This window comes from Lissotriton helveticus, chromosome 3_1 (genome assembly GCF_964261635.1).
Source record: "Lissotriton helveticus chromosome 3_1, aLisHel1.1, whole genome shotgun sequence".
Lineage (NCBI taxonomy): Eukaryota > Metazoa > Chordata > Amphibia > Caudata > Salamandridae > Lissotriton > Lissotriton helveticus.
The window spans coordinates 767,724,313-768,012,670 of NC_136061.1; the positions used below are offsets into that span (position 1 = coordinate 767,724,313).

General features: G+C 45.6%; 1 protein-coding gene across 4 annotated transcripts; it reads right to left on the reverse strand.

Annotated features, from left to right (window-relative positions):
• Positions 1 to 22,725: 22,725 nt before the first annotated feature.
• Positions 22,726 to 225,065, reverse strand: AKIP1 (A-kinase interacting protein 1). 4 transcript variants are annotated; one of them, XM_078683757.1, is made up of 5 exons: positions 224,731 to 225,065; positions 73,536 to 73,735; positions 70,027 to 70,101; positions 47,846 to 47,965; positions 22,726 to 23,458 (listed from the first exon to the last, which is right to left on the reverse strand). In XM_078683757.1, exons 2-5 carry the CDS (start codon positions 73,722 to 73,724, stop codon positions 23,279 to 23,281), a joined length of 564 nt encoding a protein of 187 aa, XP_078539883.1. In that variant the 5' UTR covers positions 73,725 to 73,735; positions 224,731 to 225,065; the 3' UTR covers positions 22,726 to 23,278. The 4 variants fall into 4 exon arrangements, with proteins under 4 accessions (XP_078539883.1, XP_078539881.1, XP_078539880.1 ...); XM_078683755.1 differs by lacking the exon at positions 224,731 to 225,065 and adding an exon at positions 125,228 to 125,293; XM_078683754.1 differs by lacking the exon at positions 73,536 to 73,735 and having other exon boundaries at positions 47,846 to 47,962; positions 224,731 to 225,054.
• Between the last annotated feature and the right edge of the window lie 63,293 nt (positions 225,066 to 288,358).

Genomic DNA, 288,358 nt, shown 5'->3' on the forward strand with positions numbered 1-288,358 from the left:
GAAGCTGGGCGCGACATTCCTGGTTTCAAAGCAGTTCTGTGATTATTTGAGTGGGGATTGGCACTGGTGGATGATACATACTTATCTTATATACACATATACAAAACTATAGCGAGATGTGCTATTTACAACAATTGTAAGATGTGGTGTTTGTTTCAAGCCGTTATAAAGGATGGGCGCAGAGGGAGTGCTCACATAGTCTACTTTGGCTGGTAGAGTTTCTGTTTAGTTGAAACAATAATTGAAACAAATGGAAGTTTGGTTGTGGCTGTGAGGCTTGTACTGGCAGCGTGCAGGATATGCGTTGGAATGCACTGACACAGGACTGCTGTGAGATGAATAACCATACAGCATTTTAGAGACGAATGAAGTAGAGAAACAGCACAATAGTTAGCTGGAGAGTCTGGATCAGCACGAGCTTTGTTTTGTAGGGGTAGTACCACTCCTGATTCGAAGCAGGGGGCAAGGATGGGGGCAGGTGCCTGCATTGAAAGAATGATTTAAGAGATGTCCAGCCGGCAAACACGTGAGGATTGGCTGAGGCCCTGAGGGTTTGATAATCTCTGGACTGAAGGGGGGTTGCTGCTTTGAGAATGGGAAATAACTGATCAGGCATTGAGCAAGGAAGGGAGTTTTAATGGATGGGATCCCTGAAGACAAGTAGGCTTCAACGTTAACAGCTGAGAGGGAGGAACGCGTGACAGGTGTGCAAGAGGAGAGAGTGTGGGAGTGCAGATGCGTTCCTGATACTAAATGACATGGGGGGATTTGAGGGTATTTATGACGCCTGGAGGCCAAAAGATCCTGTATGGTTTTTTTTGCACCGGAGAAGGAGCAGAGGCATTTCGGTTCTCATTACTTTGATACTGGAGGTAATCCAGGGCTGTTGGTGACGTGCTGCAGTGGGGGGACAGTGCGAGTCATTTGTTCTCATGGTTCCATACAGGTCAAAAGAGGAGGTGCTCAGTAGGGGTGCGAGGTTAATATGGATCTGATCTTAAAATAACGGCTGGGCACTGGGCAGTTTATTAGCTTTCGACCTGGCGAAAAGCTGCGCAAGCAGCGGTTCGCGCAGGCGAAATCTTTGTGAAGAGTATGGTGCTTTGTTACGCCTCTCACTTCCATTGGCTACCTCCATAATTGGAGGCTAGCCATTGGAAGTGAGATCTGCCTGTCATCGTTCGAGGCGATTCGTGGGCGTTTCGGCGATGTTTTTCTCATCCTGCCTCTTTTCTGACGTCATGTGGCTGTGGGCGTGTATTTTTTTTTCTCCCGTGATGTTTTCGTCTTTTTGGAAGTGTCTTTAGCCGGAGTGGTTGGCGAGAGTTACGTTGCCAGGAAGTTGTTGTGATTTCCGATCAGGTAAGCAGCATTTTGTTTATACTTTTGCTCCGTGTTCCGTCTTATGTCGTCTCCCCTTTGTGTGTCTCGTTGCTGTTGTGAAGTCAGCACACTAGTAGTTGGGAGTGGGCGGAGCTAGGGGGGCAGAGGAAGAGGAGGACCGGACACAGGAAAGGGGCAGTTAGAGTAGGGACAAGGAAGGAGACAGAAGCATGCAATAAAGCTCCAGTAGACTAAGAATCTGAGTCTGTGTTTTCTTTGTAGCACGATGCTACAACTGGCGACGAGGGTGGGATAGGCATGTCCAGTGCCCCAGAACCCTATCAAGAGCACCCTGTCCTGTGCAGTGTCTAAGGAAGAAGAACGCTGCTGTGTGGAGCCGTGCTGCCGTCTAAAGAAGAAAGGCCAGCAGTGAGTGACCCTCTCCCCAGAGCCAGGGGATTGCCAGAGGTCTGAAGGGACTGAAAACGAGCGCCAGAGCGTCGGCAGGAAAGAAACGCTTCATCGCGCCAAAAACGGGACCCACGCTTGATGCGTGTAATTTGGCGTGTCCCAAGTGAAACAGAGGTCGGGAGCCCACCCCGACTCTGCTCTGCACCCCACAGTGAAGAAGAGGTACCCAAGGTACAAGGAAGTGCCCTTGGAGGATCCGCTTGCAGGCGCCAACGAACGCAACGTAAGCTGAGCTCAGAACGGAGCTCGAAGAATCCCGGCATCGGAAAACCTAACGCCCGATGCGTGAGGTTTGGCATGCTGTCGGCGTAAGTGAGAGCGGGAACTGTAACAGTGAGCTGGGAGCCCACCCCAAGCTCACCTGAGGACTGCTGTGGCCGAAAGAGAGTGCCTCCTGGTGTGGACTGCCCCTGCGAAGGTCCACTGTCAAGCGCTGCTGAGCGCGGTAAATCTGGAGCCCGGCGTCGGAAAAACCTCACTCCGAATGCATGGGTTTTGGCACGCCGCCGCCGAAGGACCCTGCAAAGTGAGGCGGGAGCCCACCCCAACCTCACCTGACTGCAGTGGTGACCAGAGGGAGCTAGATCTGGAGGGTGCTGCTCCTGAAGACGACTGCCGGTGAGTCCTGGGTGAAGAAAAAGGGCTGAATGCAGTGAAAGAAAGTAGTGCCTGCAGACAGCTACGGCGGCCATCTTTGAGTCAGGCAGGCTTTAAGGACATACCCTGTGTGGTCAATAGGCGGCCATCTTGAAGTCAGGCAACAGCAAGAAAGTGAACAAGCATTGGCAAAAGTGAACAAGCATTGACACATGCAAATCAACAAGCATTGGCAAACGGATATAAACAAGCACTGGCAAGAGTAAATAAACAAGCACTGGCGAAGAGCATACAAGCATTGGTACATGCAAAGGAACGAGAATAGATAAACAAGCATTGACCAACGGAGATAAACAAGCACTGGCAAGAGCAAATAAACAAGCACTGGCGAAGGGCATACCAGCATTGGTACATGCAAAGAAACGAGCATTGGTACATGCAAATAGACAAACATTGATACATGCAAATCAACAAGCATTGGACAAACGGAAACAAGTATTGGCGAAGAGTAAATAAGCATTGGTACATGCAAAGACAAGTATTGGCGAAGAGTAAACAAGCATTGGTACATGCAAAGAAACAAGCATTGATCCATGCAAAGAGACGCAAGCACTGATACATGCAGATCAACAAGCATTGGACAAATCGTGGTAAAGGAAGAAAACAGGCATTGGTGAAGGCCAAACAAGCATTGGCGAAAACCAAACAAGCATTGGCAAAGACCAAACAAGCGCTGGCGAAGACCAAACAAGCAGTGGCGAAGGCTGAACAAGTGTTGGCGAAGGCCAACCAAACACTGACGAAGACAAGTAAACAAGCACTGGTAAATGCAAAGAAGTAAGCGTTGGTAAGGCAAATAAATAAGCGTGGATAACGGCGCGTGGACAACAATGAACAAGTCTTGGCGACCAAACAGAATAAGCACATGCTAACATGAGAGTGAATCAACTAACAAGCAAGAACAACCACAAGAGTGACTTAACAAACAAGTATTGACAAAACAAAGGTCAGCACGGGTGGAAACGCGAACAGTGAGAAACGCAAGCGAATGCGCAGTGGCAAATGTAATGAAGCAACGCGTGTCCATAAAATAACAGAAGCTACAAGCAAACATAAACAAAGACAACGCATAAATAATTACAACGGAACGAGCACAAGCCAATGCAAGTGTGGAGTAGCCGATGAACACACACAACAAGCAAGTGAAACCCAACATTGTCACTAACCATGGATAAATTCAAGGGTGCAATGTTGACCAAACACGAGTGCACTGAAGGAAGAACTAACAATCAAGCTCAAGCTAAAACACAAGCAGAAGCAACTGAAACCCGAAGAAAAGTGTACAGCACAATGCCCCGCGTCTACGACAGATCAGAACCTTCTTCTCTCATGGCGGGAGGAGACGTAGCTCAATGTTTCAATCCACACCTTGAAGTATCGCCCCCAGCGGAGCGGATTGACGATTGGATCCAGGGCCTCAAACGGCACTGGTGGCTGGAAGCATTGGACAATTTCTTGAAAGCCAACGGTGAGCAAAGAGAAAGAAAATGTCTGGTGCTACTCCTCCATCTGGTGGGTCCCGGGGGCCGATGCCCAATTAGAACATTTTCCAAAGAAGAAGCGGACATCTATGATAGACTCCAAGAGGAGCTCTGTGCCCATCTCAATGCACAGGCAGAGGTGGATCATAATCGCATGGTCTTCAACACAGCACGGCAGGAACCAGGCGAACCATTGCCGCATTTCATCACTCGGTTGCAAAGTCTGGTACAAGGCTGCCATTTCAACACGTTTACAAATTAGGATGCTGTTCGGCTCCGAATAATTGAAGGCTGTGAAAACCCCGAAACAAGGCACAAAATACTGAGAGGGCATTGGTCGCTAAAGGAAATTATCAAGAAAGCTGAAATTGGAATGCAAGTCCAAACAAGAGACAAATTGAGGGATGTGCATCTGAGTACAAAACTTCGAGATACCTGGGAAGAGAGAACCCAGAAATCCAACGAACACAAAAGGAGAGAGAGAGAGAAGGCAGACCAGCGAAAAGACAGAAAAGACAGCGGGGGAGACACGGTGACAAGGAAAAAGACAAGGAATACTCAGAGTCAGATTACTCAGCATTCGACCACTCAGAAACAACCAAAGATTACTCAGAGTCAACCATCCAAAGAACAACTCCCCGGAATTGTTCATCCCCCAGGAGTCCCTCAAGAAGTCAGTCAAAGCATAACACACGCTACTCTGATAAAGAGGGAGCGTCCAGTGGGACAGATTGCACTCCTGGACAAAATGGCATTCTGCACAACCAGTGGGGGAGAAAGACAAACCATAGAAGAAGGGGCTGCAGTGGTCAACACAGGAAATCGATGCCGGAACATCAATCGCCAAGGAGTGAAGATGAGTCCGAGGAAACAGCTGGCAGGAGAACACACCACCAACAGATCAGAGATACTAGAGCACCAAACAATTGGGAAGGAGAACCAGATCACACAAGACGGACTGGTCCCTCACAACAACAACAAGCAAGAAAAGATCCATGCATTCATGGGCCCCAAAGCATCCATGGGCCCCGCGACAACGAAGAAACAGAGCGTAGATGGGTAACATCAGGCGAGAAGGACGAAGAGGCAAAAGCTTGGGATCAAGCACAAGGAACAAGCACGGAATCTTCAAACAATCTCCCAAATGAGACGACATTGAAGATGTTCCAACAAAGACACACGGAGAAGCTTTTCAAAGACAATTCCGAGGTGGAAAGCAGCTCGTCACGGACTACCCGGTTCCGAAGGCCACCTGGTAAGACATTCCCAAAGGAACACTCACAGAGGGAACTGACGGAGCACCCCTCTGATTCAGAAAGCACGTCGGTCCGATCCTTTGAGTCGGCAGAGTCGTGGTCCCGACAACGACCACGCGCAACATTCTTAAAGAAACATTCTCAGAGGGAAGTGAGGGAGAACCCCTCTGATTCAGATAGCATTTCGGTCCGATCCTTTGAGTCGACAGAGTCGTGGTCCCGACAACGGCCATGGCGCCAAGCACCTGAACACATCAGCGAACCAAGGGACACTCTTCCCGTCAAGAGCGACATGTCTCACACCAATGTCAATGCACACTCGATCACTCCACCAGACAACCTGTCACATCGAGCACAGGTGCATCGCGACACAAATACTACACCGTCACCCCGGGTAGGGGCAGCAAGGTTGACTCGAAGGTCCTGGTCATGGTCCTGGTCCTATAAAATGGAATCAGACATCGTGGCCATTAGCACCCAAATAAAAACGGACCAACCAGTCGATCTGCAAAGGAAGCCAGACATGTCAGGAGAGCCAAGTCATCATCGGATGAGAACAAGACACGCAAATATTCAGCCGGTTCCAGGGCTTGCCTGTTCTAGGCGCGAGCAGGCGTGGGAGAGACAACCCGAGACAGCAAATCAATCTCCAAGTCATACCAAGATGACCTCCACCGTTCATACCCCACCGGCTGGCATCCCAGACTCGAAACAGGAAGACAGTGTTGTTCTTGACCTGACAAAGCAAAAGGAAGTAAAAATACATGCAGACACTCGCCAGGGAACTAGAATTACATCCCCTTGGAAAAGAGGCCGAGCGTCACGTGAGCACGAGTCACAAAGGACGACAGACTGCCGATATCAAACTGAGCTCTCCATAGGCACCTCAGACACTGAAGGCTCCATCTGTCCAGACTTCAGCAGCAGAGCTTGTATATTCAAGGACGAACCAGTGGTGATCACGAAGAGGAAAGGAACCATGTTGACGGCGGAGTCCGAGCAGCGGCGAGTCACGAGAAACATCTCACACTTTAAGGAACTGTCACGGGACACCTCCAGAATCCTGATGAGTGAAATGGACACTCCCAGTTCGGATGAACTGCATTCAGATGATCGTGAGAGCACTGCTCCGATCATTGAGACACTGAGTACTAATAGTCCGAGAGTCAGGTCGCCACGACCTCATTGCGACATACGTCCACCCAAGAGACTGATCGTAGAGATGGACTGAGAAGTCAGTATGTTTTGTTTGTTTTGTTACAAAGGGGGGAGATGTTGTGAAGTCAGCACACTAGTAGTTGGGAGTGGGCGGAGCTAGGGGGGCAGAGGAAGAGGAGGAGCGGACACAGGAAAGGGGCAGTTAGAGTAGGGACAAGGAAGGCGACAGAAGCATGCAATAAAGCTCCAGTAGACTAAGAATCTGAGTCTGTGTTTTCTTTGTAGCACGATGCTACAGTTGCTGTCGTGTTCAAGTTAAAGGTAAGTGCTAGGGAGTGCAGAGTGCTAGGGAGTGCAGAGTGCTAGGGAGTGCAGAGTGCTAGGGAGTGCTAGGGAGTGCAGAGTGCTAGGGAGTGCTAGGGAGTGCAGGGTGTGCAGAGTGCTAGGGAGTGCAGAGTGCTAGGGAGTGCAGAGTGCTAGGGAGTGCAGGGTGTGCAGAGTGCTAGGGAGTGCAGAGTGCTAGGGAGTGCAGAGTGCTAGGGAGTGCAGAGTGCTAGGGAGTGCAGAGTGCATAGGGAGTGCAGAGAGCATAGGGAGTGCAGAGAGCATAGGGAGTGCAGAGAGCATAGGGAGTGCAGAGAGCATAGGGAGTGCAGGGTGCATAGGGAGTGCATAGGGAGTGCAGAGTGCATAGGGAGTGCAGAGTGCATAGGGAGTGCAGAGTGCATAGGGAGTGCAGAGTGCATAGGGAGTGCAGGGTGCATAGGGAGTGCATAAGGAGTGCAGAGTGCATAGGGAGTGCAGAGTGCATAGGGAGTGCAGAGTGCATAGGGAGTGCAGAGTGCATAGGGAGTGCAGAGTGCAGAGTGCATAGGGAGTGCAGAGTGCAGAGTGCATAGGGAGTGCAGAGTGCATAGGTAGTGCAGAGTGCATAGGGAGTGCAGAGTGCATAGGGAGTGCAGAGTGCAGAGTGCATAGGGAGTGCAGAGTGCATAGGGAGTGCATAGGGAGTGTAGAGTGCATAGGGAGTGCAGAGTGCATAGGGAGTGCAGAGTGCATAGGGAGTGCAGAGTGCATAGAGAGTGCAGAGTCAGTGCAGAGTGCATAGGGAGTGCAGAGTGCATAGGGAGTGCAGAGTGCATAGGGAGTGCAGAGTGCATAGGGAGTGCAGAGTGCATAGGGAGTGCAGAGTGCATAGGGAGTGCATAGAGAGTGCAGAGTGCATAGGGAGGGCAGAGTGCATAGGGAGGGCAGAGTGCATAGGGAGGGCAGAGTGCATAGGGAGGGCAGAGTGCATAGGGAGGGCAGAGTGCATAGGGAGGGCAGAGTGCATAGGGAGGGCAGAGTGCATAGGGAGGGCAGAGTGCATAGGGAGGGCAGAGTGCATAGGGAGTGCAGAGTGCATAGGGAGTGCAGAGTGCATAGGGAGTGCAGAGTGCATAGGGAGTGCAGAGTGCATAGGGAGTGCATAGGGAGTGCAGAGTGCATAGGGAGTGCAGAGTGCATAGGGAGTGCAGAGTGCATAGGGAGTGCAGAGTGCAGAGTGCATAGGGAGTGCAGAGTGCATAGGGAGTGCAGAGTGCATAGGGAGTGCAGAGTGCATAGGGAGTTCAGAGTGCATAGGGAGTTCAGAGTGCATAGGGAGTGCAGAGTGCATAGGGAGTGCAGAGTGCATAGGGAGTGCATAGGGAGTGCAGAGTGCATAGGGAGTGCAGAGTGCATAGGGAGTGCAGAGTGCATAGGGAGTGCATAGGGAGTGCAGAGTGCATAGGGAGTGCAGAGTTCATAGGGAGTGCAGAGTGCATAGGGAGAGCAGAGTGCATAGGGAGTGCAGAGTGCATAGGGAGTGCAGAGTGCATAGGGAGTGCAGAGTGCATAGGGAGTGCAGAGTGCATAGGGAGTGCAGAGTGCATAGGGAGTGCATAGGGAGTGCAGAGTGCACAGGGAGTGCATAGGGAGTGCAGAGGGAGTGCAGAGTGCAGAGTGCATAGGGAGTGCAGAGTGCATAGGGAGTGCTAGGGACTGCATAGGGAGTGCTAGAGAGTGCTAGGTAGTGCAGAGTGCAGAGTGCATAGGGAGTGCAGAGTGCATAGGGAGTGCTAGGGAGTGCATAGGGAGTGCATAGGGAGTGCTAGGGAGTGCAGAGTGCTAGGGAGTGCAGAGTGCTAGGGAGTGCAGAGTGCTAGGGAGTGCTAGGGAGTGCAGAGTGCATAGGGAGTGCAGAGTGCTAGGGAGTGCAGAGTGCTAGGGAGTGCAGAGTGCATAGGGAGTGCAGGGTGCATAGGGAGTGCAGGGTGCATAGGGAGTGCAGGGTGCATAGGGAGTGCAGAGTGCAGAAGCAGTGGAGAAGCATGGCTCAGTGGTTAGAGGCGGCAGACCCGGAAGCTGAGATCGACCGTGGACCAGGGTTCGATTCCCCACCTCGGTGGGTCTCGGGCTCAAAAATTCCACGGACTCGACAATTCTCGCTCTGGTGCCTACTCAACTCACGGGGTCACACTCTGCGACACTACGGCCCCTCGCGGCGGGATGCCTGGCTTTCACCTTGTGGACACCCTGCCGGGGTTTCTCACAGGGGAATACCAGGACGGGTTCCCTAAGCAAGCGCCGGGACGCTTACGGGCAGCTGTGCGCTTTACAAGTCCAACACATTTACATTACACATTACATTTACAGAGTGCTAGGGAGTGCAGAGTGCTAGGGAGTGCTAGGGAGTGCAGAGTGCTAGGGAGTGCAGAGTGCATAGGGAGTGCAGGGTGCATAGGGAGTGCATAGGGAGTGCAGAGTGCATAGGGAGTGCAGAGTGCATAGGGAGTGCAGGGTGCATAGGGAGTGCAGGGTGCATAGGGAGCGCAGAGTGCATAGGGAGTGCAGAGTGCATAGGGAGTGCAGAGTGCATAGGGAGTGCATAGGGAGTGCAGAGTGCATAGGGAGTGCAGAGTGCATAGGGAGTGCAGAGTGCAGAGTGCATAGGGAGTGCAGAGTGCATAGGGAGTGCATAGGGAGTGCAGAGTGCATAGAGAGTGCAGAGTGCAGAGTGCATAGGGAGTGCAGAGTGCATAGGGAGTGCAGAGTGCATAGGGAGTGCAGAGTGCATAGGGAGTGCAGAGTGCATAGGGAGTGCAGAGTGCATAGGGAGTGCAGAGTGCATAGGGAGTGCAGAGTGAGTGCAGAGTGAGTGCAGAGTGCATAGGGAGTGCAGAGTGCATAGGGAGTGCAGAGTGCATAGGGAGTGCAGAGTGCATAGGGAGTGCAGAGTGCATAGGGAGTGCAGAGTGCATAGGGAGTGCAGAGTGCATAGGGAGTGCAGAGTGCATAGGGAGTGCATAGGGAGTGCAAAGTGCATGGGGAGTGCAGAGTGCATGGGGAGTGCAGAGTGCATAGGGAGTGCAGAGTGCATAGGGAGTGCAGAGTGCATAGGGAGTGCAGAGTGCATAGGGAGTGCAGAGTGCATAGGGAGTGCAGAGTGCAGAGTGCATAGGGAGTGCAGAGTGCATAGTGCATAGGGAGTGCAGAGTGCATAGGGAGTGCAGAGTGCATAGGGAGTGCATAGGGAGTGCAGAGTGCATAGGGAGTGCAGAGTGCATAGGGAGTGCAGAGTGCATAGGGAGTGCAGAGTGCATAGGGAGTTCAGAGTGCAGAGTGCATAGGGAGTGCAGAGTGCAGAGTGCATAGGGAGTGCAGAGTGCATAGGGAGTGCATAGGGAGTGCAGAGTGCATAGGGAGTGCAGAGTGCATAGGGAGTGCAGAGTGCATAGGGAGTGCAGAGTGCATAGGGAGTGCATAGGGAGTGCAGAGTGCATAGAGAGTGCATAGTGCATAAGGAGTGCAGAGTGCATAGGGAGTGCAAAGTGCATAGGGAGTGCAGAGTGCATAGGGAGTTCAGAGTGCAGAGTGCAGAGGGAGTGCAGAGTGCAGAGGGAGTGCAGAGTGCATAGGGAGTGCAGAGTGCATAGGGAGTGCAGAGTGCATAGGGAGTGCAGAGTGCATAGGGAGTGCAGAGTGCATAGGGAGTGCAGAGTGCATAGGGAGTGCAGAGTGCATAGGGAGTGCAGAGTGCATAGGGAGTGCAGAGTGCATAGGGAGTGCATAGGGAGTGCAGAGTGCATAGGGAGTGCATAGGGAGTGCAGAGTGCATAGGGAGTGCATAGGGAGTGCAGAGTGCATAGGGAGTGCAGAGTGCATAGGGAGTGCAGAGTGCATAGGGAGTGCAGAGTGCATAGGGAGTGCAGAGTGCATAGGGAGTGCAGAGTGCATAGGGAGTGCAGAGTGCATAGTGCAGAGTGCATAGGGAGTGCAGAGTGCATAGGGAGTGCAGAGTGCATAGGGATTGCAGAGTGCATAGGGAGTGCAGAGTGCATAGGGAGTGCAGAGTGCATAGGGAGTGCAGATGAGTGCAGAGTGCATAGGGAGTGCAGAGTGCATAGGGAGTGCAGAGTGCATAGGGAGTGCAGAGTGCATAGGGAGTGCATAGGGAGTGCAGAGTGCATAGGGAGTGCATAGGGAGTGCATAGTGCATAGGGAGTGCATAGTGCATAGAGAGTGCATAGTGCATAAGGAGTGCATAGTGCATAAGGAGTGCAGAGTGCATAGGGAGTGCAAAGGTCATAGGGAGTGCAGAGTGCATAGGGAGTTCAGAGTGCAGAGTGCATAGGGAGTGCAGAGTGCAGAGGGAGTGCAGAGTGCAGAGGGAGTGCAGAGTGCAGAGTGAGTGCAGAGGGAGTGCAGAGTGCATAGGGAGTGCAGAGTGCATAGGGAGTGCAGAGTGCAGAGTGCATAGGGAGTGCAGAGTGCATAGGGAGTGCAGAGTGCATAGGGAGTGCAGAGTGCATAGGGAGTGCAGAGTGCATAGGGAGTGCAGAGTGCATAGGGAGTGCATAGGGAGTGCAGAGTGCATAGGGAGTGCAGAGTGCATAGGGAGTGCAGAGTGCATAGGGAGTGCAGAGTGCATAGGGAGTGCAGAGTGCATAGGGAGTGCAGAGTGCATAGGGAGTGCAGAGTGCATAGTGCAGAGTGCATAGGGAGTGCAGAGTGCACAGGGAGTGCAGAGTGCACAGGGAGTGCAGAGTGCACAGGGAGTGCAGAGTGCATAGGGAGTGCAGAGTGCATAGGGAGTGCAGATGAGTGCAGAGTGCATAGGGAGTGCAGAGTGCATAGGGAGTGCAGAGTGCATAGGGAGTGCAGAGTGCATAGGGAGTGCAGAGTGCATAGGGAGTGCAGAGTGCATAGGGAGTGCAGAGTGCATAGGGAGTGCAGAGTGCATAGGGAGTGCAGAGTGCATAGGGAGTGCAGAGTGCAGAGTGAGTGCAGAGTGCAGAGTGCATAGGGAGTGCAGAGTGCATAGGGAGTGCAGAGTGCATAGGGAGTGCAGAGTGCATAGGGAGTGCAGAGTGCATAGGGAGTGCAGAGTGCATAGGGAGTGCAGAGTGCATAGGGAGTGCAGAGTGCATAGGGAGTGCAGAGTGCATAGGGAGTGCAGAGTGCATAGGGAGTGCAGAGTGCATAGGGAGTGCAGAGTGCATAGTGCAGAGTGCATAGGGAGTGCAGAGTGCATAGGGAGTGCAGAGTGCATAGTGCATAGGGAGTGCAGAGTGCATAGGGAGTGCAGAGTGCATAGGGAGTGCAGAGTGCATAGGGAGTGCAGAGTGCATAGGGAGTGCAGAGTGCATAGGGAGTGCATAGGGAGTGCAGAGTGCATAGGGAGTGCAGAGTGCATAGGGAGTTCAGAGTGCAGAGTGCATAGGGAGTGCAGAGTGCATAGGGAGTGCAGAGTGCATAGGGAGTGCAGAGTGCATAGGGAGTGCAGAGTGCATAGGGAGTGCAGAGTGCATAGTGAGTGCAGGGTGCATAGGGAGTGCAGGGTGCATAGGGAGTGCATAGGGAGTGCAGAGTGCATAGGGAGTGCAGAGTGCATTGGGAGTGCAGAGTGCATAGGGAGTGCAGGGTGCATAGGGAGTGCAGGGTGCATAGGGAGCGCAGAGTGCATAGGGAGTGCAGAGTGCATAGGGAGTGCAGAGTGCACAGGGAGTGCATAGGGAGTGCAGAGTGCATAGGGAGTGCAGAGTACATAGGGAGTGCAGAGTGCATAGGGAGTGCAGAGTGCAGAGGGAGTGCAGAGTGCATAGGGAGTGCAGAGTGCATAGGGAGTGCAGAGTGCATAGGGAGTGCATAGGGAGTGCAGAGTGCATAGAGAGTGCAGAGTGCAGAGTGCATAGGGAGTGCAGAGTGCATAGGGAGTGCAGAGTGCATAGGGAGTGCAGGGTGCATAGGGAGTGCAGAGTGAGTGCAGAGTGCAGAGTGCATAGGGAGTGCAGAGTGCATAGGGAGTGTAGAGTGCATAGGGAGTGCATAGGGAGTGCAGAGTGCATGGGGAGTGCAGAGTGCATGGGGAGTGCAGAGTGCATAGGGAGTGCAGAGTGCATAGGGAGTGCAGAGTGCATAGGGAGTGCAGAGTGCATAGGGAGTGCAGAGTGCATAGGGAGTGCAGAGTGCATAGGGAGTGCAGAGTGCATAGTGCATAGGGAGTGCAGAGTGCATAGGGAGTGCAGAGTGCATAGGGAGTGCAGAGTGCATAGGGAGTGCATAGGGAGTGCAGAGTGCATAGGGAGTGCAGAGTGCATAGGGAGTGCAGAGTGCATAGGGAGTTCAGAGTGCAGAGTGCATAGGGAGTGCAGAGTGCATAGGGAGTGCAGAGTGTAGAGTGCATAGGGAGTGCAGAGTGCATAGGGAGTGCAGAGTGCATAGGGAGTGCATAGGGAGTGCATAGGGAGTGCAGAGTGCATAGGGAGTGCAGAGTGCATAGGGAGTGCATAGGGAGTGCAGAGTGCATAGGGAGTGCATAGTGCATAGAGAGTGCATAGTGCATAGAGAGTGCAAAGTGCATAAGGAGTGCAGAGTGCATAGGGAGTGCATAGGGAGTGCAAAGTGCATAGGGAGTGCAGAGTGCATAGGGAGTTCAGAGTGCAGAGTGCATAGGGAGTGCAGAGTGCAGAGGGAGTGCAGAGTGCAGAGGGAGTGCAGAGTGCAGAGGGAGTGCAGAGTGCAGAGGGAGTGCAGAGTGCATAGGGAGTGCAGAGTGCATAGGGAGTGCAGAGTGCATAGGGAGTGCAGAGTGCATAGGGAGTGCAGAGTGCATAGGGAGTGCATAGGGAGTGCAGAGTGCAGAGTGCATAGGGAGTGCAGAGTGCATAGGGAGTGCAGAGTGCATAGGGAGTGCAGAGTGCATAGGGAGTGCAGAGTGCATAGTGCAGAGTGCATAGGGAGTGCAGAGTGCATAGGGAGTGCAGAGTGCATAGGGAGTGCAGAGTGCATAGGGAGTGCAGAGTGCATAGGGAGTGCAGATGAGTGCAGAGTGCATAGGGAGTGCAGAGTGCATAGGGAGTGCAGAGTGCATAGGGAGTGCAGAGTGCATAGGGAGTGCAGAGTGCATAGGGAGTGCAGAGTGCATAGGGAGTGCAGAGTGCATAGGGAGTGCATAGTGCATAGGGAGTGCATAGTGCATAGAGAGTGCATAGTGCATAGAGAGTGCATAGTGCATAAGGAGTGCATAGTGCATAAGGAGTGCATAGTGCATAAGGAGTGCATAGTGCATAAGGAGTGCAGAGTGCATAGGGAGTGCATAGGGAGTGCAAAGTGCATAGGGAGTGCAGAGTGCATAGGGAGTTCAGAGTGCAGAGTGCATAGGGAGTGCAGAGTGCAGAGGGAGTGCAGAGTGCAGAGTGAGTGCAGAGTGCAGAGGGAGTGCATAGGGAGTGCAGAGTGCAGAGTGCATAGGGAGTGCAGAGTGCATAGGGAGTGCAGAGTGCATAGGGAGTGCAGAGTGCATAGGGAGTGCAGAGTGCATAGGGAGTGCAGAGTGCATAGGGAGTGCATAGGGAGTGCAGAGTGCAGAGTGCATAGGGAGTGCAGAGTGCATAGGGAGTGCAGAGTGCATAGGGAGTGCAGAGTGCATAGGGAGTGCAGAGTGCATAGGGAGTGCAGAGTGCATAGGGAGTGCAGAGTGCATAGGGAGTGCAGATGAGTGCAGAGTGCATAGGGAGTGCAGAGTGCATAGGGAGTGCAGAGTGCATAGGGAGTGCAGAGTGCATAGGGAGTGCAGAGTGCATAGGGAGTGCAGAGTGCAGAGTGCAGAGTGAGTGCAGAGTGCAGAGTGAGTGCAGAGTGCATAGGGAGTGCAGAGTGCATAGGGAGTGCAGAGTGCATAGGGAGTGCAGAGTGCATAGGGAGTGCAGAGTGCATAGGGAGTGCATAGGGAGTGCAGAGTGCATAGGGAGTGCAGAGTGCATAGGGAGTGCAGAGTGCATAGGGAGTGCAGAGTGCATAGGGAGTGCAGAGTGCATAGTGCAGAGTGCATAGGGAGTGCAGAGTGCATAGGGAGTGCAGAGTGCATATTGCATAGGGAGTGCAGAGTGCATAGGGAGTGCAGAGTGCATAGGGAGTGCAGAGTGCATAGGGAGTGCAGAGTGCATAGGGAGTGCAGAGTGCAGAGTGCATAGGGAGTGCATAGGGAGTGCAGAGTGCATAGGGAGTGCAGAGTGCATAGGGAGTTCAGAGTGCAGAGTGCATAGGGAGTGCAGAGTGCATAGGGAGTGCAGAGTGCATAGGGAGTGCAGAGTGCATAGGGAGTGCAGAGTGCATAGGGAGTGCAGAGTGCATAGGGAGTGCAGAGTGCATAGGGAGTGCAGAGTGCATAGGGAGTTCAGAGTGCAGAGTGCATAGGGAGTGCAGAGTGCATAGGGAGTGCAGAGTGCATAGGGAGTGCAGAGTGCATAGGGAGTGCATAGGGAGTGCAGAGTGCATAGGGAGTGCAGAGTGCATAGGGAGTGCAGAGTGCATAGGGAGTGCAGAGTGCATAGGGAGTGCAGAGTGCAGAGTGCATAGGGAGTGCAGAGTGCATAGGGAGTGCATAGGGAGTGCAGAGTGAGTGCATAGGGAGTGCAGAGTGCATAGGGAGTTCAGAGTGCATAGGGAGTTCAGAGTGCATAGGGAGTTCAGAGTGCAGAGTGCATAGGGAGTGCAGAGTGCATAGGGAGTGCAGAGTGCAGAGTGCATAGGGAGTGAAGAGTGCATAGGGAGTGCAGAGTGCAGAGTGCATATGGAGTGCAGAGTACATAGGGAGTGCAGAGTGCATAGGGAGTGCAGAGTGCATAGGGAGTGCAGTGTGCAGAGTGAGTGCAGAGTGCATAGGGACTGCAGAGTGCAGAGTGCATAGGGAGTGCAGAGTGCATAGGGAGTGCAGAGTGCATAGGGAGTGCATAGGGAGTGCAGAGGGAGTGCAGAGTGCATAGTGCAGAGTGCATAGGGAGTGCAGAGTGCATAGGGAGTGCAGAGTGCATAGGGAGTGCAGAGTGCATAGGGAGTGCAGAGTGCAGAGTGCATAGGGAGTGCAGAGTGCATAGGGAGTGCAGAGTGCATAGGGAGTGCAGAGTGCATAGGGAGTGCATAGGGAGTGCAGAGTGCATAGGGAGTTCAGAGTGCATAGGGAGTGCAGAGTGCATAAGGAGTGCAGAGTGCATAGGGAGTGCAGAGTGCATAGGGAGTGCAGAGTGCATAGGGAGTGCAGAGTGCATAGGGAGTGCAGGGTGCATAGGGAGTGCAGAGTGCAGAGTGCATAGGGAGTGCAGAGTGCAGAGTGCATAGGGAGTGCAGAGTGCATAGGGAGTGCAGAGTGCATAGGGAGTGCAGAATGCATAGGGAGTGCAGAGTGCATAGGGAGTGCAGAGTGCATAGGGAGTTCAGAGTGCAGAGTGCATAGGGAGTGCATAGGGAGTGCAGAGTGCATAGGGAGTGCAGAGTGCATAGGGAGTGCAGAGTGCATAGGGAGTGCAGAGTGCATAGGGAGTTCAGAGTGCAGAGTGCATAGGGACTTCAGAGTGCATAGGGAGTGCAGAGTGCACAGGGAGTGTAGAGTGCATTGGGAGTGCAGAGTGCATTGGGAGTGCAGAGTGCACAGGGAGTGCAGAGTGCATAGGTAGTGCATAGGGAGTGCAGAGTGCATAGGGAGTGCAGAGTGCATAGGGAGTGCAGAGTGCATAGGGAGTGCAGAGTGCATAGGGAGTGCAGAGTACATAGGGAGTTCAGAGTGCAGAGTGCAGAGTGCATAGGGAGTGCAGAGTGCAGAGTGCATAGGGAGTGCAGAGTGCATAGGGAGTGCAGAGTGCATAGGGAGTGCAGAGTGCATAGGGAGTGCAGAGTGCATAGGGAGTGCAGAGTGCATAGGGAGTGCAGAGTGCATAGGGAGTGCAGAGTGCATAAGGAGTGCAGAGTGCATAGGGAGTGCATAGGGAGTGCAGAGTGCATAGGGAGTGCAGAGTGCATAGGGAGTGCAGGGTGCATAGGGAGTGCAGAGTGCAGAGTGCATAGGGAGTGCAGAGTGCATAGGGAGTGCAGAGTGCATAGGGAGTGCAGAGTGCATAGGGAGTGCAGAGTGCATAGGGAGTGCAGAGTGCATAGGGAGTGCAGAGTGCATAGGGAGTGCATAGGGAGTGCAGAGTGCATAGGGAGTGCAGAGTGCATAGGGAGTGCAGAGTGCATAGGGAGTTCAGAGTGCAGAGTGCATAGGGACTTCAGAGTGCATAGGGAGTGCAGAGTGCATAGGGAATGCAGAGTGCACAGGGAGTGTAGAGTGCATTGGGAGTGCAGAGTGCATAGGGAGTGCAGAGTGCACAGGGAGTGCAGAGTGCATAGGTAGTGCATAGGGAGTGCAGAGTGCATAGGGAGTGCAGAGTGCATAGGGAGTGCAGAGTGCATAGGGAGTGCAGAGTACATAGGGAGTTCAGAGTGCAGAGTGCATAGGGAGTGCAGAGTGCATAGGGAGTGCAGAGTGCATAGGGAGTGCATAGGGAGTGCAGAGTGCATAGGGAGTGCAGAGTGCATAGGGAGTGCAGAGTGCAGAGGGAGTGCAGAGTGCATAGGGAGTGCAGAGTGCATAGGGAGTGCAGAGTGCATAGGGAGTGCAGAGTGCATAGGGAGTGCATAGGGAGTGCAGAGTGCATAGGGAGTGCAGAGTGCATAGGGAGTGCAGAGTGCATAGGGAGTGCAGAGTGCAGAGTGAGTAGGGAGTGCTAGAGTGCAGAGTGCATAGGGAGTGCAGAGTGCATAGGGAGTGCAGTGTGCATGGGGAGTGCAGAGTGCAGAGTGCATGGAGAGTGCATAGGGAGTGCAGAGTGCATAGGGAGTGCAGAGTGCATAGGGAGTGCAGGGTGAGTAAGGAGTGTTAGAGAGTGCAGAGTGAGTAGGGAGTGCTAGAGAGTGCAGAGTGAGTAGGGAGTGCTAGGGAGTGCTAGAGAGTGCAGAGTGAGTAGGGAGTGCTAGAGAGTGCAAAGTGACTCCAGAGATTAAGCTAATGGCAATGTAAATGACAATGCCATTTATTTATCTGTTTTCAAAACCAACACATAAATACAAATTTTGTCATTTACAATCCCAATAACTAACTTTTCTAAAGGCGAAACCATTGCATTGTAAATGCTTGTATATCTGGTCATCTGAGCCTCTGGTGGGAGGACAGACGAAAGAAAGATGGGGACTGACGCGATACATTTCCAGATTCAACCAGTAGAGGGCAGAATAACACAAAGCATGTGTACCAAATACAGGCTCATCCTGAGAAAGCTTCATGTCGTGTGTGTGGCATAGGGCGCATGGGGGGTTGCAGTTTAAGACTCAAAGGGGACTATTCTCGTTTGCTGGAATCTTGGACCACTTCACAAAAATAGTCATGAACGAATCTACGTCAGCAAAGTTACAGGAGAGGAAATAAATGGTAAACCTAAAAGGTGCACTTACATGGAACCGTCAAATGGAGTAAGCCGAGAGTCGGCAGAAGCGGCTTCGCCAGTGTAACCACGAGAATGGACAGTGGTAAATCAAACAGGTCTGGTCTCTGAAAATGTCTGAGATACACGGAGGCACAGAATACAGGAAATAGGACAGAAGGACAACCACAAAGTTTAACACAATCCGCATAACCACTGAAAGTCGCTTTACTACCTTCTGCAAGGGGAGGGATAAGCTGTGGATAACCAACGAAGAGCAGTGCAGCAGCACCAACAGAAGAGGAGGGTCCTAAGCCTTCGCATGAGGACTCGTCTTGGACAGAAATAACTATGGGGGTCATAATGATGGCGGAAGGACCACCGGTGTATTACCCACCGCCAAATTAGGATGGCGGTGGGTACCACGGCGGACACAAAGTCCGTTCGCCGCTTCACCGCCAGACGCAATCGCACCGATTGTCTGGCGGAGGGTGCAGGGCACCTAAAATGGTGGCGGTGCCTAGCAAGCACCGTCCACCAAATTAGGATGTGGGTATGGAAAGGCTGGCGGGGATTGGGGGCCCGTTGCGGCCCCCCTTTTTTGGGGGGAGGTGTCGCTGCTCTGGGGGGTACCCATGCTACCCCCTGCATTTACTTTCCCCATGGTGCCTGCCACGTAGTGCAGGTAAATGCAGTGCAAGCACTTTTAACATTGCCTACGGTGCTGCAGCCAGCAGCATTGCCCGCAATGTTAAAAGCCCTGGATGCGCCCACCAGTATGGCGGGCGCATCCTAATCGCAGTGGTAGGACCGCCGCATGTCTGGCTGGCAGCCTCAAATACCGCTACGATAGCCGGTGCACCGAATCTGCCCGCCACCGTAATCAGCCCCATGTTACAGGTAAGGGGATATTATTGTTTAGAGCACTGTTGATAAAAGTAAGGATAAAATAAGAGCAATGCGTCTATAGTTTAGTTAGTACCCCCGACCCCACTGAGAAGACTGCATTGTAAATTATATCATTCCCACTCAACTCTCTGGCGACAGGTTAAGTGTTATGTTTTAAAAACAAGTTTTTAGTTGTTTATTAAAAAAGGGCATTATAGCGGCAAGCCTTGTGCATAGATATGCATCATCACCCTGTGTAACAGAAAAGCATGTCATATATTAAGAACATTTGGAAAAAAAACATCTTTAAAAAAATAGATAGCTAAGAGAGCAAACCACTGAAGTGGAACAAAGGGTATCTGTCCGGTGCAAACAATGCCAAAAGATAGAAAAATGCATGATGTTCTCTATAACAAAGGGAAAAACCCTAGAATCTAGAAGACTCTCAAAGACCCTGAAGACAATATATAGAATTTGTGTTGTTCTGGCAGAGGGTACCAGGAGGGAGAGTTGGCAAAGTAAATGCAGAAACACAATCACGGATTGCAAAGGCTGGTGACACCCAGTGCACTGTGGCAGATATGAATCTTCACACCACGTATTCCACATGATGGTTAGGGATAGTATGTGAAAGACAAAACGCATACCATTGGACAAGATGCAACCGCACTTAAATAATAATTTCAAACAGTGTGAAAGAACTTAAGTAGTCGGTTGTCTCATCTAATGCACCTGAGCATTATGTCCCTTATAGTTTTTATGCACTTTAATAACAAATGTTGTTTTCGTTCCTTTTTTATTTTAACGCAATATGTACTTTTTATCATCACCAATTTACTAGTAAAAGGATGCTTTGATGGCAGCCTGAAACCATGGACAGATAAGTGAGCAACGGCATCATTTTACACCAACTACAGAGTAGGAAGTCAAAGACTGAGGTAATACTTTGAGGGGGTGAAGAGAATCCTTCACAAGAGAAAACTAAAGCATGCTCCGCTACCACAAATTACGTAATGAGTTGAGGTCAAAGTCAAAAGACAGTTTTTTGCGAGTCTTCATAGAGCAATGAATGCACTTTTATTGAAACTGTTTTTGAATATTTGCATGATAGAACCATACAAGCTTTTACAAAGTGATCAATAAAATTAGTGTTGTTACAACGACTTGCTTTAGGGAAAGCGCTGGACTTTGGAATAGCATTATTTACTATTTCAACTCCAGTCTGCGCAACGATAGGGAAAGTGTTGGACTTAAAATACAACACCAGTCCAACGTGTTCCCTACAGCAAGCCGTGGTACAGACTTGTGTTGTAACGACGTGTTAGTTTTGACCACGTTGTAAAGGCACTGCGTGGTTCCGGCTGCGTGGTAAAGGCAGTTTCCCATTCTTGACAAATTAACAAAATCAGGAAGGTGTAGGCTCCCTGTAGCAACTGATGAAGATATTGTAATCCACAAAGACCTTTAATTCCACTGTACACAATGATTACTTTCTGCTAATCTTCATTACTCTGGGTCTTAGCCTTCCTCAATACAGGCTCTTTGCTCCCACAAGACACCGTGGCGAGGGTGGGCATGGTCAAAGTTTGCTTTTGAAGTAGCAGCATAATTCCAGCCTTGAAATTAGGTTTATAATTGTTACTGATATTGATCCTGGTATAGCTTCTTCGTGGGCTGCTAGTGGTATTAGACTGGTAAAAGATCTTTATGACTCTAATCATGATCCTCTTCCGTATTCTTTTTTAACTAGGGAAATATAATATTAACAAAATGGATTTTTACTTTTTTTTTTTAAGATAAAGGTTAAACTTTCTAAATTATCTCTTTCTACAGATTCGGTTACTGTTTCACTTCTTTCTATGTGGTCTCATCAGGCCATACTGCATCGAAAATCTATAAATTCGTATCTACTTCACTGCCTTCACAGTCTACAATTACGTATGATAAATGGTCTCATCAGTTTGAAAATGATATTTTTAAGCATATTTCACAAGAAACCTGGCAATTGATTGGGAAGTTATAGCTCCTTCTCTTATTAAATCTAAATTCTTTACATTAAATCTCCTTCATTGGACCCCAGCCCGCTTACACAAATGGAAACTACGAGATAGCGATCTCTATTGTAATTGTAATTTAGAACTGGGCACTCATCAACATATGTTTTTTGAATGTACGGTATTGCAATCCTTTTGGGGTTTGATACGGAAACATTTATCATTTTAATATTTTGTTTGAACTTTCTTTACCTTTAATTCTATTGGGCCGATGGGCTACAGCTATTCCTTTTCCCCTTGACAATACGGATCTGGAATTATTAGATTTACTTTTATTCATTGCTGTTAAAATTATACGAACATAATGGAATTCTTTTCATCTTCTATCTTATCATACCTGGTGGGCGTGGGTATCATACCTTCGTGGAGCTCATACTTTTGTTGAGGAGAAGCATTACAAGCCTTCCATTTCTAGAACTGTTTGGCGGCCACTGGATAATTATGTGAATCTGTCCTCTCAGCTGTTGGTAGCTCAGTATCCTTTTGACTCCACTTTTTAAATGTTTTATCCTTCATTAAAGCAGATGTCGCCTCCTCTTTCTTTATTCTTTTTTCCTTTTTTCTGTATTTTCTTCTTCTCCCCTGCATTATTTTGCTATGCAATCTTATTTATTAAGCAATACAACTTGTATATGACCTCATTATGATATGGGGTGTTGATTTTGTTTAATCCATCTATCTGGGTTTTACATTATTACTTGATTAGCTTTATAACATTTACTACGTGTCATTTATATATTTTGTTTTTACCTCTCTGATTGCGATATGTTCACACTTCTTTCTATCCCAGTTCATTAACTCTTGGTATGAAATCTATTTTTGATTCTGTACTCCTTCGATATTAATATATATTTCATATTGATATGTTGTATTGCAATGTATTATGAATGTATTTTCTCTTTTAAATAACAATAAAGATAACTTGAACAAAAAAGAACTCCTAAGTAAGGACTGTAAGGAAAAGGGGAAGGACTTTGAAAATTATAATTACTGGTAATTTCAGCATTTCTGTCTTATTAACAAATATGACATCAAGGAAGCAGGATTTACACAAATGTATTCACAATTCTTGAATAGTGTCTCTGGGGGTGGCTTAAATCATATTAGCTGATGGAGTTCATAGGAAATCTGTAAAATGTGCACATTTTACACCTCTTTGGTATTTTAAAGCAATAACATTGCGAAAATATTACAGTCTCAACATTTGATGGTCTTCATACCTCAAAACAATGCCTCTGTGGTGTGCGACGCAATGCCGCTGCCTGAGCACCATTAGCGCGTTACATTTCACTAGAGTTAAAAGCAGGAAAAAAGGACGGCATATCTGCGAGACAAGAGTGCTTTACAGAACTGAATGTTGCTCCAGCTTTCTGTAGTAGGTGTATTTCCAAATCAGTGAGTAGTTGTGCACCATTCTTGCTCCTCAGTCGTCGATTGAAGCATGGATTCACAGGAGGACACTGTCCTATATCTCCCTCGAAGACTGCTGGATTTCACTGGGATTAGCAGCAATTAAACTACCTCTATCAGAGCAGTATGTCCAAGAATGACTACTGCTGATCACAAAATATCCACTCAACCTTTCATCTGACAGCGGCTCTAAAAACACTGTGCAGGTACAGAACATCCTCTGCAACAAATATACGTTCAAACTGAAAAAAACACTGCTTTCAATTCAAAGTTGATTTTAAAAAGTCTTTATTATTCTATTCAGTTTGAAGAGATAAAAGGCTGTGCAGCTAATGAAATGTTACATTCACACCAGTGCACGAGTTTTACAAACAACCGATCCAATACCGTTTACACTGGAGTCAGTTTGATCAATATTTCTTGCACCGTAAGGTAGAAGGCCCAGTAAACTACACCTTTCCCAAAATCATTAATTTTTTTAGGTAAATGGAAGCGAACTAGTGAAACTGCACAGCAAGTTTCACAAGATCCATGGCAGTGCTAAGGCAAGGCAGTTTTCCCATAATTTGCACTCTGAGGGAAAGGGCAGTTTCTCGAAATGGATGGCAAGCTGACAAAACACGCGATAATGCACAGTTTTTAAATGCATATAAATGTGACAATTCAAGCATTACAGATTCATGGCATAAGACTGAAAAAAGTAAAGTGCAAAAGCTCAAAGCTTTGAAAGCGCAAATATTTGTTTTGTCATGATCTCACGTTGAGGCTTGAGATAGCCTTGTTATGATGTTGAGCTCGTTGACCATTATATGTGTACAGAAATATCACGTAGTGAACACAACATCCACACTTTGTCCTGGCGTAATGTTCAACAGCTGAGTTTGGTGTTTTAAGCCATGCGAGTGGGAATAAACGCTGTAGGTACCAGGCGTAACTTCAATGTGGACATCTTTTGAACTGGTCCTTCCTGCAGGTGATCTCCCTGTAAAACTGGAAAAGGTTTCCTGTGCCAGAAAAAAATCATGCAAATCTTATTAATTTGACTGACAGTTTCGCTGTCAAACAGGTGCCCACCACAGTCATCAAATATAAATGTCAAAGTGGTCAAGGGAATTTAACCCCTTTGTGTGCTTTGCTCTGACCACCAGCCCTACAATTATTTCAGACATTTTTGGTAAACCCTCAATAACTTTCTGTTACACGCAATACGCAGTCAACTTTTATTAGCCTGCACGAAATTTAAATTATGCTGGCATAATTTCGGGAATTTTGTGCTATGATTATTAGGCAAAATTCCTACTATTATATCATTTTGCATTGTGCATAATTACGTGCCATTTACAAAAGAAAAAAAAATATCTCAAACGTGTGGGAAATTATTTACAGCAAATACACAGGAAAAGAGCAGGCAGGAGGCTGTTATTCACAGTGCTTTTAATTTTTTGTAGTTCTTAAAGTTTGAAATGTTTCCTTCCATCAGAGAGTTATAAAAGGATGCATTTCACACTAAAATAAAGCAAGAAGTGACCCATTTGAATTTTGCATAATTATGCCAAAACTTTGCATAGTTATGTAAACGTGAATCACACAAATTTCACACGCTCCTAAAATGTTATACCCACAATTGTGATGAGTGCAAAGTTTTCTTTCGGTGTAGCTCCAAAGAAATACCAAAATAGGGAGAAATATATTTCGATACCATTTACATTTTTCGCCATTCAACAGAAAATAACACAATCAAGAATTCTACATTTGTAAAGTTATTATATCCTAGCTTTGCGTTGTGAAGAAGTTTTTGAAATCTAGACACATGACCCCAGGAAGGAGTCACTTGCTCTTTGGCTCAAAACATTTCTTAACACCTCATTCACGTACATATAATGAACAACGCTGATAATTATTCCACTGTATCAATCCTAATGACTTACCTGTGCTGTTCTTTGTTTATTGCAAAAACCAATACAATTGAGTATAAAAAAATAAATAATAATGAACAAATAGATAGAATATTAAAAACTAATATTTTCTGAAACAGTAATGTCGTCACATGAATTTCCATGAAAGTTATATATGTGCACAGGTCTGTACTCTGACCACCAGAGCACCTAATATGCACACTTTTCGTGCGAACCACTATACTCAAATCATTGAACCATAGGAGGCATCACGTTATTTTTCTTTACTACTACACAATAATATTACTTCATCTGATTTGCTTGCAAAAATAATAATAAATCATTTTGATACTAAAAGTAAAAACAGATTTCAGAAAAGTAGGGAATTGGTGGTTAAATGGTGATTTTTAGGGAAAGTAGATGATACTGCATTTTCACAGCACAACTATACAATCTTAGGGAAATCAAATGTCAATGGCAGCCTCTTTCAACTTTATTCTCAAAAACTTGTATAATATAAACGGTAGTACATATTTGACCAGCAGAAAGTGAGAAATATTCGCGTTGTCAAACATGTTTGAGCCATTCAATGCTGCAAGTTCATGGCTGTAATTCTCTCTTTTCCTGCTTAACAACCTACGGGAACCTTACATGTTTGCTATGGTTTATACTGGGGAAATCGTGTGAACGTAAGATGATAGGACACTTACTTGATGGCAGCAGTGGGTTTCAGTAGGTTTTCTGGCTACAGATCCTAAAGCATTGTAGGTACGATAATTGTGCACGGAAAGACCAAAACGCCATTCACCGTTTCCCCAAGGATTTATACTTTTAGCAAATGCTCAGCATGTTTCCAAGCCTAACAACACCGTGATAAAATGTCATCCTTGGGCATTTAGATGTGGAATGTACTTGCCCTGACTGTTCAAGCCAGTCCTGCTAACAATGTGCATAAAAGTTCCAAATATTACCATAAAAGGTAAAACTATCCTTTACCCACCAGAAGGCATACTGACAGCCATCTTTTACAGTTTGTTTCACATTAATACATTTTCGATGTTTGTCCCAGAGAAAGCTATTCCACCGGTTTGAAAGTATGTAAATCACGAAATGGGGGTCAAATTAAAGACGAGTGGGCAAGAAAATGCATCTCTAAGTTTGATACGTGACTTGCTGCAGTTTTTGTTCCTGAAGATCTGGAAAAATGTCTATTGGTGGCGTCAGGGTCAACTTTACACTGCTCCAGCAATACATGGATGGATGACAGGGGCGAACTTCCATAGAAACCACCCTGCTGGCTCCCAAAAGAGGGAGCATCTGAGGAGAAGGACAATGTGATCAACCAAAAAAAGAGCTTTCAGAGTCCTGCTGAGCAACAGACTTGAGCTCCACTCACATGTTGGTCCCCCTGAGTACTGGGTGCGATTGAGCTGAATGTGTGTTCTTCCACTAAAAAGACTCCATGTTTAGTACTTTTTTGCTTGTGGCAAAGTTGATACTGTGGAAAATGACTAAATCGGTATACATAAGCGGCGTTCATTTATGTTCACCATAGCCACTGTTGAGCGTAAAGTAAGAATCATGAAACGTTGGCCACACCATCTTGTCCCTTTTAGGCCCCATCGCGAAAGTAGGTGGCAGCCATTTTTGTGTCACGACCTCTCTGCCCACTGCCAATAGCCTGCGCGCCACTCCCCCTCACACCCCAGCCTCGCAAGCATTCCCCCGCGCCCCGACAGCCCCCGGTTTCTCCTGCTTGGACCATAAGCGCACCTCTAGCGCGACCCTGTCTCCGAGCCACATCCCGTGCTGAACCCCCTCGCTCTTTCATCTCATTCAAGAACAGCCCCCTTTTTGATAACCTCTTCCTCCCTGCCCGATCGTCCAGCCCGATCCCAGGCCATCACCTAGCCCGACAGATGCAGTTTATTGCCCCCTACAGTAGGACCTCGCCTCACATCAAAGGAGCGATGGTTAATCAATACCCTCACACCTCCAGATTCGACCGATCGCCCACTTTCTGGTTCCCAGCAGAATGTCCAGCTGCGCGACAACCACCACATGCTGAGGTTGGGGTGGGAATTCTACTATAAATATGTGCGGGAACGGGGGTGAAGGGGGGATTCCGAGGATGTCTTTCCGTACATCAAAGTATTGACAAGAATGTGTTTTATGTAATAAAGCAATAAACCTGTGTATAAGAGGCCAGGCCTCAAGGATGCGTTTAGAGCACCTCGAGAAGATACCCGGTTGTCTGATTTGACGTGTTCTGCTCCGTCGGAATAAACTCCTGTTTCCTGCCTTCTGTCTCCAGAGCCTGCCTCTTTGTTTGGTAATCTCGAATGGTATGAGAGGCGGCTAACGCCGGGCAAATACTGAAGGGTTCTTGGTCGAATTCGGCCCTACCTTTCGACAATTGGCGTCCCAAACGTGGGGCCCATCAGCGACGCGTGGATCCAGTGAGAGAGGTCCCAACGACAGAGTGAATGACTGCAACGATCGGGAAGTGCACCTGCCCGATAGACCCTCGTCTGGCAGCCGATCATCCGAACTTCACCGGTCCCGAGCAGACCTCTCTCAAGTGATCTACGGTCCTGACTGGGAACCATCAGGAGTGCCACAGCAATTACGGAGAATAGAGGACAATCAGGCGCTGGAAGCGGAAGACGAGAAGCTGTCCATGCGGTCCGGGTAAGGTCGTGTAAACACGACGAATTGCGAATTGATTGTTTGATTGTTTGAAAATACTAGTATTACTCATTTGATTGTTTCTGAGAGATTCTCTATTTGCAAACAAGCACAGAGTCGCCATACTCTGTTTAGTCTTTGCAGATAGTGAAGGGTAGGTAACGCAGGACTTTGCCCCCGTTGTAACCCGTCGTGCCTACTTCCCTCTCCATTTGATTGATTGTTATCCAAGCATTTACTGTTTTGGAATTGGTTCTCTTTGGATCATTCTCTATTTACAAAAAAGCACAGAGTCGTAATACTCTGTTTAGTCCTTGTGAATAGTGAAGGATAGGTAACGCAGGCTTTTGCCCCCGTTGTAATCCGTCGTGCCTATTTTTATCCCTCATTTGATTGATTGTTTGACCGAACATTGATCGTTCGGAATTGGTTCTCTTTGGGTTATTCTCTATTCACAAATAAGCACAGGGTCGCAATACTCTGTTTAGTCTTTGCGGATAGTGAAGGATAGGTAGTGCAGACTTTTGTCCCCTTTGTAACCCGTCATGCCTATCTTTGCCCCGTTTGTTGGTAGTTGGTTCAGCCCGGACCGTTTATTAGAGGTAGATCATCCGGCTCCACCGGAGGACGCCCCTAATAAAAAGGACATATATATATATAAAAAATCAAAATAAAAAATAAATTGCGGGTTAGCCGCTGTATCGTGCTAGCAAACAAAAACATAAAAATCGTTAGGAAAAACAAAAGGAATCGAGTAAAATCAGTAGGCCACTGATGGGATCTCTTTTCTGACCTCGCTAAAATAGAAACATTAGGAACAACCCCTCATGAGAAATATGAAACTAGTGAGAAGAATCGAGCTCGACGCCATGATGGCCGCAAGACAGCTCGGCTCCACTGCCCACCCCGCCCAAATAACGACAAACCCTATGCAAACATTATAAATATATACAACACTTTAGTAAAGTAACATGTTAAAACTTTTTATTAAACAACTATTTAAAACTTTTTATTAAACAACTATTTACATGGCAGCCGGCTGCAACAACAAACCCAACGCATTCGCCGTCTGCTTAACGCTGTTCCTGTCCCGCCTTCAATGTTGGGCTACTTTGAGCTACTTTTTAGTAGACTTTGGGCTATAAAAAGTCTACAAAAGCCATCAGTCGGCGAGGTAGCGTCGGTAGCGGCCCGTTGAGCGAATAGGCCGGAGGCTACCCAACGCGCCAAGGCCTTGCTGGCAGCCATCGGCCGAAGAGGTCGTCGGGTGGATGGCCCGGAAGCACCACAGCCACGATGTTGTTGTACTGGCCTTCCCATTCGTCCGCCCTGAGGTGGCATCCGGGCGGCGTGGGGTGCGCTGGGAGGGAGAGGCGGCGCGAACGAGCCCCCCCCCACCTCCCCAGGTGGAGGTGCCTCAGCTGCACCCCAGCGCTTCGCTCGGCCAGCTGGGTTGCGCCCGCTCTTGCGGCACAGTGCCTCGCTCGGCCAGCTGAGTTGCGCCCGCTCTTGTGGCACAGTGCCTCGCTCGGCCAGCTGAGTTGCGCCCGCTCTTGCGGAACAGCGTCTCATCCACCATCCGGCTGAATTGCACCCGCTCTTGCGGTACAGCGACAGGCGGCTGCCACGGAGCTCACAAAATGGCGGCCGACGCCCCGGATTTGGGCCTGGTCCATTAGAACGGCTCTGGGCTACCTTGGAACTCGGATGCTTGCCTGCTCGGGCATGAGCCCCACTCTTGAAGACGTCCTCTCAGTTTTAAAAATTCTACGAAAGTCACTGGCCCTCGACTCCCGCAGGCTTCCGGTGGGGGCCACCGCCACTGTTGCTCGACTATCCCCCATGATTATGCCACTGCCCCGGGCGACCGCCACCTTATCCACATCTGGTATCGAAGGAAAGACTGATTCAACGTATCTGTGGAGGGATACACCTGCTGTCCCGCTCTCCGGAGTGGCCACAACGTTGTCACAAGATGGTGGTGCTCTCATGCTGACAACTAGATCAGCTCCGGTGGGACCTCAGCGTGACCCGGTAGGAAAGATTTTGCCTTCCTCGCCTTTAAGCCGCAGTCCACGCCGCTTGTCCTCTCTGTTGGCGCTAACGAACTTTTTGAACTACCGAAAGGGATTCTGGTCCGGCCGCTAGTTGTCGGAGGCATTTGGACTATACTCTGGACCCACCCGGCCACGCCCCAAAATGGCCACAGTATAGGCGAGACTTGCAACTCCTTATGACGTTTTAGTTACGTAGCCTTGATATTATGGGATATGTATACGGTCCTTGAGCACGTGGCGGGCGGGGAAGGGTACTGACTTTGCATGCGGACAACCCTACTGATATTGGTTCTTATTCGCTATTGATTATTGTATTTTCGAAGTAATGCTACTCATGATGCTCGCCCATGGTATGCGTATAAACGATGTTATTGTAACTGATCTTGTTTTACTTTCCATTATAAAATCAACCTTCATTGATCCTGCAACCATTTGTCTCGTTTGAGTTTTTACAAGTAAAATGAAGCAATTTTGGTTATGAAAAATTAGAAAGGCATGGTACATACGAACAATGCGAAAAGAATAGTCAAGATCTGTCGTATTTTTGCATTCCTGCAGCATAAGCAATAGGTAAAAGATTCGGATATTTAGATATATCTATGAATAGGACGATAGACCAGTTCCTCTGGGCTGCAATGCCGAGATGCAAGGTACTGCTTCCCAAAGAAGATAAGTTAGGCACGTGGTAGGTAAAAACATTTTCGTGTTTTTGCGCGCTGATGTGCCTTGTACGCTGTCACACCCCCCTTCTCTTTCTCTGCAGGTTAATATCGGAATTTCAGCTGGAGTATGGAGAAGACCCAGAATGCACCGTGTTGCACGCAGAAAGAAGAAGAATTGTATGGTATGAATGCGCGCGTGGGCCCCGATTTGTGTTGTATGAATGCTCATGTGTGGCGCACGTCTGGGTTGACGGACGAATGTTTTTTTTCGTATGACTGAGGTATGGATCGAGCGGTTGATGGAATAAGAAAGACAAGCCCGAACATGATACCTGCATGTGAAGGACGGAAAAGAATATAGCACTTACTCTACCTAGGAACGACTCTCTCCCTCTCTGGAACTAGTGAATGGGAGAGTGGCCTACGCCAGAAACTTGAAGGGTTATTGTAGTACCTCGGACCCCAACCGATATCCCAAATGAACGCCCTGAATGACGCGCACCAGTGAGTCAACTTAATGTGCCGGCTAGATGAGAAAAGTTAAGGATACCCCGGATTGGGATTCATCCAAAATCCCCCCCCTCAGCCCAGAAATTAGGGATAATGTCATGTTTTAGATTCACCCCCTCTTCTTCCATCCTCATAGAAAAGTCAGAATTACACCATCGCACATCCGACAGACACCCCTCCTTTACCTCAACTTGGATCGTCATTTGTTAGATGTTGGAAGACCCCACCGTGAGTATAAGCACGACCGGACCAGTGTCCGACCAATTAAAAGGAGTAAGTATTTATTGAAGCGAGGTTACCAACAGAAATTGTCTGCTATTAGGAAGGAAGGAGAACGAAGAGCTCGACCCCCAAATGAATTCAATGAAGTACTGAAAATATGCAACACGCATGAAAAGGCTCTTTCACCAAAAATAGCCCTCTGTTTTATCTTAAATTTTCGTACTTGATGTATGTACTGTCGCACCCTATCTGGTATTTGTGTATACGTAAACTATGAATTTATGTTTTCCCTCAGCTTGTGTTATTTTTTTACGTGAAACTGACCCGTACTGATCTATATGTGTGTGCACTGAATAGCCTATTATTGTACACGTCTCTCTCTCTCTCTCTCTCCCTCTTTTTTATGTTGTACGTGTACTAATACCCTATTTGGTACGCACGACGCTCTCTCCCTCTGAGGGCTCCCTCGCTCCCTTTTGAATAAATGACGACACTGTACCTCGCCGGTATGGGAATAATTGGCTTTTAGACACGACAGTATTTGAACAAATTGACAGAAACAAAACGATCGTATTTTGCCATATTACTGCCTCTCCTTTCTGTAAAATGATGAAACTTAATTGGCTGAGAAAGAAAGGACAGGTGAGACGACTGATGTCCCCTAATCTGACCCTTAATAAGGGAACTATATGTCAGTGGCTTTTGTCTTAAGTACTTTGGTAACACCACCCTCATCGTTCGGATTACCACCGCCCATTGTACAAAAATAGAATGTCCGATACGTCCCCGTTCCTCCAGAATGGTCCCAGTTCTGTACCAGCCGTCCCAGAAAATCTTAAAGACTGTAGCTATAGTCCCATGATAACAGCATTTCACATTCTTTATAAATTAACAGACCTTGAAGAAACATATAGCTCAACAGGATTTGTTTTAGACAAACGCTAGTCTCTACTGAAGGAGCCGGTTTGAATTCGATAAACTATGTAATTTTAGATATCAGACTTCTTGCCACGTTCGCAAATATAATAATTGTTTGAAAACGCCTGCAAACCTACACCACTGCAATGATTTATGACCGATAAACGTTTCCCCAACTACTTGGGGTTGGGAGAGAAATTAAAGTGTGTAAACGTCTTCCCCTGCCAATTCTCTAAAAATTGTTTTTATACTCATTTAAGGATAACGTGTAGTCGTCGGAGGAGAGGGGCCGGATGTGACGCACAGCCTGGCTGCAGATCGGGGAATATCTATGACCTCGACCAAGGTGGAGCCACAGAGCAAAGAGTTGCGGGACAAGGCACCGTTCTCAGAGTGGAAAGTGAATGAAGGAAGGGCCGCCCAGAAGCCCCTGCACGTTGATGAGCTCGTGCCGAAAGTCCCAGCCCATTGTGCCCGATTGATTGGCCCGCTTGCTTGAAATTTCAGCCCTCCTTGGTCCGTTTCAGATCTGATCCCACTCCACCCTCTCTTCCCTCGGCCTCCCAAGGCACGCCTCCTTAACCCCCTTTTTTTTTCATATGGAATTTTTTGAACTCGACTCTGAGGACAAACACAGGACTGTGGTCCAAGAGCAAAGAATGGCCACACCCTGCAACGCGAGACCTGAAGTAGAGCCGGACGCGTAGCTCCACCGCCGGTGCTCAACAGCGCCAACGGAAGAGGAAGAACGATGAGAGCCTACCAGTGATGGCTCGCTGTAAAAAGACACTGGACAGACGAACCCTTTTTGAACATTGCCACCTCTTGACTGTCCCTTGTCAAGCTGAATTTCTCTCCCAACCGCTTCGTATTGATTACCACCCAATTGAGTTTTCATAACCTTACATCGGTCACTTTTCAATTGTACAAGGATAACTAAGAAGGCGTTAACTCTATACCTTGATGATTGTAGAACACCAGTTATGCACATGAACATGCTGTTTAGTTTTGATCCCCATGGAGTCCAGACCTCAAGTGATAATAGCCCTTATTCTGCCAGAACATTTTCTGTATGACATCATGCTTGTATTCGAACGAATTTCCTACATCGTCTAAATAATGTCCCCGTCTCCAAGGTCTAACGTATGACACAGCTAATGTAATTTTATATGCACTGCCTCCTCGCCTATCGCATTGACTACATGTGGTTATGTACGATTCTGTCAACATTTATAGCAGGATTATTTCCATCTGCCCGTAGTGCATACGGGCTACCAAAGACCCCAATAGACAGCCCGGCCACATACTTCCCTTATTAGTATAACTAAATGTCAGCTTGTGCGTCCTTACCTCAGACATGAACAGAAATGAACTAACTCATGATAAAAACTGGGGACTGTGGAAAATGACTAAATCGGTATACATAAGCGGCGTTCATTTATGTTCACCATAGCCACTGTTGAGCGTAAAGTAAGAATCATGAAACGTTGGCCACACCATCTTGTCCCTTTTAGGCCCCATCGCGAAAGTAGGTGGCAGCCATTTTTGTGTCACGACCTCTCTGCCCACTGCCAATAGCCTGCGCGCCTCTCCCCCTCACACCCCAGCCTCGCAAGCATTCCCCTGCGCCCCGACAGCCCCCGGTTTCTCCTGCTTGGACCATAAGCGCACCTCTAGCGCGACCCTGTCTCCGAGCCACATCCCGTGCTGAACCCCCTCGCTCTTTCATCTCATTCAAGAACAGCCCCCTTTTTGATAACCTCTTCCTCCCTGCCCGATCGTCCAGCCCGATCCCAGGCCATCACCTAGCCCGACAGATGCAGTTTATTGCCCCCTACAGTAGGACCTCGCCTCACATCAAAGGAGCGGTGGTTAATCAATACCCTTACACCTCCAGATCCGACCGATCGGCCACTTTCCCGTTCCCAGCAGAATGTCCAGCTGTGCGACAACCACCACATGCTGAGGTTGGGGTGGGAATTCTACTATAAATATGTGCGGGAACGGGGGTGAAGGGGGGATTCCGAGGATGTCTTTCCGTACATCAAAGTATTGACAAGAATGTGTTTTATGTAATAAAGCAATAAACCTGTGTATAAGAGGCCAGGCCTCTAGGATGCGTTTAGAGCACCTCGAGAAGATACCCTGTTGTCTGATTTGACGTGTTCTGCTCCGTCGGAATAAACTCCTGTTTCCTGCCTTCTGTCTCCAGCGCCTGCCTCTTTGTTTGGTAATCTCGAATGGTATGAGAGGCGGCTAACGCCGGGCAAATACTGAAGGGTTCTTGGTCGAATTCGGCCCTACCTTTCGACAATACTTGATGCAGCAGGACCGATGTGGTTATGGTGGCAAGCCAATTATCATGCACATAGTCTTGATCTGTTTATTATGAAATGTCATGATAAAAGCACTAGTCCTGAAGTATGGATTGTGAAAAGCACATGTTAAACTTGATAGGCATTTACGTGTAAATTGTTATTGATGCATATGAAGGCCTATAGATAGGTAGTTTGCTACATGACATATCAAAGACTACTGTAATAGGCAAGGATTCTGACTTTGGCCACCGACTCTAACAAATCCACTGCGTTTCACTGTGCTGGTTGTCGTTAGGCCCGGTTGAGAGGGCTGTATATTGTTTTTGCAAGCTGTATCTTTCTAAATAGTTCATTAAAAACTGTATGCATGATGGTTGTCAGTTTATGGGCACTTGTTTTGACTAGGGTTGTGTAAAGTGAAAAGCCAATGTTAAAGGGTAAAAACGTAATCAGATCTTTGGAAAAAGCATGCCAGAAAACATAGGTATGATCTGTTTATTATGAAGCATTACGACAAAGCCAGTAGGTCTGAACTACGTATTGTGAAAGGCATGAATAACTTGAAGACAATGGGCTTTTAAGGATGGATTGTTATTACTCTGTGCTAAATCCTATAGGAAGGTACTTTGTTACATGGAATTTCACAGACTGGTGTAGTGGGCAATAGTTTTGGTATTGGCGATCTAAAGGAGCTATGCACTACAATTATCCTTATTAGGCTTTCTTAACCCCTTCCATGCTCATGACGAGCTGAAGAACGCTCAGGTGCGGGGAGGATTCCCCTCCTGAGCTGAACGTTCCACGGGAGCCAATGCACCTGTGACGAGCTCAGCTCGTCATGAGCGCATGATGCGGGCGCTGTGCGTGCCCCTCCCCCCCAGCACAGCAGGTAAATAATCCCCGCAGTGAAGGGGTTAAGAAAGTATTTTGTTTTGTGCACTGTAATTTTGTATACATTTGTACTGATATGACTGTATGTCGAATAGTTCCCTTGTAGAAAACGTATACTCAGTACAATGGCTTAAGTTGGTTATGGTGACAAGCCAATGATAAAGGCTATATGCCTGACTGTTATGAAAAGTTATGATAAAGGCATTAGGGATGACATAATGATTGTGAAAAGCATATGTTAAAGTCAATATGCCTTTAAGGGTGTATTTGTATTATTCCTATGAACTAAAGACTACAGTTTCACATTACATGGAATCACATAGACTACTTTAGCAGGCAAGTGTTTTGGTGTTGGGCCGAGGCAGTCGAATACTTGGGCGTTTGGATTAGCTGTGACACGCAGGAGGTGTGGAATTTAAAGTATGGTCGTGCCGTCACATGGTTGGAGGAGAAAGTTAGAATATGATCTAAACTCCCATTATCCTTGGCATGTAAAATTGTACTGGCGAAAATGGTCATTTTACTGAAGTTTCTGTATTTATTTGTTAACGTCCCGATCCCCCTTACACAGATTTTTTTCAAGACTTTGAGATCGTAGCCAATTTCCCTGGTGTGGGCAGGCCAGAGTATCATGGGATTTGCTGACGCTTCCGCTGAAGCAGGGTGGGTTGGGTTCTCCGGATATGCAACTATATGCCCCTTGCGCTCAAGCCCAATTCCTACATTATTGGGTCCACCCGACACCTTTCCAACCCCATGTAGCAGTTGAAACTGATGCGGTGGCACCTGTCGATATAGATACCTCCGAGACACTGCGATGGGCATGGGACGAGTTGCACAAGAGGGTGGACATTCCGATACTATACGCCCCTTCCATCTCCTTGGCCCACAATCCCATGTTGCCTTGCGTTCAGGATGGAATTGACAAGACAATGGCGCAGATGATGAACCTCCACATGTTGGCTAACCTGTATCCGAAGAACACGTTCAGGTCCCCCCCGGTCGCAACCGAGGGCCAGGGAGTACCATTTGCCAAACTGTTCCTATATCATAAGCTGTACGCTGCCTGCCGCTCCCTCTGCGATGGATTCCCGGGGGCCTCACCATCCCTGTCCGCATTGGAGATCCTGCTGTGCTCCCCATCACCCCGCACACTTATTGCACATCTTTAGAGTCATATGCAAAACACTGCCTTGTTAGTGAGACCTAGAGCTCTCCAGTGGTGGAATGATGAGCTCCCTGTTCCGTTAACTGAGGATCAATGGGACTTTTGCAATGGTCAGCTTACTGAACTTTCCCCTAACTATAGACTCTGTTTGATACATTTCAAATACCTCCACATGCTTTACAGGACGCCTGTTGGTTTGCACCGTATGGGGCTCAGGGATGATGATTGCTGCTGGCGCTGTGGGTTCACTCCAGCCTCCTTTCTACATATGGCTTGGGACTGCCCAAAGCTTGCCACATTCTGATCCACAATTTTCACATCAGTGAATGAAATCATTGGAACAACACTTTCCCCATCCCCCACACTGGGCGTACTGAGCTATGTAAAAGAGACACCAGTTAAGATGCGCAAAATACATGCACTACTACTGCTCTTTGCTAAACGTCAAGTTGCACTGCATTGGGGACGGAGAGGGGTGCCTTCTGTGGGGGGGGGGGTGGATCAGAGACGTTACATATGGTCATACCCAATTGAATACTTTCTGGGAACTCATGCTTCCTACCTAATGACCACATGATATCTGGGAACTGTTTATTGTTTGGGCTTGAGAGAAGCAGGGCACTAATGAGGAAGCACAGACGGGGGAAACTCATGTTGGTGATTCACTGTGATTTGGCAATGGTTTCCTTTTTTCCTTCTCCTTTCTCTCTTTCTTTCTTTTTCCCCTTGTTTTTATCAAATCCCTGGATATCGGCACGAAAGGTCGGTCACATCTAATGAGTTTTGGACCCTGAATATAACTTTTTGATATGCTTTTTCCTACCTGGCATTAGAATACGGCTGTGAATATCTATACTCCTTTTGAGTGTGGGCGAGTGGGACGCATGTAGAAAACTGACTTGCAATGTAATAACTGTGATGATTTCATATCCTGACATGTATTGATAATATGCTGGCTTGTTGAGTGGTATGTTTTGAGTCTTTTCAAAATGCCAATAAATAAATGAAAATAAAAAAGTGTTTTGGTGTTGGTCACCCACTCTGAAAAACCCTGAGAAAAGAATTTCACTGTGATGATTCTTGCTAGGCCCTACTAAAAGGGCTGCATATCATTTGTTAAATGTAATGTTGTAAATATTAAATGTTATAAATGTGTGCCTGGTGGTTGTCAGGTTCAACGCACTTCTGTAGCACTGGGTTACATATAGTGTCAAGCCTTTGGCTGAGCCCTACTGGAAAAAGTTATGCCACATTCCTCAGATGTGACCTGTTTATAATAACAAGTTATAACAAAGCAAGCAGGCCTTACTCTTGTGCTAAGGACTGTAGGCAGGCATTTTGTTACATTGAATCTCACGGATTACTGTAGTCTGTAAGGGGATTTAGTGCTGTGAACCACCAGAATAGATCATGGGGTTATTTTTTTCTACAACTGTACTTGGTACATATTTGTAATTTTATTATGAAGTACCCGATGGTTGCCTTGTGGAAAGGCTTATAAACCAAGAGTAGGTATGAACTGAGTTACATGAGGAGACAAGTCAATGATAAAGGTTATAGCCTTGTTGATTTATAACAAAACATTATGATAAAGGCAGGAAGCCTGATATATTCATTGAGAAAAGCATATGTTAAAGTCAATAGGCATTTAACCTTAGATTGTTATTACTCTGTATTAAATTCTACAGATAGGTAATTTGTTACATTGAATCTCACAGTTGACCATATTAGGCAGCATTTTAGTGCTTGTTATCTTCTCTGACAAACCATGGGTATAGAAGATTTGTATTGTTAGATTCTTTATTAGGCCCTCTTAGAAGAGATAGTATTTTGCTCTGCCAACTGTATGCCAGTTGGTTGCCTTGTGGCAAAGCTTATGCTCAGTACAGGAGACCTCATTTGGTTATGGTGCTAAGCAATTGAAAGCAGCTTCAGGCCTAAATGGTTCACTATGAATTTTTTTTTCTATTGTCAGGTCTGATCTGCTTACTATGAAACGTTTTGATAAACACATTAGGCTTGCCATATCAATTGTAAAAAACATATGTCAAAATCAACAGGCATTTAAGAGTGGATTGTTGTTTATGTGTATTAAAGCCTACAGATAGGTATTTTGTTACTCAGAAAGTCAAATTACCTTTGTAGGGAATGATTTTGTGTTAGTTACTGCTTCTAACAAACCCAACAATTGCACTGTAATATTTCTTGCAAGAATCTCTTCTTAGAAGCCTGCCAGGATCTTGTAATAAAACAATAATTAAATAATACATACATCCATATGTATACATATATATTCATGTAGCTCACAGAGCATCTTTGGGTCCACTCTGGACTGCTGATGGTTTGCCCGAGTGTCATTTATGCTCTGTTTCCATCCATGACGGAGAACTGCACAGGGTAAATTTTCGATCTGCATCAGTCATGTGCTCTTTTGCCCTGTGAACAATGACCTTTTCTGATCACATGTGCACATCCACTTAAAAATGAAAGAGCGTAAGTATCAAAGCTGGTTGGCCAGTCCTTTAGTTTCGAATTTTCTCTTTTTATTGTTCCCCTTTCACTGTTTTTCTTCTTCTCTTTTTATTTTATTGTCCCTTAAGAAACTATTACAGCGATCCAGGAAGTGCGAACAGGTTGTGTGCTTGCCACTCATTTCATCTGGAGTGCGCCACATTCCACGCGGCCACTTCCTCTAAACGTGGAGGACATTATGAAATGCTGTTGTTCATAGTGTAGCACTGTTTTACCATTCTAACTTTAGTTCTAAATGTGACAGACATGCTTGAACTTTAAAACAATGACTATTTACAGTACCTTGATGGACAACTGCTGCTATGTTTAGTTTTGCTATCTAAAACATGACCACAGTGTTCAGTAGCCATGTTTTCTTTTTACTACTTGTATTCTTTTAATTTATCTTGCACGTTTTGAGTTTGTGTGTTTTTTATTGCAGAAGCGTCAGAGGGTGAATGGGAGAATGAGCTAGTGGATTAATGAATGGATGCTGAGTGCAAAGATTAGTGACAGAGTGTGTGTACATTAAGTTGGGTTTTGCTGCACCCATCCATGACCAAAAGGCACTTTCATTCATAAGCTAGACCTACTGGTGTTGCCACTATTTGTTTTGTTTGTTTTCGAGTTTTCAAACAACATTTATAGGAATAGAGAGCATTTACTCCAACACATCACCGACTTTCTGTATAAAGCAAGCAGGCGATATTAATCAAATGCACTCTAAACAAAATATTGCACTTTTAATACAACATGTTTAAGTACATATTTTTGTGCAAAATTTATTTAAATGTCATACTACACTAAAGTCACTTTTGTTTGATTTATGGTATGCAATTGTGCTGCTAGATTTAACATGATAGTTTAAAGATTCACACCTTTGGATCAGCTATGGTACTTGTGAAACTTAACCTACATATGATCTTTAGAATAGGATTTGTCAACAGACAACTCAGCACACACTTCAGCTGAAGTAATATTCATAGTGAATTGCTGAAATGCATGCTGCGATCTCGCTTTAGAAAAGTTTGTTAAAAAGGGCAACTGCTAAAACATTAGAAAATGTACAGGGCTCATTTCCTGCTTATTTTCCCACCAGAAGCTTCCTCTGAGCCAAGGATTGTTGAACGTCACTGTAGATTCTTAACTCTGCACAGCTGAATATAATGGGTTGATAAGATTCCAGACATTCTTCCACACCACAGCTATTTTTATCCACATACGTCAACTTTGTGTATCGTGTGGGATATTTCTAGTTTTCAATTCAAAGTAACTTTATTGGCATAACAAATCCTACCAGTGCTGTCAAATGTAATGCATGACCTATAAGCAACGGAGAGATAGTTAGACAGCTAACTGCAATGCCAAGCCACAACACAGCCTAGTCTATCTGGGTCTGCTTCTATAGACCAACCCGTTGTACTGTCTTTCAGGCAGTGCCAAACTGCCACTCTGAAGTAAACAGTTATCTTAGGATATTTCTGTTTTATGGGTGACAATATGCAAAACTTTCAGGATAATAGCTTCATAGCTTTACGTTTATTTCTGTATAACACGTGGACCCTATTTAGCAAAAATAACTACAAGCAGATATTTAGATATCTTCCTGTACATTCCTCAGTGTTTTGCTATTCAATGCTGTTAGTGGGCCTTCATCATTGATTGTGTCACCCAAGCAAGCAGCCTTTTAAAAAGGTCTCAGACTTGCCACTGCGGTCTCTGCACCCAGTCTCTACTGCAATGACGACTTGGCAAGTGCACCCAGGAAACCGCCCCACTCGGAGTCTCGTGCACCGATCTCTGAAGTTCAGGATCACCGACTCGGATGCAGGCCCTGCTGTGCAGCTGCAAGAACTGACGCATCAGGAACTGCGGCTGGAAAGATTGACACAGTGCCATTGCCGCCACCCCTTTGCTCGCAGGCAGGTCGCTCCCCACGCAACCACACGGCCGCCAGCTGCCTCGTACCTGCTCCCTGCCGCCCGCCTGTTTTCTCGCTCCTTTCCCGCCGTTGCGTTCCTGCGGCCCCGCCCCCTGCTCCCCATTGGATTGGTCACTCGTTCCCGCCTCCCAGCTGCTCCTCCCTCCCTCCCTCTCCACCTCTTAAGGAGGCCGCGCAGTGGCGTAGGAGCGACCTCTGACCCTGCTCGCAGGCAGGTCGCTCCCCACGCCACCACACGGCTGCCAGCTGCCTCGTACCTGCTCCCTAACGCCCACCTGTTTTCCCGCCGTTTCCCACTCCTTCCCGCTGCTGCGTCCCTGCGACTCGCCCCCCTGCTCCCCATTTGCCACCCCGCTCCCGCCTCCCAGCTTCTACTCCCTCCCTCGCCCCTTCTTATGGAGGCCATGCAGCGGCCGTGCCGCTGGCGTGCCAAAGGCAAGCCCGTCTGTGCCCGTTCGCGCCTTGACAGCGCCCAGCGCCAGAACCCCTGGAACCCGCGAACGCACAACACCAGACTCCGCTATGACGCCTGCACCCTCTACGCACTCAACGCCGGCCAAAACCACACCTGCTTCCAAGCCACCCCGAAACGGACTCACGGACCTTTCTCCTGCCACACCTGCAGCTTCACCTGCGACAGAGTCACCAAACCTCCAAGGACTGGACCAAACTACCTCCGCTGCATACTCCTCAACACCCGCTCCGCATGCAAACACGCCGTCGAGCTCTGAGATCTACTCGACACCTCCACCCCAGACGTGGCCTTCCTGACCGAGACCGGGTGGCACGACTCCTCGGCACGCGACATCGCCATAACAATCCCAGACAGCTATAAGATCACCCGCAGGGATTGCGCCAACGGAATCGGAGGAGGAATAGCCATCGTCCACAAGTCCACCCTCAAGGTCGCCACCCACGCAGCTGACACCCTAAACACTGCACTTCCGGATCCACACCTAACCCAACACCACCCTCAGAGGAACACTCATCTACAGACCACCCAGACCCCGAGCTCAATTCAGCGACTCCATCGCCGACCTCGCCAGCACCCACGCACTCGCCTCCACGGACTACATCCTCCTCGGGGACCTGAATTTCCACCTCGAGAACAACAACGATGCCAACTCCACCACCCTGATCGACAACCTCGGCCTCAGACAACTCATCACCGCACCCACCCACGCCGCTGGCCACATGCTGGACCCCGTCTTCTCCACAGGCACCCACGTCACCTTCGACCACATCACTGAACTCCACTGGACCGACCACCGCTGCATCCATTTCACCTTCAATAAACCAACCATGCACCACCGCACCCAACAGCTACCTCGCCGCTGCTGGAGCAAAGTCACCGAAGACCAGCTGATCACCACCCTCGCCCAAACCTACCCACCGACCCCACCAACCCAGACACCGCAACCTCAGACAGTGGATCAGCGACTGCGCCAACACCCCGCCCCACTCAAGAAACCTTCCAACAACCACGCCAGCAAGAGACCCACCTGGTTCACTGACGAGCTGCAGACCTCCAAACGCGCATACCGGAAACTAGAGAAGATATGGCTGCACGAATGCACTCCGGACAACCACGCAGCCCACAAGGACGCCACCCGCAGACATCACCACCTCATCAGATTAGCCAAGAGATCCTCCTTCAAAGACTGCCTGGATAACAACGCACACAACAGCAAAGAGCTTTTCAGCATTGTAAAGGAACTCTCCAACCCCAGCGCCAACGACATAGCGCCCTCACAAGAACTGTGCAACTCACTGGCCAACTTCTCCCACCGCAAGATCGCTGACATCCATGACAGCTTCAACACCATGACCGCCCGACTACGCCAGACCCCACCACCCCTGTGAACACCACCAGCGCCAAACGCCTGACCTCCTGGTCCAACGTCAACGACGAGACACGCAAGGTCATGAACTCCATCCACTCAGGATCTCCGTCAGACCAGTGCCCACAACACGTATTCAACAAAGCAGACCCTGCCATCGCACCCCAACTACGGAAGGTCATCAACATCTCCTTCGAAACAGCGACATTACCAGAAAGCTGGAAGCCCGCCGAAATGAACGCCCTCCTCAAGAAGCCCAAGGCGGACCCCAAGAACTTCAAAAATAAAAAAAAATAAAATCAAGAACTTCCGGCCCATCTACCTGCTCCCGTTCCCGGCGAAGGTCATCAAGAAAATCATCAACATGCAACTGGCCCGCCACCTGGAAGACAACAACATCTTGGACCCTTCCCAGTCCGGGTTCAGGCGAAACCACATCACCAAGACAGCCCTCATCACCGGCACAGACGACATCAGGCGCCAACTAGACAAAGGCGAAACATCAGCCCTCATCCTCCTGGACCTGCCAGCCGCCTTCGACACAGTCTACCATCGCACTCTAAAGACACGCCTCCTAGAAGCCGGAATCTAAGGCCCTTGACTGGACCTCGTCCTTCCTCTCCGGCAGAACCCAGAGTGTCCGCCTCCTGCCCTTCCGATCTGAGGCCACCGACATCATCATCGGCGTCCCCCAGGGCTCATCCCTCAGCCCGACACTGTTCAACGTCTACATGGCCCCTCTCGCACAAGTGGCCCGCCAACACGACCTCAATATCATCTCCTATGCTGATGACTGGATGAGGAACAGCCGTCTGAAGCTGAACTCTGACAAGACAGAGGTACTCATCCTCGGACCCACCCCCTCAGCCTGGGACAATTCCTGGTGGCCGAACACACTGGGAACAGCACTGACACCCACCGACCGTGCACGCAACCTAGGATTCATCCTCGACTCCTCCCTCTCCATGTCTAAACAGGTCAACACTGTCTCTCCTCCTGCTACAACAGCAGCAGCAGACTGGACTATGGCAACGCACTCTATGCAGGAATCCCAGCCAAACACCTACGACGGCTACAACGCATCCAAAACGCCTCCGCCCGACTGATCGTCAACGTCCCCCGCCACAGCCACATCACCCCCCACCTGAGAGACCTATACTGACTCCCCGTCGACAAGAGGATCACCTTCAAGCTCCTCACCCACGCACACAAAGCACTCCACAACGCCGGACCAACCTACCTGAACAGCAGACTCAGCTTCTACACCCTCACCCGCCAGCTCTGCTCCGCCAGCCTCGCCCTCGCCGCTGTTCCCCGCATCCAACGAACAACCTCCGGTGGCAGATCCTTCTCCTACCTCACCGCCAAGACCTGGAACACCATCCCTACCCACCTACGGCAGACCCAAGACCTACTCGCCTTCCGAAGACTCCTCAAGACCTGGCTCTTCCAGCAGTAGCGGCACCCCCTCTCCTCAGCGCCTTGAGACCCTCACGGGTAAGTAGCGCGCTTTACAAGTACTCTGATTGATTGATTGATTTGAAAGCCAATGCCTCCTGAATCCCCATGCATCTCACCGTGCATCAAGTCTACAGCAACGCCTGGGCTACAGTATGAAACCGACATCACATTGCCGCACAGTAAGAAACCGATGAGTCACCTCCCCTGCCTGGCAGTAAGGAACGGATGCATCATCTCCCCTGGAGTAAGGACCTGAAGCATCACTTTCCGTATGTGTAAGGAACCAACATATCACCTTCCCTACGGCTGTTTTTGTTTATGACTTTGACGCATCCAAGGTACTTTATATTGAGATTGTTGTATCTATAGTTTACTATGGACAGAACTCTTTTTACCTTTTAAACATCATATTGTGATAACCGTATGTTGGATTTTTTTCGTTTTGGTCTAGTTAGGTTTAGATACAGATTACTTATTTTTCTAAACATGTGTGGTGTCCATTTGTAGTGTTTTCACTGTATTACTGTATGTGTGGACAAATGCTTTACATATGTCCTCTGAGATAAGCCTGTCTCCTCGAGCCAAGCTACCAAGGGGGTTAGCAGAGGTTGTCTAAGGGCATAACTCCCTTATCCTGACTAGAAGTAAGGGCCCTACTTGGACAAAGGTACAAACCATTGCCAACGAGAGACCCCCATTTCTCACACCAAGGATATAATGAGAATACAGAATCACTCCCAAATGCTGCAGGTTTTGAAGACAATATTTGAACACTCTGTATCTCTTAAAGTGGTAAATGTACAATTTATATCTAACCTGAACGCTAAATAATTACTTCAAGTAGCCTATTGTGGCACAATTTGTGACAATACAAAAAAGAGGAATTGAGATGCCAGGTTCCTTGGAATTTCACACACTTGGCACAAAAGAATAGGAAAAATACTGAAATGAAGCGCAGAGAAAATTAAACAAGATAGACACATCTGTTAGGTTCAGTAAACAATGACCTGAACATCAATAGGGAATTCTGAATGTAATTATTTACTTCACAACAGGACAACTCACACATCTGAATTAAATAGGTAATGGGTAGTGATTTGTCCTTAGTTGAAGTGGTATAATGAACAAACACCACTGCATCAGGAAGAATCGAATAAAATAAAATATATGTTGATTACATCTTCAGCTGGAAATGACGGGTCAATGCTTGTACCAGACAAATAAAAGCATACGATTATACTGGCTCTAAGAGTAGAATAATTATTCTTATGCATACATTTTGAAGCATTAGATAAGAGTATAAAAGTGCTTGATAAGTGAATAATCATTTAAATGTTTGGGATTTACTGGTAACCACGATGATGGCTAGTAAGATGGAGCTTATTGTTTGAGATCAGAAATAGTAGAATGATGTTGACATTTTTGTTTTTGAAAAAATAACTTATTTATTTTGTAAATGTAAAAGAATTGGTGCTAGATCCAATAATTTTATACAGAAGCCTAGATAAAGTTTATGTTATATGGCAAAAAATGGTTGCTGTTTGAGGTTACTAGAATCAGAAGATATCAGTTTTAACACATGCCTGTATTTGGGGGTGCTAGAGGGTGTCAAAGTGACACCCCCTGCACCCTTGCAGGATTCGGTATTTACCAATTCTTTAATTACAGAATCGGTATTTCCCATTGATTCCTATGGGCTTCAAAGCCCATAGGAATCAATGGGAAATACCGATTCTGAAACGGTAAATACCGATTTTTACAGAATCGGTATTTCAAATACCGATTTTACCTACATCTCCCACCTTCTATTTTACCGATTCATAAATACCGAATCGGTAAAATTTGGTATTTATGAGTCGGTAAAATAGAATTACCTACATCTGGCCCTTGATCTTATGGGTGCCGAGATAAAAGCTCTATCTCTAGGCGCAAAAATACATTAATACCCTCATCAGAATCCTGGGTTCAGGGTTAACATTTCAAATATCCTCCGTTAATGGTGACTTCAGAGATCTATTCTTGGTTACAGCAAATGCATTGCCAGCAGCCAGCTAGAGGTACTGCACTGTACGCTGCTTGTGTTCATTTACCAAAAAACAAATGGAACCTTCTATTCTTTTGTGGAAGATCCTTTACGCCTTTGCTCTTAGCCAAAAGAAAATGAGAAATTCTAGCAAAGGATGTCTTTGACTAGGCAGAGGGCCAACTTCCCACTTGAGTATATATTTTGTATCTTCTTTAAAGCATTAAAAAAGAAAAGCTGGCTAAGTTTAAAGTTCTGCTATAACATTGCTCAGGCGCGGAATGAGTCGGGTTCACATATGCTTAAATCTAGCACAGAAGAGGGAATTAAGAATGATGATTTCAAGATTTTCACAGAGATATTTAAATTAGGCAATTCACTTGTTTAGATTTGGATGCACTGGCATATCATGCAAAAGAGAATGCTGCAAATGAAAGTTGTTTACAAATAAAAAATCTCCAGGTTATTACACACTACTTTAAAACATGCATAAGGAAAGAGCGACTCATCTACAGAGTCAGGCGAGATGGAATTTTGAACTGCAGAACGGCAATTTCTTGGATTGAAAAGGATTAAGACGCAGCTCTCTTACATGAACGGGAACTTGGAGAGTACTAACTTTTGTTCAAAGCAAACAAAGCTGCTGTATAATGACCAGAGAAAGAAAAAGCTGAACTGCTAAAGAGCTCACTGTAGTACAAACCCTTACATATTGTGCCTGGGTTTACCCATTCATTTTACACAGTTAATGAAATCTCGAAAATAGAGAAGTGGCTCTTTGCCGGAGCATTGCACTAACGAGGAAACTTAGGGATCAGAAGAAGGCTCCTACGTCCAGAGGTAAGAACCAATACTAACTTAGAGGAAAAACAACTAAAATGCAGCAAGGCACAGTAAAACCTAAATGACTTAAATTGTGAGACAATTGACGGACCTCTTACAGCGGAGAGAGAACTCTTTGTTACTTTCTACAGACGGTATTTGAATCTGCAGATCTGTGCGATTGAAATAATCTCGGAGAAGCTATATAGGAACACAGTTCTCAGGTGCCTTGATTATAATCAATGCATGTCAAATAGTTGAAATTAACTCATATCTGCTCCTTAGGCTTCCGCATTTCTGCGACACAAGAAAATTATGAGAAATGTTGGACCCTTTAGAAAGGCTCCAATGTAAGAAGTGCAAAGTTTAGAGAAGACGATTGAAGTCCAACAGTTTGAGTTCCACCACATGCAAGTGTTTACACAGTACCTACCAAAAGGGCTGCATGCCAAGTTTAATTTCTCTCCATGTTCACTCGATATCAATGCTTTTAGGTAGAAAATGCGGCATTTGGAAATATTTTTTTGCAGTCTGATCAATTTAGTGAGATATTGCTTTGGCACAAAGGTTCTTGCCTATGACACCTTTAAAAATACACCTAAATGGAAATAGTCAACTAATACTGAAAAAATGGTCAACCTGGAGAAAATACTCAGATGGCAGGACACTAGCCACAGGAGGACATATTTTACATAAAAACGTGCGCCCCTTCCTGAGGCTATGCCCTCCTACTTTAAGCTGCTAACTTATGCCACCATTAAACTAAATCAAAACTGGTCATTGTTGCCTTATACCAGTCTGAAATGTTGGTGAACAAAGTGTGCTCTATCAAGCAGCCTCTTCTTGCCTCTAAAACAAATAACTACTTATGGAATAGCCATCAATTTCTGTCCTGAGCAGGCAGGTGGTGTCAGGTGAGAACTAACAAAGCAATTGAGGAAGGCCCTGTAAGGATCCCAAACATGAAAAGTATAGAGTAGTACACTCCTTGAGGGCTGACAGGTCAAAAGTGAACTTTGGTGCAGGTACCAGACAGAGAGAGAGAGAGAGAGAGAGAGAGAGACAGAGAGAGAGAGAGACAGAGAGAGACAGAGACAGAGACAGAGAGAGAGACAGAGACAGAGAGAGACAGAGACAGAGAGAGAGAGAGAGAGAGAGAACGCAAACGCTGGGGGAATGGAGGAGTCGGCAAAAAATGAGTGCATGGAATAAAATAAATGCAAAATAAAACAATATTTGAACGTTTTAATTCGCGTCACTCACATTTTAATTAGGTTGTCATATATATTGCTATGTACCAGTCTTAAGTGCAAGAATGTTTAGCTACAAAACATTAAAATTGATTTGCTCATGGTCACACAGTTGTATCCCAGTGGGAAAGTATAGCTATAAAACATATTGCATTACTTCGACACTAAACTGCATCTCCATAAATTACAGTAATTGAGCAACAAATGCTTACCTGGTTTAAAGGGCTCAAAGATTTGTGGGATGTTTCAGCTACGTTTCTACTGTGGTATCTGCAAACGTGATTCACTTCAATTTTACTGCAGTCGCTAATCGGCCTGTAGCTGTAATACTGCTAAAAATAACATGCAAAAAAATACAGTAAATAAAACACTCATCGAACAATAAACATGCAAGAACTTAAAAACCTTCTCCTACAGATTAACTACTACATGATGAAAAATATAAGTTAAACCGGTCACACAAATTTCAGCACTATGTACTTTGTTACAGGCCCCCTTAATACCTTTGTAGTATGTGAGATCGCATAGTCAATTCAATACGAGTTGTCGACTGTAGGTAGCACACACATTCAAATAAGTTACATTGCAGGATTCTACATACAGTTCTCAATTTGAGGGGCCAGTCACTGGCTTGATATGTTTTAATGTATTTACTGAACTTTCAGATTACTTCTATATTACATTACATCATGTAAAACTATGTATTCCATTTCAGCGTTGCTTACCTAATAATCTTAGTTCTTGATCAGAATGAAACCAGCCAAATAAACAAAACGAGAAGCGATGTTTCAAGCCTTATTTCATTATCAGAGTATACCATTTGGGCAATGTCCAGCGTTGTATCTATCAATCTCTTCCAGTGGTTTGCGATCCCCTGGATATGGGAGGTGACATGCAGGAACGCTAAAGCTGGAGAAGATTCGATAGGTAAGTCGCATTTTCTATTTAGTGTGCTCCAGACTTGTTGTCAGCATAACCGTATTGCTGGGTAAGACCATAGGATAGGATTGGTATACGCTCCAGGGGCTCAGCAACTCCAGCAAGTGCCTTAACCACCCAAGCGCAACATAAAGAGTTCCACAGGTGACCAGTGCCAGCCATGCAGTATTTTAACCGACACAAAGTTTAGTCAAGCCTCTCCTAGACCTTTATCGCGAGGTTCCCTCAAATTGATCTAGTATTGATCGGTATAGAGTACTGCCTGCAAAGACTGCCACAGTTGCCCGAGAGCAGTACACAAGGATTTGGCACACAGTTTCTCTATTAGCAATGAGTAAAGGCCAGAGATTACGTCCCCATAGCTACTCTATCACTGAAAGTTTCACGGAAGCTGGTCCTACAGTCCTGACCAGGCAATGCTTCAGTTAGGTATTTACACTCTTGTTTTCTGGGAAGATCGAAATAAGTAAACAGATCTCAAAGGGATGTTAGCTCATCATTCGCCAAAACATGTTGCACGGTGTCTATAGCAGAAGCACACAATGTTCCCTAGTCAATCATTTCCCCATCAATGATGCTCGTTGCATTGTTAAACAGGGCTGAATTAAGGTGAAGGAACACATTTAGCTTTAGTCGCATATGTGCTTTCATCAAGGGGTTCTCTGTGGTGTAAATCAGCATATTATCTGGCTTACTAGAACTCCGTACCCCATAGACACGATGATCCTGAAGAATTTCCCAAGAGCTGCATTCAGTGATGGCCCAATACTGGGTTTCCAAACAGACTGGAAAAGTGTGGGCCAACTGTAAGAGATGATGTGCTACATAATACAGTTCCATTTCTGGCAAACTGAGTCCTCCTGAGCTTGTAGGGAAGTATTATTTCTTTATTTTGAGCTTCAGCTGCATCTATCTCAAATAGAGTTACCTTGTGACTTGGAAAGGCAACTTGGTAAAAACGTAATCAAATCTCGGGCTTATGACCATTTTAATCATTTGAATCCTACCTCAGACTGACAGAGGTAGGTATTTCCGTTCGAGAAGTGTCCATCTTGAGCTATCAATCAGGTTATGAATGTTTTCCGTTATCATTAGGTTAACGTTCCAGCCAATCCAGATGCCAAGGTATTTCAACTTGTCCAGCATCCACAAGATGGAAGGTCACAAGTGCTGTATTCATGGTAAAGGAGTTCATGGGTAGTGTGTCACTTTGGTCTCAGTTTATTATATAGCCTGAAAAGGCGAAAATTATACTTAGAGAGGCATGCAAAAAGTTCACTGAATTTGTAAGATTCAACATAGTGTCATCTGCAAAGAGGAATATTTTTAGCTCACCTTCCTCGGTAAGGGGACCATGAATCTTGTGCAATTTTCTGATAGCTGTTTCCAAGGGTTCAAGCATGGGAAGAAAGAGGAGAGGTGCCTTGCCTTGTACTGCGTTAGATGGTAAAGTCTCAAGTAAATATCCTCCACTACTGATGGCAGCAGTGGGAGTTTGGTACAGCCATCCAAACAGTTAGGTGAATTTAGGTCCAAGGCTGAAGATCCTTCTGATTCTGAAGAGGGGGCATTCTGGCAAAGAAGGAGATCCCCAGGACCTCTTGTTATACATGCCTTTGTTTCCATGAGATGCATGATGGTCCAAAAAAAGTTGGCGGAGGAACTGCCCGGTACTAACCTAACCTGACTCTTGTGTCAGTAGTGGTAGAAACTTTGTTAACCTGGTGGCCAAGAACTTCACCAATATCTTTATGTCTGTGTTGATAAGTGAAACTTATCTATAGATAGAGCACAACTTCGGATCTCGGTTCAGTTTCAATATTAAGGAAATAAGTGCCTTATCAAATTCAGAATACAAACCTTCAGGAAAGTTTGATTCATTGTAGACTCTAAGTAATAAGAGAATCACTACAGGGGCAGTTGTTTTTATAAAACTCAAGAGGAAGGCCATCTTCTCCAAGAGCTTTACTTATGGGCATCGCCTTGATTGCTTCACAGACTTCTTCCTCTGTAATGTCTACTTTTGGGCAACTGGAGTGCCTCTAAGAAGGTGGTCTCTTGTGAAACTGTGTATCCACAGTTCGATGAATAGTGGGAGGAGTAGTAGACTTTAAATGCAATATCTTGGGGACACAAATAGTGGACCATCCTTCTCCCCTTGCTCGTAGGTCTTATGCTTCAGTGGTTGCAAGAGCCATTCCGCTTTGGATGTAAAAATAGATTTAAATTCAAGTTTTGTCTTTCTTATTCTGTTATCAAGTTGGATGTCAGTCATTTGCAGTATTGCTTCAAAAGGGTAGTTACATCAGTTTCCAAAAAGTGCTGCTTCTCAAAAATGTAGTACTCGGTTATGGCCATGTCTTTCATTTTGTGACCCCGGACATTGGTTTTGCGGGCTGCAAAGAGGGGCTGGGGGGACTGAGACATCATTTAAGTTCATATAGTCCTTGAGGTAGGTGGGCGGGCAATATTTTCTTTATCAGTCAGTTATGTAGATTTCAAAGTCTGTATTCTCCATCTACGTGATTTTGGAGTTTGTAATTCCAAAGATTAAACCTAACTATGGAGTGATCTGAAATTCCATTATCAATAATTGACCAATGACATACTGCATATAGCAAACGGGCTGCGAGTTAGAAATAGTCAATCCTTGTTTATTGTGCTGTGTACATACAAAAGAAAAATATATTGCCTGTCAGTGGGATTAAATAGTTGTCAGGGTTCTACTACAGCACAGTTCGCCACAGTTCACAGATCCATGAGAACACATCTGTCCAGACTACACAAATTGCTTGGAGGGCCAAATCTATCCAGCACTGAATTTGGTGCAACAATTCAGTCACCTCTAAATAATAATTTGGAATTGTGAAGCTCAGCAAGAATTCTGCTTAGAACACAGAAGTATCGAGACGTGCCCGTATTCAGGCATATACCAATCCAATCACAAAGTAATAGCTTTGTAAGGACAGTTTGGCAAATCCAAAGGCCAGTTTTGTCATCTCAAGTCTTCAGAACCCACACAGATCCGTTGTTATGGCTAATTAGAGCTCCCCACCTTTTCTGGAGGTGAGTCAGGAAGCTGTGGTAACTTTGCCTACCTAGTCTCTGCACAGCTTAGCAGTTTGCAGGGGTGATAAGTGGGTGTCTTGTAGTAAGACTTATTAGGCTTTTTCAAAGCCAAGAATGCAAAGACTTCCCCCTTGTGATGTTATTAGTCATACCATTCACATTTAATGAGAAGATTGCCAAATCAGTTGTCCATTGCAGGAATTAACAGAACTGTGAGTCTGAATCTGCTCCAAAGGACGCGCCGCAGTTGCTATCAGCAAACTTAATACGCATCCCTTTCAATGTATCAGGGCACTATGCCTTGGTTACAGAAGTCATTAGCATTCTTATAAGAGTGGTCAAGATTCATCATGAGCTGTGCGGCCCAGTTCTTGAGCAGTACACTTGCAGAGCATGTGGGAGTATCTTAAAGTGCCATCTACAGTCCAAAGATTAAACCGATCTTTTTCTTAAAGTAATGGCTCCACCTGAGCAGTTCAGCCTCCTAATATAGATGGGACAGGCCTAATATTCATTGGTGATACCCCCAAAGTGAACGAGAAGGATGCAAACACCTCTGGGTCATCAAATTCTCAGGTGCACCCGTTTATGTTGAAAATCAACATAGCTGGTTCAAGGAGAACAAAATTGATGTCCTAATTTTTCAGGATGGGCCGAAGGGCAAATCATTTATTCCTAATAAGGTTACTATCCCTGGAAAACAATTGTGATCTTATAGTTGTTGTATTGAAAGAGACCATTCCTTTCCTCAGCGTATGTAATTTTGCAAGCATTTTGTGTTTTAATGGACAGGTGTTCATTGGCCTCAGGCAACTGGACCACCGGGAACACAGTCCGAGTAGGACTGAAATCTAGAAGTGGTTGACACTCAATGTGAAGTAAAGTTGGGAGAAAGGACACAAGGAAGGATATCATATAGTCTCTTTTTTGCAGACTGCCTAGATTCGTATTTAATGCAACTAACGAAGGTCATTGAGGTTATTGTTATTGTTAATAGGAATTTATTAAGCTCGCGTACACCCAAGGGTTTCATGGCGCTAATAGCTGAAGTCAAGTGCGAGCCGGGCCCTTAGGCATACGCCTGCTCAAATAGCAAAGTTTTTAAAGCTCTTCTAAAACCAAGGAGGTCGTTGCAACTTCTCAAAGCTAGGGGAAGGGAATTCCACAATCTTGGGGCAAGGCGAGAGAAGCTACACCCTCCCTGACGTTTCAGTCTGAACGGGGGGGTATCAAACAGAAGAGGATGGGCTGAAAGCAGGCTGTGCCGGGGGGAGTATTTGGTAAGAATGCCACTAATAAATCTAGGGCTCCTTCCATGGAAGGCTTTGAAAGCTAAACAGCCTGTCTTGAAAGATATCCGGTGAGCTATTGGCAACCAATGAAGTTGGGCCAGGTAGGGTCTGACTGAGGACCATTTAGGCTGTTTAAAGACGAGTCTAACAGCCTGGTTTTGGATCATCTGCAGTCGTTTTTGCAAGCCAAGAGGGAGACCAAGATAGATTGAGTTGGAGAAGTCAAGCCGTGAGAGGACAAGGGCAATCACCACCTGGATCAGAGCAGAATGAGTTAGCAAATGAGCAATTTTCCTTATTTTTCGCATTTGATGAAGACTGGAAGAGATCACAGAGCCAACCTGTCCATTAAGTGAGAGGTCAGCGTTGATAGTAATGCCAAGGCTTTTCACAGAGTGGGACGGGACAGGAGGAGGACCGAGTTCAGACGGCTAAAATTGCGGACCCCAGCTATTCCTGCTATTTCCAGGCAGGACTAGCTCTGTTTTTCCAGGGTTGAGCTTCAGATGGTTCACATCCATCCAACGTTGGATGTGGAGCATGGTGGTATGAAAGTCACTCATAGCACTGGGGGAACGGAGGGAAAAAATAATCTGAAGATCGTCTGCATAATTAAATACTGTAATATTTCTGTTTTTTAATGAGTGAAGCAAAGGTTTTATATATAAGTTGAAGAGCACAGGGGAGAGCGAGGAGCCCTGTGGCACCCCGCAGGTGATGGGGAGATTGGGGGCAGAGAACTTTCCTAGCCTGACCGCCTGAGTGCGGCCAGCTAGGAAGGATTTAATCCATTCTAAGGCGGGGCCTCGCAGGCCGGCCTGTTCGACACGGCTAGACAAGATGGTGTGGTCGACCGTGTCGAACGCGGCCGACAGATCCAGAAGTACCAGGGCTTGATGTTCACCCCTGTCAGTATTGACTCTGAGAGTGTCCAGTACCGCCAGGATAACAGCCTCGGTGGAGTGACCCGGGCGGAAACCGGCTTGGTTAGACTCAATATACTCAGAGTCTTCGATGAAGTTAGACAGGCTGCTGGCGACATGAGCCTCTAAGATTTTTGCGAAGAAGGGAAGGAGGGAGATGGGACGATAGTTCGCAAGTTGGGTGGCATCAGCCCCCGGCTTTTTTAAGAGAGGAACTACTGTGGCATGTTTGAACGCCATAGGGACTGTGCCTTGTAGTAATGACTCATTTAAGAGAGGAAGTACACTCTGGGGTAAGGTGGTAAATATCTCTTTAAAGACATGCGGAGGGCAGCAGTCCATGGGAGAGCCTGATTTGACGCGGGACGCAAGTGAGATCAAAGTTTTTGTACAGATAGGCGGAAAGGAGTTTAAAACCCTTTGATTAATGGCAGTGTCTTCCAACAGTACCCAATTAAGAGTATTGGGGAGACTGCATTTTATGGACAGAATTTTATCTACGAAAAATTGGTTTAAAGAATTGCAGAGTTCCTCAGTGGGGGTCTGTGTCAAGGAGGTTCTAGAGTTGTTGCATAACTCATTGACAATCTTAAAGATCTCTTTAGATTTATTTGTAGCATTAAGGAGTTTGGAGGAGAAGTAGGCTGTTTTGGTGGTGGAAATAGCAGTCTTATAGTCTCTACGGTTATTAACAAAAGATAACCTATCAGCGTTTGAATAGTTTGATCTCCATTTCCTCTCGGATTTGCGCAATTCAAGTTTTTGTTGTTTGAGTTCAGGGGAGAACCATTTGTGCGCCTCAAAGTGACGAGCCCGAGAGAATTTGACAATGGGGGCATGAATATTAGTGGCTGAAGATAGCCATTCTGTGATTTCTTCCATCATAATGTTAACGTCATGTCCAAGGGTCGGAGCAGAGTTCTCCAGGGTTGCGAGAAAGTCAGATTTGTTTAACGAGTTCCATTTCCTCGTTTCGCCCCCTACTAAAGGAGGGCATTGTCCTCGGGTGATAAGTGGGACAGTAAAATTTATCATATGATGGTCTGACCAGATACATGGCATAATCATGGGAATCGAAAGGGAGACATTGTGTGACCAAATATGGTCCAGGATGTGTCCCTTTTCGTGGGTTGGACTATGTACATGTTGAGATAGATTCAGATTGGATAGGAGTTCGGATAGCTCAGCAGCCTGTGGCCCCCCTGAGATATCGTTAAACCAATAGTTAAGATCCCCGACCAAGATCACCTTATCATAATTGATCACCAGCGAAGCCAATTGCTCGCTTAGGGTGGAGGGAAAATTAGGCATTGACTTAGGGGGGGCGATAAAAAAGAACTAATACCAGGGAACCAGTCTCTGTGTTAAGTTGTACAACCAGATTCTCAACCTCTGGGAGTGCAAGGGGGGTCAGGGTGATAAATCTAAGATTTTTATTAATAATTGCCGCGACTCCTCCCCCTGCCTTTCCCAATGTTCGTATGGCGGACAAGATGTAATAGTCCGACGGGAGGGCAGCTAAGATGTCAGGCAGAGAGTCCTGAGTGAGCCAGGTTTTGGTCAGGAGGAGAACGTCGGGTTTATCCGACGTAAGAAGTAGGAAAATATCCAATTGATGTTTTACTAATGATCGCGTGTTACAATAAGTGAGTTTGATTAATACCAGCAGTACCAGTCACTACTGGGGAGGAGTAACTGGTGGCCACGGAAATATTATACTTCATGATGCGGCTGAGGGTGGCGGGGGCCAGTCACCTTACATTGCAGTTTTCATATATGATTACTCCAGTAAGGCGACTCCTGCTATCTGCATTCTATATCATTCAGGCATGCATCTGTTTGTCCTATTTTCTGTTTTCATGTTGGTTAGTTGAGTCTGAATAAGCGTAATCACTTTAATGATGTCTGCCACAGTTTTTTCAATGGGCGACATTGAGGATTTCAAGCCCCTTACTTTAGTCAGCAGAGTGCCAAATGTGATAAGAGGTCATGGTAGGAGTTGTTTTGTTGTTTTGGTTCTAGTTTGATTACTCATTGCCACCAAGCGAGTAGGTTTTGTTTTCGACATAGGGCCTATTGAGAGGCCTCCCTCCACCCAGAAACAATAACTTTGAATCACGAAGTATGCATTATAGGGTTGCCAATTTAAAGATTTTTTGCCCACAGAGTATGTATGGTCTTAGCTCTGGAGAAGCAAAATAATAAGAAGGTAGTAATGTCAAATTCAATCTCAATGCAATCTTTCAATCTAAGAAGGTACTATTGAACCAATGGTTTTGCTACCCACTTCAAATTGAAAGCTGTTTTTAAAAAAAGTATATTTGAGTAACATGTGTATTGCCGGTGGTATACAGCAGACAATGAGCACAATATATGGTGAATTATGCCCTTTCAGAGCTAATTTTCGAGGTCGGTGTAGGAAATACGTCATTTCTGCGTGTTCACCCTAGATTTCTCGTCTTTTGCTTAACCTTAGATTTTTTGGGATTTAGAATTTTTCCCCGCATAACCAGTAGTAAATGCCTTGTGCTGACCCTTTAAACATGGTTGAATTGGCATAATCCTAATTGGCATATTTAACTTGCCTATATTTCTAGTATATGGTACAAAGTGCACCCAGGGCCTGACCTTAAATGCCAAAAGTGTACTGCAGCACCTATTGTGCTATCTACTACAGTGGCACTGCAAATATGGCTTCAGGCCTACTCTATGTAGCTTGACACTAGCAGTTTTAAAACTGCAATTCGACCTGTCAAAATAACCCTTTTGACAGGTCAAAACCTCCCTTTTATATAATAATAAGCCACTCTTAAGTAGGCCTTACAGTCCACCATGCAGGAGGCATGGTATTTAAAAGTAGGATATGTACAAATTTAATGTTGACATGTCCTTACAGTGACTAACACTGAAGACCATTTTTCACAGGGCTAGCTGTTCTATGTAGAAAACCAGAGTACTGATTGAAATCGTAATACTTCATCCAATGGGACTTCCTAGAAAAATAATCAAACAAACATTTTAACAGTTATTAAAAATCCAATTCAATGGTGAAGTTGGATTCTTAATAACTATAAAGAGAAGGAACTTTTAGAAAGTTACAATTTCCGTGCCTGACATTCCTGGAGACTAATTTGCCAACTTCTCCCAGCTAGGAATTAACATTTGAATAGGTATAAAAGAGATTTGAAATACCTCTAAGGGGCAGACAAGCTGACCTAAATGGGCAGTGCTGAATCCTGTGAACCTCAAAGGTTATGAATAGTGTGGGCTGTGAGCATCCTCTTTGACACATTGAAAAATCCTGCTGGAGAGTCAAATCCTGCTCAACTGGTCTGCAGGGTTTACATATAAAACTGAAGTACACTTGAAAGGAAGGGAGCAGGATGCCAAGACAATTGTTGTGTATCCATTGTCTGGTTGCTGGAAGACCCTGCCTAGGGCAAGCCTGTCTGCACCCGTACGTACCCGACCAGGGGCCAGGACCCCTGGTCAAATTCAATCATACTCGGCGGAAGAGCTACGGGCTTTAGAGTGCAAGGATCTCCCCCTGGAACCACAGGTAGAGGGCATACTCTTAGCCGAGAAGCTTCTCACTACACAGGGGAGAGGAGAGGGCTGCACAGCCCCAGAGCCCTAAGGGTACAGGTCCAGGAAACATTAAGGATCTAAAGACACTAGTACTCAACACACGCTCCCTTCAGAAGCATAGCCTGGAGATCTTCACCCTCCTTCAAGAGGAGTCCCCTAACATCCTAGCAGTCACAGAAACCTGGCTTGATGAGTACGACGCCCTATGACATAATAGGCAGGATGGGAAAAGAGTGGGGTAGTGCTACTCTATAATAAACCGCTAGCAATCGAAAAACTGGCTGGAGAAAACCTAGAAGGCACCGTAATTTTGGTGGCAAAAGAATGCTCCAAGCCTTCATGCCTGGCAATAAGGGTGGTGTACCGTCCCCCTCGATCAACCCCCCGGGTCAACGACCGCCTTACTGAATTAATCACCAACCTACGTTCTGGATACCAGCATTTCCTGGTAGTGGGTGATTTCAACTACCATTGGGACCAGCTACCGAAAGAGGCACAGGCCAGGCAGTTAGAAGAGACCATGTCCACATTGGGGCTGCAGCAGCTAGTGGATTCCATCTCCCATGAGAAAGGACATACCCTAGACCTCATCTGGTACACTCAGCCACAGGCTAAACTGACGGATATCAAACCTTGTAGTTGGTCGGACCACTACCCGATCAGCTTTCAGATCCCCCAAGCTAGGCGCCCCACGCAACCCCATCCGGAATGGAAAATGGTACGTAGCTGGAGCAAAATTGTGGCAGATAGCCTAGGGGATGCTCTGCGAGGCAACTCGCTGACGAGATTTAGGCTGGAGGATCTCGAGAAGAGTGAATCCATCACCAACCAGCTGATAGCAGCCATCAATAGGGTGGCTCCGGCTCCTTGATAAAGGTGAGGAAAAAGGGCAAGGGAGCCCCCAGGTTCCTTTGCCGGAAGAACTAAGGGGACAGACAGGATCCTACACCAGCATGAAAGACAGTGGCGTAAGTCATACGACCCTGAAGCGCTTCAAAAATACAGGGCCATGCTAGCCACATACAAAAAAGCCATCCTTACAAGAAAGGCAGAGTACAATGAGACCAAGATCATGGAGGCAGAAAACAAACAAAAAGAAACCTTTAGAATTCTGAAGGAGCTCAGTAAAAAGCAGACACAGGAAGCAGTCACCAGCCAGGAACACAGCAACAGGTTCCTGTCCTTATTCCTATATAAAGTAAAGGACATCTTAACGGACATTCATAACACCCCCATCAGTCAGAGCTCCCTGGTTATGGAGGAACCACAATGTGACACGAAAGAACGCATCGCCTCCTTCCCAAGGCTAGACCATGACTCCCTGTCCCACATTGCGGCCCGAATGAAATCAGGCTCACCTGCAGACCCATGTCCACGGAGGATATTCAAGTTGGCCCTTCCAGCAATTGAGGGAGAGATCCTCGCCCTGATCAATCTTCGCTGGAAACGGGGATGGTTCCCAGTAACTTCAAGGAAGCCAGCGTAACCCCCCCTACTGAAAAAGGTGGGAGCTGACACCACTCACATGAAGAACTATAGGCCCATATCTCAACTCCCTTTCTTGGCTAAAATAATGGAACAGCATGTCCTCAAAACCCTGTCCCTATTTATAGAAGAACATCAGCTATTTGAGGGTCGGCAGGCAGGATTCAGGTCTCACCACAGTAGAGTTGGTGATGCTGTCTGTGCTGGACGAAATTAGGCTCACAGCCGACTGCAAAAGATGTGTGCCCTGGTCCTACTAGACCTCTCAGCTGCGTTTGACAAGGTCAACCACTGCCAGCTCTTGGCACAAATGAAGGGCGTGGGTATCTGCAGGATGGTACACCAATGAATCACCTCCTTCCTGACAGACCGGACTCAAAGGATCCAGATGGGTGACTGTGTGTCCAATAGAGGGACACTAACCTCCGGAGTCCCTCAAGGGTCGGCACTATCGCCGCTTCTGTTCAATATCTATCTCAGACCTTTAGTGGGGGCCCTGGCCCGTATGGACTGCCAGGTGTTTAACTACACCGACGACATGCAATTAAACCTCACAAGCCCATGCATGCGTGCAAAATATCCTTAGATACGTGGTCAATTGAAAGACAGCTAACTCACTTAAAGTTAACCCAGACAAAACGAAGGTCCTAGCTATCACCACAAGTAACAACCTGTGGACTGACCTCTTCTGGCCACAGGAGCTGGGAGACACACCTACTACAGCTCCAGTCGTAAAAATCCTTGGCATTAAAATAGACAACACATTCACACTGTCTAATCAAGTGTCCTCCGTGGTTGGGACCCGTGTGTGCCTGCTGAGGTAGCTGAGGAAATTATCACCCCTCCTCTCATTTTCCACCATGTGGACGGTGGTGACCGCACTGATTATGTCGCGCCTAGATTATGGCAATGCGCTATATATTGGATTGCATGAGAGGCTGCTAGGCAAGCTGCAGGTAGCGATTAATGATGCAGCCAGGCTGATCTTCAAGCTGCCCAGACGGGCACCGGCCACACCTCTTCTGCAACAGCTACATTGGCTCCCCGTCAAACAGTGAGCCAGATTCAAATGCCTCTGCATTGCCCATAAGGCCCTTCATGGACAGGCCCCAGGATACATCAATGAGCGCTTAGGGAGATACGTCCCGGGTCGTACCCTCTGGTCATCCGAGGGTGGCTGGTTGGCCTGTCCATGGTTCTCTCAAAACGACTAAAGGGGTCAAGCCTTTTCGGTCTTGATCCCGCAGCTGTGGAACAAGCCACCAGGATACCTCCGGTCAGAAACAGCCTTCCTTCCGTTTAGGAAAAAACTGAAGACTTTCCTCTTCACAGAGGCCTGGACATAATAAGAGGTTGACCTGGGGCTAACAATGACTCATCTGGGGGGGCTATGGGTACTCTCTCTCTGCCGGTATTAGGCGCTTTACAAATCCCAATTAATATTAACATTTGTTCTACTAGACTTGTTTCTCTTGGTTTATTGGATTAGAGTAGCTGCTTCAATATGGATTTTGATATTGGAAGTGAAAGTGTACTAGGATTACTATAATGCACTCCTAACACACTCCTCGAGCCCACAAAGTCAAGATATAGTGTGGTTGAAGATGTTTGACATCTTGAAAATGGCCAAAGTGGGCAGGATAGACACCAGTGTCATAGGACACTGGTGCTAAAGGAATTTTGCTAGCTATTCATCCATGAAAGGCTGTAGTCCAAAAACGATTGTCAGTCTCACATGCCCATTCATTAGGGTAGCCCTCCTTACCTTACTCACTTCATACAGTCTCTGGAAGAGAGACCTTCAGAGCAAAACCTTGCTCTTACTGCAAACACTGGAATTAATCACTTAATTGGGACTGTAACAGGCCTTCACTAGTGCCGCACTGAGCCTCTGGATGTCCCTCCGGTTGTCTCTAAGAATGCAACCAGTTCTGCTCACTTTTAAGAAGCTACTCCAATCCTACATATTCTGTCTCCGTCTTAACTGATTGCTTATTTACCTGCTCTCCATGTCTTGACCCATAGCTCCTAATATTTTGCTTGCAATAGTTCCCTAAATTTCTCTGTATTTCTCTAGTTAATGGTTAAAGTGCACTTAGATCTTTGGTAGTTATAGTATTGTTTTAAGATGGAAAATGAATAAACAAATTGGTATTAACCACTGGCAGTCGCCAGTAGGTAGTTACAGTTAGGACCTAGATTCCATAGGAAACAAGATTTTTACCTTGCCAATAGCTTTAGCGCTGTTTGACGAATCTTCGTGAAATTCTCCATAAGTATTCAACCCTCAGTTCAGCAGTGGTGTGGAAAGTTTTGGGGTGATCCATGAAGCGGGCCCAAGAAAAAAAAAAGGGAGGGTAAAGAGGCGGTCCAAAAACGCATTTTACCCATGTTAATTCCTATAGGGTTTTTTAACACGATTACAGCCCGAGCCACTGAATGGAATCACACCAAATCTGTCAGAAAGCTAGATCTTGGTCCAGAGCAGTGCCTTTGGATAGTCTGGTGTAAATCTGTTCAATAGTTTTAGAGATATTAACTGAAATCCAAATTTGTATATCTGGGAACGCAGATCCACCTACTTCAAATCCCTAATTGGCAGGCCGCAACCTGAGTGAAAAGTTGCGGCTGCCATTTCAACTCAAAGAAACAGTTCTCGGGACTGAAATGGTGTTCAGTTTTTAACTGAAGGGGTCAGATGAGAGGTTCCCTGACCTGTTGTGTATGTTGGAAATTAATAGGAAACATGTATAATGTAGTGGAAAATACTTTTTTTTTAAATTCTCATAATCGCAAGATCCAGGGATCCATCGCGGGGCTCAACCAGGCCCCCGTGTTGCACCCACTTTAACTCTCAAAAAAGACAGTGATACCCTCCAACATACACATATAGGCACTCTCACAGCCACACTAAAATATAGAGAAACACTCTCACACCCACTCAGACACTCATGCACCCAATGAGCGAACCCACTAACAGACCCACTCACACACCTATGCACCCACTTATAGAGCCAGTCAGATGCTTATGCACTCACTCACACACTTATGCACCCACTTACAGACTCATTCAAAGATGTATGCATCCACTCATAACAATTACGCACCCACTTACATACCCAGTTAGACTCATGCAACCACTGCCACTCACTGAGCTACTCATGCACCCACTCACAAACCCACTCAGACTCATGCACCCACTCCCAGATCCACTCAGGCACTCATGCACCCACTTACATACCCACTCACACCCTCACCCAGACATTCATGCACCCACTCAGAGACTCACACATTCACTCACACTCTCATTCAGACCGTGATGTACCTACTCTCAGATCCACTCAGAGACCTATGTCTTGAATCACAGACCAACTAAGATACTCATGCACCCACTCACAGACATACTCGGACAGTTACGCACCAACTCACAGATCCACTGAAAGAGTCATGCACCCAGTCACATATCCACTCAGTCACACACTAACTCACAGACCCTCTCAGACATTCACATATCCACTCACAGACCTATTAAGACGTTCACGCACCTACTCACAGACCCACTCAAATATCCTCAAATATACTCAGCCTGTCATACACCCACTCACAGACTCACTCAGAGACTTCGCACCCACTCAGTCATACGCCCACTCACACACCACTGAGGTACTCATGCATCCACTTACAAACCCACTCAGAGAATAAGGCACCCACTCCCAGATCCACTCATGCACCCACTCACAGACCCACTCAGACACTCATGCACTCAATCACACACCCACACTGACGCACCCATTCACAGGCCCACACAGACACACCCATTCACACCCTCACTCAGACATTCATGCACCCACTCACAGACCCACTGAGACACTCACACATCCACTCACAGGCCCACTCACTCATGCAGCCACTCACAGAGCCACTCAGACAGTCACACATTCATTCACATACCCACTCAGATACTCATATACACAGATCCACTCAGAGACCTATGTACCCAGTCACAGATCAACTAAGATACTCCTGCACCCACTCACAGATCCACTCAAAGACTCATGCACACACTTACAGACCCACTTACAGTGGTAGTTACTCATAGACCCAGTCAAAGACTTATGCACTCATTCACAGACGTACTCAGAAAGTGACGCACGGACATACTCCGACAGTGACGCACTGACTCACTGATCTACTGAAAGAGTCATGCACCCACTCACATATCCACTCAGAGTCACACTCACGCACATGCCCTCTCAGACATTTATGTATCCACTCACAGACCTATTGAGACTCAAGCTACTACTCACAGACCCACTCAAATATTCACACAACTACTCAGAGACCTACTCAGTCAGTTATGCACCCACTCACAGCCCCACTCAGAAACTCCAGCACCCACTCAGAGTAACTCTCACACGCAGACCCACTGACATACTCACACACCCACGCACACACCTATTCAGACACTCATGCACACACTCCAAGACCCACTCAGACACTTACACACATTGACAGACCCACTCAGAAACTCATGCACCCACTCGCAGACCCACTCAGACATCAACACACCGATAGGTCCACCGAGAACACTCTTCATGAAAATGTGCTGCTTTGCATTGAATGTGTGCTTTTGGTTTGCAGATCCATGATGGATTAGCAGTCAGGAATTAAGAAAAAAAAAGATTTACAAAAAAGTGGTTGAGGAATAGGGTGGCTCTGAAAGGAGCCTTTGTGATTATTATGTGTCATCACTAAACATAAAACAGGATGCAGTCTTTCAAATTGTTCAGGAACACCCTGTTGCCTTTCTCAGTAAAATGCACTCCATCAGCTCTGAAAATTCCATCCATGTCAAAGCACAAGTTGTTATTATAGATATAGCCCGTGTTATGGTCCCTTAGAAATACAGAAAAACCTTTATCAACATGTTTCCTAGCTTGGTCTATCTGTGGACAGAATTCAGATGACCACTTCCATTTCAGCCTCTGGCATAAGTGAAGGAGTCAGTGTGAGGTAAAAGTGCCATTAGCTTTCCAAAGGTATCCTTCATTAGGATTTCCAATCCTACCAAAGTCAGTGTGCTCAGGTCATTGCCACTAAAGTGAATCAGGAGGGCTGGAAGTTGGCAATCTATAATGCTTTCAAACAATGGAAGCAACTGGTGCCACTTTAATCCTCTCTGGCTAGTGCAAGTAATCAACATTACACAAACCCAGCTCCTTGTCACTATTACTCTACTAACAGACTCTCTGATCTAAAACACATAGCTATGGCCCACAATCCACACTCTAACCATTTTCAAAGGCAGGAGCTGTAGCACACAGGAGGGGGCTGCAGCAGAATGAAATAGATTTGAAAAAGAAGTCAGTTAAAAAGATGGCCAGACACTAAAATTTCAAACAAGAAAGTTGATTGGCTGATATAAATATGGTAGTGGTTAAAACTAGGTTGTATTAATGAAAAGAACATAAGAAGATATGACATTGGCTTTTCTAATATTAACAAAATGTAATGAAGTATCAGATATGCGTGTCAATCCAAACATTCAACCACTCCTGCTACAGTTAGCATGCTAGTCTACAAAGTGTTGTGAACTTGTGACCTGCTAGTAGCTCAGAATGTTAGAATATTATTCACCATAGCAACAGAGCTACAGGAGCATGGAAAGAAAGGTTGGTAAAAGCCCACAATGTAAAGGTGAAGGAAAAGTCCTATTAGAAGAAATATCGAAGGAGGTGTATCTGGGTACAAATGTAGACATTTATACCAAGTGTTGTGTAAGAGAAACTGTTTAGCAGGTGTTTGGTTACACAGACGTTTTAGTAAGGAAATAGAATTTTAAAAACCTTAGAAATTCACTAAACAACCAAAGGTTACAGGGACGCATAGTTAGGAAATTGAATTAAAACACCTTAGAAATTCACAGAAAAAACCCAAAGGTCACAGGGACATTCTAGATAGGCTCACATTTCACTCGTACAAAACCGGTGAAATTCAGCAGTTAGAGTTACCTGAGCTAACTATTACATATGCCCCTGCAATGCACAGCTTATGACCTCAGATATTACATCATTCATGACACGGTCAATGACATTACAGATGGCATCTCAAATGACATCATTGATGACATCGCCCACAAAATCAGCCACACAACCACTCGCATACCCATTGACAAACCCATTCAATGAATCAAGCACCGACTCACTCACTCACAGAGTCACTAAAACAACCAAATCACCCACCCATACAGTCACTTACACACCCACTCACCCGCAAAGCCACTCACACACCCACTCACTCAACCATACATCCACTCACACTAGCATTCACTCACCCATAGAGCCACTTACTAATACATCCAGTCACACAACCACTCACTGACCCACACAGCCACTCATACTAGCACTCTTATCCATACAACCACTCACTTACTCATACAGCTACTCACACATCCATTCACTAATCCAGTTAACTACTTACATACTGTAGGAAACTGCCTCTATATATACTACACCAAAATGAGGTATTGTGAGTATAGAGTCCAAGGGACCCCATCGGTAGGCAGAAGTTAAAGTTAGATAGAACCTTACTCTCTAATTGTGGTAGTGATCGAACAGTAAGGCAGTAGCAGAGGACAGGGTTAAGCATTTGATGTACACACTTAGTCAGCAAATTAATTCACACACTCAATAACTGAACTCTAAACCAATTGTGTTTGTATAAAAATATATACTGTTGTTTTATTTTTAGAACCAAACAAGCCTGGCACAGGTAAGCATTAAATGCTTTTCAGTAATAAGTTACTGGATATAGAACAGTTTGAAAATGCCACAGCAATTGTACTTTGTTTGATTTACAGGGGATGCAGTAGTTTGCAACACTTAGCAAAAACAGTACATAGAAATAAATAGGCTTTTTTAGTAAATTATAGGTAAGTTACTTTTTATGTTACTTTTCTAACTCAATGCTGGATACCTAGATTCACCACTGGGACATTTCCTGACTGGAAAATGGTAAGTAATTATGTTTTGGTTATTCCCATGATTTTGAAAGAATATTTTTAGATTTCAAAACTCCACACAGAGTCGTTTTTGGAGGAAAAATAGTGCATTGAAATGAATAGGCTTTTTCAGTAAATTAGAGGTAATTTACTTTTTGTGTTGCTTTTCTAACTCAGTGCTAGATACCTAGATCGAGCACTGAGACATTTCCTGCAAACAGGTAAGAAAAAATGTTTTGGTTATTTGTGTGATTTTTAAAGAATATTTTTAGTTTCCAAAACTCCACACTTAAAAACTTTTCGGAAGAAAATTGTCAATGTTATCCTATGGAGGAAAAACAGGTTATCGGTTTGCAGGTAAGTAATCGATTGTGGGAGTTAAGGTTCTGGGGTAAGACTCAGAAGTCCCCCCGGGTCAGTGATGCACTTTTGTTTCACCCTCAGCGGCAGTAGGGCGGCCGGGTGCAGGGTGCTGTTTTGAGGTTGGGTGCCCTCCGGTTTGCAAAGGCACTGCAGGCACGGAGACGAAGGACTTCTGGGTGTGACCACCACTTGGAGAGGTAAGTTGGTTAGGCAACGTCGGTTTGGGCATACAAGGCCGTGGGGCGTCGGGTGCCGGGGTGCCTTTTGGGGTCGGATCTTCTTTCCATCTTTGGTCGCGATTAGGAATGCCTTCTGGATTTAGGCTGCAGGCGTCGTCAGGAGGCTTGAGGCAGGTCAGGGGTTGCCGGATCTCAGGTCAGGATCGCCGGGCTGACCTCCTTGTGGTGTTTTTCCACTCGAGCTCGGGCCGGGTTCGGTGGGTGCAGAGTGTGCTGGATTTGCGGTCTCTAGCTGCTGCCAGAAGCTGCAGTTTGAACAAATCCGGTGGTCACAGGAGATGCAGTCTTTAGAAGGGATGGCAGGCAGGTCCTCCGGGTTTCTTGAGGTTGCTGGCTGCAGTACACACTGGGATTTCGCAGGAGCAGATTCGAGGGGGAGACAGCCCGGTAGGGCTGCCGCCAAGTCAGTGGGCGTCGTCCTCTTGTTAACTCTGCACGGCTCTTCGGTCCTTCTTATATTCTTTCTTGTTTCTTGTCTGGATCGGAGTTCTTGGTTCAGGGCTGCCCCCTAAATACTGTCTTTTGGGGGCGTTTTAGGGGTCTTGAGGTCAGTAGCCAATGGGCTACTGACCTTAGGGTGACTACACCCTTGGTGTGCTCACCCAACATGGGGGAATGAGCACAATCCCTAGTCCTGATTGGGGAGCGCAAGATGGCGAGCACGGGAGAGAGGGCTTCACCTCGCCCCCCCCACCAGAGATGTGGAGTAGGCAGAGGTGGGCACACCTCCTGGGCTGGCTAGTTTGTCCCGCCTGCCTTCCCGCTGAAAGGGAGGGGAGACAGGAAGGGGGCCTGCTCCTGATAGCAGGAGAGGCTGGGTGTTGCATTGCAAAGGCTGCCAGGCCTTTCAAGCTCCCCTGCAGCAGATGGCTCTTTTTGGCCTGGGGGAGGTGTGAAGACCTCCGCCCAGGAAAGGCTTTGTTTCTGGGCTTAGGGAGCATAGGCTCCCACCCTGGGGGTCCAGAAACATGCCTCGTGGTAGCAGGCCGGTGTGTACTAGTCAGGGAACCCACCAGAGGCTAGTCGTTTTTCAGGGGGAATTTCAAAGATGCCCTCTGTGTGCATTTTTCATTAGATCCCACACTGGCATCAGTGTGGTTTTAATGTGCGGGAAGTTTGATTCCAAACTTCTCAGTTTTCAGTGTAGGCATTATGGTGCTGTGGAGTCCGTAATGACAAGCTCCCAGAACCATATACTCTTAATGGCAGCACTGCACTTACAATGTCTAAGAATGGACTTGCTCATTGCACCATCAGGATTCAAGCAAGCCGGGCCGAAGACGGCTGTAATGCCAGAAACCGGTCCCCGGAAGCTTGTTTCCTTCCCAGTGTAAGAATTGGCTTTTGTAGTTTGGTTTGCCCTGTTCCCATCATGCACTGGGACAGGAACAGACTAATTTGCATACAGCCAGGTTCTGAAACTGGGATGGTGCAATGAGCTAAAAAACGGTGTTGGATCTAGCCCTGATCTTTTGACTGGGTGAGAGTATTCTGCTTAATTCAGAGACTCTGTCCCTCACCACCCCTTGTTGTAAATATTTTTGTCCACCCTAAGCGTGGAAGGGTATACTCAGACATGAGTCCCTTGCTCATTGCACCATCAGGATTCAAGCAAGCCGGGCCGAAGACGGCTGTAATGCCAGAAACCGGTCCCCGGAAGCTTGTTTCCTTCCCAGTGTAAGAATTGGCTTTTGTAGTTTGGTTTGCCCTGTTCCCATCATGCACTGGGACAGGAACAGACTAATTTGCATACAGCCAGGTTCTGAAACTGGGATGGTGCAATGAGCTAAAAAACGGTGTTGGATCTAGCCCTGATCTTTTGACTGGGTGAGAGTATTCTGCTTAATTCAGAGACTCTGTCCCTCACCACCCCTTGTTGTAAATATTTTTGTCCACCCTAAGCGTGGAAGGGTATACTCAGACATGAGTCCCTTGCTCATTGCACCATCAGGATTCAAGCAAGCCGGGCCGAAGACGGCTGTAATGCCAGAAACCGGTCCCCGGAAGCTTGTTTCCTTCCCAGTGTAAGAATTGGCTTTTGTAGTTTGGTTTGCCCTGTTCCCATCATGCACTGGGACAGGAACAGACTAATTTGCATACAGCCAGGTTCTGAAACTGGGATGGTGCAATGAGCTAAAAAACGGTGTTGGATCTAGCCCTGATCTTTTGACTGGGTGAGAGTATTCTGCTTAATTCAGAGACTCTGTCCCTCACCACCCCTTGTTGTAAATAAGAATGGACTTAGACACTGTAGGGGTACAGGGCTCATGCACCTGTACACTCACCACTGGCATAGGGCACCCAGCTACAGGGGTGACTGATCTATGCCAGGGCAGTGGGTTGTAGGCATGGCACACAGGGATGTGTGCCATGTCGACTCTTCACTTTGTTCTGCACCAAAACACAAGGCCTGCCAAGGCAGTGTGTGTGTGAAAAGGTACAGGGCTTCTAAGGGTGGCACAATATGTGCTGTAGCCCTTAGAGGCCCTCCCTGGCCCACAGTGCTCTGGGTGCCAGGGATACCATTTTCCAGGGGCTGACCTGTGGCTAGAGATGCCAATTGGGTCAGTTTTGGGGAAAGAACACCGGCAGGGACCCAGGGCACATCAAGTCAAAGTGCATCAGTAGTCTGGCAAAAAAGTGGGGAGGTTACTGCAACAGAAACCCACTTTCCAACACCTACCCATTCAAACATTCATACAATCAATCACACACCAAGTCCCTCACCTATATAGCCAGTCACAGACACTCACTGTGTAAAACAGCTACTCCCACACCCTCAATTACCCATACATCAATTTAAACAGCCACTAACTTACCCATACAGCCCCTAAGACATCAAATCACCCATCCGTAGAACCACTCACACATCTACTCAATCATCAAAACAGACACTCATACATCCCCCCACTCATACATCCCCCCACCCATACAGCCACTAAGGCAGCCACTCACTCACCCATACAGCAAATCACACTCAATCCCCAATACAGCCACACACAGTCACTTACACACCCATACAGCTACTCACACACTCCCTTATTTACCTATATATCCACTCACACCTACTCACATACATACATCACTCAGACACCCATCCCACACTGATACAGTCATTCACCCACTCAGATGACATGTTAGAAACAGCATCACTTATTACAAGTTCAGAAAGAATACGAATTTAAACATATGTAGTAGCTTATTGTATATCTTTAAGTTTCAGAAACATTTAAGAAACACTTTCACTCACACTATCACTCACTGGATGATGTCATCAGTGATTTAATTTCAGAGGTCATCTTTGATGTCACTGACCATGTGATGAGTGATGTAATATGCAAGGTCATAAGCAGTGCTTTTCGTGGGCGTAAGTTATAGTTCAGCTCAGGTATCTATAATTGCTGAATTTCACTTGTTTTGTAAGAGTGAAACATGAGACTAACCATAATTTCACAGTAACCTTTGTTTTTTCCCAGTGAATAATTTAAACGTTACCTCACACTGTTCAGTGGTATGATCCATGAATTCCATTATGGTTGAAAATGCTGCATCAAGTCTTTTGCGCTCATCCTGCAAAAAAAATATATATATATATTATGCCACTGTAATGATAAGAAAACAAATACAGGAATTATTTGTGTATATATATACATTACCATGACAAGGTAATATATATATTAACCAGGTCATATTTAATTAGTTTTGCTATAATGACAGCCTTGTGATAGCAAACAAGGACTTAAATATTTGTATAGTGACTGCTACCACAGAACTTGCTGCTGTGTAACACTCTAACTAGCAGGAAATAATACAAAACAACTTAATGGTTCTCATTTTACAGACCTTAGACTAGTGAAAGATTGATCCCATTGGCTAGATTCATACCACAAACCGCTGGGTCAAGCAAAGCTATAAGCAGCAAATACGTACTATCTTCAATATAAGTCCTATACCCTTGTCGGTGCAAACATGAATTTAAGTAAAATTTCAACTAGACCCTAACAACAAGCAGGTTACTTTGTGTAAGGATAACTCCAGTTCTGTGAAATTAAGTAAAATGCAATTAAAAACACACGGCAGTAAGGGTTCAGTCTTTAATAAACATTTGTTATTCACTATTTAACGTATGGCAGCATACACAAACTACAACTGGGCAGAAGAAATGTCAAAATATTACACAAATATTTTTGTTTAAGCAATCTCTGAACTCGATAATGTGCTTTCAAACTGTTTTATGAACTCGATAATGTGCTTTCAAACTGTTTTATGGTGCTTTCAATGTAAAATAAACGAGCCATAATGCCATTTGTCAAAGAAATACAAGAGCAACAAAGATTAGAATGAAAACAATGAACAGAGGTGAGGGTGTTCCCAATATGGCAGAGGCTGGAAGTGCACTATAGCCAGTGGCCTACATCTGCACTACCTCCCCAGTCCAGCTATCAGCCACTGGCCAACACGGAAGAGGTAAATAAAGGCTCCCACTGCACCAGAGGGAGTCCTTTATTTCTTTTTTAAGTCAGGCTTTTCAGGAAGTTTCCTGAGGAGCCGGAGGCGTTTTTTTTTTTTTAACTTTACTGTAATGACGATCAGGGCACAGGGCGCGCTGACGTTATTACATTAAAGTGAAAGCAAAGCTACCCGAAGGGCTTTTTTTACTATCACTGCCTCACTGCTCAGGGGCATATCTCAGCCCCTCCCGCCTGAACCCTGATTAGGGTGGAAGAAGTATCGTCAGAAAGAGGAGAATCTCCCCTTTCCAATGAGAACTCTTCACAGTGGATAGAGCAATCCACAAGCTGTGTTTCACCAACTAGGCAACAGGGATCGGGAGTGCTCCTTAGGGAAGGGCTTATGCTCTCCCAAAAATACTTACATACTGGGGGGCTGACGGGGTACTCACCCTGATCTCTCCCCTCCCCTGGGGCAGGGGGCGCCAGAAAGCCCGCTAAACACCAGGGAAAGGATTTGTTTAAATATAGTGATGGGTGCTGCAAGGCATGGCCACGCCCCACCACATTTAAATGGTTCATCACCCCCACCCAGACTAGATTCATGTAATATTTTTTAGGGGGGAGAGCCCCCCCTCCCTTGACATGGGCCCATGCTCAACCCCATCCCTGGCCCAATAGACTTGCTGGCCCTCCTGGGGGTGGATAGGGTATTCAACCTACCAGCCCCAGACAGTTCTGAAAACTAGACATGCAGGGGAGTCCAGGATGGTGTGCTTTGCATGCATCCCACACCATTTTATACCCACAATGTCCTGCAAACCTCAAACGTTGACTAAAAATACACATTTTCCTCTGGAACCTCTGGGGAGCCACACATTTCCAATCATACAGCATTCCCCCCAAGTCTCCCAATAAAAATTGTGTGGGTGGGCCAATAGACCTGGACACAAATGGCCCTTAAGTGCTGCGTGGAGAAATCAGCAATACAGGTAGCTGCGGGATTTGGGGCTGTGATCGGCCACCATCCATGAAAACCTATCACCCACAGACATTTTTTTAAAATAGACACCAGGGGATTCCAAGGTGGTGTGCCTTGCATGATTAACATAATGTTTTCTTACCCACAATGCCCGGCAAACCTCAAAATTTGCCTGAAATCACACATCTTCCTTACATTTCTGTAATGGAAACTTCTGTAATCCAAAGACTTCCACAACAATCCTGCCACCCAGCATTACCCCACTTGTGCTAATAAAAATGCAGTGCCATTTGTGTGGTTGGGTCTAGTGCAATGACAGGAACGGATCAAACCAAGGGCAATCGGAGTCCCCACATAGGAAATATGAAACTTCGTCCAGACATTATATTTCTACATACCTGAATAGATGGGCTAATCTTCATTTTGTTTCCGCTAATTGGTAGAACCACGGTACTCAAAAGGCTCTGGTGCCAAAATCTTTATATTTTTCAGGCCCTTTAGTTCATTAGTCGCTAAACTAAAGACAGTACTTTTGGAGCATACGGTATCTACGTCGATGTAGCAATAAACAAGTCTGCACAATTCTGGGTAAAGAACAGTGGGCACAGTACACATTTTCCCATCTTGTGATAGTTGTGAGTATTACAATTTGTGTTACTATTTACGATACTTACTATTACTAAAATTCTTGTTTCTACTTACAAGACCTGAAGTTGCTTTAGTTATTCATTTTGATTTCGTAGTGCACGGAAAAGGGCGATTCCTCCCCAAATGTGTGTGGTAACTAACACTTTTCTTCATAACTGCTAGCGGCATGCAACATAGCATTAGACTGTACTGTGTATCTCGCTTGTACTATAATTTTCATATACAGGAAAAATACAGCTACGTCCTGACATTATGCCTCTAGCTTGCTGAATAGATATGGGCTAACCTTTCTGTTTTGCTAGTTGGTAGATTCACAATACTAAATACAGCCTGATGCCAAAATCTTTATTGTTATCAGGTCTTTCAAACTCATTTTTCGATGAACAACAGAGAGTACTTTTGAGGCATATTGTACACATGAACCTACAGTCATAAAAAAGATTTCAGATTATTGAGGAAACTAAGGCTTTCCAAGGAGGAAGTTGGATGGAGCATCTGGAAAGTTTACACAGAGCAAAATATCTTAGATGGACAAATGGCTGCAAAGGTTCACAATGTTACTCACAAATTCATAGATTAAACCAGATACCACTGTAATCATTGCCAAATAGGGACTGTGTTCAAAACAGAACAAAAATAAAACTTCAAATATTTAGGAATAGGCTTTTAATAAGCTTTAATGAATAAAAAACGTCTTGTAAGAAAACCTGTTTGCTAACAGCTTAAGGTTACAAATCATCAAATCGTCATTTAAACAAAAATGTCCACATTATGATTCAAAACTCAACATACCTGACGTAAAAAAAAAAAAAAAATCAAAGGCTCAATTTACAGAAGGGGTGACTATTCGATGTCACTAAGTGCACCTCAGTTGCAATCTATATGAAGTTGTGCATCACCGAATTAGGATTTTAGGCACTTACTTCTGCCTTCTGCAGTTCCACGTTCGTATCTTCATCGTAATACAAGCCTTGATCCCGGCCTCTAGATCTCCGCACATTGCCTTCATCTGGCCAACTGACCTTTCGTCTCTTTGCACGTTTAAGGACATCAAGGCTAAGCTTGGCCGATCGCTCCAAGGACTGCTCCATCCATGTGCCTCTGCTCGTCATTCCCTCATGGTCTGCGGGGAACATGCAAATTGTATTACGAAGAAGGGAAAAAATATTCTGTTATTTTTGCAGAACTGTCACGGTCGGCAAAGAGAAATTTTGCAACCAACAGTTTGGCAATTATTGACTGGGAATTTGTGATTTCCCATGATGCAGGCACTACTGCCACGTGGCTCTAGTCTTAGCTGCACTCTTGAAGCAGGAGACTACGTCAGTCATAAAGGCAGCCCTTTCTATGGAACTGTAGAACACTGAGTGGGCCTGGCTGCTAAAATCTAATGCTTTCCATAAAACCAACTAAAGCTAGAAAAAAACGGATTGCTTGAACCACGGTGCTATAACGTAAACAACGGAAGCTTGCGTACGCATGATGGTTAGGCGGGTTTGCTTTGCATATAGTCCTACAGCAAATTAAGCACGCGTCTCCTCCGCATGGCTGTGCTCTCTGAGGCAATGCAAACGCTTATGCTGGCCTCATTACCGAAAAGCAAGCTGTGACTGCTGAAAGGGAGCGGTCTTTACTGAATAATGGACATTTTATGAGTCACAGTAGCAAAAGATTCTGTTCTACATGCAACAATGGAAGCCTTAATATGTATGACTGCTAAAGTGCAGGGTTTAACACTGGTAAACCTTACATAAAAATGTTGGAGCTAACAAGTGACTGACTTGTGCCTGGTGTAATTAACATTATGCCCATTGGGGTGTAAGAACCACCCATGACATTCTTTGCTCAAAACTACCGAAAGGGATGAAGGGGGAACAGAATATGAGAGAGGTGTGAGGAAGCAAAAACATGAGGGAGGATGCTCGAAGGTAGGAAGAGGGCACTTGGACCGCTTTCATGGTGGCTGCTTGCACAGAGCTGACGCTCCTACAGGCCCTTTCAAAGTGCAACTGTGCAATAGTGAAATAAAAGGAAATACGGGGCCATGAGAGGGAAAGACTATTTCTGGACAGCTGATAGTAAGAATGCTAGAGAGAGGATGATACAGAGGGGAGACTTAGGAGTATAATGGGAGGAACATTCTACTGTTCTATTGTCCTATGCTTCGCCTATTTCTTCCTCTAAGCCCCCTAATATCGTTTGCTTTTCTTGTGAGGGTCATTGTTGGCGATGGCTTTACATACACCTGTGTGCTATTTCATTTACACAAATTTACAGTATAACAATATTTTATTATTCTTTGGTAATCTATTTCTAGCTCATGTTATATATTCAAAAAGCGTGACATTTAGAGAAATGCGAGTAATCTGGTTAAAACGCAGGGGGTATTCACACTCTTCTCACCACACGGTTATTTTTTTCAAAACGAGGATAACAAATATTTTAAAAAGATGTGTTCGCAAACCTCTCACAGAAAGAGAGAGAAAGAAAAAGGATTTTCATACATTCCAGCAAGGATATCTACATCTGCAAAATGCCAAGGTCACTCTTTCCCATCAATCTTGTTTTCTCTGCAACAGAGACATAATAGAGATGAGCTGCAACCCATACAACACTAGCACATACTGGAACAAGCATTGGAAATGCCATAGGGCTGCTTTTGCTGGAGTTAGAACTATTGGGTCTTGTAAATGACAATGTCTTTTACCCATGTGCTACAGAGTGTATGTATGTGGTGTGTAGTGAAATTAGGTGGGTTGGATTGGAATAGTTAGTAGTGGGATTGTATGACATAGAACTGTATGGTGTGTATTTGTGTACTGGAATTGTGCTGTTGAATTGTGTGCTGTGTAACTGTGTGTATAGCTTTGCCTTTTTGGTGACGAAAAAAAACAAATAGGTGGGAGGTAAGCTCCAGATCTGTGTCTTGGGTGTTAAAAAAAAAAAAGACAAGGTCAGCGAACATTTGATTCCCCGCCACTAACATAATCAGGTTGCCTCGGCAGAGGAGTTCTGATAGTACTCCTCGCTCGAAACAACTCCTGCATTTTCCAAGAGTAAACTTTCACCCAACGAAAACAGCAAAGTTGCTTTTATTAAAAATTGCATAATAATTTGTTTCTGCATAGCAGATACTCTGTTTAAAGACAACACATTCCAGCTCTTAAACTAGCCAAATGGTTTGAAGAAGAGAAAAAATAGTCACCTGGAAACAGAAAAACTAAGTGCGTCAGCAGAACAGCAAGATTCCCTTTTTCGGTCGGGGACCTTAAAGGCTGCGCTTGCGCAGTCTGGGGTCGGAGATTTAATGTCCTTTAGTAGCGCTTTGGAACCCGCCTCCCTGCCCCGTCTCTCCTCCATTGGCTGGCGTCCTAAACGGAGGCCAGCCATTGGAGGAGAGATGCGTCACTCCAATTTAGCCCCGTCTTTTTCGGATTCGGGGGCGTAAGTTTTGCTGTTCTTTAGCTCGTGACGTCGTCCGTCACTCAGGACAGCAAAACACGCCCCCGAATCCGAAAAATTTCGGAAGCTTGAGGCCGCCATTTTGCTGCTGGTAAGGTTGAGGTAGGCTGCTCTCGCTTTCCTCGTTCCCGCCGTCTTTTTTCCCGCCCCCTCCCGCTGTCCGTGTCTTTTTCTTAAAAGGTGACTGCGCACCACGGGTTAAGAGGGTCAGGAAACGCCGTGACGAGAGGTGGAAACCGGAGCAGCAAGAGAAACCGGAACTGTGCTGGCAGCCCCGGCGCTCTGCTGGTAACGGCCACCCCAGCACCGCAGCCGGCCGGAGCACCTCCAAACAAAAACACCATTATATAATGCGCTCCCCAGCGTCAATCACGTGGCATCGAGGCGCTAAATAAATGCTACATTGTTGTTATTCCACGGCGGGCCCTCTGCCGAGCCTTCTGTGCGCGCGGCGGCTCGGTGCAGCCGCGTAGGACTGGTGCTGCGGGAGATGGGGAACAGCTCCCCAGACGGCGCCCTCAGGGAGCAGGGACCAGGTACCGTGCCTCAGGCTGGACTTCTGAAGGATGCGCTGCTTTATGGCTCTAATGCTTGGACGGGATCTGCGCCTGAAGCACTTAGAAAAGTCGCTCGATCTGCGAACAAACTTAATCTATCCGGAGCTGCGGAGAGAGTTGGGAAATCCCACATTTCACCTTCTTCTGGTAAGACGACCGTGCCTGCCTTTTAGAAGATCTTCGTAATAGGTTTACTGTGAAGAGTTTCGTCAGCGCGCGCTGTTTCAGTATAGAGAGCGTTATTTTGAGATAGATAATCTCCGAAATCTGAATTGTCATGCTCAGGATATTAATTCTGCCCAAAACTCGCACCATGTAATTTGAAATAAGCTGGGTTGAGCGATAACCCAATTTGAGAACTTTTACAATTGTAGATTTACAATAGGCATCTCCAACCAGTAGCCCGGGGAGCTACATGAAAAGAAGCCCAGCTTCAGCCCCTTCTCGTGCCCGTCCTCAGAGGCTTGCGAGGCGCACTCGGCTCCCTGCTCCGAGCGGACTATTGTGTTTCCTACCATCGGGATATCAAAGTTTTAAAACACAATCAGTTAAACACACGCTTCCATGCACACATGAAAAGAAGCCCAGCTTCAGCCCCTTCCCGTGCCCGTCCTCAGAGGCTTGTAATCCGCTGTGAATCTCTGCCCTCCCCCGATGGCTGACGCCCCGTGCCTGCAATCCCGGGCTCCGGGCCCCTTTTCCCCGGTCCACTCTCGCGCTCCGAGGCCGGGAGCGGCGGCCTGCGGGCGGGAAGGGCCTCCTGCAGGGAGCGGGCCCTGTGGCATGGCAATGGGGCTCCGTGGGCCGCGGGGAGCGCCTTCTGGAACGGGCTGAAGTAACACAGGGCTCTGCCGTCCTATCGCCGGGAGTGGAGACAATGCCAGGGAGCCTTGGCCCGGGGGCCGTCGCCGCGCACCTGCACCCTCGGCTGTGGCACCCACGACTCGGGGGCAGCCGGAGGACTTTTACCAGCAGCGGGGCACGGTCCGGGCTCAAGCCCCGCATGCATCACCAGGCAGCTGCGCGCGGATAGCTTCACATGCAGGCAGAGGGCATTCACTGCCAAGCGCCGAGCGAGAGGAGACGGGCGCAGACTAAACATAATTGGTGATATAATCGGAGTGAGATTTTGGAGCTGGAAATCCAATGAAAGAATTGCCAGGGTTACGGTGAGATCAAGAGAAGTTTGAGGTGCACGTGAAGCCAAGTTGTGAGAGTCATGTGGTTGGTAATAAAGTCGAGAGGAAGGACCAGGCTTGTGATAAACGAGGGGAAAGCCAAGTCGAGGGTGGTGGTTATGCAATCCTTTATGGAGGGGATTGGAGTCTAATGGAATAGATGATGGAGATCCAGCGAAGAGGGTAAACCAGTGGAGTGTTAACGATTAAAGGAGGGTTAGAATGGGGTAACATGAAATTAGGTGTCTGTTGGCTCGTGAGGGATATCCTAGAATTGTGTCAGTCAGTCAAAATAACTTTATTTCGCCAACACAATGTAGGCATAACCACATCCACCACCACCACATCCACCACCATCACATCCACCACCAACACATCCACCACCAACACATCCACCACCGCATCCACCACCACCACCACATCCACCACCACATCCACCACCACTTCCCCCACCACCACCGCATCCACCACCACATCCACCACATCCACCACCACCACTTCCACCACCACCACATCCGCCACCACCACACCCACCACCACATGCACCACCCCCACCACATCCACCACCACGTCCACCACCACCACATCCACCACCACCACATCCACCACCAAATCCACCACATCCACCACCACATGCACCACCCCCACCACATCCACCACCACGTCCACAACCACCACATCCACCACCACCACATCCACCACCAAATCCATCACATCCACCACCACATCCACCACCACCACCACTTCCACCACCACATCTACCACCACCACATCCATCACCACATCCACCACCACATCCACCAGCACATCAACCACCACCACCACTTCCACCACCACCACCACATCCACCGTCACACCCACCACCGCATCCACCACCACATGCACCACCCCTACCACATCCGCCACCACATTCACCACATCCACCACCACATCCACCATCACCCCCATCACCACCACATCCACTACATCCAGCACCACCACCACATCCACCACCACCACATCCACCACCACCACCACATCCACCACCACCACCACATCCACCACCACCACCACATCCACCACCACCACATCCACAACCACCACCACATCCACCACCGCATCCACCACCACATCCATCGCCACCAACACATCCACCCCCACCAACACATTCACCACCACATCCACCAACAACACCACATTTTAGGTTTCACCTGTATAGCGCTTGCACTGTGCTTGAGAAAACGATTGTGTTTAATATAAACCTACAAGGGACTTATATCCTGCCTCACTCTCTCACTATATAATACTCACTCTTTCGCTTTTTACTACTCGCTCTCTAATACTCTCTTTACTAATAACTCTCTCCTACTCACTATCAACTACTCACTCTACTACTCTACTACTTACTCTGTGTGTGGGTGCTAATGCAATAGGTCTCGCATATGCAAACGATTAAGCTATTGGCAATGTAATGACAATGCCATTTATTTATGATAAAAAAAAAAAAGTCATGAGCAATGCCAATAGCTCCACCTTTAATAATGCCGAGACCATTGCATTGTAAATGCTTGTTTTAAAGGCAACTTGAGTTACATGGGCATTTCGAAGGTTGAAACCAACGTCAGCTCAACCACACATATCTGCAGAGTGCCCTATGCGCTTAGTACTGTCATGACGCCTAGAGAACCCGGGGTTCAAGAAGAAGCGGATTCAGCACTCCAGTTTTTTTAGGTGCTGTGCGTGTGGTTAAAAGGCGCTCGGCTTTCATATTCAGTGGCAATAAACACTGTGGGGATATTCCAGTGGGCCTGAGACCCACAATCTCCAAATAAATATAAATGTGAAATGTGTGAGATAGGTGAATTCGGTAACAGGCTGCAAGGCTTATCAGAGGAAGTATATCAGGGTTAAATGTTTTAAGAATTCTGATGACAAAGGACGGGGTGCAATACTGGTGTCACTTTGAAATAGTGGAGCAAAGCTGTGGGAACTGCGTTGATCAGATGGCAATGTGGGGGTTACGGTATGGATATTATTGGGGAGATGCAAAAAGATTAGGGCAATACTATGGATGAGAGTGTATTGTGGTAAATAAATAAATAATACCCTATTTTTGACTAGACTTATAGCATAACAGATAGCTCAATAAATAAGAGTCAAGATTCGAGGTAGTAGGAGTTTCTGCAGGTTTATTACAGCATAAGGACAGGATCAGGACAACCTGCATGGGAATAGGACAATAAGGCCCGGCAGCTGCCGGGGCTGGGTCTGGGATGAGCGCGCTAACATTTAATAACAAAACATTGACTTATATACATAGCGCAAACACATAGCATTACATTGCAGTAGGCGTAACAGTAGGTGGAGCAGAAGGCGTGACGCGTAGCAGTCGCGAGAGATAACAGAAATAAGAGGTGTAACTGGGAGTTTACTTAGACATGTGATGCAAACGTAACAGAATATGTCATGAATGGGCGGAAACATAGGAGGGGGCTACCTAAGGAGCCGGGACCTCTAACCTAATGGTGCGCGAAAACTGGCAATGACGTGTTACTAGGAGAAGCTGGGGGCTACGAACTCTGTGCTAGGAGTAGAGACTAGAGTCTGGAGGGTCGGAGCGACATGTACCTAAACCCTATCTGGTATCTGATGTTTAGGGAACATGTTGCTATAAACTAGAAGTCATGAGGGGAAAAGCTAACTTGATTCTAAGACTGGACCATGCATTATTCTACATGAAGTGCGTGATGAAGAATACTAAATGACCATTAAATACAGTATTTCTCTAACGTGGAGACGAGAAGGCTAGACAATGACGGAAACTATTGATGCAGTTCAGTAGCTTAGGAATGCAGAGGAGGAGGACTGAACTGATAGCAGGAACTATAACATACTTTTGGCAGACTCAGAGGCAGAGCCGGGGTGCACCGGGCACTGCAAGGCAGGAAGTGAGTGAAGGGTCGAGGATACAGGTGGGGGCTGTATCGCTCCTCAGCGAGGCTTTCAGGAGACAGGAGCTGAATCTGTGGTCCGGGCCCTTTTGAGGCCTGGAAACGGAGACTTTATAATTGAATAACGTGCACACTGAGAAACGTGGCAACATTACTTACATAGGCCTGATATTCGTAGTATTCACGAGGACTGGAAAATAGCATACTAGAGGTGGACACAACTGGAATTGCGTCATTAATCGGACATGGGGAATAACATATGCATATTGGTCATGCACACATAACATATGATGGATGAAGCGTAGGGACACAGAACATGGCAAAATTTACTTTTCCACATTCCCTCCTTGTCACTACGTTTCCATCAGGAAACATCAATTTTCATGATACCATTTATCATTTCATACAGTACCATTTGCTCGTCTCGAATTGTCTTGGAACGGGATTTAGAACGGGGTTTGGGACTAGGAATACAAGAGGTAGCACACATGCTGCAAATCGCAGGGCCACATTGTATACAGAGGCAGCAGCTAAATATGATCGCTACTGCAATACCTAAAAAGGACAGGACTTTCCAACCCCATGCGGAAATTATATTCCAGAACCAACCGGACCATGTCCAGGTGCCTGGATCTTGATGTAACAGATGGGCAATTTTATGGAGTCTGGTTATAGCTGAATAAACAGACGGCGCGTTATTTGGAATGAAAATACAACAACTGGATCCGAGAACTCTACAGGCCCCGCCCCTATCGGCCAGTATGACGTCAAGGACGAGACGATTCTGTAAAACGACAATTCTCATAAAGGATTGCTCTTCAGTTAAGTTACCTAGAGCGGAGGCAGTCTCATCTACTACTGCTTCAAGGGTTCTTGTTAACCTACGAATGAGCTTACTATTTACAACTGTACCTAAATAAGGGAAAACACCTTTATCTATATCAATGAATTGCTCTGCGGCGGTTTCAGTATAATCGACAATCGGGAGATTTCTCTTGTGTCTGGTATGTACTAGGAAGGAATTCCTATGATAGTCAGGTGGGGCTAGAAAAACAGGTGGCAGTAGGAAAGCAATGTAACAGGTTCCCTCCCAATCGAGGGGCAGACGGACATATGCAGTTTGACCACAAATAAAATAAGAATGACGTGAAGCTTTAAAAATAAATTTCCTACCGTCACCATACTGGATAACAGTAGTACATTCACTATGACCTATATGTACAGAACCATAACTACGGACACATAATTCGCCTTTGACTGGTAGTACTGAAATAGCGGGTGAGTCTGGAGTAGTATCAGACTGAACATTCAGAACCATGAAATTCGACGAATAATTTCCTAAATTATATACTTCATTTTCTAAATCTAAACCTGTTCTGTGGGGGAGACCTTGCTTGTCTGGGAAACATGTACTGTTAAGAAAAGACATATCTGTTGAGGATGACGTTAACGTGGACCATGCTCCACACGAACCATTGTGTGAGAATGGATAAGGAAAGAGTGGCAGAACTCCCTTCGGCGTCTGGAAAGGGGGGAGTCGACCACACACCCAACAATTAGTGGCATTGCTGGTCTGGTGTGAATAATGTAACATACGGATAAATGTGTTATTACGCATAGCGAGGCGGTATGAATATTCGTGAGGAGGCAGATCACTAAACGTGTGCTCTACTGTAGCATGAGCAGACATATTTACATGAGGAACTGGAAAACACAGATAGAAAGCATAGCTGGTGCAGGAAGCCATTATGCTGATGAATAATACGAAACTCAGAAAAACGATACATTTGATTGAGCTTTGACTGACTCTCTCACTATGGGGGTCTATTTTATACATGTCAGAAACAGTCTAACCGTTTCACCTAGGGGAGGACTTATACAATCAAACTGGCTGACTTATTAGACCTGAGCTTTAACTTATACTCCTGTTGCGGAGTTTTCTCTAACAAGGGAGGGGTTGTAATAATGTCTTGTGCGGGACAGTCCTTTAAAACAATGTTCTGGCAATCCTTCGAATCCTGGGAAATGTTCTTGGAAATGTTTTTGAAGACTGGTTTCGATCCTTTGAAAAGTTTTACATGAGAAAGGTGGACCCACCCCTTCCTGCCTTCCAACTTGACGGCAGTTCGGGTGGTCAAGAGGACCTGACGTGGCTCCTTCCAACGTGGTTCCAGCGGACTTGATCTGTCGAAATTTCTGATCATCACAAGGGAGCCTGGAACGATCTCGTGCGGTGCCACCTCGGTATTGTCTGGAAATGCGGCGGCAACCTGTGAACGACATGAGTTGAGGGCAGACATCAAGGAAGCTAGGTAATCTGTCAGCATATTACATGAAACATCGGTAATACTTCGGGGTCTAGGAGTACCCCACATGTTAGGGGGGCGGCCGAAAACGACCTCATACGGGGACAGACCTGATCTGGAATGTGCGACCATACGCATGTAAAACAGAGCGACGGGCAGAGCTATTAACCAGTCCACACCCTTGTCTTTACAGACTTTTGCAATGCGGATTTTCAGAGTCTGATTATGCCTTTCGACTAGTCCAGCTGCTTCTGGATGGCGTACACAATGAAACTTCCACTGGTACCCTAACAAAAGGGAAACGTGTTTCATGAGTTCAGATGAGAATGGCTGGCCGTTATCAGAATATACGACTCTAGGGAGTCCATATCTAGGGAAAAATTCACAAACCAACTGCTTGGCAGTGGTCGCGGCTGTGTAATCTGGGACTGGATATGCTTCTGTCCATCTGGACAAGGCGCATACAACTACAAGGACATACTTGAAACCTCGACATCGCTCCATTTGAATATAATCCATCTGGAGGACCTCAAAAGGGTGGTCAGGGGGCTGGAAACCACCTTGTTCCACCGGGACACTTTTACCTGGATTAAACTGACAACATATCATACAGGTACGGACTTTCTGCTTGGCTGCAGCTCGTAAATGCTTGTTGAACCAAATGTTCTGGATACTGTCTAACATAGCTTTTTCTCCTAAATGTGCTGGACTATGTGCGGTATTGATAATGACTTGAACCATAGAATCGGGGAGAAACCATGTGGCTCTACCCTTCGTTAACCATCCTTGATCTGTCTGGACCCCTCCTTGTACAGACCATTTCTTGATTTCATCGGGAGTAGCATGTGACTGAATATCTATGACATCTTGAGTAGGGTCCTTAACTGTCATGCATGTAATCGGATCTGGAGTACGTGTCTGATTAACTGGAATGTCTGGAGTCTGTGCTGTAAGCTTGGCTGTGCGGTCTGCTAAATCATTACCTTGGGAAATAATGTCTGTGACTTTCGTATGTGCTTTGCATTTCATAATAGCAATAGATGTCGGTAAATGTATGGCATCTAACAGGGCTTGAATAAGGAGACCATGCTGAATCTTGGTTCCATGAGAAGTCATGAAACCTCTCTCCTGCCAGAGCACTCCGAAGTCGTGTACAACTCCGAATGCGTAACGTGAATCTGTGTAAACATTAACCTTCAGGTTCTTGGCATGTATACAGGCTTGTGTCAGAGCGACTAGCTCTGCTGCTTGAGCGGACAGAGTATCAATACGGTGTGTTTCAATAACTTCAGTGTCAGTAGTCACTGCATACGCGGCGACTAGTTCTCCTGTACTAGTTCTCATACATGAACCATCCACATAAAGTGTCAGGTCAGGATCTGGTAACGGAATGTCTGTCAGGTCTTGTCTTGGCTTTGTCGTAATGTTAACTACTTCCACACAGTCATGTGGGTCTGGATTTGAATTAACTGATGGTAACAGTGTAGCAGGATTCAGGACGTTGCAGCGTCTAATTTCTATGTGTGGCTGGAACAGTGTCAATTCATAACCTGTTAAACGTGCAATTGTCAAGTGCTGAGTTTGTGTTCGGTTTAAAAGAACTTCTACTGAATGTGGGACCTGTACTGTCAGGGAATGTCCTAAAACTATGGAATCACTTTGTCTGATAGCTAGTGCTGTGGCTGCAACTGACTTGAGGCACGCAGGCAACGCCTGGGCGACTGGATCTAATGTGCTCGAAAAATAAGCACAGGGTTTGTATTGACCTGCTTGATCTTGTGTGAGAACAGATAATGCTGTACCTTTGCGTTCTGTAACGAAAAGTGTAAAAGGCTTACTGTAGTTCGGTGTAGCTAGAACTGGAGCTTGACATAGGGCTTTCTTTAACTCGTTGAAACTAAGTGTATGGTCAGATGTCCAAGGGAGGACAGTCGATACGGCTGCCTCCTGTGTCGTTAACTGTATCAGTGGCTTGGCTAGAAATGCATACTGGGGAATCCATTGTCTACAATAAGAAGTAAGGCCGATAAAGGCACGTACCTCCTTCTGGGTTCTGGGCTGGGGAAGACTCGCTATTAACTGGATACGGTCGGGTGTCAACTGCCTACCCCTCTTGGACAGCAAGTGTCCTAAGTATACCACTTGCTGGACACAGAATTGAAGCTTCGAAGGTGACACCTTGTGCCCCATCTCGGCTAGAAAATACAAAACTGTAAGGGATGCTCGCTCGCAAGCACGTTCAGAACGGGCTGTGATCAGTAGATCATCGACATACTGGAGCAGGGCAGTGTCAGTTGGCATGTGAATGTTGTCTAGTTGTCTCTTGAGTGCTTGACTGTAAATACTAGGGCTTTCTGTGAAACCTTGAGGAGCGCGTGTAAACATATAGCTCCTTCCATTTAAACAGAATCCGAAAAGAAACTGGCTGTCTGGATGAATTGGAACACTAAAAAATGCATTCTTGAGGTCAATAACAGTGAAAAACATGGCTTCGGAATCAATGGCTGTTAACAGGGAAGAAATGTCTGGGACAACTGGGTACTGAGGAATAATACATTTATTAAGCTCTCGTAAATCAATCACTAATCGATATACTGGGGGTGCATTTGGATCAGTACGTTTCATGACTGGAATGATCGGAGAATTACACACATTGGAGTCAGTTTCTACAACTACTCCTTGAGCCATGAGCTCGTCAATAATTTTGGATAAGGCTGCTACAGCCTCAGGTGGCAATCTGTACTGTCTGATTCGGGGTAACACTACACCTGGTTTGAGAGTCACACGATAGGGTGTGATTTGCATGTAACCTACATCAGTTGGACCTTGCGCCCATAAATGCTGCGGAACATTAGACAATCTTGAATCAAAATCTCGTAATACATAGTGACCCTTAAAGTCACGTAGGAACAGACGTATTCCCTCTGGGGAACAGCAAATAACTGCACCTAATTCTTTCAATGTCTTAATGCCTAATAGATTTTCTGGACATGACTTAGTAAGTAACAGATCAGTAGTACGGGACAATGGACCTACTTCTAGAGTAACTGGCTTTGATATCTCATTAACTATGGGTTTTCCTGAAAATCCAAGGGAAACATTTCTTGAGCCTGAGAGCGGAGCCCCTGGTACTTCGGCGTGACTAATTGTGGTCCTACTTGCCCCTGTATCGATCAAAAACTTTCTGTCTTTCCCTAATACTTGACTATGAACATAGGGACCTTCTTGGTCTACAGGTATCTCGATGAGAGGCAAGCCTACCTCCCTCTCTAGGCTGTTTCATGAATATGACTGGTACTCTGGATACTCGGACTGTGCATACTGGTACATCTGCGATGTAACGTGCTGTGTTGCAGCAATAGGCTGCGGTACTGTAACTGTCTGTGGTGCATTCTGTGACTGAGGAGTCTGTGAAACTTGTTCTTGTCTCGGCGGACGTGGTCTTTCTTTAGTCTTACCAGTAGCTATGTTGTGTTTCAGAACTGCACACTCGTTTATAAAATGACCTGGCTGTTTACAATAATTGCAGTTCCCTTTAATGGGAGCCGCAGGATGACTGGCTTGATTCGGACCCCTCTTCTGACTGTCTTGAGGAATAGATTGTGCAACTAGCACTTTCATTTTCGTGTCTTTCATACGTTTTCTTTCGTGTTCTTGCTCTTCTCTGATTCTATTCTGGTGATACTGGAGCATCTGGAGCACCTGGGACGGAGTATTTGCTTGCCAGGTGCTTTCGACTTTCAAAACTCGGTTTTTAATTTGTGGACTTGAATTCTCGACTAATTTGGTAACGAAAAGATGAGGGTATGACTCACTACTTGTCTTGAGACCACTGTTAATACTGAAACATTTCTCAAATCTAGAATAAAAATCACTAATATCCTCATCTTGTTTCTGTTTACAGGCTGAGATTGCATCCCAGTCTTCTTTCCTAGTTGTCAATAATCTAGGTAAAACTTGAATCAATAATTCTGGTAATTCTTTACATTTATCTCCAAGACCGGTACCTGGTACTCGTGCCTTGTCTTCAGCTTCTAGAGCTGTCCAATCGATCTTTTTCTCTCCCACCTCCCATTCTTTTTCCTTTAACTTTTCATACACCCCTGCGGGTAGCAGGACCTTTAACATTTTAATGATATCTGGGTAAGTGTATTCTCCCATACGGAGCATGTCTTTTAATTCTCTATGGAACCCCGCTGGATCTTTGTCATGACAGGGGATTAATTTCTTCATTTCAAGAAGTTCCATCTTTGATATCGGAGTGTATACAAACACTCGTTGCATTACGCCACCCGCCCCTTGGACTGGGTGGACTTCTCGTAGCGGATTCTGTCTGTCTATGTAGAATGGTTTACTTTCTGGGGGTGAGACATGAACAAAATGCGGGTTCAGGAACGTTCTATACTTGTGGCGCTGTTCTAGAATGACACTAATTAAATCGGTACCTAGACCTTTCCATCTGTACTGGAGTAACTCGTTCAGAATATCATGCAACGGACCTGGATCAGAATGTTGACCCTCATACAGAGTAATGAGGTGCTGGATCATATACATACCCACCAGTCGTTGCTCGGCTGGGGGCAATTTCAGAAACATTTGTGCCACTATTTCGTCTGGAAAAGTGGTAGAATCAGTAATCCATCGGACTGCTGATCGGGCTAGTTCTTGTTCGTGCATGGTACTTAATTCGCTATAACCGACTCGTGATTTCAGAATGTGATCGGTAGCTTGAAATACTTGTTCTAGAGAGCCTCGTTCTGGTGCTGGATGATGAAAAATAGACTTAGGTTCTGGACGTAAATGGCGATCTGGAAATCTGGATTTTCCTACATACGCTATTCTGGCGGGATTCTCGTCTTCCTCTTCAGGATCAGAGATACTTTCTTTCTCGCTTACTTGTGCTGCTTTACGCTGTTCGTGTAACCTTATTATTTCTTTACGAATTTTCTTGTACATACTTTCCATGGCACTAATGGTCTTGTGCTTACCCTCGGCTATATTATCACTCCACCTTGTTAGGATTCTCATTTCGGCGGGATCTTTAGTCGGGTAATCTTGTTCTCTTATTAGACAATTGATCAGGAACTTTAATATCATGAGCTGAATCTCGGCTTTCCTTTGAGACATAATTTCGCCAATACTTTCTGGATCATCCCCTGTACGGATGAAACGATATATTCTGTCTAGATCTTCTTTCATATTTGGTAAGGTGACTAGATACTCGGTCACCCTTCTTACGCGTACGGAATATAAAACCATAGTATATTCGCCTGGAACTGGATCATAGACGCATTCGTTAAGGGCTTGCCTGATTTCTGTGACAGACTTATTACTTTTAGGAGTACGCTGTGATGCTTGAGCATGTAATTCGAGTGCTGATAAACGCTTGTGTGGCGGCGGGGTTTGAGGAGGACCTCCTCCTGCGGCCCCTAGACTAGAATCGTCGACTGACATTCTTCGTGCTTGCAGGGTCGGTAATTGTAACGTGGGCTGAACTTGTATGGCAGGCTGACCCGGGGGTACCGTAACAGGTACTCCGGTGTCTGGAGGAACGGGAAGTGCCTGATTTACAGGGACAGGTGGAGCGCGAACTGGATTTGCATATTCTGGAACTGTGTCGTCCAAATAGGACGAAATAAAAATATCAGCTGCGGTCGGTTTGTGACGTAGCTTGGTCGGAACTAATGGTGGCGGGAAATTACTGGGTGCCTCTGGGGTCGCTTTTGGCAAGCCTTCGGCAAGGAGAGGATACATACCCTTAATAAGGGCATGCCTCTGTCTGTCTGACTGTTCGGCTTTGACTTGTTCACCTATCTCGATTAATTCTCTTTCTTGGGCTCGTTCTTGGGATTCTCTACTTAACTCTGACTTTCTGACTTCCTTTTCCGTTCTTCTATGCGCTTCCTTACGCCATAACTCGATGGCATCTTTCTGTGACTGTCTGGCTTTCTTTTTCCATAATGCTTCTTCTACTCGCATGATACATTCGGCATCCCATGTACCCGATACGGGCCATCTATACTTTTCTTCTAACTGTTTGGTATACTCTACCCATAAATCTAGATACAATATGGCGCTTATGCCATGTTTCTGATACATAAAATGACCTGGACTGTCCCTAGGCGGGACAGGAACTGCTGCTTCCAGCAGACCCTTTCTAGTTTTTAACTGACGTAACTTGGAAAAGAGCGGCATTCTAAACTTGAATCGGAACACAATACAATACACGAAAAACAATAACAATTGGGAAAACAATTCAGGCATACCACGACATTGGAAATACATTAAACAACATTATAAATAACAGTTCGAACAGAATACTACCTGAAAATACTGAAAACAGAAACAGAACAGAATTCTCGAGAACGGAACAGACCAGAGTTACTGGATGCACTGCTGTAACAGTACGGAACATACCGGTCCCATAAAGGAACGCATCAAGACCCGTATCCACCTAGGTGAACACTTCGTTTGTGGGCTTGGGTACCACCAACCCACGGACCAGGAGTCAATTTAGACTGACCCTGTCTAGACACTACCCCAGCAATGGTACTCACCGGGCAGCACGGAACGGAAGGCCTCGGACGGGACTGGACTACGACGGACTTCGGACTTCGGACTTCAGTTACGGGTGGGCCTCCGGATACCTCGGACCTTGGACTCTCGGCTTGGGCTCTGGTCGGGACTCGCCGCGTTCCTCCACCGTCTCGTTCGGATGCTGGACCGCCTCCTCCGTCTCCTCCGTGGGCCTGAGGGATACTTGGAGCAGAAATATCTGCCAGTGCACGGTATGGTTCCGTCACGACTGCAGAGGGTCAGGGGGTCGGCGTGGCTTCACCGACGCGTGGGGAAAGGGCAAGTCCCTATTCGGGCGCCATTATGTGGTAAATAAATAAATAATACCCTATTTTTGACTAGACTTATAGCATAACAGATAGCTCAATAAATAAGAGTCAAGATTCGAGGTAGTAGGAGTTTCTGCAGGTTTATTACAGCATAAGGACAGGATCAGGACAACCTGCATGGGAATAGGACAATAAGGCCCGGCAGCTGCCGGGGCTGGGTCTGGGATGAGCGCGCTAACATTTAATAACAAAACATTGACTTATATACATAGCGCAAACACATAGCATTACATTGCAGTAGGCGTAACAGTAGGTGGAGCAGAAGGCGTGACGCGTAGCAGTCGCGAGAGATAACAGAAATAAGAGGTGTAACTGGGAGTTTACTTAGACATGTGATGCAAACGTAACAGAATATGTCATGAATGGGCGGAAACATAGGAGGGGGCTACCTAAGGAGCCGGGACCTCTAACCTAATGGTGCGCGAAAACTGGCAATGACGTGTTACTAGGAGAAGCTGGGGGCTACGAACTCTGTGCTAGGAGTAGAGACTAGAGTCTGGAGGGTCGGAGCGACATGTACCTAAACCCTATCTGGTATCTGATGTTTAGGGAACATGTTGCTATAAACTAGAAGTCATGAGGGGAAAAGCTAACTTGATTCTAAGACTGGACCATGCATTATTCTACATGAAGTGCGTGATGAAGAATACTAAATGACCATTAAATACAGTATTTCTCTAACGTGGAGACGAGAAGGCTAGACAATGACGGAAACTATTGATGCAGTTCAGTAGCTTAGGAATGCAGAGGAGGAGGACTGAACTGATAGCAGGAACTATAACATACTTTTGGCAGACTCAGAGGCAGAGCCGGGGTGCACCGGGCACTGCAAGGCAGGAAGTGAGTGAAGGGTCGAGGATACAGGTGGGGGCTGTATCGCTCCTCAGCGAGGCTTTCAGGAGACAGGAGCTGAATCTGTGGTCCGGGCCCTTTTGAGGCCTGGAAACGGAGACTTTATAATTGAATAACGTGCACACTGAGAAACGTGGCAACATTACTTACATAGGCCTGATATTCGTAGTATTCACGAGGACTGGAAAATAGCATACTAGAGGTGGACACAACTGGAATTGCGTCATTAATCGGACATGGGGAATAACATATGCATATTGGTCATGCACACATAACATATGATGGATGAAGCGTAGGGACACAGAACATGGCAAAATTTACTTTTCCACAGTATACTGGTGAGCTTCGCTACCTGATCTTACCCCCAACAACTCAATCAGCAAGAGAAGGCGGCGGCATGCTAAGTGGCGGAAGGGACGGGCAGCAGAAGAGGGGCTACAGGAGGAGCAGTGATGCATGCACAAAGAGTACGAGAGAGCAGAGCACACAGTAGTGCTCGTGAAAAGCGCCTTTATGATAAACAGCCGGGCTTGTGAAAAGCGCTCATAAATGCCAAAGTAGTCCTAACTCTGCCAAAGCAGTACAACAACGTTCTCTGCTTAGTTACGATTCTATATGGCAGAGTGTGCTGCTCCACTGGCTCTAGCACACAACCAAGGGTGCAGATGTTTCATCGGGATTGCAGGCAGTGTACTCGGGTCGCACAGCAACAAGCTGACAGAGGCTGGCAGCAATCGGGTGCGTAGCATCATGTTCTGATGCCATTCTCTGCTTGTTCAAGCTGCTGTGTGGCATAGATATGCACACACACACCGCTCTGCTTGAAGAGAGGAAACTAACAGAAAAAGAGTGCGCCTGAACTTACAGTGGAAAGCTACTCGGTAGGTGCGCGCTGCTCTGTGGGCGGTAACTAAATAGACACAGTAGAGACAAGGAGGGTAAATGAACCAGTAGAAATCAATATATTTTGAAGAGAAATCGAAGAAGCAAATATAAAGCAAATGCGCAGTTAAAGCCCACAAACCTGAATACAACATGTTTTAAAGAGACAGCGCAAGCGCTGCTTAAGCTCGACCTAAAAATACAAGCAATGATCAGGCATGTGTGCACACCTTCTAGGAATCTCTTAATTTTGGCAACATTATGTTGATAACGTGACATTAACTAGGACTATGAAAAAAGGCATTCTAACAAGAATTATTACGTAGTATGCGATCAGTTTTCATGTTATTTACATGTTGCGATTTCATAATAACCATCATTTTTCTATTTGCAATTACACTTTTAAACACGTTTGGCACTAAAAAGGGACTCAATATTTAATAAAGCCTCTTAAGAGTATAACTGTGAACTTATTGTGTGTGTACATCTATTGAGGAAAAGAGGACCCATAACCCACTAGAAACACTAATGTTTCCCTAACAGTCTCTGCCAGGATCGGATTGCTGCCAAAAAAGCATTATATCCAGGTAAGTTGTGTGGTACAGCCTGTCTGTTTATTCTCAAGGTGGTAAATAGGATCCTGTCTGTGTTTGTTTATTGACAAAGGAAGACCTAAGGGCTGTGGTTACACTATAACTTGTAAAAACGTGTCATGTGATATATGCATGAGCTGGTTAGCCGAGTACCCCCAAGGCCACACACAAGTACTTACTAATTATTACTGATATTGGTTTTGTCCCTCAGTTCAGCTAGGACTGTTTGTTATGCAGCTAAACTATTAGAAACATTATCTTTTTTGATTGAGTTTTTAATCATAACCTGAATCTGTATTAAAATGGTGGATGGGTCTATACGAATAAGGGCAAATGTTAGAGGTCTGCTGACACATTTGACTGCATGGGGGTTCTCTGCCACAGAAGTTTATCATTTTGGGACTGCAGTGGTTGCACAGAGACCTATGCAAACAATTAGTCCACGTACTATGAAGGCAGATATGTGCAAGGTGCTCACCAAACAAGACAACATTCTTCTTTGGATTGCCCACACGGAAATTTTCTTACTTAAGGTAGATGCTAAGACCGATGTGCGCTCACCATAAATCACACATTAGCACTTTACACAGCTGCTATACAATCAAACTGGGAAAACACTCTCAGTGCTGAATGGAGAGATGCTCAGGGGTACATGCCCGGAGCTCCCACCAGCTCTGTACCCCATGGAAGACATGTACTAGGTTACATCTCCCACCGGCTCATCGAACACCTACTGACGTCACTTATAACACTGGCTTTCTCCCCCTTCCCACCAGAGTGCACAGGAGCGATTGTGCGCAACACTCTTACAATATTGGTACCTTTAGGTGCTTACACCCCCACTTCACAGGCAACCCTCTATACTTACATATGCTGTTGATGTTGACGCAGAGCTACCGTTGTTTTATTTACCCTTATTTTCTTTCCTTTTATTCATATTGCTTCCCTTTCACTTGAGAAACAATAATGTTGTGTGTAACAATACTGTGATGTTTCATTGGCTGGCAGGCGCACAGTTGAAGTGTAATGAAGAAAAATCGGAGGTACTTCTGTATGGCTCATTCCTAGAGGATTTCAGGGATAGGCTATGGCCCACTGATTTCCGATGTCCTACTGTAAGCAAGAGCTCTGCCAAAAATCTTGGGGTTTGGTTCGATGAAGACTTGAACTTCTCAACTCAGATAAAAAAGCTGACCGGGACATGTTTTTTGACCCTGAAAATCTTGAAGAAATGTCTTCCTCTGCTGCCAGTTAGCGCTAAGGAGACGGTGGTCAGAGCACTGATTTTGTCTCGCTTATATTATGCTAACGCCTTGCTGGTTGGCAGCCCGGCTTATTTGACCAGGAAACTTCAAGTGGTCCAAAATGTGGCCGCTAGACTGCTACTGGGATTGCCTCTTAAACAGAGTGTTTGTTTTCATTTACGTACTCTGCATTGGCTCCTGGTGGAGTCTCGCATTAAATTTAAAACGCTTTCCATTGCTCATCGTGCTGTGTATGGACTAGGTCCTAGCTATTTGCAGAAGCGATGTGCCTTCTATAAACCTTTTCGACACCTGCGCTCATCGGATCAGTTGCTTATGCAGAATCCTCCGTTTAATCGCCAGAGGCTAGGCGGTAACTCCTATGTCCGCAAAGCTGCCCTGGCCTGGAACCTATTACCGCTGGCTTTAAGGAGTATTCATGACCCATTGCTTTTTTTAAAAAAAACTAAAAACGCTGCTCTTTTAAGCCTGACATCGGAGTGTAGATAAATTGAAATGTGATATACATAACTTTAATAAACACTTTTTAAACAGTTTGCCCATACAACAAATAAGTTGGAGCAGACAGTACCCATCCAACACCAAGATAAAATATAGAGTACTGCCTATGTGTCTTTCCTTGCGAATGGTACCACCAGTGGAGGATTGTGCTACAAGTGGAAGTGTTTTTGCTAGCATATATACCAAAGCCCAGTTGCATCCTCTTCAGCACTGTTAAAAGATGTTCTGAAACAAATGCGAAATTAACATGGAGCCACTACAGCTTCTGATTTAGGCATGACGTTAATGGGTAACTTTGATGCGGTTAATTTAATAGTTTAGGGAAAGCAGCTTTGTTGGCCAACAAGTATGAATGAAAACCACCTAAAATTATTTCGGAAACGTACATACCCATAGGTCAGGATACCTTACGTACTCAACCTGTAGCTCAAGCCTATGATGGAGGTAGAGGAGACAGTTAGGAGAAGCCACTTGATGCTAAGAAAAAGCAGAAGACTGAACAGAAAACAAGGACCAAGATGTCTGAACCATTTGGACAGTTGCAAACGCTCCAGTTCTGCATCTGTTACCAGGAAAATGTTTTATTTGTATGTGCTAATCCGCTTTCAGGAGTCTGAAAGGTTTTTCCAACTCCTAAAATGGGATTGAAAATGGATAACGATTTGGTATCTGCATGGGGCATTTAGAAGGGTTCAGTTCCACATACCAAATTGGCATCAAAATGTATCAATGTTTTGCGACTGAAATCTGGTCACAAAACATTGATTACCGATACCTCAATGGAGGTGGTAATGCATTTACAAACAAAACTTCGTATTTGGATGTAAAAAAAATTTTTGAAGAGTAGGCAGTGGTTCACAGAACAACTGGAATCTTTTTTTATAGCCCCGAAAAAACGAAACCTTTCTTTTTAAATCCGGTCCTGTTTCCTCTAAGGCAAAGAACTGCATTTTAGAAAAAAAGTTCACTCTATTGAAAGGCAATCACAGGCAGTGTGGTCTGTTAACCCCAGGTGGCCACCATCCCTGTAGCCGCCAACTGTAGTGAGCCACAATTTGTGGCCTACCTCATTAATATTCATGAACCAAGATTCCGATTTTTTAAGAACCGACCTATTACACATAGGCCAGTTCTTAAAGATCTTCACTGGGTGCAATTTGCAACCAGTATTTTGTGATCAGATATTTGTGCATCTAGCCCAAGGTCTGGGCCTGGCACTTGAATTCACAACAGCAGGCGTTCAAATGGAATGCTTATAATTTGAGGGAACATGAAAAAGTTCAAAAGCAGTATTGGCATCAGTACACTGATAGCTGTTTTCCAATTCTTCGGAGCACTCGGTGTACCAAATGCTCAGGAAAATATCAAAATAACATCCAAACTCAGACAGATAAACAAGCATTGGCAAAGCCAAAAGGATTTGCTGATAGGAGACCTATTGGCTTTGTCAAATAGGTGGGGGTGCTAACGGGGATAGTGAAGAAACAGATGAGGTGGGTGGGAGAGGAGAGAAGGCACAGGATTGCAAAACCAGGGAGCAGATTGGGATATATAAAGTACCACATTTATAATGCCTCACTGCTGTTTTTTCATAGAATAAAAGGTCTCACGTGCAGCCTCTCTGCTTTAGAAGTACTGGTGGCTGGGGCAGACATAAAGTGTCAAGCGTTCCACTGTCCATTACAGAAATTGACAGCCGGTTCGGAGCCTGCTGAAGTAACAAGGCACACACAGAGTGGCTGAAAATAAGTGTGCTCATCTTACGGGACGAAACCAACGAAAAAAGCAGTGCGGGAATAACCCCAGAAATTGCCGAAAGTGAAAGCCTATTGGTAATAGGGGCCATGCTACGAAGTAGGGAGCAAGATACCAAAAGGAGGAACAAAGAACACATATTAACAAGATAGTAGCAACCGTTTTAGAAGGGCACATGAAGTAGCAAATAGAATGCGATGGGTGGACTGTAAGCCCACAGACTAGCTGCAGCATGTCTCGAAGAGACAGTGTATGTGCTGCCTAGGCGAGAACTAAAAAGGACAAGAAAGATATGTTGAGTAAGAAAGAGAAATTATCAGACTGAAAAGCTCATTATAAGAACAAGAAAGTAGTTGGTTTAACCAAAAGAAGGTGTCTCTGAAAGTGAGAGTACTTTTGTGGAACAGAAAATAAGAAGCACCACCATTTTTTTAGGTTTGGTCTAGTCTACACAGAGTTTGCAAAATAACTTTTAAATAAAACTTCAAATCTTAAAAGGGGCTTAGAGAATGCCCATTACTTACCTTTACTTACCATTGGTCGGCTCCCAAGTCACTTGTTTCTTTCCTTTCTATTGGTCAGTGCCTCCTCCTTGCCTCAGACTTCCTTGTGGGCTTCAGTGTTCGCTTCAGTCTTTGTCCGTGCCGTGGAGCATGGACCAAGTAAGTACCTTTCAATGGCCATAGGCACCTTTAAGTACTTTTGTAAAAAAAATTCGGCACACACTTGTGGAGTGCATGCCTCTTGTGCCCTTCTCCTTTACCCCTGTACCTCTCCCTCTTTCCGGTCTATTTAGAACATTAACCGCACCCTCTCCTCTCTTTAACTCCCTCCCTCCTGCTACACAGTCTTTGTTTCCCACCCTCCTCCCTCTTGTGTTTTTTTTCACACTTATATAGCGCAAACCGACCCGATGGTACTTGAGATTAACATCAGGCCCAGTTACGTAACACACATTACGTTTTGTAGACATGGAGAGATTAAGTGATTTGCCCCGTCAGTGAAATTTATAGAGTTATGATTTAGCGATGCACACACTGGAAACGTGTGCTACGTATATGTTTTAGCGCACACATTAGAATCAGCTGAGAAGTCTTTTCGGGGTGTCCTACTTTTTGGGTGATATGCACACCCTCATTTGTTTTGGTGAGATTACATTTTCTACTATATTGTCTATACATTTTTATCTCTTCATTGTGATGTTTACTGAATATTAATACTTTCATATGGTGCTTCCTTCTTATATTTTACATATTTTATTGTGTTTGGGTCCATAATTTTTTTTTTTTATTCGAAATGGCCAATTCACAAATGAGTAACCAACTGTCCATATTTTTGCCAGTACCAGGTAAAGCAGTATTGAGTTGGAAAAAATGGTTCATGGGTTTTGAGAATGATTTATTAGCTATCGATGACAAAGGGTTTTCAACCAACAGGAAAAAAGAGTTGTTCAGTTTTTTGGGCACAACAGTTATTGATATTTTCGAGAATTTGCCATCTATACCTGCACTGGGAGGTCAAGGGGATGTCTTTAAAGAAAATGTTGCAAGATTGGAAAAGCAATTTGTGGATAAACCGCGTGTAATAATCGAGACACACATTTTCATAAAAGGAAGAAATCTGCTGAGGAATCATTGGAAGAATATTTAGCTGCATTTAGAGTACTGGTGGCCAATTGTGAGTTTGGGGCACATGTGGATAACTGTATAAGGGATCAATTTGTTTTCAATGGTGATTCACAGACAAGCCAAGAGAGGCTTTTAGCATGTCAACATCCCACATTAGCTGAGGTACTAGATTTAGCTAACGGAATAGAAAGATATAGACTGTCATCTAAAGTGTTAACTTCAGAGGAATTTAATGTTGGTTCTCCAGTGTGTTTGCTTCAGACCGGAAAAAGATCTGACAAACCTAGGGGATTCAAATAGAGTAATAAGTTTGGTAATTTCCAAAGTGTGTGCCGAGGTGTAAGGAATGGACCCAGTGTGACTCAAGTTCACTGAACACCCTTGGTGATGTGAGTGACAGTTTGGAAAATGTAGTTCTCACAATGTGTGATCCACATGCATGTTTTAATATTAATACTATAGGTGTGGCTTTCAAAGCACCTTTGAAAGAAGTACATTGGGGAGGTTGCTTTAGAAGTAATAGCAGATTCGGGGTCTCAGATCAATATTGTCTCTGAAATCAGTTTTAAGGAAAAGTGCAACAGTATAAAACTGAAAAAGACGGAAGTCAATCGTAAGGCATTTTGGAATTTTGAAATCGACATGTTAGGCTATTTTGAGGATAACCTTGAATTTAAAGGGCACAGAATTCTCACAAAAAAGTATGCTGCCCTTAATGGAAAGAATTTTGTGGGGTGGTATGATCTAGGAAAGTTGGGTATTGTTCTGTGTCCGGGAACTGATTGTCCCATTGCTCTAAGAGATCTATCTGGGAGTCATTTTGAGGTTCCAGACTCTAATGTTCAGAGCATCATTTTGAAACACACCGCTGTGTTTCAGGATACAGTTGGGCAAGTGAGGGGTTTCATTCATCGCATCAAACTTAAAAAGGGTGCTATGCCTCTGCAACACAAGTTGCAGATGGTACCATTGGGAGTTCGCTAAAGGTTTATAAAACATATTGATGCTTTATGTGCAAATGGTATCATTGAGCCAACGGACAGTTCAGAATGGGTTTGTGGAATTGATACTGCACTTAAAAAGAATAATGATTTACGGCTATGTGTGGACTTGAGGTCTTTGAATAAAAATATTGTAATTGCCATGGACACAAGAATTGTTAGCTGGTGTCAATAGTGCTAAATATTTTTCTGCAATTGACCTCAAGTCAACTTATCATCAAGTGTACTGGATTAGGCACAGCTTTTGTTACCCCTTTTGAGTTTACAGGCTTTTGAGAATGCGGTTTGGGCAGGCCTCAACGGCCAGTGTTTTTCAGAAATTGATTGATGTTTTATATGAAGGTTTAAGGGATGCCCAGACTTTTCAGGATGCTTAGTCATCTTTGCAGAGACCTGTGAGGAGCATGACAAGTTGCTGGATTATGTGCTTATCATGCTGTAAATCAGAGGCATGACGGTCAGCAAGGAAAGTGCAGAGTTTTAGTGAAAGCAATTGGTATTTGCGAAATAGGATCTCTAGTGAAGGTATTTTTCCCAAAGCAGATTTAGTTAGTGCATTGAACAATGCAATCTAATCCTACAACAAGGGTTATTTTCTGTCCATTTAAGGGCTAGGAGCATATTATGCCAGATTTGTGCTGGGATATGCGATTGCCGCAGAACCATTAGAACAACTTTTGAGGAAAGGAGTACTTTTTGTGTGAACTTTGGAACAGGATGATCCTTTATGAAGGTGTAAAAACGTATTGTGCAAGCCCCAGGTCTTAATACCTTTGATCCCAGTGGTAAATCATTTGTTACTGTTGATGCTAGTTCCATTGGTTTAGGGGCAGTGTTTAGTCAGTTTGTGGACAACAAAGAAAGAGTCATCTTGTTTATATTTAGAGCAGTCAGAGGAGCAGAATATTACAGTACAATTGAGCAAGAGGCACCAAATTGTGTTTGGGCAGTGGAGAAATTCAAGATTTTTTTGTGGGGGTAGCCTTCGTGCTGGTTTCTGATCATTGGTGTACATGATGAATGGAGTGACATCTGGTAAAGCTTCCTATAGGTTCATCAGACTTATTGCTAGATTAAAAGAGTTTAATTTTGAGCGACAACATTTTGGGTGGCAAGAACATCACTGCTGACGGTTTGTTGAAGTTGTCACCGAAGGAGAAGAAAGAGTAGGCTATTTTAGACCAGCATGAGTGTGTAGTTGATGTGTTAGACATTTGCAATGTTACTATATCAGAGGCATAATGGCTGACTTTGTCTAAAGAGGACAAGTTGTTGGCAAACGTCAAGCAGTATGTTGTAAATAGGTGGCCACCCAGTAGGAATCTTGATCTGGAATAAAAGGCATGGTCAAGTGTCCAATGAGTTGAGTATTGAAAACAATATTCTGAACAGGCATGATCCGTTTGTTGCACCAGGTAACAACTCATTAATGTAGCTCCTTTGGACATTCAGGTGTGTCTGGAACTAAAAAATTGCCAAACAGCATTACTGATGGCCAGATATGGATGCGAGTGTTGAAAGGTGTGTGGATGCATGCAAGGTTTGTGTGTGGTCTGAAAAAAATTGGAAGATGTTATGTGAACCAATGAATTTACAAGAATGTCCACAAAAAAATTGGGAGAAGGTGTTCATTGATTTTTCCGAACCATATGATATTCTGGGAAGACAAAATAGATTTTTGATAGTTCTTATCGACAACTTTTCAAAGTAGATTTACCATGTTTTTGTGGAAACCCTAATACTGAAGAAGTAATTCGATTTTTGGAAAGTACTTTCCAAATTGTAGGTTTCCCCAAAGTACTAATGTCCAATAATGGGGTACAATTTGTATCATCCAAAATGTTGCTCTTCCTCAAAAAACGTGGCATCTGTTCTGAGAAAGGACCCTTTTATTGTCCCACAGCAAATAGCCAGATAGAAAGGGCGTACAGAATTATCAAAGGAGGTATTCAGGCGGCTCATTAAAATTGAAAGGATGTGTTCACCTTTTGACAGAGAAATTGTGTAGTTACCATGCTACAACTCGCAGGTAGTGCAGTGTTACTGAGATAAAGAGGGTTGGCGGAACAAGACTTCAATGGTGGTGCTTAAGCTAGAGGAAGAAAAAAATGTTTGAGGAAGAGGCTAGAGACAATTCGTTTATGGATTTAGTCACTGAGAACATTGGTAATAAGCAAGTTCAGCAGAAAAAATCCGCATTGGAGGTACTTCTTCCAGGTATGATTGGTTCTAATATGGATCAGGAGGGTGTTTCTGGTTCTGATTAAGAAAATTCTCAGACGTCTGAACGTAAAGAACTGACCACGCATTAGTCCGATGCTGAAACATCATGCAGTGCTCCTTCTTGTTACAGAAGGGTTCACTACTAATTTGACTATTTCCAAGGCATCCACATCTGTGGGGAGTGATGAAACTTTAAATGTTACTTTCCGGATAAGGGTGGTAGATTACCTAGGATGTAAGAAGATTTCATTTTAGAGTTATAGTTATGCAAACCTATTTTTAAGTACCTGCTTGTACAGAAGGTATAGTTTGTCTCTATGCTTGCTTTTGCAAGGTATAATATTAATTTTAAATATTAGTCATTATTTTTGCTTGCAATTTTATGCTTCATCTTTTAATGTTTTATATAAAAAAATGAAAGCGGAACATGCTGTATGGGACATGAGGTATGTCATAGGAAACGTTTTATGGAATGTTTGCTAGGTCATCTGCTTTGTCATATAGTATGTGGGGCATTAAACGGTTGGAAGCTTGCTGTGTTGGACGTGCTGCGCTATTCCTCAGCAGTGGGCTATTACTTTAGCACTATAAATAAATCTCAGTTTCATCATCGCTATCGGCTTATTCGCTTCTTTACATACCGTTATCGTTATTTGCTGCAAAATTCTTACGAGGAGTCCAGGTGTAGAGTATGACAAGCGTTTCTTTGACTCTTGCCCTGCTTAGACTACCTTTACCAACTGGGGTCTAAATAAGATCATACAAAATACCAATTAAAATACCAAGCAGTACCCACTAAGCTGCAACCATAACAACAAATAACAGAAAGGAAATCAGAGTGAGTGTCGCAATTAAGGTCCCCAACCTGACCAGCCCAACAAGACAGTGCAAACACTATAGCATGAGATCGGGGAGTATTAGGAAGCATCTGGCACAAAACAATCCTAGGCCTAAGCAAATGCCAAAAGGCGAAGCAAACCATTGCGCAGTACAACAAATCCACGGCAAAAGTCCTGGCGCAATATTGGCATCACCCATACCTTCAGTTTTTTTATGAAATAACCCCAGCAGAAACTTTACATTTTTAGAAGATCCAACGGAGGCCATCTATGCCACAGCGGACAAAATAGTAGGTCTCCCTAAACCAGTAACGCCCGAAAAGTAGATCACCTCTATGGAGGAAGTTGTAATTCATAGTGCAGTTTAGTGCCCAGCAGCACTAGTAAAGGATCCAAAGTACACTACTAATCTAAAGTTGAAGGTAACTGGTACTGAGCAGGACGATGTAAAAACAAATCGCTCAGAAAAGAACAAGATAACAGCTTACGCCCAAAGTGCACATCAGCAATGTAGTCCACTCCACCCCAAGACAGGAAAAAATGCATGACAGCACTCAGAAGGCAACTAATAACACAGAAAACCCACAGGACTTTAATTCACTCTCAATTACAAACAATACAGATTTAGTCAAGGCAATGGAAACCATCACAAAGCTCCCTGACTGCACTCCAGCTATTACTCAGTTGACAAGCCAACGGAATACTCAGCAGCAACAGTAATTGAAATGCCGAGCTCCTCAGAATGCCTAAGCAGCGATGACATCAAGCTAGCAAATAAAATTCAGACCCAGGATGAATATCAAAGTAAATTAATCTCAGCACACAGCAGTGACAATTTTAGAAATAGTAGCAATCCCAGGGAATCTGCTCTTATATTCCAGCCAAAGGGCCTGGAGGATGACCCTAATTTAAGAACAGAAGAGCTGACAGGCCAACTGGAAACACTACAGCAAACAGGGACTGAAATATTTAGCACCTCAGAGTGCCTAAGCAGCGACGACAATTAGCCAGTAAATAAAATTCAAGTACATGATGAACATCAAAGTAAATTAATCTCAGAGCATAGTAGTGAAAGTCTAACAAATAGCTGCAACCCCAGGGAACCATCTTCTATATCCCAGCTAAAGGGGCAAGAGGATAAACCTAACATAAGAACGGATGAGCTGGCAAATCTACATCTCACGCTAACAAATACTTTGCAAATTTCAATCAGCATGTTAACTATGCTGTCAGACAAACTTGATATTCAGATTAACCTGATGAATATTGTAGGAAGGTAGAGCCCTGACTATGGTTGCCCCCAACTTTTTGCCTGGTGTTTTGCTGGTTTTCTGACTTAGTTGACCTGGGGCCCTGCTATTCAGGACCCCAGGCCTACTGCTCTCTCTGTAAAATGGATTCCATGTACCTTAGGTACATATCTAAATTGGATACTGAGCCACCTTATCAGTCCCTGTACAGTGTACCTTAGGTACCCAGGGCATAGGTGTACCCAGGGCCTACCAGGGGCTGCAGCATGTATTATGCCACCCCTGGCTGGCCATCCAAATCTGACACAACTGGCTGCACGACAGCTGGGGCAAGGTGGTGTAATCACCCTTTGCTTTAGATATAGTATACCTATATCTAACCCTAAAATGGACACACAGATCTCCTATCAGTCACTCCTATGGCAGGCCTTAACAATCCTGAAGGCAGAGTGCTTGGAATCGTGTGAGATGGTGCTCTGGCATGAGCTGAGCCTGTCTGCGGCTTTCGGGATCTATCCCTTAGCCGTTTCCATGATATCGCATACCATATACTCTTAAGTGCATTATAATCCTCGCGGTTATGTGCCAACTCTGGTATCGCTTTATCAAAACATGTCGAGTAAGGTGTCATACGAATTGGAATACTAACCCCTCGCCAATTCTGGCGACGGGGTTAGCATTCCACCCTTCTAGAGGGACACGACATGCATGTAACCTATAACCCGGTTAAAGTCAAACAGAGCCTCAGCTCCACAAAATGGATGCTGCCACCGAGACACAAGTCTGCCCTCCTGCTGCTGGGAGTCCTCCCAGAGCAGGAGATAAGGACAAAGGGTTTCCTGCCAGGGGCGGTGCCAGCACCGTCCCAGACAGGGTTTTGTGTATTGTAGGTAGGCAGGGCTTTAGAGGAAGGTGACTGCACGTGGCACCCCGGTGCTCACTGTGCATAGGCTGGCTGGAACCAGTTCCAGGGTCACTCCAGACCCTGTGCTGGGGAAAAGCCCGCCAAGGAAGTGGGTGTAACCACCCCCCTCCTAGTCCCACCCATAGGGCAGGACTTAGTCGCGTGCCAGCCCCTTTTTACAAGATAAAGGTAGAGACTGGCCCCCTTCCAAATCAGATCATCTTTGAATCCTGAAACTACTTTCTGCGAAAGGAACTCAAGACTTCTTCCTAAGATTTCTCCCTTGTGACTAAGGAGTAGTCACCCTGCATCCGCAGGCACCATCTACAGAACACTGCGGTCTGCTGCAAGTCCTTCCTCCGGAATCCGACTGCCCAGCTCGACGAGAACCGGCTTCCCTGGCACCTCTGACCTCTACCTACATCATCAGTCACGCTGAGATTCGTGGGTGTGACGAGACCTCGAGGGACCGGCCATCTTCAAGACTGCACGACTTCTGAACAACAAGCCCGCCGAGTGAATTCCTGGTGAGTGCTTTGGGGTCCGAGAAGCCCCCACCCTGAGCAGCTCCAGCACCGAAGAGCAGCCCCCCAGCGTCTCCACGATCTGCGTGGGGCCCTTCTGCTTTTTGCTGCTCACCGCGTTGTTTGGCTACTAGCCCGCTGGCTTGTGGCCTTCCTGACGACGCCCGACGACATTTCTGCTGCTGGTCTGGTTGCTCCAGACTGGCCCTTGCTTCCCTCCATCGGAGAAGTACCCTGGACCCTCCTGGTCCACTCAAGACGCCATTTTAGGTCCACCGCGTGGGCCTTGCATTTGCCAAGACTTGTTGCCCAACCCTGGGTCCAGCGACGTCGACAGCAAGAACCTTCGTGGGACAGCTCGCACCTCCATCCTGGTCGCCGACAACGCCTCCTGGTCCGAGAGACTGCAGAGCCCAGCAGCGCCCACTCACCTGACTGCGGTGACTTCGCCCGGTGCCATCCTGGTGCCCACTTAATCACTGGCTAGTGATTCAAGAACTTGGTCCCCTCTGCTTTCAGGTTTTCTTCTTCCTTGATCCAGGCTTGGATCCATCGAACTTTTCTTCACTGGTCGCCTGCCAGCAACTTCTTCCTTCCAGGCTCCTGGTCCGGCAACGAGATCCCCGACGTCTTTTCAGACCTATGCAGCTGCAGCCCCTGGGCTAGGTAACTTCGGCACTTCGGTGTCCCAGCATAGCCTCACTATCCTAGGGTCAGGATCCACTGTCGTTTTCTTCCTACCAGGTCGGGTTCGCCCGTGAACACTAACTTTGCATTTACTAGCTCCCATAGACTTTGTCCCGCATCCCGCGTGAGAGTGCACACTCTGCACCCGAGTCCCCTGGGCCTCCTAGTAGTAATCTAACGATTCCCTAGTCCAGTCCTAGCGATTCCAAAGCCTATTAGAACTGTTACTTACCTGCTAGTAATTCGCATTCCACTTTTAAAGTATATGGTTTTTCGTGCCCCTCGGGCATTTGTGTATAACGTGCTAACTTAAGTATTTTCGTAAGAGTTTTTGTTGTGTGCCTAGCACCCTGTCCTCATAAAGAGTACAGGGTTGTTGTGATTCTAATAAATACACTGTTTATTTTCATAACACTTGTGTGGTGCCCTTTCACTGGGTGTTCAAGGGGTAATGTGATGGTAAAACAGCTGGCTTAACACGCCCTCTAGAGTCTTAGCCTTAGACTGCTCGTATCCATGCTACTAGGATAGCTGGTCTATAAGGTTGACTTACAACCAATCATCAATAAGGGTTGTTTGGACTGATATATAGTGATCACTAGAATAGTGAGCACTGCACATCAGGCCAACTTCTCACATTGGTGAGCAGCGGTTGGGATTTGAGCTTGCTGTTGTTTTACCACACATGACCTAAGAATATCTTGTGAAAGATCACATAAGTACTAAAGGTACATATAACTTAGCTTAGAATACTCTGAGTTCTACTGAACCAGCTGTTGTAGCTCCTAGGGCCTAGCACACCCTAAACTACAACTCTAGCAAGGGATCAGTAGGCAAACATATAGTGTAGGTAAGTGCACCACTTACACCTCACTAGAAAAGCATGTCTACCCAGGGAGAATCTACTGAGACTCCCCTGGTCAGTGTTGACCCTCCACAGGTCACTTCAAGATATGCAGCTCTCAGTTTCCAGGAGATGAGACAAGTCTGTACCTCCAGGAAACTGAAGCAGGGGTCTAACCCCACCATTCCCTTTCTGATAGGTCTCTTAGAGACATATGATGCCAGAAAGCTTTCTCAGTTACATGAGAACATGCCAGCCTTAGAAGGAACCTCTGAGGATCCAGATCTCCCCAACATTGCTACTGCAGTTGAGGAGGAGGATCAGGGGGAACTCTCTGGGGATGAGGTAGACAAAGGTCTTGAGGTAGTCAGAAGGCTAACTAGGGCCAACTTAGACCTACTTGGGGAAGGATCTGGGGGACCCCCAGTACTGACCCTAATGAGGCCTAACCTTGGAGTTAGGAGAGATAGATCTCCTTCTAGGGACTCCATTAGATCTCTGCACTCTAATGCCTCTTCTCAGGGGAGAAGGAACTCTCCCCAGAGGAGATTGACTTCCCCTCAGAGAAGAGAGCATGAAGCAAGGATGAGACAAGCTAAACTGAGGATTGAAAGGGAAGAACTTGCCCTGGCCAAAGAGAAGCTTGCCTTTGCTAGAGAGCAGCAGATGTGTGGGTTAGCTCCCACTGGTGGCAGCAATCTCCCAAGAGATAGAGAGAAGGGTTTAGATACTAAACACCTGACTAAAATAGTGCCCCCCTTTAAGCAAGGGGATAACATCCAGAAATGGATGGCTGCTCTGGAGAGGGCCTGCACTGTGCAGGGCATTCCCCAGAGTCAGTGGGCAGCTATACTGTGGCTCTCCTTTGATGGTAAAGGTAGAGATAAGCTCCTCACTACTAGAGTTGAGGATGCTAACAATTACCAGGTCCTGAAAAATGCACTGGTTGATGGGTTTGGTTTAACCACTGAGCAGTACAGGTTGCTGTTCAGAGACACCCAGAAAACTCAGTCTCAGGACTGGTCAGACTTTGTTGATTGTGCCACTAAGGCTTTGGAAGGCTGGCTACTGGGTAGTAAGGTTACTGATTTCAAGGGATTGTATAATCTAATTATGAGAGAGCAAGTCTTAAATAATTGTCAGAACCAGTTATTACACCAGCACCTGGTAGACTCTGATCTGACCTCTCCACAAGAATTGGGTAAGAGGGCAGACAAATGGGTCAGAACCAGGATTAGGCCCAAGAACCAAGGTGGTGACCAGAAAAAGGAATCAACCAAGCCTCAAGAGAAGGGTGGGAATAAATCTACAGATCAAACCACATCAGGGCCCCAAAAATCCTCTGAGGGGGGTGGGTCCCAGAATCCTTCCAACAACCAGAAGAAACCTTATTGTTATCCCTGTAAACAGGTGGGTCATTTAAAAACTGACAGCAGTTGCCCAAAGAATAACAATAAGGAAAACATACCCCCAAGTAACATTCCCAAACCTCCTGTTACTACTAGTAGTAATCCCCCAGGTGGTGGGAGTGCCCCCAAGAATTTGGGTGCATTTACTTTGGGAGTTCCTGGGGACTCTGGCCTAACCAGGTCCCCAAACTTAGATACTCTTGTCTGTGAGACTGGCATGGGGTTTGCCAACTTCACAACTTGTCCCAACACTTTGGGCAAGTACAGACAGGAGCCCCTCATCAATGGTATAAAAGTTGAGGCCTATAGAGATACAGGGGCTAGCATCACTATGGTGACTGAGAGTCTAGTCCCCTCAAGGCAACTTTTACCTGGTGCCACATACCAGGTGACCAATATTGATGGAGTACAGAGAGATCATCCCATGGCAGTGGTCAATCTCAGCTGGGGAGGTGTCACTGGCCACAAGAGAGTGGCAGTGTCACCAAACTTGCCTGTAGATTGCCTACTGGGGAATGATTTAGAGCTCTCAGCCTGGGCTGAAGTTGAGCAAGAAACCCATTCTAAAATGGTAAACACCCATGGTAAGGTTAGTGGGGCAGTGATAGCCACAGCCCCAGTCCAAGATGTCCTCCCTGAACAGGTCAGGAGGGTTGTGCCAGTCACGACCCAATCTCAGACAACTTCCTTCCCAGAACAGGTTGTCAAGGCTGTAATGGTAACAGCCCACACCCAAACTGAGCCCCCTCCTGAAGAGGTTGGGAGAGTTGTGATGGCCACAGCTCAAACTCAGACAGATGATAGTGTTGTGAAGCCTGAAACTATGGATCACTCCACTCAGACAGAGAGCATTGAGGAGGAAGAGAAATCTCCCTCCCACCAGACTTTAGGAAAAGATCAGCCTCCTCAGGGAACTGATCTGACCCCTTGTGAAGAAACTGCCACAGAGGTAGTCAGGCCTAGCCTGGCAGAACCCCTGATGTCAGTGGACCCTTCCAAGGTGGGACCCAGTCTGGAGCAGGTAACCTGCCCCTCTCTACCCTGCCTCAGTCAGCCCAGGGCTGTGGAGGTCAGGGAGGCCAGTGGTGGACCCCAAGGGGCCCCCTGTCCAAAAGAATTTCCCAATCAGCAGATTAAGGGCACTGAAGCTAGTAGTCCTAGCCAAGTGAAAATAAAACACACTCCTGAGGGATCCCCCTTAAAATTAGTTAGGGACCTCCCACAGATGGACACTGTTGGGCACAGCCACACTTGGGACCTGAGGGCCCCAGACCTGACCTGTCCCTCCAGTAAGCCAAACAGAGGGACCCAACCTCCAGCTGTAGGTAGCCAGAGGTTGACCCTGAGAGCCCAAAACAACTCAGTCTTGGAAAGAAAGGCCTCTATGGTGGAAAATGATTGGAGGAAGCTGAGCCCACAATTAGTGGAGCCTCACTTCAGTACTCCATTTCAGCACCAGCCTTTTTCTTTGACAAAACACACCACAGGTAGAGATTCCCTATGGTGGAGACCCTCAGATACCCTTAGGGTGAGGGATTGCCTAGTGGACCATGAGATAGGGGGTAACCATGCCAGTGCTGGTACTTCCTTATATGGCCACTCAGGCAATATAGGCTTACCTGGCAAGGCTAGCCTTATCTCCTTTCGTTTGGGGGGGGGGTTATGTAGGAAGGTAGAGCCCTGACTATGGTTGCCCCCAACTTTTTGCCTGGTGTTTTGCTGGTTTTCTGACTTAGTTGACCTGGGGCCCTGCTATTCAGGACCCCAGGCCTACTGCTCTCTCTGTAAAATGGATTCCATGTACCTTAGGTACATATCTAAATTGGATACTGAGCCACCTTATCAGTCCCTGTACAGTGTACCTTAGGTACCCAGGGCATAGGTGTACCCAGGGCCTACCAGGGGCTGCAGCATGTATTATGCCACCCCTGGCTGGCCATCCAAATCTGACACAACTGGCTGCACGACAGCTGGGGCAAGGTGGTGTAATCACCCTTTGCTTTAGATATAGTATACCTATATCTAACCCTAAAATGGACACACAGATCTCCTATCAGTCACTCCTATGGCAGGCCTTAACAATCCTGAAGGCAGAGTGCTTGGAATCGTGTGAGATGGTGCTCTGGCATGAGCTGAGCCTGTCTGCGGCTTTCGGGATCTATCCCTTAGCCGTTTCCATGATATCGCATACCATATACTCTTAAGTGCATTATAATCCTCGCGGTTATGTGCCAACTCTGGTATCGCTTTATCAAAACATGTCGAGTAAGGTGTCATACGAATTGGAATACTAACCCCTCGCCAATTCTGGCGACGGGGTTAGCATTCCACCCTTCTAGAGGGACACGACATGCATGTAACCTATAACCCGGTTAAAGTCAAACAGAGCCTCAGCTCCACAAAATGGATGCTGCCACCGAGACACAAGTCTGCCCTCCTGCTGCTGGGAGTCCTCCCAGAGCAGGAGATAAGGACAAAGGGTTTCCTGCCAGGGGCGGTGCCAGCACCGTCCCAGACAGGGTTTTGTGTATTGTAGGTAGGCAGGGCTTTAGAGGAAGGTGACTGCACGTGGCACCCCGGTGCTCACTGTGCATAGGCTGGCTGGAACCAGTTCCAGGGTCACTCCAGACCCTGTGCTGGGGAAAAGCCCGCCAAGGAAGTGGGTGTAACCACCCCCCTCCTAGTCCCACCCATAGGGCAGGACTTAGTCGCGTGCCAGCCCCTTTTTACAGGATAAAGGTAGAGACTGGCCCCCTTCCAAATCAGATCATCTTTGAATCCTGAAACTACTTTCTGCGAAAGGAACTCAAGACTTCTTCCTAAGATTTCTCCCTTGTGACTAAGGAGTAGTCACCCTGCATCCGCAGGCACCATCTACAGAACACTGCGGTCTGCTGCAAGTCCTTCCTCCGGAATCCGACTGCCCAGCTCGACGAGAACCGGCTTCCCTGGCACCTCTGACCTCTACCTACATCATCAGTCACGCTGAGATTCGTGGGTGTGACGAGACCTCGAGGGACCGGCCATCTTCAAGACTGCACGACTTCTGAACAACAAGCCCGCCGAGTGAATTCCTGGTGAGTGCTTTGGGGTCCGAGAAGCCCCCACCCTGAGCAGCTCCAGCACCGAAGAGCAGCCCCCCAGCGTCTCCACGATCTGCGTGGGGCCCTTCTGCTTTTTGCTGCTCACCGCGTTGTTTGGCTACTAGCCCGCTGGCTTGTGGCCTTCCTGACGACGCCCGACGACATTTCTGCTGCTGGTCTGGTTGCTCCAGACTGGCCCTTGCTTCCCTCCATCGGAGAAGTACCCTGGACCCTCCTGGTCCACTCAAGACGCCATTTTAGGCCCACCGCGTGGGCCTTGCATTTGCCAAGACTTGTTGCCCAACCCTGGGTCCAGCGACGTCGACAGCAAGAACCTTCGTGGGACAGCTCGCACCTCCATCCTGGTCGCCGACAACGCCTCCTGGTCCGAGAGACTGCAGAGCCCAGCAGCGCCCACTCACCTGACTGCGGTGACTTCGCCCGGTGCCATCCTGGTGCCCACTTAATCACTGGCTAGTGATTCAAGAACTTGGTCCCCTCTGCTTTCAGGTTTTCTTCTTCCTTGATCCAGGCTTGAATCCATCGAACTTTTCTTCACTGGTCGCCTGCCAGCAACTTCTTCCTTCCAGGCTCCTGGTCCGGCAACGAGATCCCCGACGTCTTTTCAGACCTATGCAGCTGCAGCCCCTGGGCTAGGTAACTTCGGCACTTCGGTGTCCCAGCATAGCCTCACTATCCTAGGGTCAGGATCCACTGTCGTTTTCTTCCTACCAGGTCGGGTTCGCCCGTGAACACTAACTTTGCATTTACTAGCTCCCATAGACTTTGTCCCGCATCCCGCGTGAGAGTGCACACTCTGCACCCGAGTCCCCTGGGCCTCCTAGTAGTAATCTAACGATTCCCTAGTCCAGTCCTAGCGATTCCAAAGCCTATTAGAACTGTTACTTACCTGCTAGTAATTCGCATTCCACTTTTAAAGTATATGGTTTTTCGTGCCCCTCGGGCATTTGTGTATAACGTGCTAACTTAAGTATTTTCGTAAGAGTTTTTGTTGTGTGCCTAGCACCCTGTCCTCATAAAGAGTACAGGGTTGTTGTGATTCTAATAAATACACTGTTTATTTTCATAACACTTGTGTGGTGCCCTTTCACTGGGTGTTCAAGGGGTAATGTGATGGTAAAACAGCTGGCTTAACACGCCCTCTAGAGTCTTAGCCTTAGACTGCTCGTATCCATGCTACTAGGATAGCTGGTCTATAAGGTTGACTTACAACCAATCATCAATAAGGGTTGTTTGGACTGATATATAGTGATCACTAGAATAGTGAGCACTGCACATCAGGCCAACTTCTCACAAATATCATAGCTGCATATATTTAAGGTATAAATTAAAAACTTGATACACTGATGAAATTAATAATAAAGAATAATAGCATATTAATTCAGATGCCAGCATCCAATTGCAGGTGTGGACCAATAGTTGATAAACTCAGTGAAGTTACAACAATCCTACAGTCCATACTGCAAGAAGGTGCGTGGCCTAACAAAATCCCAGCGAAACATAACATGGCGGCATGCATCAGATCACCTTGGGCTATAAACAGATCATCCCCAGTCGTCAAAACGAGCCCCAAACAATGGAACCATTGTACGTTTTAGCAAAGAATGGTACTGGAGAATTTCCATTTCCACCATCTATTCCTCAGTTGATATAAATCGAGCCCAAGCCAAGTATTCAACATGTGCCGAAATAACTCAGATGATTACAGCTGCTACCAGAGTACTACCAGCCTCATTAGCAAATTCCATAGTGGCCATAAATCAACATTTTGCCCTATAGCAAGTAAATGCCCAAAATGATCAAGTTAACATACCTCTCCTTTCTCAAAGGAAAGGCAGAGGAAGCAAGCCAGGAAGCCTAGAAAGAGCCAACTGGCCATCAACAGGGCAGCGCAACAGGTGACCAGACGTTTTCCTATCTTTTACTTCAAAAACAAAATACAAAATTCAATTATATCAGTAACACACCAAGAATTAAAGGAAGACTCTACAAACTCCAATGAGCTTCTCATTACTTCAGATCTGTCAGATACTTCAGTAGGAGATCCAAAGATAACACACGACCCAACCAAAACCAAAGAGAAGTGCCTTATCAGAGGACCTAGGATGGGTATAACGCAAAAATCCTATGGAAGATATGGAACGGTCAACTGAGAGCAAGGTAAACCTAAATAAAGAAAACACAAATATTCCACATCTCGCGCAGCAAAAACCCTGGCATCAAACAAATGAGCAAAGAAAGGAAGACCAAGTGAAATACAAAAAAATGACAATGGCTCCCTCACTATCAGATAAAAACATCAACTCATCCAGAGAATAACGGGAGGTTGTGTTACAGAGGTGTCACCAATCAAACAAAGAACACTTTGAGACAATACTGATAAGTGTCAATATAAGCAGCAGCAGCCCAAAGGGCAATGATTAGACACACCAACATGAAGTCCCCACTCCCTAGTGGTCTAATTCATCTCACATTAGAGACAATGAGTATCAAAGGATCCAGTCTAACCAGATCCTGCTAACACCCCAATACATGACTACCTGAACAGAGGAAACATTTTAAATCTATTTGGAACCATGCCAGCACTAAATCACCTGTCCTCACCAGACCTGCTAGCTATTGAGTTCATCAATCAAGGAATACATAACCAAAATTAAACAACTCTCTCAACCTGGAGGACAGCAGAGATCGCCTCATTGATATTAACTGCCACACCCCAGTTCGAAGCATGGGGTATCAACCTTTCAGCTCCTAAAAGAAAATGTTACCCTTCACCATTGCTTCACCGGCAAAAAATATAGCCGGATGATTCCGGGGCAAGCCGAGTTTACTGTGTTTTACAAAGAGCTAAAGGTAAGCAGGGCATGAATGAGTTAAAGCCAAAGCCACAAAAGAAAACACACCAAGAAACGGATGGAGCCAGAAAGGGCGTAAGACATGTATAACATAAAATAAAAAAAGACACCAGCACAGTGCTTGTCACTAAGCCTTTTATCATGGAATATAGCAGGTGCAAAACAAGAACTGTGGGATCATTCATTTCCAGGCTGCTGGAAGAAGTAGGAAACAATAGCCTTCCAAGAAACATGGCTGACATCCCCAATACAGGTTGCAGAATACATTCTTCACTTAGTAAAAGCCATAAGACCTCAGTGATGTGGCAGACCAAAGGGTGGTCTGGCCATCTACATCTCCACTGCATTAAACACTGCTTACATCTAAATGCCCACTACCACAGCAGACATGCAAGTAATAAAAATGGACTTGGGATCCAATAATATGGCAAGCACCTTTATCCTCTTTAATGTGAATGCTCATCTGATGCATGAAACTAAAAAAATCTTAAATATGAATTTATTAAGGGGCTATAGAAGAAATAAGGTCTGAGCATCCAGCTTTGGAAATAATAGTAATCGGTGATTTTATTTCGAATCTAATGCACACACCGGACGAAGATGATGATATAGTAACAGCAAATACAATATGGGAGTGCAACTCCAAGATCGTCCCGTGAACAGACAGCAAGATGTAAATGGCCAGCAACTGGTAGTAGACCTAGAACATCGAGGGCTGGGGGTACTGAATGGAAGATCTGAGCAAGACTATCCCCCCGACGTGCACCTACCACGGCCCTAATGCCCAATCTATCATAGATTACACAATTATCACCTTGCCACTACTTGCACAAAGGAATTTTCAATCAAATATACTACTGAAAGTGATCATTCAGCCGAAAACCTTGTGCTGGCAAACTCTTTCACTAGACAGACAATAGTGTCACCTGAACTAGGATCAGTAACATCGCTTAACTTAAAACGTCTAAAATGGACAAGCAATTCCCTTCCCAAAAATCCCTAAAGAGATGGATGCCCAACTTCTTGAATTGTCTGTAAACCAAATATTTGTTTAGTTCTCTTAAGTTTATGACAGGTCTCCAACCTTTGTCTTTCTTTTTTACAAGAAAGAGTGTGCCTATAAATCTTAAAGTTTCTAATGGGACCTCTATTATGTCTCCCTTCTGAAGCATAGAGGAGATCTCCTTCTCTATTATTTTTTATTGGTCTTGGAGAGAGAGGCATGTCTCTTGGGAAAGAAGTGTGTTATGGTATGTGAGTCAAATCTATCATACACCCATTGACAGTGTTTAAGAACCAAGGATCTTGAGTGATCAATCTCCAATTGTGACGGAAGTATTTGAGAATGCCACCCACTTTTTGGGGGAAAGAAGAAGGGAGAGGGGAGAGAGTTCTCACTTGCAGGGTTGTTTGAGATGAAGGTTCCATGGGATCGAAATCCTCTGATGCGTTGGCATCTAATTCTCTGGGGGTAGAATTTAATGAGGTCTTCTCTAAAGAGTAAACCTTTTGGGTTTTGCGAGGGTTCTTTATCCGCCATGTCAGTTAGTTTTAGATTTATTTTAGTTAAAACGACTCTTTGACTTTTTGCATTAATGCTAGCGTTGGCATTACCCAGTAGAATTAATGCTCTCTGGCTCCATCCTCTGATGAAATTGGTGTTGAGAGGGGTGCCATTGATGTGGCTGTCTTCTGCGGAATCTAGGATTCTGGCTAATGGTCCAAGTATGTCGATAAGGCGGTCTTGGCACTCTTTCAGGGATTTTTCCTTCCCTTTTCTTGGATCTCGTCCAAGTTTGAATAACAATTTAGGGCCAGATGTAGGTCGGTCGGTAACGGGCGAAAATCAGTATTTTCGGCCGTTACCGAGCGGTATTCAAGAATTGGTATGTAGGGGCAATATTTTACAGATTCGGTAAATTTACCAATTCTGTAAAATACCGAATCGGTATTTTTTACCGATTCGGTAAATCCCAGATGTAGGTGGGACTCTTCTGAGTCCCAAAGGCCCTACAAATTCGGTATTTTACCACACAATCCAATTGGGTGTTAAAATACCGAATTCAGGTGTGCATGCACATGTGTGCATGCACACCTAGCCATGTGACAGACAGACATGCTCTTAGGGCATGTCTGTGTGCCACATGGCACACATGCCTATTTTTGGGGTGCCAGAGGGTGTCAAAGTGACACCCCCGGCACCTTTGCAAAATTCGGTATTTACCGATTCGGTAATTACCGAATCGGTATTTCCCATTGATTCCTATGGGCTTCACAGCCTATAGGAATCAATAGGGGATACCGATTCGGTATTTAACGAATCGGTAAATACCGAATTTTCACTATTCGGTATTTCAACATCTGGAAATTCCTACATCTCCCCCCTTCATATTTACCGACTCTTAAATACTGAATCGGTAAAATTCGGTATTTAAGAGTCGATAAATATGATTTACCTACATCTGGCCCCTAATGAATTCAGGGTCCGAATTGGGGGTGTAGCAGCTTTTATCCTCAGTAGAAGGTCTAGAATATTCAGCTCTAAGGATGCTACCAGTGCCCCTTTCTAAGAGGTTTCTTGTCCATTTTTTAATGAATTTGAACAGGTGTTCCTGAGAGAACCACTCAGAACTTCTTGGGTGCTTCAGATTTAATGGGGAAAACATTCCTTCCCCTAAGGGGTCAAGGGTAATGTCCTTAGAGGATGATGGGAGTTCCTCTTATGGATTGTAAAATTCTTGATCATCTTCATCAAGATCGAGGACATAATCATCAGGTGTGTCTGAGGATTCTATATCAATAGATTCTTTATCTTCCATATTGTAAAGAGCATTATGATATTTTGTGCCGCTAGGGACACCCAGATGTTTTGTGCCGCTACGGACAACCAGATGTTTTGTGTCGCTACGGACAACCAGATGTTTTGTGCCGATACGGACAACCAGATGTTTTGTGCCGCTACGGACACCCAGACGTTTTGTGCCGCTACGGACACCCAGAAGTTTTGTGCCGCTACGGACACCCAGATAAGTTGTGCCGCTAGGGATACTCAGATATGTTGTGCCGCTAAGGACACCCAGATAAGTTGTGCCGCTAGGGACACCTTGGGAGTTTGAGGTGCGAGGACCTCCATTAGAAGTTGAGGTGCTAAGACCTCCCTGAATTGATAAGGTGCTTGGACCACCTATATTGCTCTTATCAATGTTTTTACTTTTCTTAAGTCTTTTACCCCTTAATTCAGTGATCTTGTCAGAGTAGAGGTTTGGAATTTCTGAGATTTCGTCCTCATCAGGGAGTGACCTTTTAGAGGACATGATCTGACTTAAGGTCTCAAACATGCAGGACCTCAATTCCTAAAGGATTTTTTGCATGGCTTTGTTGTCTTTGTTAGGAGTAGGGGCAGAAGCCTTGTCAAAGTCAGACATGGTATATAGGACATGTTAACTTGTAAAAAGTGGTAAAGCCCTTTAATAAAAGATAATTAGGGAGGATTTCCCTTAATAATAGTGACAAGGTTTATAGATGAAGGAATGTCAAGAGAATAATTCCTCTTTTAAATGCGGCTCCAAGCAGATAAGTTCATATTCCTTCATTCCCATTATTCATTTTTATCTCTATTTTGAAGTTCCCTTGTGTGTGGCTTAACCCCACCCCCCTTCCTACTGCCTCTATACCGATCTCCAATTTACAGAGATCACCCCCTTCCCTAGTCCCATCCTTGCGTGACTGACCAGATTAACCTGCCTTTTCTTTCAGCTTATGTACTATTTCTAATGTTTGAATATATTTAAAGATTTTTAGATGTTTAATTAAACCTTAATATTTTGTTTTTTGGCACTCGGACCGCATGGTATTTCGTGTATATATATATATATATATATATATATATATATATATATATATATAGAGAGAGAGAGATTCTTAGCCATTTGGTTACAAACTTAGCGACATGGTCGTGAGGGGACCATTTAGAGCTGTTAGGGCGGGAGATATTGTTAGGAGAGAACATCTCATCCCCTAGAGGGTCGAGAATTGCGTCTTTTGAAGAAGGAGAAGAGTCCGCCTCAGAAAGTGCATTTAGGTCCATGTCGTCTAAGTCGTTATCATTGAGATCAAATACGAACTCGTCGTAAGGTTCATCACAGATCTCTTCTACATCAGAGTAGGAGTCTGAGTCAGCACAAGCACTATCACCAGTTGCGCCGCTGTGGGCACCTTCCAAAATTGTGCCGCTAGGGACACCCAACCTTATTGTGCCACGAGGGGCACCAACACCTTTTGAGGCTCTTAGGGCTCCCATACTCCGTGAGGTGCTAGGACCTCCTATGTCAGGGGGGTTAACAGTACCACCAGTAGTGCTTATATTGTGCTTGACTTTTTTAAGGGCTTTGGATAAAGGAGGTTCATGAGAGGTTTCATCTTCATTAGTTAGTGCTCTTTTGTGTGACATGACTTCTTTGAGGGTATCAATCATACATGACCTCATCTCTTTTTTAAGAAAATTCTTAAAAGAGTCACTAGTGTGGGTAGGGGAGCTGGCGACTGCGTCGTCGGACTCCATGTCAGACATAATATAAATATATGTCCTAAAAATATAGAGAATGAAATAATAAATAATATATGGGTGGTAATGGTACAACTTATTGTTGTAATAGTGTCTCAATAGTTGATAAATATACTTCAATTGCTATTCATAAATATACTATCCAATGTTAGTAAGATAGTGTTTCAATAGTTATTAAATATATCATAAGGAAATCTTGCCTTGCTTTCCCCTTTTTAAATTTTTTTTTTTATGCCAAAACGATCTCAGGACCTAAAAACTAACCAATAGCGCTCCGTTTGTACTGCAGTGTTATTTATCCCAAAAATACACAGCGCAACGAAGGAAAACAGCTGACTGTTGGGTCGGAAGAGCTCTTGAGAGCAACCGACGCGCTCGAGGAGGCTAACCTGGAAGGAAAAAGGAATGACCCTTAGGAGGCAGGGCGCGCTGCGTCGCCGCTGCCGAGGGTCATTCCTCTAATGCGGGGTGATGTATGCGCTCCTCACATCGGAGCGAGAGTCACGAGTGCGAGCCACCGCGTACGATGCTGTGAAGAAGATTAATCAATTTTAATGCTGAAAAAGGCATTCAAACGGTTCGCGCATCAGCGCGGATCGCGGAAAAAGGACATTAAAACGGATCGCGGGGGTGAAGACTAAAATGCTTTACAAGCGGAGATGGGTGGAAGAAAGGTAAGGGGAAGACGACCATAAATTGGAAGTCTTGAGGGAGGGGTTTTACGGCGAAGGTAACCGACGGACATAAAGACAAGGGTTGAATCAAAACCAAGAATAATTAAACATAGCAAATACAAACTAGAGAATAATCAGTTGTATCAAGCTATAAGGTATTCAAGGGATAACAAATATAATGTAAATCACACAAGCTTAGAAGATATAGAGTGGCTTAACAGCATATTCTATAAACAGTATCAAAGAAAGAGGTTTAAGGAAAGACAACTTATCTGTTTGAGAGCCGCATTTAAAAGAGGATTAATGCATAATGTTAGCCTCCGTGTCTTTAATGAAATCCAGATTCTCTGGTCATGTTAATAGGAGAATCGCAAGTACACAATTATCACCTTGCCACTACTTGCACAAAGGAATTTTCAATCAAATATACTACTGAAAGTGATCATTCAGCCCAAAACCTTGTGCTGGCAAACTCTTTTAATAGACAGACAATAGTATCACCAGAACTAGGATCAGTAACATCGCTTAACTTAAAACGTCTAAAATGGACAAGCAATTCCCTTCCCAAAAATCTCCTTAAGGGCAAAGGCAGTGATCACAACCCCTGGCACACAGGAAGGTGTATTGATAGAGGTTTGGACCACATTCCTAACAACCCTACTGAATTTTCGCTTATCCACCATCTCAGCCCTACTGGACGTGACCAGGATAAGCATCTGAGGAAAAATGCAATAAATCTATGAACTGAACTAATAAGAATAAGCAAACAGACAAGGGGAATCACAGTGGCTGAAGATACTTGGGATCAAATAAAAAAGCTGAAGAGGCAATATAAAAAACGAATCTGGGAATACAAAAAAAGCAAAACAGATAACGTATGGTCAAAGATCTTATTCAATGTTAAAAGATCAAACACAAGAGCTTTTTGGGAAATAGTGAATGGCCTCACAAGATCAAAACCGGCACTAAATAACACCTGTGTAACTGAGCTATCCGGGATAACATACATAACTTCAACCTTCTTCATCACATCAGTTAAAAGGTTGAAGATGTGGAAAAATCTAACCACCCATTCGCTAAAGTCTGTAATTCATTGATTTACCCACTATCAATAAACCTGACTATACCGGCTAGACTAGTTGAAGCAGAAAGACAAAAACTCCATTTAGATCCACCACAAACAAAGGTTAGAAAACCTAAAGTTCCAGGAAGTACTCTAAATGCCATGATGCAATCGGCCCGCATTTACCTCAATACACAATAGATCATACAGCTAAGGTGATTCAGGCAGGCAGACGCGATGGGGCACCAGGCCCAAATGAGATCCCACAAGCAATCTACAAACAGGCACTAACTTTTGGGTTGTCCCGTTGTCTTGTCTCTTTCACGAGTTGGGTAGCTCAAAGAGCCTGCCAGAGAATTGGAGAGGATCAATAATTAATCCGCATATAATGGAGGGGATCGAACCGACCCAGCCAACTATCGAATGATCGCCTTACTTGACACAGAAGCTAAATACTATGCATCTTTGTTTCTAACAAAATCTGCTAGACTGGTCAGAGAGCAACAAAAAAATCCCTCTTAACCAGTTGGGATTCCGCTAAGTTGAGGGCACCGCTACAAACCTTCTTGCCCTAGGCTTAACGGCAGATAAGAGTCTGCTGCAATAAAATAGCTTATACCTATGCTTTAAAGACTTTAAAGCAGCATTTGACTGAGTAAACAGAAGTTTACTGTGGCATAAACTAGTGCAATTGGGACTCCCGGAAACAACATTAAGAGCCATACAGCTACTATACACGAATACCTGGATCCAAGTCAAATTTGCTGATGGCAACAAGCTCACTAGGAAGATCTATACAATGCCGGTTTAAAACAAGTGTGTTTTGGCCCTAAACCTGATCTTTTCATGGCCAATCTCTCCCAAAAGCTAGATGAGGTGAATTCACACCCACCACGCCTAGGCATTCTGCCCATCACTCGTCTATCTTATGCAACTGATATAGTGCTACAAAGCCAAACACAAATAGGCCAACAAAGGGCAATCAATGAACTGGCGCAATGTGTTAAAGAAAATCTGATGGAATTCAATACTTCAAAAACAAAAGCCAAGATGGTAAGTCTTCGTGCTCTGAAACATCTACCATTCCAAATCAGCAATATAGACATGGAAGTGGTTGGCACGTACAAGTATCTGGAAGTGCTCATGGATAACCGATTCACTTTTCGAAACCATAATGAGACCCAAAAGATAGAAGCAATGGCATAGCCAATAGGTCTCGCCTTTAAAACCTTATAAGTATTTTGCCATGTAGCAAGCACATATAAGTAATATGAATACTATATATACATTAACAATGATGGAGCAGAGATTGGAACACGAGCAGGAAACATAAACAAACATGTGTACTGAGAAACCCACTGCTGCATTTGTGCTTGGAGCGGGGACTCTTAACATGAAGTGTCACACTTCAAATCCCTACTCCATGTGTCACATCCACCCGAGCAGCATAGACTGTAGTCTTTTAAAATTGCCATTAATTGATTGATGGGCGCACCAATGCTAAAGCTGGCCTTGGACAAGTGCAACGCTTTCAGCCAGTCAGGGCTTTTTAGCCAGCAGCAGAATGTATTCTGGGACGTGTAGTTTAATTTTTCATCTACGTAGGTGCTCAAAAAAACTTGTTTACATAGCGCTGTTGTCTAAAAGGATGAAGGTGTCACAAATGACAAGCCTCCAGTTGGCAACTATGTAAGAGACTTCAAAGAAGAACGAGTTTTGCTGAGGTATCCAGATCACCCTACTCGTAGGTGGAACTGCACGTTCCTGGTGTCCAAGTCATCCAGTTTGCAGTTGAGTGAAGCTGTGTTAAAATAGCTCCCCTCAGTGTACAAATGCACGGAGAACATAGAAAGCATCTGCCCCTCTCTTCCAATACCAACTGCATGCTGCGAGGCGGCCACGTGAGCGTGTGAACCAATATGTGGCAGAATGGGGGATGGGCAGCCCCCTTCTCTTCCGGCAGTCACTTTAATTGAACCAATACACTGCAAATTAAATTAAATTTAACTCACATTCAATCAAGGTTCATTTAACAAATGTGTCACGCTTTGGACTGCAGCCTCAGCATCAGGCAGGAATTAAACCCACAAAAAGGAGCGTCTCTGACACCTTCCTCAGTCTTTCAGACTCGGTCCACCTTTTAAGATGCAAGGTTGGTGTTTTAAATGCATTTGTATTTTATTGAACAATATGCAGTTATTTGTCGAATTCACTTTGTAGAGTTGTGTTTCTGAGAAGCTATATCAAGAGATCCCGGGTGTATAGCGGAGAGGAAACAGGCGCCTAAAAGACTCTGTCATCGGGGTCTCTGCCACTTCTGTCCCCGGAGGTTGGATCCATGATGCCTAGGCAGCCAGGACGTCCGGCACTTTAGAATTAAACTCGCTGTGTTATCCAATTTCACCCTGTCAGAGTGATTTAAATGGAGGAAGACTCAGGAAACATTCAGCAAGCACCAAACACAGAACTAAAGCGTCTCCGCGCTTCCCCCGTAAGACTTTCATCTTGAGAAACCCGGAGTACGAAAAGCAGAGCGGGAGAGAAGGGCTCTCTGGCGAGTGTGTTCCATGTACTCGCTACACCCTTCACAAAACATTGCGCAGAGAAGCCCCGAAGGTGCTCTAGCCTCCTTCTGTGGAAGGCCTTCCCTGTAAAGGTAGTAGGGAATTTCGGGGGTTGGTTCACCCCGGGAGACCTAAGGAGGCTCAGGGCATTTTTTAAATGTGTACAATCCCGAAATGTACAGCTAGTTTCTGTACACGCCTGGGTGAGCACATAGCCCATAGGGTCCAAACATATGCAATGTAATTACGTGAATACTGCAGTTTTTTGCATGTAGAACGAGTGGCTTGTATAATATTGAATAATTTAGGACATTGGTAGGGGAGCATTTTTTATTTTTGATATATTATGATATATGGTGTATTAAAAGACGTCAGTGAAAAGCATAAGCGTGAGATGCAGTATTACTTGTATTATTATTGGTAGAAGTGCAGGTGGGATTACCCTACATTTTAAAATGTTTACAATGTATTTATAGAGGAATCCAAAAATAGAAAGTGCAGAAACTACTTTCCAAAAATGTATCGTCACTGGTTGGCAGTTACATTGATTGTACCCAGGGCACAAGTCCTAAACAAGCCCGGGAGTGGTGCGCGTGCGCACTTGCTAAAAGGAATTTCATGTTAAATGCAAAAGTAATATAGGAGATTTACCAAACCAGTAACCTGATCCACAGCAGATGGTGCCAATGCTCGCTCCTGACAGCTGAAGGCCGTGGGGTGAACATTTACAGAGAAGGTGGGACCTGCACCCGCATTTGGCCAATTGCGTGCTGAAAGCCACACGCAAAGGCCAAAAGAAAGTGAGGGAAATAAAAATCAACACACGCACAAGTTTAGTGGAATTCTGGAGAAATCTGCTGTGATTGCAAGAGGACCTCTGCTTAGAGCAGCGCATGCGCGCTGCGCTAGGCGAGACCTAAAAAGGAAACAGGCTAATATTCGCCTTCTTCTCAATGGCAAGGAACATGAAAGGGCCATCGTTCACCCCGCTGTTAGCAGTTATTAAAGCTAAACTCCTGCCCAAGTGAAATCCAGCATGCGAAAGATGCAGCTGCTGTAGATGCCTTAAAAACAAACGCTTACAAGCTAGTATTCTCTCCAACCCGTACTTCCTCCCAAGCCCAGCTGCAGCAGCAGCACGTGCAAAGTTGATACATAACAATAAAACATGGTACAAAATTGAAAGCGGCCATAAAGCATTCACTAGTGCAGGACAAATCCAGTTTGAGTAAGCGATCCACACATGGATGGTCCTGCAATCATATACCAAACTACAACCGTCAATGTATTTACGTCACACGTACGCCCGCATTTAAAAACAAAGTTTTTAGCACTACGTCTTGGCTCAATTCCATCAATTGCTGATCAACCAAGCTGCCAATATAAAGCATGCAGTGACTGTGGAGCACTGAAGCAGGATCTAATTCATTTTATTTGCGTGTGCCCTAACCTAAAATCATATCGCCTTTGGTTAATGAAAAAACATTTTAATATAAGTGGCATTCACACCTGTGGAGCAGCAATATTAATATGCCTTGATCCAAATGATCCACAGCTCAATTGTAACTTAGTGAAATTTTGAACCCTCTATGAAAAAAGAGTTACGTTCGGCCCAAGGGGAGTTTGGAGGGCACATACTTTACAATGGTCCTCTTACAGTCCTGATTCATTTTTATGGTTTCAAATTAACATGCTAAAAAGTCCAATAAACTGAGACTGTACTTCACAAAACAGACTATATTGGCCTGATTTTTATTGCATTTTGTTACGCTTAAATGAGCTGTGTAACCTATGCACTGTGAATCAATTGATGTTTTAAAAAATATATATATATATATATATATTTTTTACAATGGTTTTAAAACGAGTGTACCCATCTATAGCACATTGTTATAGTTTTAACTAACTAAAACAATAAAGAATTTTTGAATTTGAATCCTCTTCCTAACCCAAGTCTGTGACGAGTAATGAGCAAGCTGCCTGCTGTGTCTTTCGTTTGGCTTCAGGGGTGATTAGATACTTTGGTCACATTTGGCCTTATAATCTTAGAGGTACAATCAGGGCTCAAGTCGGGGTACCACGCGGGTGGACGGCGTCCCCCCTGCCAAACAGCTCGACTTACCCCTTTGGCCTCTCTGGGACGAGGAGCTCAGAGCTCACAGCACGCTGCTCACGCGCGGACTCCTCAGATGCAATCGCATCTAAAGGGGTGAGCGAGGGGAGGCAATAAGCCCGATGGTGCAAGCCACATTTCGTGGCGTCATTTCCTGTCGTGACGTCACTTCCGGTGACAGCGATCCCCCACTTCTTTTTTTAGGACTTGTGCCCTGGGTACAAAACCTGATTCTGCAGGTATTATGTTGCTGTATCACTCTTCCTTCACTGCTGGAGAATTGGGGTTACACATATGGGAAGAAATAGTTCACGGCAGAGGAATCAGCCTTTCCAATTTGTCACTGTGCACCATAATGTGCATGTTCAATTAGGCTTTTTGTGATACCGGCTTAATATATGTCTTTTTACAGATCTTGGGCTTCTATTTTTTACTGTAGCAAACTTTGATCATTAACGTGTGCAATCATCCTACTAAGAGGTTCTATTGTTGTAGATTAATATTTCACAACTCTCTTAATGTCGTAATACATTTTGCATATGTAGTATTTTTATTCTTAGGAATGCCTGTTCCATCTGAATTAGCTAGTGCTAACAGTCTGCCGCAGTCACGTATATAGGTAGATTTTAAATCGTCATCTGATAAAGTAACAAAAACTATTTATTTAACATAAACAAATGTATTTTTGGTGTAGGACAACTTCAGAACTATGGTCACGCACAGTCTAAAGTTTAAACGAAAGATGCACACCTACTCAGAAATGAAAGCCGGCTCCTTAACGCCTACAAGAGATTAATGTGGGACACAATCTTTATGCAGAAGAGGGACTGACAGCAATTTATTCACCAGTCACGTCTGATAAAACTATGATTCGGTACAAGCATGTACACGATGGAATGAATGTGTATTTAAATCCAAATCTGTGACTGGTTCACACAAAACGCTCGGGGAAAAACCTACAGTTGGGAGTTTCCATACATGCAAAAAGACCCGATTCAGGCAGGAGACTCCATGCGTTTGAAGTAAAAAAAATAATTAATTTTGACTGTCTCCCGCTGAAATTGCCTCTGAGGAAGTATATTCTCCGGATTATTTTTATCTCCCACTTTCGTCTTCTAAAATGTCGGCATGTATGGCGTTTCAGCAACTTGTGGGCACATCTCATAACACTCCCAGCACTGACCTGCCCGGCACCAATTACAGGATTCAGATCCCGCACCAGGAACTTCCAGAGCAGAGGAGCAATGATGACGTCAGGTCACGTGCAAGAACGTCACAACTGAGACTGACATTTGCGCTGTCAATCAGGCAAAAGCTCCGCCCTCTGTAAATCCTGTAGCCAATAATCTGCTGGAAGACTACCTATCAGATTGGTTTTGTCGTGGGTCTGGACTCTGGAACCGGAAGCATTTCTTTGTTTATTTTATTAGATTTATGTACAGCGTATGGAAGTATTAGTTTACGGCTACCAGCAGATAGTGTTTTTCACAAGTCCGTGAGTGTAGTTCTTTAAGTCCAGATTTGGCTTGTTTACTAAGTGTATGTGTTATGGACGCTTGGTTAGCGGGGTTTTCAGTTTAAAAACGGCACAATGATTAAAGCTGAAAGACCTGAGTGGCATGGAACAGCGGCCGGGTGTTTAAAGAAATGGATGGGAACAGTAAAGGAAAGCAGCGCAGGGCTAGGAGGCTGCAAAGAGGAGTCGAGCAGGCCTGGATGTGGAAGGACTGGGCCGCGTTGGGGGACGGGGAGGAAAGTAGTGAATGATTTTAATAAGGTTACCAAATACGTTTTTCACATTTAAGTAATATCAAATAACAATAACATGCACCTAAATTCTATAATAAATGCAAGGTAAACTAATCAGAGATGCACTTTTTTATGTTGTAAAACCTCTAGTGCTTAATGTGATCACTGTAGATATATGTGTGTGTAACCAGTCACGGAATTGAGTTCTTTTTTTTTTTCTTTTTTTTCAAAAGTTTTTATTGAATTGAATATGAAAGTTTCGCATATACATTGTATACATTGTATTTCTTGGGCTTCACATGTGTGTTGCTCGGTGGTGGCAAGCAAGAGAGAGAGAAGAAAGGAAGAAAGCGAGAGAGGGGGGGGGGGGGTTATCGTTTCAGATATTAGTCTAGGGCTGCCCACATGTCCTCTTTGGCTGTGTGGTTCGCCGCCTTGTGTTTGGCGGTGATGTTGTCTGCTGCCCGGAGGAATGTCACCCAGTTGAACCAGCGCTTGAAAGTGGCTTTGCTGGAGTTCTTCCAGTACCCCAGAATGTTTTTAACAGCTGCCGCTAGGAGCATGTCTACCAGATCTCGTATTTCTTTGGATTGGAGTTGTGGCTCTAGGAAGCGGTGATTATCCCTGCAAGCCCTCTTTGTATCTGGCAGCCCGTAATCGAGTCTATTAGGTTGTATACCTTGCTCCAGAACGCTTTGACTTTGGGGCATTCGTATAACATGTGGGCCTGGTCTCCCCTTGCTTTGTGGCAGTTCCAGCACTCACTGTTGTCGGTAGCCCCTACTCTCTCTAGTTTCGCCGGTGTCCAGTGTAGTCTGTGTAGTATCCAGAATTTTGTTTGTGCTAGCTGTGGTGTGATCTTGTTTTTGGACGCTGATGTCCATAGTCTGGCCTTCTCTTCCTCACTCAGTGGTCTGCGGATGGTTTCTTCCCAGAACGCTATCGTTTTGTCATTAAGGGTGGTGGTGCGTGGTGTGATTATTTTGTAGATCTGCGCTGTCTGGTGACCTGTCGCGTTAAGGTTCTGTGCGTATTGTAAGATGGTTGGTTTGTGTTTGGAAAGGTTTGCCTTGGTGATGGCTGTTTTGATTCTTAGGAACTCGTAGAATTCCTTATCTGGTAGGCCCGTTGTGTGTTGGATCATCTTGTAGGTGAGTGGGTTGCTTCCTGCCTCTAGTTGTGCCGGTGTGGTTATGCCTCTGCTTAGCCATTCTTTGCTGCCTAGCGTTTTCCCTTTGTATGTGATTTTGGAGTTGTACCATAATGATTCCCATTTGGTGCCTCTGATGCCTACTTCTAGCTCTTTATCTAGTCTCAGTAGGGCTATTTTTGTGTTCCGTATTATTGAGTTTTTGGCTTCTGGGTGTTTGTTTGCCGTGAGGGCCATTATTGGGTCAGCCCCTCCTAAAATGCTTCTTTCTAGCTCGAGCCATACTGGCACATAATCTGGTGTTGGCGCTAACCAGTGTAGCCCTTGTTTGGCAAGGCATGCCGACTGGAAGACCTTATAGTTTGTGAGGTTCAGTCCCCCTTGTTCTTTTTTCAGCCTGAGTTTTGCTAGACTTATTCTAGGTTTTTTGCCCCCCCATAGGAACAAGTTAATGGCTTTGTCGATTTGTTTGTGGAAGTCTGTTGTTAGTGATAGCGGTAGCATGGACAGCAAGTAGTTGAGCATTGGGGTGATCATCATCTTAACTGTCTCAACTCTCCCCCACCAGCTGACAAATTTGGGTCCCCATGTGTCTAGCTTCGTTTTGATCTTTTTCAGCATTGCTTCCTCGTTGTGCTCTAGTGTTGATCTAAGGTCTTTCCCGAAGAGGAGTCCCAGATATTTTAGGGGCTTTGTTTGCCCCTCCTTTCTTGTTGATTGCTGGTGAGCAAGCTATTTCGCTTATCCAGTTTGCCTTAAGTTTGTTAGCGTCTTCTGAGGTTACTCTAGTCTTTTGGAGCACGTACACGTCTGCTTTGAGCCTGTTCAGGTAGTCTAGTGTTTTCCGTCGCTTGACGGGGTGGTTGAGGCCTTTGACGTTCAGTGACACAATCTTGATGTCAGATGTGATCTGTGCAAGGCCTTGGGTGTTGTGAGTAGTCATGGTGCCCTTATGGAATCACTGCTCTCAGGGTTGTGACTTTTGTGTGCTCTCTGCCTACGGTGTTGCCTCTCCATCCACCTCCCGTCTACGGGCCCCCCCCCCGGGGTTTGTGCTGGGGTAGGGAAGTGTGTGTCAATAGGTGACGGGGAAGTAAGAAAAAAGAAAAAAGTACATAGCCCCACCAATCAAGGATTGTCCGCGCTGCCCCCTCTACCTCCCACCTTTCCCCCTCCCCCCTCCCCCCTGTCAAAGTACTGTAAACGTGCGACAGCAGCGGTTCACCGCCCTCCGCCCCCCCGGATGATTAGATCTTCCCCCCCGCATCCTTCATTGTCAAGCGCTGATAAAGGATATCTTGTAGTCACTGTACCCAGTCTGGCTCAAAGTTCAAAGTTCTGGGTGTCGTTGTTAGTCTTGGTTAGGTCTCGTGCCCATTCCTGGGCTGACTCTACTTTGTCTTAGCTTAGTTCTGTCTCCCTTTATCTTGAGGTAGGTATGTTTATTTTGATTGAGGTAGCAATGTTCGATTTGGTAAATGTCTTATCAGCCTGGTTCCTTGACAGTGACCCTAGGCACGTCCTGCTGTGCCATTGTCGCCTGTCTCCGAGCCGTCTGAGGACGCTCTCCTTTTTGCCGTTCCCGGACTTCTTTGTTCCATCTCCTCTTGGTCTGGTTCTCGTAGGTAATTGCGTAGCTCTGCCGGGTCGTCAAAGGTTCGTGTGCCCTTCCTATCTGTTATCCTCATTCTTGCTGGGCCTACGAAGCCACAGGTTATCCTGGCTCTCTTCATTGCCTCCCTTAGTGCTAGGAACGCCTTCCTCGTCTCTACTGTGCTCTTAGAGAAGTCCTGTGTGATGACAATCTTTTTGCCCTTCCAGTTGAGGGGTTGGCCTTTACGTGCGAGGGCAAAAATGGCTTCAGTGTGGTTGGCTCTCAGCGGTTTGCAGATAATTGTTCTCGGGCCCTTCATGTGTGGCTGTCTTATGGCTGGCACTCTGTACGCTCTATCAATTTCGAATGTTCTTTCGAAGTTTAGTCCGGTCAGCTTGGGTATTAAAACTTCGAGTAGTGCCGCGCATGAGCCTGCTTCTTCCTCTTCTCCTTCCGGTATGCCCAGGAGTCTGATGTTCCCTTTCCTGTTTTTGTCTTCTTGTTCTGCTAGCGTTCTTTGTAGGTCGCTGGATATCTTTGAAATGTACCGAACGTCTTTTTCCATGGTCACCGATTTGTCCTCCATATCGCTGATTCTTCTCTCAGTTTCGCCTACTCTGCCTGCTATTTTACTTTGGTCGGCACGTATTGCTGTGAGCTCTAGTTGCACATTGTCCATGGAGATCTTTGTGGCCTTTGCCAAGTCGTTGGCTTCTGTTATTTTCTTTAGGAGCAGGTCCATCGCTGTCTCCGTGCTCTGTAGTGTTTTCAACTTGATAGGTGACTCTTGATTCGTTTTGATTTTTTTTGATTTCGTTGGTAGTCATCCCGCCCAACCCTTTAACCCTTAGATGTGCGTGCGGCCGCCCCTTCTTGTGCTGATCTGCTTGTTGTGTCTTCTGTTTGGGGCTGGGTTTGGCGTGGGTCTCGGCTTCCTCTGTTTTTGCTGTGTTTCCAAACGAGAACCTACTGGGCCACTTTATTGTCCTTGTTCTAGTTCGCCCTTCCGCCAGGGCTGCCGCCGCGTAGTTGCTATCGCCCCCTTCGCTTCAATATATCTTGGCGGCCGCCCTGAATTCGCTTCGCTCGCCCAAGGTATCAGTGGGTGCCAGTTTTAAGCGGTTGTTGCTTCTGCTACACCCTCCTTCGTTTCTTTCTCCGCTCTTGTCTGTGTGGTACCTCCACCCCCCAGATGGCCGCCGTAGATGGTCTGTGCCTGTGGGCTAAGGATCCGCGACTGCTGTGTGCTGTGTGCGCTTCCCTTGGCTGTTCTTGTAGGGTTCCGCCCCTGCACTCTGCCCGGTACTCCTCGGGGATGCTCCAAGCGCTCTGCACCAGTGCGTACTGCACCCGTACGTGCTATACTTGCGCTCGTGCTTCCATCCTTGGTTCCCCGCCTCACATAAGATGGCCGCCGCTTCAAGGAAGGCTCTTTTAGGTGTTTGTGGGTTTCTGTGCTGGATAGTTACTTGGTACTGTGCCTGCGCCTGTTTCCTTGGTTGGTGAAGTTGGGAATAGTGACTTGTGAGTTGTTAGTGGTATGAGCTTCCCGCGTATGACAGAAAGCACTGTGAATATGTACAGCATTAAACACAGCATAAGATAGGCTACTACAAAGAGCACAAAAAGATTTAGGTTCAAGATAAAAGTGCGTCCAAAATATAGATCTGGGTAATGTGCAGTCTGATCCTAGTGCACATTTCTTTTTATAACTGTTAATTAAAAGCACATGCTCCAGAGCTCGTCAGACCGCCTTACAATAGCTCTCAAAAAGAATTCTCTTCAAGTGACTTTTATCAATTCAAGGCATACCGGCTCACAAGCAGCCTTTACATTTGCATATTAACCAAATGGGCACATTTGCATTTCTTCCAGGCAGCAGACACCCTGGAAAGAAGGCTTATTTCTTGTTTAGTTGCCCCTCTCTCCGTTTCACAGCACAGATAACTCTCATCTACCACTTAAACTGAGGCATCTCAAATGTCGGAGTTAGTAGGGTAAATGTTTTTGTCAAATTGAAAAAGTATGGGTATGTCAGAGCCCGCCACTTCGACATCTTGATTTGTAAAAGAAAAGCCCAGGAATGTTGCGTTCCTGATGACATTGCATCACTTGGTGGTATTCTTAGATTTATCACAGCTGGTTTTTAAGGGGAGTAATCCAAGATTTAAAGGTGCAGCCTTGTCTGTTAATGTAGTGAAAGCAGCATAAGGTCCAAAGGGATGCCAGTAGCACGGAGTAAAGGAGAAAGCAAAACCCTTACCTCCCTCACCTCCGGTGAGGGTGGTAAGGGTGGACCAACACATGATAAACCCAGAGGGCTCCATACTCTACCATGTCTACCGACACCTATGCATGGAGCCCATTGGGACTCTACTCACAGATAATATCACCAAAATTCACCGATATGCAGATGATACACAACTCTACTTGAAAGTCTCTTCCGCTCCAGACAAGACCTCAAACTGCATGCACCGTACCTAGACCTGGATGCCCATCGCCTACCTGAAGCTCCACTCAAGTAAGACCGAATTCCCATCAATAAATAGTACAAACCAGAATCAGTGACATGAACTTTGATTGCATCAAACCCCACCTTCATCGACTGCCAAGCCACTTGGCTTTACCCTGAAAACCAACCTCACACTCAAGGAACACATTGCCTTAAATAAAGATGGCCTGGTCAGGGCCCTCTCTTCTAAAGAAAGTGAAACCATTTCATACACTCGCAACTTCAGAACTGTTGTTGTAGCCCTTGTACTATTGCATTTGGATGGTGGTACCACCCTGCTTCATGGCATAACAAATGGCACATTATATGCCCCTGTCCCAAGGGCTTCCTACACACCACAGCATGTCTCACCAGGGCCAGGTGACATGTGATCACGTCACCACCAGTCTGAAGGAACTCCATTGACTCCTTTTGCAGGGCTGCACAATCTTCAATATCAGCTACATCATTTACAGAGCCATCACAACCTGCATCCCCTTTTATTTTACAGACAAGCTTACCATCTCTGGTGGCTATCGGCTCTCGCACAGTCAGGATACCATCAAACTGGAGAATTGTAAAAAAAAAAAAATAGTAGGCATTTTCCATCTGTGCACCCAAGATCTGGAACAATACCCCCATATCCAGCAGCACCTCCTCAGTGCTGCTCCAATTTAGGAAAGCGTTGGAATGCACGTCTTTAAAGAATACCACATCACAATGCAGTAACAGTACTTTTCTGCTCCCAGAACTCAGCTACCTCTCCTATAGTTGACTGTCTGCTTGCCCTTTACCTTACACTACCTTTTTGCTAAGTTAGCACTATACACATGCCATATACATACTTACCTGCCTACCTCCTGGTTATTTGAACAAAGGTTATGAGAGACAGAGGGAGAATGGACAGATGGGTGTCTCTTGTGTTGGTCTGAGTCATGTGTACTTCAAGGATGCTCAACAGAGATGGCAAAATCATTAAGTATGAACTCTCAATTGAGGGTGGAGGAGGGTTGCAAAAGGTGCCATGCTGTGGCGTAAGTACATGGTGGGTAGCATGGTGGCTAGTACTGAAATCAGACCTTAGCATAGAAGATACTGGTGGATGTAGACTAGTTAAGCAGGGCCCATCATGGGCAAGAATCTACTCCATAATTGCAAAGTTTGCTTTTGTGGACAGTCCACCTTAAGGTACACTTGCATGACATGTACACATCTTAGCTGTGATGTCTTACTATAAATGGGGCAAAGAGGTTCAAAAATTGCCTTCTGTCTTTCTACAATGAAGCGTGATGGCTAAGCTGGTCATGGCTAAAGTGACAGATGCCAAACAACGGCTCATAATAAATGTAACACATTATAGTTTGTCTCTGGCTCCTTTTTTGAGTATTCGTCAAAAATGAAGCCACACTTTATACAATTTTAGTTTTGATTACTTTGTGGATAAGTATTGTCTAAACATCCTTTTCAGATTCTTCTGGACCTTGCAGCCAAGTTAATATGTGAATACCGTTTTCTTTTTGGCCTAATCTTTCCAAGTACTTTAAATGTAAAAACATCTTCGTAAGTAACACTGAACAGTCATATTTTCCAGGTAGAAAAGGTGAATCTTAACTACCAATTTTTTAACTCTTGTCTTCTAACATGAAATGGTAGTACTAATATGCATTCAAAGGTTTAGGATTGAGTTAATGATTTGGAAGGCGAAAGCATAGAATGGCCACTCTTTTACCAAAATTAGGTGTACTTGCCCAGTTGGACTTTTCAAATGGCATAATGGGACAGCTTGATAGTATTCTTTTTTTTCCTTTGGTTTTATTCTATTCTGAAAACTGGGCCCTAAACGACATCAGAATGCTTTATAAGTCAGAGGGAAACATAATGAGATAGGAGAGAAAAGTGAGACATTGGATTTTGCCCTATTCTTCTTCACACTGTTGGGCACATATGGCTGCAGATTTGGAAGGAAAATCTCATGGTAAATAGGAAACTATTACTGATCTATTCATAAATATCCTGTATCGAACTTAAACAGTGAAGCAATACACCCTCAAAACATCCTGTGTAACCACTCTCTGTCATAGACTTAGTAGTTTGTGTTTCCGGAAAACTAAACACAGTGATTTATGAGTAATCAATTAAATGCTGAATCTACTCTTCCTAATGGCAAGATATCTGCCTCTTATAAATGCATGTACAGCTTCTGGAATAATCAGCTCTTCTCTGATTACACCTTTATGAGTGTAAACTAATTAGGCATTCATTAATACCTTGTAATCCTTCTATTGCTACATATGTGACTTTTATACTGTTGCTGTGTGTTGAGGATAGGCCTGCCATCATTCCAGTCCTCATTTTTTTTATATATTTAATGTTTTATAGAGCGCACACGTAGGGTATCAGCGCTTTACAGAGATAAGCTATTTACAAAGAGTAGGAACAAGCGAGCATGAGTACACTTGAGGGAGATAATACAAACGTCAGTAGGAGCAGAGGAAGGCTGCACAACACCAGCCCTTGCCCATTAAAGTGTATGTATGTATGTATGTATGTATTTTAATGCTTGTTAAGCGCGACTGTCACCCAGAGGGTATCCTGGCGCTGAGATCAATTCAGCCATCTGGTGTACGCTTAGACTGCTCTTGGAAAGAGATATGTTTTGAGATCCCTTTTAAACGAGACCAGATCTTGTCTGCTCCTCAGTGTCAGAGGTAGAGTGTTCCACATTGAGGCGGCTGTGAAATTCTATTTATCCTTGGAATTCTCACTAGGAACGCCGATGCGGATCTCAAAGGTCTGGCGGCCTGATACCACAAAAAGAGATTTTGCAGTGGTATTGGTCCTTGACCATGCAGAGCTCCAAAAATCAGGCATAGAGCCTTATAGGAGATCCTCTGCTGGACCGGTAACCAATGCAGGTCAGCCAAAGCTCCAGAGGAGGAAGCCGAGCGTGGAAGGGACAAAGCTAATTTAGCCGCCATATTTTGAATCCTTTGTAACTTAAGGATCAAGGTCTTTGGAGCTCCCAGAAGTAGTGCGTAGCAGTAGTCCAACCTACTGAGAATGGTACTACGGACTACTTCTGCTCTAGCTTCCCGAGGAAGAAGCGGCAATATCTTCCGAAGAGCACGGAGCAAACCCATACAGGTCCCTACAGTCCTGTTTACCGAGACGTCAAGTTGAAAATTTGATTCGAATACGACTCCCAAGTTGCGAGCCGATTCTGCAACCTCCACCGAGCCTGGTATGGAAGTAGGCCAAAAGTCTTCCGGCAAGGGACGAGGGAGTCGGTCTAAGGAGCAGTGCAATATCTCCGTCTTTGCACCATTGAATTGGAGTGAGTTGGCTTGCAACCACTCTGCTGTGGCCGACATACACTGATGAAAAGCGTCCCTCGAAACTGCCTCAGAACCCTCAAAAGAAAAAATCAGTTGAGTATCATCGGCATAGTTAATGACTTGTATGCCGAATGACTTTATTAGTTGTATCAAGGGTTGGAGGTACAGATTAAAAAGAATCGGACTTATCGCAGAACCCTGGGGGACACCTTGATTTACCTGACGTATGTCAGAACGAAAAGGTGGTAATGCTACTGCCTGTTGTCTATTGGCGAGATATGATGTTAACCAGCATAGAGCCAAGCCAGTTATTCCCGCATTACGGAGGCGGCCCAGTAAGATCTCATGGCTCACCGTGTCGAACGCGGCCGACATGTCAAGCAGCACTAAAAATGCTGACTTGCCCCTGTCGGCACGCGTTCGCAGATCGTTCAGCACGGTGACCAGAGCAGTCTCCGTACCATGGGCTGGTCTGAAGCCAAATTGGGCTACGTCCAGACAGGAGTTGGTTTCCAGGAAGTTGGCCAAGGCTCTCGTAACCCACTTCTCTAAGATTTTTATCGCGAATGGCAAGAGCGAAGTAGGCCTATAATTGGCTGGGTAGAGGGGGTCCAAGGTAGCCTTTTTTAACAAAGGTGTTACAATTGCCAACTTCCAGCAGTCTGGAACAGATGCAGTAACCAACGATTGGCAACAGATTAGGTGTAGCGGGGGAAACAACTCGCCATGGAAGGCCTTCCAAATCTTATGCGGCAAGAGGTCTAAAGGTGAGCCCGAGGATACACAGTTGGCCAGAGCACAAAACTCCTCCAATGAGGGGATAGGGAAACTTGGCAACTGACAGGTCCTCTCCTTGTTCTTACTCTCCTTGGGTACCGGATGAGCAAGGGATACAGAGGGAGAGGACAGGGATGGTATATGCTGTCTGGACCCTTCAAGTCCCTTCAGAATATTCCTAATTTTGTCATCAAAAGCGAGGGCTAAGGAGTCGCAAAGCTCCTGAGACACAGGGGTGGAAGGTACAGCACATGAGGGGTTGGATAAGCTCTTTACCAGTTTGAACAAGGTCTGCGATTTATTAGATGCTTTTGCCAAAGACTCTTCCAAAAATCTAGCTTTAGCATTTCTTAGCTGGAGCTTATATTCCAATAGAGTAGCTTTATAGGCAGCTCTGTCCTGCTCTGTATACCCTCTCCTCCATGTGCGTTCCGCCTGTTTACAGCGAAGCCTGGGCTGGCCAAGTTCCTCAGTGAACCAGCCGTTAGTCCCTCTGGGTCTGTCCCTCACTTTCCGTAGAGGTGCTACCTCATCCAGAGATGTCAAAATTTGCTGACAGAGGGCAGCGTAGCTCTTATCTACACTGTCCTCCATCCTAAAAGTTCCAGACAGTAACATAGGTCGGTTCGTCTCCTTTAACAGGCGGGTCCATGATCGATTAAATTTAGTACTCCCCGAGCTATTCGATTTTAATAAGGCCGGCTGGGCTATAGTAAAAAGGATCAGTGAGTGGTCGGTCCAGCATTGAGCTAAGACTTCTTTCACTATGACTAGTTCCCTCTCCGCAAAAACCAAGTCCAGTATATGCCCCTTCGTGTGAGTGGATGACAGAACCAGTTGTTCAAGTTGAATATTATCACACGCTTGGCAGAGTTCTCGAAAGGCTAGATCTTGAGGGCCAGAGGGCCAAAGATTAAAATCGCCCAGAACTAGGAAGTTGGAGTGGGAATTTGAAAGGTCATATATCAGATCGACCAAAGACTGAAGGGCCGCTGTAGTTGACGAAGGTGGCCTATAGCATAAAAGACCAGCCATCAGCGTGCCACCTTGGACGGTGACCGAAAAGCCCATGAGCTCAAATCCCTGTACTTCCTTTATCACAAGCGGCAGGAGGGAGATTGAGTCTTTAAAGATACATCCGACTCCACCTCCTCTCCCGGAGCCACGAGGAATATGTCTTATAAGGTATCCTGGTGGGCACGCCCAACCAAGTTCTACCTCACAGTCTGCTGTGATCCAGGTCTCGGTCACGAACAGAATGTCCAGGTGGGAAGATTCTATTACCAGGGCAATTTTGGCATAATGTTTGACGAGGGAGCGGACATTCAAAAGTCCGCATGAGAGTGCCTGATGTTGTACTCCCCCCGTATTGTCGACAGGTGATGCCTGTAAGTCCGTCTGAACGCCCGATAGGTAAGAGGTATCCGTAGACGGCGCGCCGAGCGCGTCCGGGACGCGAACGGGCGCAAACGGGCTTACCTCTGGCGCACCTCCGGCGCGTCTACGGCGCGTCCGCTGCACGCATCCGCTGCACGCATCCGCTGCGCGCCTGTCGACACATATCTATTTAAATTATTACGCCGCCCGGGCTTCCGGCTACTCGAGCCTCTAGCCCCACCTAGTATGGCGCCTAAAGTGTCCCAAGCGTCACCCCCACCTAAGATGGCGGTCGAAGTTGCAGCACCAGGAACCCGGAGCCCCTCTAACTAAGCCCCGCTAAGTGCGGGTGAAAAAACTATTATAGTGCAGGTGAGCCTCGCTATGCCCCCGCGTTGCAGGTCAGAAAGTTTAGCAAAAAATTACAGTAGCGCGAATATCACCAGAACGACGACGCAATTAAAATCAAAGTGCCAAGGTTAGCGAGTGCAGAGTGTTTTAAAAATCAGCAGCAGTATCCGGCGATACGCGCAGTGGTAAAGGATCTAAAGCGCCTACCTACGGAGCAGTTTAAATAGGCTCTCCAGTGCCCGGGCTTCCGGCTACTCGAGCCTCTAGCCCCACCTAGTATGGCGCCTAAAGTGTCCCAAGCGTCACCCCCACCAAAGATGGCGGTCGAAGTTGCAGCACCAGGAACCCGGAGCCCCTCTAACTAAGCCCCGCTAAGTGCGGGTGAAAAAACTATTAGAGTGCAGGTGAGCCTCGCTATGCCCCCGCGTTGCAGGTCAGAAAGTTTAGCAAAAAATTACAGTAGCGCGAATATCACCAGAACGACGACGCAATTAAAATCAAAGTGCCAAGGTTAGCGAGTGCAGAGTGTTTTAAAAAGCAGCAGCAGTATCCGGCGATACGCGCAGTGGTAAAGGATCTAAAGCGCCTACCTACGGAGCAGCTTAAATAGGCTCTCCAGTGCCCGGGCTTCCGGCTACTCGAGCCTCTAGCCCCACCTAGTATGGCGCCTAAAGTGTCCCAAGCGTCACCCCCACCTAAGATGGCGGTCGAAGTTGCAGCACCAGGAACCCGGAGCCCCTCTAACTAAGCCCCGCTAAGTGCGGGTGAAAAAACTATTATAGTGCAGGTGAGCCTCGCTATGCCCCCGTGTTGCAGGTCAGAAAGTTTAGCAAAAAATTACAGTAGCGCGAATATCACCAGAACGACGACGCAATTAAAATCAAAGTGCCAAGGTTAGCGAGTGCAGAGTGTTTTAAAAAGCAGCAGCAGTATCCGGCGATACGTGCAGTGGTAAAGGTGTCAGAAAGTGACAGTGAAGTGCAAGTTACGCAATATGCTAAACATCGTCCATGATACAAGAATCACGTAAGTTACATCTACGAAGTCTAGAGAGGCTTAAATGGGTAGTGTTCATGTAAAGTGCAATAGAGTATCGCTAAGCCGCTGATCTCTATATGCTATGTGAGAGTTTATGGAAGGAGTTTGCCCATTACAAAAATGTCTTGGCTTCCTTTTTGATTCTTGACAAAAAAGGTATTCTTCTGATGTTTGGTGGCAGCGAGTTCCAGATTCCAGGTGCGGCCTCAGAGAAAGCTCAGTTGAAGTTTTTCTTCTTACAGAAAAGGGGTGGTTTCAGCACAAAATCCCTGGCACTGCGGGAGTGCCTGCCTCCTCCGGATACCACTATTTTATGAGCAAGATACGAAGGTCAATTAGTGTAACGCTTTGTATGTGATACAGGCCAATTTGAGTTGGATTCTGGCTTCGTAAGGAAGCCAATTCAGTGCCTTCAGGTGTGGTGAGATGTGTTCAAATGTTTTTGAACCTGTTAAGAGTCTTGCGGTTGCGTTGAGACAGGCTTTTAGGGGAGATGTTGAGCTCTTGGGCAGACCAGAGATGTTGAGCATCCGTATTCCATCCTAGAGATAACTAATGCCTGTACTGCCATTTTAAGGTCAGATATATCTAAGAATGGTTTTAGTTTTGTAAGGTAGCTCAGGTGAAACCTGGGAATTTTGGTCAGTGTGGTGATGTTGGCTCGCATGTTCATGTTCTTGTCCAGTGTGATTCCTAGTGATTTGTTGAGTCCACCATGACCGGGGTGCAGTTAAGCACGGTGATCAATTTAGTCCATTTGGAGTATGTCAGAGGAACTTTTCAGTGGGGAAATTAGAAAGAATTCTGTTTTTGTGCATTAAGTGTAAGCTGGTTGTTAGCTACCTATTGTACAGTCAGTTTTAGAGCCTTGTTCATTGTTTTGATCTCCTCTAGGGATGACATTTTGATGAAGATCTGTATGTCATCTGCATACATATGGAAAGAGATGTTGGTGGTACACAGCATTTCAGTTAAAGAAAATAAAATCTTTAAAGATGTTGATCTGATTGTCATTAAGGTCGTTCCAATGAAGATTAAAGTCCCCTAGGAATATATCATTGGAATGGGGGGAGACATTTGCAGTAATGATTTCCATGAGGTGGTCGATGAATGGGTCAATCTTACCCTGGGGAGGGGGGTAGTAGAAGGTGTGCAGAGTTCACAATTGGTTGGAGTCATTAATTATGGAAAGTGCAAGATATTTGCAGGAGTTGAGAGGATCAGAGTGAAGTTGGGTAACGATGAGGTCGGAGCTGTGGATGCAAGCGATACCTCCCCTCTTTTTTTATTTGTCTGTCTAGCCTTACGATTTTGTAGTTTGGAGGAACCAATACATCCATGCAGGGGGATGCTGCTTCGTTGAACTATGAATCAGTTAACATTAACATCATGTTGGGGAGATTAGTGCCAGTCTATCTGTGGGAGAAGGTGCTAAGGAGCTTAAGGAGGTAGCTTCTGGTTTGGTAGCTGTAAGCAGGAAGCCCTTACCACACAGTGCTAACTTTGAACTGGAGTGGGCACTGCTCCAACGTGTGTTAGATTGAGAAAGAGAGTGCTAGGGGTGTGTTGAAGAAGTGAAGCCAAGCACTTGCTCTTTTAGGGTGGTGAAGTTGTAATCACATTTTTTTAGGTCTTGTTTGCTGCTTGGATAAGGAACAGTCCCATTTTTATAGATTGTAACGTTAAGATACGGAATGTTTTTTAGTTTCAAGAACATTTAATAGGTGTATTATGGCTGCACGTCATATTGCCATTTTTCTGGTGTAGAATATTAGGTAATTTACAATTGGCATTTTCCATGTTATAGTACGAGTCGGACATCAGAGTCTCTGGGTGTGTTCTTATAAGATTGTGGTTAAAGGTTTTTGAAGCAGTCTTGGATAGGTTGGGGGGTATGTGATAGTGCAGGAATTACAACCTGCTGCTTTCAGGCATGATCCTGCTATACTGTTGAGAAAGAAAATGCAGGGTATGCAGAATAAATGATTCTATCCGCTTTCTCAGGTACTTTCCTAGATCTATGGTAGAGAGAGCAGTTTAATTGTAATGATGTTCTAGTGGGTGGATAATCGGAGAGTGATAATAGGGGTAGTGTGGTTGCAATTCTAATATATTCCCTATCCTGTGTTGTAGGAAGTTTCAAAGATGTCACTTCATTATGTGGGGTAATCACACAGGTCCAGTAGGATCTGAGGTAAGAGGACCACTTTCCAGTCTCTGAGCCCTCTTTTCTTTGCTGGAGGACATTTCAAAATGGCCACTTCGTTGTAAGAGGTGTCCAACTTCAAGTCCTATTTTTATTTCAAAGTTGGAGGTGGATTGATCCTCTTTCCATTCTTACTACTGGCTAACATTGCGAGGGGACCAGCCCACCACTCAGAGGATGGCCATTTTGGGTTGAGGGAAAACGATATGAAAATTAATGCAGCAGACTCGCTGTAAATGGAGACGAGGGCGAGAATGCCGATACTCAACATTTGTAGGAGGCAGGGAGATATGCGTGTGGGTGGGGGGCCTCCGTGCCCTTCCCTGATCCAGCTCTCCATTCTTGACTGCCGTATAACTGTCTGGGAGGGGAGGCTGCTGAGGTGCTCCAGCTCATCACGAGCATCTAAGCTCCTTCCATTGTTAACCCTGGAGGAACGGGGTGACAGCTGCAGGGCGGGTGCGGTCTTGACTTGCGTGCTATCAGTGCCAGGAAACCCTCGGGGGGCATAGCGCCTCCGGTAGAGGAACAATGCTCCGCACCTGAATATCCCCACAGGGGTCCGCGAGCCTCTGGGAGAGAATTGAGGCTCCAGACCAGAAGCACAGGTGATGGTTTCAGGTGGGGAGCACAGCCCGCTCCGGGGCTGCACCCGGCCAGGATCGTGAGCTGCATTTCGACAGACTGCAGGCGGTCATACAAGCACTCACCAGGTCTCAGGCATCCGTGCTCTTTTGCAGCTATAAGACAACGCCATGCCACCAGCCCACGCTGCAGGGAAGATCAGTCGGGATGATCGCTTCTCTGATTCCCTCAAGCTCCACCTTTTCGTCGGTCGCACAACCCAGCACCGCAGCAGAGGAAAACGATACCAGTCATTCCTGGGTAGGAATTAGCCCAATCCAGAAGGTGAGTTGAGCCAACAACTCTCACATAGAATTAGAATTAGAAGTGAGAGCCAGGGTGGTGGATGGCAGGGTTAAAACATATACCGATTGGTAATCCCCAAATCCAGGAGCTCCCTGGAGGTGCTTCTATTCGGCAGCCATCTTGCTCACATATGGATTTGGAACATGGCAGGAGTTTGGAATGAAGTGGGAGGAATTCAGGTGCTGCTAGATGTTCAGGGCTGTTGAGATGAATAAAACTTACTTCAATCAGACCTCGTCTTTGTCTCTTAAGTGGCGCCAATCCAGCACCGACCATACCCATCGTAAAGGAGGCCATCCTCGAATGCCGGTTCCTGAACTCCTTTGCAGGCACGTGGTTTCATGCGTGAGGCACCTTATGAGGCCTTGACATCTGTTGCTCCCTGCATTCCCAAACAGGGTTGAGCAAATCTACAAGTACGTGTTACATTCGGCCCCGCACGATCGCACTCAGACGTCACTGCCCGGTTCTGTACCAACCGATCTGATCCTTTTCTGCGGGCCAATCGTGTCATGATGACAAGTCATCAAGAGCGGCCATTTTGACTGCACTGCACTGCAGTTTAGCCGGTGTCTCCCTCTATGTCCATCTTAGGAAAATACATATTTATAGAGCACAAAGATCACAGATTTTTTTTTTTTTATATATTTTTTTTAAATATTTTTTATTGCGGAACTGTTACACTGCCATTCAGCCCGCAACCCGGAGGTCGGGCGGCAAAGTAGGCACAACAAATACATTGCGGCCCAGCAAAGGCCCAAGGTGGATAATCAACGCCATGTATTTCAGTTCTGCTTTTACTTTTGATGGAAACGATAAAACCTGAGAATTAACAATCCCAGAAACTCAAAGAAAGAAAACCCCCCTTACCCCCTCCCCTAACGTAGCAAGGCCCACCCCACATTTCGAAGGCAGAACAACAGTGATATAGGAGCAAAGGTTCGTGGCATGAGCTTTATACGTTGTCCACCCAGCATCCCCTCCCCCCTCCCTCCCACCATCGGTGCAGTAGCAGTATTAGTTCAGCTGTGAGCGTGTAGGAGAAAACTAACGGGAGCATGTAGGAGTATAATTAAAAGTCAATCGCATTACAGGGACGCGGGGAGCTCAGCGGCGTCACTGTCCGCGTCACTGTAAAATACCTTTTACAGTGTATGCAGGTGACCCAGAATGCTGCAGCACGAGCTATTTTCGATCTGCATCGTCGAGCCAGTGCCTCAAACCTGCTGCAATCCCTCCATTGGCTTCCCATACGGAAGAGGATAATGTTCAAGGCCTTGACACTAGCCCACAAAGCATTGCATGCCACGGGTGCAAAATACCTACAGAAGAGGCTGGATTTTTACCGGCCGACGCGATCCTTAAGATCGGAGTCCCTAACACTTGCTGTAGTTCCACGCATAAAGAAGGCACGTCTGGGAGGTCGGTCCTTCAGCTTCCTGGCCCCTCAGTTGTGGAATTCCTTACCCTTGTCCTTACGATCCACATCCAATCTGCTTGCCTTTAGGAAGGGTCTTAAGACTTGGTTATTCTCTGATTAGAGCTCTGCTATCCTTATCCTCTGTTTTAGCTTTCTTTGTTTGTTATGTTTTTCAGTCTCTCTTCTGGGTCTGGAGCACAAAGCGCCGGGACACTCCTTTGGAGTAGCCGTTGCGCTATACAAGACCCATAAATAACATAACATAACATAACTGGAGGAATTGTGATCTCGGAGGGCTTGGACCAGTGCCTCCCATGCCTGCGCAGATTCCAGCGCCTTATCATTCTGCTGTCGCCTCGCCAATTGGTAACGCAGAGTGCTCTCCCCCTCTGCCCATTTAAGTAATTCAGTGCGCCATTTAGTGCTCGTCGGACCAATTCGTGCCTTCCAGCGCCGCGTCAATTCTCGTTTGGCCAGGATAAGTCCCATATCTATGAACTTGCTGGTCACTCGCGTCTTGGGTGTGTGCGGGAACCAGTGCAAAAGCGACACTGCCATGTCGAACTGGAGGGTCCGCCCCGTGACCTCAGTAAGGGTGTCTCCAACCGTCGTCCAGTAAGAGGACAAGGCAGAGCAAGACCATAACATGTGGGTCAGGTCCGCTCCGAATGTCTGACACCTCGGGCAAGCCGCAGTGTCAGAGGCGAAGTACTTCCTAATTTTCTCCGGGGTGAGATATGCACGGTGCAAAATGTAATAGTGAACCAATTGGAATCGAGCGCTGCGCGTGCTCTTCCAAGCCCGGCGTAGCAGCTGAGCCCATGTGGTCTCCGGGATATGTTTTCCTAGGTCCGCCTCCCATTTGGTCTTGAGCACCTCTAGTGGGGTCAGCTGCTCCTGGGTCATCCTAGTGTACAAGCACGTCACGGCTTTAACCGTGCCAGCTGCCATCATCACATATTGGCACGTCGAGGACAACGGAGGTTCCTCCAAGCCAGTCCGCCAATGTGTTTGCAGCGCTCTCGTGATCGCCGCGTGTAAGAGGAAGTCCCCCCTGGAGATATCGTAGCGATCCAATAGTGTCTGAAAGGGCAGGAGTGCTCCATCTTCATACAGGTCCCCTAAGACCTGAATACCCGCCCCTTCCCAGGCACGCAACTGAGACCAATCGCCGCCGTGGGGGAGCGCAGTAATCATTCCCAGCGGGATCTCGGGGGCATATGGGTGGCCCACTCCCAACTTGCGCTGAGCACGATTCCAGCACAATCTAATAGTGCGTTCCTCCTGCGTGAGATCCCTCACTGCTATCTTCTGCCGCAGCGCGATGTAGGAGAGAACGTGCCGGGGAATACCCAGGCCTCTCCCCTCCTCCGGTCCTCGGAATTCCCTCGCCACCTCCTGAGTGTAAGTCTGCAGTTGGGCGGCCAGGTAATACGTCTCGAAATCCGGGACCGCCAGTCCCCCCTCCGCTTTAGGTCTCATAAGGGTCTGAAGCGCCACCCGGCGGCGGCCCCGACCCCAAAGGAATGCAACCACGAGTGACCTCAAACGCCTAAATTCAGCTGGTGGAATCCATATCGGCAGCGTTCTGAAATAATAAAGGAGTCGGGGGAGCTCCACCATCTTGAGTAGTGCTATTCATCCCGCCACTGACAGCGGCAGAGTAGCCCAAAACAACATGCTGCCCTTCAATGCCCGGACGCAACGAGATATGTTGCCCTCCAGCACATCGGCGGGGGAGTGGTAAATATGGACTCCTAAGTATTTAAAGCAGCTGGGCGCCCACCGAATCTCCCTAGTTATGTCAGGTCGGGGTTCCCCGTGACGAACCGGAAACAAGCAGGTTTTCGACCAGTTCACCCGTAGGCCCGACAACGCGCCAAAAGACGTAAGTACTGCATCGGCGGCGGCCAGTGCTTCCTCAGCATCTTCCAGAAATAACAGCAGGTCATCCGCGTAGAGGGAAATGAACTGCTGCCCCCCGACGGCGCGAAGCCCTCCATAGTGGTTACCGGTGCGAAGCGACAACGCCAGGGGCTCCACCGCCAGTGCGAACAACAGAGGAGATAGCGAACAACCCTGTCGCGTGCCGCGCTCCACCGAGTATTGCCGGGATATCAACGGGCCCGATTTCACTCTCGCCACCGCCGAGGCATAAAGCACTGCGGTCTAGCGCGCGAAACCTTCCCCCAGTCCAAATGCAACAAGTACTCCCTGGAGGTAATTCCATTCCAGGCTGTCGAAAGCCTTCTCCAGGTCGATCGACAGTATCATGGGCTGGGAGGCCACCTCATGACTATCTTCCAGCAGGCGAAGCAATCTGCGGATGTTCATGGTGGTGTTACGCTTGGGGATGAACCCCGCTTGTGCTCCAACAACCTCGCCGCCAGGATGCTGCTCAGTATCTTATAATCTACTGTGAGCATCGACAGCGGTTTGTAGGACGCCGGATCACTAGCCTCCCTACCCGGTTTGAGAAGGGGCACTACTAAAGCTTCCCGCATCGAGCCCAGGAGGTACCCTAAGCGCTTTGCCTCTTTGTAAATCAGTAGTAAGCGCGGGGCCAGGAGATCCACGTAGGTGGCATAAAACTCAACCGGGAGTCCATCTAGACCCGGAGTTTTGTTGCGCGCCATCCGCTTGATGGCGCCGCGGATCTCCCCCAGCTCCACCTCTCTCCCCAACGCCTTGGCGAGTTCGGGGTCCAGGGTAGGAATAGGCAGATCTTGCAGGAAGGCGCCGATGGAGTCAGCGTCCCCTCCCGCCCTACTCTGGTACAACACCTCATAGTAGTTCGTGAGGCAGTCCAGGATCTCCGGCTGGGTGTGGACCTCCACGCCCGCCGCATCTCGCATGGCCACCGTGGGAGAGGTTCGCCTCGTAGGGTTAGACAGCCAGGCCAAGAGCGCCCCGGATTTATCACCCTCCGCTAGGGACCTAGTGAGGAAGGCCTTGTAATCGAAGCTGCGCAGCCGTTCAACCTCTACTGCCACCGCCTCTTTCGCGGCCGCCACCTGTTCCCGAAGTTCCGGTCTGCCGGGACGCCTAATCTCCAGGTCTCGAAGCGTCCGGTCCGCTCTGTCCAGGTCTCCCAACAGGACTCGGCGTACCCCCACTTTCTTAGCTATGCAGTAGCCCCTTATAACTACCTTGAAAGCGTCCCACTCGGTGGCTCTAGCCCCAGTCGATTCCTCATTTTCCACGAAATAGGTAGCGATCCTGTCCTCCAGTTCAGTCTTAAAAACCTGATCCTCTAACAGCTCGGGCCGCAACCTCCATGTCGGGATGCATGGGGCACTCGGGAGCCACCGAAGGTCGGCCAGTAAAGGGTTGTGGTCGGATATGGTCCTTGTTACTCGGATCGCATAGCCGCGGACACCACGTCTACCGACCCCAACAGGGCATCCAACTGCACGTGGAGCTCGTGCAGTCCAGAGAAATGGGAGTAGTCCCGGGTGTGTGGGTGTTGGGCGCGCCATATGTCTGTCAGTCCCCATTTTGTCTGCCATTCCGACCTACCCCTAGCTACCCGGTATGTGGGCGAATTCATCAGGGGAGGATGAGATCTATCGAGATCCACATCCGCCACCGAATTGAAGTCGCCCCCAATTAAAAGCGGTCCCGTCATGTAGTGGGCCAGCGAACCCGAAAGCGTCGCGAGGAAGGCCAGTTGGTCCACGTTGGGCGCATAGATACTACAAATGTTCAGCTCTCTCCCCCCTAATTTACCCGCAATAGCAACAAACCTCCCCTGTGGGTCAATTGTGTGTTTCGTCACCTGCAGGGGAACCCCAGCTCGCACCCAAATTAGCGCGCCCCTAGCATAAGCCGAATATGTGGTGTTGAATATCTGTCCCCTCCATCTACGTTGTAGGGCTAACCCCTCCGCCTTCGTGAGATGCGTTTCCTGTAACAACGCAATCTGAACACCCCTACGCTTCAGGTAAGCATGTATTTTGTGGCGTCTGGACATAGTGTGCAGCCCGCGTACATTCCAGGTAATGCATTTCAGGTTGGATAGTTCAGCCATTATCCCAGTGCATTCCAGCGTGTCCCCCCTCATCTCCCTCAGATAGGAGAGAATACAATGATCGTTCTGCACCGATGGCGATCCTCCCCCTTAACCAGAACAAACTAACCCCCAACCACGAGTTCCCCTCCCTCCCCCCCAGAACAGGACCCAGAGATTGCCCCTCAGTTCCCATCCAAACCATGTTCCAAAACTAGAAAACCAACCTGACGGTAGTCACCGCAGGTATGCCTTAGGGGCAAGGAGGGGGTCTAGCACCGACAGAGGGGCCTACCCGCACTCAGGCCACCTAGGGCCGATCGAGCCATAAGATAAATTTACAAGTCCTGGGCTTAACCCCAACCCATGGTGCAACCAGTCATTCAACAGTCTCAACAAGGGACGGGCAATTCTATACAGTATAGCACTCTCAGCTCCGTCAGGGACGACTCACCCAAGCTCACCCTCGGCCATCAAGCAGTTCCTCCGCCGTTTTTGGGGTGACCACAGGTAGGGTTACACTATCAGTCTGAGAGTCCTCCGTGTCTGAGTGTTCTCCGCCATCTCCAGGCTCCAGGTCCTCGGTCACAGGTTCACCCTGGGAACCCGATATGCTGGATAGCATCTCGAGCACTCCCCGTCGTTCCGCCGTAGTCACCACCGTGGAAGGACGGCCAAAAACCATTCCGGCGGTTGCGGACCCTCTTAGATCTCCGTTGCAGTCCGCCTCTGAAGTTGCTTGGAAAGAAGGACCAGGTCCATCCTTGCCAGCTCTATAAAGTTCCAGCCAGCTACACGCCTCACCAGGGGTGTCGAAGAATTTGGTCTTGCCATCAAGGATGATGCGGAGCCGTGCTGGGAAGAGCAGTGAATATTGAACACCCTCATTGCGCAGTTCACGTTTGATCGCCAAGAAGGAGGTCCGCTGGCGCTGAGTCTCATAGGTGTAGTCGGGAAAAATATTCACCCTGCTGTTGTCCACCTGGTATGGCCCATTTTTCCTGGCAGCATTGAGGAGCAGATCCCTGTCGCGAAAATGCAACAATCTCGCCACCACAGGGCGCGGCGGACGTCCCTGTTGAGGCGGTCTGGACGTAACTCGGTGGGCCCGCTCCAGAGTGTAGAAGGAGGAAAGCCCCTCGGGTGCCACCTCCGCCCTGAGCCAGTTTACCAGGTAGGACACCATGTCGCCATCTTCGACTTTTTCCGGCAGGCCCACCACGCGAATGTTATTCCTCCTGTTGCGCCCCTCCGCTTCCTCCGCACTCCTCTCCAGAACATCGATTCTCGTCAGCGCGTCCTTCATGACGATTGCCAGTGACTTTTGCGCCGGGTTCCAACCGAGTCCTCTACTTCCTTGACCCTGTCCGATAGCTTGCCATGGTCAGCCCTGAGTAGGCCCAAGCCCGTAACCACCTGGGCGATGTCTCGCTGGAGCGCTGATCTCGTATCCGTAATGGCCGCCAAGATCTTGTCGAGTTGCCGCTGAAGACTCGGGTCAGTCGGCAGTTCCAGGTCCGTCTGGTCACTCTTGTCTGGCAGTTCCGTGTCGGAGGTGACCTGCGCATTCCCTTTGGTGCCCCTCGGTTTACCCATGGTGGTCTCAAGCGTCAGCCTCAAGATAGGTTGGTATCCCAAGAGGGGGCGCCAGCCAGCACGCGGATGGCTCCCTGCCGGTTCGCGATCCCTGGTCAACCCCGGCGCGGATCTCCAGCCGGTGTCCCAGGTCGTGGTCAGGAGCAACACGGTCGTTTGCAGGCTCGGGTCAAGCAGTCATTGGCCACCCTGATCGGGTCCCAGCAGCCAGGACAATGGGATCAGCAGTAACCAACCTCCATAAACGCCAAGAGCGAGGTATCCTCCACGTCCACGTGGGTCAGGGCTTTCCGTGTCCGTGTGCGTGGGCGTCTCAGCCACGTCCTGACTTGCAAGAGTCAGGAGCTCGCCGTCGTTGAGGCAAAATGCAGGCGGGGAGGGGAGACGTTAGTGGCCTCCTCCGTCGCAAGCCGCCTCCGCTGCCATTGTAGTGCTCAGGCCTCTCGTTCCGGCCCCGCCGGTTTATGCTCTCCTGGTGACCCACTCGGGCTCACCATGCTCCCCCTCACCGCTTTGCGGGCCGGACGTGGTCTGTAGGTCCGCAGCGGGCACAGGGTCGCCGGCAACAGTAATCAGGCTCCCCCAGGTCCGAATAGGGCGCAGGAGGGCCTCCGCAGCCCCAACGATCCGCAGTGCCCCCGGGGGATCCGTCGGCCAGCCACCGCAATTGGTAACGCACACAGGGCGCCCGGAGCCGCCGGAGATCTAGGCGGCCGGCTCCCGGAGCGTCACGCCTGGAACAGGGGGGCGGAAGCTGAAAGCCACCAAAGCCGCGATCACCGAGGGCCGCCGGGCACCCCAGGACCCCCGGACCGGAGCGGGCGCCATGTTGGAATCGGCGCCGCTCATCCCTCGTTCGCTCAGTCAGGGGCCGAGCCTGCACCCCTCGCGTCGCCGCAGCTCTCCACTTGCGGTACACCGCCCAGCGCCCTCGGGCAGGTCTCCGGTGTGGGGTTGGGGAGCCCTTGGAGCCGATTGTTCAGGATGGATACGGCTCGATCGCGGAGCCGAGCGCTCAGGCGACCTCCAACATCGGCGCCTTAGCCACGCCAGCACAAAGATCACTGATGTTATTGTATTAAGTTGCTAAGCGGTAATGTGCACATTGCTTGTCACGCTGACAGGCACACCTTATTAAGCATGTAACTGTCCTGTCTGATGGTTATAATAGAAAAGGACCAGTCAGCCTCTTCATAAATTGCCCTGCTTTGTCTGGCAATCACAGTGACAGGCACACCTTCAGGAAGAATCACTAGCAGCCATCTCGGGTGGGAGCAACATCTTTACATTTGCCCTATTTGTTTTACTGGCCCCATAGCTAACACTACAAGTTCAACTATTAGCTCAGCATAATTTACCTGGAAGCAACAGTGGCCATATTTTGGAGTGACATCTCTAACACTGTAGTGTGTTGATTAGCATATATAAAAAAAGAGAGCGTTATTTTCATGAATAAAGTAATATCACCACCTCCATATCTGGCAGTCATGGGTACACTTCTGGTTTATTGGGAGCAATGGCATGAAACATTTGAATCTTATTTAGAAGCTATTGATGGTGGTACCTTCACGATGAAGAAAAACAAAATTGTTAACTTATAATCTTAGTGCTGAGGGCAGAAGCATTCTCAAAACATTTCCCTTGGCTAAAGTAATGGTACGAGTAGGCTCAGGGAAGATGGTGACCATGAAGTAGTGGATTAGTAATCTAACGTCATGCGTACTTTACACTAAAGAGATTTAAACATAAGAAAAATGTGGTACTAGAATGTCATATGTTCCTTTAATGATCTCAAGCACCAGGATAACCTATAGATGACTTCGTAGCAGCTTTACATACATTAGCTATTACATGCAATTATGTTGTCACCCATGTTTTAAATGTGTAAAAAAGGATCATTTTTTAAAGAAATTGCAATACCCCATGGTAAAAATCCATTGAGAAAGCCACATCTGATAACAAAAAAGATAATATTAATGTTATCTGAACCAAACAAGAATGATATTGTCAGCCAAGTAGTGTCTATGTGTGAGGGTAAGAAGAGGGGTCATGTAGTTTTCACCCTACGGTAGGAACTGCCCATTTGAGGGTGGCATAATCGGTTTCGATGACGCCAGACTGATTCCATGCACCCCATCAGGATATGTTGTCCTATAGGCCAGTTAGCTCACAGTGCCACCATAACTACCCCTAAACCTAGGCAGGTAGCAAATGGTTCTGGCACCCACTGAACATGACAAACCTGATCCCCCAGGAATCGTGGCAACAGATCTTGAACTGTTTTGCTCAGTTACATGTGCTCTCTTATTCTCAGAGAAATATACAAGAAATACACAGTGGGAAGTTTTCAATGTTTATTGAACCAACATGATTCTTGTTTGTGCTGTAATGATCAATAGGCAGAAGCGGGTAAAAGGTATTAGAAGTACCAGGACAGTGAAAAGAATAAAAAATTCCATCATCATGCTGTAGCAATGTATATATGCAAGCATATAAAACAATGTAGAACATCTGACATGCTCCTACTGTGCAACCCTCTAACCTAAGTGTCTAGGGCGTGTGTGTGTGTGTGTGATCTGCCACGAATCCCCGTACTGGATGATCCAACCCTGGTTACCTAATGGGAAAGAATGTTGGTGCCCTTTGCGTAAATATCAGCAAGCTGCTGGGCCAAAGCTTCAACGTGTAGAGACTTTGCCAATGACAGAAAAGTGCTCCTCTAACTAATCCTGGAAAATATTGTATATTTATAATGAAAAGCATCCTTGCGAGTCCTGTGAAAGCCTGTATATTTTTGGTCTATAGCTAGCCGTGTTGTCCAGTGGATCAAAAATGGAATCACATTTTCACAATGTATGTCGAGGCTTAGTACATAGGTACAAGGAGTCGTGATAATGTTCTCATGAAGTGGAATCTGTAAACGAAGCAGTTTCATGGTGGAAGATGGAATCATCTCTACTTGGGCCTAACTAAGACATATGACAGAGGAAATCTCCATTGTGTGATATTACCAATAATGTGTCCAAGGTGATGGTTATGGCAGATTCTGACTCGTCATTCACTTTGATTGGTGAATCAAAATTTGCCAAATTGATTATTCCCCATCTTCAGGAGTCACATGTCAAAATATTTTCGTATGGTGCCAAAAGGGTGGAGTTGGTATGACAATTTGATGCCAGTTTAAGTTTCAACAAAAACATGAAATGGCATTGTATTTGTAGATATTGAGGGGTCCAACTTGTTAGGCTGGAATGATCAAGGAGATATAGATCTAATTCTTGATCCAAATCATCCTGAGTTAGATTTATACAGACAATGCCTTTTTAGGGCTCGGACTCCTCCCCCTGAAAGGGGAGGAGTTAGAGAACTAATGTTAAAGGAGAAAAAAAAGAAGAAGAGGGCCTTGGAGAGAGAAATTCCAGACATTCCTTAGCGTTTTCTGTCATCTGGCCAGTGATTCGTCTTCCTTGTGTTTTCTTTTTAATAGGCTTGAAGTGATAGGGTAAATGTAGTTTTGTTCCGCCATTTTGAGGCATATTTCGTGCGTGCTTGCGCAAAGAAGTACATAAATTGTAATTAGGAGCTGTCAGGGTGCCTCCGTTAGTGACTGCAGATGGCCGGGCGCGTTCACAATTCTGCAGCGCTCAGCGCGCAGCTTCCTTGTTTTGTTAGGCACGGTGAGATTAAGTGATTCACAGTCGTCTCTCCGGCTGCGGGTCCCACAGCCGACAGGAACGTTTTGCAGCACCTCCTCAGTCTGCAACGGTGTGTCAAGGCGCTTTGAAGTGCCGCTGCTTTCATTGCGTGCGAGCGGCAGAGGCCCCAGTGGACCCCCTTCTGGACGCTTGGAAGGGAGCACGCATTACCGCCTCCCGCAGGCCAGAGCGCCGGCAGGTCTGTCTACCGAGAGCCGCCGCCCCTGTGATCTCTGGCATGTCCCGTGATTGTGGACGCTCTACCCCTCGCAGGAGAACCCTCTCCGCCATGCGAGGCCTACTTAAGGACTTTTGGAGCAGAAACCAATCGCCTCCGGCAGTTCCGTCAGCCCCGCAATTGGCATTCCTGTCAGGGGCACCTACCGTTCCGCCAAAAGTAGGTTAACGCGTGGGAGCCTGCAAGCCGGATAGAAAAGCCTACTTGGAGTTTTCTTATTACATGCAACGTTTGACATCTCTAGTCGGCTGTAATAACTAACTGGCATAGTTCATCACTGTAACAATTTATTACGTTTGAATTCTGATGTCACACCGCCTACCGCCAGCCGAGGTGAACGGCAGGTCACAGCGCAGAATTGCAGCTACAGTTTAGGAACCAGATTTTCTTTCAGTTGCTATATTTCTCTGAAGACAAAAAGTGTTCAGCAGAAATAAGGCATTATTAGTAACTTTTTTTATCACTTGGAGGTCATTGAAAGAAAGACTGAATCCATATTTCTTCAGTCTGAGCAACAGCATTTTCTATTATACTGACTGGCATTAAACAGATTTTAATATTTGAAAGTTACTAACTTCTTTTTGGTGCATTTAATTTCTCAGTACCAGATTCTATTTGTATTCTTTTCTGCAAAGAATATGAAAAAGCAAGACACTAAAATATAAGCGGTTCGTGGGAAGTGTGATGGTGTGACCACAGGGCATAAGTCCTAAAGAAAGAATTGGGGGGAGTAACCTAGTTAGACAGTATGCAAGTGACATAACGGCGAATATCATCATGGTGTACGACATCACGGTGCACAACATCACGGCACATGGCATCACAGGAATTGTAGCATCACAGAAAGTGGCATCAAAAGCCCTGACGTTACAGGAAGTGGCATCACAAGAAGTGACATCAGATCTAAAGCCCTTACATATATGTTTAGCAGGTCTAGCATGTGTACGTTTGAGCGCATTGCGAGGATAATTGCACAGTGAGCTATAGAAGATGATTTGTGACTTCTACACCTTGCAATCCCCTAGATTTATGTACCACATCCTGCACATTAATTTACATACGTATATAGTTTATTGTATATGTAATATGCGCGTCTGATGTAAAGTGCTCTCACACCCTGCATTAGGATAAGTAGGACTAAACAAGAACAAGCATTGGAAATGCAATAGGTCTCGCATTCCCACCCAAACTCTAAACTTGCTACATTAGACAACTCCTCTTAAAGACAAGCATTAGAAATGCAATCGGGCTCGGATTTATTTGAGTTGAGTTGAGGGCAGAGTGCTGTTGAGGGCAGAGTGCTGTTGGGGGCAGAGTGCTGTTGGGGGCAGAGTGCTGTTGGGGGCAGAGTGCTGTTGGGGGCAGAGTGCTGTTGGGGGCAGAGTGCTGTTGGGGGCAGAGTGCTGTTGGGTGCAGAGTGCTGTTGAGTGCAGAGTGCTGTTGAGTGCAGAGTGCTGTTGAGTGCAGAGTGCAGAGTGCTGTTGAGTGCAGAGTGCTGTTTAGTGCAGAGTGCTGTTGAGTGCAGAGTGCTGTTGAGTGCAGAGTGCAGAATGCTGTTGAGTGCAGAGTGCTGTTGAGTGCAGAGTGCTGTTGAGTGCAGAGTGCTGTTTAGTGCAGAGTGCTGTTTAGTGCAGAGTGCTGTTGAGTGCAGAGTGCTGTTGAGTGCAGAGTGCAGAATGCTGTTGAGTGCAGAGTGCTGTTGAGTGCAGAGTGTTTTTGGGAGCAGAGTGTTTTTGGGGGCAGAGTGCAGTTGGGGACAGAGTGCTGTTGAGTGCAGAGTGCAGTTGGGGGCAGAGTGCTGTTGAGTGCAGAGTGCAGAGTGCTGTTGAGTGCAGAGTGCTGTTGAGTGCAGAGTGCTGTTGAGTGCAGAGTGCTGTTGAGTGCAGAGTGCTGTTGAGTGCAGAGTGCAGTTGAGTGCAGAGTGCTGTTGAGTGCAGAGTGCTGTTGAGTGCAGAGTGCTGTTGAGTGCAGAGTGCTGTTGAGTGCAGAGTGCAGAATGCTGTTGAGTGCAGAGTGCTGTTGAGTGCAGAGTGCTGTTGGGAGCAGAGTGTTTTTGGGGGCAGAGTGCAGTTGGGGGCAGAGTGCTGTTGAGTGCAGAGTGCAGAGTGCTGTTGAGTGCAGAGTGCTGTTGAGTGCAGAGTGCTGTTGAGTGCAGAGTGCTGTTGAGTGCAGAATGCTGTTGAGTGCAGAGTGCTGTTGAGTGCAGAGTGCTGTTGAGTGCAGAGTGCAGAATGCTGTTGAGGGCAGAGTGCTGTTGCGGACAGAGTGCTGTTGAGGGCAGAGTGCTGTTGAGTGCAGTGCTGTGTGTTGTTGAGTGCTGTGTGCTGTTGAGGGCAGAGTGATGTGTGCTGTTGAGGGCAGAGTGCTGTGTGCTGTTGAGGGCAGAGTGCTGTGTGCTTTTGAGGGCAGAGTGCTGTGTGCTGTTGAGGGCAGAGTGCTGTGTACTGTTGAGGGCAGAGTGCTGTTGAGTGCTGTTGAGGGCAGAGTGCTGTTGAGGGCAGAGTGCTGTTGAGGGCAGAGTGCTGTTGAGTGCTGTGTGCTGCTGAGTGTGTGACTATGTGACAGTGTGTGACTATGCAGGGTGACATTGGGAGTGTGCGGGTGAGCAGTGTGTGAATGTTACGGGGCAGTGTGTGAGTGTGCAGAAAACACCACACACACATACACCACACACACATAATGCACACACAAACCACACACCTCAGTCTCTCAACACCACACACTTGTCAGCACTCAACACAACACACTCACCACCACACTCACTCCCCAGGCTCACCCCCACAGACTCACCAGCACACACTCACCAGCACACAGAAAACAACACACACAACAACACACCCCCAGCCGTCAATGAATGCTTTCACCATGCACAAACACCAACAGCCATCATCCATCTGTGCACGCTTTTACCAAGCACACACCCACCAGCCGTCAGTGCACCCTTCCACCAGGCACACACACCCTCCAGCCAGCAGTGCACTTTTCCACCAAGCAATCGCAGTATGGTACACTTTACTTTTAAACATATTCATATAAAGCACAGCATGCCACCATTGGTAAAATTACAATTCAACTAACATACTTCCACTACACACCACATGCACACACTCCATAACACATGGCAAAAAGACATTGGCATTTACAATGCCATTAGCTCAAACTCAAATAAATCCGAGCCCGATTGCATTTCTAATGCTTGTTGAGGCATGTAGTGAGAAGATATGCAATGTGGTTGAGAGTAGATGGACCAGTAGGTTTCCAGAAATCTTTACGATTGCCTTGGGGGTTGAAGGGTTTCAAACATTGCATACATTTGAAGGAGAATGCACACAAAGTGCGAGGCGTGCCCATCAGTTTTGAGGGAGGAACTTGAGTTTGGAAAAAAAAAAAAATATGATCTAGGTATCATCAAACTCCTCGAACGTTCAGAATGGTTTGCCCCAGTTGTGTTGGCACGTAAACCTGAGAAGTCCCTGCGTTTGTGTGTCAATTAGTGCAACTTAAATTCCAGCATCTGGGTAGACTGCCAGCCACTCCCTAATATCAATGAGTTATTACCCACTTTGAAGGGAGCTGTCATCTTTACCACACTAGACATGTCGGCGGCATACCATCAGATAGAGTTATGTGATGAATCGAGACATCTGAGTTCTTTTGTGACTCCTAAAGGGACATTCCGTAATAAATACGTAACATACGAGCTGGCTTCTGCATCCTCAATTTTCCAAAGATTAATTAATAGTTTATTTGCACGAGTGCCTGAAGTGACATGTTTCCAGGATGACATGTTGATTTCTGGGAACACTGAATGTGAACATGGCGAAAAGCTAGAGAGAGTTTTGAAAATCCTCAAAAGTTCAGGTTTGATCTGAAGAAAAGATAAACTTAGGTTTTGTTGTTAAGGGGTGGATTATTTAGTACCCCATGGGGCACATGCATCAAGCTTTTTACCGGTCTCAAACGGGCCGATTCCCAGAATCGGCCCGTTTGTGACCCGTAAAAAGCCATTTCCGATGCATCAACCCAAAATGCATTCGCAAAATAGGTAAGCGCAATTTTTGCGATTACCTATTTTACAAATGCATTTAGGGAATCCCAATTTAAGATTCCCTAGATGCAATGCAAGAAGCATTTTCAATATGCAAATTTGCATTAAGGAATTGCAAATTAACATCAACTTCAAGTTGATGTCAATTTGCAAATTCATAGAAAAATGCCCAAAATTGCTTATTTCTAAGTGGCACGTGGCGCACACACATGCCCAAAGGGCATGTGTGTGCGCCACATGTGCACACTTACCTTTCTTGGGGGTGCATCAGGGGGGCCTTAGGCCCCTTAGCATCCTTGTAATTGCATTCGCAATTTGTGATTACTATTTGATAATCACAAATTGAGAATGCTTTCCCATTCATTCCTATGGACCTGTAGGCCCTTAGCAATGAATGGTAAATCATTCCCTAATAGCGCATTGCAATTTGCTTTTAGCGAATGTGTAGGAATCTCTATTATTTTTGCGAAACCTATATGCATAAGGAATTGCAATTCCTAAATAGCGAGGAATCGCAATTCCTTATCTTGATGCATGTGCCCCCATGTGTCTAGCAAAGGTGTTGAGACCAAAATGAAAATCCTCAAGGCTATTGAGCAGGCACGTGCGCCCGGCAAGAATGATCAGCTCAGGTCCTGTTTAGGATTGATTCAGTACTATGCAAAATTCTTGAAGAATTTTGCATCCATAGCAGCAGGTTTGCATGATCTGTTACAGAAAAAAATGTAAAGTACGTGTGGAATGATCAGTGTGACACAGTGTTAGAGTCAATTAAGAAAGACACTGTGTCTGCCAAACCCCTCAAATCGTTCGACACTCATGATCAATGCATCACCACAACTAATGCTAGCAACCATGGTTTGGGTGCTGCCCTGATACAAAAGAGAGAAAATGGTAAGGAAGAAATGATAGCATTTGCATCAAGGGCTACTTTGCGGAGCAGAACTCTATTCCACCACCAAGGGAAAATTCTCTTGGTTTTTGGTGGGGTGTGCATTATTTTAGGAATTTTATTCTAGGGGCCAATTCATCCATTGTACTGACCATAAGCCTTAGTAGAATTGTTTAGTACTGTTATTAAGGGGAGGGTAACTTCGCGTATTGTGAAATGGTAGTACAGCATGCAAGGGAAATGATGCACCCTGAGTGCACCAGTAGTAAGATCAAACCCTCACAGGAGCTGTGTGATGGTCTGGCCTACTTTTTCCAGGACAAAATTAATAAAATAGTGGAGAGTATGGAGGACTCTCCTTCGCTCATGTCACCACTCCAGAGCACAGGGGTATGCGGGAAGGTTGAAGAAGGAATGGCCAGGTATTCACCACCAAGGGCCTACCTGGACAAATTTGAAATCCCCTCTGAGAAAGAGTTTGCTCAAGTAGCCCTTAGCATCTCTGCGGGATCCCCGCTAGATCCTCTACCCCACAACATTGTGAAGGAATTCGGGTCCGAATACTTTCCTATACTCCGCCAGCTATGTGGTCAATCTCTCAGCACAGGCACCGTCCCGGTGGAATGGAAACAGGCTGTTATCACGCCTCTGCTGAAGAAACCAAATCTTGACCCTAGCTGCCACAAGAACTACCATCCCATTTCGCTCCTGCCCTATCCAATAAGGATCACGGAACGTCTGGTTAGCAGGTCCCTGTCCCTCTTCCTGGAGACGAACAACATTCTAGAGGAGGAGCAGTTTGGGTTTAGACCAGCCCATGGGACCGAGTCAGCACTGCTGATGGTACTGGACAACCTGCGAATGAGGGCGGACCGGGGCGAGGCAGCAATTCTAATTCTTCTGGACCTGTCCGCCGCTTTCGACACGGTGAGCCACAACATCCTGCTGACAAGGCTGGAAACCTTTGGAGTGAAGGGAACTGCGCTCAACTGGTTGCGTTCGTACCTGTCAGATAGATGGCAGGTAGTGGCACTCCCTCCACACCAATCTGAATTTACCAAAGTTCCACATGGGGTCCCACAGGGATCCTCCATCAGTCCCATCCTATTTAATGCTTACATGCAACCCCTGATGTGCATCATTAAGGCTTATGACATCAGCATGATCAACTACGCTGATGATGCACAGCTTATGATCTCCCTCAATGGTGTTCAGGCGGATTCACTAGAGAGTTTCCATGCCTGCATGCATGAAATGGCGGCATGGTTAAAGGGAATCTCATTCCAGTTCAAGAGCGGAAAAACAGAGATCATGCAGTGCAAAGTGGGGAGAATTGCCAGAAGCCTGCCTGCAGACTTCTGGGCTTTAGCCTCGGATGGACCGCTGACACCAGTAAAGACGGTGCGGAATCTGGGGGTCAGCTTTAATGAAAATTTAAATCTGGAGACCAACGTCAATAAACTGGTGAGCAGTTGTTGCACTTTAATGCGAGGTCTCAGAAAGAACAACTGTAGTCAGGAGTACCATCCTCAGCCGCCTGGGCTACTGCAACACCTTATTACTGGAATCACCTGGATACTTGATTTCCAGACTCCAGAGTATTCAGGCGGCAGCAGCTAAGCTGGTACTCTCATGAGCCCGTCGATCCTCTACAACTCTAGCGCTGGCTGACTTGCACTGGCTCCCAGTGCCTCAGAGCATCCTCTTTAAGTCTCTATGTACTGTCTTCAAAGCAGTACATGGTCAGGGTCCTAAACCACTCCAAGACAAGTTTCAGTGGTAGGAGCCCGTACGGGCCCTCTGCTCCTCGTCCACTAACCTTGTCAGAGTACCTAGGGCTAGGAAAGCGACTCAGGGTGACAGAGCTTTTAGCGTAGCTGCAGCCCGCCTCTGTAATAGCCTTCCAATGGAGATCAGAAAAATCAGCGAATTACTGCTGTTCTGCAAAAAAATCAAGACCTGGCTCTTCCCAAAGGTATAACACCCAGGGGTAGTAGTAACAGACACTCCTCTTGCTCCCAACACTGATTGCTCTTAGTGACACCTTTCTTAAGCGCCAGGATACCCGCAGGGTTACAGCACGCTCTATAAATGGTATAAATAAATAAATAAATAAGAGTACCAGTACAAGTTGCAGCTTGTGCCAGGGTTCCCAAACTTTGCCTCAGACTGACTTTCTAGATTTCGTGCAGTGGAGAGTGAGGGAGGAGAGGAAGAGTGAGATAATGATATAGAATTTGTTTGTGCTGTATTCATGGTCACTTCTGGAGTATTGTCCGAAGAAGATTGGTGTGCGGCAACCTCCAAAGACAAAGTGTTACAAGAAGTGAGAAAATGTGTCACTGACAAATGGCCCAATGCACATGGCATGAAGGGGGATTTGGTTCTGTATTGGAGGCCTGCCAACAAATTATCTATCATTATTGGTATATTGTGGAGATATGATTGTTTGGGGTTACTATGGAGATGAGATAACAAATTATGGAGTTGGCACATGAGGGGCATTTGGGCATGCATGCAATGAAGCACTATATGAGATAGGACTATTGGTACCTAAAATGGACAAAGCAGTCAATGTGTGAGGCAGTGTAGCGCATGTGTCTTAAGTGACAAGTGGCAGGTCACCGTAGTGTCTCCTATCACTCCTGTAGTCATCAATGGAGTACCTTGGCACAAGTTAGCGTTCGATGTGTCTGGCCCTCTTGGGGTTTAGCGCAGTTTGCCCAAGTATGCTTTGGTATTAGTTGACTACCTCTAAGTAGATGGAAACACCATTTGTCACTAATGTCAATTCTAAGACAGTAATTGATTTTTTTTCCAAGACCCTGTCATCAGAGAAGAATTTCCCAAGGAATTAGTGACAAATAATGGTAGCCAATTAATATTCAGCGAGATGAGTAATTTCTTAATGTCCAATGGTATCAAACATATAAGGACATCATTGTACCATCCCCATAGCAAGTGAATTGTGTAGGGAAGGATCAACTTCAGTTAGCTCTGGTCAATGGTATAAATTGGGGCAAAACTTTAAATGTTGTGGGCCATTTGAACCACTCCACATGTTAGCACTGAGGTATCTCCTTTCACCTTATTGAGAGGCAGAGTGCCTAGTATGTGCTTGAATAGGGAGTGGATGAACAGAAAGAATCTGAATGGCGAGAAAGTAAGTGGTGTACTGGATATGCAAAGATGTCTACAAGAGAAGTATGCTTCCAAAGGGAGCCATAGTAAGGAACAATGTCCAAGCAGGGGACCTTGTGAGGATACTAATTACCATGCATGTTCATAAGGGTCAGTTTAGATTTTTGCCACCCGATCTCGTGAATGAAGTGAGGCATCAAGTTGTGACCTCAAAGAATGGGAACGTCTGGAACATGAGCAAGATGGTGGTGGTACCCAATGCCAAAGCTGACTATGTATGTAAAAAGATGAATACTAGGCGGCCTCAAGGATCAGTGAATGCGGATGTTTCAGATTGTCATCCTAATTTAATGCAGAAAATGTGTGTACCCCAGAATTGTAATGTTTTTGCAATGCAGATGGTTCCTTTGAATGTTCTCCTCCAATTGTCCCTATTCCACCTAATTTTCTTTATAAACGAAGTTGTATTTATGTATCAGTGTCACTGTATTATTATACATATGTGAGCTATTCTCATTCTCAGTCCTCACTGCTGGAAACAGCAAGAACCAAGGAGTCTGCCTGCTATAGTCCATGCCAACATGTACCATTCCCCCACAAGAGTGCAGAGATTTTCTAAACACAATTCAGAGCAGCTGCAAATCTTGTTGCACCCAAATCCTCTTGATCACTGCTCCGCACAGGACTCTTGTGCTGGGTAGACATTGATTTCACTGTAAATGTGCTGGGTGTGCTCACACTACAACTGTCAGCCCCACTCTGCCTAGAAACGCACTGTGTTGAGGTCACTCCCTTCAAAAGTAATATTAGCATTCTAATTTTTTTATAGAGTTGAATTTAGGTTACAGATTATTGTACTGCTATTTAAACCAAGTTTCTAAGCACCTACATTTAATTTCAATAGTTTTTATTAGAGATTTTATAACAAAACAGGAGGTTGATCATCGTACATGAAATGGAGATAATGCAATCTGTGCAGTACAGATTAGGTTGCATATTGTTGTACAGTAGCAGTGTGATATGACTGTCAGACTAAGTCAACCGCGTGGTGAGAAAGAAAGAAATAGAGAAAAGGTGAGTAAGAGCAGGGAAATCATCATGGGAAAGAGAGGGGACTATTTAAAGAGGATAGTCCTGATCTGGTGTTGTGCAGGTTAGGGTCCCTATAGATGTAGAGAGAGGAATATGAACGTGCTTAGGGAACTCGGTAAGCGTTGCATATTAGGTATGTGTGGTATAAATGTTGGGGGGAAATATGCGTTACATCATCCTTAGGTTAGTATTTCATGGAGAGTTGATCAGTTCTAGGTATCGGTCTAATTGGTTCTATAAGGACTAGTTGGTCGAGATCTAAGGCTATTGAGTGGAGAGAATATTGTGTGCTCCTTTAATTTATCTCAGCCATTCCTACCATGTATTACTTGATGCGTTACCCAGAGATTTTCATGAGGAGAGGTTGGTTTCTTGGGCTAGAGTGAACATTAGATTAATTAGATGAATGTCACCTCTTTGTAAGCCCCCCGTAATGACTCTGCAGACCGAGAAGGAGAAGTTCCCAGAAAAGATGCCATGGAAAATGTCATCAATAGTTATGTGGATTTTGGTCAAGAAGTTATGGAGTAGAGGACAATCGTTTAACATGTGGCAAAGGACTGCCTTTCTGGAATTACAGCTCCAGCAAGTGTCTATCAACAAGCCCAAGCAGGGGCAGGTGGAGTGGGGTCCAGAATGTTCTATGTAGAATATGTAGTTTGGTCTGCGCAGAGTTTGGAGTTACCTTCTTAATGAATGGGGAAATCTGTAGTTTTGGCAATTCAGTGTCTAACACATTGTGCAAACTGTTTTAGGACCAGTCCCTACACCATTTTCCCTGGGCAGTAACACACAGTGGTGAAGATAGCGGTCTCAATTGGGCGTAGATCTTAGAGGCCATAGGTCTGCCTTTTTTTATTCTGATAGTATGGATGACAGCAAGGCTTCTTTAAAGGGAAACACTTTATATTTGTATATGGGTCCTTTGAGTTTGAGGAAGTTGTAAAAATCAATAGGATTAATATCATATTTATGTTGAATGTCTGAGAACAATGGGGGTTCTAGTCTTGAGCCAAGATCCCACACACCAAAAAAACCTTTACTCTCCATCATCTTCCTATTGATATGTTAGGATCATGCTTGATATCTTTGCTTAACCAGATAGAAGTTTGTAGAGAGTGAGCGATTCTTACGGTTGAAAGATGCTTATCTATATATAGTAAGGTATTCCTAGTGTGCTTCAGAATTAAGTTGTTAATAAGCTGTGGTCTTCAGAGATAGTGAGCAAAGAGATTTGTGGTAGATTATTGTTTAGAAGTTGTTCCCAAGAGAGCCAATGAGGCATGAAATCATAGATCTATCAAGCCATTTTGCCCCTTGGGCCAAAAGGAATGTTAGTTGGTATTTCCTGAAGTCATAAAGATTGGCCCCACCTAAATGTTTGGGGAGATTGCATTTTTTTAGTGATATTTGAGGTTTGTTGGAGTGCCAAATGAATGTATTAAGGAGGCGGTCTATGGTGTAAAATAATTTGTCTGAGCAGGGAATGGGGGACATGTTCAGAAGATAGTTAACAATCAGAGTGATAACCATCTTTATGGACTCAAGTTTACCCCACCAAGTCAGAAAAATTAGAGACCATCGTACAGGTAAGTTTTAATTATCTGAACTATCAATGATTCGTTGTGTTGAATGGATTCAGCAAGATTGTCACTGTATTGAAGTTCTAGGTACATCAGAAAACCAGCATGCCAGGTTAGCCTGAGGAGCCCGAGACTTCTTTAGTACAGAGGAGATTCAAGGGGTGTTCCCTACGATTTATTTTTGTTAAGGGTGTAGCCCGAGACTGAGGAGTAGTCAGCAATTTTGTTAATAATTTCAGGAATGGCAGTGTCCGCATGTCCTGTGACTATAATAATGTCATTGGCGTATGCTGCCATTTTAAAGGAGGAGCCCTTGATATTAATGCCAGTGGATTATTGGGTTCATTGATTGAGATTAGGAGTGGCTTGATGGCTAGTAGAAAAAGTGAAAGGGAAAGGCGGGAACCCTGTCTTGTGCCTTGTTCAGATAAGATGCCGTTAGGTCTGATTTCGGCCAAAGGGTTTGCATATAGGGCCATCACCATTTTAATAAATGGCTCACCTACGTTAAAGCAGGACATTGCGTTTTTTAGGAATGGCCATGCAACTTTATTGAATGCGTTTTCCGCATTGAGAGCAATAACCGCCACTGGTGAGTTTTTGGTTTTAGCTATTTGTGTTACATGTCCTAAAAGTCTGATGTTATCATTGGGGTGCCTGCCTTTAAGGAACCTGGCTTGGTATGGTCCAATCAGATATGGGAGGATTGGGTCAAGACAGCTCACCAAAACTTTAGCATTGAGCTTGCAGTTTAGGTTGATAAATGAAATTGGTTTGTAGTTTTTTGGGATAGGTATAGTCTTTGCCATCCTTGGGTACTATGGCAATGGCCGCTTCTGCTGTAGTGCCCCCAATGTAACCTGAATCTGCATAGTGTTCTAAGAGGTCTAGCAGGTGTGTTTGTAGTTCACTCCGAAATGATTTGTAGAATTGGTCTATAAGATCGCCTGGACCCGGGGCTTTGCCAACTTTAAGAGATTTTACAGCATTGAATTTCTGTCATTAAAGGGCTTGGTTAAGCAGGGCTTGATGTTGGGGGTCTAATTTAGGCAGCTTCAGTTTGTTGAGATTTGAGAGGCTATTAAGGGGGTTAACATCTGTATTTGCATCATACAGTGTTCCATAGAAGCTCAGAAAGACTTTTGATATTTTGTGGGGGTCGAGATGTATCTGACCGTCTTTGTCTATGATAGGTGTCAGTCGGGTTGGTTTTTTTGAATTGTAGGTAGCAGGCTAGGACTTTACTTGCGATCTTGCCGACGTATGGTCTTATTGATTTTGATTTGGTCACCCATTGACTGGCTCTCTCTCAGAATTGTGTTGTATTCATATTGTCTTTGGCTTAGAGCATCTACCAGAGGGGTGCCTTTCTTGGAGTATTGCCTGAGTTCTAAATGTTTAATTTCTGATTCTAGTTTCGCCATTGTTGCTTTTACCGGTCTCGTTGGTATGGGGGCTAATTCCTATGGCCACCCCCCTAATAGTAGTTTTTAAGGCAGCCCAACGAACCTGTGGAGAGCAACCGGACTATGGGTTTTTATGAAAGAAGTGTGTTATAGCTTCTCGGATTGTTTCTACCACGATTCAGAGGGTGTGGTTGCTCCTCTGTGCAATGAGGCCTCAATGGCTGAGTGGTCTGAAACTACTCTGGGCTCAATTGAAGATTCCAATATCATACTGGACATGTTGTTGGTTATCAGTCTGTGGTCAATTCTGGAGAATGATTGGTGTGGTGGCGAGAAGAAAGTGTAGCTTTTGTGCCAGGTTGTTGGATGCGCCATGTGTCTACCAGCAAGAATGTGTTGATTATTCTGTGTTATAATTTCTATGAAGCAAATACAAGACGCGGATGGACAGAGCACTGAAAATTTTCAAACACTCACCCTTAGTCACAGATCTGGTTGAATCCATCATTGTTCTTTAGCTCACTTCACCACCCCAGTTCAGACCCAGCTATAAGCAAATCAGTCAGAGTGAGCATATCACGATGAAAACACCTGATACAAGGGTAGGTGTACCCAATTGCTTATACAAAATAACACTCCAATTGGAGGGGGTATACCCAGGAACATCAAGGCTCTCTTTTGGGATAACCTGACATATGGGTACGATATTCTTTGGCTGAAAAGGATTGGCCACCTGAGTTCGTAATGGAGTACCCAATGGGGGAAACTGTAATTTTACCTGCTTTCTCTAACCTCTATTAAACATTAATATGCTAAGATCTGGGTGTTAGAGCTGGCTCCTGCACTATAATGCACTCATGTTGGATAGGATGATGAGTCACCTCATCACAAAACCCTATTAAAAACAACTCTCAACCCCAGAGATAGCACCAAATAAAACATGAGGCTAAAAAACAAGTTAGAGAAATCATAGAACAATTTGAATATGAAGGTGTTAGAGAAAATTGCACCTCTTCGATGAATAATCCCCTGTTTCCTGTAATAAAACTGGACAGCTCATACCGTCTACTCTTAGGCTAAAGATATTTAAACACATCTACTCACAAATGTGCTGCACAAAATGCACACAGTGCTCCACTAATTAATAACATTGTGCAAAAGAAATACAAAACAACACTAGATATCTAAATTGGATTTTTCTGCCATACTATAGTGCCTGAAAGCAGGTGTTTGATAGCATTTTCAGCACTAGGTTCAGAATGGCAATTTTGCCATTTACCTCAAGGGTATAAGAATTGCCCTGGGTTGTTTTAGGCCAGAGAAACCAAGTTACTTAAAATTTTTGAAGAGGAGGCATTGTCCTATGCAGATGATATTTATCTGTCGGACGATAAATTATTGGAACAACTGGATAGAGTAGACCGTATATTTCTAGTGTTTGCTCAACTGGTCTAGAAATTTGATTAAAAAATAATTAGAACTTGCCCATCTCAATGTCCTGTTTCTGGAATACGAGTTGTCAAGTAGAGACAAAATATAGGTGGCACATTGAAAAATGTGCATTGTTCTAACTTCCAACTGCTCTGAAAAGACTACAGTACATTTTTTACGTTTGGCAGGAAATACATTTTAGATTACGCTGAACGAGTGAAACCGTTGATTAGACCTGATTTTCCAATCAACCATTGAACTCAGGAACTCAGGAACATACAAACATGTTATGTTCCGTATAAGCTGACATGATAGCTTTCAAACATAGTTGCTAAACCAACCAGGTACACCTATATCACTTTCAATGAAGGTATGTATTGCGACTTATATAGCGCACGTATCACCCGAAGGCATCAAGGCGCTTGCTTAGGGAACCCGTCCTGGTATTCCCCTGTGAGATACCCCGGCAGGGTATCCACAAGGTGAAAGCCAGGCATCCCGCCGCGAGGGGCCGTAGTGGAGATTAAGCAAGCTATTGCCCAGAGTCGCAGAGTGTGACCCCGTGAGTCAAGTAGGCACCGGAGCGAGAATTGTCGAGTCCGTGGAATTTTTTTTTAGCCCAAGACCCGCCGAGGCGGGGAATCGAACCCTGGTCCACGGCCGATCTCAGCTTCCGGGTCTGCCGCCTCTAACCACTGAGCCACGCTTCTCCAGATACAGTACCTATTGCATACAAATCACATTTGTGCACAAACGCTGAAATGCATTTTGCACCCACTGAGAAAATTCTCATAGTGGTACATACTGCTGTAATGAGAGCGAGAGCACTACCTAAAGGAAAATGCATAATTGTCTTGATCCCTTTGAGGCCGTTAAAAAAGCGAACCTTACAAATGCCAAAGTATTAGATCCATAATGGATACAATGGTCTAACTCTCTCACTTTAACAGATGTAGATTACAGATTTTACACTACATTACAAAGACATTACACCCGTGCGAGGACATTTCCCTTGTGGATCCTGCAACGCATGTCCACAAACTTACAAGACAGACCAAGTTGACATAGGCACTACAAGACCGTGGTTGCTCAAGAAACACACACATTGTAACACTGAAGGTGTGATATACTTGATAACTTGTCCGTGTTCACTCAAGTATGTTGGACACACTACTCGCAAAATGAAAGTTCGAATCAGCGAACATAAGAGCACCATCAGACGCCAGAAACAGTCCACGTGCCTTACCAACCACTTCCTTTCTATGAAACATAAGGCTGAGGAGTTGCGGTGGGTAATCTTAGAACATCCGTTTGTTCCACCACACATCAGTGATGTTTCTAAATTTCTATTTTTGAAAGAACAGAAGTGGATTTATAAACTTCAATGTGATACACAAGGATTGAATGATGCTATCCCCTGGGTTTCCCTCTAAACTGTATTAACATACAGTTGTACCTCCTAAACCCATGATCTTAGGGTATGCATCTTCTTTTGATCATGAATACAATAACTATTAGCCTTTGTATAGCTGTGCCAATATGCGGCTTTATAGTTTGTCTTTCCTTTATCTCTAAGAGCAATCAACCTGATGATAGCAAGCATACCTGTTTACACCTTGCTGGCTATGATTTTTAGAGGATCTTGTTATACTCATAAGCATTTTCTCCCCCCTTTTTTTACTTCCACACAGGAGAATATATTATTCCACTGCCGCTTATATGTGTAGCAATTTAGCTTTCTATTTAAATACTGTTTAACCAACACAGGCGAGAAATCGCCATTGCCCATGCGCGGATGAATATCCAGCGCCTACTATCTCGAACAAACACGAGGGCACACTGCTCATGTGCGTACTGGAGCAGAAGCGCAGATCGTTGGCGCATGTGCGGTTCCCTCTATAATCGCACTTGGTGGTTACACGCGCACTGTCCATGCGCATAGCAGGACAACCACAGCGCTGTTCCTTGGCGCATGTGCGGCCCTTTCTTTTTAAGCACATTGTCATTGGTGCCATTTAATACACGCGCACCACGGCGCAGAGAGTAGTGTCGGCCACACATGCGCGAACGGTAACGCGCCTCCTTAGACACCAATTGGTCGTCCTAACAGGCGATTAGTCCAATCAACGACAGTATAAATACACCTATGACTGTCCAGTCGGTACCTCCACTTCCTCTTGGATGACTGAGAGGGGTACCGACGGACAGGTGAGCCATTCAGGGGTTATTGTCGGGCAGGTTTTGAGCTGTTTATAGAGAAGGAACTGTCTTCCCTCTATGGTCTGATAATCCTTCAGCTTAACGTTATCTGACATCTCTTCTGAAGCTCTCCCAGGTATTTTTACTAAATCTACCCCCCTGCCTAACGCTTCACTTCTTGTAAATAGTAAGAGCAGAATTGGGTTGTTATCATTATTCTTTATTTACATTGCTTCCAACAATAACATTAACAAATGGGACACTATGCTTACCCTGTGTGAGTTGGTCATGGTTCTGAAGGGTTGGGGGTCTAGCACTCTGTGAACCAGGTTTTTTATGCAGTGCCATTGAGCGGGACACAAAGCTTTGATCTAATGTGTGTCCTTACTGTTCTTTTGCATACTAGAGCGGGGCCTCAATTTCCCGAGTAGGTTGCCTGGTGAGGTGAGGTCTTCTCCCACACAGAGCTGGGTGAGTATCTCAGTGGAGGCTAATACCTCTCTGTAGAAGAGATTTAATACTCTTTATCTGGCGCTGGTTATAACTGACGCCTGTGTGTTGTGTGTACAGTTTCTTTGTTTTGAGTGGCTATATATGTTTGTTGTGAATTGCTATTGTTTTTTATCAACAGGAACAGAAATACGTATATCTCAAGGACACATTGGGGCTCCAAGGTCCTCTGAGACTTCTGTACTGTAAAGTATTATTGTTTATTTCACTTCACTATGTAATTTTGCAGTAGCTAATTTCACCATTGGGTCCTGAAGAAAGCCGGATAATACATCCAACAGGCTGAAACTTGTCGACCATTCTGCACAGCGCCACTTTGTAGTTATTAATTTCCACTACAGGGTGTGTTTTTAACCTTAACACCTAGACAATCTCTAATAAACATACTTTTTGTCTAGTTAGTTAATTTTAATCATCACTTTCACTTAAGCACTGCACCTCATTTTTCCCACTCTTCGAGCATTATCTTGGCTAGAGTTTCTTGAAGATCCATATCCGTACCGTCATCTGATGGTCTGGGTGATATTGAGATCATACTACAACTCCCACATGACGATACTCCGCCAAAATAAGGGTGGTCAGATGGGAATTTCTCAGCCAGATATGACTCTTCACACGTAGTATGTCGCTCTCTCTTACCTTAGCTTTCTGTACTACAGCACACACTTCCTTGACCGGGCATCCTCCTTTTTGTGGTATGGTTAATTGAAGGGGAATGGGATGCTAGGTCGATAAACTTCCCCTCAACCCTCTTTATATAGTATTTTTCTTACAACAAAATACAGATCACGGATTTCCCACACTTATAGTGTGCAATTCATATAACTGTGTTCAGTCCTATAATGAATACCTTCAATATTGGGACTAGAATGGATTTTGGGATTCCAAGGGTTACACTATCAAGCACAAGCTGCTTTGGGAACAAGAGGCAAGCTGAAAGAATGCTTGCCACAGACTCCTGTTATCCAAACATTGAGTCATCAACATGTTGGCGTTCACGTTGCAGGGAATTCAATGGCTGATGAAGCCACTAAAACAACACTTTGCACTGCTACTGTTGCTGCAATCACTCTTTCTAGTACGGGATTAGACAGAGATATCATGGTGGCTGGAAATGCTGTTCGCAATAACACACCTGCCGAAAGGCTTTCCACTCAAGTACTCCTACAAGTTAGATGCACAAAACATTCTGTATGCTCAGATTGCAGAAGTGGGGGATAGTGTAATACCAAACACTGATTGCAGATTGGAATTAATACTATCTGCACACGAGGGTTTGGATCAGCACACACAGGGGTTACTGCAACAGTCTCGCTACTAAAGCAGAGCTATTGCTAGCCAGGTCTAACTAAACAGACCAGGCACTTTGTCCTCAGCTATGATATCTGCCAGCAGATGAAAGGCTCAACCATAGCACGTCCACCACAGACACCTCTATTGATCTCAGACAAGCCTCTAGCAGCTGTCTATTTGGATCACTGCGGACCCTTACACTCGGATGGGGCTTACACGTACATCTTGGTGGCAGTGGATTTATGCTCAAGATTCCTGTGGGTTTGGCCTCATCGCGCGGCTGATGCTCGAACTGTTACAAAGGATTTGTGCGTCTTCATATGGACATATGCAAATGGCACATTCCGACCAGGGCCCGGTGCTTAGCTCTTGGGCTTACAAAGAACCCATGGGAAGTTTATGTGTGTCCATGTGGTTCTCCTCCCCCTATCATCCTGAGGGAAATTTGATAGTTGAGAGGAAAAACCGTGACTTCAAGCAGTCCTTAACAGCAAGCGTATTAGGCTTGGTTCGCAGTTGGGTCAATCACGTATATGGGGTCCAGGTGGTACTCAATAACATGCCAAGAAAATCCTTGGGGGGATTGTACTCCATATGCAATCCTGTTTGGTGTGAGAATGTGGGTACCAGACTCAATATTGTCAGCACAGAGGCGGCGGAAACACTGTTTGACATCAATGAACATTTGGCTGTTTTAAAGGAACTCAGTGAATGCTCAGAGAATGCACAAAGCAACATCCAAGTAAAACACACCGCCACTTGGGAAGTGAAGGTTGTACCGGCAAGACTCGGCTGGGTTCTGAAGATCGGGGATCTGGTCATTTAAACAATTGTGGACAAAAAAGAATTTGGGCCATCTTACAGAGTGCCTGTACCTGCCCTGGCTGGTGAGGGTACCAGAACTGTACTTCTTCCCCCTCTTGCTGGCAGCCGAGACAAAAGGTTTGTCTCAATTAATCTGAACAAACTACACTATATGGCCGATTCTCAACATTAGGCCGCGTGGGCTCTGGGGTAGCCGCTGTACACCTCTTGCTAACGTTTAGGAAGTTCAGATTGAAGCTTTAATAACTACAGAAGACTCCCTTCCCCAAAGAGAAATATTAAACAATGAAGAATTACATCTACCTCTTGAAACAGCTACAAATGTACAGTCAACAAGTACAGAAACGCTCATTTTAATTAAAAAAATTGACTTCTACGTGAATATGCCACAGATTGAGTCATCTCCCAGTTCTACAAATCCTGCCGAGCTGCCAAAAATAGACCGAGCAGTGTCTGGATACTTTGTGCACTATGAGGACTTCTCATTAGATTCGAGTGAACCTGAGATACCACTGCCTCTTCCTCAAGTGCATGCTCTCTATCTTTGGCTGAAAAAGACATACTTTGTTACTCCCTGGTTACATCTCTGGAGAACAATCGGATTACTATTCCTGGTACTCTGGATTGGTTTGGTGACCATCTTTTCCCTACTTGCGAATAGACGCAATCTCTCAGAATGCTCTGCAGCACAACTTGTAAACTTGGTTCTGAAACCACATGCATCATCGCACCGTGAAGTAAGGGACCTGTCCCTGGTGAACATTACAGCAGTTTCAGTTACGGAACGAGTGGTGTTGGATAGGGTATCATATGGTGTGTATGGTCCTACTGAACTTTTACAAATACCATATTTGTTTAAATTTCCTTAAATTATATCATCACCTCTAGTACTTTCTCTGATGATTGGGGAATTGAAACTGTGCACAATTTGCTTGCAGATCTAAAGCAATCAGCTGCATTTTCTTTTGATGCATTGTATGATAGTACATCTAATTTCTGTAACATGTTTTGCTATCAAAATTATGGTCACCACTTCTTATACAAAGCTAGTATCCCATGTGCTGTCTATAATTGCACTCAATAGGAACACTGCCCAGCACCACCGAAAGGAGGTCCAAAAACATTTTCAAAAAAAGTTTGCTTATGTTTCTGGTTTTGACACATCAGACACAGCCTCTTACTACTATAGGCTTACACCTACACCTGCAAAGAAAAATATGCTTACGAATCTAGCTGATATACTCTGCTTCCTTTGTTTACCAACTCTCTGTATAGGGTATTGACTTTTGGAAAGACATCAAAAACACACAATTTGTCTGGGGGACAGACGATTGGCAGGTTCAGGGAACAGAGACCTTGTGCCTTGTTCAGAGCATGGCTCAAACCACATCAAATGATTTTCCTGAACAAAACAGTGCAACAAACTTCCTGTCTTGGTATAGCCAAGATGAAGGATTTAAGCACAACTCATATTCCCGCATTCTCATGCTTTGAAAACTGGCAACATTTCACACAATACAGTGAAGATATGCTTGATACCATGATATGAAACAGTTCTTACAATTCATCAGACCCCATTTGGAAGGGATGGTTTGTTTGGCCTTTGGACACAAATGGGTGTCAATCTAGATTCCTGGATGAGACTGAAGGGTTTAGAATCAATAGACCTGATCAGCCTTACGTTGAGTCAGAACACTTGGGTGGTGACATCATATAGTGTTGGGAAGTTGTACCGTGATTGGCTAAAAACCTCAACACTCTCTCAGGTGAACACTTGTCCCTTCTTTCTAATGACATGGATCTCAGGGATTTCTTGTTAGGTCCCCGGAACCCACGTCAAAAGCGCTTCTTGTATGCAATATACAACGAACTGTGGAAAGTTTCTCAACAGGAGGCTGCTGAGAGACTGCGCGAGGGGTAGGGATAGGGTTAGTTTAGAAAAGGCTTTGGCTGTGGTTGACAACAGTATGACCACATTATCATCCATAATGTATTCATTGGGCAACATAGTATGTTTTACAATTGACATAATACAACAAGATATGTCTATTTTACAGCATGGACAATCACAACTACGGTACATTGTATTATTAAGGTAGACGATGCAAACATTATGTTCTGGCCACGTGCCGTGATGTTATTTCAACAGCACGAGTTTGCTTTCAGCACACGAACTGACTGAAAGACAGATATTAATGGTACGAAGAAATGCAAAAAATACCATGTTGCACATAGACTAATTACCTTTCTCCGTGGTGGAGACACCATCCACAGACTGGATAATCCATGTTTACATCACCCTACCAGTCACGACTTACCAATTCCAATATTGTCTACAATACCACCGAGTATGCAGATATGAAGTGCTAGGGGAAGGCTATGTGCACGAAAACTGGGAATTACCACAGATGTTTTTCTTAGCTGTTCCAGCTGTGAGAATGCTTTGAGCAGATCCTTAGTATGCAAGGACATTTCACTTCATGGGGCATGCAATGCTTCAGTCGCAAACGTGTTTTGTTATCTGAAGGGTTCACCAGCTGCCGTGATTCATCTGGTTTTCAAGCTGCTCTCGAAGGAGAACTATTTAATGCTAAATGATGATGGTTGCTGCAGAATGGAACCAGGCATCGCTTATCTGGGAATGGTTAATTCCGTAGTCACTTGTTTCACACAAGTGCTGTTTCCACCTGCCCGCACAGTTAGGGAGGCAATGCTCTGGCCTTTGGTAAATGTTTCCAATCTACACTTTGATCCTCTGAGCAAACTGAAAGCTATGTTTTTTCAAAAAGATGTGGCCCTAACATCAGCCATAGAGACGTTTGATTTCCAGGTTACAAAGTCCTCACCCGAGATACAGCCGCTACTCCATACTAACTTCCCGCTGCTATTTGAGGAGCGGGTCCACCGTATCTTTATTAAGTCTGATATGAAGGGAATAGCACACTTTTTTTTAATGTATTGGCTCTGAACTGTTTAGCACCTTTCAGACGATTTTCGGAGTTATACCATCTTTCATATACTCCATGTTGAAAAGCGTTTTTGGTGTCTCCCACTTGTCCTATTACTTGTGGCTGGAATCCTGGCTGTGCTATGATGCCCTGAGTCTATAATACATTGCTTTGGCACACCTCGGCTTCGAGAACTGAATGAGCACTGGTTCTTGTCTTTCAGGCCTGTTTGGCTTCACTGCGTACAACCTGTATTCCGCTGCCTGCTTTGCAGTCATGAATATGCATTGGATCTATGCCTCCGATCACAATCCGTTGCGCCATTGGACATTGAAGTACTGATGGACCCCATAAAGGCCCATGGGTATTGTTGTACCCAGCGTATTCCATTGCTGATGAATGCATTCTTTGAGCCACACTGGGATGCTTTGACTCTTAGTGAACTGGATACCGGCTCCACGATACGCTTACTAGATGCAGTCCTTCCTTCAGCGGCTGCTGTGAGAACTGGATGAAATTAGCTTTGCTCCATAAACATCCTTCGAGGTGTGCCTCTGGAAGCGTCGTCTGCAGTTGCCTGCGACATCAATGTTGCGACTACCACTCAGAACACATAAACAATTGGCTTTACCATGTGGTGGGAACGATTTGGACAATTTTTCAACAGAATGATTCAAAACAACATTTTCTTTGCTTTTCTAGGCACCATGGCTTTCGTATGCTTTGAGTTTTAAAGAGTATAATGACTTTCAATGCTTTTTATTTATATTTTAAACTATAGCTTGCTTTTAGATGATTTTAAACCATGGCTTTAGACCTTTTTTAGGTTTGCATTTCATTATGGCATGCTGTCTTTTTTAAATAGTTTTTATATATATCAACCCTTAGTAGGAGGAGTGGGTATTATGTGTATGGGTTGGGCCCAAGTAACGAAGCTTCACATTTTTCTTACATTGTCCTAAGTTTGCACAGTAACATTTCTACAGTTACCTTTTGCACGTATTCACATATGTGATAATGTTTGATTAGTTTCTTTGAAACTTTAGTTTCCACATCTAGCTTCGCTTAACATTTTACGATGCCTCGAACACCATGTACAAACCTTTTTACGCACAATGTACAAATGTCATTCTATCTTCATCCACTGGGTGAAAGGACTGTCTACAAAGCCATAACATTGCTTACTCCACAAGGATGCTTTCTATTATAAATAATTAGCATCCCGAAAGATTAGCAGAAAAGGCACTTCAGCTGACACAGAGGGACCCTGCATGCTGAGACTTCACCATGCAGCAGCTGAGACTTCACCATGCAGCACTCTGACATCTGCGTGCTGGGGTGTCCCGTTTGTGACCAAGGCAGGCTCCTACATTTTCTCCTGCCAGGTAGTGGGGTTGGATCATCCCTTGGGGGGGGATCCTTGGCTTTACACCTGGACACACTCTAAATACACGCAAGGTAGAGTTTGCATTGTGGGAGTACGTCTGATTGCTACTTTGTATTATGTGCCTGCATATATACACTGTTTGAGCACAATGGTAGAACTATATCTATTATTTACTCTTTTGTTGCTTGTAACCACTTTCCTCTACTTCTGTCTACTGATTATTGCAGCACATGCATTCGATACAAGAATAATGTTGGTTCAGTAAATATATTGAAAACATCGCATTGTGTATTGTATGTACATTTCTCTGAGCACAAGTAAGCACGAGTGAGTGAGCGAAAAATTCTGATCTGTTACCACGATTCCTGAGGAGTCAGGGTTGTCATGTTCAGTCATTGCCAGAAACCATACGCTCCCTGCTAGGGTTAGGGTGGCTTATGGTGGCACTGTGGGCAAGCTGGTTTCTAGCCCAAATATCCTATTGGGGTGCTTGGAATCAGTCTGGGCACCTCACTCAAAGTTTATGTTGTCCAACAAACGCACAGATCATATGCATTAGTGGGAACTACACAAAGTAGCCAGGCCACTGTGGTCTTGAAATATGTGGGTAGTCTCTCTGTAGGTAACGCATAACTTGGTCGGGGTCAGAGAACGAAAAAGGGACATTCATATTCCGTAGTCTGCTTATGAGATAAAGGAAGCCTTTTCTTGTTTGGATCGTGTTCTTGGAGTAGTCTTGCGAGATGATGATCTGATGTCCTTCCAGGTAATGTATTTGTTTTTGCAGATTAATTCCAGAATCATCTCAACATGTTATCGTAGGAGTTTGCAGAGTATTGGTCTTGGTGGGCCCCCTGATCCATGTTGTTATTCTACCTTGTCATAATGTGACACGCTGTTTCCACTTTGATGCATTTGCCAAAGTAGATGTTGGTGACATGCGGTATCCTGTCATCTAGAAAAGTTATGCAGGAGTCGTTTTATCTTTCACAATATTTTCGAAGTCCAAAAAGACCCCTCCTGTTTCTATCTTCTAGATAGGTTATAGCTCGTTACATTGATGGAAAGGATTTGTGGAGCATGCTGAGGTTTTTATTTACAGACAGTGATTTTTCTTCCAGGTCGCTTGTGCGTTGTTCCACAAATGAGAGTTTATTTGTTACTTGCTTGGTGTCTGACCTCATGCCTGCCTCATCTTGTTGCATGATGTCCGTACTGATTTTAGTCGTTTGGGCAAACTGAAGTACATCATAATTTTTTTCAGGATAGTACCCATTGTGTCCTTGAGATCATTCTTATTTTTAATGGGTGACTCTGGTGCTGATGGTTCTGATCTTGTTCTTTTAATGGCTGACTTTGTGTCCTTTTTAGCCATCTTGGGGACTCTATCAACACAGGGTGTTATCTTAAATTGTATTGGGGATTGTGAGACAAGAGAGACACCGTTAGAAGTCCAGCAACCTGTCAGCACCACCAGTGATCTTGTTGTTGGTTACAACCATGCACTCAAGGACATGGGTGAGTATTAGCGTGTGCCGAGCAGTCTTTAGCTATGAGACGCTGTCTTCACCTACCACTTGTCACAGAGGTTTCAGATATTGCCGTTGGGCGCAGTATATTGCGCGCTTTCGGTGATGGAGTTATAGTATTGTTTCTTGCTCGTTATGAACTCCTCTCTTCTAGATCATCCAATATTTCCGCACACTGGCTGGGCATCAGTCATTATCAGTTGAGGTTAAGTGAAATATATGGTTCCTGTTGCTTCTGAGTCAGCCTGTCAGCTTGCCGGTCACTTGTGCTTCACCTCGTGTGTGTTTGTCTTGTTTGTTCTTCTAGTTTCAGTGTGCTATCCGCTGTGTCCCCAGCTGCTGAATGCTCTTGAGCAGGGCCTTCTAGCGATGCATCTCCGCCGTGAAGCACAGGCACGACTTGGTTATTATGCACTGTCAGGTATGGTGCACTTTGAGGTACTTTGAGGCAGGTCCGCTCTCAATGGAGTTGTAGGACACAGCGTTATGTGTTAGGTATAATGCCAGGCACAACGCTCTCAGTAACCTTCATCAGAATTATGTCAGGCACGATTCTCTCAGGTAATTATGGGACTTCTCCTTCAGCACTGTTCAATATAATCATTCATTTGCACCAGATATGTGGACATCCACTTATGGAGCGTGGTCTACTGCCTGTCGCATTGAGCAGATGGGGGCTGTCTGTACACATAATCTCACTGCACTCTGCGCTCAGGATTCCTGCTCATAGTCTTCGCTCTGTCAGGGTTCAGAGATACTTAAAGGTTAGTGAACTGTCACTGCAGGTAATTGTAATGCGATGTCACGCACAATTATTGTGATTATATGGATTCAGGTATTTCTGCTTCAGATGCGTATCTAGCATCTAAATTTAATAGAAGTGAAAGTAATATCGTTAACCTACATGTTAATATTAATATTGAACAATACGATGACACCATGATATATGTACGTATAAAAACAAACTCGCATCTCTGTTGTTGAATTTACCCAATGTGACCTCCTCCTCAACCCTGAGTCAGTAATACATGGTTAGGCAGGCCCTGCGTCCTAGGCCAGAAGCAACTGATTGACAGATCACAGGTGGTGGGACAATGTTACCCTTAGACAGAACGCGCAAACAGGAAAACCCACATTGATCCCACTGTTAGACAGCGCCACCCAAATGGTCTCAGGAGATTGGCCCCAGTAAAACACGTAGCCACGCCCGCTGCAGGTAAGAGAGTGGTGGGGCTGGCTGAGGGGGGATTTCCAGAGACTACAAGGAAAAATTAATAATTTTTTTAATTTTCCCTTGATGTCGTCTCTCAAAATCACCCCTCCAAGCCGGCACCACCACTCTTACCTGCAGCATGCGCGGCTGAAAACACGTTTGACCGAAGGGGTGCGCATTCTCCAAACACCATAAAGTCATATGCCACACTAAGGAACACACAGCCAATCAGGACATAGCATGCACATTACAAGCTACAAGCAATGATCACGCGCTCTTCATGCTGGACATATGGACACATTCCCACTGGCCCTCAGTATGTTCACACGAGAACGAAGCCTGCCTGGTTTGGTTGCAGGTGTGCAGAAGCTGCAGAGAGGCCTCTGGGTCTGAAGCCAAGGCAGTCATAACTTCAGTCTTCCCTGTAGGGTCATCTTCTTTCTTCTTAGGTCATCGCTGATCTAGTTTCTAGGTCTGGGGGTGCAACCTAAATACAAAATGTAGGAGTCGTTTTAGGTTAGTAGTCGGTAGGGTAAATGGGTACCTTACATGGGGTGACTACGCCCTCTATTATGCCACCCTCCAGTGGGGGCACATAGTCCTAGCTCTGATTGGAGGGATCCCCTCATCTGCAAGATGGAGAGGACTGAAAAGTGTGCTTAACTTTTCCTCTTGGACCAGAGCGGTGGAGTTGGCAAAGGTGGGCACACCTCCTAGCCTTTCTAAGTGTTCCCGCCCAAACTGGGGTTGTAAACCAGGGGCTGCCATCTCCTGCTAGCAGCAGAGGCTGGGGGTCACATTACCAAGGAGGTAGGTGTTTGAAGCTTCCCTCTTTGAGTACTGGCCTTTACTGGGGGAGGAGGTGTGACACATCTGCCCAGGATGTGCATTGTTTATGGTTCCAGAGAGCAGCAGCTCTCTACCCAGAGGTCCAAAAACATGTCTGGTGGTGGCTGGCTGCCTAAAACCAGTCAGAGACCACACTAGGGTTAGAAGATTTTCAGAGGGCACCAGTGTGGATTTATTGAAAGGAGTGGTTTGGTACCAAACACTCCTGTGTTCAATGAAGCCATCATGGTCATGTGGAACTCGAGTTGTTTAGTTTCCAGCCCATGTACTCTCTATGGCTTACATGGCACTTACATTATTAGGGAATGGAATAGGCCCCAATATTGTAGGGGAATGTCTGTTCTTGCATATATGCCCTCACCTGTGGTATAGTGCACCCTGCCTTAGGGTTGTGAGGGTAACAAGACAAAATATCGAATTCGCAATATAGAATTACCAAAATATCGAAGTCAAAATATAGATTGGACAAAATATCGAATGGACAGAATATAGTGGTGGCAAATATCAAATTGAAGGTAAGTAATATAATATCGATTTTTTTAAACTATAGAAAGTCAAAATATCGAAGTTTATAATACAGGTATTAAAATATATTGAATTTTCAATAATATCGCATTTTTTAAAGTGTTTTGAATGTTAATATATAAGTAAAAAGAGTATATTATTTTTGTAATTTATTTTAAGTAATGAATTTTGTTATTTATTTTTTGCGTAATTTAAGTCTGTAGCGGGTTGTGGGTTTATAGGGGAATAGGGTGGGAAGTAATTTAATTATATTAAATTAAATATTAATTTTTAGAAATTACTAATTGTTTTTAATTTAATTTTGCGTTTTAGTTCTGTAGCGGGTTGTGGGTTTATAGGGGAATAGGGTGGGAAGTAATTTAATTGTAATTAATTAAATATTTGTATTTATTTATTGGTATTCATTTTGAATTAATTGATAATTAATTTTAAATTGGTAATTAATTTTTATTAATTGATTAATTGATAAATATGTTAATTTTATTAATTTACTTTCTGTAGCAGGTTGTGGGTTTATAGGGGAATAGGGTGGGAAGTAATTTAATTGCAATTAATTAAATATTTGTATTTATTTATTGGTATTCATTTTGAATGTATTGATAATTAATTTTAATTGGTAAATTATTTTTATTAATTGATTAATTGATAATTATGTTAATGTTATTACTTTACTTTCTGTAGCGGGTTGTGGGTTTATAGGGGAATAGGGTGGGAAGTAATTTAATTGTAATTAAGTACATACTTTTTATTTATTTATTGGTATTGATTTTTTTTATTTATTGTTAATTAATTGTTAATTGTTAATTAAGTTTTATTAATTGGTAATTTATTTGTATTAATTTATTAATTGATCATTACGATAATGGTATCGATTTATTTTCTGTAGCGGATTGTGGGTTTATAGGGGAATAGGGTGGGAAGTAATTTAATGGTAATTAATTACATCTTAAACATACTTTGTGTATTGATAATTAATTTACTTTTAATTAATTAATAATTGGTATTAATTTTTATTATTAATGAGGTTTTGCTATTGAAAATTAATTAGTTGTTAATTAATTATGAATAGGTAAATAACCTCACAAACTAATATTTATTTGTATTTATAATTGATTAATTATTACATAATATTAAATTGGCATTTCATGTTAATTAATGTTTTATTGGTATTGATATTTAAATTATTTGTATTAATAAATTAAATCATTACTTTCCCTACTGTTAAATTCACTAGAGTGGGAACAGTAATTTTTACCCCTACGCTATCCAACACTTTCCCTACTGTTGCACTCTCTGGAGGGGGAATAGTAATTTTTACCCCTATGCTATCCAACGCTTTCCCTACTGTTGCACTCTCTGGAGTGGGAATAGTAATTTTTATCCTCCCGCTATCCAACGCTTTTCCTACTGTTGCACTCTCTGGAGTGGGAATAGTAATTTGTACCCTCCACCTATCCAACTCTTTCCCTAATGTTGCACTCACTGGAGTGGGAATAGAAATTGTTACCCTCCCGCTATCCAACGCTTTCCCTACTGTTTTCCTCTCTGGAGTGGGAATAGTAATTTTTACCCTCCCGCTATCCAACGCTTTCCCTACTGTTGCACTCTCTGGAGTAGGAATAGTAATACCCCTACGCTATCCAACGCTTTCCCTACTGTTGTACTCTCTGGAGTGGGAATAGTAATTTTTACCCTCCCGCTATCCAACGCTTTCCCTACTGTTGCACTCACTGGAGTGGGAATACTAATTTTTACCCTCCCGCCATCCAACACTTTCTCTACTGTTGCACTCTCTGGAGTGGGAATAGTAATGCTTACCCTCCCGCTATCCAACTCTTTTCCTACTGTTGCACTCACTGGAGCGGAATAGTAAATTTTACCCTCCCGCTATCCAACACTTTTCCTACTGTTGCACTCACTGGAATGGGAATAGTAATTTTTACCCTCCCGCTATCCAACGCTTTCCCTACTGTTGCACTCACTGGAGTGGGAATAGTAATTTGTACCCCTACGCTATCTAACGCTTTCCCTACTATTGCACTCACTGGAGTGGGAATAGTAATTTTTACCCCTACGCTATCCAACGTTTTCCCTACTGTTGCACTCACTGGAGTGGTGATAGTAAATGTTACCCTCCCATTATCCTACGGAAAAATATTGTTTATTTTTTTATTAATAATATGTCAATATATATATATATATATATATATGTATTAAAAAAATAAAATTGTATGTTTTTTTATAACTTAAATTAGTTATTTAATACTTTTAAGGTTATTTAAGTATTTTTAAGTATGTTTTAGTTAATTATAATTATTATTTCATTAATTTTAAATTACTTTTAAGACATTTAAAAAAAATCGATATTTTGACTAACTATATTTTTTAAAACGATATTTTTGATTCAATATTTTTGTACTTACCTGTTTGTAGATAGGAATTCGATATTTTAGCATTCTATATTTTTTCTTCGATATTTTGGTAATTCTATATTTGTGTATTCGATATTATGTCAGTAATCCGGTTGTGAGGCCTGCCAGAGGGGTCACATACTTGTGGCTCCAGGCAGTGTTGGCTGGCATGGCCATGGCAACTTAGTCATTTTCTCCCTCACAGGGGTATGGAAGCTGCAGGGGCAGTGGCATGGTCCCAGTGAGGGGTATCCAAGGGGACCCTCTTCAGCTCCCAGTCCGTAGGTACCCATGGCACCATTTACTAGGGACTCACACTAGCTAGAAGTACCAATTGGGGATGTGTTTCTTGCCTGATTGGCAGGGACCCTGTGCACTACAATTGAAACCACATCAAAACCAGGCAAAAAGTGGGGGCTAACCGTGCAAAAAGAGGCACTTTCTTACACTCTGTTTCCAGGAAAAATAAGCTGTACTTGCCAACGTGATTACCAAGTTACCCAGTAGGAGCAGGCTAACATATTCTCTGTATTGCAAGCGAATAACTGCTGCAATGTAAGCCTTATGAAAATTATATATTATCACACACTGTTGTCTTCTTTGAGCTTGGACAATCGTCAAACCATCTAATGCCTCTTGTCTTCCTTTTGGAGTCTTTAATTCCAAGACCTGGCTGCTCATTTAAGTATTCTACCGCCTGGCCGCCAGAACCTCCACTTTCTGGTGATCGCTGACCCACTGATTCTAGAGCTACCATCATTCAGGTGGACAGTATTCCTCTCTAATTGCTCTTGCATGCATTTCAACAGCAGTTTGGAGTGAATAGCTAAGTTCCACAGTGCCATGGATGCATGGTGCACGTTCTGTCACCTAGCTATTTCCTTTAGATGGTCGTGCAAAAGTGAGGATCAAGCCCCAGGACCCGCTTATTTAATATCCTCCAGGCACTGGAAACAAGCCAAGAAGCTTTTCTGTGCAGTTTTGCAATTTTTTTTCCAAATTAGTTCTGGACAGAGTGAGATTATTGGGATGGGAATGACATTGGAGGGGTGGCCCTTAATTTGGTGATCCTTCCACCGCTATTCCAGTAAGTGCCAGGACCATATAGAGGTTGTCCCCATATGCCATGGGTGTTGGGTTTTCGTCTCCACGGAGCCCGTTACACTGCAGGAACGAGGAATGGCCCAGTCCCCTACCCGCGCCTAAGTGCCGCACACCGTAAAAAACACAATGTGCAAACAAAAGGGCACAGAGAGAGGGTGGGAGAGAAAGGAAAAAATAGAAGACAACACTGCTGGAGCCTTGAAGGATGCTTCAGAACCTCCTGGGATCACCGACCCACCTCACTGCTGCACATAAACACAAGGCAAACACATCGTCAGTTATTGCTATCTGGGATCCCCTTTACTCTTATTTTGTCCCCAATCCCTTTCTCTTTGACCATGCCCCAATCACTAGCCAACAATTGACCTGCTTACCAGCTCGCTTACAGGCGGTGCGGGCTTCTAGTGAGGGACTCTGTCTTGTCTTGACTCTGCGTATTTTTCCATTGTTCCAGGCAGTGTTAAAAAGACAAAAAGAAATAATCCTCACCCTTCTCATTTGGGGGAAAAAGTCGTAATCCTGACATAAAAAAACCCCGTTAGTTCACAATCTCTAAGGAGCAAACACCACTCCTCTGGTACAAACACTAGATCCGGATCGGAAAAGCAGGAAGTCTAGGCGCCGCGTGTTCCGTCACACTGTCGGCATCCAATGGAATGGAAACCAAAAACGAAGAGTGACAGCTTCAGTCCGATACCGGCAAAGTCCCAATGAACGGCGGAATGCCACAGGGTAACACTACGGAAGGGAAGGAACTCAAGGGGTAAGAAAAGGAGGTGGAGGATAGGGGAGGGAACGAAGGCCAAACAACTAAGTCCACCTATAAGTGCTCACGAGCCCGTAAACACTAACGCAGGGTACCCGGCTTGACTCTGACACAAGGAGAACACACAGGAACCGGAACTAACTCACGAAATCCCGACATGGAAAAGAAACCAAGCAACGAGAGAAAGGACTACAGTGCTTTTCAAGCCGCCACTGGACAAGGGAGGTCACATGACGAGGTAGAACATGGTCATAGAAAGGGAACTAAGTCTGATTCCTAACAATGGGCAGCTCCTCCATTAAAGTAGGGGACCGTCACCCTATTGAAATGCCCCCAGAGTTGAAAAATAAAATGGTAATGAAGCTAATTCATTACCATTGTTTTTTTTGTCACACGGTGCCGAACAGAGTGTCAGGTCGGGACGAGGCCTTATGAATGGTAGCAGCGGGGAGGAAGGTTGGCTGCCTTTAGCACTTGTTTAAAATGCGCTTGTCTCTTTGGCCAGCTGTCTTGGGACAGCCAGCCAGGCATGCGTCATTTAAACCTCTCAACCCAGCTGTCTTAAGATAGCTGAGTTGAGAGTAAGTGCAGGCTTTTAGTGCCCTTGGGAGCGCTGACTGATGTCGCTCCCTCCAATCAGGGCGCTGCTCTCATGAGTCTGAGAGCAGCACCAGGATTGTCTTGGGCTTACCTAGAGGAGGAAGACGACAGAGGACTTCTCCTCGTTTCTAGAAGGTAAGTGTTTTATTTCATTTAACGTGTTATTTTATTTTTCCCCACCAGCGCACCACTCTCGGGACATGCCAGCCACAACTGCCATATGCATTCTAAATGGTGGAGAGGACAGCCTCATTGTGTAGCCGATGCCTGATTACCACTCTGGCGCTCCAAACTAATATCCCATTTTACCTTTTATTGTTAAAAGCTCGGGGATACTGTTGGGTCTCATGTACCTTTAATTAATATGTGTATTTTTGAGTGTAGTACATGCCACCATGATTCATGTTCCATCCTGCAATGGTGGCATGTGGAATGGTGGGGAGCAGTTGTAATTTGCTGTCTCTCTGGCCGGTCGCTATACTGGATACTTCCTTTGTTTGTGCTTCAATAAAGAACTTCAATTCAGCTGGATTATTCATCTTCTTTTCAGATACCCAGGAAATTATTCGGTCCGCGAGAAAATACAAGAACTGGCTGACTTTCCACAATATGCAGCTCATAAATCAGACTGAAATGCAAACTTTTGGACGCAATTTATCATTTTTGAACATTAAACAAGGGGAACAGCAAAGTAAGCTCAGGTTCCACCACTTCAGTATGTGTGGCAGTGAGCCCTGAAAAGAAGTCATAATACAGAACAGTAGGATGACTGACCCTTTTGGGGGAATTTAATAGCAAACATTAAACCTATGTTTCCCAGCATTCTGGTGTTACATAGAAGACGCTCCAAAGAACATTACTGTTCCCAATGGGATCCATTATATATGCTCGGGTGATACAGAGGGCCTCGCAGTATTTAAATAATACCACGAGTGTATTTAGAATATTGTAAACATCTTTAAGCACAGTGAGACGCATTCATGCTTTAGCTACTTGAGGCGCAAGGGAACAGATTTTATTTCTGCTCAGATGGCATGTCTCTGGTTGTGAAGGGCTTCTCAAAGCACTTCCTGCTGGGCATTTGTTCCAGGCAATTGGCCCGAGCTGCAGTAAACTATTTTCAGTCTTCCATCAAAATGTCTCTTGTTTGCACTCCTCAGCTTCAGAGCTGCAGTGCTCCATGCCTTACTCCTGGGTGTGAAATGTAAAGCGCTTTGACCCCTTGACACAGAGGTTCAGCTGCTGCTGAACTTGAAAGGACAACATTTGGTATATTTCAGTAATGACTGAGCAATCATAGAAAGGTCAGATGAATGTGTGCCATAGTTATTTTGTTCCCCTTAAGCTCATTGAACATTGACATATTAGTTTGAAATAATGCAGCCATTCTTGTTTCAAAACGTTACTTGAAGGGTGAGAATTTCTCTGTGTGTTCCCTGATCACATTAAAGCAACGAGGCCTTTGTTCAGAAAGTGGCCGACTAGGCCTTTATAAACTCTTCTGATGTTATGTTCAACCAATAGTAATGTAGCTCTCTATTCCGGAGTCTAGCGTAATGCGTAAATAAAATGTAGTATACTTGTAGTATACTTGTAAAGCGCACAGCTGCCCCAGCAACGGGGCGTCCCGGCGCTGTATAACTCTGGGGAACCCGTCCTGGCTTTCCCTGTGGGATGGTCCCTTGCTGGGAGTCCCCAAGGTGGAGCCAGGCATCCCCGGAATTGGTGGGGCCGTTGTGGAGATTAGGCAAGCTAATGCCCAGAGTTGCCGAGTGGAACCCCTGATTAGAGTAAGCACCGAAGCGAGAATTATCGAGTCCGCTGACCAAGGTCCACGACCCTGCCGCGTTGGGAATTGAACCCTGGTCCCAGGCTGACTTCTGCTCTCAGGCCTGCCGCCTCTAACCAGTGAGCCACACTACTCCACTTTACTTACTGACGTAGTTTAGGTTACGAAAATTCCAGTTATATGCCCTAATGCTTAAATTTCAAAGCATAACCGACCATGTGGAAATTGGGAGTCTGCAAATGGTGGTCAATGCGCCTGTGGCATCTGATCCACCCGAATAAAAGGAAGGGTGATACTGCCTTTGCCCTTTCTGCCCATCTGATAGCCAGTTGGTTGGAACTCCTCAGGGCTGGTTGGGTTTGCCCCTCTTCTGAGAGTCTCCTTGATGGGCTGCGCATGCGTGGCGTGCCGGGGGAGAATTCCAGGGGTTCTCCCAGCCCTGAGAAAGAAGGCAGAAAAGGGAAGGGAATGGGAGGTAAAGACACTGGAAATGATTTTATATCAGCTGCACATTGCACCATGCGAATTACTATCTGCAAAAGGTGTTCCTCAAGAGTGTTACTTAAAAAATGAAGGCACAGTGGTCCGGAGACAAAGCTAAAATAGGGAGGTCTGATAAATATAGACTTAGAGTCAGTATTATAATGGGGGTTGTCCAGCCGGACAAAATAGTTTAATTTTTATATGTTTCAGTGATTTAGACACAAATAAACCGTTGGGACACAAATCTGCATCCTACCAAACAAAATAACGGTAGGAATGTACACGGAAGACAAACAATCAAAAAAAATAACACAGGGAAAGAAAAGGGCTCAGGCAAAAGAATTTGTTTGCATGTTACATATTGAAATAATGGAAACAAAATGTTTCGTGGACACCAATACACATCAAGAATATTCAAATGGGTGTATAAGGTGTACTTATTGGTCGACGACGTTTCGATCCCCTTACAACATATATGGGATCATCATCAGGAAATTAAAGTATTGCATGAATATAAAGCCTTCAAAGCCTTCAAGGAGAGCAGGGATGCAGGGTAGATCAAGGTCCATGGAATGGGGACTGGCAGACTTTAATGCATATTGCCTGAAGTTAAAATGCGAGCGATGGAGGCAGGAGGAAGCTGCCGGTGAGAATTGGTCAATGTCAAGATGCGAAAAGGGCCTTCGGCAAAGATCCTGGGAAAGGAATTAGCAATCAGCGTGCGTGCCGATACCAAGTGTTAAGATACCGTTGGGATTGTAATTGACAAAAATGGAGACCGTGTCTGCGGTGCAGGGGCTGCCAAGGGTCTGGGTTTACCTCTGAGCAGTTACTGGATGATGCCGGCACGTCTTTCAGTAGATGAGTGTGGGTGATGTTGTGCAACATCACCCCCATTGCTCAGAGGTCGACCCAGACACTTAGCAGCACCCACACCGCGGACGTGGTCTCCATATTTCCTATTGTTGGACCGTTCTATACCAGGCCAGAGGGTGATTTTGTATGGATTTATCACAGGTATATCAGGGAGATTATCTGGTTGGAGAGGGGAATAGGTCTACAGCTCGGTCATAGTGTCATAGTGTTGTATGTTTAGTCAGGCCTTGGGTAAAAGAGGCTTCGCTAAACTGCATAAGTTTGGTGCCTGCTGTGCTCCGAGTCACCAGGTAGGCACAAGGCCTGTCTGATCGTTCATTTGGATTGGGTATGCATGGAAGAAACACTTATGCTAGGCAAATCCCAACCTCTGAGGTTCTCGTAGCAGGTCATTTGTTTAATTGTCCAGCTGCTCAGTTTAGCAGCCCGGTGACCATAAGTCTAGCCAAATTCAGTGAAGGCAAAACTGGACTGTAAGGTCGGTTCTCTAAGACATATACTCGCAATTCCACAGGGGTCATCTAAAGGGCAGAAGCTGAGGGTCCCATTTGATCAATGTCCAAGGAAACAAGTGTGAGAAGCCAGGGCTTAATCTAAGAAAGAAGTGTGGGATGTGTCTAGGTACAGTGCAACCCAATTATCACAGTTTTAATTGAGTAAGAATTCACATCCAAGGTGCCACAAAAAGTGGAATACACAAGTGTAATCCAAAAATTATGCAAATAACTAATAATCTCACAATAAGAATAGAAATCTAATGCAGAAACCAATAATACATGAAAATAGAATGTAATCACACTAGACAACAGTGTAATTAAGGCACCTGGCTGTCTCCTCTGTGTAATGTTTGCAAAGCTAGAATGTCTGTGAAGCACCGAACATACCTGGAAGTGATGGTCAGAGAATGAATTCAATGCAGGAGGGTTACATAAGTATAAGGCTTGCAAAAGTCTAATATTTGCGAATCTTTAAACAAACTGTAGTTAAACAGAGGATCACAATCTTTCTTTAAAAAAATGAGTTACTCTGTATCCTTTTGATCTGGATTATGGATGGCTCATAATTTTAAAGGCTTAAAAACAAATACAACAGCTAACATTGGAATCCAAGGAGACGCCCTCAAATGAATTGCCTCCTTCCTCCCCAGAAGAACCCTGATAGTCCACCTGTCACCTTTTACCTTGGAACCTAAGAATTTCTGCAGCGTCACTCAAGGCTCGTCCCTCAGCCCTACACTGTTCAACACCTACATGACCCCATTGGCTTACTCCGTCCTAAGCCATGGACTAAACATCAGATCCTATGTCAATGGCACCCAGCTCATCCTCTGGCTATCAGAAAACCCTTTCCCCTTGATGGCAAATGTCTGCAGGTGCATGATGAGCATCGGCGACTGAATGAAAGACAACAGCCTTAAACCCAACGCAGACAAAAAGGAAGTGCTGATCTTCAGGAACAACACCTCTCATGGAACAACTCCGGGTGGCCTTCCGAACTAGGACCCTCACTAACTATGACAGACCATGCTCGTACACATGGCATCATCCTGGATAGCAAGCTCACCTTGAAAAGCCACACCAACACAGTCTCCTCCATCTGCTTCCTTGCGCTCTGCATACTCCATCAGATCTTCAAATGGCTTACTGTCAACACCAGACTACTGTCACTCGAGCACTACTTAGCTGGCTGGACTATAGCAACACACTCTACGTAAGAATTACTTTGCACCTCCTGAAGAGACTGCAGACCAAACACAATTCAGTGGCCAAATTCATCCTCGACCTCCCTAAGTGGGCCCATATCACTCCCCACCTCAAGAAGCTCCACTGGCTCTCTGTTCAGAAGAGATTTCAATTCAAGATGCTGACTCACACCTAAAAAGCCCTACACAACTAAGGATCAGCGTACATCAACTATCGTCTGAACTTACACCAACCTTCCAGACACGTTCTGTCCTCCACCCTCACCCAAATCCCCCACCTATGCCAAACCAGCAGTGGAAGACGCTCCTTCTCCTATCTCACTGCAAAGTCCTGGAATGACCTCCCATTTACCTCCCGACCCAATCCTTTCTACTGGAATTTAGGAAAGGACTCAAGACCTGGCTGTTAAATTAACCCTCCTTAGCAGCAGGGTTCCCAGCGCCTGGATATGCTCATGGGTGATTAGCTGTGCTTTATAAGTCCTGCTTGATTGATCAAACAAAATGATATTACCTTATCATATGCACATTCAAAGAAAAGGGGCAGTATCTCAGAGCTTTTCAGAAACAACTTAATAGGGCAGGCACACTGACCTTTTTTTATTTTGAAACAAACGTAAGGCAAAAAGGTCAAGAGCACATGTGACTAAGAGCAGACCACAGTGAGTTTTTGATTCCAGTAACCTGGCTAGTCTATCAGCTGTTGGTCAAGCAAGGTCAAGGGAGCAACAAATGATAAAATTACAAAAGTCGTTGCAGCATATGGTGTGCTCACCAGGCAAAGTCACAGCCATTCTCACCTGCATATGTAACATTCCTTTGTCTCTGGTGAGGCTTTGGGTGGCTTAGTGGATGTTTGCAGTCATCACTTGCTGTTAAGTCAATTCTCCAATCGCGTGCTAAAGGTGGGGTAGTCTTTATGCCACTTTCTAGGTTTTGTGCTCTTCCTGCAGCTCCATATTCTGGATACAGAAACAGCACAAGGTCCACACAGGTCCACTCTAAATGTGCAAGGAGCTACAGGAGCATGTTCCAATATGCATGTGTAAAACCTGACGTGTGTAGCTGCCTCCTGCAATATCCTGGCCATCCTGACAGTTTCACTGTCCAAGAAATCAGGCTGGGTCAGTTGTTCTCTTCTGATAGTAAAGTCTGGCAAAGTGCTTTTCGCTCTGGTTTCCGTTTACCCCATGTACGCCTTCCAGTGACCTCTTAGGTTTGAAACTCTGTTGATTTCCTCCAGCAAAGAAAGATCTAAATTCTTATTCTCAAATCAATGTTTTGTTAAACCCTAACAACAGTTGCACCTGTAATGTTTGCAACGCCATTTACCATAATTCACTCACCTTAATGTTTGTGAAGCATTAGGCTGTTGATCACCATGTATAATGTTTGCAAACTTTATACTAATTCAAGAAAAATATACATAAAGTGTTCCCACTTACCCCCAAGCACTTGAGCTTCAATTTATGTGGTAGGCTGCTTCTAGGCAGTGTTTCTGCAGAGGTAGAGAAGGTAGGCTATGGGATGGGGAGACCAATCATGGGCCTGGCATCCCAGGTTGCTTTGCACAAGTGCGTCCACGATGAGCACCAATCTGCAGTTTTGGACGGCCCTTGGGAGTGGTGGCCCCTCAAACGTTTGCTAAAAGGAGAACTTCTGGGGAAAGAAAAGAGTAGTGGAGATGGCAAAACTACATAGTATGAAATGATCCCTCCATGTGTCTACAAAACAGACGGAAGATGCTTTCCCAGCATCCAATAGTTTATGCTCCAGCACTGGGAGTCACAACCCTTGCAGTTCAAGTGATGAATGGTATGACATGCCCTGCTGCTTGCCTTCCAAAATAATAAAGGCCCTCTAGTGTTCTGAAGGGGCCTCATATTTTCAGCGTTCAGACCTTAAATAGTGTAGATGAATCAAGAGGTAATTCCAACAAGACAACACAGATGACAGACTGACGTAGTATTTATTATACCTGCAATTGGAGTTACCGGGGAGTGGCTTTGGTTCTGCCTTGGTTCCGCGGCGTGGTCATAAGGCCAGCATCAGCAGACCAGAAAACAGTACATCTCCCATGTACTCTTCCTCTCTCGAAAAGGACTAATAGAGGGGCCTGACATCCTGTCATGATCCCAAAATGGTTGACCCACTCAAGGAGCGTTGATTTGCAGTTAAGTTGGGGATAAGTGGTCCACTGGTCCCTCAAGCCCTTGGCAAAATGAGAATCATAGGGAGAATTTCGATTATAAAGAAAAATAACAGAGATTGCGCAGCTACACAGTATTGGGTGTGGACCTTTAATAGGAAAGTTTTCTTTGAAACACAGTGTTGTCTTTTCTTCAAGCGCTGTAACTCCCAGTGGAATTTGCAGTTAAAGTAATCCTATTCAACATTATCATATCAAGAAGCCCTGGCTGGGGAATACATTTTACAATAACATCAAGCCCCCTAAAACTTTCATTCATTCATAATATATCCACAAGGATAGTCTTTGATGTAAATCCCTTGATCACCCAGGGCACCAACAGAAACATCATAACTGAATACCTGTTAAGAGCTACATTACACACGGGAGGCATGGCCAAGCCAGACAAGATGGCAAACGTGTCTAGTTGAGGCTCCGTGAGCTGGCACGAATCTCGCCCGCTATCTGCACTGGAGGGACCTCAAATTGACCCATCCAGACCCGATGCACCAGTGGAGACTCCAGCACATTCATTAATCGCTCTAAAAATCAAAGAACCAAGAATCGCAGCAGTTGTTCCAGTAAAGGCGCAGACTCAATAGGGCAGCGCCCACAGGAAGGAGGTGAACCTGATAGCTACGCAGTGGAGTCTCCAGAGGAGGCATATGTACCTCACCACGCTCATAGAAAAAGACTAGCGGCTGCTAGAGCATACCTGGAAAGGTGCTCACGGGGCCCTGGGTGCAGCAAAGTTGGCTGACGGGTCAAAGTGTGGTGCGGCCAGCACCCCCCTCCAACCCTGCCCCCCCCCCAGTGCTGCGGAGCGGCGCAAGCGACCCGGCTGGAGACGGGCAGAGCTGTTTTAGAACAAGAGAAGAAGCACCTGTAATGTTGTGGAGACTGGAAGAGTCCATGTCTCCCTTAGTGTTGGGGGTGGTCCTGTTGACCACCTCCCCCGCCAACGTAATAGAATGTGTTGGCTGAGCGTACGCCAGCACGACATGGGTAAACCGAATAAATAGCCCAGAGGCCCTGGGCATGGCAGTTAATAGCTGGCCACTAACGTAATCACGACTCCTGTGTGGTCCTTTTACTAGTTCCTGGTAGGCCCCCAGTTAGGACTCTACAGCACCCACCCCAACCGATGCGGCTCTTCACAACCAGAGACACCGGATGAGTGACTGAAGGAGGTGCCCCAAGCACATAACAAATAATTACCAACAGAAATCGCCCCAAGAACGTTAGAAGTGAGAGCCCCCTTCTCCACCAGTTACGCCGAATCGTGCACCGTTCCCAGGCGGGGAGCACAATAAACACTACAGTGTATAATACCATCACAAGCTATAATGAGCGCCAAACAGTGCGCAGGGAACAATAAGTGATAAACTACTAGTGCCGCTGCCAGCCATAGTAAGTGCCAAAACGAGGAGCAGAGACTTTCCTTCAGTGCTGAACGGGAAGTCCGTCCCACCCAGCTCACAAAGAACTCCACAGCAAATCCTGGTTCGTTATTAAACGAGTGAATGACCGAGAGGGGGCTCTCAATCTACAACAGGCACAGAGAGTACAGAAAGGACATTGGAAGTGAGGAATCCTCCCACCAGCTGCTCTGTGCCACGCCCTAATTTTAAGGCAAGGGACCACCACAAACTTGCGGACAAAGTGGCGGATGGAGAAAAGACAATTGCCACCCTGCAACCACTAGCCAAAACACAACAAGAAACATTGCCGATGCTGCTAGACCGGGTGACGACCCTGGAAGAACGTGTAGACGACCTTGAAGGAAGCTCACGGGGATGCAATATTCAAGGCCTAAACCTTGTGTAAGGCATCAAGGGGACAAATCCCTCCAAATATAGGAAAACCCAGATACGGACCTCACTGCTTTCTTCTCAATACAAAGAGCACACAGGTTACCAGCTCGTAGGCCACCTCCGGGCTCCCCACTCCAAACACATAATGCTCATCCCAGAGTAGTCCCGAGCAGTGCAACGTCAGCGATCCTCATTTCTGGAAGTGAAACGACATCTTCACCAAGAAAGAATCCAATATTCACTGCTGTTTCCAGCAAGACTTAAAATCATGTGCAATGGGTCCTTCACATTTTTCACGGATCCCGAGGCAGCCCACGACTGGGTGGAACAAAACTATCAAAATCACCCGAGCTCTACCTCCAAAAACACTAAACGTCCTCCAACAACAAAGAGCAATCACCATGGCCCCAGAAGATAAAACAGGCGCTCCAAATCTTTGACCCGCTCTAAACTCACAGGGTCCCCGGACCTAGAGTAAATTATTGCTGAACTCAGGAAAGCCTTACAGGCAGCAGCGGATATAGGACCAGCCTCACCAGTAACAGATGATGACAGAGGCCCCCATATCTTCACATCGGAAGAAAAAGGCAGTGATGAGACTGTATCCAAACGGGCTTGGTGACCCCACCATTGGTGATGACACAGACAGCCGACACTGATATGAACTGTAAATATTACTAACCATGTATCTGTATTGCTTACCAGATAACAGTGAAATAATGACTTGTATGACCCAGCACCACGCGTGGCGCATGCTAGGCCACGAACAGGCTCGTCCATATTAATAAATCCTACAAATGCCACCCACGGAGTCAGCGTAGAAGCGCGGCCAACTAGACCCCAGGACACATTTAAGTGACATGCAAAGTTTGGATGTACCACCTGTTGTCGTAGGTCCCAAATATTGGGAATATCCCCCACCCCAGTTAACATCCCCCATTTCTTCACCCACTAATACACTGAATGTATGTTCCCAGCTGGAAGAGAGAAATACACCTACGTGTGGCATCAAGACTAAGCCCAGAGAGGTGCACATACAACAACCGCGCAGCCCATCATGACACCCAAGTCATAACACTCAAAACAACGCATGGCTCGAAAAAGTGTTATTAATATCCTCACACTTAACGGGCGAGGCATGCACACAGTACGCAAGAGATATGCAGTGTACGCCTACATAAAATGACAGAATGTGCAGATTACAATGCTACAGGAAACACATATAACGGCAGGAGACCTCGACAAATTATGTAAGCGATGGGGAGGTACAGTCTGTGCAACTACATACTCTGCGTTTGAACGGGGAGTGCTCATTCGGCTGTGACCAGATGTTCCATTCCAGGAACTGTCTAGAGTGATCAATGCGGAAGGGCACTATGCCCTATTGGAGGGGCTCTTAGATGGTCAACCAATTCTGCTGGGTAGTATTTACGCATTAAACATGGAGCAGGGGAAATATTGGAACTCCCTTCCCGCATGCTAGCCCAATACACTGCGACACCCTGGATATTGGCAGGAAACTATAGCTGCATGCAAAACATCTCCTAGATAGATATCACCCACCACACCCGGCCTACCCGGCCATAGCACAAACAAAGGGATTTAATGCATGGATAGATCACTGGGCACTGGCAGATCCATGGGGCCATAAATATCCCAAGGTCAGACTATACTCATATAACTCAATACCACATGACCTCAGAGTCCACCTTGACCGTTTATTATGCTCCCCACACATTATCCCTATGGCCCAGGAAACAGAGTACCTGGGTTGGGTCCTATCGGACTATGACGTACACCCTAACTCTAGCTTGGCACCCGCCCCACCCCCGGTCCCTACCTGGCGCATGCCACGCAAATATCTGGAGGACCAAGTATTTAAGCAAGAGCAAAAAACACACATTCAGAACTACTTCTTTGAAAACATAAAAACAGCATCCACAAGGGCAATGGAATGGGACACGTTCACTGTGGTGATCAGGGGGACATGTATGCAACACATCTCCAGCTTACTTAAAACCCTAGAGCGGTGCATACTGGAAGAGGAATGGAAACTAGCAATACTGACACCGGCAGCATATAAAAATGAAGCGACACTAACGCAGATGCCAAAATAGCATATGTGGAGGTGCTTGCAGACCTCAAGAGATATAATTTTAGAGCGCACGCTACCAGAGTACACTGGGAAGGAGATAGAGCAGGCACACTGCTAGCATGGCTGGTCAAACAAGACACTGTCCCCCATCCGACAGCCAAAGTGAACACTATCACTGGCACACCAGTCCGATCCCAGGCAGACATAATGCATGCGTATTATGGGGCCTTATACACAACCCCGGACCTGGTAAACCCAGAGGTAGTGGACAGATTCTTAGATGCGCACCCCCTACCATGGAGAGCGGCAACTGATAAAAGCACCCTAGACGAACACATTACCTCAACAGAAGTGACGCAAGCACTACAAACCCTGACCACAAATGAAGACCCAGGTCTGGGTAGCCTACCACTAGAATTCTACTGCACATTCTCCACCTTGTTAGTCCTACGACTGGTAGACATGTATAAAACAGCACTGGTGGAAGGTGCACTCCCACAATCCCTTTGGGAATCATTAATTGTCTCATTCTTAAAACCAGAAGGAAATCCCACCATCTGTGCTCATACCGGCCCATTTCTTTGTTGTCTGCAGACTAAAAATCTATTGCAAAATATTAGCAGAGCGATACACCTCGATTCTCCCAACATGAATATACCCAGACCAGAATTTGTCTGGGAAATATACCTCCCACAACATTCAACGGCTGTTCCATGTACAGGATCAGGTAAAGGGCCGATACCCCCGCTCTGCTTGACTGGTCTTGGACCTTGAAAAAGCCTTCGATATGCTGTCATGGCCATACCTATTTGCTGTGCTCCGAAAGGTGGGAGTAGTGCCACGATTATGAGCATACACTAAACTAATATACACAAGACCAAAGTCCAGGGTCAGGCAAGGACGGCATGTGTAAGCCTCTTTTCCGGCGTCGAGAGGCACAAGGCAGGGATGCCCGCTCTCCCCACTGCTCTTCGCCCTGGCAGTGAAACCATTGTCAGTCCATCTTTGAGAAGAGGGCGAGTAATGGGGCATCCGCTGGCGAGAACTAAACATAGCATATCAATGTATGCAGATGATCTGCTCCTATATGTATGGAACATCACCTCAGACCTCACTCCGATGTTTGCCACCCTGGCAGACTTTGAGAAAGTAGCCCGTCTAAAGGTCAACAGGGCCAAATCCACAATATATCCCTATTTGCCGACCTCCCTCCGCAAATGGTGCGCGTTGGAGAAGTCAACCTTGCATGGAGTGCACGAGCGCCACGGTATTTATGTGTTTGCCTGTATCATTCCCCACAAGATATCTACGATGGTAACCACCGAAAAGTACTGACAGGCAGTCATGCCTAGGTCAGTTTCTGGAAAACCCTCCCCTTAACCCCTATCAAGAAAATAGCAGTGGCCAAAATGGTTCTTGTCCAGCGACTGCTCTACCCTTTTGCTAATCTCCTGATAGTCCCTCCCCGATCCTTCTTTCAGGACCTAAATACCCTTCTGAGCCCCCTAATATGAGGTGAGGTTCGTAGACGGGTAGCCCTGGCCAAAATAAAGCTACCAATGAATTGAGGTTGACTGGGAACCCCCTCATTGAAGCATACTTCCTAGCAGCCCAACTACAGTGGATGTTGGAGTGGACTGCGGGACGCTCGTTAGGAGAGCACCATTAAGCAATGGGCCAATATCTGCTCCTGTGATCCAACGCATGCTGCTACCAGGGTCCAAACCCACGTCAACCTATCCATTGCAAGTGACAGTAGTGCTCACCTTCATGAAATGCATACATCGGATGTCACAATTGACACCACTTTATTCCCCTCGTCTGCCGCTAGTAGGCCTTCCCAGAGATCGCGATCACTACACAGCACGAGCCCTACAAACCTCAGCGGAACACTCACTACTGGAGGCGGGTTTGCTGTTCGCAGATGGACACCTGCTTTAATTTGCAGAACTAACTGCCGACACCGACCTTCTTAGTGGTCAGTTCTTTATGTACGGGCGGCTGGTGGCAGATTGCTGCCGAGCCTGACACATAACCAATAGCGAGCTGTTTACACAACCAGTCTTCCATGCTATCCTGCAAATGGGCCCATGACATCATATAGTGCACTTGATATACAAGGCGATTCGAGAACTCAATGCAGTAACACTCACCCCCTGTGGGAAAAATGGGAGGATGAACTTCAGAGGCTACTTCATGACAAAGAATGGGAACAGGCATTAGTATCCCAAAAAAGTATCAATAAACTACTGGTTCAAAAACATACAGTAATTTATCTTACATCAAGCGTATTTGACACCAGAAAGTCTTCAGCAATACTACCCTAACACACCCTTCTCATGCCCAAGTTGTCAAGAACCTAGCGCAACCTTTCTACACATGTTCTGGAGCTGGCCAATGCTACATTCTTACTGGAATATAATACACACTACACTGCGTGAGGTAACAGGGCTCACAGATACTGCAACATGGGAAGCCAGCGCATTAGGCATATTCAAGTGTCGCAAACAACACATAGTTGTAACGCGATTCTCATCTTTGGCTATCCTACTAGCCAAATGGAACTGTCCTTCGAGGGCCAAATCAATGCAACAACCTCCGCATGTTTCTACATGACCAAAACTATCAGGAAAATTCTTCCATTCATCCAGGTAGAACTCCAGAAAGTGGTAGTAGCAGCTCTTATCCTGTCTAGAATAGATTATTGCAGTGAGCTGTTCCTCAACAGACAATCAAGCCTCCTCAACAAAATGCAGGTCCTCCAAAACGCAGCAGCTCGCCTACTGCATGCTATCCCGAAACATCAATCAGTGTCCCATACCCTCCCAATATTAAGCTGGATTGCAGTTAAAAGAAGGTTCGAATTCAAGGCCCTGTGCATCGCCTTTAAAACACTACATGGTCTTGGCCCGACTACTTCGTAAACAAGTTCATTGGTACATTCCAGAGAGGCAGCTCCGCTCTGCGACTGCAGCATATCTGATAATCCCCAGGGCCAAAACGGCCTCGGGGTGGGGGGGGGGGGTGGAGGAGGAATTAGCTTCATAGCAGGCACAGCAGACTGTGGAACTTACTTCCCTGGCACTTAAGGCAGAAAACAATCTCCTGGCATTTCGTAAACTTTAAAAACTCAGTTCTTTAACAACTAGCCTATCACACTTTCATAACTATCCTCTCTGGCTAGCAGATCATGGTGAGCCGCCGTGCCTGGACACCTCCGGCTATTAGCGCACGTTACAAATTTAAATTTCATTTAATTTCACAGGTAAACCCCGGCGGGACCCCCTTTAGCAGCCTGGAAAGAGGGGAGCATAGGAGGAAGATGCCCTACGATATGAGGTAGTCCAAGGCATCCGTAAACGCTGCCTCTCCATGCTGTGGGCGACCCTCTTACACACCTTCAAGCATACAACAGAGCACGCTGAGTCCCCTCAGTCATCACCAAATTCTCCACAAGCCCCTCTGGAGGAGCCTCATCCAGACCCCTAACACGCACAGCACACAGGTCACGAATGCAGGTCGTATATAGACACCATGTCTCAAACCTTACTGATTGCCACCCTTTGATGCCCTCTCAAAGTAACCACAAACTAAAACTCTCAATGGTGCCCCTCCACATCTAGTACTCTGCACCTCTCCATAAACAGTGTAACCCCAGTTCTGTTCAACTCCACAGTTTATTCACAGTTATTCCGGTAACTTGTAACTATGCTCTGAAACAATGTTTGTCCTCATGTAAAGAGCTCTGATACCGCCGGGTCTAGCCAGCGCTATATAAAACTTTTCAAATAAATGAATAAATATTCCTCACTGCATAACTGATTCTTACATCTGTCAATGCCACGGACAGAAATCAGACATAGCTGCAATATACAAACCAAAGCCACATCCTCGACCAGAGAATAAAACAAGAGCAGCACAATGCTAACTGCTAATATGATCATGTATCCAACTGCATGTATAAGCTCTTATGTAAACCTCAACTGATAATGATGTTGTCCTTTGCATGTCTGCAATGAAAAAACAAACAAAAAACAGAATCTAAAAAAAAGTAGAGCTAAATTACACAGAAAAAAATAATAATGACCTATTGAACTACTTAAGAAATAGAATGAAATGATATGGAATAATTTCTAAGAAATATATTGAACCGATACATTCCAACTAGACAACAATGGAGGCCTTCTGCTTGAGTCCTCTATTGTTTATGCACCAGCAATGAAGACAGGACCCTTGCAGTTCACTGAACTATTTTATAAAATGCCCTATTGGTTTCTTTCCACAATAAGAAGGACAATCTGAAGTTCTGAAAAGGCCCTAAGATTTATGTGTTTCAATGAGCCTTCGGGGCTTGAAAAGCATAGGTGAGGCAAGGGGCAAATTGGGCAAAAAACTACAGATGATAGGCTCACTACTTGTTATACCTGTAGATGGAACTCACCAGATAGTGCCTTTGAGACTTGTATCATTAGGCTGGGAAGCAGCCAATCTCTCACCTACTTGACCTCTTTCGGAAACCTTGTGACTTGTTCACAGGTGAGATTCCCTGTCTGCCTCTCTAGGACCACCAGCCAGTCCATGCAGCTTCAAGGGTTTTCCTCTGGTCTGCACATGCGCCAGAACACTGGAATCAGAAACAGCAGCACAAGGGTATGGAGGATCTGAGATGTCAGGTGGTTGAAGGACAGTATATCAAAGATTCGGTATCCCTTCTTGTGCCTACCATATATGGGTAACCTCCTTTTCCTACAATGGTAGGTATGGTTAGCCTTATATCACTTCTGACCAAGTTGGTCATCATTCTAGTTTATGTTACCAGATCTTCTCTGTCCTAGATGGTGCCCAACAATTTTCCTATGATATCATTTCCTGTCTAACTCCTATAAAAGGGGGTGTTAGTCTGAAAGAGTATGCTTTGCAAAGTTTGTGCAACTTTTGTCCACCACACTTTGCAGTGTTTCTCAGGTCAGTTTTGGATTTATATACTAGCCCTTCTGCAGCTGTACAGTAGTCCATCCCACGTGTCCATTCAGCCGTGGTAGCCTGGACATAGAGAGTCTTTATACTAGTTTGCCTCAAGATGACACACCAGGGGTTCTGAGACAGGCACTAGACCACAATGAATGGACCCACAACACCCCAAAGACTCTAGTGCTCTGAGGAACCAGAATTTGATCTAGGCCCAGTTAAACATATAAACTGTCCTTTGGTAATTAGCGTGGTGTAGCTGTCTTACTAATATAGTTATCCAATAATAGTTTATGCGCATATAATTGCTTAAATATGACCGTACATTCCCATAACGTGGTTTGTCTATTAACACGCAGATATTACTTAGCCAGACCAGCGCCATTTTGTGGCCTAGTCTGCCTCCAGCACTGACACAAACCCCCTTCGACTCTGCGAAGACATGTTCCCCTGTGAATTAGTACAACTGTAGCAATCGGCTGCTTCTGCACGTTAGGCCTGTCAAGGTTATAGGTGGGGGTAGCGTAGGCAAGCACATTCCCGGGGAACGCTGTACGGGCTCCACCGAAGTTAGCAGAAGGTACTCACCCTCTCGACCTTGCTATAATGAGCAGAGCTATACTGAGGAGGGATTGTGTTCCATATATGGTCTTTCCTCTTGCACCAACCTGTACCAGCTTGTATTTTTCCATCTTAGGTAACGGTTTTCGAATTGTAACAGTATATATGTGTGTTGCTGATAATGTGCCAGCAGTCTTCTTGGCGGACCTCGTGGGGTTAGGTCGCAAGGAGCTCCTCTGGCAGAGTTTGTTTGTCATAATAAACGATTGGACCTTCTACACTGCCGACTGACTCATCTTTGGTAATTGGTATAAGGGGTTATCTGTAAGTATGATATAAGTTGGGTGGTGATAATATTTTCGGTACTTCAGCTCAAGTTTGCGGAACTAGCGTTAAAACATAACTACTTTGAATTTGAAGGCCAACAATACTTACAAACCTTTGGGACATCCATGGGAAGCACCTTCGCTCCCAGTGTGGCAGGGCTTTATGTCTACAGTTTTGAAAGGTAATTTCTATTATCCAACCCCGGGATAATGAGCAACATCCTCTTTTACAAAAGGTACATCGACGATGTTTTCTTGATCTGGGAAGGTACATCTGAATCTTTAAGAACCTTTCTAGACTGGATTAATATCTGTGACCCAAACCTGAAATTTACAAACTCCATTAGCAATAGCACCATGACTTTTCTTGACCTTGACATCACCCATGAAAATGGAAGACTAACAACAATGACACATTTCAAACCCACCGCCAGAAACTCACTCCTCCACTACTCAAGTTTTCATCCACGTCCCCTAAGGGAAAACCTCCCTTATGGTCAATACCTAAGGTTACGCAGAAACTGCAGTAATTTACAGAACTACAAGAATCAAGCCAAAGTACTCACCACAAAATTATGCCAACGAGGGTACCCAGACAATATCATTAGGAAAGCTGAGAAACAAGCACGAAATCAGAACCGAGATGGCATTTTGGAACCTAAAACTATAAGCAATGATTCTGTCCCACTAACCTGCGTGACCACGTACAATCCTGTATCTAACCAAATAGCCAAAATAGTTCAAAAATACTGGTCTATACTCAACTCAGGTACGCTGGATTGGAAAAAAAAAAAATTCTCCTACCGCAGAGGGAGAAGTCTGAAAGACACTTTGGTATACACAAGACGTCAGCAACCACAACCAACAGTCAACACCATAACCAGTGCATGGGGCCTGCCAAAGATAGTTGGACATTACCAATGCGGAGATTGTAGTGTTTGCCATCTGACTACAACCACGAAAACACTGAACCTTGAGACTGAAAAAGTTTGGGACATACGAACCCACACGAACTGCAACTCCCAGAAGGTTGTGTACTTAATTACCTGCCCGTGCAACCTGAGGTATGTGGGCATGACTAGCCGCAAGGTCAAGACAAGAATTGTGGAACATAGAAACAATATCCGTTGCAAACGCAACTTCTCCAAGATGACAAACCACACTCCCAATGACATGCAATGGGTGGTTATTGAACACTTACGAGGCAATACTAATAACATACAACAAAGCCAATTTTATTATTCAAATATATATATATTTTTTTGTGGGTTTTATAGCTATTTTTAGAGAAATAAATATGCATTTCATGGATACATTCCAGTATATTTGATAGCCAATTGATATTTCTATAGATTTTCACATACAAATCTTAAAAATACATAACACACACATAGATGAGCATAAGACTGAGGCAACGTGGTAGGTAACACACAGGCAAAGCGGTGGGTGACGCACAAAAAAAATATATATATTTGAATAATAAAATTGGAATAAAACACACTTATGTAGTTGGTGACAAGTCTGTATGCAGTGGGGATAAGATATAGATGTATTTATCTATTTAGTTTCACTAGTTATAGACCTTTTCAAATTAGACCACCTGATGATATACACACTCACACATAGATTTTGTTGATATCATCTACTCTCTGTTTTGTATTTTAATCATACCCCAGGACTCCAAGAATAAAGTAACAGGCAGTATTCTGGAGGTATTTTTAATGGTTAATTCACTCACTTAGTCACACATCACACCACCTCAAAAGAACCAGCTCCACTGTAATTCAGGTGTTGCAGCACAGCCAGGTGGCATTCGGCCATCTGGCTGGGACCCGATGATGAAGCATGACACCAACCAGGTTAGTGTGTGAGGGTTTTATTAACAACCTTTAGAGGTGCCGGCACTCCACAGACGTCAGTTAACTTCAGTTCCTGGCCGTTCTATTTTGTTTTTGAGGATGACATATGACATAACATTTTTTAAATGTGTACTGAAAGGTGAAAGTATGGGTGATTTCTACATACCAGTACACTGGGTACCTAGTCTGTAATGGAAAGGTGGCCTTCTAAGCTATCTTCATTATCTGAGTGATGTAGACGAACAGTCAAGGCCTAGAACAATGGAGATACTGTAGGGTTGAATCTGGGTATAGTACACAAGCTGCAACAAAGATGTGAATGTCAATCTACAAGTGTGCTTTTTAGGTCGAGTCTGAGCCACTACGCATGCGTTGCTCTGTCGATCTGATGTAGGTAGAGTATGGAGGAGAAGGCTTACCCACATTTTTCATTGGCTTGTCTCTTTGTCCTTCGTAAATGCTGGAGTCTGATTCCTTAATAGGCTTGTTAGTCCCTCCTTAGTACGGCCATGTTGTCATTTGTATACTCCCATGTAGTGAGAGCTGCCGAGATGAGCTCCTGGTCGATGGATCACAATAGTGCAAATACCGACAGGAGCAATCCCCCCACCCTAAGACCGGTAGAGAAAGCAGTGGGTCCCACTGGTGCAACCTAGCGGACCCAGGAACCATCAGAACACCGAGGAAGAAGGCCCCAGGGTCGGGTCGGGTCGGCTCACCCATGAGAATCGGTTTTGGGATTACCGGAGCCCCCCCCGACGGCAAGGTGACAGGAGCAACCCCCCCTCCCTCCCCGCAGCCCCAGCTAAAGCGGGTAATCAGAGCATCACTCACCTGGCACGGGGGTGGAGATGAGCAGGCACAGGAGTGAGCGAAGCTCCGGGAGAGGCACGGGCTGCTTCGGGGGTGGAGCCCCCTCACGGAGACAAACACAGGAGCAACGGATCGATGCTAAAGATGCGCCGACCCCAGATGGTGGAAGAATTGGCGAGGAGACCTTAATCAACAGAGGAGAAGACGGCAGTAGTGGAACACCGTCGCGCATCACTGCACTGGTGCCGCCTGTCTTCAAAATGGCCGCCCTCTCGATCTAACTCGGTAAACATTGTGCTGCCCATGATGGAGACGGTCTGAAAAAGCACCGGATTATTGTCGACGGGCATGACCCCCCCCCCCCGTCGGGCTAGAGGGGTGTTTAAAACAGGAAACCCCCAACTGATTCATAGCCCCAGCTCGCACTACTGCGAGGGGGCCGCCTGACCCCAAAATGGCCGCCCACAAAGACGCAAGCACAGAAACCAAGGATGTGCCTGTGCCAGGTTTTTTTATCCACTCGGAGGTGGGCATAGTCTTACTGCCCGCACTCTCCAGCAAGATGCCCGCAAGATGCCCGCACTCTCCAGCACGGAGAAGTGTGGCTCACTGGTTAGAGGAGGCAGACCTGGAAGCAGAGGTCAGCCCGGGACCAGGGTTCAATTCCCGGCTCCGCGGGGTCTTGAGTCCTAAAATGTCCATGGACTTGACAATTCTCGCTCCGGTGCCTACTCGATTCACGGGTTCACACTCTGCGACTCTGGGCAATAGCTTGCTTAATCTCCACAACGGCCCCTCGTGGCGGGATGCCTGGCTTTCACCTTGCGGATACCCTGCCGGGGTTATCTCACAGGGGAATACCAGGACGGGTTCCCTAAGCAAGCGCTTAGAAACCGCTTGGTGATTTGCGCTATATAAATTCCTGTACATTACATTACAAGATAGTACAGCCACCTGGCAGGAGGTATGTGCTTCTGTTTGATTTAACTAGAAGGCCTCATTCTAGAGAGAAACCCCCCAAGCTGGCTGCAAGGAAGGAGCTGCCTGGCTGAGCTCCTGGCCTGGAAGCACTGCTCAAGACCGGGATTGCCCACAGAGAGCAGGCACCCCTCGACCCAGCAACACCAGGTTAGTGTGGACCCTCAACACGCTGTGCATCCCAAATGGTGGAGCCTGGAGCTACATCACCCTAGGAACACCAACGCCCGCCCCCAGAGGGGTCACTAGACCTCACCACTAACCCCCCTCCCCCTCCACCCCATCAATCAGCTCCCTCCCCCCGGCACAACATTCTCCCTCCTAAACACAAGAGGGACGCACAAGAGGACCCCTGTGTCGGCTAGCTAAAAGCCCTCTCCCCTAGAGAGACTTCCCCTCTAACTACCCCACCTTCCACCCCGACAAGCAGCTCTCCCCCCACGGCACCCTCCCCCTTCACACAAGAGGAACACCACCTCTTTCATCCTAGCTAAGATTCCACCGGCCATGCTAATGGACGCCTACCCTCGCCCTACACCTAACTACCTGACACCTCACGGCCAGAACGCATTCACTATAACTTTCCCTCACAGACTCTCTATTAAAGCGAAAAAACACTTTAAACACAGACTAATCAGACAATACCCCAAAACGCTAGTCGTAGATACATACCACTGCTCATCTAGAGGGCAGCGTAAAATGGACTTCATCTTTCACACTGACAGACCCGACCTCTGGGTCAACATCCTCAACTCACACCTCCTCGTCTCCAAAACCACCATCACAGCTCATAGCCGCAAATTAACTATCTCTCTACCGAAACACCAGACCCTTACGGGCTGCATCTCCATAACCATTTTCGAGAATGGCACCATCCTGATACAGGCAAAAAACAAGAACCTCGAGTTCTTCGACTCCCTTTTCCTCTCGCTGAAGAAGGCAACATTTCACAACGCACTCCACACGCGGACCCCCCACCCTGGGAGCCTCCAATAACCATCAAGACATCGAACCCCGCCCGCGCCCTCTCCCCGAGCCCCACTTTCCAATAACACCTACCGCCACTCGTCCCCCTCAATTAAGGTTCCACCCACCGTCCAACCCTGCCCCCCCACCAATCACAGTCATCCTCCCAGAAAGGAGTCCTACTCCCAACCACAACTGCTCCACAGCCCCGCCCCTCTACCAGCCCTAACGCAGCTAGACACTCAACCAGAGATAGCTCCCCCTTCCCCTGAACCCTATTAGAAATAACAATACGTGCAGCTCGCCCACCATCATCCAACAAGACAGGACCGGACCCTCCTCACCAGAGCATAGCACCACCCATCTTCCCCTTCTCACCCCACAAATAATCTGACGCAACGCCTCAACCATCTTGAAGCTCAGCTCGAAACCTTGGTTCGAGGCCTGAACGAAACCCTATCCTCCCTAGCTAAAATCCGGATGCCCACCCAACATTCCGTCGCCCCTCCTATCCCCTCTCACCCCAGAAGGAGCAAATCGCCTCCCTCAATTGGACCCCTGCCCCCCCCAGATCCCATGCAGCAGACATTAAACCAGGGACCTAGATCCGAGCAGACAGACCAAGAAGAACAAAACCCACCCTCTCCTCTCAGGAAGAGACTACACTCTCCTCATCATATGACCACCCCGCAAACCTCTACCCCAATTCCGCACATCCCTCACAGAAAGTGATTCCACTTGCCTTAGCACAGGTCCCCCCGTTGAACTCCTCACCCAAACCATTGATTCAAGTAATTACAGGAGTTGGAAGGGAACATCCCCCCTAGAGTCCCTAGACCCCCAGCGCATCTAACCTCCCTACCTAGAGCCCAACCCAGCAAGTCGAGGTCCGAAGAAGAACCCCCCCATTAAATGCATGCTCATCAGCAGCAGATCTGCTTCCAAGCATGCAACAGAATTAGCAGAAGCTATCCTCTCCCATGACCTAGATGTCATTTTCATCACTGAAACCTGGCTCAACACCCTGTCCTACCCCAACATGGACATGCTGGTGCCGCCCGGATTTACAATAATCCACAAAGATAGACATGAACAGAGAGGCGGAGGCATAGCAATCATTCATAAAAGTAACTTTATAGCTCCTTCGAATGCCTTTCAGTCAACATCAAATCATGCACGAACAGATCGCTACTTTGCCATCTCCTGTACCACCCTCCAGGCAACTCCAACAAATTCGAGCGCAGCTCTCTGACCTGATGACCCACTGCGCACTCACCAACACCAACAGCATAATTCTGGGCGACCTCAACATAAGATGGAATGAAACAAAAAAACAGCTCATTCAATCTCTTAACAGCCTCCTACTAGAAAACGATCTGATCCAACACTGCTCAGAAGAAACATACCACAGAGGAGCGATCCTTGACGCAATCATTTCGGATAGAAACACAATCACTATTGACTATATCATTCCCGTGGACTGGTCAGATCACCACATTATTCTTTTCCATATCAACCAACCGGCCCTAACTCAACCCCCTAAACAGGCTCCTCCCAAATGGGTCAGGAACACAGATCAAGGCCCTCGGGCCAACCTAGAAAGAGGGCTAAGCACGCTCCTCCCTAGCACGACGGAGCACCTCTCAACCACCAAACACACCTCTCTCTACCACTCCAACATGACGCTCACCTTGGACCTCCTGGAGCCCTTGAAACTAAAAAAAACCCAGAAGCACCCCCTCCAGGTCTTGGTTCACCACCAACATCAATGATGAAAGAAGACATATTAGAACCTTAGAAAGAATCTGGAGGAACAATCCCTCCTCCCTCCACCGTGATCAACTCAAGGCAGCACGCAGAAACTACAATAAGCACATCAAGAACAAAAAGACTACTTTCTTCTGCTCCGCTTTAGACTACGCAAAAAAACGCCACAAAGAACTCTTTAATATCATTAGGAGCCAAACATCCAAACTGACGACATCCAATATAGTGGCATCCAAAGAACTATGCAACAGCTTTGCCAGCTTTTTCAACGAAAAAATCGCCAAGATCGATCTCTCTCGCAGCACAAATTCCTCCCCTCACACGGAGTTCAAGACACCAGCAATCAAGGACAGTCTCCCAGTGAACCCACCTAATCACTGGTCCTCGTTCACCCCCATCCAGGAAGCAGAGATAGTCAATCTGATGGCCAACGCCAAACCTTCCTCCCACTCCCTAGATCAGCTTCCCACAAGCCTGGCTAAAGACCTGAATCTTATCTTAGCCCCAATTTGGTGCAATATCATCAATAGCTCACTGAGCTCGGGAATCATTCCAGACTGCCTGAAAGTAGGCCAAGTCACGCCGCTACTAAAAAAAACAGGGCTTGACACTGAGGATATGAACAACTTTAGACCCGTATCGAACCTACCTCTTTTATCCAAAATTCTGTAAAGATGTGTTCTTCCACAGCTAACCCAACACCTGGAGAACATCAAGCTCCTAGACCCACACCAATCGGGATTCAGAAAGGGATGCAGCACCAAAACCGCAATCCTAAATGTCATAGACGATCTACACAAGTCACTTAACTCAGACCAATGCTGCCTACTCATTCTCCTAGACTTATCGGCCGCTTTTGATACAGTTGATCATACCCTGCTCCTCAAAGTCCTCCACAAAAGAGCAGGCATTGAAATGACGGTCCTAAACTGGTTTGCCTCCTTTCTACACAACCGCTCTCAAAGAATAAAAATTTAAAACGTTGAACCCAACCCCCTTACCGTCAACAGAGGAGTTCCACAAGGGTCAGTACTCTCTCCCCAACTTTTCAACATCTACATGGAACCCTTCACCACACTACTCAGGAATTCCAACATCCCCTTCCACCTCTATGAGGATGACACACAGCTTTAGCTGGAAACCACCTCCATTGACGACATACACAGACTAAATGTCACGCTCAAAGAGGTACAACAATGGCTCACATTGAACCACCTTAAGCTTAATCAAGAGAAAACAGAAGTTCTCCTCATCTCCAACAAAGACGAAAACCACCAAATCGAAGAATGGCTCAAAGCCATTGACGCCCTCAATGGCGCCCTCATGCCAACGAACTCGGTGAAATCTCTAGGTATCACCCTAGACCCCAAACTGGACATGAAAAAAACACATCTCAAGATCCGCCAAAAGTGCGTTTCTCAATCTGAAACATCTATACAAATTCAAATTCAAAAATCTTTATTTCGGTCATGAAAGACCATAAAAGATATACAAATAATTGTTATCAGTTAAAACATTTGTACATATGATATAAAAAGTCATAATTAAAATCTGATTACTAGAAAAACATCATAATTCGAGGAAGGGAGGGAATGGAATTATTTCATGTAGCTTTAGTGTCTCTAATAATTAAGGCGCGTATTCGCCACATAGCTGTCAGGAATTTTGCCATTGCAAACACAGTTGGAGCCGCTAAATCTGTTTTGAGGACTCTATAAGCCGGAGCAAAAGTTCTGAAACCCAAGTTCCTTAAGTGAGGGACCAACCAATAACTCCTAATTCTGCTGTAGGCTCTGCAGAACAGGACCACATGAAGATCGCTTTCTAGTTTGTAATTGCATGCGGGGCATGCCCCTGAGTATGTCCCATTCTATCTTTGCATTAGCTAGAAGTGTTTTGTAGACCCTCCTCCTAGAGGAGATCTCTTCCCTCGTACCGCCTGCTTTTATGATAGATAGGAGGTCATGTTTTGCAGCTCGGCAAGCACTGTTAAACCAAGTAACGTTTTTCTGACTCTGGGTTCTGGGTGGTCTAGTGCTGAAAAAATGTGCTTCAAGCTTCCTGATTAGATGGTCATGTACCTGCGCGAGGTCCATACTAGTTTCCCTAGTGGAGTCTAAGTTCCATAGATTGAAGGCCTCTTCTAGGATTGGAATAATTCCAGCGTATAGGGAGGCTAACTTATCTTCGCTGGATACAAGATTTTCCCATTTTATCCTCCTTTTGTTATTTTCCAAAAGATGTCATGTTCTTGGCTCCTGCCTGCGTGACACACTTTCCTCCAAGCAGGGAATTGCAAAGTCTAATATTAGTGCATTATAATCACTGTCCTGTCTTGGCATTACTCTGAAATCCATCACCCTTTTCCAGGTATGCAACTGTACCAGGAAGTAATCTAATCTAGATTCCCTCCCGGCTTTGTTAAACGTGATTTTGCTCGGGATATCAGACCTGGTGCGGCCGTTACAAGCTCTTAAACCATAGGTGAGATTTAATGTGTTTATTTGAACGGCCAGCGGTGTCCATGCTCTTGGAGGTGGAGCCTCAGTGGAGGGAACCTGCCAACTTGAATCCTCCTCTAGGGAGGGTCCATCAAGTAGTCCAGGTAACGGTTCGAAATGTGAGTTAAAATCTCCTCCTATTAGGTATGGTATATCCTCTGGAATGGTTTCTAAAAAACGGGACAGTTCCTCAATGGTTTTGGAGGAGGCAGCTGTTGGGACTGGCCTGGAGTAAATGTTTATTACAAGTAATTTGTACAATCCTGGCCATTCGAGTAGAACTGCCAGTATGTCCTCCAATTGCACAGTATATCGAGAAGCTGAGCAACCTAGGTCAGAAGTTACCCAGGTTGCCAGCCCTCCTGATGGTCGGCCTCTTCCTCCCCAGCTAGCTGGTATTGAAAATGTTTGGAAACCCCTATGCGTGATCTCCTGCCTGGCCCAGGTCTCTTGGAAGAGACAGATATTTTGTGTGTTTATTAATTCCACCCATGAATCTGAGTCTATTTTGTTGGCCAAGCCTGCCAGGTTCCATGAAAGCATTTTAATTGTTTGAGGGACGTGATGCCCAGTCAGCATCGTAGTTTGATTGAGCAATTCCCTGTCACTAGCTACACATGCGGTTGGTGTGGGTAGTTTCCCCCGTTCGTGAATAACACTTACTTCTCCCCACCCTTCCTCCACTTTCACAATGCCCTCGCCAATGATCGTGTCATCTAACTTTATCTCAACATTTGGATCAGGTTCATTGCAATCCCCATGGTGGTTCGTGTTGTTTCCTCCCCCACCAGTGTTCATATGAACAAGGGTTTGTCAACATCCCCAACCTGGGTCTTGCCATCCAACTGTGGAGTTATTAGTCGGGCCAAAAAGATAATTTTGGCACTGTGACGGTGGAGCAGGTGGGGAAATCCTTGACCATGGTTGATTAGGAGGACAGTTTTGCTTATTAAGTAACCCCGTCATAATGCTAATGGGACGTGGATAAAAGAAGGTAAGATCAACTATGTTGATCCCTCCATTGTTTGTGTCCCAGCCCAGTCTTGTTATCCATCCTGCCACCCTTGAGTCTTGAAAGTTGACCACAATACAGTCCCCCCTCAGGGTTTTAGGAGTGCAGCCTATCCATTCTATTCTCCTTACCCCCAATATTAGTACAACATCTATACAAAATAAAACCTTTCCTTCCCCCAAAAGACCTTCAACAGGCCACCCAGGCCCCTGTGCTCTCCATAATTGACTATGGAAGCGCAGCCTTGACCGGGACAGCAAAATCTCACCTAGGTCCCCTGAAAACTACCTTCAATGCTGCAGCAAGAATGGTCACAGGAACTAAGAATTTCGACCACATCTCTCCCGCACTCAAGGAACTTAAGTGGCTCCCAATTGAACAACAAGCCAGCTTCCGAACAGCCTGCCTCACGAACAAAGCCCTTCACACAGGCAAACCAGAATAGTGCCATGAAACCTTGGTGTACGTGCGCTTTATAAATTCTTTATAACATTAACATTAACATTAACCTGGCCGCCAAACTCAAAAGGGCCGGCCAGTCCAGGAATCTCAAAAGTTCCAACACGCTACTACTCATCCCACTGAAATCTCGGAAACACAAAACCGCAACTAAACACTTTGCGGGAAATGCACCTAAAATCTGGAACTCCATCCCCCCCCCACATCAGAACGACCACCTCTTTCCCGAAATTCAAGATCCTACTCAAAGCCGTCTTCCTAGAGCGCTCTCGAACGTAATGAGAAGAATACAAGATACTCCGGAAAGAGTTCGACACCGCACCATAACCTCGATATGGTCCAAAGCAGTCATCTTAGAACTATAATCGCCGGGATCTCCCGCCGTACCTCGTCTTGTTTGATAGACACCCCACTCGCTATCAGCAAATTAACTCCTCTCTATGAAACCCCTCTGCCTCGACCCTCTTGTTCGACCACAAGATCTGTATTGTAATTATGTCTATAATGCTCTTAAGTTTGTAAGTTATGGATTCTGTCTCTGCCGATAAGGTTCATAATTGTACTTGCTGTGAAGCGCTCTGATACCCTCGGGTCCAGCTAGCGCTATACAAAACTTCTAAATAAATAAATAAATAAATACTTGGTTGTTACATGGTACGGGTACTATTTTTTAGTTTCCTGGTGGGCTTTACTTTGTTCCTGCAACCCTCCCGTTGTCCGTATTCTCCATCCTCCCGCCCCCTTCATGTTGTCTGCGTTCCCTTGGTTCCCGCCCCCTCTCGTTGTCCATCCTCCACCCTCGCTCCCGTTGTCTTGCCTTGTTTACCTCCCTGCCCTCCCTCCCGTTGTCCGTGCCTTCTCCCTCCCCATCCCCCTAACGCTCGCCTGCTGTCTGTGCCTTCTCTCTCTCCCCCACCGTCCTCGCTGCCCACCCATTATGCCTTGCCTTTGCAATGCAATAGGTCTCGCATTTACACAAGTTTGAACTATTCGCATTGTAAATGACAATGCCTTTTCTTTATGTTTTGGTTTTTAAAACATAAATAAAACGCATTGCCATTTACAATGCCAATAGCTTAAACTTGCGTAAATGCGAGACCTATTGCATTGCAAATGCTTGTTTAACATACATAGCACCTTAACACATCACTTTCATAATACCTCACAAAATATTAATATATTTACTGTACAACATGTTACACAATGTTAATGGATATGGATCCCAATACAGTGTATACACTGGATTCGGACTTCAGAAGTGAGACTTCTCTACTAGGCAAAACATACACAGATTAAATTGAGGACCTTGGTGAAGGAGAATTGAAGGTACTGGGGATCACAGAATAATGTGTAATTGACATGGTGAGGGAACCCTCCTTTAAGCTAGCTAATGTTGATGCAACAAATTAGCGCAAAACATCCATAACATATATGGCAAACATTGGTCCTACCAACCTCTGCTCACAGGCATAACGCACAACAAACTGGATTTATGCAGCTGTATATGTGTACTCCACAATATTTGCGGATTGTAGGAGCATCCAGTGTACCACTAGGAGAACTTGCTTTGTGGACTGAGACTCGTATAGAAGGCCATATTTGTCTGTATGTGTAGATTTATGTTCTTCTTTTTATTACTAAGGAATGTAGACTTTTTTTTTTTTTTTAAACGGTGGCTCTGGCTTCAAACATTTACGGCCATTTGCGATCACAAAATTATTGCAAACATTGCAAAGCTCCTGGAAAAAAACAGGGCAAGCGAGCACAGAGCCAACACAGTAACTCTAACAATGGAATACTTCAAGCAGTGTGCGCAAAGAAGTATCATTCAGCATGTTTTCGCTGACAGCAAACACAGCCCTGTAAAAAGGAGAAAATAAATTATTCAACCATAATTGAGTTACTTTATCTTCAGTTTGCAAATCTTTACCGCTGACAACCCTACTGGCTGCAACAAGGAATAAAACTGTTGCAAGGGAAGGCTGTGCAGAAGTACCTGGTAAATGAAAGGGGAAGTGGCTTGGAGTCTGGGAAAGTAAATGGCAAGGTCCAGGCAAATAGGCCTGCCTCCTATATTAGGGTTAGGTGGTGCCAGTCCCTTAAAATTAGCATGTCATGACCTGGGTGCAATCACTATCTGTGCATGTGACTTTAGGAACACCCTTACCTGATCTCAGACCTTTCTATGGTACACATTGCTTTCACCGATTCTTTCAACTTAACATCTCTCATTATCAGCAGTAGGCTCCCCCAGCACCCATTTTATGTCATTAAAACATGAGCTGTAGAAGATGTTAATGTGCTGTTCTGTCTTCACTGTTGGCAGCCTCAGGGACAGGATGTCTGCTCTGATTACTTAGTTCACAATTCGAAGCCAGCAGCACTCGCATTGAAATCTGGCACAGGGGTTTAGTCTTAGACGCTTCTTATATCCTTCTATTTTTCCACAAGGTTTGGCAGACCGATGAACACATAACATTTCCCAGCCGTCTGTGCTCACTAAACCAGCCTGCCCGCCCCGGTCCGACTCGGTAGCCAATACCGTAGTGCGGAGGGCGGGGCAGGCAAGAGCCAGACGCCCACAGGAAGTCGAGCGGTTAGCGCTCTAGCTGCTCAATTCTGAGGGCTATTTAGCCCCTCGTCGGTACGAGCGCGCAGCGGGGCGCCCTGGACGGCGCCTAAGACAAGCCAAACACCTGCCCGTCTGCGCCCGTCCGCGACAGGACGGGGCACAGGGGCCATGGGGGCTGCATCAACCGATTTACCAAGGCATCCTCCAAGAGGGCTTACATACACACCTCAGGTACTGCTGCAACTTAAATCTGCGCCGCTACTGGGCTGCAGAAGGGATGTTTTCCCTGAGGTAGAAGGGCCTTTTTCCTGCTTCCACTGCCACAATCAGTTTTATACTCAAACGAGAGACAATATCAATACTAAATATCATAAACTATATCAACCGCCTAGCAATGCTGCTAATGATTCTAACCATACTCCTTCGGGGAGGAAAAACATCCTCTGTAATATTAGGTCACTCTCTAAACACACTGCCGAAGTTTGGGACCTAATTTCCTCAAAACAACCCGACCTGTGCTATCTCACAGAAACATGGTTAAAACCACATTCTACCCCTGCTATAACCCTAGGAATCCCAGATGACTACAAAATAGTCAGACTGGACCGCCCCATAAAAACAGGTGGTGGGATAGCTATTGTGCATAAACAAGATATTAACATCTCAAATCTAGATGAGCTGAGTACCCCAGAAATTGAATTACTAGTTTTCAAAATTATATTGTCCCCCAAAGAAAGTCAAAAAGGTGCCCTAGTATACCGTCCTCCCGGGCCCTGCACAAACTTTTCCAATATGTTGATTGAGTTACTTGCCCCTCATATAAATAATGAGAGCAACTTCATACTAGTAGGGGATTTTAATGTACACAGCGAAAGGCTGGATTGTAGTGAAGCGCAAACTCTATTAACAGATCTATCCTTATTAGGACTCACAAAATGTAACTCTGGGCCCACCCATCAGGCAGGACACACCCTAGACCTGATTTTATCTAATTTCTTGTCAGTTTCATGCCTACCTGCAATTCAGGCTAACTGGACTGATCATTTTATTATTGAATTCTACACTCCTTATTTTAACCCTACCCCCGCAGGCACGATCTCCCTACCTAGTGTACGCAGACAATGGCACAAAGTTACTGCTAACTCCTTCAAAGGAAAGTTCAAACCCCTCCCCATCCTCCCCACTGAAAATGTTGAAGTCGCACTTGAAAAATTTGAAAGTGCAACTAGGGATGCGATAGACAAAATTGCCCCTATGAAGCTATTCAAACCCCGACCTGCAAAGAAACAGGAAATCTGGTTCTCGGACCATCTAAGGACGCTAAAACTAACCGCCAGGAAGTTGGAGAAGAAGTGGAGAACCTCTCATCTGGCAGAGGACAAGAATAAATATTGGGATTCACTATCCATCTACCATAAAGCCATCCGTGTAGCACGAAAAACCCATATTGCTTCACAAATCACAGCTGCAGGGAACTCACCCAGGGTCCTATATCAAATTCTTCAAACATTTGTTAAACCAACAGCATGTGAATCATCTGAGTTAGCATCACAACAGCTGTGTAATGAAATATCTAATTTTTTTACCGACAAAATAGACAAAATCTATGAGAAAATAATTAGCGCTAACAAGACTACCACTACAGATATAGCTCTTCCCCAAATAGATGCTGAACTGAAGCAGGATACTCATTCACTTGATATCTTCCCTCCTATTTCTTCCGGAAACATCCTCTCCTTGATATCGCAGATCAAAAGTGGTAGCCCAGATGATACTATCCCGGCTAGAATAATACCCGCCCTAGCTGAACAGCTCTGCCCCATGATTGAAGAACTGGTAAATCTCTCTCTTAGCACAGGCAATGTCCCTAGAGAATGGAAACGAGCCATTGTTAGACCAATTAGGAAAAACACTGCGACCCCATGGACCGAATTAGCAAATCTTAGGCCCATTTCCCTATTACCTTTTCTAGGGAAACTGACTGAGAAGCATGTCAACCACCATCTGTCCAGCTATATCGAACTTGCTGGGGGTCTGGACTACTCTCAGTCAGGTTTCAGACCTAAACATAGCACTGAGTCCACCCTTCTGTCAGTCACTGATGACTTGCACATGTACCAGGACAAGGGCTTCTCAGTGATCTTGGTTCTTTTAGACCTGTCAGCAGCGTTCGACACAGTGTCACATTCCATCCTGACTGAGCGGTTGTCGAACGCTGGTATCAAGAACAAAGCCCTTGCCTGGTTAAGGAGTTTCTTATCCGATCGCACCCAGAGTGTCACCATGGGTGCATATCGTTCAGCGGAGGTGGAGATATCAAAAGGGGTGCCACAGGGCTCCTGTCTAAGCCCGACCCTTTTTAACATTTATGTGGCACCCCTGGCTAGAGTGATGCGCACGTATGGTTTCATCCCAGTATCTTATGCTGATGATACACAGCTCCTCCTCCCCTTCAAAACCCTCTCCGCTGAAGTAAGAAACTCCTTCTCATCAGGTATGAAGGCAGTGGCACACTGGATGTCCTCCAACTGCCTTCAGTGCAACGTCAGCAAGACTGAAGTCATGCTGTTTGGAGAAGCCAGGATGCTATGGGCCCCGGATTGGTGGCCACAGGACCTGGGAGCAGCCCCCGAACCCAAACAGATAGTGAAAAACCTAGGAGTCCGTTTGGATCAAGAACTATCACTAAAACAACACATTAACTACATCTCGGGTTCTTGTTTCCACACCATCAGCCTGTTGCGTAAGGTCTTCCCTCTGCTGCCGGATTCTTTTAGGAGAACGCTAGTTCAGGCACTTGTTCTAAGTCGGATCGACTACTGTAATGGCCTGCTGCTCTCTGCCAATGAAGGCGTGTTGGCTAAGCTCCAGGTCATTCAGAACACGGCGGCCCGCCTAGTTCTTAATGCTCCGCCAAGAACTCCATCTAAACCCCTCCTTGAGCAACTGCACTGGCTCTCAATCCGGCAAAGAACGAAATTTAAAATATGTTGCCTGATCCACAAATGTCTACATGGACAAGTGCCCGCATATCTTGAAAACAAATTTATTCCCTACATTCCAACCCGACCACTAAGGTCAAGCAATAATCTGCTCCTAGTGGTGCCCCGTGCCAGGAAAGCGAGGCATGGGAATAAAGCGTTATCAATTGCAGGACCCACATTATGGAACAGACTCCCTCTGTCCCTGAGACAGTGTACTGAACATTTAAAATTCAGAAGGCAATTGAAAACCGTTCAGTTTAAAAATGAGATCTAACTTCTGCTCTAATTACACCTCCTGTTTAACCGGCACCAAAAGCGCAGAGATACTCCATCTGGAGTCGATTCAAGCGCTATAAAAACCAGCAAATAAATAAATAAATAAATAAACAGAGAGGTCCCTACTGTCTCCACAGTGTTACAGCTAAACCTTTTGAATGTTTTGAAGTTAAATCAGGCTCAACTTAAAATGCTGAATTAAAAGAGCGAAAAACATGGATGAATGCTACTTGAATTGCTGGGAAATTTAGTTGAAGTTTTTGTGCTTAAGCCACGATTCAGGGCTCCGTTCTGGTTTATTATAAAATGTGCACTTTGTTACAAATTATTGGAGAAAAGATTATTAATAGAAATAGATTCCTTTATTGGGCCTCTGTGGCCCAAAAGGGACCAGCAGGGCGTTAGTAGGGCGTTAGTGTCAAAGAGAAAAAATATGTACTGAACCTAGTTGGGTTGTATAGATCCCATTGCCAGATATTATTTTTTTAATAACACAAAGTAATTAAATTTATGAAAATAGGAAGCCTGACAAATGGAGGCACGCGTCCCTGAGATCAGCAAGGTACAAAGAACATCAACCAATATTTGAGGAAACCACTTGTGAGTCTATGGGGATATTTGACAGTTTTGATGTGAGCTCAGAAAATGCCCAAACAGGAGATTAGTCAGAGGTAAACCAGTTTCACTGAGTGCAATATTGGCCAGACGTGGGCAGCTAGTCTGAATGATAAGGCAGTACAACGAGGAAATGTGTTAGCTTTTTGTGTCACGATAATTCACACAACTATGCAATACGAAATAAAGAATTTACAATGTTCACAACAAGTTTAAGTAGCAGATGAAAATGTGAATAATACAACTATTATGGAGCAAAGCAAATCAAAACAATGGGGGAGGTAACAGTCATTCTAGGGGAAAAGGTCTTTTAATCTTGTTGGCTGCCAGTTTTTAAAATATAAATAGGCACTGTTCGAAAGCCACGATAAATCAATACATGTGAGTTAAGAATTCTGTAAACCCTTACTTTTGATATAAGTGAATAGATGGACGCACTCAATAGAAACCAATGTGTCCTGTTAAAAATGACCACTTCATCTCAATTCATTAGGTCTGGACACACCCCAGATTGGTAACCACCCAGTCCCAGTGCTCCTTTGTGCCAACTATGCTGTTCTTATAGCACGTTCTGCAAAAGGGCTTAAAAACTATTGGATTCATTTGCAAGTACTTGGATCTGGAAACAACTTTATAAAAAAATGAACATGATGGTGTGTGTGGTCCGAGATCCATTAAGGCAAAGTCTTTCTTTGTCGATTCAGTCCTAATAGATAAGGTAAAAACCTTCCAGTATTTGGTAGTACCATTGGACTCATGCCTTAATTGGCACCTCCTCATACCCGTTAGAACACAACAATTTGACAGATGTGTTGTGGGGAGAGGAGTTGGCCTAACGGCTAGGGCGGTCGACCTCGAATCTGGGGAACTGGGTTTGAGTCTCGGCAATGATGCTGAACATCCTGTGATTCTGGGCAAATCACTTAACCCCGTGCCTAACAAAAATTAATGTGTCCTCATGTATAGCAACTGGTGCTATGTAAAGCGCTCTGATACCCGATTCGGGTCACGTTCGCGCTATATAAAACTCTGTAAAGAAAGAAAAGAAAAGTTGTAGCCAATTTTAGATTTACTGCACAATTGGGCTCTAAGCCACTAAAAGAGATTCTTGAGATCTACAAGAGCAAATGTATTTTGTATGCAAGTATATGGGACTGAACTCGAGGCATTTGCTAACCATAAGAAGATACAAAGGCTGCAGAACGCTTTTTCGCAGAGACTGTCATCAGTTCCTTCTAGCTACTCTGGTCTGATTTGTCACTTTAAATTGGAAGCTGTGTACTGTACTGATTTTATTAGATTTTGTCCATTGGTCCTCTGATTTTTGATTTGGGGAAAACCAGAGACATTCTTTAACCATCATGTTAACACAGGTTGTCTTTTCCTTGGGAATGGTCTTTGAATTCCACCGATTAAGTATGTAAGAGATGGATTATATGAAAAAAAAATGCAAACCTGATATTTTCTCTTCCCCAATTCCTGAAATGTAAAGTCAGGCAGACTAATTGAAACAATTATTTTGGGGGAAATGTCCAGTGACTGGATTTTGGCTGAATCCTTTAAATTCTCTGTGAGAGACCATATGCTTATTTCATCTGTTAATAACATTGAATCGTATCTTTTGTTCATTCCTAATTTGTACCATAGATTTCTTTTAATGAGGGTTAGGCTCAAATTATTTGATTTCTTTTTTACCTTCCCTAAAAAGATTCTGTGGTCCAACTTACATCCTTGCTCCTGTGCTAATCTCTCTTTGCAATCATCTGTTCATTTGGTGTTTTTTTGCCATTTCTTTACTGAACCTAAGAGGTGTTTTTTGGTTCCAGTTTTATGCCAGCAAAACAGAAGGTCCTATAAGATGACATATGTCTGTTTACATCAATTAACTTCGGTTCATGTATATTTGATTATTATTTATTTGTCATTATTTGCTGTATGAAAATTAGGAATGCTGTTATTTAGTACATGGTATTTTTATTCATCCTCACTCATTAGCACTCTTATGATTGTCTTTTATAACTTAAATGAGGTCTGTTGTTCTGTGGTGTTCTTGCAATCAGTGCTTGAGAGACTATGTTAATGATAAAAAATAAATGTTTTTCTCTATTAATTGATTTTAATCTTCTTTACAGATAGTTATTTTTTTAAATTCAAGTTGAGATTCCTTATTATATAATGTTCATGTGCTCAATTCTCAAGAGGCTGTTGTGATGACACTAATGAAATGTTTCTCTGTATTGATCTTTTCCGAATAAAGTTGTTTTGATTGATTGGTTGATTGATCATTAGAGGCTCTGGATAGTGACTAGATTACCACAACCCAACAGTGTTCACAGATGCTGGCGGGGCTTGAGTGGCGACAGGGACCATGATGCACACTGATTCTCGTTGTGATTTGGCAGGCATTCCAAGTCACTTCTTTGACATATTGTCAGGACAATTCCTAGTAATATAGTTATCTCAACTATTTGAAACAAGTTCTTTGTAGGCTCCCCTCCCCTGTAACCAAGTCCACAATAATCCTACCTATCACAATGGATAACTCATTTTGTTCGCATGATTTCTGGCTCCATCGGGTTTATGGTCTTTTTCAACATCTAGCACCCTATGACCAGGAAACAAATTTCTCAGCAAAATCCAACTGTATAAGAAACCAAATCTTACAACACAGCTTGTTTCATAGCATTTTAGATTCCAACATTTTCAAGTAATGGGGAATCGTCCAAAGAGCAAGAGCTGCTTATAGTTGGAACATTACAGTTTGTGGTACACCCATTCTCCTATTTAACAATCTCCTTTTTCCAAAAATGTGATGTAACTAAAGTTGTGTGAGATTCACTTTCACTGTGGGTAAGTTTTATTGAAGACTTCTATAAACAAATTTAAATAGTGGATTTTATCCTTTGAAAATAATTCTCTAACATGTATGAATTTTCACCCGACTCCACTTACAACCAAATGATGGTATGCTACTTGAATATCAACTCCTAAGTATTGTGCTACAAATATATTGTGGGGAAAATATTGACTACTCAAATATTCAGAGATAAGTATGTAAAGGTAAGTACAGATTTACTATACTTTATGTACCTTGGTGAAATATATATCTTCAAGCTACTTAAATATGGAGGTATGGGTTATGTTAGCTGGTATTACTTATTTACACAATATTTTGGGTATGATATTTTAGCACAATCCTTTAATAAAATCTAACATCCAACTCACTTTAGCCCTCTAAAATTCCAAATACTTTCCTAAACTTCCTGTGAAACTAATACATAGGTATCCTACAGATTTCAAGAAAGAGAGTGGATGAAAAAGTCTTAGCTGTGAAAATAACTCTGATCAAAATGTCTATTCACAGGTTCATGGGTGTAGCAGTTAGTCCATTACAGTTATTCCCCACTTACCGCAGTTTGTCTTTGAAAGCAATTAAATTGTCTTACTGATGTATCTCAATCCATAACTATTAGCATAAACTTGCGATGGTTAACCTCTGTTCAGGAGATGTAATAATTTCTATAATTCATTGCTGACTGGAAAATAAAGAATCATGTAGTTCCCATATTTCAAAAATAGACCAAGTATTTCAAAAGTCTGGCAAAGCTGCCTCTTCAGTGATAGGCATCACCACCTTGAAAAGTTATCAGTTTAGTGTTCCGTTAAAATTTTGACATGTATTAAAATTCTACTATAGGCTGAGACAAAAGTATGCAGTTTGAACTTCTAGATTACACTGAGATATTTTTGGTCCTATTTCCATGGCTTATCCCGTTTTTTGCCCAGTGAACCCGACTGGCAAAGATACGCCGTGGAGATACGGGCTGGGAGATTGTTCTGAGAAACAGGCTGAAAATTGGCTTTCCAGTTTAAAGGCATGCACGGTCGCTTCATTGATTCCTTGTTTCGTTCTCTGATTGGAAAATTGCTGGATTTTTTCTTATTAGGCCCCTGAGGAAGGAACCATTGTCCTAAAATGCATAGGGGGACATAAAAACAGTATGGAATCCATGAATGAAGAATCATCGCATTTAATTACATTATGTTATGTGTTGATGAAATTTGATGTTACAAGTACAAGCAGCATTTGCTTGAACATTAATTGAACTATGGATGATGTTTGATTCAAATCAATGAAAATTTGTGTTTGAAGAAATTTTTGTAAGTTATTTTTGTATTGTGTTTGAGAAATTGAATGTTAAATACTTACCGCAGTGCACGCAGGCATTCAGGTACATTATTACTTTATATCAAGCTCTTACCACTAAACATTTCAAAGGGGTACTTCGTGGTACGCGGCCATCACGGCATTCCAGGTATGATTGTACTCGGGCATCCTGCTTTCATGGCCATACTCTCCCTATAAAGCCTCAATTTATTTTATAGGAGTTACCCACTCCGTGTAGTGAGCACATTACCTGCGAAAGTAAAGTGTGATCCAAGAGAGATTGTAGACATACTTCTCTTTCCTGCTTGAAGTTTGCCAGAGAGGCCAGTCTGTAAACTGTGAAGAAAAGTGACAATTTCACTGTATAGACATTATGTTATCAATATTTTGCTATGTGATTTAATCAAAAGGAGACTAGCTCATATTTATTTAAGATTACAAAAACAAGAAGACTCTGGTATGTTTCATCACGGAGTGGGAACACCTGGTGAGTGTGTAACTCTCGCAACCTTGTCTACCTTATTACATGTACGTGTGGACTCCGGTACATTGGAATGACCACACGCAAAATAAAGACACGGATAACAGAACACCGGAGTACCATAAGATGTAAAAAGAACATCAGCAGAATGACCAACCATTTTATCACTCAAGGTCACACGCCCAATGACCTAACTTGGACGGTCATAGAACAAGTCCCTGAAGGCACCGTGGACAATGACAAAAGACTGCTACAGGCAGAACAACGATGGATCTACCGCCTTTCCACAGCCACCCAGGGATTGAACGATGCCATTCCTTGGAATTCACTGACCCACCAGTGAGTGACCCCCATGCCGTCATACGATACAACTATGGTTCGCTCTCTGGTTACCTGTCATTGCCCCAGAGAAATGTACAGATTGTCCCTTACTCCCACCAGTGAGTGACCCCCATGCCGCCATACGAAATAACAGTGGTTCGCTCTCTGGTAACATACCAGGATTATACACTGCTGTTGCCCCAGAGAATAGTACAGACTGTCCCCAATGACGCTCCCCGCCTCCCCCCCCCTTTTTAATCATCCTCACAGTAGTATCATCGACACCCTGAGTGTCCCATGATCATTTGGGACTCGGAGGTCTCCTTGTCCGACCATAGCGCATGCGCGGCGGTGACACTACAACCCCGCACATGCGCAGACCACACCCGGCGTACTGCGCATGCGCGCATACCGCGCACTAGTTCCCCGCTTGGGAAACGCCTACAGCAATGCAGGCACTCTAGCGCGTCTGAACGCTATTGCGCTCGCGCTCACCAGGCGCCCATACCCTCGTCAGGCACTATGACTCGGACACCAGAGTCTTTTTACTATTGCCTCCCAAACCTGCAGGTGCCTTTGGTTATCCAATTAACCGGACTATTTAAGACCCGGGAAACGGCCACTCCTCACCGGTATGCGAAGGAGGCACTACAGGTCCAGAGCAGGCTCTGCCCAGAAAGGCTGTGAGTATGAGATACAACCACCACGACTCCTGGTAAGCGCTCTTTTTTCTCCCTTACAGGTCTCCCTAATCAGTATGGTAAACGTTTGTCCCCTTAGGGTCAAGCCCTTGCCACCTCCCAACCTTGAGGTCAGACTGAGCAAAAACTAGCGTAAGAGTGCCCTCATGCGCCGCTCTACACCAATGCACTATGTTTTTCCGGTCTTTTAATCACTTCACCCTCGAGTTACAAGTGCGATTCTCACCGTGATGGTACCACCAATATCATCACACTCTAGTCGCCTATAGCCCACATGAATCCGCTATAGGGCCGGCTATCAGATGTGCACGACTCTGTACATCCGAATGACTCTATATTTTCTCCTTGTATGTTTTGTCTTTTGTCCCTATATGTTATATGTACAGGTGGTCTTGAGAAGGGAATCCCCCCTCTCACACATAGATACACTTTAGGGCGTGTAGACACATAGTCTAAAACCACACTCCCACTAGTTTATTTACACACACCCCTTTTTATTTAGGTCCTGAAGAAAGCCAGCTTAGTCATAAGGCACTGGCTGAAACATGTTGACCCATTGGATGTGAGAGGTCGTAACTCGCCACTTACATCCCCTAGCCTTATTTTAACCGCTGACGGAGGCCCAGGTATTAAAGTCTAATTTTACCATCGGGTACTGGGACCCCCGCCTAGCCGTTTTAACATCACTTTCTTAACTATCTTCACTGCACACTCAGCAAAATACCAGCTCCGCTGTAATCAGGCGTTGAAGCACACCCGGAGCACGCTAGATGCTACTGGGTGGGCCCGATGATGAAGCATGCCACCAACTAGGTTGGTGGGTGAGGGCTTTATGAACACACTCACCAGGTGTTCCCACTCCGTGATGAAACATACCAGAGTCTTCTTGTTTTTGTAATCTTAAATAAATATGAGCTAGTCTCCTTTTGATTAAATCACATATTACCCCGGGGATAAGGACTAGCTATCTGGTCCTCTCTCTCTCTCTTGATTCCGCATCAATATTTTGCTGTCATGGCTTAAAAGAACAAGCATTGGCAAAACCAAATGGTCTCTGCAATGCCTGAGCTATTGGCATTGTCAATGTTAATGTCTTTTAGGCCATGTTCTATAGCAGCACATCTGCTGTTCAGCATGGCTGAAAGTCACGAAAAAAAGCACTATGACATGGCCATGTCATAGCGTTTTTCTGTAAGTCAGCAGGGGAGGGACAATGAACTCGGGGGCAAAGACACAGCGCACAAGTTACATTACACAAGCACATTCATTTGTGGTTGGCACATTGAGATTAAGAGATTTGGCCAGAATCATAGGATGTTGATCCGATGCCGAGACTCAAACTTGCTTACCCAGCTTGAAGGTTATCTATCCCCAATGGCTGCCGCGAGTAGGGAGTGACTGGGACGAGCTCCGGTCAAAGGTTCACTTTTAGTGATTATCTCTGACCGGAGCGACCCCACCGAAGCCCCCTCGCTGGAAGGCTCGATTATCTCCGGTTGGCAACACAGAACCGGCCTGCCTCCGTGTACCGACCGCCCAGAACGGAGAAGACCCAATGATGATCCCTGGCTGCCGACGAGCCAACACAGAACCGAAGGCTTAAGGTACACGCGCTGGAGCGCTGCCCTACCCGCTCCCGATCTGCTGCTCCGCTTCCCTTCCGCAACAGCCTCCCCCCCCCCCCCCGGTACTCAATTACTCACCGGGGCTGAGGGGTAGTCCACAAAATCGTCTGCGGCTCGGAAGGGCGAACACTGCGAAGAGCTCAGAGAAAAGCGCGAAAAGCCCCGTAGCATGTACGGCTAGTGGTGAAAGCTGGATACCTCAACGGACCAACGCGGGCTCCCGGCATATATCTCATGAGGCTGCTCTCCCCTCTCCGGTCGATGCCTGCCTCCAAGATGGCGGCTCGACGCTAGTCAAAAGTTACATGGAGACTATGCTCATGCTGCTCATCCTCTGGGCCCCAGCAGCGCCTGCCTGACGCCGCAACCACTCGACTCCTGCCGTAACTAACAAAAACTTTACCCGGCCCCCAGGAAAGCTCCTACTCGTCCCTCGCCTCGGGATGCCTGGACCTAATATGGCCACCACATCAGACATCCCACCACTCTCTAAGAGATTCCGATCGTGAATCTCACCACTTGGGCCCCCGCTGACACGACCCAAGGACTTCTCCTGCCTGACGCCAGGATTAGAAGGCGCATTAACCGCTCTGCAGGCACCTACCCGCCCGTCAAGCACGCTCCAGCTCATTTCCCCTTTGCCTAAGGCTGCCTGGCTTCAAGATGGCCACCACTTTGGGCATTACTGCAAATTAAAGGAGCTTCAGACCAAGTCCCCTACCGGCCCCCAAGATGGCGACTCGACATTAAAACAAAAGACATTTGGAGTCTTTGGGCATGATGTTCATCTTCTGGGCCCCAGCTGCGTCTTCCTGACGTCTCGACCACTTGACTAACTATCGGATCCGCAGGCACCTTCACCAGGCCCCTCGAGAAAGCTCCCACTCGTCCCTCACCTACTGAAGGGATGCCTTAACTCAAGATGGCTGCCACTCCGGACATCCTAACACTCTGAAAAGATTCCGATCGTGAATCTCACCATTTTAGCCCCCGCTGACACGTCCATAGTACTACGCACGCCCGACGCCACGAACAGAGGGTACGTTAACCGCTTTCCAGGTACAATAACCGCTCCCCACGCAAGCTCCAGTTCTTTTATCCACTGCTAAGAGCTGCCTAGCACCAATAGGGCCTACACTTCGGACATCACTACAGATCAAAGGAGCTTCGGAACAAGAAACACTCCTCTGGACCCCTGCTACGCCGCCCTTTGCCTCTGCCACAACCTAATTATCACGCCTTAAGCAAGGAGCTCAACGCAAAAGCGTAATCTCCAATCATCAAGAGCACCTTACTCGGCCCCCCACGCCAGCCTGCCCCGTTTCTCCCCCCCGAGGGCTGACAGCCCACATTATGGCTGCCATCCTGACCCTACCACTAGTCTGTTCGCTTCTTCCACAACCTAACAATCTCGCCTCAACGTAAGGAGCCTTTTCTCTAGTGCGGACTCCTCTGACCTTAAAGGTGCATTGGTGGCCTTAGGCCAAGCTCCTCGCTCAGGATCTTGCAGTTAAATCCTCCAACCTCTAACTACCCTGGACACTCCAGTAGATCAACAAACCATTCCCCCTAATTGCTCCAGGATGCCTCCGGCCTTGAGTTCAGTCATGCAGTCCTGCCCGTTACAGAAACTCCTTTCCCCTCTTGGTCAGAACACCTACACCATAACTTTCCCACAAAAACTCTCCTTCAAAGCAAAAAACCGCTTTAAACAGAATCTAATTAGGCAACATCCCGAAACACTTATTGTGGACACCTACCACTGCTCATCGAGAGGGCAAAGAAAATGGACTTCATTATTCACACCTTAAGACCTGACTTATGGGTTACCATCTTTAACTCACTCCTCCCTGTCTCAAAAACCACCCTCACAGAACACAACCGGAAACTAACTATCTCCCCCCTTAACCAACAATCTCTCTCCGGAGTCATCACCATCACCATTTTCCTGAATGGCACCATTCTTCTTCAGGGGAAAGACGAAAACCTAGAGTTCTTCGACTCCCTCTTCCCCACTCTAAAGACAGCTACTGCTCACTACACTCACCAACCACGCACCTCCCCCCCCAGTGGCTCCTGTCAAATCCCTAAGCCGCAAAGCAGGCTTCCATCACCTCTTCGTGCACCACCCCCCATGCCTACTCAGGTCACCAGTCATTCGCCTCCCCCAGCCCGGCCCTCAATGCCCCTCACCCCCCGGCCGCCTCCACTTACACCCTACCTCACAGAACTCTGCCCCCCCTCCTTCCCTTCCATCTCCCAATCCCCCGGACGCCTCCCCATCCTCCCTACCTCCCAGAACACTAGCTTACACCATTCCATTCAGTGAAGATAACCACCTCTTCCAAAGGGGCCGCAACCCTCCTCCCTCTCGTTTCCTCGACCACCCGATCTCGAAACCTGAACCTGATCCTCCCACCCCTGTTATCCCCCTGATCATTATCTCACCCCAAACCCTTTCCCCCTCTCTAGCCCTCGCCCATCGGAACCCCAATCCTGGTTCAGTCCCTCCCTCCCAAACTATCCCTCCAAACAGCAACTCGCCTCATTACCCCTCTCCCTCCCTAGTCCTCTCCAAACCGGAACCGGTCCCTCCTACCTCTTCTCTCCCCCCACTAAGGCCATGCCCCTTCGCCCCTCTCACCTAAGGCCCAGCTCCCCCCTCCCTACCCCCGCCCAGCTCCCATGATGACACATCGCGTGGACCTTCTAGAAGCCCAGATCGCCACGCTGATCCTCGGACTGAAAGAAACCCTTTCCTCCCTAGAGAAACTCCAGCTACCCCCCCATCTCGTCTCACCTCCCCACCTCCAGCAACCTCCCATTAGGAATGACTCCTCCCCCCGATCAGGTCCCTGTCCCCCCCAGGCTCTCGGCCTCCTCTCACTGAACCCCGGACTGAATCACGAGTTGATTGTCCCAGTAGAACTTCTCCCTCTCTCGCCCCACAGGAAGGGAGCTCCCTCGTCGCATCCTACAAAACCCCTCCCAACCATCCAGCCCAAGCTCTACCCCCGCACCCCTCACCCCTTTCTTCGATCCAAGTCATAACTGGTATGAGAAGAGACCCCCCTCACCGAAAAACCGCCAGATCCCCAGCCCATCTCGCATCCTTACCCAGAGCGAATTCGGTCAACCGGAACCCAGATGCAGACCCCCCATCAACTGCAGATCAGCCGTCAAACATGCAACTGAATTAGCCGAAACTATCATCTCCCATCACCTAGATGTAGCCTTCATCACTGAAACTTGGCTGAACACCTTAACCCCTCCCATCTTGGACACGCTGGTGCCTCCCGGCTTCTCACTTATCCACAGAGACAGGCCCATACGCAAAGGAGGCGGAACAGCAATTATCCACAAAAGTGACGTCTCCATTACTGAATCCCCCTCCCTCCTTTACAACTCCTTTGAATGCCTTTCGGTCAACATCAATTCGCCCCACCACAGCCCAATCCAATGCCTTCTCCTGTAACACTCTCCAGGCAACGCTATTGAATTTAGCTTACAGCTTTCGGATCTGATCACTCAAACCGCTCTCAACAGTGACTTCAGAATAATTCTGGGCGACCTCAACCTAAGATGGAATGAAACCAATAACCCGCTCATCCAATCTCTCACCTCCCTTCTACAAGACCACGATATGATCCAACACTGCTCAGAAGAAACACACCATAGAGGTGCGATCTTGGATGCAATCATTGCGGACAAAAAGACAATTTCAATTGACTACATCATCCCAGTGGACTGGTCTGACCACCACACCATCCTCTTTCATATCAACCATTCGGCTCTTTCCCTCTCACCCACCCAAACCTCCCCCAAGTGGGTCAGAAACATATTGAAAGTCCCCCCTGACAAGCTACAAGATGCTCTTAGCTCACTCCTCCCGAGCTCGACGGAGCTCCCCTCTACCACGGAACTCACCTCGCTCTATCATTCCAACCTGGAGCGCGTCCTGGATCAGCTGGCACCTAGAAAACTAAAAAAAAACAGAAGCATTCCCTCCAGGTCTTGATTCTCCACTGACATCAATGATGAGCGCAGACTCCTAAGAGCCATGGAAAGATCCTGGAGGAACAACCCCACTGCCCTCAACCGGGACCAACTCAAAGCAGCTCGCAAAACCTACCATAATCATATCAAGAACAAAAAGTCATCCTTCTTCTGCTCTGCTCTAGACAAGGCTAAAAACCGCCCCAAAGAACTCTTCAATATCATCAGGAACCAAACCTCCATGCCTATGACAGACAGCTTAACAGCGTCCAAATCCCAGTGCGACGACTTTGCTAACTTCTTCAATGAAAAAATTGCCTCAATTGACCGATTTTTCAGCGATCTTTCCGCCCTCACAGAGTTGCTCCCCACTGCTTCTACCCACTCAAGACCAACAACCGCCGCCATTCGCTGGTCTTCCTTCCAACCCATCCAAACTGAAGCGATAAGTGATCTCATTGCCAGCGCTAATCCCTCGTCACACTCCCTTGATCAGCTACCCTCGAGACTGACCAAAGACCTGAAATTTACTCTAGCCCCTATCTGGACCAAGATCATCAACAGCTCTTTGAGCGATGGCTCCATTCCTGACTGCCTTAAATTAGGTCAAGTCACGCCACTCCTAAAAAAAAACGGCCTCAACCCTATGGTCTTGAACAACTTCAGACCAGTTTCGAACCTTCCGCTCTTATCGAAAATTTTGGAAAAATGTGTGCTGTCTCAGCTAACCCATCACCTAGAGATCTTGAATCTTCTTGACCCACACCAATCTGGGTTCAGAAAGGGCTGCAGCACAGAAACCGCAATCCTCAATGTGATGGATGACCTACACATGTCTCTCGACTCCAACCAATGTAGCCTCCTCATCCTCTTAGACCTCTCGGCAGCGTTTGACACAGTGGATCATAACCTACTACTCAATGTCCTCCAGAAGAGAGCGGGTTTGGAAAAAACAGTTCTCAAATGGTTCGCCTCCTTTCTCAACAACCGCGCACAAATTATCAAAATTAAAAGCTTCAAATCGGACCCCCTCCCCATTACTAGAGGAGTCCCACAGGGGTCAGTACTCTCTCCACAACTTTTCAACATCTACATGGAGCCCCTCACTACAATTCTAAGGAACTCCAACATCCCCTTTCACCTCTATGCGGACGACACACAACTCTACCTGGAAACCACTTCGATCGCAGACATACACAGACTAAATGGCACACTCACAGAGGTCCAACATTGGCTCTCATCCAACCACCTCAAACTTAATGAAGAAAAGACAGAAGTGCTCCTCATCTCAAACAAAAGTGAAAATCCCCATATACTTGAATGGCTCAAAGCCTTAAACGCCCTCAATGTTCCTCTTGTTCCTACAACCTTCGCCAAATCACTGGGGATCACTCTGGACCCAAAACTGGACATGAAAGAACACATCTCTAAAACTACCAAAAGTGCTCTCCTTAACTTGAAACTTCTCTACAAACTAAAACCCTTCCTCCCCTTGAAAGACCTGAAACAGGCCACTCAGGCACTGGTACTCTCCAGGATTGACTATGGCATTGCTACTCTGACTGGAACAGCCAAATCTCATCTAGGTCCTTTGACTGCTACCCTTAACGCAGCAGCTAGAATGGTCACGGGAACTAAGAAATATGAGCACATCACACCGGCTCTCAAGGATCTGAAATGGCTTTCTATTAGCCTACGAGCCAACTTCCGCACAGCTTGCCTCACACACAAAGCCCTGCATACAGGAAAGCCGGAATATCTGGCCAATAAACTCAATAGAGCCGGTCAGTCTAGGAACCTCAGAAGCTCCAACACGCTACTACTCATTCCTCTGAAATCACAGAAACTTAAACATCCAACAGGTCCTTTGCGGGTAATTCTCCAAAGATATGGAACTCCATCCCCCCCCCCACATCAGGATGACCGCCTTCTTCCTGAAATTTAAGATACTACTCAAAGCCTTCTTTCTTGAGCGGGCTGGATCGTAACGAGAATCCCTCGTATGACTTTGATAGTTCACTATCTCTATGGTCCTAGGGAGAAACAGATGACTTTCCCTTGATCCCCACCATGTTTGCCCTCATTCTGATATTGTATAGACTTTTACTTGCTACCATACTTACCCATGTTCTCCCTACCCTGCTTCGACCTACCTGTCTTGTTGATGCTTATTTGTATTCGATGTGAAGCGCTCTGATACCTTCGGGTCTAGCTAGCGCTATACAAAACTTAAATAAAATAAGTCAGTTACCCCACATTCTCTCTGTATTAATGCTTTTGGTCTTGAGACAGGAAAGAAGAAACAGGGATGGGTGCGGGTGAGAGGGGGAAAGAAGCAACCAGGATTGTGGCAGATGGGAGGGGGGAGAAGCAACAAGGATGGGGCAGGTGGGAGAGAGAAAGAAGCAACATGGCAGGTGGGAGGGGACGGAAGGAGTAAAAACACGAGCAATAATGCTTAAACGCAAATAAAAAAAGTAGCTCCTAAAACTGGAGCAGTGGATGGGCACAATTACTTGGTCCATGCACTAGGGGAGGGCCAAACACGAGGAGAGACATGACGCATGCATGCCACGCACAAAATGGAACGAAGGATACGCGAGCGCTGTTGAAGCGATGTTGGTAAGCTACTAAGCGGTCTGTAGCCCACTGATTGTAAACAACATGTCTTGAAAAGACTGAGAATGCGATGTCGAGCCGAGGCCTAAAAAGGGAGCTGCTGTCAGTTGTGAGGTCTATAAGGCACACTTTGTGGTTTGGGTGGAGATAAATGTACAAACCATTGCACTTTTACTTATACTTTGTTTGGTAAATAAAGTTTTTTCCAGGGCTTTGGGGCCCGCCTCTGATAGTTCATCTGCCTCACACCGCCCTGCGCATGGCTCACAGCACCCCCACAGACATCAATCAATCAGGGTATTGTAAGCATGTTACTCACCCGGGAGGGTCTCAAGGCGCTGGGAAGGGGGGTAGCTGATCTCCTTAGCTGAAGAGCCAGGTCTTGAGGGCTTTTCTGAAGGTGTTCAGGGAGGAGGCGCGCCAGATGACTGCCGGTAGATCATTCCATGTTTTGGCTGCAATGTGGGAGAAGGAACTTCCGCCTGCTCTGGCCAGCACGAGGTTGGTGGATCGGAGTTTCTTTTGGGTACGTGGAAGTTGATTCTGTCTTTGTGGTATTTTCTCAGGGATTCTCTGGGGCTGGCATCTGGAGTGTTGGAGGACGGGGTGGTGGCGAAGGTCTGGTGGCAGTGGAGGCAGGAGAACTGTCCGTGGGTCATTTTCGGTGTGGCCTGTTGGCAGTTCTTGAGTCTTCCGTGGTTGAGTGCGAGGAGGGTGGTAGTGTCGTACCGGCGAATGGTAGGAGCGGACGGGCACAGATAGGCTTGCCTTTGGCGCGCCAGCGGCGAGACCGCCATTAAGTAGGGGAGGGGGAAGGCATGCAACTGGGAGGCGGAGAGGGGAGAGGTTTGGCGGGAACGCAGGCACAGCGGGGAAACAGAAATTAAAAACAGAACTTACAGAATTGCCAACAGAACGGACAAGGAAATGAAAATATCAGGGGGAAAACAGCGTTAAAAAAATATGACCACAGTGAGGGCACAATGCAGGGGAAACAAAGTCAAACAATACCAGCACAATCAAGGGGCAGCACAGCAACGGGTACCAGCATGGTGCGGTCTCGAACCCTGCCTGGGGGGGACCAGTGGCAGAATACGGCAGAGCTGCTGGGGAAGAGCAGATCTCTGATCGAGACATGACCTAAAAGACGTCCAGCCAGACTAGTTGGAAGTATTTTGTGTGTGTTTTTATGTTATTTCTGAAGAGCTGTCAGTACATGTTCGTCGTGAGTTGACTCATGGGTAGCACTCCCATCATGAGTAGTACTATCTTCTGATATGCCTATACCATATCTCACAAATCGTATATATTATATTAGAAATAAATATTATTGGTGCTACTTCTGTGTGCTTTGCACTGCCAAACATTTCCTTTCAATTAGGTCTTTTGCAACACGTTTCATTTTTTCATTTAACAAAATGATTCAATTCCCGACTAGCCCCACTATCCCCAGGACTGATTCCAAGTCCAGAATTAAAAGGCAGACTTTAAATTCTCTGCCCTCTCAGTGTCACCTCAGCTATTTGCAAACTGAAGAAAGCCCATCTATGGCTCCTCCATACGCTGCATGCTAGGGGGTTGTGACGGCGAAGCATACATTTACGCTCGTGGTCCGAAATGAACATGTTGAGATTTGTTTATAGGAAATGGTTGCTTAAGTGGACGGTTCCCCCTTTTCTTTGCAGCTCTTGACTGAAGTGTGCAAAAGCACAGCATGCTTATTATAACGTAGATATGCAATACAAATATTTCATGAAATGATGAGAACAGCAAACTTCATAATAGATGTAGTCGAGAAAATCCAGATTGTAGACAACACACAAGGTATATCAATATTATGGTTCCATTTGAGAAGACAGAGTCACTCTCCAGAGGGCAGTGGGCCTTGTCTGCCCTGGACTGGGGGAATCTGGAAGGATGCCAGATATTTAAGTCTTTCATGTTCTTTTCTTTTGGTTCCACCAATGCACTCTTTATGTTTTTCTTTTTTCTGTTAGTCATTTATCATTAGCTGAATTCAGTTGGCCTTTAGAGGGTGGGAACGGTTTAAAACATTCGATAATATTGTTTTAGGAACAACGGATGACATGCTTTTAGAATTCACATTTAAGCAGTACTTTGTGCACACTTATTTTTCTATGTGTTTCGTTGTAATTAAATGTGTTATTCTCTATTTATTTCTGGTTATTTCACAAACCATGTGAGTTATGCTTATCACACTCAGATATGTCTTTACTATTGAACGATTGACTAGTGTGAAAATAGTAATGCCCAATCATATTAAAAACAAGCCCCAGGAGCATTATTACCCAGAACGCATCAAAGACACTGCGTTTGGACTGTACCATCAATCATCATGGCCAATTCTTTATACTGTGATGGAAAATTCAGTCTGGCGTGGTCATCATTTAATGGGCATAACAGAAAGCGACTCATAGCCCTGGATTGACCCCATATTGCCCCTGGTAGTTCCTTTACAATCCCTCCCAAACACCACTCAGCAGTACCTTCTTCTTACCCTCACAAATATAAAAAAAAAATCTACCTGGTGTCCTGCCACCTTATACAAGCCCAAATTAAAAAAAAACGGATCTCATTACACACACATCTTTTCTTTCGGGAACCCCTTCCCACCGGGGTCCTAAAAATAAAAAAATAATGATATATATATAGTCACAAAATAATTAAATATTTCCTTGAGAATCACAAGGGAGAAAGAAAAGCTTCTTTACTATCTACTCTTATTGTGATTCAGAGCGACACTGAGGTTTGCAAAGTAATTTTACTACATTGCAAATTGATTTTCACCTTCACAAAGCCTGCTACTTTGCACACCAAAGGTGTATCAGAGTGAAAATCTTTGGTACATTGAGAACAAATGATCTAACGAGTCTTTTACTGAACTCACAAATATGCCACACACAACAGTCCTGGGATCATGCAATTACTTCACACTCCACCATCTTTCAAAGTATATGTGATCAGGTTTGGACAACCATGCTGACAGACATCAAATATATGCTCGTTGTAGGAGGCTGGCTTAGTATATGGGGCACCCTGCACTAATCTAGATGACCCTTACGGCAGTGGCAGAGCAAGGAAGGTGCGATGGGCGTCCACCCCAGGTGGCCTGAGTTTTGGGGACGGCAGCCTCCTCCCGCACTTACTTGCCGTCTCGGGCGGCAATCCCCCCCCTTACAAAGCAGCCGTCGCTGGCGGCAATCGTCGGCCCCTCTTGAATTCTGCTGACCAAACCATATGCTAAAGAAGTAGAATATGAACTGCAACCAAAGTCGGGACTTGGACCAGGAGACTCAGAAGAGCTGTGGACACAAGGAACCACCACATGGAGGCTGTGTGCAGAGTGGAAACACAGCAGTGCAAGTTCAATGGGAAAGTCTCAGTTGCAGTTTTCAAGAAGAAGGATCATTCCCAGTGGACCCCGGAGAAACCCCATGGAAGACAGAAGGTTGGAGAGTCACCCCACCCATGGATACCCCAGGAACCAGAACACCTACACCAGGGAATCCGGGTGCATAAAGTGTGAAGTGACGTTGGAAACCACTGTAGACCACAATGGAGGACTTCAGGAAAGATGCCACTGGCGAAGAAGGTGAAAGAGTCTGGTGGGATCCAAGAATGGATTCTTGAAGAGGAGTAGCTGCAAGCAGAGCGGACAGAGTCTATGCCACTCAGAAGTGACCTGGAGGTACGGAAGACCAATGACCACCGATGATGGAAGATGCAGGAGTGATAATAACAACCGCAGGGACCGACTCCACCACCCTCCTGGACAACCTCGTCAACCTCGGACTGGATCAGCTCGTCACCACCCCCACCCACAAGGCCAGACACATCCTCGACCCCATCTTCGCAGGAGAGACAAACATCCACTTCAGCCACACCTCGCAGCCCCTCTGGACAGACCACTACTGCGTACACTTCTACTTCAGCACTACAAACCGCACACAAAACCACCCCGCGCCCGCCATGATGAAACTGGAGCAAGGTCACAGAGGGACACCTCAACTCTACCCTCTCCATGACCCCCCCTCTACCACGACTGACGCCAACTCTGCAGCCACGGAACTACAGCGCTTGATCACCAGCTGCGCGGACAAGCTCCCCCCCTTTGCCACCCCGACAGACAACGCCCTCTGAAGGCCTCCTGGTTCACCACTGACCTCCAAGAAGCCAGACGCTTCTGCAGACGTCTCGAGAAATGATGGAGAAACAGCAAAATCACTGAAGACCTGTCCACCTACAAACATGCCATGACAAAATACCGCCAACTCATAAGAGCCACCAAGGAGACCTTCATCGGGGACTAAATCCTCACCAACGCCAGCAACTTAAAGGAACTCTTCAACATCATCCAGCTGTTCACCAAACCCCCAGCAAAGCCACGGGCATCACACCATCTGAGGACCACTGCAACAAGCTCGGCTCCTACTTCCACCTAAAAAATAAAGGCCCTCTACAACAACTACAGAGAACAGACTTCAGAAGCCACCCTCCCTTCCAGAAATGACAGCCAGCAAACCATCACCACCTGGACACCGGTCACGACGGAAGACACCACCATGACCATCAAGAGCAGCCACTCAAGAGCCCCCACGGAGCCCTGCCCGCCTCACATCTTTCACAGAGCCGCTGCCACCACCACGCCTGAACTACGCGCACCATCAACTCCACCTTCGAATCCGGCATCCTCCCTGACAACTGGAAGCCGGCTGAGGTCAAGCCCCTCCTCAAGAAACCCCCGGCTGACCCGACGGACCCATCTCTCTCCTTCCCTTCGCAGCCAAAGTCACAGAGAAATTTGTCAACGCACAACTGACCACCTTCACCGAGAAGAACACCATCCTCGACTCCCACTCCGAATTCGCAGCAACCATAGCACCGAGACTGCCCCCCTCGTCGCCACCGACGACATCCGCATGCTACTCGACCAGGGACACACCGTGGCCCTCATCCTGCTAGACCTTTATGCAGCTTTTGACACCATCTCCCACCGCACTCTTGCAGCCAGACTCCACGACGCGGGCATACGGGGAACCGCCCTTGACTGGATCCGCTCTTTTCTCGCTGGCAGAGCCCAAAGGATCAGACTCCCACCCTTCCTCTCTGAACCCACAGAGATCAACTGCGGAGCACCCCAAGGATCATCACTCAGCACCACGCTCTTCAACATCTACATGGCCCCCTTAGCCGCCATCAACAGACAGAATGGGCTCAGCATAGTATCCTATGCCGACAACACCAAGCTCATCCTCTCCCTCACGAAGAACCCCAAAGACACCAGACTCGGCTACCAGGAAGGTATGAAAGACATAGTAGCCTGGATGATCAACAGCTGCCTAAACCTGAATTCGGAGAAGACAGAGGTCCTCATCCTTGGACCCTCCACCACCCCTTGAAAGAACTCCTGGTGTCCATCCACCCTCGGAAACCCACCTACCCCAATGCGCCACTCCTGGAACCTGTGCATCATGCTGGACTCTTCCCTTAGCATGACTCACCAGATCAACGCCGTTGCCTCCACCTGTTTCAACTCCCTTCGCATCCTCAGCAAGACTTTCAAGTGGATCCGCCCCGAAGCCAGAAAGACCGTCACCCACGCATCCATCAGACTGGAAAACGGAAATGCCCTCTATGCAGGAATCAACAAATCCCTGCTTTACAAACTCCAAACCCTCCAGAACACCGCAGCCAGAATCATCCTCAGCACCCCACGACATGAGCACATGACCCAACACCTGCAAAAACTCTGCTGGCTCCCTTTTGAGTAGAGAGTAACTTTCAAGCTACTCACTCACTCCTACAAATTCCTACACAACATCGGACCCAAATATCTCAACCAAAGAATCTCTTTCCATGCACCCAATAGAAGCCCCAACTCCGCCGACCTCGCCCTAGCATAGTCCCCGGGCATCCACAGAACCAGAGCAGGTGGAAGAGCCTTCTCCGATGTTGCAGCAAAGGCCTGGAACGAGGTCCCAGTCAACATCAGACGCTCCCCTACCCTGCACACCTTCAAGAAGAAAATAAAAAAACAAAAAGAATCCACCAGTGGGTAAAGAGTGTTCCCTACAGTGGTGGGGAGCACACAGTGTTTTTAAAATACCCCTCACATACCAAAAGGATCCTTGGTTTCATGCTTCGTCATTGGGGTCTTCGCACTCCTCTACCGGATGCGGCGTGCTACTACCTACGACTACGTGGGAGCACTTATTTTAATGACTATGCGGGGTGCGTGTGAGGGTTCTTGTAAATGTGTGTGAGTAGTGGGGTTATAAAGTGAGTGATGAATTTAGAAAGTGCCTGGCTCGTGGGGTAGACTGAAAAAAAATTTAATGGGCCCCCGGGCTGGTACTGTTAAAAAGGTGAGTTTGGAGGTGCTTATGTAATGCAATGTACATCACCTCCTGTGTGCGTCAACATGTTTCGGAGTAGAACTCCTTCTTCAGGACGGGTTGCACAAATCCCCACCTTACTCACGTTTCTATATTCAAAATCCGTAATTTTCTACAGAAAAGTGAAATGTAATGCAGGCTAAAATGTACCTACAGCAAAAGTTTTGAGGGTTTCTGCAATTTGCAAAACCTAAGTAAAAGAGGGGGAAAAAACATTGATATTGCATTCCACTCCTTGTCTCTTTCATGGTACAGTGACCTGAGGAAAAAAAAAAATATATATATATAGTGTGGGCTGCAATCACTAGACAATTGCTGTCATTCTACTTGTGATGGTGCACCCTGTAATAAAAAGAACGAAGACAAGACATACAAACATCATACATAAAGCACACGCTCTGTTTGATAGTACTTCTGTGACTCTGGGACAAAATGTTGTGAGGAGGGTAATCAGAGTCGTTTAAATGCATACTTGTTTTCTCAATCTTTTGAGCCTCATGAGCCTCCTAACGTTGGGGACTCTCGTGCCGTTCTGCTACCTGTAAGTAATGCACAGTTTCAGAGTCTTGTTTACTTACAGAGTTAAGATTGATCTTCCGCCTGTCTGTTAACTGAATACTCACGATTCCTAGGAGAGGATTTCTCCTTCTTGCCCCATACGCGGCTCTGCTGTGAATGCGGGTTTGCGTTGGGAGCTGCGCTTTTTATATCCTTATTTTGGTTAATAAGGTTTCAATTAGGATTTAATGACCTTATGGACCGGATGGCGTTTCATGCCCATGTTTGGGTGTTCCGACGCTTGTGGTGGTATTGGTTGCCATCCTTCAGTTGTAGTGAGGCGCGATGTTACTGCGCACGTGCCCTCACTGTATGCTGAGTCCTCCTAGCCCATGCGCCGTTGCGAGATGCTGGAGTCTCGCTTTCGCGCATGCGCATATGTTATGCTGCCGAGTGCGTCTCTTGTGCTTTTCCACAGCCCGGGTTCTCGGACTCTCCACAGTGTGAAGTAATACATTAGAATAAACCTCGAAAGAGCTGCAGAGTGATGAACAAATGCTCAAAATACACAAGTATGCTCAAGGTCTGTTTTATGTCCACTGTGTCTTGAGTTTATATTGGGAAACAACAGTGGTAAATGCTCCTTTTGAAGCAATGCCTTGATGGGTACGAGTATTGAACCCTTGAGGGGTTGTATTTATATTTATTCATATTACTTGACTGATGCCTAAGCCCTGGAGACTAGGGGTTCGACAATCATGTTATGCAAGGATTGGGCCTGCTCAGAGTGTTGAGTATGGTCGGGGCAAGATGTGGGGGGGGGGATCTGTCACTCCTGTCTCTGTTGGTTCAATTGCCCCCATGGTATCTCATCATTTAGGCCGGTGATGTTGGTTCCTAAGCGGAACACCCATCGTTGCTCCTTTTGAAACAGGTCGGTGTCTGACTATAGCTGTTCTATCACAGTCCAATTCAGGTTGTTTACACAGTGTTGTACATCCAAGAAATGGGTAGCCATCTTAGTAGTGCTTTTCTTGCACCTCACATTACTTTTGTGCTCACTCATTCGTATTTTTACTGCTCTTGTTGTCATCCCGACGTACTCGAGGCCGCATGGACAGGTGATCATATAGACTACGTTTTTACTGTTACAGTTAGTCAGTTTCCTTTGGTCCCATGTCGTCCCGTTCCTGAATGTTAGCTGCTTGCTTTTTTTTGTGAGGTGACAACTGCTGCAGTTCCCACAGGGAAAATGCCCTTGTATGCCACGTAGTGATGGTGTGAGCTGTTGATTGTTCTTCAGACGGGTGTGGACTAGAATGTCCTAACAAATAGAGCATGTGCTTTATGTTTGATATTTGTATGTATTGTCTTCGTTCTTTTTATTACAGGGTGCACCATCACAAGTAGAATGACAGCAATTGTATAGTGATTGCAGCCCACACAATATATATATATTTTTTTTTCTCAGGTCACTGTACCATGAAAGAGACAAGGAGTAGAATGCAATATCAATGTTTTTCCCCCTCTTTTCCTTAGGTTTTGCAAATTGCAGAAACCCTCGAAACTTTTGCTGTAGGTACATTTTAGGTACATTGAGCATACCCTGCCACACTTATGGCGGCCAAAGCGGTACAAAAGGGGGTGGTGATGGACGGTCCTCGGAAGCTTGTTTCCGGTCCAGGGAAGACATGGCTTGGCAGTTCGGGCTGGACTGTTCCCATGAGGCACAGGGTCAGACTGATTTGCATATAGCCATGTCTGAACTGGGGTGGCAGAGTGGGCTAAAGAACGGTGATGGATTAAACCCAGATCTTTTGACTGGGTGTCAGTGTTTGATTGATTCAGATGCTCCATACATCACCACCCCCTTTTGTACCGCTTTTGGCCGCCTTAAGTGTGGCAGGGTATGCTCAGACGTGAGTCCCTTGCTCACTTTGCCACTGGATTCAAGCAAGCCGGGCTGAAGACGGCTGGAATGCCAGAAACCGGTCCTCGGAAGCTTGTTTCCGGTCCAGGGAAGACATGGCTTCACAGTTCGGGTTGGACTGTTCCCATGAGGCACAGGGTCAGACTGATTTGCATATAGCCATGTCTGAACTGGGGTGGCAGAGTGGGCTAAAGAACGGTGATGGATTAAACCCAGATCTTTTGACTGGGTGTGAGTGTTTGATTGATTCAGATGCTCCATCCATCACCACCCCCTTTTGTACCGCTTTTGGCCGCCATAAGTGTGGCAGGGTATGCTCAGACGTGAGTCCCTTGCTCACTTTGCCACTGGATTCAAGCAAGCCGGGCTGAAGACGGCTGGAATGCCAGAAACCGGTCCTCGGAAGCTTGTTTCCGGTCCAGGGAAGACATGGCTTGGCAGTTCGGGCTGGACTGTTCCCATGAGGCACAGGGTCAGACTGATTTGCATATAGCCATGTCTGAACTGGGGTGGCAGAGTGGGCTAAAGAACGGTGATGGATTAAACCCAGATCTTTTGACTGGGTGTGAGTGTTTGATTGATTCAGATGCTCCATCCATCACCACCCCCTTTTGTACCGTAGTAAGGATCATACAGCAGTTGGGCATGCAGTAATACTACAGTCCTAAGACCCTGGAAGGAAGCAGGAGCTTTCTGGGGGTTTGCACCCAATTGCTCTGGTCCCAAATTCCGGTCCATTAGAGCACGTCTCTGTAGTATACTATTGAGTATCCAGATGACACACCATCATTTATAGGTCTTCCTTTCAGAAAGGATTAGTTGTAATCTTGGACTGGTTCCACTATACCAGTCACTACCCACTCTGTAATTAAGTCCATCTGTCTGATGTGCCTGATCAGCCTCTTGGCTGCTCCACCGATGTAGTGCTCGCCTGGAGGCCATCAGACTAGTCATGAAACCATGTGCACTTGAGTCACTTGCATACCCCCAATTTAAAGAAAGGACTTTCCTGACCAGTGTGAATGATGAATTTGTGCTTGTTGTTTAAAGTTACTTTAAAAAGTATTGTATGTATTGCATCAGCATTCATGTGAAACTGTTTGATTTGTATGGCGGGCCTACTTGCTGTATTTAATGATTTTTCTAATGACCGCCTCATTAACAGTCCTGCTTTAAATCCTGCAGTAATACTCATGTGCTTTCATCATCAAATCACATCAAATCATGTGCTTTGATAATATTACCACACAACATACAGTTACAGCGAAAGGCAAAACAGTGTTTATTATAATACAGAATGTCTCATACGTTTTTCCATTTTTTTCAACTTTTTTCAAATAGTAATCTATGTACAAATCTATCTAGCTCAATTCAGTATTAAGTTAAGTCTCACAAATGTGTTCTAATATGAGAAATGTGAGGTTTCCATATTGTTGTACACTTCAACATTTAGGGCAGCCTGTAAATGAAGTTATTTGTGTCAGATGAGAGCCCACTGTACCCTTAAAAGGATAAAGAATGGGAACATATAGAAAAATGAGTGGGCGATTGTTAGATCTGGCCCTTTTTGCATAGTCACTTCCCAGATATTTGCCTTCAGTTGCTGAACCAGTTTTTACTGGCATTAGGGTTCTGCACACTTTACTACAGCTAACCATTGCTAAAGTGCTTGTGCTCTTTCTTTAAAACATGGAAAATTTGGTTTACACCTTATAGGCACATTTAATTTAATTATAAGTCCCTAGTTGTAGGAAGCTAGTTCATTACATGATATACCAAAATGAAGTATATTGTGCAAAGAGTTCAGGGATTCCCTTATGAGTGGAAGTGCTTGTTCTAGCAAACCCAAGGTGCTCTTTTAGGAGGTAGTGTGATCGAGCAGTCTCAGGCTTATCAATAAGGAGATCCACCCCAATTTATAAAAAACACCACATATCTTTATATATATTTAGGCACCAGAATCAATATGATCAGGTAAGTACATTTTGCAAGAGAAATACTTTACATTTTAAACAGTCGACACTGCATTTTCAGAAGCAGCAATGGTATCCTATGGGCTGGAAAAAAAAGTACGGCATTCAGTTAGAGTACAATGACTCACTAGACCAATTACCGGGAGTTAAAGTGATTAGTGAGCAAAATCCAAGGCAGCACCAGCAGGTCACCTCCAGCAGCACTAGGGCGGCCGGATGCAGTGGTCCAGTACAGTCTCTAGTGACTAGTGCTGGTCTATGGGGACCGGTCTTTGTAAAAAGAGGCTGCTGCTTTTGACTGGGAGGCCAATCAGGTTGAACCAAGCAAAGGGCTCACATCTTGCGAAGCTAGGGGATGTGGGGACACTGCTGGTCCTCTTCCCCTCTGGCCCGGGCATCCGGGTGCAGAGAGTCTTTGAGGTGTAGGGTTTCTTCGTCAGGGAGCACTCACGGTTGAGGGGGCCTGTAAACAGAGGCTGCAGGCGGGATCGGAGAGTTCAGGAGGGACAAAATCAAAGTAGACTCTGTCTCATGAGGGCTTGTGGACCACGCTGACACAGCTGGCCAGCTTCGACATGGGCTAATGGGGCTCAGGTGCAGTGGTGGTTGGGGGATGTGGGTTTTGGCGGTTCCAGAGTACTCACGGATCTTCTTGGGGTGCCTGCAGGATGCAGGGGCGCGGTTCCACTGCAATACGGGAGTTCTTGAGTCTTTATTGAAGACAGGCCATCCTCCCAGGCTATGGAGGCATGACAGCTAAGCCTGGGCGAAGTGCAAAATAAACTCCGCCGCGCTACGGGGAGTTCCGCAAGCAGCAGAGTGCATTGGATAAATGCTGTTCGCAGTGATTTTCAGTGCCAGTTGCTTGTCTGCACTGTGCAATCATCGCAAATGACACCATGCACAGCACAAGCGGGCAATGCTTCCTATCTGCCGCTCAAGTAGATTTTTACTTGAGCGGCAGCTTTCTCAACGCGAACGGACAGTTTCTCAACGCGATGATAAATTTGACCACCTGCGTTAAGAAATCGCGCCGGGTAGTTGATTTTCCGCTCTCGCACTCGCCAACTTGATGTTGACGATTGCAAACAAGGAAAAATCTCGCCGGGTTGACGAAAGCGAGTGAGGAAAAAACTCTGCTACGCTATGCTGAGCAAAGATTTTCAGGACTCTGCGAGCTCCACGTAACGCGGAGTGTGGAAATCTCCACAAACTCCACTGACTGCTATGTGCAGGCTACCAGAGGGCCAAACACAGGTTAACTTAGTGACTTTTTATGGTACACCCTGACAATGATTGTGCTTATTCCCTGAATAGGACTTTCACTCCCTCAACCAATATCCCAATTACTTGCTGTGTGCTCGAAATGCAATTACACGCCTCTGTCTGAAAAAAGACTGTACATCACTTTGGTTAAGCTGCAACCTGTTATTAGCTTCACTTACGTTCCTATGTTTGTCAACATTCCCTATCTCTTAATTCACTCACTGCTTGTGGAAAGCTGCCCATTCCCGTGAAGCAGATTAGAATAGAGGTCAGGACTGGGATAATAGTTCACCCAGTCCCACAACAGAGCATGCAAGCTCGCACATCAATCATGCCCGACACTCTCCGGGGAGGTTTGAAAAGGTTCTCCCCAAAACAAAGCACAATAGGTTAAAAGAAATGCATTTTAGAGCACGATTTTTTAACTATACCGTAAAAATGTCATAGAAGTACAGGCAGTACAGAAGAGATACTCGTGAAATATTCCAATTCGTCATGGCCCAACCTAATAACGCGAATGTTTTTTTCTCCAAGGCAGAACATCCGGCCTTTAAATTCTGTGTCCGAACATGATGTCCACCACTATTCCTGCACTAGTTAGGATTCAATCCAATGTTTATGCGGCTAATAAAATATTATGCTGTATATGCCACCTTGCCAGGTGGATCTCCTTCTCAGCATGAGGTCTGTGAGGATCTCTCAGCGAAGGTCTGAAAGATCAGTGGAGCGGCTTGTGACTGATCACAGCTCCCTGTGTCAGTGGTTTCTCAGGGTACCAGGGCAGTTCCACAGGGTTCTAGAGAGCTCAATCCCCACACAGTTATTTAAAAACTATGTTAAATGGACTGCAATAATGTTAGTCTCCTCGTTGCCCCAGTATGCAAACTACCACTGCCATGCTGCAAACCTCGCAATGAGCTACGTAAAGCACTACCTTTAGCACCATTGTCCTGCCAGAATCCACATTGCTGCAGCAGGTAAAGTGTTATTGCAATACAATCATGCACATTGCCCAGGTTTGCACAGCATGATTGTCATTCATACCGCAATCACATGTGCCCAGTATGTCAACTACCACATCAGTGTGGGTACCAAGGCACAACGGCATCCACCTCTACTGCAGTCCCTCACCCGTTATCCTTTACTCGCCCTGGTTTTTACAGTGCCCTGACTGATATGCATGAGCGGTCGCCAGGATGGGGCTGCGACCACTTAGGACTATGCATCCTTGACTGGTCCCAGTGTTAGCTGCTCAGTAGAGCGCCGCAGAGATGGTGGATAGAGGCCTGTGGCACTTCTGTTTGTGTGCAGCTACTAGTGTCCTCAAGCTCTAGTCAGCCACAAACACAACCTTCTCCATACACATGCATTCGCTTGTGCTCTAGAACCGCTGTGCAAGTTGCTCATTCTTCATGCCTGAGAAAATAGGCTACTTCTAAAACGGTGCTACTTTGAGTCAACGGGACAAGTGCTTAATTTGAGCTGGAGGTGTCCGATGCTCAGCACCGGCTGTTGGTTGCTATCATTGGCACATATGACAGTCTACCACATGGTGGCGGTGTCTGTTTAATTTAGAGAGGAGCAGAACAGTTGTTTATTGATTGAATATACATTCAAAATGACTAATGCCTGCCACCCAAGTCAATTTTAAGGCTTTGGGTGGTCTGGAATAGTCTGAAATGTAGCACTTGTAGGGGTTTAATGGCTGGTAATTTTGTTGGTATTGTCATTGGCACGGCCGGTAGATGCTATGTGTGGTGCAAACTGCAGTGTCCTCCCGGCAAAGGCCCTGGCCCTCATGTTTTTTTTTTTTTTTACAAATTATGCACTGGACTGTTTATTCAGATGCAGGCACTGACAGGGGCTGCGGCTATGATGGGACCCTTTCAGTGCTAGATGACTGCAGCCATTTAGCCCTTACTCTGCACCCCTCGCAGAATGCGTGCTAGAATTTCCTGCAACTTCTTTCGTTTATAACTTTTTATTCGACACTTGTTACAAATGGTTGATGATTTTTTTTTTCTTTTCTGTGACCCATGAATCATTTCCAGAAGCAATAAAATAGAGCCAATATAACATACTGTACTTTTCAGCTACAGTAAGCCAGGACTTCCACAAGTCCCATTAAAAGCTGAACAAACTACATTCACTGCCAACAGTGTCTTTGAAACAATTTCATTTCAATTGGCATTTTTGGTTTTCAAAGGCTTTGCGTTTTGAGAAATCTGATATCCACAAGGCAGGCCATTAGTTCACCTACTGAATGAATGCAGCCTTACATTTGAAGCGCATTAATAATCTGTGCCGCAAATTCTTTTGTCCAACCATATATGTTTGAGTGTTCAGTCTCAATATATAGATTCCTCCAGGGAGCGCATTTCCCTACACTTTGGCTTCATCACTCTAGTTACTACATTTCGAGATCCCTGCATTTTTGGGCTCAATTGTGTGCATGTGATGAGGGAAGCGAATAGTGGTATGACCAGGGGACCTCTTGAGTACACCCAGATGAGGTGACCGGTGCCCAACAGCTGCAAGTGTGCGGTCCTGACCACTCTTTGGTTGAATAGTTAGCATCAGAGTAGGCCAAATGCCAGATGTGCATTGCATTAGAGTAGCTTGAGCTGTCCCACACATGTCTTATGGAGTCACCTGCTGATACCATTTTCTCTCTTTTCCATGCAAATCATAAGGAATCAGTAAACAATGCAGATGGAAGATATCGAGCATTCCTGGTGTCAAGTTGTAAACATGGAAACATTGTGTAGTGCTTGTTTTGCATGTGAATCCTGGCCTCATGCTTAGAAATGTTGACACAATGTATGCTTATTTACCTATTTATGTATTTGTTTGTCTCAAGGCCACTTAAGTAATCCAGAGACATTAGAGCGCTCAACAATAAACAGCGCTTAGTTCAACTCCTTGTTCATCATCACCCTGCCTTGATTGCCATCCAATTACTGTTTAAAAATAAATAAAATATTTTTATTCCATTTACCTGCATAAGCAATACATAACATTGCAGTATGCAGTGCAGTAGAACTGTACAAGGCTCTGACTTGTCCATCTGGTTAGTTAGGATATACAGTGTACATCAAATGTATATAACTCCAGCGGTTCAGGTTCTTATTTCGTATGTCAGTTAATGAATTGTGGAGGAAAAAAAACAGCAACAAAGAGCAACTCTGCAACTAGTTGCAGCTGTGAGTGCTAATAGAGGGTTGCGTCATGATGGTTGTTGTGCTGGCCCAAGGGTCTGTGTTTCAGGAGTGCGTTGTATGTGGTGCGGGCAGTTATGAGGCCCTTGCCGCGAGTCTGCTCAGTTACACCTGTGCTAGCTTTGAACCACATTTTGCCTGAACTGAAGAGTGTCTCAGGTGTTTTGTCATCAGATTTATGTGACAGGAGGTAGCCCAAGCTCACCAGGAGATATCTACTTGGCCATTGCAATTTTGTACACTTGCATCCACTTCTGCCTGGGATGAGTTTTGTGTAGCTCAGTTCTCCAGTTAGTATCCAGGGCTTGGGTGATCTCTGGTTCATGGAGGTGGCCAGTTTTGCTAAGGCCAAGTTTATTAAATTAGTCATTCATTTGTCTGTTTTCGGCCTTGGCGGTAAGTCAAAAAGACATACTTTGGGGCCGACTTGCATCTTCCTCCAGTCCAGTAAGTCAGCTGCTTTATGATCATTTTCCAATATGGCGGTATCGTATTGCATGACCATACCACATGGAAGAAGTTGACCTCAGCCTTGCTGCATCTGGGCCATGAGTGTGTTACATTAGGGATCATGCAGTGAAGCCATGCCGGGGCCAAGTAAGTGTGGTAAAGGTGGTGGAGCTGCAGTTTAAGCCTAGCATTCTCAGAGGTGTTGGCTCATGCTTGAAGCTCCAGGACTCATTCCATGTCTGCCAGATTTGCTCCCACACCTGGCTCCCACTGGGTTCTCAGTGGGTTGAGAAGCTTTTCTCGACCCTCCCTCATGGTTTTGTATAGAACAGCTATTATGCACAGGTGATTTCGCCAAGTTAGTGGTGTCTGCAGTGTTTTGTCAGTTTCGGCTTCGTCTAGGCTCGCCGCTTTAAGCCGGCCTGCATGTGTGAGAAGTTGTTCCATCGTGATATCATAGGAAGTAGATTGCTTTTCCAGTGCCATTAGTGACCCTGAGTCAAACATTTGGCCCAACAAGGTGATAGCTGCTCTGGTCCACTCGTACTGTCTGCCACTGCACCTGCTTGAACCTGTGTAAGTCCAGTGATGGGAGTTACAGTGCACAGGGTGTCCTGTTTGCTATCCTTTCTAGCTGTTCCAGTTAGATTTGGCAGCCTTAAAAAGGACTGGTGTGGATCATCTACACCATGTTCTTCTGCTTATCATGTAGTCGCTAATGTCCTGCAATGCCAATTTGCCATTTGCATTTGCCCTTTTCAGCAAATCACTGCCTTGAAACCATGAATCCACACATTGCAACTGGGCCGCCAAATAGTACAACTCAAACTCTGGGGCGCCCAAGCTGCACTCTTCTAGTGGCAGGTAGAACTGTTCTAATATTCACTACTATGTGACATTGCCTTTCAACCAGCGTTCTAGGTAGGCTTCCTCATCCTTTCTTTGCCTTCAGGCAATCTGACAATTTTCAAGTCATTGCATTGCGACCATCCTCCAGCACTTTTGGCCCTGTATTCGTAGAATATAATTATTTCAAACCTATTGGCAATGTTGGTTTTCTTTTCTGCCATTTTGATGGCTAGTTATGCCATGATAGCCTCGTCCTGTGATGTTCTTTCCACTAGTTTCCTTTGATCTGCCAAGCCAAGGTCTAAAGCAACCATGTCTGTTTTAGTTTATAGTGCCCCCTTAAGGTCTCCAATAGCTTGCAATATTGCATCTAGTTTGTCACCAGTTCCTGTAGGAAGTGGCCCAGCCTGTGACTGTGTTTTGGCTGACCTGATGTTGCTCGACTGTGGCTCCAGTGAGTTCGGTTGCGTTCCAACATTGTTGGCAATGGGCTATTGTCTGCTGTTACTGAGTATGGTGCTGGTAGCCAGGAGCTGGCGGTAACTAATAGTTTCAGATCAGCAACATCACCCTCCACTCGTGCTGCATACAGAGGCCTCCATCAGCGTCCCTGGACTGTGAGCAAGCATGACCGCCACACCATTCTTCCATATTTGTTCTTGCTTTATGGGGAGCCTGTTGAACAGCCAACACATCTGCGTTCACCATCTCGTATCACTCTGCAGCCCCAGCAGCACCATCACTTCCCTTGAACCCAACGGGGGCAGGCCAAGCTTCCTACCATCATGGAGTGTGTTTTAACTTATGTGTGTTGTGTCGCTGGTCTGCATCAAGCACCCAACACAGATACCTCCACATTCACATTGCCCTAAGATGCCTTATGCCTTGACAGCTCAGTTCTTTGGGTCTGATACTGACTCACCGCACATCCAGTGTTGTCGGCTTTAGCCATGCCTCATGCCCTCTGTATGCCCCTCTGTGTTGTCTCTGTCCCACCAACGTACCAATCTGCTTGTTAATCTGGGGAGGGCGAACTCATGCAACACCAGCCACAGTTCCCCCAGAATCCCATCAGTCCTGCGCCTCAGGTCCACACATCCTGCTCACCTCAATGTTCTTGATAGAAACGTGAAAATGCCTCCACCGAACCAGTCATTTCGGATGCAGTGTCTCCTGTGCAGGCTTCCTTGGCCACGGCTGTGCTGCCGGGTCCTTTAAAGAAAAGGGGTGACCCTGTGTCCCTCAGAACCTGGGTAATTTATGGTTAAACAAAAAGGTGGTTCTGTTGGGTAAGACACAATTACTTTGATTTTGCTATTAATGCACTCTAGGGTGAAGGCTCTCTGGAATACACAACTAACAGAAAACGATGCTTTAACAAATACGTCATATGATCAAGTAGTTGTATTGTTTTTCTTTATCTAAATTAAGTCATTCAATGATTTCATACAATACATGAGAAGACTGTCTAAATTTTTGTTATAGTGCAATTTAGTGACATTTGTGTGTAGTGCTCAAAAAGTGCAAGATATATACAGTGGGTTCAATTACATATATGCAAATATATACACATGTTGTTAGCGGCCAGCTACTGATTTATAGCCGAGGATCCCTATTTTTCTTGATGGAATCCTGGTGATGCTGGACCTAAGGCAACCGTCGACGTTTCGACCCTAAGGTGCCCCAGTGGGTGGTCACGGCGGGTCTTCCTCAAGACAAGTGGTAGTTGGGGGGGACAGTTCGGTTTTCAAAGGCTGGAGGTCCTCAGCCTTTGTGGGTATAAGGCATAGGTCAATGTACCCGTTTTGTAATGGAAGAATCCAGTAGACTAGTTGCGCGGAGGTACGGTGTCCCTTCCGTCTGCTGCAAGGAGGTCAGTGACCCAGCAGTGTGTGCTGCCGGGTCCACCACACCAGTTCTGCCAGGCAACACCTCTCTCTCCGGCCTGGGGAAATCATTGTTAAAAGCCGCTCCTTCCATTGATGAGGTCCCGCATCAGTGCTGTGGCCACAGACCAGAGAGCCATCCCCTTGGGTCCATGGCGTGTCATTTTAGGGCCCAGCTGGATTGTGGCATTCCTGTTTAAGCGCTCCCGCCCGCCATCTTGGTTGGAAGTTTAGCTCTCACAGGTCTTTCTTCACCTGTTAATTTTGGTTTTATTGTATGCCACCTGCTGGCCCCAGCTCAGGATTTAATGTTGGGTGGGTCGAGGTGGAATTGGGCGAAGGATGCAGTTGGGTGTGGGGCTGTATGACAAGATGGCCACTGCGAATGGTTGCACTTCCTAATGCTCTTGAATGTGTAGAGTAAAAGAAATGTTATGCCTCTGCAAAATTGAACATCAGTAGTTGAATGGCAATGTCCTTCGTATTTGGCTCCGGAAGATGTATTTCAGCCCTTTGTGGATCATTCTAGCTAAATACCACTAGGTCTCATCTAATAAATAATTCCACTTCCATTACAATCATGAGAGTCCCAGTCTTTTCAGTACCGAACCTGCTGATGATCTATGATACTTTTTGTTTGCCATGGATCCCTTCCTCCTTCCAGTCTTGTTGTTTTCAGTCAGCACCTTAGGTTATGACCTCCAGTCAAAAAAGTTATTTTTATCCGACAGATCCTGGACCTCTCCTTTAGTAATAGCACAGATAAGCTCAAAAATGACATAATGGGTGCAGTGTAATTAGCAGTAGTTCTGATTACTTCAAGCATTTTTATCAATCGCTGTTTTGGTGCACAGGTATGTTAAAGCAGTCCAGGCAGAAAATATTATCCACAGTAGGGCAAGGATAGGAAATGCCACATGTCAGTCTAAAAATCATGTTGGTTTCATGTTGCATGACTGACAACTGTATAGTAATATGTTTAGTTGCGCTACTTGTTTTTAGGATCCCAGTTCCCTCATACTGCCCAGTGACACAACTCACTGAAACCCCGAAAAGGCATAGATGATTTTCCAGGATCTAGGATTTGAATAAGCGAGAAAAGTTTGATTTAAAAGTTTCAAAATGTTCCTCCATCAAGATGTAGAAATAAGATGACATGGCCCAAAGAATGACAAGACACAAAAAAGAAGTACGTTTTATGGGGCCATTTACTGCAGGGAAAAAATAAGTCCCGGCTATATTGTCCTTCATCACTTACAATCAACAACAGTATGCATTTTAGAATGTTTCTTCATTTCATGCTGCCTGCTTGGGTTTTGAAATGCATTGTGGCATAATTTACCAGCTCACCCCTTTAATCACTATGATCTCCTGTCTCATGTGAGTGACCTTTTAACTTTCAACTCCATAGCAGAAATTATTTAAAACTACCAGTGGCATCAGCAAGCTGATACTGCTCAACACCTCCACACTCCATCAGTGAAACAACTACAGTTCTGACCAAAGATATCCTGGTGTCCCGAGTACAAATGGCAAAAACTTAAAGCCCCTTGGTCTGCTGAAGAATCCATGATGAGGCACACATTACCTCCCACAGGCATTCCTGCACACTTGCTTGGAGGTGCAAGATAGATCAGCTAGCTGACATGGAATGTCTGAGGGACTGGTGTGGCTGTGGGGAGGCGTAAGTAGCACCAAGTCTTTGAAGTTGAGCCAGTGACAGAAGTAGGAGTGGTGTGCGAGTAATCAAAAAAGGAACGATGTGAGCATGTGAGCTACTCACCTGCAGGCTTTGTACACAAAAAGAATGGGCGAGTGAGGCCTAGTGAGATTTCAGCATTTTGGAAGCCATATTGGATTTTGGATATAAAATCCACGCCCGCACCACACTCTTTTGCTAGGCAATCGAGGCTTTTTAAGCAGTAATGACACTTACTTGAACCGGCTTCAAATTTCCTGCTGCATCACCAACGATTCTCCGACTCACACTCTGCCTCCTTAGTTGGTCGCTCCAAGACGCTTGGAACCTGTAAAAAAAAGAGAAGTAAATTGCGAGTTAGTTTGGTTCACGCACGCTGCCCACCAGCCAAAGAACAAATTGACGCACAACCTAGGAACAGAAGCCGACCACCAGCTAAAGAGCGAACCTGCGCACAACCCTGGGACACAAAATGGTGCTCTCTGGCCAGTGCAAGAAATGGCACCAGCACATCCAAAAGTAGAACTAGTGCAAGTCGCCTTTTGCCCAGTGCAGGAAGCAGTTTAAAACAGGGGTCACTTCCCAGGTGACCCAAGAAATCACTTGTTTATTGGCCTCAAGTTTTGGAGGCATGAACTAGCTCCTGAGTTTCCGAGCTTAATCCTTAATCTAGGTACAACGAGGATCTAGTCAGTATGATAGGTGCACAAGAATGAGTGGTGTGGCATGAGTGTATCGGAGAAGCAGTAAGATTAGTAGAGGATAATTGTGACTATGGAATGCTAATATTGACATTCTATTCTCCTGCAGCTCTTGTTGAAGCCCCAGAAACACAATCCAGCAAGTGAAGTTGGAAATGCAAGTGTGACCAGGGTAGTGTTATGTGACAACAGACCAGGCCTTTTCCTATTTTGTCCCATTCCCCCATTCTCTTTGATGCATCTTGTGTCTGCAGTTTATGCAGTTTGTGGGGCATTGAGGGGTGTGGAAGGACAATCGATGTGCATTACTCCTGCTGGACCAAGATTTCACGTTAGTGTATCTGAACAGGTGATTGGATCTGACAGATTGCCTAGCCCACGTCTCACCCCAGCCTGAGCGATGGACACCAATCATGTGCTGACAACCATATTGGAAACAATCAGCAGCTTGCAGTTGGAGATTCAGGCGTCCCGAGCTGAAAATCAAGAACTACGCAGGCAGTTGAAAACTGTTAGAAGGGAGGTAGCTGGGCTTTCCTGTTAATGGAAAACCTGTGACGGGTAGTATGGGAAGACCCCGCCATTGCACACCTCCAGCACCATCTCCTCCAATCATGCTTCCGCTCCATTTCCTCTAACAGCACCTCCATTGCCAGTTGTTCTGCCTCCCCTGGAAAATGTTGTGCAACGACCTCAGATTCTGGTGGCGGCCCCCAAGAGATTCTACAGAGACTCCAAGAAGTATGCCATTTTGATCAATCAATGTAAATTGTATTTCCCATGCAAACCCATAGTTATCCTGATGAGGAAAGTAAAATGGCTTTTGTCCTGTCATATCTAGGTGGCAATGCAGTTAGTTTGGCCAAACCAATAATAGACGAAATGGGTTGAAAAAACTATTTTGATCAAAGAACAGACAGACTTTCCTTATAACAATACCGTAAGGCTCACAAGATCTCCTAACATACATTACCATGTTTAATAGAATAGTGATAGAAACCGAATGGCCTGAAGGAAAACGATCCACCCTGTTCTATCAGAGCATGTGAGGTGGGCATAAAGACATCTTGGCTCAGGTGGTCAACTTGCCCGACTCTTGTGAAGAATTAATAGACTTAACTGTGCAGTTAGATCACAGATTACTTGAAAGAAAAGGGGACAAATCTCAAGCAGAAGCCAAAATGATCATTGTTCACCCAATGGGTCATCCTAGAGACGAGGGTACTAATCTGGTGAATGGTCCAGAACCTGTACATATCAATGGGATCAGGGCCCCCTTTACCCCAGAGGAAAGGGACAAAAGGAGAAAGCTAAAACTATGTATGTACTGTGGCAAGGGAGGTAACTTCAAAAAGGAATGTAGGACCAGACCTAAGATCAGAGAAGGGAACCTGGGTAACAAGGGACAGGCAGTGATGAATACTCAGGCTATAGACCCAAGGGAAGCGGGAAACTAGAATTCTCAGGCTTGAGAGTGGTCCTAGACTCGAGAGAAAAGAGTGATCTAGAAACCTCATCATTCTGTCAAACACTCAGCAGAGAACAGTCGATCATAACAATGTGAACGTTTAATTGACATTCCCAAATTGCACTCAGGTACACGTGACTGTACTTGTTGATTCTAGCACCACTGACAATTTCTATTGACCAGGCCACTGCACAGGAGCTGACGTTACTGTGCATTAAGAAGGCTATCCCTGACCCAGTCAAGGCTGTGGATGGAACGGCTTTGACCTCTGGGCCAGTACGTTATCACACACAACAAGTAGCTATGCAGTTGGGTACAGATCACTATGAACATATACAATTTGATCTCATTGACCCACAAAGTATCAGACTCGTCTTAGGAATGTTTTGGTTGACTCTGCATGACCCAACAGTCCATTGGGCGGCGTTAACTGCTCGGTTAAATTCATTTTATTGTTACCAACAATGTACTGAGTAAATGGTGGCCTGACCCCTGGATAAGACTTTACAGCACGATGTATGTCAAACGAAAGTGAAATGCAAATCTGTAGTGTAGCCACTCTTCCACCCATGTATCAGGAATACCAGGAAGTTTTTGACAAGGAACAAGCCTGCCAATTGCTGCCCCTATGTGACTTTGATTGTAGAATCAAATTGCTTCCCGGTGCAAACATACCCTGTAGTGGAACTTAAGCTCTAACCTAGCCTGAAAGTCAACAACTATGAGCATATCTAGATGAGAAGCTGGTATCAGGGTTCATTCAACTGTCTCAGTCTCTGTTGTCCTCTCCTCTCTTTGTCCTATAGAAGGAAAGAGAATTAAGCCCTTGCATTGACTACTGAACAATTAACAAAACCACCATCCAATATAGATATTCTTTACCGCTGATGCCAGATTTAATGGGTCAGCTACAAGGCGTTTTTGTGTTTACTAAACTAGATCTCTGGGGTGCATACCATCTTGTGTGGGTCCGACAGGGAGACGAATGGTTCTGGACTAAGGGCCAGATGTAGGTAATCCCAGATTACTGATTCTTAAATACCGAATCATACCGATTCAGTATTTAAGAACAGGCAAATGGGATGTAGATAATTTTTCTTAAAAAATTACCGAATCGGTACGTTTCGCTAATTACCAAATCGGTATTTACCGATTCGGTAATTGCCATTCATTCCTATGGGCCTGAATGAATTTCAATTACCGAATCGGTAAATACCAATTCTGTAATTGGGGGAAACATTGAAGGGTGGCAGGGAGTCACTTTGACACCCTGTTGCACCCCTCAATTGTGTATGGGTGCACATGTTGCAGACATACATGCCCTAAGGGCATGTATGTCTGCAACATGGCACTGTTGGAAAATAAAAAAAAAATGCTTTTTCCAAGGTTTTCATTATTTACCACTAACTTGTAGTTGGTGGTAAATAACGAATCCTAAAATGGGAAAAGCACTCATTTGAGTGCTCCCTACATAGCAAAATCGGTAATTTACCGATTCGGTATTTTAAGGAATCGGTAATTTACCGATTCCTTAAAATACAGATTCGGTAAATTACCGAATCGGTAAAATGCCCACCTACATCTCATTTTCCAAATACCGACCGTTACCGGCCGGTATTTGGCTTCCTACATCTGGCCTTAAATCTGGCTTGTGTGAATATCAGGTCATGCCCTTCGGACTGTGCAATGCACCGGCTGCCTTCCAGTGTTTCATGTATGACGTTCTGAGAGGATACCTGGATCTATTGCATCGTCTACATAAACAACCTTTTAATCTATTCCAAAACTGAACAGGAACATGTTAAGCATGTAAAGGTGGTTCTCACAAGGCTGAAGGAGCACAGAAAGTTTGCTAAGCTTAAAAAATGGCAACTCCATGAGTCTGAAATCGAGTTCTTGGAGTATGTTTTTAGTCCAGAAGGCATCAAGATAAATGAAAATAAGGTGTCCGCCGTAACACAATGGAAAACTCCACAAATGTGAAAACTCTGCAGGGTTTTCTGGGATTTGCTAATTTGTATAGGAGATTCATTTGGAATTTCTCAACAATTGTTCGACTTCTGACACAGCTACTTTGAAAAAAAGGTAACATTCAAGTGTACAGAGGAGGCTGAACAGGCCTTTTATAATTTGAAGGAGCAATTCATGTGAGCACTGATTCTACACCATGACGATGTTGCCTTGCTCTTCCAGCTTGAAGCCGATGCTTCCTACCACACCATGGGAGGGCTCCTTTCTCAAAGACACACAATCACAGTCCAGATGCATTCTTGGGCCTATTATTCTATTCTCGAAAATGTTCCCCTTGCATACTCAATTACAGTATCTCAGTTAAAGAACTGTTGGTCATCGAAAAGGCCTTTGAACAATGACGACACTACCTGATGGGGGCTTCCTAAACAGTGGAGATTTACTTAGATCATCAAAAACTCCAAACCCTGAAGTTAGAAAGAGTCCACGCCAATTACGATGGCCCTTGTTCTTCTCGGGTTTTGATTTCTTGATCAAATACCGCCTAGGCCCTCAAAACAGTAAGGTGGGTGCTTTGTCGAGAGCCCATGATCAGTCTGCAGTCACAAAGAGCCACCAGCTTGCGAATCCCCATTGATTCTTTCCAGAGACTACCATTCAGCAGAGTGAGCTCCTCATCTGGATGCCCTCATTGAGGAAAAGGATTTTATGTCTGAACGGCGAGCCAAGTATGAGTTGGTGCAAATGCCGACAGGAAGGAAGAGCAGGGGTTACTATTTCATCAGTGGGCTTTCTATGTACCAGACCCTTTCCTACAGCAGAAAGTTCTCACTTGGCTACATGAGTCAGATCTAGCAGGGCATATGGGGGTCCAAAAAAGCATGACAATATAACAGAGGTATTTTTGGTGGCCTACTCCAGGGGTGGATGTAAAACAATACGTAGCACCCTGCGACATGTGTGCCCAAGGAAAGGTGGACTATAAAAAAAACCAGTAGCCCATTACATCAAGTTCCAACACCCCTCATCCCATGGCACACAGTGTCCATGGAGTTTATAGTAGAAATGCCTTCTAGAAATGGAAACACAGTGAGTTTAGTGATGGTAGATCACATAACCAAGTTGGGACATTTCATTGCATTACCTAAGCTACCCTCCTTATCTTCGTAGGCTCACATCTTCACACAGCACATAATCAGGCTACATGGTATATCCAGCCAGTGTCTGAATAACAGATCGAGGCACTCCGTTTATTGCACACTCTTGGTAACAGCTTTGCAAAAACAGGTAGATTGACGCCAAGTTGTCAACAAGCTACTTCTCACAGACGGATGGTATTACCAAGCGGTTAAATCTAACCCTCGAACAATACCCAAAATGCCTTGCAGTACAACAGAGAGAGGACTGAAGCTTGCATTTGTGGATGGCAGAATTTGTGCATAACAATTCAGAACATCCTGCATTGGGGCATTCCCTGTTTTGTGTATCCTCTGTGTATCACATTAATGTCTTACCATTTGAATGACCAGCACAATTTTCAAACCCATCAGTGCAGAACTGCCCCCAAATTCTTAGGACCATACATTTTCACGCAAGGAAACATCTAGAACTAGTAAAGAGTAGAAGTAAGTTTTAGGCAGATAAAAAAAGTCTCCAGAACTCTCTTACTTAATTTGAGTTATTAACTAAACACTTATCCATACAAGGTCGCAAAAAATTAAATCAAAAATGTATTGGCCTTAGTGTCATCAACGAGGTAATTAACTTAGTAGTGATCCCTTTAGACCTCCTATAGAGTCTCCGTATCCACCTAGTGTTTCGCATATCCCTGCTCAAACCCTGCAATCCGGACCTGTGCTTGAGTCAAACTCCAGCTCCCATTAAGGTTGAGGGAGAATTGGAATATGAAGTCAGTCGAATTTTGGATTCCAAACTGGTACAAGGGCACATTCATTATCTAGTGGACTAGAAAGGGTTCGGGCCATAGGAACACGCTTCAGAGCCCGCTAGTAACCTCCTCGCACCCAGGCTTGTACGTCAGTTTCACAAATGGAATCCCACCAAACCCACTCAGCAACTACCAACACGGCAGCTATTAAGTGGGGAACTGTGATGAGCATCAATGGCAAGAGCATAAAGCCCCTTGGTCTGCTGAAGAACCCACGACATGAGGCACACAATACCTCCCATGCCCATTGTTGGACAAACTCAATGTGTGCTTGGAGGTGCAATATAGATCAGCTAGCTAGCACGGAATGTCTTGGGGACTGTTGTGACTGGAGGGAGGTGTAAGTATCAAAAAGTTGTTGAAGTTGCGCCAGTGGCATAAGTAGGAGTAATATGCAAGTAATTTAAAAAGGAATGATGTGAGCATGCGACGAGCTCACCTGCAGGCTACGGGCACAAAACATATGGGTGCTCAAGGCCTCACGAGATTTCATAAATTCAGAAGCCATTTTGCTTTTGGCTATAAAAGACACTCCCACACCATACCCTTTTGCCAGGCAATCGAGGTATTATAGCAGTAAGAATACTTGCCTGAGCATGCCCCATGTTTCCTGTGACGTCACCAACAATACTTCAGCCCACAGTCCGCCTCCACAGTGGTTTACTCCAGAATGCTCGTAACCTGTAAAAAGAAGAGAAGTAGTAAGCTTCAAGTTAGTTTGGTGCATGTGTCCGCCTGTCAGTCAAAGAACTAATTGGCACACAACACAGGAACACTAACATACATGCACTGATCACCAGCCAAAGAACTAAAGTGCGCACAATCCTGGGACACAACACTATGCGCTCCGATCAGTGCGAGAACTGGTGTCAGTGCATCCAAAAGTAGAACTAATGAAGGTCACCTTTTGACCAGTGCAGGAACTGGTTGAAGGCGCGGACCGCTTCCCATGTGGCCCAAGAAAGAGACTTGGTTATTGTCCTCAAGATTTAAAGGCATGGACTAGCTGCTCAGTCACCAAGGTTAATCCTCAGTCTAGGTACAACGAGGATCTGGTCATTATGATAGGCACATGAGAGTGAGTGGTGTGGCATGAGTGTATCCGAGAAGCAGTAGGATTAGTAGGGGATAATTGTGACTAAGCAATGTTAATGTTGACATTCAGCTCCCCTGCAGCACTTGTTGAAGCCCCGGAAACACAATCCAGCAAGGGAAGTTGGAGACGATATTGTGACAAGGGTGGCATCATGTGACGACAGACCAGACCTTTTCTTGTTTTGTCCCCTCCCCCATTCCCTTTGATGCACATCTTGTGGGCAGTTTATGCAGTTGGTATGGCATGGAAGGAAGTCAACGTGCATCGATCCTGCTGGGCTAAGATTTCCAGTAAGTGTATCTGAACAGGTGATTAGATCTGACACCTGGATTCATCAAGATGTAATAACATAAGGAGAAAAAACAGAGCCTTTTGAAAGCAATAGAAAATAATAAATGGTTCCAATGACAAGCTCTGAATCCAGAGACACTCAAGGATTTACAAAACTAGCTACCGAGAAGGCAAAATGACTCCACTCTCCTTACCACATCTCTGAAGTCCCATGGTGATCCAAAGAAATTTACTGAATCCACTTTCAATACTGTAACCTCAAAGGCACCATGTCCAGGATCAGTCACCCTCAAGCTTCATTTCCCCAAATTTCCAAAGGCAAAACCCTTTTCATTGTCTCATGAGCAACTTCTGTAGCAGTCTCACAAACCTCACCACTCTGCCAAGATTCTGCCTTCAAATCATCTTTCAATCAGCACCTACCCATAAACTTCATGGAGCTCTTCAAGGCTAGCGACCTCACCAGCTACCATGCTGACCTGTGCCAAATGCATGTTTTTTACATCTTCTTTTGTATTGACACTGGTGATACCAAAGTAATCACAAAGTAATCATTAATTATTCCTTTGACTCCGTAAGGTTCCCCAATGATCCTAAAACCTGCTCCTTAAAGCTGACCATGATGAAATATAATCTTGATCCAGCGGACCCATTGAGCTTCCAACCAATCTCCAGTGGTCCCTTCCTCGACAAACTTATTGAAAGTTCTGTCTTTTCCCAGTTCTCCAGTTTCTTCAAAGAATCTAACATGCTCTTGCATCATTAAACAGGATTACATCCCAGCAGGGGGGCTGAATCATCATTGTTCTCCATCTAGTTAGATCAAAGCCAACATGCATGGAACCATGATTCCACTACTACCGGACCTCATATGTGTTTAATATGGTCAAGTGCCTCATGCAACTGTGGAGGCTAACCAATATCATCATTCAAGGTGCTATCCTGGGATTGATTTCCTAATACACATTTGAAAGGTCCAGCATTGTTTTACTTCCACCTTAGTTTTCAAATCCTTTTCCACTCCAACTCTGATGTGCATCAAAGTTCATTTCAATGCATACCTCTGCCATCTGCCTGACCTCGGGAAATCTTTAATTCAAACCTGGTACAACTACATGGATGACATTCAGGTCATCCTTAAACCCAAAACCTTATCAGCTCAAGGCTCCCGTGTCCTAGTCCAATGCCTCTAAACTGATAATAAATGGCTGCTACTCAGCCAACTCATCAAAGCCGAGATCCTCAACTGTGGAAACTGGGTAAAGTATTGTTGGGAACTATGATATTCTCCAAGCATATTGACAGGAATGAAATATCTCAGATCTGACAACAGTGCCAGACGAAAATCAAATACCCATAAGTGCCTACCTCACTATACATACCCTGCAGTGCATCTTTCATAAGGTAGGGCTCAAGGAAGTGCTGTTCCAACTGAAGTGCTCTAATATGTCTTTTGGCTGTATATATGTGGATCTGCTAGGCTGCGAGTCACTCCCAGTTCAGTGCTGCTTACAGACATCATTAAAACATCAAAGTTGTGTGGCTGTTTTTGGACTGGTTCCCAGTGTGAGTGATCTTGCATGTTAAGACTCTTGTGTCATTGCATCAGATCCTTTGTAAGAGTGCAGGCTGAAGGGTAGCAATCCTTAGCATTTTTGTTGACTGATCAAACACAGAATGTGTCAGTGGGCCCATTCTCTTATGTTCAATAATATGTGTGCTTTGGTGTGCCCTAAGGTTACTCCTACCAATTATTCCTAAGTATTACATACTACGAGCCTCTTTCAATCACTTGCAGAACAAATAAAATTGCTGATCATATCTGAGTGCATGGCTACTCCTATCCCCAGGAGTGTCAATATGCAGAAGGATGACTTGCACCAGGCATAGTTTCTTAAACGTGTACAAATTGGTTAGAAATGCTTTGAATTTATTACATGAGGAGGGGCTGGACATCTTGATCAATACAAATCTCCCTTTCTCCCTAACAAGACAGTCATCTATGTTGTAGTGCCTGTTATTTACTTTCTCTCACTCTTTGAGCATGCAAGGATTCTTTGATTTCCATCTTAACCAGATTTGACAGATTATTGATATTGTAAACTGCTGTTTGGGACAGCTAATTTTACTTTATTATCTCTGCAGTTGCTTATCTTTTGCCAGAAAACGTACCCTCATGGATGTGCTCCTGTTAGAAACGAGCCTTATTCTAGGTCACCCTCAGTGCTCCCTGACTGGTCTTGAAAAAACTGCAAGCCCTTAAGCCAGGCTTTTTTCAAATTTACCATCATAGTCCCACATTTTTAATATCATTTTATTACCTACCAGTAAGTTTGCAATCCAGTCCTGAGAGATAATTCCTGTTGTAAAAACAAAACCTCTAGAATAGGTTCCTTGATTGTGTCTGTGGAGCAATCTACCAATGTCCATTTGACTCAAGTATTTAAAAGCACCAGTCGAAAAATAGTAAGGATTACCGTCAGATTAACGGGTTCTGGTAGATTTAGTATTAAGACTTGCCTTAGGCAAGACTTGCTGTAGATGTTTGAGCATGTTGGTGTCACAGAACACAGAACTATGGAGTGTATCCATAGTGAACCTGTGAATGTTGAATGGAATCAGCAAATGTGGCTTTCTCAAAGCTCAGTGTGAAAAAGAATTGGCAAGATGAACCTCAAGAATGTACCTATCTGTTGTTGAAGAAAACCTCAGAATTCAGCATTAAGTTTAGTGACTAAACATATAATTTAAAGCAGTGACTCACAGAAAAACAGAAGAGGTGGGTCCCCATTTTCATCTAAATATTCGAGCTCTCCCAGATCTGGCAGCTGAAACTTTATACCCAAATACAGAAATTTCAACAATTTTTCATACGTTCACAAATTTCACTATTCTAACCATGAGTGACAAGCATGATCTCACGTGGATGAGATAAATTGAGGGCAAACGATCTTCACAGGTATTAACTTTACAAACATAGGGACATATTTACTAATGTTTCATGCAATGCAGGACATCAAGCAAGCTCCTGCTGATAGAGTGTAGAATTCATGTCCTACATGGGGTACCTTTTAGGAGTGCAATGTAATCGTCTGCAGAACGCTCTCACATATTATCCGATGTTGTGAGAGAATTAAATGTAGAAGAAAATGTAAATCAACTAACATGTTATTGTGAAAGTTAAGGGATTCACAGCTTCCGTGTGCTTACCTGCCGGACCTGGATCTTTGGCGTTGGTGTTGATATTTGGCCCATCTGAACTCTGAGCGCCCCTCCTTCAGTACAGCGCTACCTCTTGCCGGACCCGCTTCGCGGCGCTTTGGGTGCTGAGGAGTGTAATCATTTGCTAATCTGTTGCAGTGGGCGTTGGCTGGAGCAGGGCTGCGAGCGAGGCGGTGCTAGCTGCAGCTGACCCGAGTCACCTGGTCCGCTCTCCCTGTCCGCCGCGCCCCCCTCCATCACTCCTCCATAAATTCAGTACATCTCTCCGCAGCGCGGGAGCGTCCCGGGAGAAGCTCGGGACAAGGGCGGGACCGTCTGTGGCCGTCAGAGGCCGAAGGTGGCTGGGCTGGGCCCAGTCCCTTTGATTTTATCCCTTGTTTATTGTTGCCGTATTGTAATTACTGCTATTTTTTTTAAAATTATAAATTGTTTGGTATTTTCGTTAGAACGCTTTTGCTCTGTTCTGTATTATATATTGTGCGTTTTTAAACCAAAACAAATATGACGGCAAAAAAACTCCGCTCTGGTCGAGTAATAGTAGGTAGGTCAGGTTCTAAAACAAAATCGAATCCCCTGAGGAATAAAATCAATTCTTCCATGCAACTGAAAGGGCAGTGTCAACTATTCAGCTTATGGGAAAGGGGAAAAGATAAAGTCGGGCTGGACATCGTAGACACTGAGGTTAAAGTGTCCGAGGCGGTTCCTTCCCTTGGTAAGGATAATATTAATGTAATTGAGGTTTCCGCCTTGGTCCACTCTGGAAACCGCCTTTCCGAGACAGTATGGGGCCCTCTCGGACTTGCGGTTGCAAAGGGAAATTTCTTCTGTAGCCTCTGATTGTTTTATTTTAAATACTTCAAATGTTTCCTTAAAAGCGGCCGAATATAGACTGCCTAAACTCTCCCATCTAACATCAGAGCAATCAATGATCATTCCTGACTCTTCTTCTATCCCGGTTGTTCCGATGGGTGACTTCACTTTACCTGATATAGATTTAATCTCCCAAAAAAGGTTTTCGGAATCCATCTATTCCAATGTTATGACCAAAACAAATCTTAATGAAGTCCCATTAACTTCTAACCTTCATCCACACAACAGTACTCCTTCTAATAAATCAGATTTCTCTTTAGCCCAGTTGAACCTCACCCCGTGCTCCGGCACTAATTTAAATAATACTGCCGTGAGCCCCCCGATTGCTGTTGATAATTTAATTTCCAGATCTTTGTTCTCTTTGGAGTCTTTGTTATCATCAATTTTACGTCTACTGGAAAAATTTGTCGGTGGGTCAGATTGTGTTTTGGATACTGTAACTAATATTTTAAGAGTGCTCTTACTTAGCCAAGGTGAGCTCATTCCCGGGTGCCCTCTTGACCCCGAAAAATGTTTAAACCATCTAAGTAAAGCTAAAAGGCCAACTAATGAAATAGAGATTTTAGATCCAGTTCAAAAGGATCAAACTTCTATTTCCGAAGATTTATTGGTAGACACACTCGTGTCTAACCCAGTAGTGCTCAATAATGATAATGCAGCTCCAGCAGGTGGTAATTGTATTGCTATCCTCGATGAAGAGATAGTATCTTTGGCTGCCCCCAAGAATACGCAAAACTTAGAAGCTCCTTTTGTATTTCCTATATTCAATACACATAAAAACAAAAGAAATGATGATGATGAAGAGGTTTGTCTCGATTCTTCAATTAATGGGGTTAAAGCAGTGATTACTAAGCATAAAAAGAATAGATTAAAAAAAAGGAAACCTATTCGAAGGTTCTCTAAAAAAGGCAGAGGAAGCTCACTTTTGAAAATAACTTGCAGGCCTCGTTAGAAAATTCTAGCCCGAATGACCTGCATTTTAATCAACTTGCTGCAATAATGGATTCTCCCACAGAGGTCCTTCTGATTATTTCTACTACCACTATGGGATCATTGAACCAACCTCAACCCATAGAACTGCCTCTGTTGAAAAAAGTTCAATCGAGTATCCTTAACCCTTTAGCTAGTTCTTTTCATGATTTGCCTTTAATTATACCTCCTGTCTGCGTGCCTATGCGGGAGAAAGAAAATGTAGACACTATCTTCCTTGATTTTATTCCTCTTTTTGATACTGATCTCGTCTTAAACAGATCGGCTCTTCTCAAATGTTTCCGTGAGATTGAAAGCCTAAAATTAATTCAAACTGCGGATTTGGATTCTGTACTTTTATTGAATTCCTCCTTAGGGAAAATTGCAAGGGTCAAATTCCATTCTAAATTAGTTCTGAACCATATTTTACAATGGGCAGAGGAATTGCAAATTAGAGGGATAGATGTTTCTCCATATTTTATGAAAGAACGGAGTGACAAATTATTTTCTAATCACCAAATAACCCATGGTGTTAATTCGAATTCCTCTGACTGGTCCTCAGCCAAAACTGAGGAGTTAAAAATATGGGTATCAAAAAATGAACGCCAAGTCCTATTTAAAAATCCTCCTCCTCCCAAACAAGTTCTGACGGATGACAATTTTAAATGGAATTGGTTACCTGGCATTCTTTCTAGTAAATCTTCCCCTTTTCTTAAATCACATCCAAGTTTCTAACACAGATTAGAAAATAATTTCTTGGAATATTGCTGGTTTTGAGAATAGCCAGGAAAAATTGTCATCCTTATGTCATTAGAAGCCGACATAATTTGCCTGCAGGAAACTTGGGCGGATGGTAAATTATATTTGGAAAAAGATTATTTGGTTTTTGATTGCAGCGCTGCCCCTTCTAGGAGAGGGCACGCGAAGGGGGGAATAGCCTGCTTACTTTCCAATAAAATTAATTGGAATTTTTCTTATTATTCAGAGCCTAACAAACTGTTTCAGGCATTAACCATGAAAAATCTGTTTAATGACAATCCTAATAAATTGTTTATTTTAATAAATATCTACATTCCCCCTGGCGCGCGATTTAATGAGGGTTTAAAGTTGCTCTTCACCTTCTTATCCAAACTTATGGATGTCTCTCCTGTCCCATATATATTGTTACTAGGGGACTTCAATTGTAAGATCTCCAATTGCGGGCTCGAGCCGTTTAGAAATAAACTCAGGGAAGAATCCCTGGGAATTCCCCAAGCCTTGTTCCCAAAGCATATTAAAACTGATAAAAGAGGTAAAATAATCTTGGAAGGTCTTTCTAAGGTGGATTGTCTAATAATTAACGGTAGACTCCCCTCTGATACCCCTGCTGCCTTTACACATAAATCGAAAAATGGAGACTCTATTATTGATTATGCGGTGGTAGATTGTTCTTTTTTCCCACTGATAAAGGATGTTTCGGTCATTGACTCTGATCTAAGTGACCATAAGGTACTGATTATTACAGCTGATCTTAGGCCTTCTCCGTCTGACCCCTGGCACTTGGATACGGATTTAGTGAATTTTGGTACCAGTTCAGGGAGATGTTACTGGAATTCCCGGGCCCGTGATGGCTTGTTGAACATTTTAACCTCTACCATTGAGAATCTATCCCAATGGGACGGGAGGGAATTTCAAAGTTTTGAAGAATTTTTAAATTTAGCAACTTCAATATCAAGGAAAGTCCTCTCGATTAAAAAACCAACAATATTCCCCGAATCACTTCGGAAACTAAATATTGAAATAAATAAATTGATAAGTGGTCAATATTTATCTTTCAACCAGGAGAGGCGCCACTCATTCACTCTGTTAAAAAAAAGGAGATCAAGGTTAAAGGACAGATTGAAAAGAGATAAGCAGGACACCTTGTGGATTAAACTCCGGGAATCCCCTTTTAAGGGTCAAGCCAAATTATTTTGGTCACTGATAGGCAAAGGTTGTGGCACCAGATCTTGTCCCACGCCAATCGCTATTGATGAGCAGATCTGGGTCCGTTGTATCGACCACTTATATAGTAGTAATGCCCCTCAACGGAATAGCGTCATTAATTCTGTGTCTTTTGTTCCATCTGACATTTTGTCCGAAAATGACATTGAATTAGCCATTAAGGGTATGCGCTCATCCGGTGCAATGGGGCCAGATGAGGTCCCCATTTCTGTCCTAAAACAGCAGAGTAAATTATGGAGCAAAATTCTGCACCCGGTGTTTAGGTCTTGCTTCCTAGTGGTTCTGTCCCCCCATCTTGGAAAGGGAGCATTTTGGTTCCGTTGTTTAAAAAAAGGGACAGAGCTTTGCCTCAAAATTATCGTCAAATTGCCTTACTAGATGCCACTGGCAAGGTTTTTGCAAAATGTCTCCTTAAGTTAATTAACAATTGGGTAATTAGGATCAAAATCTTGCCTTTTGAACAAACTGGCTTTAGACAAAAGCATGGCACTTTAGATAATTTAACTGCACTTTAGGTTATAGTGGAGAAATATGTTAAAGTTCGTGGAGGGTGTGTTTATGGAGCCTTCATTGACTTCTCCACAGCTTTCGATAAAGTCGACAGAGTACTACTGTGGGGAAAGTTATTTGATTTGGGGATGCCTCCCTTTCTCATCAGATTAATTCACGCCCTGCACTCTGATACTTGGTGCAGAGTATTGCTGGGCGGGGAAAGGGGACTCTCCAAAATTATTCATACAGCGAATGGGTTAAAGCAGGGTTGCCTACTGGCTCCCCTGCTATTTTCCCTCTACATAGTTGACTTACCCCAGGTTCTCTCCGCAAGTACAGGCATTGCCCCAACCCTGGGGGGTTCCCCTATTGTGTGTCTGATGTATGCAGATGACATCTTGATTCTCGACCTAACGCCTAATGGGCTGAATAACCGCTTGCATTCCTTACATAAGTTTGCTGAAAAGCATTATTTATTAATAAATATTGCTAAAAGTTTAGTGATGTGTATGTCTGGTAGGAAGAGACCTAAATTTGTGAATTTTGCTTGGACAGTGGGGGCCAAAAATTGGAAACAGTGAATACCTATGCCTTTCTTGGCAAAATTGTTACGAACAATTTAAATGATAAAGCTCATATAGCTAATAACATCCAGAAAGCTATTGTTCAGGGCAAGAGTTTGATATCCTTATATAAGGCCACAGGCAGAAGGCACTTTTCGATACTGTTGGATGTATATCGAACTAAAATCCCAGCCTCTTTACTCTATGGTATTGAGTTAATTGACATAAAAAGTTGGAGTTTTTTAAACTCTACTGAAGGAAAGATTCTACGTAGCCTTTTATCTGTCAATACAGCTAGTTCTACTGCTGCTCTTAGACAGGAATTCGGCCTACGTAGTAGCTGGGTACAAGGTCTAGCAGTGGTTGTGCGCTGGGTTTTTAGCCTAGCAACGAGTGACCCAGGCACGTTACGACATTTAATAAAAAATGAGTTGCTGGGACATTTCAATGACTATTCTCTGCTTATAAAAAACTTTAGATATGCGGTGAGTCAATTACAACTAGATAAAGCTGAGTTATTCTCTTTATCTCTACATCAGATAAAAACCCGTTTGAAATGTACTTCTTGGGAACTAGGGTTTAGACTGGATAGAGAGCTCCGTACTATGAAAAAGGGCATAAAGCTAGCCATTGACTCCTGTTTGGTGAGGAAAGCACAACCTTTTGTTCTTTGGAACATTCCTCATGGTGTCAGGCGTTTTATGTTCTTAGTAAGACAGGATCTACTTCCTTTAAAACTGCTCTTATCCAGATGGTATGGCTCACCTGCTGTTTGTGACCTATGTCACATGAAAGCCCAAGACTTGCTGCATGTTATTTTTGTTTGCCCAGCTTTACTTTCATTTAGGCGTAAAGGGTTAAGGCCTATCTGTCTGCAATTGAACATCTTGTCTGCCTCTGATTTTATTTTTGCCATGAATAATCCTCCGAATGAAATGTTTTGTTTTAAATTATAAAAATGTTTTAAATGTTTTTTGACTTTGTACTAGGTGACTATACTAGAGATTTTGATTATTTCTGTATATCTGATAATCATTCCTATGTACTCTTCTTTCTTTTTGTATTCTTGATTTATTTTGAATATATGTGTTCTATATTTTATGTGGACCTCTTCGGAGTTTCGTAATCATAAATAAAAAAAAATAAAAAAATAAAATGTGAAAGTTAATGTAATCCGCTGTAGGGCTTGGTACTCGTTGCTTAAAATGTGTACTTACCATTGTACTCAATATGACTTGTTTTAGGTCTCATTAGTAAATGTGATTCAGCGACATGTTAATAAAATAACTGCTTTCCTAGGGTAATGATGACTACAAAAATGTGTATTGACATAGTTAGCTGATGTATTTGCTACCCTACATTGTATGGTAAATGTATTAACTTAGCTTGATTCATAGGCCTCGATTTGTACTAAACTCGTACAGCCTTCATTTCTAACGGTAATGTTGAAATTCTTATGTGAAATTTGCAGAATGTTTCTGTCTCATATTTGCCTTGCAGGTGGACAACGTACTAGAGGAGAGTAGGGATATTGTTTCATTAAGCTAGGTTGCAGAATGAAGGAGTTGCAGTTAGCTTGGCTGCTGGAGTTAAGGTGAAGAAAGGTGTTTTCACAAGGGAGACAGAGAGGAGACCAAGGACAAGCTGTTACTGAGTGGCATAGGCCTGGAGAAGTCTGGGAAGGGAGTCAACGTCATGGAAATGTTTGTGGCTGAGGTCATTGTTCAGCTTGTGAGACAAACAGCTTTATGGCATATTTGATTAAAACAACTTTATGTATATGATGCCTTGTATACAGGCATAGCTACACCATTACCGCTTGATCGCCTAAACTAGAGCACCTGCATGCAGATGCGCTTTCTTTCTTTTGCTTGTGGCTTCATGCCTCCGACCCATCTTATGATGAAGTGATTTCTTAGGAAGACTTTGCCCACTGACACCATTACTCTCTAACACCCTTTGTTTGTGCCTTAATTTAGGGATGCCACTTTAGAGCTAGAGTTGGGATAGTTATAATTAAATGTTGCACTTAGAAGAGGTGCTGATGCAAGGTGACTTGAGGTTTTGCTTCCTCATCTCATGCATAATTGTAATTGAGCTTCTTCTTCTTTTCATGCTCCATCGAGTGAACCATTTCAGGAGGTTTGGCCTTCTTTTATTTACCTTGTATTTCTACACTCTCATGGTGAGTTTAGTGAATGTCCAACTATTTTTGAATTTGTACAACAAAACAGAAAAGACGGTGGACTGACATTTCTGCAACTCACACCAGTTTCAACATCTACAAAAGTCCAGCAGAACAAACCCAGGCATCAACCGTCCTATGAAGCCTTTGTGGTCCAGATCTTTTAAAAGCGAGTAATGGGCATGCGCAGGGTGACAAAAGTCCAGAGATGGAAAGTAAGATTTTCAAAATTCTTTAATAATCAATTCATATGGAAGTTGAAAACAATAGGTTCAGCCAATGTGTTTCGTTCTCCCTGGGAGAACTTCGTCAGGACTTCTAAGGGCAATCACCCTTACGAAGGGGTAACCGAGTAATTTGACAAGTGGGATGCACAAATATACAAATATCCTGGACTGTATGGAGGCCTGACCACAGCAGAAATATCTAAATCAAACACGAGTCCATTGAAAGTCCGGATTAAACTCTCTTATCAAAGCGATCCATTGTAGCTCACCAATGTTGTAGATATATAGTAGTCTGTGTAATGCAAGAGTAAGCATACAAATAGTGCTGGCACCCCGAACACTGGACTTCTGAAGAACAAGCCCTACATAGCCGTGGGGTATTCCCACACTCTTGCATTACACAGACCTCCATACAGTCCAGGATATTTGTATATTTGTGCATCACACTTGTCAAATTACTTGGTTCCCCCTTTGTAAGGGTGATTGCCCTTAGGAGCCCTGACGAAGTTCTCCCAGGGAGAACGAAATGCGTTGGCTGAACCTATTGTTTTGAACTTCCATATGAATTGATTAAAAAATAATTTTAAAAATCTTACTTTCCATCTCTGGACTTTTGTCACACTGCGCATGCCCATTACTTGCTATTTTTGAATTTGTAATAAAACTGACTAACCCTCAAATTTGATGTAGATTTGAGTTCCTATGTAACCATTTGGGTTACATTGCATGTCCACTGATTTATGAGCTAATCTTCCCTCTACGCATTCATGCCACTAAAAAGAACTGTAGAGGATCCAACATCGGAGTAAATTGAAAAGGTAGGCCCTGGCTCCTTCACTGCCTAGCACCAACACAGTCAACCTTGTGCCTTGCTGCAAGGGTGCCTGCATTACAAGCAGGATTGTTCCTGCAAATTAACAATTCTCGAAGACATCTTCCTTTTTCTATGTGTGATGTAGAATGCATCAGAAATAGAAAAAGGAAGTAACAAGGAGAAATAAAGATATTTCTCCTTGTTACGCCTGAGTCTGGGAAGCACACCATTTTGCCGCAATTCGAGGTTTACTGACCTTAGTAAATATGGGATTGCATCATAATCATGTGTGTATGAATTGGAACGCCCATGGTCCACAAATGGAGCACCTCCATGATGCAAAGTAACACAAGGCTGTGCTATGAGCTGCGTTGCATTGCTTTTTATTTATCAAGTTCTTGTTTTTTTGTGTGGCTTAGTAAATCCCAAATAAGGACTTGCTTTTACTTGCGACAACATGCATCACGCAAGAATAACACGAGTTATTAGGAAATCTGGCCCATACAAATTCTGCAGTTTTGAAAATCAAGCTTTTGTGTTGCTAGAACATTTTTCACCTTAGATTGAAGACGGTTTCAAAACTGTCAAAAAACATGACTGATACAGGATACATTAGTGAACCCTTAAAAGGAGTAATTCGCATTTATTTGACATTGTGCACAATTTTACATCCCGCGATACAAAGCGAAGGTGAGGATTGCACTTGCAATGCTATTAAAGACACTGGGTAATTTGAGAACTGCTTAGTTCGTTGGCCGTGGGAAATACTGGATGACCTATGTGTTTCAAGAAACTTGGAAGTCACATGTCGTGAGATACCCATTGCACATTATTCTAAATCTAGTATGTGTTGGGTGAAACTGACACATAGATCTATGTATTTAAATGTTTTCAACTGTTTTCACTCGATGCATTAACTTAGGGCATAGAAAAAGATTTCCAGAGGAGATGTATATGTTAAGGCAAATTAAATACTTCATGTATGTAAACCATTTCGAAAGTATTCTTGATGTAATTAGTTTCTCTTAATGTTAGCTCATTGTTAACTACTTCCAAAATGTCTCTCTGTCTTTCAAAAAGAAGCATTGCAGCAGATTATACATAAATACATAATCTATGGTGCCCATACAATTGTTATCTTTAGTGTAAAGGTTGTCGACATACTATATTTTAGCCAGCCTATGAAGACCACATTCCAATTTCAGATAATCCTTTGTGCAAAGTTTGTATCATTCTTTTTTTTGGATTCTGACATATTCGGTGCTTGTCTATTATTGGTTCAGAATGATCTTAGTTTTCAGCTACTCGACGCATCTCATTCCCTGCACTCCCACTACACTCTTTCAGCTTCTTGTCTCTGCACACATATCCTACTAGTAAAGCCAAATCACTTTCGTGAGCACATTTGTTGACCTCTCTTTCGTTTGCTATATTTTTTCTTTCCTCTCACTAAATGTTCACATATCCTCTCTACCTTATATTCTTATGTCATTTTACACCTCTAAAATCTTGGCACACTTCCACTTTTATGTCCTGTGCCTTTTGTTGTTCAAGCATCTGTCCTCCCTCCTACCTCTTGCATCTTCATAACTACTTTCATCATAGATGGGGCTGTGTGACCCCAGCTTTGTCTTTATTGTGCTTCTTAATATTTTTCAATGTTCTCCATTAAGGTTCGGACATTTGTAATAAAAGTGGAAATAAAAAAATAGTTCATAAATAAACTCAGACAGCATAATGTCTCCAATTCAAGACATGCACTCCTTTTATCTTTCAGAATCATACAGGCTTCTTACGTATTTACAAGAAGAAGCTACAATTTCCGCAGCTCACAGATGGGATGACTTCACCAGTTCATTTTTCGATTAATTTTTCCATGTTCGAACCCCGCAGGGCTGGTCAGAGAAGCATCCCATTGGATTTACTGTGAGCTAAACAGGTCTACTTGGCCACAGAACACATAGCATTGAGCACTTTAGACACCAAGGCCATATTGTAAGGGGGCTTACCCACTACAACTGTTTAAAATCTCTTCTCGATGGGGGTGCATGCCATGTGTCCTCTGTGCATCGTGGGTAAAGACGGGCAATGTGGAGAGTTAAAACATTTCACTAAGCCTACAGTTGAGCAAAGTCCAGAAAAGTACTCTTTCTAAAGGCAGGTGAAATTTCTTGGCTTCAAGTGATTCATCGAGGTGTATCCCATGCCAATTTCCGACTCCATGTTGTCCCTGGTTGCACCATCTTGTAGCAGAAAACTTTGGCAGTCAGTACCCTCTCCGCATTCAGGGTTAAGAGATAACAGGGAGTGTTGCATGGGATGGAATACAATACTAAAGGTTGGAGTCATGCCCTGCTGGGGGTATTAATTACAAAAAGGGGGTGGTGATGGACAGAGTATCTGAGTTAATCAGAACACTCCTACCCAGTCAACAGATCAGGGCTTGATCCATCACCGTTTTTTAGCTCACTGCACCATCCCAGTTCAGAACCTGGCTATATGCAAATTAGTCTCTCCCTAGCCCAGTGCATCATGGGAACAGGGCAGACCAAACTACCAAGCCAATTCTTCACTGGAAAGGAAACAAGCTTCCGGGGACCGGTTTCTGGCATTACAGTCGTCTTCGGCCCGGCTTGCTTGAATCCTGATGGTGCAATGAGCAAGGGACTCATGTCTGAGCATACCCTTCCACACTCATGGTGGCCAAAATAATTACAAAAAGGGGTTGGTGATGGACAGAGTATCTGAGTTAATCAGAACACTCCTACCCAGTCAAGAGATCAGGGCTTGATCCATCACCGTTTTTTAGCTCACTGCACCATCCCAGTTCAGAACCTGGTTATATGCAAATTAGTCTGTCCCTGGCCCAGTGCATCATGGGAACAGGGCAGACCAAACTACCAAGCCAATTCTTCACTGGAAAGGAAACAAGCTTCCGGGGACCGGTTTCTGGCATTACAGCCGTCTTCGGCCCGGCTTGCTTGAATCCTGATGGTGCAATGAGCAAGGGACTCATGTCTGAGCATACCCTTCCACACTCATGGTGGCCAAAATAATTACAAAAAGGGGGTGGTGATGGACAGAGTATCTGAGTTAATCAGAACACTCCTACCCAGTCAACAGATCAGGGCTTGATCCATCACCGTTTTTTAGCTCACTGCACCATTCCAGTTCAGAACCTGGCTATATGCAAATTAGTCTGTCCCTGGCCCAGTGCATCATGGGAACAGGGCAGACCAAACTACCAAGCCAATTCTTCACTGGAAAGGAAACAAGCTTCCGGGGACCGGTTTCTGGCATTACAGCCGTCTTCGGCCCGGCTTGCTTGAATCCTGATGGTGCAATGAGCAAGGGACTCATGTCTGAGCATACCCTTCCACACTCATGGTGGCCAAAATAATTACAAAAAGGGGGTGGTGATGGACAGAGTATCTGAGTTAATCAGAACACTCCTACCCAGTCAAGAGATCAGGGCTTGATCCATCACCGTTTTTTAGCTCACTGCACCATCCCAGTTCAGAACCTGGCTATATGCAAATTAGTCTGTCCCTGGCCCAGTGCATCATGGGAACAGGGCAGACCAAACTACCAAGCCAATTCTTCACTGGAAAGGAAACAAGCTTCCGGGGACCGGTTTCTGGCATTACAGCCGTCTTCGGCCCGGCTTGCTTGAATCCTGATGGTGCAATGAGCAAGGGACTCATGTCTGAGCATACCCTTCCACACTCATGGTGGCCAAAATAATTACAAAAAGGGGGTGGTGATGGACAGAGTATCTGAGTTAATTAGAACACTCCTACCCAGTCAAGAGATCAGGGCTTGATCCATCACCGTTTTTTAGCTCACTGCACCATCCCAGTTCAGAACCTGGCTATATGCTAATTAGTCTGTCCCTGGCCCAGTGCATCATGGGAACAGGGCAGACCAAACTACCAAGCCAATTCTTCACTGGAAAGGAAACAAGCTTCCGGGGACCGGTTTCTGGCATTACAGCCGTCTTCGGCCCGGCTTGCTTGAATCCTGATGGTGCAATGAGCAAGGGACTCATGTCTGAGCATACCCTTCCACACTCATGGTGGCCAAAATAATTACAAAAAGGGGGTGGTGATGGACAGAGTATCTGAGTTAATGAGAACACTCCTACCCAGTCAAGAGATCAGGGCTTGATCCATCACCGTTTTTTAGCTCACTGCACCATCCCAGTTCAGGACCTGGCTATATGCAAATTAGTCTGTCCCTGGCCCAGTGCATCATGGGAACAGGGCAGACCAAACTACCTCGCCAATTCTTCACTGGAAAGGAAACAAGCTTCCGGGGACCGGTTTCTGGCATTACAGCCGTCTTCGGCCCGGCTTGCTTGAATCCTGATGGTGCAATGAGCAAGGGACTCATGTCTGAGCATACCCTTCCACACTCATGGTGGCCAAAATAATTACAAAAAGGGGGTGGTGATGGACAGAGTATCTGAGTTAATCAGAACACTCCTACCCAGTCAACAGATCAGGGCTTGATCCATCACAGTTTTTTAGCTCACTGCACCATCCCAGTTCAGAACCTGGCTATATGCAAATTAGTCTGTCCCTGGCCCAGTGCATCATGGGAACAGGGCAGACCAAACTACCAAGCCAATTCTTCACTGGAAAGGAAACAAGCTTCCGGGGACCGGTTTCTGGCATTACAGCCGTCTTCGGCCCGGCTTGCTTGAATCCTGATGGTGCAATGAGCAAGGGACTCATGTCTGAGCATACCCTTCCACACTCATGGTGGCCAAAATAATTACAAAAAGGGGGTGGTGATGGACAGAGTATCTGAGTTAATCAGAACACTCCTACCCAGTCAACAGATCAGGGCTTGATCCATCACCGTTTTTAGCTCACTGCACCATCCCAGTTCAGAACCTGGCTATATGCAAATTAGTCTGTCCCTGGCCCAGTGCATCATGGGAACAGGGCAGACCAAACTACCAAGCCAATTCTTCACTGGAAAGGAAACAAGCTTCCGGGGACCGGTTTCTGGCATTACAGCCGTCTTCGGCCCGGCTTGCTTGAATCCTGATGGTGCAATGAGCAAGGGACTCATGTCTGAGCATACCCTTCCACACTCATGGTGGCCAAAATAATTACAAAAAGGGGGTGGTGATGGACAGAGTATCTGAGTTAATCAGAACACTCCTACCCAGTCAAGAGATCAGGGCTTGATCCATCACCGTTTTTTAGCTCACTGCACCATCCCAGTTCAGAACCTGGCTATATGCAAATTAGTCTGTCCCTGGCCCAGTGCATCATGGGAACAGGGCAGACCAAACTACCAAGCCAATTCTTCACTGGAAAGGAAACAAGCTTCCGGGGAACGGTTTCTGGCATTACAGCCGTCTTCGGCCCAGCTTGCTTGAATCCTGATGGTGCAATGAGCAAGGGACTCATGTCTGAGCATACCCTTCCACACTCATGGTGGCCAAAATAATTACAAAAAGGGGGTGGTGATGGACAGAGTATCTGAGTTAATCAGAACACTCCTACCCAGTCAAGAGATCATGGCTTGATCCATCACCGTTTTTTAGCTCACTGCACCATCCCAGTTCAGAACCTGGCTATATGCAAATTAGTCTGTCCCTGGCCCAGTGCATCATGAGAACAGGGCAGACTAAACTACCAAGCCAATTCTTCACTGGAAAGGAAACAAGCTTCCGGGGACCGGTTTCTGGCATTACAGCCGTCTTCGGCCCGGCTTGCTTGAATCCTGATGGTGCAATGAGCAAGGGACTCATGTCTGAGCATACCCTTCCACACTCATGGTGGCCAAAATAATTACAAAAAGGGGGTGGTGATGGACAGAGTATCTGAGTTAATCAGAACACTCCTACCCAGTCAAGAGATCAGGGCTTGATCCATCACCGTTTTTTAGCTCACTGCACCATCCCAGTTCAGAACCTGGCTATATGCAAATTAGTCTGTTCCTGGCCCAGTGCATCATGGGAACAGGGCAGACCAAACTACCAAGCCAATTCTTCACTGGAAAGGAAACAAGCTTCCGGGGAAACTTGGAAGTCACATGTCGTGAGATGCCCATTGCACATTATTCTAAATCTAGTATGTGTTGGGTGAAACTGACACAAAAATCTATGTATTTAAATGTTTTCAACTGTTTTCACTCGATGCATTACCTTAGGGCATAGAAAAAGATTTCCAGAGGAGATGTATATGTTAAGGCAAATTAAATACTTCATGTATGTAAACCATTTCGAAAGTATTCTTGATGTAATTAGTTTCTCTTAATGTTAGCTCATTGTTAACTACTTCCAAAATGTCTCTCTGTCTTTCAAAAAGAAGCATTGCAGCAGATTATACATAAATACATAATCTATGGTGCCCATACAATTGTTATCTTTAGTGTAAAGGTTGTCGACATACTATATTTTAGCCAGCCTATGAAGACCACATTCCAATTTCAGATAATCCTTTGTGCAAAGTTTGTATCATTCTTTTTTTTGGATTCTGACATATTCGGTGCTTGTCTATTATTGGTTCAGAATGATCTTAGTTTTCAGCTACTCGACGCATCTCATTCCCTGCACTCCCACTACACTCTTTCAGCTTCTTGTCTCTGCACACACATCCTACTAGGTAAAGCCAAATCACTTTCGTGAGCACATTTGTTGACCTCTCTTTCGTTTGCTATATTTTTTCTTTCCTCTCACTAAATGTTCACATATCCTCTCTACCTTATATTCTTGTCATTTTACACCTCTAAAATCTTGGCACACTTCCACTTTTATGTCCTGTGCCTTTTGTTGTTCAAGCATCTGTCCTCCCTCCTACCTCTTGCATCTTCATAACTACTTTCATCATAGATGGGGCTGTGTGACCCCAGCTTTGTCTTTATTGTGCTTCTTAATATTTTTCAATGTTCTCCATTAAGGTTCGGACATTTGTAATAAAAGTGGAAATAAAAAATAGTTCATAAATAAACTCAGACAGCATAATGTCTCCAATTCAAGACATGCACTCCTTTTATCTTTCAGAATCATACAGGCTTCTTACGTATTTACAAGAAGAAGTTACAATTTCCGCAGCTCACAGATGGGATGACTTCACCAGTTAATTTTTCGATTCATTTTTCCATGTTCGAACCCCGCAGGGCTGGTCAGAGAAGCATCCCATTGGATTTACTGTGAGCTAAAAAGGTCTACTTGGCCACAGAACACATAGCATTGAGCACTTTAGACACCAAGGCCATATTGTAAGGGGGCTTACCCACTACAACTGTTTAAAATCTCTTCTCGATGGGGGTGCATGCCATGTGTCCTCTGTGCATCGTGGGTAAAGACGGGCAATGTGGAGAGTTAAAACATTTCACTAAGCCTACAGTTGAGCAAAGTCCAGAAAAGTACTCTTTCTAAAGGCAGGTGAAATTTCTTGGCTTCAAGTGATTCATCGAGGTGTATCCCATGCCGATTTCCGACTCCATGTTGTCCCTGGTTGCACCATCTTGTAGCAGAAAACCTTGGCAGTCAGTACCCTCTCCGCATTCAGGGTTAAGAGATAACAGGGAGTGTTGCATGGGATGGAATGCAATACTAAAGGTTGGAGTCATGCCCTGCTGGGGGTATTAGCACAAGGTGCATTCAGGCTAAAGAGCATGGTGTAGCAAGGATGCCATTGGGTCCATGCAAGCATGCAAGTGAAAGGACCCCAACACTGGCGCCAGGCCACTCTCAAATGCCACTTCTCAAGCCACTCTCGAACGCCACTCCTCAAGCCACTCTGAAACGACACACCTCAAGCTACTCTCAAATGTCACCCCTCAAGCCACTCTCAAACAATACTCCACAAGCCACTCTCAAATGCCACCCCTCAAGCCACTCTCGAACGCCACTCTTCAAGCCACTTTCAAGCCACTCTCAAACAACACTCCTCAAGCCACTCTCAAATGCCACCCCTCAAGCCACTCTCAAACAATACTCCACAAGCCACTCTCAAATGCCACCCCTCAAGCCACTCTCGAACGCCACTCTTCAAGCCACTCTCAAGCCACTCTCAAACAACACTCCTCAAGCCACTCTCAAATGCCACCCCTCAAGCCACTCTCAAACAATACTCCACAAGCCACTCTCAAATGCCACCCCTCAAGCCACTCTCGAACGCCACTCTTCAAGCCACTCTCAAGCCACTCTCAAACAACACTCCTCAAGCCACTCTCAAATGCCACCCCTCAAGCCACTCTCAAACAATACTCCACAAGCCACTCTCAAATGCCACCCCTCAAGCCACTCTCAAACCCCAATCCTTGACATTCCACATCATGCATCCATTAACTTGCCACCTCAACCACTTCTATGCAAAAATGTGGTTATATTTGGAGGCATTTGCATTTATGCAAGCGCAAGCCATTGAACCAGAAAAGGCAGTGTTATTATGTCAATACATGTTTGCTTGCAATAAACTCCATCTTCCATGATCTATATAAACATATGGTTACAAGATTACGCCATATCACCAAGGATGCAGTATTACAGTCTTCTACAAATTACTATTTTCAATGGTGTTATAGTCCAATTTAGTCAACTGGAGAGAAACAAGACTGCAACTCCCAAAATGCAGTAGCTTTTAAATGTATTTGTTTGTTAAACTAAAGATCAGGACGTAGTAACATGGAGTAATGTGATAACCTTGTAAAAACAATCATTTGAAGTTAATCCATATCAGTATGTCTGCACTTATTAAAAGTACTCTCTCTTGACGTGGTATTTGGCAGTCTGTATTTCATACTAAAGATAATTAAATATGATTGGTTTTTTTCATAACATATTTTTTGAACTTTTTTCCCAATATAGCATCATAGAAACAAGACAAATGTATTTGTGTTATTCTACAGTCTTCTCCATACCTTCAATCATAGGTACATCATTGGGGTACTCGGATATCATATCAAAACTTATCTTGTATCAGGTACAGCTAGTCATATTATTACAAACAGTCTGATTAGTGCAGTTTGTAACCACTGTTAATCCACTGAACATTGATATATCGGTACCCAAGGGTCTGCGAAGGTGAAGGTGATGCATGATAGCGATGTAACTTTCCCACCCACCCTCCCCCCAACGCCTTAACTCAGCTGGCCCTATCCCTCCGCCCGTCCCAGGGCAGAGTCCCTATTGTCATCAGAACCTACTCTCAGGTATGGCGTGTATATACACTCAGACTTCATGCTGGGGCTTGAAATCCCACATGCGTGCCTATGTTGTGTTCTCTGAATAGTCATAGGAAAAGGAGCGAAGGACCTGGTGAATGAGTGAATCAGCGAGATTGGGGGAGGGGGGTCTCCCCTAGTGATCTTGTGCTGCAGGGAATGGCGCCTGCGCTATTGCCTTGAAGGCCTTCAGGATGGTGTCCCACTCCATGGAAATTATGTTTTCACGCAACCCGCCTGCCTCCTCTCTCCTGATTGTTGCGCTTTCTGCACCCCCCCATCTTACCACCTCACCATGCCAGCAACATAGTGGCGGAGGCTTGACTGATTCCACCCCATAGGGATGGCACGTTTAGCCATGAGCTGAGCTAGGTCTACGAAGCGTAATTGTACTTTCTGAGTTTTAGTGCATCTAGTGATACTTAGTAAACAATTCTTGACTGTTCTCGGAACGGAGATACCCGCTGCCGCTCCATTAATCTCCACCACCTCAGTCCAGTACCCCGCAAGCACCAGGCAGTGCCATAACATGTGGACCAGGTCCGCTGCTTCAGCCTTCCATCTCGGGCAATAGTGTTGTGTATTTGGAAACATAACTAGCAGTCTGATCAGTGTAAGCTGTGCCCTCTCTATGAGCATATATTGGATAAATTTGAATTTGGCATTTCGTGGGATTTTCCTGGGATATGCTAGGATCGCTCCCCACTCTCTATCAGTCAATTCTTTTTCTAAGTCCCTAGACCATTTAGTGCACAGCTCTGTCAAGGTGGTGCCGGTATGCATACTAATGCCTTTATATAGCCATTTGGTGAGATGTCGGCCATTGCCCATGAGATGTATCATGTGAACCAGTTTGTGTTGGGCCGGTACTTCCTGTGCGGAGCCCGTTGTGTCTAGCAAAATTTCCGTGGTCCATGAGTGTGCTTTCGTCAAACAATGCACCCACCGTAGGCCCTCTACCCAGGCCAGTATTCTTCATTTAGTGAGTATGCCTGTGGGGGTAGGTATCCCCAGAAATGGCATGTTATCAGAGTAAGGGGGCAAATGCATGTATAGCGTATAGATTGTTTCCAGTACTTGAGTGCAGTTCGGAGTAGCGACGGGGCGGTGGAGGGTATTGCGGTCCGGGGCAGCAAAAGTGTGTATAGGACCCCTCGCTCTAGTTCCCGGGTTGTATAGGCAATTTCATGCAGATTGCGCCCTGCCTTCCAAAAAGACAGCCATTGCAACTGGCTCGCATAGCAATATGCGCGAAAGTCCAGGACGCCCAGCCCTCCCTTATCTGTATCCAGCTGTAATTTAGTCAGTCCCACTCTACGACGGCCTCTGCCCCAAATCACGTTGGTCAATATCTTATTCAGAGAGGTAAATGTGTCTGTCGGGAACACTACTGGGTAATTTGCAAAGAAATATAACAGGCGGGGCAAGACTACCATTTTTTTTTATTGCCACTCTTTCCATAACTGAGAGTGACAGGGACGTTCAAAATGTGATCTGTGCTCTGAGCGCCCGGACAGTTTTGTTCAGGTTCCCTTCTATGAGGTCTGGTGTAGTTCTGTAGATTTGGATACCCAGGTATTTAAAAAGTATGTGGGGCTACTGCCAAGTGATATTGCCCAAACTGTATCTCTGTCGGGCTCTCTTCGGGGTGGAAAAAGAAGGCTGTGATTTAGTCTCATTGATAGTAAGTCCCGAAATTAGCGCAAAGTGTATAAAGATCTCTGGTGTTGGTGCTAGGTCAGACATCAAATCTTCTAAATATATTATTAAGTCATCTGGATAGGCAGATATCGTATGTGTGGTAGTGCCCAGTCAGATTCGCTTCCATTCCGCCTGCAGCCGTACCCTTATCGCTAGTGGCTCCAAGGCTAGCACAAACAGAAGAGGGGACAAGAGGCAGCCCTGTCGGGTGCCCCTGATTATGGGGTACTCTCGTGAAATGTGCCTGCCTGTTCGGGCCCTCGCAGTGGAGACTGAGTACAACAACTGTATCCATTTTAAATAGTCAGGGGGTATGCCAAATTTCCCCAGCACCGGGATCATATAATACCATCTAAGAGTGTCAAATGCCTGCCTCAGGTCTAAGGTGATACATCCTGCTGTGCGATTGTCTGGGGGGACGGACTCCAAAACATGACATAATCTCCTAATATTAAGCGATGTACTTCTTGCAGGCACAAACTCACATTGGTTATTGTGTATTAGCTTATGTAAATAGGGGAGCAGTCTGCACGAGAGAACCTTGCTCAATATCTTGTATTCAGTTGTGAGTCCCAATAGGGGCCTATATCCAGAAATATCAAGTGGTGCTCGGCACGGTTTAGGAAGGGAGACATCTAAGGCCTGCATTGTGGTATGGGGTAGCAACCCTGTGTCTATGGCAGTGTTGTACAGCCACTCCAGCTGCAGTATTAATGCATATGAGTAGGTGGTGAAGAATTCAATTGGAAGGGCGTCTAAACCTGGGGCCTTATTCGTGGTAGGTCATGCATGACATCTCTAAGTTGAGTAGTGTGGCTCACTGGTTAGAGGCGGCAGGCCTGAGAGCAGAAGTCAGCCCGGGACCAGGGTTCAATTCCCGACGCGGCAGGGTCGTGGACCTTGGTCAGCGGACTCGATAATTCTCGCTTCGGTGCTTACTCTAATCAGGGGTTCCACTCGGCAACTCTGGGCATTAGCTTGCCTAATCTCCACAACGGCCCCACCAATTCCGGGGATGCCTGGCTCCACCTTGGGGACTCCCAGCAAGGGACCATCCCACAGGGAAAGCCAGGACGGGTTCCCCAGAGTTATACAGCGCCGGGACGCCCCGTTGCTGGGGCAGCTGTGCGCTTTACAAGTATACTACATTTACATTTACATTTAAGTTCCGCCCTTGTAGTGGGGCTGGAGAGTTCCTTCTGCACCTCTGGAGTGAGCTTTGGAAATGTTAGGCCGTTCAAGAAAGTATGGAGGGAGTCGACTGCTATTGGTGGTGGTGTCTAGTATAAGGCTTGGTAGCATTCGCAAAAGGCGGTGTTAATGTCTTGCTGAGTGTCTACAGTGGTTCCATGTACCGTGGTTATCTCATGTATTGGGGTCTGCAGGGGTTCATCACGAATAATGCGTGCTAGAAGTGGGCCCGACTTGTCAGCTTCTGCGTGTTTGGTGTGTGTGTAAGCCGTGTAGTCAATTTGCCGGAGAGTTTCCAATAGTTCAGCATGTTTGATGTGGGCCTCTTGTAACAGCGCGCCCTTAGTAGGGACTACTGCTGCTTCTTGCTCTAATGCGTTCAGTGAATTGTCCACCTCTTTTACTTTATCATGTACGTCTTTCCTTACTCCTGCTGTGGTGCCAATTGCTAGTCCCCTAATCACCATCATAAAGGCGTCCCACACCACCTGGGGCGTGGAAGCAGTGCCTGTATTTTCAGTGAAATAGTTAGTGATTCCCTCAGCTAGAGTATTGCGAAAGACCGTAACCTCCAGCATCGATGGCCATAACTTCCAAGTGGGCACCAGGGTGGGGACTTTGCTCCAAGCTTGCTTGATCGCTAATGGGTTATGGTCCGAGAAGGTCTTCCCTAAATATGTGGCATGCGTTACCTGGGTGGAGATATGAATAGAACACAGAATCCTATCTACTCTAGTGTGTGGTTGGTGCGGATGAGAGAAAAAGGAGTACTCTCTGCTGTTGGGATACTTCAACCGCTATGCATCCCCCAGTGACCAACCCTCCGATTATTTGCAAAGTGCTTCAGCCTGCTTAATTGTGCCAGCGCCTTGCAACGTGGGGTGTGACCTGTCCTTACCAATATCAAGCACTGCATTGTAGTCTCCCCCCAGAATCCATGGATATGCCACCCAGGACGCGAGTATGGGATTAAGGCTCAATAGAAATTTGTCCTGCTCAAAGTTAGGGGCATATATCCTCCCCAGCACTATGTGTGTGCCAACTAGAATTCCTCTGATTAATATGTATCTCCCCATGGGGTCTGTCCATTGTTCCAACACTTTAAGGGTAACCCCATTTCTAATCCAGATGGAGGCACCTTGTGCAATGGCAGAATAGGAAGTGGAGTAAACCTGGCCCTACCATTTCTTACATAATTTGACTGCCTCGGACGCGGTGAGGTGGGACTCTTGCAGGAAAACTATGTGCGCGTGTCTCCAGTTTAGCTGCGCATGAATTCTATGTCTTTTATAAATGGACCCAAGTCCCCTCACGTTCCATGTGATTATTGTGTAGCATCCTGCATGTGAATATGTGATTAGTTGGTGTTCCGTGTATATCCAGCGAGAGCAAGTTATCAGTGCACAGAGTAGAGGGGTGGGATGGGCCATGCTGTACTAACTTTCAAACTCCAACAGAGAACACTTGGTCTACCATTAGAACTGTGCTGGTTCAAACTATACATACAACAATGTTAACATTAAATAATGAAGTAGCTTTCGCCATTGGGGTATGTGGTCCTTGCAAAATAGCTGCTTGAACTAAGACGGCGCAAGCTCAATGCGGCCGGACCGGTTTGTATTCGTTATGCATTTTGATCAGTGCTTCAAAGAAGAAGAACAGGGTGCTTTATAGTTACATAAAGTGTACTGTTGGGATGTAGCCCTTGTAATGGTGGTTCCCCTACACCCCGGTCGCATTCTACCCCAGAAAACCTTCTGCAGTTTGTGGAGTGATGCCACTGAATAAAGTTATGCTTTGGTCGGAATCTGTATGAGCCGTGTGTTCCTCAGAGGATTCTGAGGATATTTGACACGTACCTTCCCGGAACATGTTGGCAGTCTGCAGCGCCTCTGCTCGCCCCTTTTGGGCCAGGTCCAGTGGGGGGTTCCGGCTCAGTGTACGGTGGCACAACCACCGGCTCTGCTTGGGTTTTGGGGCGTTAGATGTACTTTGTGAAGAGGGCCCAGACCCCGACGGGGGGAACGTCACCTCAAGCCATTCCTCCGCTTCCTCTGGAGTATTAAAGAACTGTGTCGATTGTTCATGAATCACTTTTAACCTGGCCGGAAATAACAAGGCATATTTGATGTCCAGTGCTCTGGGTTTATTCTTGGTTTCATGATAGTGAGAGCGTTTTCGTTGCACCAGGACAGTATAGTCTGGGTATAGCGTCACCCTCTGGTTTTCATATTGAATTTGGGACAACTCTCTGGCTTTCTGCAGCAGCACATCCCTGTCTCTGTAATTCAATATTTTCAAAAACAGAGGTTGAGGTGGGCCACCTACCGTCAGCCTGCAGGTAGGGATCCTGTGTGCTCTTTCTACGCAGATGAAACTGGAGAGGCCTTCTGGGGCCACGTGGTCTCTGAACCATTGCTCCATAAATGCAGTCACGTTGGGCCCCTCGCATCTTTCCGGCAGGGCAATGACGCCGAATGTTGTTGCATCTGGCTCTCCCTTCCAGATCGTCCGCTCTGTATTGGAGCTACGCCACCTGTCGCTGGAGTTGTTGGAGTTGTTCCCCATGCTCTTTGTATAGCGGTATCAATTCTGCCAGAGTTATTTTGTTGTGTTTGACTGTGGCAGCGAGCTTAGTGTGGTCCACTTTCAGGAGGGTGAACCCGGTTGTCAGGGTTCCTATTTGTTGTTCTATTGCTTTTCTTGAGTCCCTCACTTCTTGTAGTATAAGATCCGGTGTGGACTTCGGGTTGGTTGGCGGGATAGTGTTAGTCATCTGTGTGGGAGCTCTGTGTCGTCCGACGGTTGCATTTCGGCATTGTTAGAGTCTGCGTTTTTCCCCCTGAAGCGCCCCATTGTTTGGGTTATTAGTTTGTCACACTTGTGGTGGGTGGGTGTCATGTATCATGCTAGAACTCCGGTGTTGAGAACAAACAGTTCCCACAAAAAATCGGAGTAGCAAGTGCGAACCGGGCGGTAGTAGAAGGCTAGCGTTCGTTAAATGTTACGGTTGGTAGAGCATGCAGCTTGAAGCCAGCAATGGTCACCCCTACGGCGTTGGCAGCAAGACCTCAGGCCCCTGGGTGGATGAGTCCCCTATCAAACTGTTCTGGTTATGGCCCTCCACTATGATTTCATGTGCCTTACCTGGTGCCTCACACCTCTAGGTCATCATCTTCTACGGGGACCCAGTAAGTAAAGAATTAAGTACTCGAGGGAGATCCCCCACTTCCATCGACCCTTTGATGATCCCTGGTACACGTATCCACTGGCAATAGCTGGAAATAAGTGCCGTCTCACCCTCTGCGCCTTGATGCACTCAGCCGGGGGTGTGGTCCCTCCGGGGGGGCACAGTCCGCATGCATCGGTCCACCTGCGCAGCCCTTATCCTTCCATCCGTGAGGGTGTGGCCCCCTTCACAGGTCCTCTCGGCGTTCCTCTCCTCCTTCTCGCGCTGGCCTTCCAGAAACAACCTGGGTGATCAGCTTCAAGGTCCGACCGCCATAAGTTTCCAGTGATCCACTGCAACTCAGCACCGACCCCGCCTTCAACGGAGTAAGCGTTTCCCCAGTGAGTGTAATCTATCGGGCCGGTTCAGCCAGGTGTCCTGCGGCCACTCCTGCAAAATTATTCATAACCTAATTACCGACAGTTTCCTTGAATAATGAAATATGATTGTTAATGCAAAATAAAGCAAAAAATAGTGCTCAGCCCATTGAAATGACTTAACATCAGTAAGAAACAAAACAGTGTTCATTGATCAGTGAGAGAACAGAAACAACGTACAATTTCATCTATAATGATGGATATAAGCGATTCATTTACACTACACTCTTATCAGTACCCACACAATTGTTACAAATATATCAACTTAAGATGGCACATTGGTAATAAATACACTCTAAAACACATATAAATTCAAGAAAAAAAAATTCTTGGCTTGAACTCCCAGCCTGCTGAGCAGAGACTGCTTTCCCTATTAGTGCCCATTGAAAATCCTTCAGTGCCAAGTCATGTACTGACTTTTTGGAGTGCTTTGCTTTAACATGCTGTAGTTTGTGTAATTATGATTATAATGTTTGGAAACTATATTTCTGGTTTCAGTACTTCTTGTACTATCAATTTATATGTAAAACATACAAATATAAATCACCCTGAAGTCACATATGAAGACACAATTCGACAGGTGACAGTGAAAATGATAAGTGTAAATGATTTCATTGGTAGGGTAATAAAAAAATAGTGTTTTCCAAAAGCAGATATGCAGAAACATTATTCTGTTTGCTCACCAGGTAAAAAGGCAGATTTTCGATTTTCTTTGAGTTTTTTGTGTTTTATTATGGCTATTTGTCATCCTATGACACATAAGGCACAAATATTTTTCATGTGCTTCTATTGTTGTGCAGAATCTAAAGTTATAAGCCTAGCTGAATTGGGTCACAGTGGTAAAATGGATGTTTCAGAGAGTACTGTTAGTAAAGATATGAAAATACATATTTTTGCTGCATTTGACAGCACTTTACGTACTACAAAATAGCCGACAATTTGTTTAGTCAGTTGATGTTTTTCATATAATGATCTCAATCATGCTATTGGAGATATGTTCAGCATCTCAAAATGTATTTTCTGACTTTTATGCACAGAAGGGATTCATATTTTGTGACTAGGTGGCATATGATTTCATGCATAGCTCTTGAAGGTCACAGTCCTTGACTTTTCCCCCTAAATGGTAGCTCCTGGAAGGATGTATCTTTGTGACAGTGAATTATTTTTGCAAAGTGAGGTATCATTGAAAGGATCATTGTCTGATCTCACAGGTCAACTAGTCAAATTGTGTAAGAGCTCAAAAAACCAAGTCCATTGACCACTAAATACACATTTTTAAAACTTTTTTTGTTTTTATTGTTACCCCTGGATCAATTTCAGCAAGTGTGGTAATATTGGACTTGACATGAAGTACTATATTTTTAATTGTTCTTGTTGTTATTGTAGAGGTCATAATATTTTACCTTTGCCCTCTATTTGCACGTACTGTAAGTGTTTCAAGGTGTTTAGTCCATAATGGTTAGATCATTTGTTTACAAGTGTTACATCGTTTGAATCGTCATGATAAGCACTCACATTTTTCTTGGTCAAATTGGTGGCGGGGGTCATGCAGTTTAACCTTTGACCTCTATTTTCACTGTTCTAAGTGTTTCATTGTCATTCATACATTACTGTTAGATCATTTGTTACAAGTGAGGTATTATTGAAATGTTCATGACCAGTACTTAAATCCTATTTTGTTACTCTGCTGAAATAGGTTATGCTTTTTGACCTTTGACCTCTAATTATACTTGTTTAGGTGTTTCAAGGTAGTTATTGCACTACCCGTGGATCATTTGTTACTAGTTTTGCATTATTGTAATTGTTTTGATAAATATTCACATTTTCATTGGTGTCAGGGGGATCATGTCTGATGACCTTTGACCTGTATTTGCACTTTTCTGAGTCTTTCAATGTCATTAATCTATTATCGTTGCATCCTCCCTGCCCACATACCTCTACTTGCCTTTGCTGTTGTTGGCCTCCCTCCTGCAACCTCCAGTGCAATGCCTGCAGCCTGTTTGTCAAAAGAAGAAACTCCATTAAGAAGCATTGGACTCCCGTTGCTGAATTGGCACCCTGCACTCAGCCCCCTCTCTGCCGCTGGTGGTGTATGTTTGGTGCTGGTTTGTGGCCCCCCTGTGCTTGTGCTAACCCACAAAGCCTGGTCCCTGCCATGGATTTACTTACCTGCAAACAGTGTGGCTCCAGGCACCCCCAGTCTCCACTGAAAAGCATTGGGCTGAACTGTAACTTGATGTCTGCACCCGACTGCCCCTGTGCAGCTGGTGGTGTAGTTTTGGTACTCACCTGACCCGTTGCCCTTGCCAACCTTTGGCCCTGAAAACTGGAACTGTAAGTCTGGTACTTACCTGTTTAACCATGACATTGTTTTCCCCATAGTATAACATTGAACTGTTCTGAAAATATTCTGTGTCGA

What these genes read in the sequence shown, in the direction of transcription:
- AKIP1 (XM_078683757.1), bottom strand. Translation starts at nt 73,724, where the DNA reads ATGACGAGCAGAGGCACATGGATGGAGCAGTCCTTGGAGCGATCGGCC. An exon ending in ATACCACTGAACAGTGTGAG is followed by an intron (nt 47,966 to 70,026) that starts GTAACGTTTAAA and finishes TGTTATTTTTAG; the next exon opens with CAGTATTACAGCTACAGGCC. An exon ending in CTTTGAGCCCTTTAAACCAG is followed by an intron (nt 23,459 to 47,845) that starts GTAAGCATTTGT and finishes TTTCTGGCACAG; the next exon opens with GAAACCTTTTCCAGTTTTAC.